At 44.0% G+C, this 288,358-nt stretch overlaps 7 protein-coding genes and 1 pseudogene across 17 annotated transcripts; 3 read left to right on the top strand and 5 right to left on the bottom strand.

The window, feature by feature from the left end:
• Positions 1 to 48,449: 48,449 nt before the first annotated feature.
• On the bottom strand, positions 48,450 to 49,485 carry LOC119533121 (homeobox protein NANOG-like). The gene has a single exon (XM_037835236.1). The coding sequence runs from the start codon at positions 49,483 to 49,485 to the stop codon at positions 48,589 to 48,591; it is 897 nt and encodes a 298-aa protein (XP_037691164.1). The 3' UTR covers positions 48,450 to 48,588.
• An 8,752-nt stretch (positions 49,486 to 58,237) lies between these two features.
• MARK3 (microtubule affinity regulating kinase 3) lies at positions 58,238 to 194,835 on the top strand. 6 transcript variants are annotated; one of them, XM_037831770.1, is made up of 19 exons: positions 58,238 to 58,951; positions 73,662 to 73,779; positions 83,180 to 83,371; positions 107,226 to 107,279; positions 140,982 to 141,030; positions 143,548 to 143,613; positions 153,558 to 153,628; positions 163,909 to 163,965; positions 165,456 to 165,692; positions 165,999 to 166,118; positions 167,108 to 167,207; positions 167,529 to 167,641; positions 168,141 to 168,294; positions 171,822 to 172,039; positions 173,599 to 173,702; positions 186,391 to 186,648; positions 190,643 to 190,669; positions 191,961 to 192,005; positions 194,291 to 194,835. In XM_037831770.1, the coding sequence occupies exons 1-19, from the start codon at positions 58,932 to 58,934 to the stop codon at positions 194,634 to 194,636; spliced, it is 2,349 nt and encodes a 782-aa protein (XP_037687698.1). In that variant the 5' UTR covers positions 58,238 to 58,931; the 3' UTR covers positions 194,637 to 194,835. The 6 variants fall into 6 exon arrangements, with proteins under 6 accessions (XP_037687698.1, XP_037687701.1, XP_037687696.1 ...); XM_037831773.1 differs by lacking the exon at positions 73,662 to 73,779 and having other exon boundaries at positions 58,258 to 58,951; XM_037831768.1 differs by lacking the exons at positions 58,238 to 58,951; positions 73,662 to 73,779 and adding an exon at positions 74,976 to 75,666.
• On the bottom strand, positions 116,625 to 117,115 carry LOC119533105 (annotated as a pseudogene).
• LOC119531039 (60S ribosomal protein L27a-like) lies at positions 180,057 to 180,531 on the bottom strand. Its single transcript, XM_037831775.1, has one exon. The coding sequence runs from the start codon at positions 180,529 to 180,531 to the stop codon at positions 180,085 to 180,087; it is 447 nt and encodes a 148-aa protein (XP_037687703.1). The 3' UTR covers positions 180,057 to 180,084.
• A 12,507-nt stretch (positions 194,836 to 207,342) lies between the features above and the next one.
• CKB (creatine kinase B) lies at positions 207,343 to 210,451 on the bottom strand. 2 transcript variants are annotated; one of them, XM_037831767.1, is made up of 8 exons: positions 210,325 to 210,450; positions 209,868 to 210,072; positions 209,578 to 209,732; positions 209,370 to 209,502; positions 208,863 to 209,034; positions 208,137 to 208,260; positions 207,799 to 207,988; positions 207,343 to 207,695 (listed from the first exon to the last, which is right to left on the bottom strand). In XM_037831767.1, the coding sequence occupies exons 2-8, from the start codon at positions 210,058 to 210,060 to the stop codon at positions 207,517 to 207,519; spliced, it is 1,146 nt and encodes a 381-aa protein (XP_037687695.1). In that variant the 5' UTR covers positions 210,061 to 210,072; positions 210,325 to 210,450; the 3' UTR covers positions 207,343 to 207,516. The 2 variants fall into 2 exon arrangements, with proteins under 2 accessions (XP_037687695.1, XP_037687694.1); XM_037831766.1 differs by having other exon boundaries at positions 209,370 to 209,732; positions 210,325 to 210,451.
• A 3,499-nt stretch (positions 210,452 to 213,950) lies between these two features.
• On the top strand, positions 213,951 to 221,470 carry TRMT61A (tRNA methyltransferase 61A). Of its 3 annotated transcripts, none has more exons than XM_037831762.1 (4): positions 213,951 to 214,762; positions 214,883 to 215,088; positions 215,633 to 215,992; positions 216,546 to 217,592. In XM_037831762.1, exons 3-4 carry the CDS (start codon positions 215,662 to 215,664, stop codon positions 217,097 to 217,099), a joined length of 885 nt encoding a protein of 294 aa, XP_037687690.1. In that variant the 5' UTR covers positions 213,951 to 214,762; positions 214,883 to 215,088; positions 215,633 to 215,661; the 3' UTR covers positions 217,100 to 217,592. The 3 variants fall into 3 exon arrangements, with proteins under 3 accessions (XP_037687690.1, XP_037687693.1, XP_037687691.1); XM_037831765.1 differs by lacking the exons at positions 213,951 to 214,762; positions 216,546 to 217,592 and adding exons at positions 218,506 to 218,772; positions 220,108 to 221,470 and having other exon boundaries at positions 214,989 to 215,088; XM_037831763.1 differs by lacking the exons at positions 213,951 to 214,762; positions 214,883 to 215,088 and adding an exon at positions 215,105 to 215,385 and having other exon boundaries at positions 216,546 to 217,595.
• Positions 221,471 to 239,613: 18,143 nt separating this feature from the next.
• BAG5 (BAG cochaperone 5) lies at positions 239,614 to 244,954 on the bottom strand. Of its 3 annotated transcripts, none has more exons than XM_037831752.1 (2): positions 244,809 to 244,954; positions 239,614 to 243,475 (listed from the first exon to the last, which is right to left on the bottom strand). In XM_037831752.1, the coding sequence occupies exon 2, from the start codon at positions 243,445 to 243,447 to the stop codon at positions 242,098 to 242,100; it is 1,350 nt and encodes a 449-aa protein (XP_037687680.1). In that variant the 5' UTR covers positions 243,448 to 243,475; positions 244,809 to 244,954; the 3' UTR covers positions 239,614 to 242,097. The 3 variants fall into 3 exon arrangements, with proteins under 3 accessions (XP_037687680.1, XP_037687678.1, XP_037687677.1); XM_037831750.1 differs by lacking the exon at positions 244,809 to 244,954 and adding an exon at positions 244,697 to 244,723; XM_037831749.1 differs by lacking the exon at positions 244,809 to 244,954 and adding an exon at positions 244,407 to 244,650.
• Positions 244,955 to 245,018: 64 nt separating this feature from the next.
• LOC119531035 (cytochrome c oxidase assembly factor 8) lies at positions 245,019 to 287,963 on the top strand. The gene is given in 6 exon segments (XM_037831761.1): positions 245,019 to 245,179; positions 268,458 to 268,655; positions 269,345 to 269,412; positions 282,110 to 282,159; positions 282,162 to 282,198; positions 284,704 to 287,963. Coding segments are annotated over 6 exon segments (600 nt in total). The 5' UTR covers positions 245,019 to 245,056; the 3' UTR covers positions 284,828 to 287,963.
• Positions 287,964 to 288,358: the final 395 nt, after the last annotated feature.

Genomic DNA, 288,358 nt, shown 5'->3' with positions numbered 1-288,358 from the left:
TTCCATATCCTAAACTGCTGAAGATAATCCCTTATATCCTATTCTACAAGCTGTGTATTTTGCCTTTTATATTTAGATCTACAATTATTTTTTGTGTATAGTGTGAGGTAGGGTTAAAGGATCATTTTTTTCTCTGTGAATATCCAATTGTTCCGAACCAGTGATTAAACTGACTGTTTTTCACCACTGCTCTGCACTGACGACTTTGTTGTATATCAAGTATCCGAATGTGTGTTACAGTCTGCTTCTGAGTTGTCTTTGCTGTTCCTTGAGTCTGTTTTTAAATTTCTGCACTAACACTCACCTGCTTTAATCACTGCACTTTATAGTAAGACGAGATATCCAGAGAGGCGATTCCACTACGGCATTGCTCTTCTTTAAGGAAGTCTCGGGCATTCCTGATCCTTGGCGTTCCCATATAATTGATAATCACCTTATCATGTTTCACGCACACATGCAAACATGCAATCTTTCTGGCATGATTTTTGAGAATGTATTGAATTTATATTAGGGACAATTAATATTTTTATATTGTATCTTATAATTGTGAGGTTTTTGAAGCATAAACATAGTAATAAACACTAGATATTCTTTGTCTTAATTCTCTATAATTTTCTATGTAGATGTCTTGTATATCCTTTATTAGATTTATTCCTTGTTGTTTTGCATTTTTCATCGATGTTATAAGTAGTATCTTTTTCAATTTTTAATTTTTTTAGCTGTTTGTGGCTAGTTAACAGAAATACAATTTATTTGTACATTGATCTTATATTTGGCAACCTTACTAAGCTCATTTGTTAATTCTAATAATTTATCTGTTTTTTTTTTTTTTTAGCTTTTCTATGTACACATCATATCTGCAAATAATAGCAGTTTCATGAATGGCTGTCTAATCCTTTTATCTTTTATTTCTTTTTTTTCCTTCCGGCACTTATTAGGGGCTCCAATGAAACATTGGATAAAAGCAACAAAAATGGGGATCCATGAGTTTTCTTGATCTTAATGGGAAAGCTTCTGATTTTTTTCAATTTCATTGAGCTATCTTTACACACCACACAAACCATCCAAAGTATACACTCCCTGGCTCACAGTGTCAACACATCGTTGTGCATACATCCCCATGATCAATTTTAGAATACTCTCATTACTCCAGAACAGAAATAAGAATAAAAATTAAAACCCAAACCTACCATACTGTTCTAGTTTGCTAATGCTGCCAGAATGCAAAACACCAGAGATGGATTGGGTTTTACAAAACAGGGTTTATTTGGTTATACAGTTACAGTCTTAAGGCCATAAAGTGTCCAAGGTAACACATCAGCAATCGGGTACTTTCACTGGAGGATGGCCAATGGTGTCTGGAAAACCACTGTTAGCTGGGAAGGCATGTGGCTGGTGTCTGCTCCAGAGTACTGGTTTCAAAATGGCTTTCGCCCAGAACAATTCTCTCTAGGCTTCAGCTCCTCAAAAATGTCACTCTCAGTTGCTCTTGGGGCGTTTGTCCTCTCTCACCTTCTCCAGAGCAAAAGTCTGCTTTCAAAGGCCATCTCCAAAACATCTCTGTAAGCTGAAGCTCCTCTCTCAGTTCCAGTGTGTTCTTCAAAGTGTCCCTCTTGGCTGTAGCTCCTCTTCAAAATGTCACTCTCAGCTGCACTGAGTTCCTTCTGTTTGTCAGCTCATTTATATGGCTCCAGTGATTTAATTCAGACCCACCCTGAATGGGCGGGCCAACGCCTCCATGGAAATTATCCAATCAGAGTCATCACCCACAGTTGGGTGGGGCACGTCTCCATGGAAACACTCAGAGAATTACAATCTAATCAACACTGATAGGTCTGCCCACACAAGATTACATCAAAGATAATGGCGTTTGGGGGGACATAATACATTCAGACTGGCACACATACCTCTTATCCTCCTTATTTTTGACCCATAGTATTGGTGTAGTAAATTTGTTACTGTTGATGAAAGAATATTAAAATATTACTGTTAACCTAAATCCATAGTTTGCAATAGCTACTTATTTCCCATATCCCCTCTATTATTTGTTTTACACTTGTAGTAGTTCATGCAAGAACTTATTTACATACATGACTTTAAACAACCACTTTCAATCAAATTCACCTAAAACATGGCACTATTACTTATAAACCTAACAGCGAGCTACCATCACCTCTATCCATTCCCAAACATTTAAGTGCAACCTAGTTAACAACTGTGTACATATTAAGTAACTGCTCCCCCTTCTCTAGCTTCTGTCTATTTTTAGGTTCCCTATATTCTACATTTTAAGATTCTGACTTCACATGTTCTAGTTAGTTCATATTAGTGAAATCATATAATATCTATCCTTTTGTGTCTGGCTTACCTCAGTTAGCATTATGTCATCAAGTTCATACATGTTTTCACATGCTTCAGGACATCATTCTTTCTTAATGCTGCATGATATTCCATTATATGTATATACCACATTTTTCTTTATCCACTTATCTGTTGATAGACATTTGAATTGTTTCCATCTTTTGGCAATTGAGAAGAATGCCTCTATGAACATTGGTGTGAAAATGTCTGTTCATGTCCTTGCTATCACATCTTCTGTGTATTTACTGAATAGCAGAATTGCTGGGTCTTAGGGGAACTCAATATTTCATTTTCTGAGGAACTGCCAAACTGTCTTCCACAGTGGCTGTACCATTCATTAGACATCCCCACCAGCAGTGAATGTGATCCTATTTCTCCACATCCTCCCCAACATTTGTAGTTTTCTATTTGTTTAATAGCAGCTATTTTTATAGGCATGAGATGATATTTCATTCTGTGTTTTTTTTCTAGTTTGCATTGATTGTATTTTTTCCCCAATACCACCCCATTTTAACACTTTGCAAAGCTGACGTTCATTTGTTCTCCCTCATATAGAAACATATTTGTACATTTTATCACAATTGTTGAGTGCTCTAGGTTTCACTGAGTCATACAGTCCCAGTCTTTATCTTTCCTCTTTCCTTCTGGTGTCCCACATGCTCCTAACCTTCCTCTCTCAACCATACTCACAGTCGTCTTTGTTCAGTGTACTTACATTGCTGTGCTACCATCACCCAAACTTGTGTTCCAAACCTCTCACTCCTGTCTTTTCCTATCTGTCTGTAGTGCTCTCTTTAGTATTTCCCGTAAAGCAGGTATCTCGTTCACAAACCCTCTCATTGTCTGTTTGTCAGAGAATATTTTAAACTCTTCCTCATATTTGAAGGACAGTCTTGCTGGATATAGGATTCTTGGCAGTTTTTCTCTTTCAGTATCTTAAATATATCACACCACTTCCTTCTTGCCTCCATGGTTTCTATTGAGAAAGCCTCACATAATCTTATCAAGCTTCCCTTGTAAGTGATGGATCTCTTTTCTTTTGCTGCTTTCAGGATTCTTTCTTTGTCTTTGATGTTTGATAATCTGCTTATTAAGTGTCTTGGCATAGGACAATTCAGATCTATTCTTTTTGGGGTATGCTGCTGTTCCAGTTTTGCTAATGCTGCTGGAATGCAAAACACCAGAGATGGATTGGCTTTTATAAAAAAGGGGGTGGGGAGGCGGGGCAAGATGGCAGACTGTTGAGCTGTATGTTTTAGTTACTCCTCCAGGAAAGTAGGTAAAAAGCCAGGAACTGCGTGGACTGGACACCACAGAGCAATCTGTCTTTGGGCATACTTCATACAACACTCATGAAAACGTGGAACTGCTGAGATCAGCGAAATCTGTAAGTTTTTGCGGCCAGGGGACCCGCGCCCCTCCCTGCCAGGCTCAGTCCCGGGGGAGGAGGGGCTGTCAGCTCCAGGAAGGAGAAGGGAGAATTGCAGTGGCTGCTCTTATCGGAAACTCATTCTACTGATTCAAACTCCAACCATAGATAGACTGAGACCAGACACCAGAGACTCTGAGAGCAGCCAGCCCAGCAGAGAGGAGACAAGCATAGAAAAAAAACAACACGAAAAACTCCGAAATAAAAGCAGAGGATTTTTGGAGTTCTGGTGAACACACAAAGGGGAAGGGCGGAGATCAGGCCTTGAGGCGCATATGCAAATCCCGAAGCAAGGCTGATCTCTCTGCCCTGTGAACCTTTCCTTAATGGCCCTGGTTGCTTTGTCTATTAGCATTTCAATAACCCATTAGATCTCTGAGGAGGGCCGTTTTTTTTTTTTTTTTTTTTTTTTTTTTTTTTTTTTTAAATCCTTTTTGCTTTTTCTAAAACAATTACTCTAAGAAGCTCAATACAGAAAGCTTCAAAGAATTGAAATTTGGGCACATCAAGTCAAGAGCAGAACTAAGAGAGCTCTGAGACAAAAGGCAATAATCCAGTGGCTGAGAAAATTCACTAAACAACACAACTTCCCAAGAAAAGGGGGGTGTCCGCTCACAGCCACCATCCTGGTGGACAGGAAACACTCCTGCCCATCGCCAGCCCCATAGCCCAGAGCTGCCACAGACAACCCAGTGTGACGGAAGTGCTTCAAATAACAGGCACACACCACAAAACTGGGCGTGGACATTAGCCTTCCCTGCAACCTCAGCTGAATGTCCCAGAGCTGGGAAGGGGGAGCAGTGTGAATTAACAGAGCCCCATTCAGCCATCATTTGAGCAGACTGGGAGCCTCCCAACACAGCCCAGCAGCCCAGAACTGCCCTGGGGGGACGGCACTCACCTGTGACATAGCACAGTCATCCCTCAACAGAGGACCCGGGGTGCACAGCCTGGAAGAGGGGCCCACTTGCAAGTCTCAGGAGCCATACGCCAATACCAAAGACTTGTGGGTCAGTGGCAGAGACAAACTGTGGCAAGACTGAACTGAAGGATTAGACTATTGCAGTAGCTTTAAAACTCTAGGATCATCAGGGAGATTTGATTGTTAGGGCCACCCCCCCCTCCCCGACTGCCCAGAAACACGCCCCACATACAGGGCAGGCAACACCAACTACACACGCAAGCTTGGTACACCAATTGGGCCCCACAAGACTCACTCCCCCACTCACCAAAAAGGCTAAGCAGGGGAGATCTGGCTTGTGGAGAACAGGTGGCTCGTGGACGCCACCTGCTGGTTAGTTAGAGAAAGTGTACTCCACGAAGCTGTAGATCTGATAAATTAGAGATAAGGACTTCAACTGGTCTACAAACCCTAAAAGAACCCTATCAAGTTCAGCAAATGCCACGAGGCCAAAAACAACAGGAAATTATAAAGCATATGAAAAAACCAGACGATATGGATAACCCAAGCCCAAGCACCCAAATCAAAAGACCAGAAGAGACACACCTAGAGCAGCTACTCAAAGAACTAAAGATGAACAATGAGACCATAGTACGGGATATGAAGGAAATCAAGAAGACCCTAGAAGAGCATAAAGAAGACATTGCAAGACTAAATAAAAAAATGGATGATCTTATGGGAATTAAAGAAACTGTTCACCAAATTAAAAATATTCTGGACACTCATAGTACAAGACTAGAGGAAGTTGAACAACGAATCAGTGACCTGGAAGATGACAGAATGGAAAATGAAAGCATAAAAGAAAGAATGGGGAAAAAAATTGAAAAACTCGAAATGGACCTCAGGGATATGATGGATAATATGAAACGTCCGAATATAAGACTCATTGGTGTCCCAGAAGGGGAAGAAAAGGGTAAAGGTCTAGGAAGAGTATTCAAAGAAATTGTTGGGGAAAACTTCCCAAATCTTCTAAACAACATAAATACACAAATCATAAATGCTCAGCGAACTCCAAATAGAATAAATCCAAAAAAACCCACTCCGAGACATATACTGATCACACTGTCAAACATAGAAGAGAAGGAGCAAGTTCTGAAAGCAGCAAGAGAAAAGCAATTCACCACATACAAAGGAAACAGCATAAGACTAAGTAGTGACTACTCAGCAGCCACCATGGAGGCGAGAAGGCAGTGGCACGATATATTTAAAATTCTGAGTGAGAGGAATTTCCAGCCAAGAATACTTTATCCAGCAAAGCTCTCCTTCAAATTTGAGGGAGAGCTTAAATTTTTCACAGACAAAGAAATGCTGAGAGAATTTGCTAACAAGAGACCTGCCCTACTGGAGATACTAAAGGGAGCCCTACAGACAGAGAAACAAAGACAGGACAGAGAGACTTGGAGAAAGGTTCAGTACTAAAGAGATTCGGTATGGGTACAATAAAGGATATTAATAGAGAGAGGGAAAAATATGGCAAACATAATCCAAAGGATAAGATGGCCGATTCAAGAAATGCCTTCACGGTTTTAACGTTGAATGTAAATGGATTAAACTCCCCAATTAAAAGATATAGATTCGCAGAATGGATCAAAAAAAATGAACCATCAATATGTTGCATACAAGAGACTCATCTTAGACACAGGGACACAAAGAAACTGAAAGTGAAAGGATGGAAAAAAATATTTCATGCAAGCTACAGCCAAAAGAAAGCAGGTGTAGCAATATTAATCTCAGATAAAATAGACTTCAAATGCAGGGATGTTTTGAGAGACAAAGAAGGCCACTACATACTAATAAAAGGGGCAATTCAGCAAGAAGAAATAACAATCGTAAATGTCTATGCACCCAATCAAGGTGCCACAAAATACATGAGAGAAACATTGGCAAAACTAAAGGAAGCAATTGATGTTTCCACAATAATTGTGGGAGACTTCAACACATCACTCTCTCCTATAGATAGATCAACCAGACAGAAGACCAATAAGGAAATTGAAAACCTAAACAATCTGATAAATGAATTAGATTTAACAGACATCTACAGGACATTACATCCCAAATCACCAGGATACACATACTTTTCTAGTGCTCACGGAACTTTCTCCAGAATAGATCATATGCTGGGACATAAAACAAGCCTCAATAAATTTAAAAAGATTGAAATTATTCAAAGCACATTCTCTGACCACAATGGAATACAATTAGAAGTCAATAACCATCAGAGACTTAGAAAATTCACAAATACCTGGAGGTTAAACAACACACTCCTAAACAATCAGTGGGTTAAAGAAGAAATAGCAAGAGAAATTGCTAAATATATAGAGACGAATGAAAATGAGAACACAACATACCAAAACCTATGGGATGCAGCAAAAGCAGTGCTAAGGGGGAAATTTATAGCACTAAACGCATATATTAAAAAGGAAGAAAGAGCCAAAATCAAAGAACTAATGGATCAACTGAAGAAGCTAGAAAATGAACAGCAAACCAATCCTAAACCAAGTACAAGAAAAGAAATAACAAGGATTAAAGCAGAAATAAATGACATAGAGAACAAAAAAACAATAGAAAGGATAAATATCACCAAAAGTTGATTCTTTGAGAAGATCAACAAGATTGACAAGCCCCTAGCTAGACTGACAAAATCAAAAAGAGAGAAGACCCATATAAACAAAATAATGAATGAAAAAGGTGACATAACTGCAGATCCTGAAGAAATTAAAAAAATTATAAGAGGATATTATGAACAACTGTATGGCAACAAACTGGATAATGTAGAAGAAATGGACAATTTCCTGGAAACATATGAACAACCTAGACTGACCAGAGAAGAAATAGAAGACCTCAACCAACCCATCACAAGCAAAGAGATCCAATCAGTCATCAAAAATCTTCCCACAAATAAATGCCCAGGGCCAGATGGCTTCACAGGGGAATTCTACCAAACTTTCCAGAAAGAACTGACACCAATCTTACTCAAACTCTTTCAAAACATTGAAAAAAATGGAACACTACCTAACTCATTTTATGAAGCTAACATCAATCTAATACCAAAACCAGACAAAGATGCTACAAAAAAGGAAAACTACCGGCCAATCTCCCTAATGAATATAGATGCAAAAATCCTCAACAAAATACTTGCAAATCGAATCCAAAGACACATTAAAAAAATCATACACCATGACCAAGTGGGGTTCATTCCAGGCATGCAAGGATGGTTCAACATAAGAAAAACAATCAATGTATTACAACACATTAAAAACTCGAAAGGGAAAAATCAATTGATCATCTCAATAGATGCTGAAAAAGCATTTGACAAAATCCAACATCCCTTTTTGATAAAAACACTTCAAAAGGTAGGAATTGAAGGAAACTTCCTCAACATGATAAAGAGCATATATGAAAAACCCACAGCCAGCATAGTACTCAATGGTGAGAGACTGAAAGCCTTCCCTCTAAGATCAGGAACAAGACAAGGATGCCCGCTGTCACCACTGTTATTCAACATTGTGCTGGAAGTGCTAGCCAGGGCAATCCGGCAAGACAAAGAAATAAAAGGCATCCAAATTGGAAAAGAAGAAGTAAAACTGTCATTGTTTGCAGATGATATGATCTTATATCTAGAAAACCCTGAGAAATCAACGATACACCTACTAGAGCTAATAAACAAATTTAGCAAAGTAGCGGGATACAAGATTAATGCACATAAGTCAGTAATGTTTCTATATGCTAGAAATGAACAAACTGAAGAGACACTCAAGAAAAAGATACCATTTTCAATAGCAACTAAAAAAATCAAGTACCTAGGAATAAACTTAACCAAAGATGTAAAAGACCTATACAAAGAAAACTACATAACTCTACTAAAAGAAATAGAAGGGGACCTTAAAAGATGGAAAAATATTCCATGTTCATGGATAGGAAGGCTAAATGTCATTAAGATGTCAATTTTACCCAAACTCATCTACAGATTCAATGCAATCCCAATCAAAATTCCAACAACCTACTTTGCAGACTTGGAAAAGCTAGTTATCAAATTTATTTGGAAAGGGAAGATGCCTCGAATTGCTAAAGACACTCTAAAAAAGAAAAACGAAGTGGGAGGACTTACACTCCCTGACTTTGAAGCTTATTATAAAGCCACAGTTGCCAAAACAGCATGGTACTGGCACAAAGATAGACATATAGATCAATGGAATCGAATTGAGAATTCAGAGATAGACCCTCAGATCTATGGCCGACTGATCTTTGATAAGGCCCCCAAAGTCACCGAACTGAGCCATAATGGTCTTTTCAACAAATGGGGCTGGGAGAGTTGGATATCCATATCCAAAAGAATGAAAGAGGACCCCTACCTCACGCCCTACACAAAAATTAACTCAAAATGGACCAAAGATCTCAATATAAAAGAAAGTACCATAAAACTCCTAGAAGATAATGTAGGAAAACATCTTCAAGACCTTGTATTAGGAGGCCACTTCCTAGACTTTACACCCAAAGCACAAGCAACAAAAGAGAAAATAGATAAATGGGAACTCCTCAAGCTTAGAAGTTTCTGCACCTCAAAGGAATTTCTCAAAAAGGTAAAGAGGCAGCCAACTCAATGGGAAAAAATTTTTGGAAACCATGTATCTGACAAAAGACTGATATCTTGCATATATAAAGAAATTCTACAACTCAATGACAATAGTACAGACAGCCCAATTATAAAATGGGCAAAAGATATGAAAAGACAGTTCTCTGAAGAGGAAATACAAATGGCCAAGAAACACATGAAAAAATGTTCAGCTTCACTAGCTATTAGAGAGATGCAAATTAAGACCACAATGAGATACCATCTAACACCGGTTAGAATGGCTGCCATTAAACAAACAGGAAACTACAAATGCTGGAGGGGATGTGGAGAAATTGGAACTCTTATTCATTGTTGGTGGGACTGTATAATGGTTCAGCCACTCTGGAAGTCAGTCTGGCAGTTCCTTAGAAAACTAGATATAGAGCTACCATTCGATCCAGCGATTGCACTTCTCGGTATATACCCGGAAGATCGGAAAGCAGTGACACGAACAGATATCTGCACGCCAATGTTCATAGCAGCATTATTCACAATTGCCAAGAGATGGAAACAACCCAAATGTCCTTCAACAGATGAGTGGATAAATAAAATGTGGTATATACACACGATGGAATACTATGCGGCAGTAAGAAGAAACGATCTGGTGAAACATATGACAACATGGATGAACCTTGAAGACATAATGCTGAGCGAAATAAGCCAGGCACAAAAAGAGAAATATTATATGCTACCACTAATGTGAACTTTGAAAAATGTAAAACAAATGGTTTATAATGTAGAATGTAGGGGAACTAGCAGTAGAGAGCAATTAAGGAAGGGGGAACAATAATCCAAGAATAACAGATAAGCTATTTAACGTTCTGGGGATGCCCAGAAATGACTATGGTCTGTTAATTTCTGATGGATGTAGTAGGAACAAGTTCACTGAAATGTTGCTATATTATGTAACTTTCTTGGGGTAAAGTAGGAACATGTTGGAAGTTAAGCAGTTATCTTAGGTTAGTTGTCTTTTTCTTACTCCCTTGCTATGGTCTCTTTGAAATGTTCTTTTATTGTATGTTTGTTTTCTTTTTAACTTTTTTTTTCATACAGTTAATTTGAAAAAAGAAGGGAAAGTTAAAAAAAAAAGAAAAAAGACAAACAAGGAAAAAAAAATAAAAAGATGTAGTGCCCCCTTGAGGAGCCTGTGGAGAATGCAGGGGTATTCGCCTACCCCACCTCCATGGTTGCTAACATGACCACAGACATAGGGGACTGGTGGTTTGATGGGTTGAGCCCTCTACCATAAGTTTTACCCTTGGGAAGACGGTTGCTGCAAAGGAGAGGCTAGGCCTCCCTGTATTTGTGCCTAAGAGTCTCCTCCTGAATGCCTCTTTGTTGCTCAGATGTGGCCCTCTCTCTCTGGCTAAGCCAACTTGAAAGGTGAAATCACTACCCTCCCCCCTACGTGGGATCAGACACCCAGGGAAGTGAATCTCCCTGGCAACGTGGAATATGACTCCCGGGGAGGAATGTAGACCCGGCATCGTGGGATGGAGAACATCTTCTTGACCAAAAGGGGGATGTGAAAGGAAATGAAATAAGCTTCAGTGGCAGAGAGATTCCAAAACGAGCCGAGAGATCACTCTGGTGGGCACTCTTACGCACACTTTAGACAACCTTTTTTAGGTTCTAAAGAATTGGGGTAGCTGGTGGTGGATACCTGAAACTATTAAACTACAACCCAGAACCCATGAATCTTAAAGACAGTTGTATAAAAATGTAGCTTATGAGGGGTGACAGTGGGATTGGGAATGCCATAAGGACCAAACTCCACTTTGTCTAGTTTATGGATGGATGTGTAGAAAAGTAGGGGAAGCAAACAAACAGACAAAGGTACCTAGTGTTCTTTTTTACTTCAATTGCTCTTTTTCACTCTAATTATTATTCTTGTTATTTTTGTGTGTGTGCTAATGAAGGTGTCAGGGATTGATTTAGGTGATGAATGTACAACTATGTAATGGTACTGTAAACAATCGAAAGTACAATTTGTTTTGTATGACTGCGTGGTATGTGAATAAATCTCAATAAAAAAAAAAAAAATGTTTGCTAATACACCAAAGTTGGTGTTTATATATAGAAACAGACACTTAAAAACTGCTGCTGTTCCATCTCTATGGAGAGCAATGTGGTAATATTTGTCAAAACATAAAATGTATGTACACTTTGATTCAGCAATTTTATTTCCAGCAAATTTTTCTATGCTATATTTCCACATATGCAAAATGACTTAGGTTATTATTATAGAACTATTTGAAATAGTGAAGATTGGAAATGAATTAAACATCTTCAAAAGGAGTTTAGATAAATGTACAGCCATATAATAGTTGGAGGCAGTTTTTTTTTGGGTACCGATATAGAATCCTGACCAAACTATTTTGATTAGTGAAAAAGGAAAGGGGAAGAATATAGTGTGTAGCCATTTGTGAAAAGAGGAGGAAAAGAATATATTGCATATATTTGCTTGACTATGCTTCAATTGTCTCTGGAAAAATATCAGAAAAAGGTACACTGGTTGCTGCCTCGCAGGGGATTAAGAGGTTGGGGGACAGGTGCAGAAGACAGCCTGCGCTGTTTACTCTTTGATCCTTATTGAATTTTGAACCACGTGGATAAATCACCTATCCAAAAAGAGGAAATAAAAGTAGAACTTAAAAAGGAAAAAAAAAAAAAAAAAAAAAAGGGGGTTATTTGGTTACACAGTTACAGTCTTAAGGCCATAAAGTGTCCAAGGTAACACATCAACACTCGGGCACCTTCACTGAAGGATGGCCAGTGGTGTCTGGAAAACCTCTGTTATCTGGGAAGTCATGTAGCTGGCGTCTGCTCCAAAGTTCTGGTTTCAAAATGGCTTTCTCCCAGGACGTTCCTTTCTAGGCTGCAATTCTTCAAAAATGTCACTCTTAGTTGCTCTTGGGGTGTTTGTCGTTTCTTAGCTTCTCTGGAGCAAGAGTCTGCTTTCAACGGCTGTCTTCAAACTGTCTCTCATCTGCAGCTACTCTCTCAGCTTCCGTGCATTCTTCAAAGTGTCCCTCTTGGCTGTAGCTCCTCTTCAAAATGTCACTCTCAGCTGCACTGAGTTCCTTCTGTTTGTCAGCTAATTTATATGGCTCCAGTGATTTAATTTAGGCCCACCCTGAACGGGTAGGGTAACACCTCCATGGAAATTATCCAGTTAGGGTCATCACCCACAGTTAGGTGGGGCACATTTCTATGCAAACAACCTAATCCAAACATTCCAACTTAATCCCCACTAACAAATCTGCCCCACAAGATTGCATCAAAGAATATGGCTTTTTCTGGGGGACATAATATATTCAAAGTGGCACAATATCCTTCATCTCTTTTACCATATCCTCCCTAAACATGTTGAATTGTTTTTTTGTTTGTTTTAGTTTTGTTTTTTTTTAATTGAGATTGTTCACATACCATAAAATTATCCAAAGATCCGAAGTGTACAATCAATTGCCCCCGGTACCATCATACAGCTGTGCATCCATCCCCAGAATTAATTTTTTAATTCTGATGTCCTTAGAAGAGAACAGACAGAGACACAGGGAGGAGAAGGTGGGTGAAGAGAGAGGCAGAGGCTGAGTGGGGCTGCCTACGGCAAGGAAGGCCTGGAACCCCAGAAGCTAGAAGAGGCAAAGGGTCCTTCCCTGGCACCTGCGGAGGAAGAAGAGCCCTGATTCCAGACTCCAACCTCCAGAACGGTGGGCAAGTAAGTTTCTGTTGTTTTAAGCCAGCTCGTCTGTGTCACTCTGTTATAGCAGCCCCAAGAATGTAACACACCCTCTTACTGCCATTTTAAGGTCTGAAGAATCTCTAGTAAATTCCCCACGCCTTCTCTCTTTCTCCCCAGTAAGTCTCACTAGGGCTGAGACTTTTAGCTTTATCAATTCTTTCTACTATATGTTTGTTTTCTATTTCATTATGTATTCCCCTTATAATTTCCTCTCTTCTATTTTCTTTGGGTTTAATTTTTTGTTCCTTTTTCAAATTTCTTGAGATGCTTGCTTAGTTCATGGACTTTCATTCTGTCTTCTTGTCTAATATAATTTAAAGCTATGCATTCCTAAGGTGGCTGCATTCCATAACATTTAATATGTGGTATTTTCAATATCATTCACTCAAAAACATTTTCTTTTTTGATCCATGTAGATTCCAGTCATCTTCTTGTTGATTTCTAGCTTCGTTGCATTGTGGTCACGTTCCGTGTGCTTTTGTAGTGGACGCTGTGGAGTGAGCTGCTCTGTGGTGCATCGTGGGAAAAGAGGCTCGAGCACAAACAGAACTCTCAGCAAATTACCGCTTTACTACTTTCAAAACACAAAGGGTCCAAAAGAGCAGGGGAAGGGATCCCATCGTGGCCTGTCCCCCAGAGAGGCCAATGGCTCAGGCCAGGGTCAGCGGACGCAGCCCCACATGCCCTGCCTCACACCGCAGAGGACAGACAAGTCCATGTTGTTAGAGTGTTGAGTGTCTACCCACTCCAGGGGGTAGGGGCCCTGCCCCTGAGAATTCAGCCAATAAGCATCTGAGGCTGTTTGTTCCTGATTTCTGGGTTCAAGGTATGATTGGGCCTTTTCATTAGACCTAACAGCTCCTTCAGGCTGTGGAAGGAAACAGACTGAAACATCTGTGCACAACAGAAAATGAGGTGGGGGGTAGGTGAGGGCTGGGAGAGGGCTGCTGAGTATGTCTGACTTCCCCAGCAGATGTTGTGGGGCACAGCTCAGATCTCCATCTGGGTGGTGTGGTGGCAGGAACTGTCCTTGGCAAAAGGGGGCTGCCACACCAGGATTACCCCCGTGCCTGTCTGAAACTGTTATGTACTCCAGGAAAGACTATGTTCTTTAATGCAATCTTGTGGGGGCAGACTTATGGGTGGGACCTTTTGATTAGATTATTTCCATGGAGGTGTGAACCTTCCCATTCAAGTTGGGTCTTCATTAGTTTACTGGAGTCCTTTAAAAAGAGCTGACACAGGTCCAGACACTTGCTGATGCTTGGAGATGCAGACGAAAGGACATTTGGAGATGCTAAGCTAAGAGGTGAAGCCCAGAGTTTGCCCTGGAGAAGCTAAGTGATGCATAAGGAGAAAGCCACTGGAATCAGAAGCTGAAAGCAGTGCAACCTGGGAGCAAAGGACCAGCAGACGCCAGCCATGTGCCTTCCCAGCCGACAGAGATTCTCCGGACGCCATCAGCCTCTCTTCAGTGAAGGTATCCTCTTGATGATGCCTTAGTTTGGACACTTTTATGGCCTTAGAACTGTAAATTTATAAATTTGTAACCAAATAAACCCCCTTTACAAAAGCCAATCCATTTCCGGTATTTTGCGTAAAGGCAGCTTTAGCAACCGGAACACCCCTTTCATGGGACAGCTAGTTTATGAAGATGGATTGATGGGAAGACACAAAGGCCTAGAAGTCCTGCCTCAAGCCGGGACAACTCTGAAGGGCCAAAGCTAACTCCATGGCTTCCTATGTTGCATCTGTATCACGGTTCAGCTGCTCCCTCTGCCCAGTCCTGCCGCCTCTCCCATACAGATCATTCTCAGAACCACTCCCCAGTAAACCATCTTAAGTGAAGCTCCATCTCAGGGTCTGTTTCCCAGAAAAACCAACCTAAGAGAGATATCCATTTTCAGGGACCCAGATGATTGGAAGCTGGCTCCAGGCTAGGAATATTTTTTCCTCTCCCATTCTCCCAGGATGTAGTTCTTTAGTGACCCAAGCTAAATGATGGAGAGTTCCCAGAGGCCCACAAATCTCGGTTGTCCCTAGGCCTTGCCCTTTATGCCCCTCCACCCTGGAGGGTGTCAAAAGTGGTGCTCAGCTTTTTAAGCACCTCTTCAAGAAAAATCCCCAATGCTTCAGTATCTGATTAGCTCTCCAATATCTTCAAGCAGCTGCATGTGGATTTTGTCAAGCTTTTCTCGTTGTCATCAACCAAAAGTTTGGTTAGAATTAAATGTTCTTCCATTACTAAAAAAAGAAGCCATTTGGTTCCACTTTTCACTCCTTAATGGTGTTTTTGATAAATGAAGCTTGATTTTAATATAGTCAAATGTATGTCTTCTCCTTCACTGCTTTTTACATTAAAAAAAAAGCCCTTCCTAGAGCATTGTTGCTTTGTCTTTCACATTTAGGTCAGTAGAAATTAATTTTTGTCTATGGTGTGAGGTAGGGCCAAGTTTCATTTTGTTCTTGCTTGGATGTCCAGTTTTCCCAGCATATCTATTGAAAACAGCATCCTCCTCCCACTGCTCTTCAGTGCCACTTGTGCATAAATCTTGTGTCCAAACATGCAGAGGTCTGTTCCTACACTCTCTATTCTTATCCATCACTGTCGCTCTGCCAGTGCCACACAGCCTAATTACCATAGCTTTGAGAGATTTTTAGCTCTCCTCAGGCTTTCGTTGTTCCATACACATTGTTCGATCAGCTTTAAATTTCACAAAAAGCATTGTTGGGGTTGCATTTATATTTATATTGTGGTTGCATTGCATTCATAGATCAGTGTAGGGATCTAGGAATGAGGGAAAATTGGCATCTTTGCTATACAGAATCTTCCTGCCCAGGAACTTGAGATCACTGTCCATTTGTTCCAGTCTTTTCTTTAATGTATTTCAGTAAAGTTCTACAATTTCCTTCATACAGATCTTGTATAATTTGTATTATATTTATCTCTGGATATCGTTCCTATAAATGGTATTATTTCTAATGTTGTGTTTCTAATAATATGTTGCTACTAAGTAGAAATGCAGAACATTTTCTATGTTGCGCTCATTGTCTTGCAATCCCCCAGTTTTACTTTTCAAGATCATTCTGTCTTTTACACCAGCCACTGTCCCTGTAGCTTCTTTTGCTTTTTATTTGTGCACAATCTATCATTCGTCCATAATGACAGTTTTTTCTTCTTTTCTAATCCTTATGCCTTTGATTTCTTCCATGTATCTTACTGCTTTAAGACATACAGGGAATGCTTCTAACATTTGCCTTAATATTTGCCCACTCAGAATGATGTCTACTCCATGTTTTTAGTAGAAACCTTTTATCAGATTGAGGAAGTTTTTTGTATTCCTAAATTGCTGAGATTTTTCTTGTTTTAAACTCATAAATTGCACCAAATGTATTTTCGGCATCTATTAAGATGGTCATATGATTTTTCTTCCTTAAGCTATAAATGGTGTAATAATGTTTATAGATAATGTAAAATTATTTTTGCTTTCCAGGATAAACCTAACTTAGCCATCGTGCACCATCTTTTAACATAATGATGAATTTATTTTTCTACTGTTTGACCAGGGTTTTTTGCATTTATATTCCTCAGTTAAGAGTTCCTTTCTGTTATGGTCCTTGTCTGATTTTTCTAGCCTCATAGACTAGCTGGAGATTATTCCTTCATTATTCTCTGAAAGGATTTGTACAAAATTGCAACACTCAGTTCTTTGCAAATTTGGTCAGACTCACCTACAAAACTATTTGGGCTTGCTTCAATTTCTTTAATGGTTATAGAACTATTCATTTTCTGTGTCTTCTTGGGTAGTTATGATGCTAAAGTTTTCTAGGGATTAATAGGGTTTGTACAAATATTCAGTCTTTTTTTCCTTTTTAACATTTTTTCTTTTATTTTTTCATACAAACACTCTCCCTTCCTGCCTTGTGCTGGTTTGGATCTATTATGTTCCCCACAAAAGCCGTGTTCTTTAATGCAGTCTTATGGGGGCAGACTTATTAGTCTTTTGATTAGGGTGGAACCTTTTGATTCAGAGTTTCCATGGAGACTTGACTCACCCAACTGGGTGGGACATTTGATTAAATTATTTCCATGGAGGTGTGGACCCTGCGTGTTCAGGGAGGGTCTTGATAAGTTCACTGGAGGACTTAAGCGAGCTCAGGAGCTGACACAGATGCTGATGCTTGGAGACCCTGGGAGATGCACACAGAACGACTTTTGGAGATGCTAAGGTAAGAGATGAAGCCCCAGTTTCTTAAAGAGAAACATGCTTAGAGAGAAACATCCCAGGAGAACCAAGCAGAGAGCTGGGAGAAGCTAAGAGAGACAGAAGCCTGGAGACATTTTGGAGAAAGTCATTTTGAAACCACAACCCGGGAGCAAAGGACCAGCCACATGCCTTCCCAGCCGACAGAGATTCTCCAGACGCCATCAGCCTCTCTTCAGTGAAGGTATCCTCTTGTTGATGCCTTAGTTTGGACATTTTTATGGCCTTAGAACTATAAGTTTATAAATTTGTAGCTTAATAAACTCCCTTCTAAAAGCCAGTCCATTCCTGGTATTTTGTATTCTGGCAGCGTTAGCAAACTAGAACACTAGTCAGGAGAGTGTTTCCAGGGGAAGTGAATGGACAGTATCTGAAACGCTGTTGAGAGATTAAGTAACATGAGACTAGGAAAATGTCTAAACGGTTTGAAATATTGTGGTCATGGTCATGGTCATTAGTTTTTTGCCACAGGATGAATATTGCTCATCCTTCCTTGATGTCAGTTTTATTCAAAGGTAAAGAACTGAAAACATGTTTATTTTAACAGGATACACTGTTGTGTGCACGTTGAAAGAGGATGCTATGATTTTTGAGACTCGAGAAGTTTGACTTAAATGTTCTCAGCAGATTTTACCTCCTGTGTTAGTTACCTATTGCTGTGTAACAAATAGTCTACAATGTAACCACTTAAAACAACAGTTAGCAGCCAGCATGGAAATGGGGCTGTCAGTCCTGCAACCAATGGAATTGGATTCTGCTAACGACTTGAATCAGCCTGGAAGTGGATTCTCTTCCAGAGCCTCCAAATAGGAGGCCAGGCTGGCCAGCATCTGGATTTCATTATTGGAGACTTTAAAGTCTCTCTGGGCAGACGAGCCAGCCAAGACCCCTGGACTTCTAACCTATGGTTACTGTAAGATAATAAATGTATGTTATTTTAAACTGCTAAGTTTGTGGTAATTTGTTATGGTAGCAATCAAAAACTAATGCAAAAAAAAAACAAAAAAAAAAAACAAAACTAATGCACTAGTTGTTTTACTGTATTTTATCATTATTTATGCTCTTGGGTTTATTGACATCTATTGTATCTGTATGATGGAAATACCATATAATGGTGTAGCACTATATACATCTTCCCAAATCCATGCTCAGAGATGTCACATTGGTTGCTTGAAATGAGTCATCTTGGGAATATTTACACCATGGAAATCATCAAACACTACAAATGATGTCTTAATCTATTTTTTAAGTTTTCAGACTTAAGAAAATGTTAATAAGGCAGATCAAATTTAAAAAGTGTGTCATGTCTAGCAAAGTTGAAAAAGGGTTCAGTGTAATGGATATAATTTGTTTGAGGTTTAGAAATAATTTTATAGTAGATCACACATCATATTTAATAATGATAATTTTATTGGGAGAAGGGTTGGGAGATTGAGACAAAATTCCATTTGTCAAATCATGGTTGAAAGTTAACATAGGTCATTTATAGATTCAAAAGTTCATCAAAAATCAATGAACACATTTTGTGAGAAACAATTGGCTAATAGGGAGCTTGCAGTACAAAAATATTCATTATTTTATCATTTGGAAATTGCATGCTTCACAAACTTTTTATCAGTAAAATTTATGATAAATGTATATTCATATATATATAACCAAACAGACAGACATTTATTATTTCACACAGTATCTGAGGGTCAGGGATCCAGGACTGGATTATGTGGGTGATTCTGACTCAGAGTTCCCCATGAGGTTGAAGACAGTTGCTGGGCAGGCCTATGTCACTAGATCCAGCCTTCGCCGAAGGAGTAGGAAATATTCTCTGCCTCTTAAAGGGAGGGATATCAAATAACTTGTGGCATAATTTACAGTCACCACATCTAAAAGATGGAGGCTTGAAATCACTTTTGAGTATAACTGGACCTGTGCTCTGGTAAATACACATGAGGAAGCTGTTAATTACTTCTTCATTCATTCATTATGTTCAATGCTGTGAAAAAAAATACAGCCATGTAGAACAGTTGCCAACCTTTACTTGGTACTCAAAAAATATTGTTGAATTACAAGAAAGATCTCCAGCTCCCTGGGACAAGCCCTACTTGATCATGATGAGTTAATTTCTTAATGCCCATAGATTCAGTTAGCTAATATTTTATTTTCAAGTACACTTAGTTGTTGGGCAGCTTTCCATCTTTTTATACTTTTCTGTAGCAGCTTACATTGTTCCTGGAAAGTTGGTAGTATTTTTCTTTAATAACCTGACTCTGAAGCTATGCTCTTGCAGCAGTCTTTAATTATCATTTCCATTTATTTAATGGTTCCTTTTAAAAAAACATCTTATTGGGATGTAATTCATATACCGTACAATTCATCCATTTAAATTGTACAATTCAATGAATTTTAGAATATTCACAGAGTTGTGCAGCCATCACCACAGTCAATTTTAGAACATTTTCATTACCCCTAAAAAAAGAAAAAAACTCCACACCTCTTAGTCATCACCTCCTGTTTTAATTTTCCTGGCTGCTGAAGCAAATACCATGCAATGGGGTGCCTTAAACAATGGGCATTTATTGACTCATGGTTTTGAGGTTGGGAAAACGCATCATCAAGTCGATGCTTTCTCAGACTGGTCCTGGGCTCCTCTGTCACACACAATGCACATGGCGGCCCCACGTTCTCTTGTTGGGTCCATTGACTGATCTCACTTCCCATGGTGCATGCTCAATCTCTCTCTCTCTCTCCCTCTCTCCCTCTGACCTAATTTCATTCTGTTTATAAAGGGCTCCGGCAATAGGATTAAGACCCCTCCTGATTGAATGCAGCCACACCTTAACTGAAGCAAGCTCATCAAAAAGTCTTACTTACAATAGGTTCACATCCTAGGAATGGATTAAGTTTAAGAATGTGATTTTCTGGGGTACATAACTCCAAACCACCATACCTACAAATCCCCCCATCTACTTTCTGTCTTGATAGATTTGCCTATTCTGAACATTTCGTACAAATGGAATCATACAAAGTATGGACCTTTGAAAACGGCCTCTTTCACTTAGCATGATATTTTCAAGGTTTATCCATGAAACTTGTATTAGTACTTCATTCTTTTTTATTGCCAAATAATATTCCATTGTATGGCTATACCACATTTTATTTATCCATTCATCAGTTGATGGATATTTGAGTTTGTTTCTACTTCAGAGCTATGGTAAATAATGCTGCTATGGACATTTGTATACAAGTTTTGGCGTGGACATATATTTTCATTTCGTGTGTGTGTGTGTGTGTGTGTGTGTATTTAGGAGTGGAATATCTGGGTCATATGGTAACTCTACATTGAACCGTTTGAGGAACTGTCAGATTGTTTCCTTAGTACCTGAACCATTTTACATTCCTACCAGCAGTGTGTGAGGGTTCCAGTTTCTCCACCTCCTTGCCAACACTTGTTATTATCTGACTTTTTTATTGCATTCACCTTTGTAGATGTGAGTGGTTTGTCATTGTGGTTTTGATTTGCATTTTTCTGATTACTAAAGATATTGAGGATGTTTTCACATGTTTATTTGCCTTTGTGTATCTTTTGTGGGGAAATCTCTATTCAGATCATTTGTCTATTTTATAAGTGAGCTGTCCTATTATTATTGAGTTGTAAGAGCTCTTTATACATAGTAAAAACAAGTCCCTTGTCTGTTATATGATTTGCAACAATGTTCTAGAATTCTGTGCATTGTCTGCACTTTTTGTATGGTATTTTTTTTTTAAGTGGAAAGGAAATTTACTGAAAATATTAAGTAGCTCACAGAATCTTCAAGAGGGCTACAGAGTCGGGCTAAAAGGTCTCCACATGCCAGAAGCATCCCTCAGGACTGGTCAGCCAAAACCCCACTGCCTCTGCCGCTAGGTGCTGACACACACTCCCGCTGATGACACCTGGCATGTCAGAACATCCACCTGTGCCTCCCTTTTCCGAAAGAGAGATTCCTCATGGCACCAGCTTCACCACCAGCCTCTCTTCTGAATAAAATGTCACTGCAGGTGTTTCTCATTAGAGGATCCTGGGGCATCTGCCCAACTGATCTGCAAGGGAGGCTGAGAAGGTAACTTCTGACTTCTGCTCTGGGAAAGCAGAGCTCCCGAGTGTGGGACATTCTCCAACCAAAGGAAGACTGTGAAGGAGAGGCTCTAAAGTCACCAACAGTGGCAGATGTCCATCCCTTGCTTCCATTCTCATCTTGTTTTTTTAGAACATCTTTGTTCTCTCAACAACTTCATGGTATCTTTTGAAGGACAAACATTTTTGAATTTTGACGTTGTCCCATTTATCTCTCTTTTATATTTTGTTGCTTGTGCTTTTTGATGTTTTGAATTGCCTAATTCAAAGCCATGAGGACTAATGCGTTTTTTTTTTTTTAAGAGTGTTAGCGTTTTAGCTCTTACATTTAGGTCTTTGATCCATTTTGAGTTAATTTTTGTATATAGTGTGAGAAAGGGGGTCCAACCTCATTCTTTTGCATGTGTATATGCAGCTACATAGCACCATTTGTTGAAAAGACTATTCTTTTCCCCATTGAAATTGTCTTGGCACCCTTGTTGAAAATCTATTGACTGTAAATGTGAGGATATGAATTTTAGAATTGGCATGTCAATCTTTACAAAGTCAGCTGGAATTTTGATAGGGATTGCATTGAATCTATATGTCAATTTGAAGGGTATTGCCATCACAAAAATATTAACTCTTTCAATCCTTGATCTGAGGTGTTTTTCCATTTATTTAGGTCATCTTTAATTTTTCAACAATATTTTGTAGTTTTCAGAATATAAATTTTACACTTATTTTGTTAAGTGTATTCCTTTTTGATGCTATTATAAATGTAATCGTTTTCTTAATTCACTTTTGGTCTGCTCATTGTTACTTATAGAGACACAATTGACATTATACATGTTGATCTTGTAACCCATAACTTTGCTGAACTTGTTTATTAATTCTATTAGGTTTGTAGTGGATTCTTTAGGATTTTCTATATGCAAGATAATGTTGTCTGCGAATAGAGATAGTTCTACCTTTTCTTTTCCAATCTGGATGCCATTTCTTTTCTTTTTTCTTCTTTTCTTTTCTTTTCTTCTTCTTCTTCTTCTTCTTCTTTTTTTTTTTTTTTTCCTAATTGCCCTGGATAGAATCTCCTTATAATGTTCCTTGCCTTGTTTCTAACCTTGGAGGAAAATCATACAGTCTTTCACCATTAAGTGTGATGTTACTGTGGGTTTTATTTTTTGATAGATGCCCTTTATCAGATTGAGGACATTCCCTTCTATTCCAAATTGGTCAAGTATTTTTACCATAAAGGGGTACTGCACTATGTCAAATGTGTTACCTGCATCTATTGAGAAATTTTTATGTATTTTTCTTTTATTCTATTTATGTGATGTAAAACATTAATTGCTTTTCAGATTAAATCAACCTTGTATTCCTGGGACAAATCCCACTTGGTTCTGTGTATAATCCTTTTTTTATATTGCTGGATTTGATTTTCTAGCATTTTTTGAGGTTTTTGAAATCTATATTAATAAGAGGTTTTGGGACTTCTGGGAAGATGGCAGAATAGGTGAGATGGAGCAAACTTTTCCTCCATGAAAGAAACTAGAGAAGGGCCGGAGGACACCCAGGACAGTATTTTCAGGTTGTGAGCTGCCATAGAGGAACTTCTATAATATGCAGTAGGTACTTGGATGAAAAATCAGAGAAACTGCATCTCAAAGGACGGGATGAGTTCATCCAAATGGCATCACTGCTGGAGGCTGGCAGCGGCAAGTTGGCCATGGAGCATGGGTCTGCTCCCATGCACTCATCTCAGCAATCAGCTGGGGAGGTGATCCTCCACAGCACATGGCCAGGAACTCCCGTGAGAGAACCTGGGAGGCAGTGGGCCAGTACTGACCACATTTACTCTCCCCCCACAGAAGTGCATGGTGTGCTTGGGCAAGAGGCAGGGATAGGGGAGGGCACCACACGAAAGCACCAGGAGCTCCTCCCACACCCTAGAGGCTCACGGGCACATAGCAGGCAGGGAGTGGGGCACCTTTGAGCTGGAGGGTGCTCTTGATCAGATTCCCTCCAAACTGCACAAGGCCCACATCACACCCCCAGGGCAGGCAGTCCCCAGTGCACACAGAAAACTGGTGCACTGAAAGGATCTGCACCTGGCTTGGACTCTGCCCAGTGCACGGGAGAATTTGGGGAAGACCTGGCTTGAGGGTGAGATGTGGCTGAAGTGTGCCATCTGCTGGTAGGACAGTGAAAGTGCACTCCACCAAGCTGTAGCCCTGCCCCGCCATATATGTATATATTCAAATAATCCTGCATTTACCAAAATAACCTTATCATTCCATTTCAAGATATGGAAATGTCCTGAAGCATACAAAAAATCATAAAGCACATGAAGGAACAAGAAGATATGCACAAGCCAAAGGAACAAATTAAAAAGCCAGTGGAAAAACAGAATTTGGAGCAATTAATCAAAGAAATACACACAAATCTCCAAAACAACTTCAAAAGGTTGGCTAAAGACATAAAGGACATCAAGAAGAATCTAGAAGAGCATAAAGAAGAATTTGAAAGAGCAAATTAAAAAATAGGAGATCAAGTGGAAATAAAAGATACTGGTGATGAAATTAAAAATATACTAGAGACACACAACAGCTGATTTGAAGAGGCAGAAGAAAGAATAAAAGAAATAGAGGACAGAAAATTGAATGCGAATGCAAAAAAAGAACACATGGTGGGGGGGAAATTGAAAAATTTGAAATGGATCTCAGGTAAATCATGGACAACATGAAATGCTCAAATATAAGAATCGTTGGTGTCCCATAAGAAGAGAAGAATAAAGAGCTAGGAAGGTTATTTGAAGACATAGTTAAGGAAACCTTCCCTGCCCTTCTAAGTGACATAAATATGCAAATCAAAGATCCCCAAAAAACTCCAAAAATAATAAATTCAAATAAACCCACTCCAAAACATACACTAAACGGTTTGTCAAATGATGAAAAGGAGAAAGTTCTGACAGCGGCAAGAGAAAAACGATTCACCACATAGAAGGGAAACAACATAAGACTAAGACTGACTACTCAGTGGGCACCAGGGAGGTGAGAATGCAGTGGTATGAAATATTTAAGATTCTAAAAGTGAAAAATTAACAGCCAGGTATTCTTTAGCTTGCAAAGCTCTCCCTTAAAAGCGAGGGAGAGTTTAAAATTTTCACAAACAAATGCTGAGAGAACTTGTTAGCAAGAGACCTGCCCTGCCAGAAATATTAAAGGGAGCTCTACCAGCTGAGAAAAAAAGAAAGGAGAGAGAGGCCTGGAGAAGGGCACAGAACTGAAGAGTATTAGTATGGGTAACTTAAAGGAAAAAATAAAAGAGAGAGGGATAAAACTACATCTGACAACTAAAAACCAATGGATAAGATGGTTGGTTCAAGAACTGCCTTCACAGTAATAACACTGAATGTGAATGGATTAAACTCCTCAATTAATAGATACAGATTGAGAGAATGGATTAAAAAGTATGATCCATCGATATACTTTTATCTTTTAAAAGAGACTCATCTTACAAGAGGCTGTCCTGGAGGTAAGTTCTATGTAAGCTTCAGCTAGATATGCCAAATGACCACAATATGATAAGCCCAAGTCAACAGTAGTCCCCAAAACCCTAAAGAATACCCAGGTCCCTTTCTGAGACTCTATAAAGGTTTCACTCACTAAGTTTATTCTCCAGAAACTTAAATCATTCAGAGAACTCTTATGACAGCGAATTCCCAAAACCCAGAGGCAATAGCCTCTCCAAGAACATCAACCAGATGTGTCCCCTTTTCCCATAATGTTGACACCCCTTTTCAACATGAACAGGTCAGGGTGGTCACTGCCTAGACATCCCTGAAGATTGGGAAAGTGATTAAACTAGAGGAAGGGGGAGCAACAGACGAGATGACATTTAACAAAGGATGATGAATACTGAATCTCTACATAATTTTCTTTCTCTTAGTTGCTAGGGTACTAGAATAGCTAGAAGGAAAGAACTAAAATGGTGGAACTATAACGCATAGCATCCTTTGAAATTTGTTCTATAGCTACTTGTTAAATTGTAATTGAAAACTATCACCTTTTCGTATACATGTTATATTTTACAGTAAGGAAGTAACTGAAACTATGGTACTGTGACTCATAACAACTTTGGAGATTTCCCGTATAGCTACTTGTTAAATCATACTTTGAAAGATATTATTTTTTTGTATATATGTTAAATTTCACAATAAGGAAATAACTGAAACTGTGGGACTGTAACGCATAATATTTGTGCTGGTTTGTATACATCATGTCCCCCAGAAAAAAGCCATATTCTTTAATGCAATCTTGTGTGGGCAGATATATTAAAGTTGATTAGGTTGGAACCTTTCGATTATTTCCGTGGAGATGTGACCCACCCAACTGTGAGTGACAACTTTGGTTAGGGTGTGACCTCTGATTGAAAGTTTCCATGGAAACGTGGCCCCGCCCACTCAGGGTGGGCCTTGATCAGTTCACTGGAGCCCTATAAAAGCTCACACAGAAGGAGCTCACTGCTAGCTGCAGCTGAGAGACACATTTTGAAGGCAGCAGTTGGAAGCTGACATTGACATTTTGGAGCACTCCATTTTGAAATGAACCTGGGAGCAAGTGGACGCCAGCCACGTGCCTTCCCAGCTGACAGAGGTTTTCTGGACACCATTGTCCATCCTCCAGTGAAGGTACCCTATTTTTGATGCCTTACCTTGGACACTTTATGGCTTTAAGACTATAACTTTGTAACCAAATAAACCCCCTTTATAAAAGCCTATCCATTTCTGGTGTTTTGCAAAACAGCAGCATTAGAAAACCAGAACAATATTCTTTGAAATTTGTTTCTAACTACTTGTTAAATGGTACTCGGAAAGTTATCAGTTCTATGTATATATGTTATATTCTACAATAAATTTTTTAAAAAAAAGAGACTCATTTTAGATCCAGCAACCCAAGAAAGCAGGTGTAGCAATACTGGTTCAGCCAAAAGAAAGCTGGTATACAATTCTAATATCAGACAAAATAGACTTTAAGGGCAAAGATGACATAAGAGACAAGGAAGGACCCTACATATTAATAAAAGGGAAAATTCACCAAGAAGAAACAACAAACATAAACGTTTGTGCACCCAATCAAGGTGTTCCAAAGTACATGAGACAAACATTGGCAAAACTGAAGGGAGCAATAGAAGTTTCTACAATAATAGTGGGAGACGTCAATACACCACTCTCTTCTATAGATAGAACAACCAGACAGAAGACCAATAAGGAAACTGAGAACCTAAACAATGTTATAAATTAATTAGACTTAACAGACATATATAGATTGTTACATCCCAAATTACAAGGATATACATTCTTCTCTAGTGCCATGGAATGTTACCCAGGATAGATCATATGCTGGGGCATAAAACAAGCCTCAATAAATTTTAAAAGATTGAAATTATTCAAAGCACATTCTATGACCATAATGGAATGCAATTAGAAATCAATAACTCCCAAAGAACCAGAACATTCACAGATATGTGGAGGTTAAACAACACACTCCTAAACAATCAGTGGGTCAAAGAAGAAATTGCAAGAGAAATTGGTAAATATCTAGAGACAAATAAAAATGAGAACACAATGTATCAAAACCTATGGGAGATTCTGTTGCATTTTCATCTCTTAAAACAGGATTAGGAGGCGGGGCAAGATGGCAGAGTGGTGAGGAGCAGAATTTCGTCTCTCCCCTAGAGCAGCTGGCAGTTACCCAAGAACTATATGAAACAGCGTTTTCGGGGTCTCCAGTAACCAGTCACACATTGGACTCAAGTTTGGAATTGGAGGAAAAGCTGAGATCGCAGCGAACATTGTAAGTTCCCCGGACCAGGGGTCTGGCGCCCCTCCCCACCCAGACCTCACAGACTGTCTTGCTGCCGGCTCCCTGAAAGGGGGGAAAAAGAACCAAAAAACAGCAATCTGCTGAGGGCAAGAAGGGAGGCTCAACCCAGCCTCAACTGCAGAATTAATTAACAAATTAATTAATTTTGGGAGCTGGGGTGCTAAAGAAGGGCTGGGCTCCAAGAAGTGGGGGCACGTAAAAGCGGGCACCCATTCCCAGACTCCAAAAAAGCCATTTTTTTTTCCCTTACATTTTGTCCCTTCTGGCTTCTCACTGATCCCTTATCTCTTTGCATTTCAATAGCCCCTGGCAGGGGTGGAACTGAAGCGGTTGGAGAGTAATTATCAGACAATAGCCCAAAGCGTATCTTTAAATGCTCTATTCTGACACTGACAAAACTTCCAGGCTGGGGAAAGACGTTTAAAAGAGACTCTTTTTTTTTTTTCCCTTTTTTCTTTTTCTTGATTTCTTTTCTACTTTTTTTTTTTATCTAAAAGTAATATATGTGGTTATTTTCTATCGGAAAGCCCAGGTTGGGGGACTGGGCTGGGCTTGGGGGAGACAGAGTACCCACAGTGTCTTTGAATTCCGTATTCACTACTGAAGGCCTCCACCCCCGTCTTTAATTGGTAACTCAGGCTGACCAAGGAATCTACCTTGAGAGTCCCCAAAGAGGAGAGAGGAGAAGGGAATAGTGCCTCTGAGAGACAACTGGAGGTCTGAGGATTGGGAGAGTGGAGGGAGGTCCAGCTCAACTGGCAGTCCTCCTTCTGGGAATTCAGACCCCAGGGGCTGGAATTCAGATTCCGGCTTCAGTCAGCCACGTCCCTGACAGGATCAGAGTCACCAGGAGAACTAAAGGCTCCAGACCTCCTTACACTGGTGGGGGAGCTGCGGGCTGGCCAGCGCCACCTGCTGGACAGGAGAGGAAAAGCACCAATTCTAAAGACCTCGTAGGAGGTTCTCATTCTCAGGAAAACTCCATACCCTCCCAATGAGACCTGGGCCTCACTAGACTGGGAAAATCTGACTAGGGTCGATCATATCTGAGGAGACCCACTCACAAAAAGGTTACATAGAGGCAGAGCAAGAAACAGAAAAAACAAGAGGGGAAAAATTCTGATCAACTAAATAGAACCTAAGTTAGAGGTCTAGAATAAGTTGAACTGAATAACAGAGGCCAGAGAACAAAGCCAACCAACAAGAAAACCACTAGGTAAAAGACAGAAAACAAGCTCCAAAATAAACTAATCAAGAGAATCAGATGCCTAGACAACTTAAGATAACAAGCCATACCAGGAAACACGAAAACATGGACCAGCCAAAGGAACAAACTAATAGCTCAGCTGAGACACAGGAGTGGAGGCAACTAATGCTAAATAAATTTGATGAAATGAAGGAAGATATAGCAAAAGAGCTGAAGGATATAAAGAAGACACTGGCTGACCATAAAGAAGAATTCATAAACTTAAAAAAACAAATAGCAGAACTCATGGGAATGAAGGCCACAATGGAGGAGATGAAAAACACAATGGAGGGACACAACAGTAGATTTGAACAGGCAGAAGAAAGGATCAGTGAACTGGAAGACAGGTCATTCGAATTCATACACACAAAAGAACAGCTGGTGAAAAAAATGGAAAAATATGAGCAGGGTCTTAGGGAGCTGAGTGACAACATGAAATGCACAAATATACGTGTTATGGGTATCCCAGAAGGAGAAGAGAAGGGAAAAGGGGCGGAAAGAGTAATAGAAGATATATTCACTGAAAATTTCCCAACTCTTATAAAAGACAGAAAATTAGAGATTCAAGAAGTACAACGTACCCCAAATAGAATAGATCCCAATAGACCTACTCCAAGACACTTACTGGTCAGATTGTCCAATGTCAAAGACAAAGAGAGGATTCTGAAAGCAGCAAGAGAAAAGCAATCCATCACATACAAGGGAAAGTCAATAAGACTATGTACAGATTTCTCTGCAGAAACCATGGAGGCAAGAAGACAGTGGCATGATATATTTAAGATACTGAAAGAGAAAAACTGCCAACCAAGAATTCTATATCCAGCAAAACTTTCCTTCAAAAATGAGGGAGAGATTAAAACATTTTCAGACAAACAGACACTGAGAGAGTTTGTGAACAAGAGACCAGCACTACAAGAAATACTAAAGGGAGTGCTACAGGCTGATAGGAAAAGACAGGAGAGAGAGAGTTGGAGAAGAGTGCAGAAATGAAGATTATCAGGAAAGGTAAAAGGAGAGGAAAAAATAAGATATGACATATAAATTCCAAAAAACAAAATGGTAGTAGAAAGTACTGCCCTTACAGTAATAACACTAAATGTAAATGGATTAAACTCCCCAATAAAAAGACACAGACTGGCAGAATGGATTAAAAAACAGGACCCATCTATATGCTGTCTACAAGAAACTCACTTTAGACACAAGGACAAACATAGACTGAAAGTGAAAGGTTGGAAAAAGATATTTCATGCAAACAACAACCAGAAAAAAGCGGGAGTAGCTATATTAATATCAGACAAGTTAGACTTCAAAAGTGAAACAATTAAAAGAGACAAAGAAGGACACTATATATTAATAAAAGGGTCAATTCATCAAGAAAACATAACAGTCATAAATATTTATGCACCAAACCAGAATGCCCCAAAATTCATGAGGCAAACACTGCGATCACTGAAAGGAGAAATAGATACCTCTACAATAATAGTTGGAGACTTCAATACACCACTCTCTTCAATGGATAGAACATCTAGACAGAGGATCACTAAAGAAACAGAGATGTTGAATTGTATGATAAATGAACTAGACTTGACAGACATTTATAGAACACTACATCCAACAACAGCAGGATACACTTTTTTCTCAAGTGCTCATGGAACATTCTCTAGGATAGACCACATGTTGGGTCACAAAGCAAGTCTCAACAAATTTAAAAATATTGATATTATACAAAACACTTTCTCAGACCACAATGGAATGAAGTTGGAAATAAATAAAAGGCAGAAGGTCATAAAATTCACAAACATATGGAGGCTAAACAACACCCTCTTAGAAAACCAGTGGGTAAAGGAAGAAATTACAAGAGAAATTAGTAAATACCTCGAGGCAAATGACAATGAAAACACAACTTATCAAAACTTATGGGATGCAGCAAAGGCAGTGCTGAGAGGGAAATTTATTGCCCTAAATGCCTATATTAAAAGAGAAGAGAGAGCAAAAATTGAAGAGTTAACTGCTCACCTGGAGGAATTAGAGAAAGAACAGCAAACTAAACCCAAAGCAAGTAGAAGGGAAGAAATAACAAAGATTAGAGCAGAAATAAATGCAATTGAGAACAGGAAAACAATAGAGAGAATCAACAAAACCAGAAGTTGGTTCTTTGAGAAAATCAATAAAATCGATGGACCACTGGCTAGGCTAACAAAAAAAAAGAGAGAGCAGATGCAAATAAATGCAATCAGAAATGGGAAAGGAAATATAACTACTGACCCTGCAGAAATTAAGGAGATAATGAGAAGACACTATGAGCAACCATATGCTAATAAACTAGACAACTTAGATGAAATGGACAACTTCCTAGAAAAGCATAAACAACCAACATTAACTCAAGAAGAAATAGATGACCTCAACAAACCAATCAGAAGTAAAGAGATTGAGTCAGTCATCAAAAAGCTCCCAAAAAGGAAAAGCCCAGGACCAGCTGGTTTCACATGTGAATTCTACCAAGCATTCAAGAACGAATTAGTACCAATCCTGCTCAATCTCTTCAAAAAAATTGAAGAAGAGGGAAAGCTACCTAACTCTATGAAGCCAACATCACCCTAATACCAAAACCAGGCAAAGATACTACAAAAAAAGAAAATTATAGACCAATTTCTTTAATGAATATAGATGCAAAAATCCTCAACAAAATACTCGCAAATCGAATCCAGCAGCACATTAAAAGAATTATACACCACGACCAGGTGGGATTTATTCCAAGTATGCAAGGCTGGTTCAACACAAGAAAATCAATTAATGTAATAAACCACATCAATAAATCAAAGCAGAAGAACCACATGATCATCTCGATTGATGCAGAAAAGGCATTTGACAAAATTCAACATCCTTTCCTGATGAAAACACTTCAAAGGATAGGAATAGAAGGGAACTTTTTCAACATGATAAAGGCAATATATGAAAAACCCACAGCTAACATCACACTCAATGGGGAGAGACTGAAAGCTTTTCCTCTAAGAACAGGAACAAGACAGGGATGCCCACTATCACCATTGCTATTCAACATTGTGCTGGAAGTTCTAGCTAGAGCAATTAGGCAAGAAAAAGAAATAAAAGGCATCCAAATTGGAGAGGAAGAAGTAAAACTTTCACTATTTGCAGATGACATGATTCTATATGTAGGAAATCCGGAAAAATCTACAGCAAAGCTACTACAACTAGTCAATGAATACAGCAAGTAGCAGGCTACAAGATCAACACACAAAAATCTGTAGTGTTCCTATACACAAGTAATGTGCAACAAGAGGAGGAAATCAAGAAAAAAATCCCATTTACAATAGCAACCAAAAGAATCAAGTATTTAGGAATAAACTTAACCAAGGACACAAAAGACCTTTACATAGAAAACTATAAGAAACTGCTAAAAGAAATTGAACAAGACCTGAAAAAATGGAAGAACATACCATGTTCATGGATTGGAAGACTAAATATAGTTAAGATGGCAATTTTACCTAAACTGATTTACAGATTCAATGCAATACCAATTCAAATCCCAACAACTTACTTTACAGAAATAGAAAAACCAATAACTAAATTTATTTGGAAGGGTAAGGTGCCCCGAATAGCCAAAAATGTCTTGAGAAAGAGGAATGAAGTGGGAGGTCTCACACTACCTGACTTTGAAGCATATTACAAAGCTACAGTGCTCAAAACAGCATGGTACTGGCATAAGGACAGATATACTGATCAATGGAATCGAATTGACTGTTCAGAAGTAGACCCTCACATCTATGGACAACTGATCTTTGATAAGGCAGTGAAGCCAAAGCAACTGGGAAAGAGCAGCCTGTTCAATAAACGGTGTTTGGAGAACTGGATATCCATTTCCAAAAGAATGAAAGAGGATGTCCATCTCACACCTTATTCCAAAATTAACTCAAAGTGGATCAAAGACCTAAACATTAGCACCAAGACCATAAAACTCTTAGAAGAAAATGTAGGGCAGTATCTTAGAGATCTTGTGAAAGGAGGTGGTTTCTTAGACCTCACACCCAAGGCACAAGCAACCAAAGAACAAATAGACAAATGGGATCTCCTCAAAATTAAACACTTTTGTACATCAAAGGACTTTGTCAGAAAAGTCAAAAGGCAACCTACACAATGGGAGATGATATTTGGAAACCACATATCAGATAAGGGTTTAATATCCCGAATATATAAAGCAATCCTGCATCTCAATAACAGAAAGGCAAACAATCCAATTAAAAAATGGGCAAAAGACATGAACAGACATTTTTTCTGAAGAGGAAATACAAATGGCTCAAAAGCATATGAAAAAATGCTCAACTTCACTGGCTATTAAGGAAATGCAAATCAAAACCACAATGAGATATCATCTCACACCTACCAGAATGGCCATTATCCAAAAAACAGAAAATGACAAGTGCTGGAGAGGATGTGGAGAAAGAGGCACACTTATTCATTGTTGGTGGGAATGTAGAATGGTGCAACCACTCTGGAAGACAGTATGGAGGTTCCTCAGGAAGCTAAATATAGATTTGCCATATGACCCAGCTATTCCATTGCTGGGTATATACTCAGAGGAATTGAAACTTAAGACACAGACAGACATTTGTAAACCAATGTTTATTGCAGCATTATTCACAATTGCCAAGAGATGGAAACAGCCCAAATGTCCATCAAAGGACGAGTGGATAAACAAACTGTGGTATATACACATGATGGAATATTATGCAGCTGTAAGACAGAACAAAGACATGGATCATGTAATAATGTGGCTGAACCTTGAGGACATTATGTTGAGTGAAGTTAGCCAGAAACAAAAGGACAGATTCTGTATGGTCTCACTAATATGAACAGATATTAATGAACAAACTTTGGGAGTTAAAAGCTGACAAACAGGCGACCAGGAGATAGAAAGAGGGCAGAGATCAGCCATTTGATGCTGAAGGACTACAGAATGTTTAGGATTGATCGCATAGATCCAGAAATAGATAGCATAATGCTGTGTGATGGTAGCACGGTATTGTAAGTACACTGAACAAAGATGTCTGTGAGTAAAGCTGAAAGAGGTGGGATAGGAGAATGTATGACACCAGAGGTAACGATAGATGATAAAGACTGGGACTGTATAACGTGGCAAAAACTGGAGTGGCCAATGACTGTTACTAAATATACAAATATAAAAATGTTTTTGCATGTGGGAAAGCAAATGAATGTCAACCATGTAGAAATTTGAAAAAGGGATGGTATTCAGGAAAAAACATAATCAAAGCAAACTGGAGTCTATGGTCAACAGTAACATTGTAATATACCTCCATTAAATGTAACAAAGGCAATATGCCATTGCTAAATGTATATGAGAAAGGGATATAGGGGAGTAATATGGGATTCTTGGTAGTGGTGTTATTTGCCGTCCTTAGTAGTATATTGTATTGTATGACATGTTATTTTTCTTTTTAACATTTTTTCTTATTGCTAAAAAAAAAAAACAAAACAAAACAATTTTTCTTGTAGTAATCAGTATGTTCAAATGCTGATTGTAGTGATAAATGTACAACTTTATGATGATACCATGAACAACTGATTGTACACTGTGGATAAATGTATGGTATGTGAATATAAGTCTATAAAATTGTAGGAAAATATATATATAGGAGTAAAAGTGTTGGAGAAAACATGGTGAGAGCAATGATGCCTCACCAATATGGACTAACTACAATGTGTAAACTCAGAATTGAATCTTAGAACATAGCCTAACGTGGACACAATAATTGTAATAGTACCTAGATTGTAAGCTCTTACAGCAGTTAACTCTATCCCTGAATTGTAAGGCCTATCTCTAAACTTTGAGATGCTGATCCCCTAGCGTATGTTGTCACAAACATTGGGACTGGTGGTTTGATGTGCTGAGCCCTTGAGCATGGGACCTTGCCCTTATGAAGCTCATTACCACAAAGGAGAGTCTAAAGTTGTATGTAATGGTGCCTAAGAGTCTCCCCCTGAGTACCTCTTTGTTGCTCAGATGTGGCCCTCTCTCTAACTGAGCCATCTCGACAGGTGAACTCGCTGCCCTCCCCCCTACGTGGGACCCAACTCCCAGGGGTGTAAATCTCCCTGGCAACGCAGAGTATGACTCCCGGGGATGAATGTAGACCCGGCATCGTGGGACTGAGAGTATCTTCTTGACCAAAAGGGGGATGCAAAATGAGACGAAATGGTTTCAGTGGCTGAGAGATTCCAAATGGAGTCGAGAGGTCACTCTGGTGGACATTCTTATGCACTATATAGATAACACCTCTTAGGCTTTAATGTATTGGAATAGCTAGAAGTAAATACCTGACACTACCAAACTCCAACCCAGCAGCCTGGACTCCTGAAGACAATTATATAATAATGTAGATTACAAGGGGTGACAGTGTGATTTTGAAGACCTTGTGGATCACACCCCCTTTATCTAGTGTATGGATGAGTGGAGGAATGGGGATAAAAACTAAAGGACAAATGGGGTGGGATGGGGGGATGATTTGGGTGTTTTTTTTTTTCACTTTTATTTTTTATTCTTGTTCTGGTTCTTTCTGATGTAAGGAAAATGTTCAGAGATAGATTGTGGTGATGAACGCATAACTATGTTATCATACTGTGGACAGTGGATTGCATATCATGGATGATTGTATGATGTGTGAATGTATTTCAATAAAACTGAATTAAAAAAAAAAAAACCTATGGGATACAGCAAAGGTGGTACTGAGGGGCAAATTTATAGCTCTAAAAGCATACATTAAAAAAGGAAGAAAGAGCTAAAATCAAAGATAGAACTGAACAAAAGATTAAATAATACCAAAAGATGGTTCTTTGAAAAGATCAACAAGATTGGCAAACCCTTAGCTAGACTGACAAAGTCAAAAAGAGAGAAGACAAAATAAACAAAATCAGAAATGAAAGGAGGGTTATTACTGTGGATCCCAAAAAATTAAAAAAAAATCATAAGAGGATACTATGAATAACTGTATGCCAGCAAACTAGACAATTTAGAGGAAAATGATAACTTCCTGGAAACACACGAACAACCTTGACAGACCTGAGAAGAAATAGATCTCTACAAACCAATCTCAAGTAAAGAGATCCAATCAGTCATCAAAAAGCTTCCTACAAATAAAAGCCCAGGGCCTGATGGCTTCACAGAGGAATTATACCAAACTTTCCAAAAAGAACTTCCACCATTCCTGCTCAAACTTTCTCAGAAAATTGAAGAAAATGGAACACTACCTAATTCATTTTGTGACACTAACATCGCTCTAATACCAATGCTGATAAAAATACTATAAGAAAGGAAAACTCAATCTCTGTAAGGAATATAGATGCAAAAATTCTCAACAAAATACTTGCAAATTGAATCCAAAGACATTAAAAGAATCATACACAATGACCAAGTGGGGCTCATTCCAGGCATGCAAGGGTGGTTCAATATAAGAAAATCTATCAATTTAATACAACACATTAACAAATCAAAAGGGAAAAAATCAAATGATCATCTCAATAGATGCTGAAAAAGCATTCGACAAAATTCAGCATCCTTTTTTGGTAAAAAGCACTTCACAATGTAGGAAATGAAAGAAATTTCCTCAATATGCTAAGGAGCATATATGAAAAACCCACAGCCAGCATAGTACAATGGTGAGAGGCTGAAAGCCTTCCCTCTAAGATCAGGAATGAGACAAGGATGCCCGCTGTCACCACTATTATTCAACATTGTGCTAGAAGTGCTAGCCAGAGCAATCTGGCAAGACAAAGAAATAAAAGGCATCCAAATTAGAAATGAAGAAGTGAAACTGTTGTTATTTGCAGATGGTATGATTGTACATTTGGAAAATCCTGAGAAATCGATGACAAAGCTACTTGAGCTAATAAACAAATTCAGCAAAGTGGCGGGATACAAGATCAAAGCACAAAAGTCAGTAATGTTCCTATACACTAGAAATGACCTAACTTAAGATGCAATAAAAAAAAAATTCCATTCACAATAGCAACTAAAAAAAATCAAGTATCTAGGAATAAACTTAACTAAGGATGTAAAAGACCTCTACACAGAAAATTACATAACTTTACTAAAAGAAATAAAAGGGGACCTAAATAGGTGGAAAGATATTCTGTGTTCATGGATAGGAAGGCTAAATATCAAGATGTCAGTTCTACCCAAACTGATCTACAGATTCAATGCAATTCCAATCAAAATCCCAACAACCTTTTTGCAGACTTGGAAAAGCTAGTTATCAAATTTATTTGGAAGGGAAAGGGGCCTCAAATTGCCAAAACATTCTAAAAGAGAAGAACGAAGGGGGAAAGCTTAGACTTCCTGACTTTGAAGCCTACTGTAAAGCCATAGTGGTCAAAACAACATTGTACTGGCACAAATATAAATGTATTGATCAATGGAATCCAAATTAGAATTTGGAAATAGACCACAGATCTATGTTTGACTGATTTTTGATAAGGTGCCCAAATCCGCTGCACTGAGACAGAACAGTCTCTTCAAAGAATGGGGCAGGGAGAACTGGATATCCATATCCAAAAGAATGAAAGAGGACCACTACCTTACACCCTATAAAAAAATTAACTCACAGTGGATCAAAGACCTCAATATAAGAGACAATACCATAAAACTCTTCAAAGAAAATATAGGGAAACATCTTCAAGACCTAGTATTAGGAGGTAGTTTTTTAGACTTTATCCCCAAAGCACAAGCAACAAAAGGAAAAACAAATGGGAACTCCTCAAAATCAAAAGCTTCTGTGCCTCAAAGGAATTTGTCAAAAAGGTGAAGAGGCAGCCAACTCAATGGAAAAAACTGTTTGGAAACCTCGTGTCTGATAAAAGACTGATATCTTGTATATATAAAGAAATCTTACAACTCAACAACAATAGTACAAACAGCCCATTTTATAAATGGGATATGAAAAAGATATTTTCCCAAGAGGAAATCCAAATGGCTAAAAAACACATGAAAAAATGTTTGTCTTCATAGCTATTAGGGAAATGCAAATCAAAACCACAAGATGTCTTACACTAATAATAATAGCTGCCATTAAACAAACAGGAAACTACAAATGCTGGAGAGGATGTGGAGAAATTGGAACTCTTATTCATTGCTGGCGGGAATGTATAATGGTACAGCCACTGTAGAAGGCAGTTTGGCCGTTCCTCAGTAAACTAGATATCGAGTTACCCTATGATCCAGCAATTCCACTTCTCAGTATATACCCAGAAGATCTGAAAGCTGTGACAGACATTTGCACTCCGATGTTCATAGCAGCATTTTTCACAATTGTCAAGAGATGGAAACAATCCAAGTGTCATTCAACAGATGAGTGGATAAACAAAATGTGGTGTATACATACGATGAAATACAATGCAGCAGTAAGAAGGAATGAGGTCCTGAAACATATGGCAACATGGATGAACCTTGAAGATACAATGCTGAGTGAAATAAGTCAGACAGGAAAGGAGAGATATTGTATGTTACCACTAATGTGAACTCCCTGAACAATATAAAACAAGTGTCTTATAATGTAGAATATAGAGGATCTAGAGATAGAAGCTAGTGAAGGGGGAAAGATAACCTAATATGTACAGACATGATAATGAGGGTGAACTTAAAGGTATGGGAATGGACAGAGGTGATGATGATTCATTAATGGGATTATAAGTATTGGTGCCTTATTGAAGGTGAACATGATTGAAAGGGTTTGTTTAAAGGTATGTATCCCACAAGTGCTTCTCTGATCTACTTCTAAGGTATGACCCTGGTAAAAGCATTAACAACAGAATAATATGTGGGAAAAATTGTATATTGCATATTGTAGGCTATATTTAATAGGAATACCTTATCAGTACCACACTAACACCAGGGATAAACAACTTGTGGCTGATAAGAGTTTTGGGGTATTTTCATTTATAAGAGTTGTTTAAAATTTGAGAGTGATGATGATTGTACAACTAAGTGAAGATAATGTGAGACATTGATTGTTTATCTTGGACAGAATATATGCTATGTGAAATTAGGCACTGCCTGCTTGATAGGTCAATCCCTTGATCTTGAGGCTTGCTCTAGGGAAACTTATGGTTGTAAAGGGGAAGCTAAGCTTACCTATAATTAGCCTAGGAGTCACCTCCAGAGAACCTCTTTTGTTACTCAGATGTGACCTTTCTCTCTGTTCTGGTTTGCTAATGCTGCGGAATGCAAAACACCAGAAATGGATTGGCTTCTATAAAGGGGGTTTATTTGGTTACAAAGTTACAGTCTTAAGGCCATAAAGTGTCCAAGGTAAGTCATCAACAATGGGGTACCTTCATTGGAGGATGGCCGATGGCATCAAGAAAACCTCTGTTAGCCGGGAAGGCACATGGCTGGCAACTGCTCCAGAGTTCTGGTTTCAAAATGGCTTTCTCCCAGGACGTTCCTCTCTAGGCTTCAGCTTTTCTCTCAAATGTCACTCTCAGTTGCTCTTGGGGTGTTTGTCCTCTCTTAGTTTCTCCGGAGCAAAAGTCTGCTTTCAACAGCCATCTTCAAACTGTCTCTCATCTGCAGCTCCTTTCTTCTCAGCTCCTGTGTGTTCTTCAAAGTGTCCCTCTTGGCTGTAGCAAGCTTGCTCCTTCTGTATGAGTTTATATAGTGCCCCAGTAAACTAATCAAGGCCCATGATAATGGACAGGGCCACACCTCCACGGAAAGTATCCAGTGAAAGATCTCGCCCACAGTTGAGTGATCACATCTCCATGGAAACATTCAATCAAAAGTCTCCAACCCAATCAACACCAATACGTTTCCTGCCCACACAGGACTGCATCAAAGATAATGACATTTTGGGGAGCATAATACATCCAAACCAGCACACTTTCTAAGCCCAATTCTGCAAATAAATACATTACTGTGATGGTTAGGTTCATGTGTCGACTTGGCCAGGTGATGGTGTCCAGGTGTCTCGTCAAGCAAGCACTAGCCTAAGTGTTACTTCAGGGACATTTATGGCTGGTTAATAAACCAGAAGGCTGGTTTATTAAATCATCAGTCAATTGACTGCATCTGTGGCTGATTACATCAACGAAGAGTGTGCCTTCCGCAAGGAGAGAATCAGCTGGATTTAATCCAACCAATTGAAGACCAATAGAGAGAACTTTCACTTTTAGTCAGCCAACCAGCCTCTCCTGGGGAATTCATCTAAAACCTTCATTGGAGTTGCCAGCTTGCTACCTGCCCTACAGAATTTGGAGTCGTGCATCCACATAGTTGTGAGACATTTTTATAAAATCTCATATTTACAGATATCTTCTGTTGGTTCTGTTTCCCTAGAGAACTGTGACTAATACAATTACCCTCCCCCTAAGTGGGATATGACTCCTGGGGGAGTTAATCTCCCTGGTGACATGGGAAATGATTCCCAAGAATGAGCCTGGCCCTGGCATCAAGGGATTGGAATACTTTTTGACCAAAAGGAGGAAAAAAAGGTAACAAAATAAGGTTTCAGTGGCTAAGAGATTTCAAATAGAGTTGAGAGGCTGCCCTGGAGTTCACTTCTATGCAAGCTCCAGCTGGAGATCCCAAATGGCCACAGTATGCCAAGACCTAGATGACAGTAGTCTCGAAAATGCTAAAGAATACCTAGGTCCCTATCTGAGATTCTATAAAAGATTCACTCACTAAGTTTATTTCTCAGAAACTTGAATCTTCCAGCGTGTTCCTAGGCCAGATAAGTCCCAAAACCCAGAAGCAAGAACCCCTTCAAGAACATCAACCAGATGCATCCCCCTTCCCCATAATGTCGACACCCCTTTTTGATATGAACAAGTTAGGGTGCTCACTGCCCAGATAACCCTGAATATTGAGACAGTGATCAAATGAGAGAAAGGGGTAACAACTGACAAGATAGGATTCAATGAAGGATTATGAATACTGAATCTTTATATAAAAAAATTTTTTTTTTAGTTTCTAGGATACTAGAATAGCTAGAAGGATATAACTGACATGGTGGAACTGTAACATATAACATGATTCATAATTTGCTGTATAGCTACTTGTTAAATTAAACTTTGAAAGTTGTCACATTTCTGTATATATGTTATATTTCACAATAAGGAAATAACTGAATTTGTGGAACAGAAACCCATAACACCATAACATTCTTTGAAATTTGCTCCATAACTACTTGTTAAATCATACTTTCAAAGTTATCACTTTTATGTATATATGTTATATTTCACAATAAAAATGTAAAGAGAAATAAGAGGTATTGGTCTCTAGGTTTCTTTTCTTAGGATATCTTTGTCTGGTTTTGGTATCAGGATAATACTGGCCTCACAGAATGAGTTGAGAAGTATTTCCTCAACTCCCATTTGGAAGAGTTTGTGAAGAATTGGGATTAATGCTCCTTTAAGTGTTTTTAGAATTCATCAGTGGAGCCATATAAACCTAGGCATTTTTTGTGGTAAGTTCTTTGACTACTAATTCAATCTTTTCTTACTATAAGCCTATTCATATTTCAGGTTTTCTATTTTTTCTTGAGTCAGTATCAGTAGCTTCTGTCTTTCTGGAAATGTATCCATGTCATCTAGGTTATCTAATTTTTGGTTTTGGTGTCATTGATTTTTTCTATTTTTAACTCTCTAATACATTAATATCCACTTTAGTCTTATTGGCTTCCTTATGCTTGGTTTGTGCTTAATTTGCTCTTTGTCTTGTTGATTTGAGATCTTCTTTTTAAAATGAAGGCTGTTACAGCTAAAAATTTCCTTCAAAGGCTTGCTTTAGCTACATCCCATCAGTTTTGGTATGTTTCATTTTCATTTTCATTCATCTCATAGTGTTTTTCTTATTTCCCCTGTGCTTTCTTCTTTAACTCACTTGTCTTGTTTAATATCCACATTTTTGTGATATTCCACAATTTCTTCTTGTTATGAGTTTCCAATTTAACCCCATTGTGATCAGAGACCATACTTTGTACAATTTCAAATTTTTAAATTTATTGAGGCTTTTTTTGTGGCATATGTTCTATCCTGGCAAATATTCCATATATTCTTGAGAAGAATATGTATTCTGCTGGTTTGAGGTGGAGGGTTCTGTATATATCTGTTAGGTCTAATTTGTTTATAGTGTTATTCAAATCTTCTATTTCTTTATTGATCTTTTGTCTAGTTGTTCCATGCATTATGAAAGGGGGATATTGAAGTCTCCAACTATTGCTATTGAACTATCTATTATCCCTTCATTTCTGTCAAATTTTCTTCATATATTTTGGGGCTCTGTTGCTAGGTTTGTATATGTTTATAATGACTATATCGTCTTAATGGATTGACCCTTTTATCAATATATAATGTCCTTTTTTGTTTTGTGCAATATTTTTTTAAATTCAATTTTTGGGGGATTGTTCATATACCATACAATCATTCAAAGTGCATAATCAATTGCCCATGGTACCATCATACAGCTGTGCATCCATTATTCCAGACAAGAAATAAAAAAAAGAAAACTCAAATCCTCCCATACCCCTAACCACCCTCCCCCTCCATTATTGACTCATAGTATTGGTATAGTACATTTGTTACTGTTGATGAAAGAATGTTGAAATATTACTAACTGTAGTACATAGTTTGCAAGAGTTATATATTTACCCTATATGCCCCTCTATTATTAACTTTTACTAATAGTGTCATACACTTGTTCTAGTTCATGAAAGAGATTTCCAATATCTGTACAGTTAATCACGGACATTGCCCACCACAAGATTCACTGTTTTATACACTCCCATCTTTTAACCTCCAACTTTCCTTCTGGTGACATATGTGACTGTAAGCGTCCCCTTTCCACCACATTCACACACCATTCAGTACTGTTAGTTATTCTCACAATAACATGCTACCATCACCTGTGTCCATGTCCAAACACTTAGGTTCAACCTAGTTGAACATTCTGCTCATAATAAGTAATCACTTACCATCTTTAACCTTGTTCTATATCCTGTTAACTTTTATTTCACGTCTATGAGTTTAAATATTATAATTAGTTCATATCAGTGGGATCATACAATATTTGTCCTTTTGTGTCTGACTTATTTCACTCAATATAGTGTCCTCAAGGTTTCTTCATCAACCCATTTTTGTTGGTTTGTTTTTTGTTTTTTTGAAGATGGTTTTGTTCACCCACCATACATTCTGTACCAAATAAACAATCGATGGCTCCCTGCATAATCACATATTTAGGCATTCACCACCATCACCACTATTGATATAAGGACATTGCCATTTCTTCTGCAAAGAAGGAGGAAGAGTCAAAGAAGGTAGAGAGACAAAGGAAAAAGAAAAAGAAAGAAAAAATGATAGCTAAAAAGCAACTAAAGGCAAGATGGAATTAAACTAAAGTACAATATAAGAGTCAGACAACATCACCAATGCCAAGAGTCCCGTACCCCTCCCTTATAAACCCCTCTTATAGGCATTTAGCCTTGGTATATTGCCTTTGTAACATTAAAGGAAGCATTATACAATGTTTCTGTTAACTACAGTAACTACTTTGCATTGATTGTATTTTTTCCCAATACCACCCCATTTTTAACACCTTGCAAGGTTGACATTCATTTGCTCTCCCTCATGTAAAAACACATTTGTACATTTTATCACAATTGTTGAGCACTCTAGGTTTCACTGAGTTATACAGTCCCAGTCTTAATCTTACTTCTTTTCTTCTGATGTCCCATATGCTCCTAACCTTCCTCTTTCAACCATACTCACTGTCATCTTTGTTCAGTGTACTTACATTGCTGTGCTACCATCACCCAAAATTGTGCTCCAAACCTCTCACTCCTGTATCTGTAGTGCTCCCTTTAATAGTTCCTGTAGAGCAGGTATTTTGTTCACAAATCTCTCATTGTCTGTCGGAGATTATTTTAAACTATCCCTCATATTTGAAGGACAGTTTTGCTGAATATAGGATTCTTGGTTGGTGGTTTTTCTCTTTCAGTATTTTAAATACATCACCTCACTTCCTTCTTGCCCCTGTGGTTTCTACTGAGAAATCTGCACATAGGCTTATCAAGCTTCCTTTGTATGTGATGGATCACTTTTCTCTTGCTGCTTTCGGGATTCTCTTTTTGTCTTTGACATTTGATAATCTGATTTTTAACTGTCTTTGCATAGGTCTATTCAGATCTCTGTTTGGGGTATGCTGCACTTCTTGGATCTGTAATTTTGTGTCTTTCATACAAGATGGGAAATTTTCATTGATTATTTCCTTTATTATTGCTTCTGTCCCTTTTCCCTTCTCTTCTCCTTTTGGGACACCCATGACATGTACATTCATTCATGCACTTCATGTTTTCATTCAATTCCCTGAGACGTTGCTCATATTTTTCCATTCTTTTTCCTATCTGTTCTTTTGCGTGTAGGATTTCAGGTGTCTTGTTCTCCAGTTCCTGAGTGTTTTCTTCTGCCTTTTGAACTCTGCAGTTGTATGTCTCCATTGTGTTTTTCATCTCTTGTGTTGTGCCTTTCGTTTCCATAGATTTTGCCAGTAGTTTTTTCAAACTTTCTATTTCTACCTTATGTTCGCCCAGTGTTTTCTTTATATCCTTCATGGCTTTTGCCATATCTTCCATGAACTCATTGACTTGATTTTTGAAATGATTTAGCATAATTCTTTGAAAATCTTTGATTGTTTCATTAAAGTGAAACGATATGTCAACTGTATCTTAATTGAGGTGTAAGTTTGTTCCTTTGACTGGGCCATATCTTCATTTTTCCTAATGTAATTTGTAGTTTTCTGTTGTCTAGGCATCTGGTTTCCTTGGTTACCACAGTCAGATTTTCCCAGACCAGACCAGGTTCAGGTGTCAGAGTGGAGCTATATTCAGAGTCAAGTTTCCCTGAGGGTGAGTCTTAGAAGATTGACAGACTTTCCTATGAGGCCTCTAGCCGCTGTGCTTTTCCCAGCAGGTGGTGCCTGTCAGTCTGTCACTCCCGACTGGTGTAAAGAGGTGTGGCCCCTTTAATTCTTAGCTCAGTTTGTTTCTCTTTTGACTATTTTCCCCCAGGCCCTGGGGTCTGAGTTCTGAAGGCGGGCTGGCCCTAGAACTGGGCCCTATCTTCTTCCTCTTAGGAAAGATACACCCCCTAGGGAGTTATTTTCTGTATTTGAATAGCAACTTTGTCTCTCTAGTCCTGTAATTCCACCCGTGTGTGGGTCAGAGTGCTGCAAACTGAAAATGGCCACTCAGGTTGAGAGAGAGAAAAGAGGAATGAAAACCCCTTTTCAGAACCAGTCCATGGCCCCCTTGGTTTCACCTTTCAGTCAGATAGAGCACCTGGTCCTCTGGGCTCCCTCTCCTGGGGCACTGGTGTCCTCTGGCTCTCCAAGGTCAGTCTCTGAAAGTCTCTATATTTTTTGTTTTTTATTAATTTTTTTTTTCTGTCAGCCCCACCTCCTTTCTGCTGGGAGCAACCTCAGGGTACTTTGCTGCTTGTTAGGATTTTGTGTTTACAGCTTGTATTCAGAAGTCCACTTTTGTTAATTAAAACCCTAGTTGGAGCTGGGCTGAGCTATATTTGCTTGCTCCAGGAATGCTGCTTTCTCCCACAGTGAGTTCTTGCAGCTCAGCCTGCTGTGGGGGGAGGGGGCTTCTGCTGCAGGTCTGCAGTTTTTACTTACAGATTTTATGCTGCAATCTCAGCTATTCCACCCAATCGAGGTTGGTGTACAATGTGTGGACAGTCACGGTTGTCCCCCAGCAATTGTTCCAGATTATTTACTAGTTGTTCATGGTTGTTTGTTAGTTTCTCCAGGGGACTAACTACATTCCACATCTCTCTATTCCACCATCTTGCCCCTCCGCTATGCAATATTTTTTGACTTAAAGTCTATTTTGTCAGATATTAGTAAATCTAGTCACTTTCTTATGGTTGCTATTTGCACAAAATACCTTTTCCTATCATTTTATTTTCAACCTAGTTGTATCTTTGAATTTAAAATGTGTCTCCTCTAAGATACCTGTATTTGGATCTTTTTTTTTTTTAATTCATCATGACATTCTCTGCCTTTTTATTGAATTATTTATTCCCTTCATATTTAGTGCTATTGTTGATATAGTTGGCTTTATATCTGCCATTTTACTTTTTGCTTCCTGATGTCTGTCTTTTTTTGATCCTTTGCTGATTTTTTTGCATTAAGTGAATTTTGTTTTAGTGTTAAATTTTAATTCATCTAATGATATTTTTTCACCATAATTTTTAGTTATTTTCTGTGTGGTTGCTCTTGGACTTGCAATGTTTTTTTCTTGTACCAATTTTGGGATTTTATATTTTTTCAGAAATTTTATCCATTTCTTCTAAGATGTCAAAAACATTAATATATAACTATTTCCATTATTCTTAAAAATATATTTTTTTGGATTACAGATACCCCCTCCCCTTTTCCATAGTGCATTTTATTTTTGCACTGTCTTTGTCCTTCTTGATCACTTGACCATGTCTGAGGTTTAACTATTTGTCAACTTTTTCAAAAAATCAAGTTTGGGTTTTTCTCACTTTCTTGTTTTACTTTTTGTCTTTATATCTTCAATTTCTTCAGTCATCATAATTCCTTCCTTCTTTTTTTTTTTTAATTCAATTTTATTGAGATATATTCCCATACCATGTAGTCATACAAAGAGTAAAATAAATTGTTCACAGTACCCTTACATAGCTGTGCATTCATCACCAAAATTAATTTTTGAACATTTTCAATACCACACACACAAAAATAATAAGAATAAAAATTAAAGTGAAAAAGAACAATTAAAGTAAAAAGGAACCCTGGGTGCCTTTTTTTTTTTTTTTTGCTCCCATTTTTCTACTCATCCATCCATACACTGGACAAAGGGGAGTGTGATTCACGTGTCTTTCCCTATCACATTGTTACCCCTCATAAGCTACATTGGTATATGATCATCTTCAAGATTCAAGGATTCTGGGTTGTAGTTTGATAGTTTCAGGTATTTACTGCTAGCTATTCCAATTCATAAAAACTCAGAAAGGGTTGTCTATATTGTACATAAGAATGTCCACCAGAGTGACCTTTCAGCTCCTTTTGGAATCTCTCAGCCACTGAAACTTTATTTCATTTAATTTCACATCCCCCTTTTGGTCAAGAAGATGTTCTCCATCCCACGATGCCAGGTCTAGGTTCCTCCAGATTTCTTTAGGTTTGCTTTACTGTTCTTCTTCTAATTTGTTAAGTTGAACCCCTGGCTAATTTGTTTTCATTCTTTCTAATAGAACATAAGAAAATCCAGTATATCTAAATCTCCTTTATCTGTGTTCAACAATTTTGTTTGTTCCACAAATTTTTATGTACAACTCTCATCGTTATTCATGTTTGATTAATTCATGGTACCTCTTATGATTTCCTCTTTAACCTTTTTTTCCCTTTTAGACATAGGATTTTTTTTTCCATTTTAGAGATGATTTTCTGGTCTAGATAAGGCATGTACCAATCTGATATAGTATTGAATCTGGAAACCTGGCAGCATCCCTATCTCCCCGAAGGCTTTTTTCACTATCTGAGTGTACCCCTTAGTGTTGCTTCATCCTCCTCTTTTGCCACTTGAGCCAAATATTGCAAGTCATTTTCTTAATGTAGAATCATAACACAACAATAAAGTACCAAGGATCAGTGTCTCACTTTGCCCAGGCTGCTATGGCAAGTGCCACACAATGGGTTGGCTGAAAACAATGGGAATGTATTGTTTTAGGGTTTGGAGGCTAGAAACTGTGCTTTCTTACAGCGTCTGTAGCATTCTGGTGCTGGCTTGTTGCAGTCCTTGTGGTTCCTTGACTTGCATTTCTGCTTCTGTCGCGTGACAGAATCAGTGTAAGGGTGTTGCGGTGGGAGTCACACGTCATCAGTCCTTGGAGGATGTGGAGCAAGAACTAGGGAGATAAACCCTGTGCCAAGTCTGTGTCCCTCTTTTGCTGTCAATTCTTTTTTAAAGCTTCTGCAATTGTTTATTATTATTAATTGCAGTTAATTTCTAAAAGACTCAGAAGCACTTTAAGTACCCACGTAATTTGTGTCAAGTAACATTTTTATTAAATTCAGTTTTATTGAGATAAATTCACATATTGTACAGTCATCCATGGTGTAGTATCAACTGTTCACAGCACCATCATATAGTTGTGCATTCATCACCCCAATCTATTTTTGAAAATTTTCCTTTCACCAGAAAGAATCAGAATAAGAATAAAAGGTAAGAATAAAAAAAGAACACCAAATCATCCCCCCTTCCCACCCTATTTTTCATTTAGTTTTTGTCCCCGTTTTTCTACTCATCCATCCATACACCGGATAAAGGGAGTGAGATCCACAAGCAGACATAGGATTTTTACAGTTACACTTTTTTTTTTTTTTAAATGGGTATATTTTATTTATCTGTACTTAAAAATTTATAAATCAACCAAACTACTAAAATATTACTATAATGCAGCAAAAACAAAACACCTATCTACAAAGAGTAAAGTAATTAACAAATGAGAAGTAGCAAACAAAGAAGGGATGAAGGAAATCAATGAAGCAGGGTCATGATAGCTTAACAAGTCAGTGAAGCCTCCCAATGCCTTAGAATGAGTACTCCATCACACATTTTTATACTTTTACTTCCTATTCTTGAGGCTAGATCCTAAAGATATCCAAACTAATATTATATCTACTTCTCTATAGTCACAAACATCTATCTCATCCTGTATGTTGTCCAAAACAGCCAAGGTCATCTGGCCCATCACTACTGAATTTTTTAAATCTTTGAAATCTCTGATTAGACTCATAACATACCTATACCCACCCCAGTTACCCAATGAATAAAGTCAGACACACAGCTTTCAAAATAATTCTGCAAGGAAAGAAGTAATGCAGCCTCTGCCCAGATTGAGCTTGTAGTCTATACCCATCTTCACCCTTATCTTCATACATCTTCAGGCTGGGTATTCATGAAGTAATTTGGGAATAAATCCATGGTGTGTAGGGTACTAAAATATTTAGCAGCTTGCTCTATTACATTATGGTTTTCCCCAGCACTTCCCAAGGTGGCCTCCAAATCACTGGCAGGAGAATTTTGCTGGAATTGGACCTGGAGCTGCAGGGATTCCTCTCCACTGTTCTGGAACTGATTGTTCCAGACTGGGTTATTATTCCAGGCTTGGGTGTACCAGTGCTGGCTGCTCCAGGAATGGCTGCTCCAAATTGGACTGTTCCAGGTCTGATTGCTCCACATGGGGAAGTTACCGGAAGTGTTCGCCAAGCAACCTTGGGGATAGGAAGAGTAGAGTCCTGGGAATTCTGTAGGTGCTGAGCCCTTCTGGATCACACTGTTGCCATTCTTTGACCAGTTGGTGTTTTTCTGCCACTTCTTACATTTCATTCTCTGGTTCTGGAACCAGGTCTTAACCTGTTTGTAGCTGAGGTTCAGAATGTTGGAAAGTTCTTGCATCTGCTGGAGACTGAGGTATTTCTGTTTTTGAAATCTATCATTGAGTATACACAGCTGGGTCTGAGAGAACACGGTTCTGATCTTCTGTTTCTTCACCTGGCCCTCATCTTCCTTCCTCCCTGCGCTCTTCCCTCCAGACATGGGTAGTTTTACTTTGGGACTGGTGGAAGAGTCGGGGCTATCCTGAATAAGCAGATCCACAGAGGAAGGAGGAGGAGAGACTGTCTCTGGCTGGTGCACCTCAGCAGACGACATTTGCAAGGATGCATAGTTTATTTCAGCCTCATAAATCTCCGGCATTGGTGAAGACTCACGAGAATTGTCTGTTTCAGGGCAAGGCAGGCTTTGGGGAGAAGTTAGATCCACGCTCATGTTGTTGAGCAGAAGGAGGGGGGAGAAAAAATCAAAGGCCTAGTCTGTGAGAATGGCCAAGGTGGGCTTAAAAGACAATTTGGGTGGAAGAACTTAGAGAAATATGAAGATCTACAGATACAAAAGTATTAAAAGGGCAGGATGAAGGGAATCCCCTCTGCAGTAGCAATACCCAAACAGCCCAATGCAGGAAAAGCTACAGTTACACTTTTGCTCTTGTTTTTAGGTGTATGGCATCACGACCATTTGAGGTGAGCTACTGAGCTCCACAAACCTGTGGAGTAAGATGGACAGTGATCAAGCACAAAGAGGGGAGCCGTGCTGAGAAAGTTTATGCAGAGCAGCGTTTCTGGGGCTGAGCGTGCACCAGGATGCCTGGGGGGCTTTGCTAAATCACAGGCGCGAGCCCCTCCCCCAGAGCTTCCGATCCCGCAGGGCTGGTGGTGCCCAAGAGCTTGTGTTCCCAGAAAGCTCCCAGGGGCTGCTGACGCTGCTGGCCTGCGGATCACAGTTTGAGAACCACTGGTCGTCGGAAGACTTGGAAGAGGCTTCCTGAACCTCGGGAATCCGGGAGCGTCTGTGAGGGAGTAGAGCTCATTCAAGCGCTGCAGGTTAGGAGAAGCCCAGCTGCGAGGGCTGCTGTTTGGGAAGAGTGTGATTGCAAGGGGAGGGGCAGGAAAGGGGCCAAGGTCAGCGTGTGCCCTTCGGGTGCAGCCTGAGGACCCGATGTCGGGGAAAACAATGGCCCCGTCACACACACACACACACACACACACACACACACAGTCCTTTTTCCGTTTCAGTCCTGAAATGTGTGCAAACTTTTTAAATAACGTGCAAAAATAGGAGCTCTCCCAAGTCAGTTTCTGTTTTGAGGGGGGTTTTGGAGGGTTTGGGGGTTCTGTTATTGTTGGCTGCTTGCCGGGGTCTAGATCTGAGCGTTTGCTTCAGCTGAATCTCTTTTGGGACAAACGGCTGCAAAAGCCAGTTCCTGCCTACTGACATGCAAGCCCTTCAGTGACTCCCCCGCCCCCGCCCTGGGCACGTTGCTCGTCCACTGTCCCGCCCCCTCCGTGAAAAGAGGCTTTGAGTCCGGGGACCCCACGGGCAGGGCGTGTAGGTGGGACTCGGGGCTGACTCAGAAGGCGGGCCCCGGATGGCTCATGTCTGAGGTCAGGAGCGGGAGAGCAGGCGCCGGAGCCGGGAGCAGAACCTTGTTCTAAGGGCCCGCGGGCTCCGCGCTGCCCCTCGGTGCCCAGTCCCTCAGCTGTCCGTGGGGGGTCGGGGATTGATCAGGATGAACAGCCAGACCTTTGAGGACTCTTTTAACTGCCCCCGCCCTTGACCTTGATCAGACTGGCAGCAAATATTTTTCGAATGCCCTCCCGACAGCTGCTTTCCCGGCTGGCATGGGCTGGGAACATGACGGACGCTCCGAATCACTGTGGTCAGGGGGTGAGAACCTGGAAACCAGGGAGGCTCTTGTCAAGGCCACGCAGCCAGTCTGAGCAAAGCTGGGATGGAACCTGCACACGGTTCACCTGCTTCCTACCTGGAATCCTTACGGGACAGAAAGGTGGCCGGTCTGCTGAGAACTGTGCCCTGGTGCTCTGACGTCAGGATAAAATTGAATTACCAGCAAGGGAAGAATTATTCTCCTTCCTTTAAAAACCATAAAACAGCCAATATAAACTGTCTGCATGCGTTGGCCGCACTTTCTGGGTTGTCTTGCCACTTTCAGGTTGGTGAACTTGGCACGTTCGTTAGCTCCACTAAGCCTGAATGTGGGGGGCTGGATATCAGCCCCCCTGAGTCGTGGGTGCTGCTTTACATGGCAAAGGCTTTGTAGGTGCAATTTTAAAGCTCTTGGGATGGGGAGATTATCCTGGATTATCCGGTGAGCCCTAAATGCCATTGCAAGTGTTCTCATAAGAGACAGACAGAGGGCCATCCCACAGACACATGGACAGAAGAGGGGCGGGTGCTGTGAGCACGGGGACAGAGGACAGAGCCAGGTGGTCACAGGCCAACGAATGCTAACGGCTTCCAGAAGCCTGAAGACACCCAGGCCAGGCTTCCCGAGAGCCTCCGACGCGGGTGTGATCCTCTCGACACCCTCATTTCAGCCTAGTGACACTGATTTTGGACTCTCGCTTCTCTAGAATGTGGGAGAATACGCTTTGGCCGCCCAGTCTGTGGCCATTTGTGCCCGGAGGTCCTGCCCCTGTGGACCAGGGAGGGTGCCCCGTGCGGCACACCAGGCCTGCGCATCGCACCCGGGGCAGCCTGCGGGCTCTGCTCTCTCGGGGTCTCTCTCCCACCAGACGCCCCTCCCGCTGACGCTCCCCTGCAGCCAGAGCGAGTCTTCCACGTGCCCGGGCCTGCAGGCCTCCACAGGTCCTTCAAACGCCTGCACCACGGGGGGTGGGAGAGATGCCGCCGCCTCTCCAGCACCTTGGCCCCTTGCAAGTCAGTTCAGAGCTCCTTCCAGCTCTGACAGCCTGCAACAGGCCAATCATTCATTCATTCACTTTCCCTTTCTCGCTACCCAACGTCGGCAGGTACCATATCCTCTGGTCTGCAGGCGACAGACGCGCCTGGCCGGTGGCTCGGCCCTGCCCAGGCCTCCCTGCGCTGACTCCTGCCCACCCTCCCACCAAGCGGCCCAGGCCTGGGGTCCGCAGCTACCAGCCGGGCCAGAGGGCCAGTCCCTTAGCCTTTATGAGCGTCACTTTTCCTCCTCTGTGAAACGGGAACCCGTTTGTTCCAGGAGAGGCCAGGAAGATGAGAAGACCGTCAAACAGGCCCCTGGGCCTCTCCGGATACCACAGACATGACACTGAGGGAGGACGTGGCCTGGAATGCCCACTGCAGGGGCAAGCGGAAGTCTCTGGGGCTTGGGGGTGAGTAGAGGCACTGAGGACAGACACATTTCACCCAGGCAGGGAATGGAAGGCAAAAATGGGGAGTGGCTCGGAATACAGAGACGTGCAGTGGTTTTTGGCTGAGAGGAAGGGTCCCCAGGGAGGGAGAGGAGGTAGAGGGAGAGAGGGGCTGAGGCCAAGGGAGGAGCCAGGGAAGATGTGGGGAGGGTCCCGGGAGGACTCTACCTCCTTTGGGATACCCGGGTGAGGAGGAGGGTGCAGGTGGTTGGCAGGGGTGGAGGGAGGCACGGGGTCTCCTGGGCCACAGGTGGGCCATGCAGACTCTTGGTGGCTCTGACTCTTGGTGTCTTCTGGGGGAAGCGGTGGCCCACCCAGGCTCTGCCCCTGCAGCGCCCCAAGGAGCTCCAGCCCCAAAGAGGCAGGAGTGGGAGGAGACATGTCAGACCAGACCAGAGGGCACCTCCTTCCCCCACTGGGGGCCCACCTGGGGGGCGGAGGGGGGGTGAGGGGAGGGGAGGATCCGAGCATGTGACTTTGGGATGGACCAGAACATGCAAAAGTGACTTGAAGTGGGTTCCACGGGACACGGCTGAGAACAGGGAGCGGGATAAAGCCTTCCACTGGGTTTGCCTTCCCCGGCAACAGGTAACAGTCGTCTCCCCCCACCTCACCCCCTTTCTCTCACATGGGAATCATGACTCAAAAGAGGCCCCAAGTTACTCCATTCGTGTCTAGGGGACAGCTCAAACGTAACAGCCAAAACTAAGCTAAGCTTCTGATTTTTGGCACCATCCTGCCTTTCCCATCCCAGTAAGCGGCTCCATGATTAGCTTGAGCAGGACTCAAATTGAGGAGGCGGCCTTGGGTCTTCTCTCTCCCCAGGTACCCAGTCCAGGAGCAAGTCCTACAGCCCCTCCCTGGAGTGCTCCCAAGTCCGACCCCTGCCCATCACCACCGCTAACGCCAACGCCCTGGTGCCCGCTCCCCATGGCACCTGAAGAGGGCCACAGCTCCCTCACTCGGCTCCCACTTCCCTTTTGTCCCCCCTGCACCCGGGCAGAGGGGCCTTTTATTTTGTTTTCGGTCAATGTTTATTTTTTATTAAAAATTGAGTAGGTACAAAATAACATCTAAAATATCCGCCAGGAGTTGTGAAGTGCAAACCCTCATGCACTCATCGCTGGCCTTAGGATAAAGGGCACTGTCTTACCTCTGAGGACCTCTTGTCCTCCTCCTCACCCCATTCCCTTCTCTCCCCTCAGAGGTAACCCCAGGCCTGGTTTTTGGGTTTATCATTCCCTTCCTTTTCCAAAAAAAAAAAAAAATTAGTTTTATCCCATATGTTTGCATTCTTAAACATGTTGTTTGGTTTTGCATGTTTTTGTTTCTGAACTTTACATAAATGGAATCATGGTATAGTTACTCTGAAAATCGTTTTTCTTTCCATTCGATACTACATTACCGAGATACGTTCCCATTGTTGTGTCTGGTTGTAATCAAGTTGTCCTCTCTGCCATATACAATTTCTTTGTGTGCACGTGCTGTATTATTTATTGCTACAGGTCATGGGCATTAAGGTCTTCAGTTTTTTCTGCACCACACTGAAATGCGATGAGTAGTCTGCTCCATGTCCCGTGCCACAGCGGGAGCTCTGTGCACGCGCTATTGCTGGCTGCCCTGTGGGTGCTATCTCGTAGAGCCCCCACAGCAACTATGAGTGGGAGGTGTTATTATTCCCATTTTACTGATTAAGAAACTGAGGCTCAAAGACAAGAAGTGATTTTATCAAGGTCACCCAGCACTCAGGGCCATAGCCAGGGTTTAAATCTGGGGTTCAAACTCTAAAACCCTTGCTTCTCTACCATAGACCTTTGGACACGGTTCTAAACAAGGGGTTTTCCCAGCCCAGAGCCGAGTGAGTGGTTAGTGGAAGCGGGGATGTTGCAGAGAGTCATGCTGTCAGAATCCAGTGATGACACCCAACGGACAAACAGAAGGTAATATACATATACACATCACACCCATATACATACCTATACACACACTCATGCACACACATACACACATATACACATATACACACACATACACACATATAATCCCCAGCAGACTGGAGAACCAGAACATTTCAACAGCCTGGGGCCAGGGTGCAGGAACACACTGCCCTGCCTATCTCCATATCCCCTAAGGGCACCCCAACATTGCAGGGCTCATGGGCATTGATAAAAGGATGGCGCTGATATAAGTCCTTGATGAAAGCTGAAATTATTTCTCAGAATAGTATGTTTAAGAATGCAAGGAAGTCTCCGATCCATCTGAGAAGCATTCCATCCACAAATTTCTTGGAAGGATGCAGTCCTGCGGAAGAGAGAAGGGCAGAAAATCGCTTCAACAGAGCTCTACTGGTTGCTATCAAGCCTTGCAGGATGGAGTGTAGGCTTTGGAACTCAATCCTGGCCTCCCCTTGCTTGCTAGGGACACTGGGCCTGTCCAGAGTGCCCCTCTGAGCCTCAGTCTCCCATCTCTAACACACCACTGACATCTCCCACCCAGGGCAGGTGGGGAGTTAGTGGTCTCAGCATAGCTGCCTGGGTGCAGTGTCAGGTACACAGCTGGATCTCAGTAAATGACCAGGTAGACAGCTGGGGCTCAATACTTTGACCCGTGAATGACCCCAGGCAGCCAAAGCTCTCTAAGCTGGGGGCTAGCCTGGGAAGGCTTCCTGGAAGAAGCGAGAGAACACCACTGGATAATGCTAGGGAGGATGCAAAGATGCAGGGAGGCAGGGAGGGCTTTCCAGGCAGGGGGAATGGCATGAGAAAGGCTGGGAAGTGGGAGTTCCTCAGTTGCCTCCTGGGCCAGGAAGCAGAGGTCAGAGCTCACTGGGGTGAAAAAGGGGCCAGAGCAGCGAACTGAAAGAATAGAGTGGAATGGGGAATGGACATCACATCTCCCAAAGCCTCCAAGCATCCATGGTCTACTTCGGGTGTCCCAGGGGCCGCACCCTGCCCAGTCTCTCCTCTCTCCCCTGCTCCACAGCGTGACGACCTCTGGCATCGCACAATTACCCCTCGCCTTCTTTTCTCACCTGCTTGTGCTCAGCTCTCTGTCCATGCCCCAACAGCTAACAGCACAGGAGCAAAAACACACGCCACAGGAGCGGTTCCCGGGCTCCAGCAGTTCCCAGAGGGGGTGTGTGGATGTGTTTGGGAGCACTGAGGATTGGTGGCCGGGCTGAAGCAGGCCTTCTCTCCTCCTCTTCAAACTAGATACAGGGCACAGAGCACAGCCCTGGGGGGCAGGACATCTGACCATTCACCTTGACAGTAAGGGCTGGGAATGCACTTGGCTGCAAGTAACAGACAATCTGCCTGGAGTGGCTTTAACATGTGGCTGTTATTTTTCTTGCATCAGGAGAAGCCTGGAGGAGATCGGTCCCAGGGCTCATGCAGGTATTCAAAGATGTCCTCAGGGACCCAGGTTCTTTCTCTTTCTGGTGCTGGGGTGGGGTGGGGCACTGGCTTGGGGCAGGGGGGCTTGGGAGAGTTGCCTCGCCATTTCCTCCTCCCCACCCCTGTTCTGGCTCTGCTGCTACCTAGCTGTGCAACTTTAGACCAGTCACTTCACCTGTCTGAGACTCAGCGCCTCATCTGACCTGGAGGGGCAAGGGCAGGGCTAGATTGTCTTTGTCTTCTGATGTCTCCTGATGGCCTTCCTTCTTGACACAAGCGCAAGCACTGCCAGGCACATACACAGCTCGGTGTGTTTAGTTACACTTTTTTAGTTTAGGAAGCTTGAGGTAGAACTTATTTTAATATGAAGACAGGACTCAAGGAGTATGAAAAGAGGCAGGAGAAGATATTCCAAGGATGACTTCTAGACCTTGCCATTCCATTCCTTCCAGACCACAGATGCTCATAATTCAGGCTCACAGAGGGCCCTCCTAATGCAGACAGAACAATGCTGTTCTTTTTCTTTTGCATAAGCTACACACCTTGGCTACCATTTCCAGGTCTTTGCAGTGCTGTGATGTCATTTTACATAAGTGCAATGAAAAGTTCAAAGTGTTTCTTTAATTCTAGCCTTCATGAAAACCAGAAGCAGCTCGAGTTAAGGAGTGTCAGCTTCATTTCCTAACTGTTGGCATTCACTGATTCACTATTTAATGTGTAGCTTTGGCGAGAAAAGCACCTGGGCCAAAACCTCATCCTCCAACTACCTCTCTGGCCAATCTGGAATGTTCTGAATTGTCTCTATGCTTTTTCTCAGCTCCCGTAGGGGCTGAAAGTCTTTCGTGGGTCCTCTGGGTGTTTTCCCAGCTGGCCTGGTTGACATTCCTGTCATCAGGATTCGGTGCAGAACCCATGTGGTGCTGTGTCCACACCTGGCCGGCTGCACCTGCCCCTCCAGTCTTATCTCCAGCCTCTCTCTTGACACCTGCCCAAACCCATCACATCGTCCTTCACCTCTGTGCCTCTGCACAGGTGCCCTTTGGCTTGGAACAGCACAACACCCTCCCCCTCCAGCCAGCCTTCTCAGACCAGCACCTCAAGTTGGGCTAAATGCCCCTGCTTGGGGTTCCCACCACACCTGTGCTCACCTCCATTTTCAGTTGCACTGCATGAAGCACACATTTAACTAATGGGAATTCAACTATCTCTGCTTGGCCAAATAGGGAGAAAGAGAGAAGTAATTTAATTGAATAGCAATGTAAACGGGGTGGGCAGAGCACTTGCCAGGGAGTGTGAGTTGGGAGACCCCACTCCATCTCAGCCATCCCATGTTTTATTTTGTGAGCATCTGGCCTCTCTGGGGGTGGGTCTGCTGTTTAAAGACACCTATGTCTCACAGAGCAGGGAATGCCCCAGACACAGGAAGGCACTCCAGATGCTGGAGACTAAAAGAAGGAAAAGAAAAAGCCAGACGCACCCACTATAAGGGCTTACCTATCACCAAAGCTTTAGGAAAGGGTCCAAATCCCAGCTCTGCCATTTACCAACCAGGGTACTTTGGTCAAGTCCCTGGAACCTCTCTGGGCTTCGATTGCTTTGTCTGTCTGCTCATCTCCGGGTTACCCTGAGGCTTAAATGAGGTAACAAATGTAAGTACCACAAGGTAGCGTCTCAACAGCAGCCCACACCATTCGGTTCCCCCTCTGGCACCAGTGCATTATCTCCGCTGGTCAGGCCCGGGCAGAGGCACCGGACACCTGCAGGGGTGACCGGGCCAAGGAAGGCTTCCAGGGGAGGCAGCCTTTCCAGTGTTCCAGGCTGCAGGGTCCGCTGCAAATCCCCTAGGGCAGGAACTGGACTCCTGGGTGACCACGACAGCTTCGCCGCGGCCCCCGTCCCTCCCCCGCCGCCTCTGGGCCGCCCTTGTGATTGCACTCTCCCCTCTCGGATGGCGTCTGGCTGGGGCGGGTTCCGTCTCCTTCCTGACCGCGGGCTCCTCGGGGGCAGGGCGCACCTGCCGCCCTCGGGATCCCTGCCCCCCCCCCCCACGCCGGGGCCACCGTTCCTGATGCGGGAGCTCGCGTCCTCCCCGCGGCACCGGCCCGACAACTGCCGCCGCGGCTCGATTCCGTGCAGCGCGGACCCCGGGATGCGACCTCAGCGTTTGCACACAGTAGGCGCTCGGGCAACACCGTAAACGCCAACCCAGCAGTCGGGCTCAAGCCGCCGTCCAGGGCCGTTTCCCAGCTCTTCTGCGGGCGCCCGAGCGCACCCGGTGAGGAACCCCGCAGTCGCCGGTCGGGGCCCGGCAATCCCTTCCCCACCCTCGGCGCCGCCCCTCCCGCCCGGACAGAGCCGAGTCGCCCCTAGCAACAGCAGCCGGGCCGGCTTCCCCGAGCCGCGCTGATTGGTCCAACTCCGGCAGGCGGAGAGTCGTCACTTCCGGCGTCCGGAGGCAGCAGAGGAAGCCGAGGTGCGGCCATCTTGGGTCTGTGAGGCTCGGAGGTGCCGGGGGTGGCGGCATCGGCGGCCACCTGGGCGAAGGCTGAGGCGGAGAGCGGGCCGGAGAGAGAAAAGCAGCTGGGCGCGGGCCCGTCCTCCGCAGGCCCCCTCCATGGTTGGCGCCCGCGGCCCGCGGCGGCCTGTCTTGCGCTCCACTTCCTCCACATCCTCCTCCTCCTGAGGGGCCGCCGGCGGCGCTTGTGTGGGGAGGCCCCGGCGCTGAAATCCGCGGCGCGACGGGCGGGAGCCGAGGAGGAGGGGAGGGGACCCGGGCTCGCGGGGCGCCCTGAGGCAGGGGACGCCGGCGGGCCGACCCGCAGGCCCGGTCCCGCCGCCGCCTCCGCGGGGCTCCTCGCCGCGGCCGGGGGCACTGGGGGGAGAATGCGCCCCGGGACCCGGCGGGGGACGGCCCGGGCCCGGCCCGGGGTCTAGACGACCGTGGGGGGGAGGGGAGCCGCCCTCCCCCGCGGCGCTGCTCCGGAACCACTGGTGACTCGAGGACGCCCGTCGCCGACTTCGTCGGGCTGCGCTGTTGTGTTTTCAGCCTGGCATTGTGCAGAATTTAAGTGAAGTAAAATGTCCACTAGGACCCCGTTGCCAACGGTGAATGAACGGGACACTGAGAACGTAAGTAGCCCGGACGTCCCCGTCGGCGGAGCTTCGGGGCGGCTTGGGTTTGAGCGGAGCGCCGCGCCCTCGCCCGCCCGGAGCGAGACGGCAGTGTCCGCGGTCGGTGTTCCCGCCGGCCCGGGGCGCTCCGGGGGTTGGGTGCTGAAGCCTGGAAGTTGCAGTCTTAGGATCCGGGTCTCGGGAGCTGGGTTCCGCGCAGTGCCTTAGCCGAGTGCGGGTCAGGTCATGGCGGCTGTTAAAGCTTGTTTTAGTCAAACTCTCCTAAGTTGGGCCGGCAGCTCTTGAGAGGCTGTCGGGTTGAAGATCTGAGTTCCTGATGTTGCTGAAAAGGGATTGATTGTCGGGCGGCCTGTGCCTTACACCTCGTTCTTTAAACTTACCCGGCACCCAGTTCAGGGCCACTCGCTGAAACGAAGTGACGGCTGAGGATCTTTGGGGCCTCTTCTGGAAGGAGCTGCAGGACACTGCTCAGGAGATGAGTTCTTCATTACGGAATAGGTTCACGGCCACACGGGTGTGTGTGGAGGGAGTTGGGTGAGCCTTTCGGGGAGGAGGAGATGTTGAGTGTGAAAGCCCGGGTCTGGGTCCGCCCGGCCACCTCCCAGGCGGGGGACCCCGCTCCGGGCTCGGGTATCCTCCTTCCAGCGCCCACATTTGACCATTCCATAATGGAACTGTTGATTTTGTTTTTGGTTTTGACTTTGTTCATGCAAACCTTTTAAAAATGCCAGGAACAGCATTTTGGGGGAGTGACAACTTGTAGTAGAAATTCTAGGGAGGAAATGTTGACTCTGTGCAAGTGTTTTCTGAACTCGTGTCTGGCACTGGATTCAAAACGTCCCAGTTAGTTGTTTTTCTTCCATAAAACATGTAGCACATAACTTGCAAAGAAACTTCTCTGGCCTTTCATTGTAAGTGTTATGAGGTAATTGCTGGCAAGTCTCTTAGGAAAAGCTTTCTTGCTCTGTGTTTTCATGCTTTCCATAATGTCCTGAGACCTTGTGGTCTGGTGGTATCAAATGTGGCTTCATTTTAATCTTCAAAATGCCACTTGTTTGCTGGACAGGTAACAGGCAATTAATTTGTTTATGTAAACTTTGATCTAAAACATTCCTGCAGTATATTAATGTATGGTATTTGATGCTCTTTGAGCCAATGAGAAAGTGGTACAGTAGTGTACGTTCCATCACCTGAGATGGATTAGAAAACTACAATAAGAGTAATAGAAAATCCTAGATCATATGGGTCAGTGAACTCATTTTCTTACAGTCCTTCTTTTGAAGAACCTGTTTCTCATTTGATCTCTTTCATGTTCTTCACCCTGAAGAATGAGTGGAACAAGCGAAAAAGTGAGTTGGTTAGCTTTGATCATTGACCTTCACTCAGAGAAGCAAAACATTGAACCAGAGCAGGAGCCAGAAACAGTCGTAGCAGATTTGTGATAATAAAAGATTTATAGCAAATGGGTTTTCTTTTGAATATATACATATGTATTTCAATGTAGTACATGAAGAGAAGTGTTTATTTTCCCTCTTGTAATGCATGGTTTAGGTGGTGAATATCTGTGATTATCATTGACTTATTTTGTCCATTCACTTTGTTCTCTGGTGAATTTGTTGAATCATTTTGTAGTTTTTTTGTGCCTCATTAGAAATTGCTGACTTTATTCTTTTAAAACAAACTAGGCTTTGAATTGTGCTTTTTCTTTATTCTCAGGTAATCTATTTAAGATTGCATTTTTGGCAGTATTAAAATCAGAGATTTGTAGCATATCATCACATTAATTCGCCTTATCCTGTTCCATTTTAAACTCTTGTATTGGCGTGTTCTGGAAGAAGCTGTGCATCTTTCACAGTGTAGTGTGCTTGTGTCAGTGCTACATCTCAAGTTCCCTGTTGGCACCTACCACATTATTAGCCTACCATTGGTGAACTGAGGATTAAATGTGCCAGCCTAGTGGAGAAGATACAAGGATGAAGGGGAGCCTCAGTCTGTTAAGCAGATTTTTGTTTAGGTTCATTGAAATACAACATTCGTCCTTTTTAAGGGGACAGTTTGATGAATTTTGACAAGTGTGCAGTCATGTAACCATCGTCACAATCAAGATATAGAACATTTTTATCGCTCCACAAAATTCCCTGTGCCCCTTTACAGGCATTCTTCACTTCCATCCCCCAGCCCCTTGCAGCCACTGGTCTGTTTTCTGTCCCTGTAGTTTGCCTTTTCCAGAATATCATGGAAATGGAATCAGAGTATATAATCTCTTATGTCTGGTGTCTTTCACTGAGCATAATGCTTTTGAGATTTATTCATGTTTTTGAATAAAAGCTACTTATTGCCAAGTAGTATGTCCTCATTTGGATGTACCACAATTTTTCATCCATTTACCATTAATAAACATTTTTGGCTGTTACAACTAGAACAGCTTTGTTTTCTATTTTGTAAAAAAAACTTACTAGGAATCATCTCTAAATTTTAAATAATTATATATCGTGAAAAGAATGTTGCTTGTGAGAATAATAAAAGGCAGATAATTTGCAAGGAGAATATTATCTTCATCTTAGTACACTACTGTTTTCATTTGAATATCCACCCTTAACTGATGGATATATAAAAGTTCATTATTATCAAGTCATTTTATAACTCAAAGGGACTGGTCAAACAGTCTGATCCGATGAGGAAGCTGAGACTCAGAAGCTGCAGGAGCTGCATGTGGTCACTTGAGTGTTCAGTAGTAGAGCTGCTACTAGGCCCCAGCTCTCCAGCTCAGTCCCCTCTGCTTTCTTCTGTACTGGGCTGTTTCTTTAATTTACTTATTCATTAATATTATTAATATTTATTAATATTATTTACTAATTATTCAAATAGGGAGATGGAGCTGTACTGATACACAGAGTATAACTAAAATAAGATTTTTTTAAAAGCACAACCTTTTATTATGGAAAATTTCAAACAAGTAAGTAGAGAGAATAGTATTTATCAGTGGCTTTCGACCTGGAGCAGTTTTGTCCCTCAGCAGACATTTGGCAAGATCTGGAAACATATTTGGTTGAAACAACTGGGGCGGCGGTGGGGTGGGGTGGGGTTGTCAGGTTGGCTAGGGATGCTGCTAATATCATATTCTGCAATACACAGGACGTCCCCCCCACAACAAGAATTATCTGGCCTAAAATATCAGTTGTGCCAGGGTTGAGAAACTCTGGTACATAGTGAGCCACCATCGGCAGTTCAGTGGCTTATCTTACTTCATTTATCCCCTCTCCCAAGATTGTTTTGAAGCAAATTCAATACATCATAGCATTTCATCTGTAAAGCTTTTAGAAGAGACAAAACCTCTCTTCAAAAAAATGAAACCACAGTATTTTTATCCTGCCTAAAAAAAAAACAAAACCCCTAATTTCTCAATAGCAAATATTCAATCAGTGTTCAGATTTCCTCAACTGTCTGATATAACACTTTGTTCAAATCAGAGTCCAAATTTCGTCCATACATTGCAGTTGGTTAATGTGTAAAATAAGATGCTTTTACCGAAAGGGGGATGTGAAAGGAAATGAAATAAGCTTCAGTGGCAGAGAGATTCCAGAAGAAGCCGAGAGGTCACTCTGGTGGGCACTCATACGCACACTTTAGACAACCCTTTTTAAGTTCTAAAGAATTGGGGTAACTGGTGGTGGATACCTGAAACTATCAAACTACAACCCAGAACCCATGAATCTCGAAGACAGTTGTATAAAAATGTAGCTTATGAGGGGTGTCAGTAGGATTGGGAAAGCCATAAGGACCACACTCCACTTTGTCTAGTTTATGGATGAACGAGTAGAAAAATAGGGGAAGGAAACAAACAGACAAGTTACCCAGTGTTCTTTTATACTTCAATTGTTCTTTTTCACTTTAATTGTTATTCTTGTTATTTTTGTGTGTGTGCTAATGAAGGTGTCAGGGATTGATTTAGGTGATGAATGTACAACTATGTAATGGTACTGTGAACAATTGAATGTACGATTTGTTTTGTATGACTGCGTGGTATGTGAATATATCTCAATAAAATGAAGATAAAAAAATAATAAGATGCTTTTAAAAGGCAATAAGAGTGTTTGCATTTTATTTCATGTTCTGCAACTGCCTTATATAGAACCATGGATGAATCCCATGTTTCTATACTGGCAAAATTAGAAACATTTTTCATTTAAATTTCAAAGCATATGACACTTTGTAAGCTTGGGCTATTTGCCAAAGAGCTAGAGGCCCCAGGGCTTTACCAGTTATTTAACAGCTCCTGATATGGTTGGAAAAGCAGCATGATCTCAGTTAATGTAAATAATCATCAAAATTTATCTCTGAAGTAGAGAAACTGACGTCTAGCCAGCTAATGGTTATGTGAGATTGAATTAACCTGTCCAGCAAATTTTTCTGAGAGCCTACTATGTATATGACGCTGAGGATATACCTGGGAACCTTATCATTCCTGCTCTTGAGTACTTCCCATTCCCTGCAGAACAAGGCACCTTGAGCTCTGTGAAACTGGTCTGTAAACTCTCAAACTTGAGCAAACATAAGAATCACCCTGAATGCCCCATCCCTGCACTTTGGTTCTACAGTTGGGACCCTAGAGTTTGCATTTCTGACAAGTTTCGTGGTGGTGTTGGTGCTACCTTAGAGAGTAGCCCAATGAATGCTTGCTAATAGACTGTATTCTCTTTTAGATTGTACTGTGACAATGGAAGAGAGATTTCGAATAGGTTTACTGAAGTTTTCAGTTTCCACAGGTAGCTTTGTTTTGTTTTGTTTTTAGAGAAGTTGTAGACTTACAGGAAAATCATGCAGAAATACAGCGTTCTCATATACCACCCCTCATACGGTTTTTCCTATTATGAATTCTTTGCATTAGTGTGGTACCTTGTTAGAATTGATGAAACAATACATTATTATAATTATGCTATTAACTTTAGTCTGTAGTTTATACTTAGGTTCACTGTGTTGTACAGTTCTATGGTTTAAATTTTTTTTATTCTAGTGCTGTGTATACAGCCTAAAATTTCCCCTTTAAATCACATTCAAATACATAATTCAGTAGTGTTGATTACATTCACAGTGTTGTGCTACCATCACCACCATCCATCACTGAAACTTTTCTATCATCCCAAACAGCAATGGTGTACCAATTAAGCATTAACTCTTCATTCCCTAGCCCCATTCTGGCCCCTGGTAACCTGTATGAATCTGCTTATTCTAATTATTACATGTCAGTGAAATCATATGGTATTTGTCCTTTTGTCACCACTGGTGACACCCCAAAAAGCCAGACCTTTTGTATCTGGCTTATTTCACTCAACATGATGTCATCAGGATTCATCCACGTTGTCACATGTATTAGAGCTTCATTTTCATGACTGAACAATATTCCATTATATGTATATGCCACATTTTGTTTATCCATTCATCTGTTGTTGTACACTTGGGTGCTTCCATATTCTGGCAACTGTGAATGATGCTGCTATGAACATGGGGGTGCAAATATTTGAGACCCTGCTTCATTTATTTTGGGTGTATACCTAGAAATGGGATTTCTGGGTCATGAAAATTCTATACTTAACTTTCTGAGGAACTGCCAACTGTTTTTCACAGTGGCTGCACCATTTTACATTCCCATCAACAATGAAAGAATGTTTTTATTTCTCCACATCCTCTTTAACACTTGTCATTTTCCATTAAAAAAAAAAAAGCCATTTTAGTGCGTGTACGATGGTTTTTCATTGTGGCTTTGATTTGCATTTCCCTGATGGCTAACAACAGTGAGCATCTTTTCCTGTGCTTATTGGCCATTTGTGTTTCTTCTTTAGGGAAATGTCTCTTCAAGTCTTTTGCCCATTTTTAGATTAGGTTGTTTGTCTTTGTTTTTGAGTTGCAAGATTTCTTTATATATTCAGGATATTAAACCCTTATGGAATATGTGATTTGCAAATATCTTCTCCCATTCTGTAGGTTCTCTTTTTACTTTGATGGTAAAGTACTCTGATGCACAAAAAGTTTTTAATTTTTGTTCAAGTCCATTTTATCTTTTTTTTTTTTTTCTTTTGTTTCTTGTGCTTTTGGTGTGTAGTCTAAGAAACCATTGCTTAACAAGATTCTGAAGATGTGTTCCTGTGTTTTCTAGGGATTTTATAGCTTTGGTTCTTATCTTTAGGTCTTTAATCCATTTTTGAGTTAATTTTTGTATATGGTGTGAGGTAGAGGTCCACCTTCATGCTTTTGCGTATGGCTGTCCAGTTTTCCCAGCACCATTTGTTGAAAAGACTGTTCTTTCCCCATTGAATGGACTTGGCACCCTTATCAAAAATCACTTGGCTATAGATGTGAGGGTTGATTTGTGAACTCTCAGTTCAATTCCATTGGTTTCCATGTCTGTCCTTGTGCCAGTACTATGTTGCTTTGATTATGTAGCCGTGTAATAAGTTCATTCATTGGGAATGAAGTCCTCCAACTTAATTCATCTTTTTCAAGATGATTTTGGCTATTCAAGCGCCCTTACCCTTCCATATAAATTTTTTTTTTTTTTTTTGTCTTAAACCTCTGCGGATAAGTTGTATATCGTTGATTAATTTTTTTTTTTTTTTTTTTACTTCTCTTTGGGATTCATTTATTTTTTTTTTTCATACAAAACAAATTGTACTTTCGATTGTTTACAGTACCATTACATAGTTGTACATTCATCACCTAAATCAATCCCTGACACCTTCATTAGCATACACACAAAAATAACAAGAATAATAATTAGAGTGAAAAAGAGCAATTGAAGTAAAAAAGAACACTGGGTACCTTTATCTGTTTGTTTGCTTCCCCTACTTTTCTACACATCCATCCATAAACTAGACAAAGTGGAGTTTGGTCCTTATGGCATTCCCAATCCCACTGTCACCCCTCATAAGCTACATTTTTATACAACTGTCTTCGAGATTCATGGGTTCTGGGTTGTAGTTTAAAAGTTTCAGGTATCCACCACCAGCTACCCCAATTCTTTAGAATCTAAAAAAGGTTGTCTAAAGTGTGCGTAAGAGTGCCCACCAGAGTGATCTCTCGGCTCGTTTTGGAATCTCTCTGCCACTGAAGCTTATTTCATTTCCTTTCACATCCCCCTTTTGGTCAAGAAGATGTTCTCCATCCCACGATGCCGGGTCTACATTCCTCCCCGGGAGTCATATTCCACGTTGCCAGGGAGATTCACTTCCCTGGGTGTCTGATCCCACGTAGGGGGGAGGGCAGTGATTTCACCTTTCAAGTTGGCTTAGCCAGAGAGAGAGGGCCACATCTGAGCAACAAAGAGGCATTCAGGAGGAGACTCTTAGGCACAAATACAGGGAGGCCTAGCCTCTCCTTTGCAGCAACCGTCTTCCCAAGGGTAAAACTTATGGTAGAGGGCTCAACCCATCAAACCACCAGTCCCCTATGTCTGTGGTCATGTTAGCAACCATGGAGGTGGGGTAGGCGAATACCCCTGCATTCTCCACAGGCTCCTCAAGGGGGCACTACATCTTTTTTTTTTTTCTTCCTTGTTTGTCTTTTTTCTTTTTTTTTTTTTTAACTTTCCCTTCTTTTTTAAATCAACTGTATGAAAAAAAAAGTTAAAAAGAAAACAAACATACAATAAAAGAACATTTCAAAGAGACCATAACAAGGGAGTAAGAAAAAGACAACTAACCTAAGATAACTGCTTAACTTCCAACATGTTCCTACTTTACCCCAAGAAAGTTACATAATATAGCAACATTTCAGTGAACTTGTTCCTACTACATCCATCAGAAATTAACAGACCATAGTCATTTCTGGGCATCCCCAGAACGTTAAATAGCTTATCTGTTCTTCTTGGATTATTGTTCCCCCTTCCTTAATTGCTCTCTACTGCTAGTTCCCCTACATTCTACATTACAAACCATTTGTTTTACATTTTTCAAAGTTCACATTAGTGGTAGCATATAATATTTCTCTTTTTGTGCCTGGCTTATTTTGCTCAGCATTATGTCTTCAAGGTTCATCCATGTTGTCATATGTTTCACCAGATCGTTCCTTCTTACTGCCGCGTAGTATTCCATCGTGTGTATATACCACATTTTATTTATCCACTCATCTGTTGAAGGACATTTGGGTTGTTTCCATCTCTTGGCAATTGTGAATAATGCTGCTATAAACATTGGCGTGCAGATATCTGTTCGTGTCACTGCTTTCCGATCTTCCGGGTATATACTGAGAAGTGCAATCGCTGGATCGAATGGTAGCTCTATATCTAGTTTTCTAAGGAACTGCCAGACTGACTTCCAGAGTGGCTGAACCATTATACAGTCCCACCAACAATGAATAAGAGTTCCAATTTCTCCATATCCCCTCCAGCATTTGTAGTTTCCTGTTTGTTTAATGGCAGCCATTCTAATCGGTGTTAGATGGTATCTCATTGTGGTCTTAATTTGCATCTCTCTAATAGCTAGTGAAGCTGAACATTTTTTCATGTGTTTCTTGGCCATTTGTATTTCCTCTTCAGAGAACTGTCTTTTCATATCTTTTGCCCATTTTATAATTGGGCTGTCTGTACTATTGTCATTGAGTTGTAGGATTTCTTTGTATATGCAAGATATCAGTCTTTTGTCAGATACATGGTTTCCAAAAATTTTTTCCCATTGAGTTGGCTGCCTCTTTACCTTTTTGAGAAATTCCTTTGAGGTGCAGAAACTTCTAAGCTTGAGGAGTTCCCATTTATCTATTTTCTCTTTTGTTGCTTGTGCTTTGGGTGTAAAGTCTAGGAAGTGGCCTCCTAATACAAGGTCTTGAAGATGTTTTCCTACATTATCTTCTAGGAGTTTTATGGTACTTTCTTTTATATTGAGATCTTTGGTCCATTTTGAGTTAATTTTTGTGTAGGGGGTGAGGTAGGGGTCCTCTTTCATTCTTTTGGATATGGATATCCAACTCTCCCAGCCCCATTTGTTGAAAAGACCATTATGGCTCAGTTCGGTGACTTTGGGGGCCTTATCAAAGATCAGTCGGCCATAGATCTGAGGGTCTATCTCTGAATTCTCAATTCGATTCCATTGATCTATATGTCTATCTTTGTGCCAGTACCATGCTGTTTTGGCAACTGTTGCTTTATAATAAGCTTCAAAGTCAGGGAGTGTAAGTCCTCCCACTTCGTTTTTCTTTTTTAGAGTGTCTTTAGCAATTCGAGGCATCTTCCCTTTCCAAATAAATTTGATAACTAGCTTTTCCAAGTCTGCAAAGTAGGTTGTTGGAATTTTGATTGGGATTGCATTGAATCTGTAGATGAGTTTGGGTAGAATTGACATCTTAATGACATTTAGCCTTCCTATCCATGAACATGGAATATTTTTCCATCTTTTAAGGTCCCCTTCTATTTCTTTTAGTAGAGTTATGTAGTTTTCTTTGTATAGGTCTTTTACATCTTTGGTTAAGTTTATTCCTAGGTACTTGATTTTTTTAGTTGCTATTGAAAATGGTATCTTTTTCTTGAGTGTCTCTTCAGTTTGTTCATTTCTAGCATATAGAAACATTACTGACTTATGTGCATTAATCTTGTATCCCGCTACTTTGCTAAATTTGTTTATTAGCTCTAGTAGGTGTATCGTTGATTTCTCAGGGTTTTCTAGATATAAGATCATATCATCTGCAAACAATGACAGTTTTACTTCTTTTCCAATTTGGATGCCTTTTATTTCTTTGTCTTGCCGGATTGCCCTGGCTAGCACTTCCAGCACAATGTTGAATAACAGTGGTGACAGCGGGCATCCTTGTCTTGTTCCTGATCTTAGAGGGAAGGCTTTCAGTCTCTCACCATTGAGTACTATGCTGGCTGTGGGTTTTTCATATATGCTCTTTATCATGTTGAGGAAGTTTCCTTCAATTCCTACCTTTTGCAGTGTTTTTATCAAAAAGGGATGTTGGATTTTGTCAAATGCTTTTTCAGCATCTATTGAGATGATCAATTGATTTTTCCCTTTCGAGTTTTTAATGTGTTGTAATACATTGATTGATTTTCTTATGTTGAACCATCCTTGCATGCCTGGAATAAACCCCACTTGGTCATGGTGTATGATTTTTTTAATGTGTCTTTGGATTCGATTTGCAAGTGTTTTGTTGAGGATTTTTGCATCTATATTCATTAGGGAGATTGGCCGGTAGTTTTCCTTTTTTGTAGCATCTTTGCCTGGTTTTGGTATTAGATTGATGTTAGCTTCATAAAATGAGTTAGGTAGTGTTCCATTTTTTTCAATGTTTTGAAAGAGTTTGAGTAAGATTGGTGTCAGTTCTTTCTGGAAAGTTTGGTAGAATTCCCCTGTGAAGCCATCTGGCCCTGGGCATTTATTTGTGGGAAGATTTTTGATGACTGATTGGATCTCTTTGCTTGTGATGGGTTGGTTGAGGTCTTCTATTTCTTCTCTGGTCAGTCTAGGTTGTTCATATGTTTCCAGGAAATTGTCCATTTCTTCTACATTATCCAGTTTGTTGCCATACAGTTGTTCATAATATCCTCTTATAATTTTTTTAATTTCTTCAGGATCTGCAGTTATGTCACCTTTTTCATTCATTATTTTGTTTATATGGGTCTTCTCTCTTTTTGATTTTGTCAGTCTAGCTAGGGGCTTGTCAATCTTGTTGATCTTCTCAAAGAACCAACTTTTGGTGATATTTATCCTTTCTATTGTTTTTTTGTTCTCTATGTCATTTATTTCCTTGTTATTTCTTTTCTTGTACTTGGTTTAGGATTGGTTTGCTGTTCATTTTCTAGCTTCTTCAGTTCATCCATTAGTTCTTTGATTTTGGCTCTTTCTTCCTTTTTAATATATGCGTTTAGTGCTATAAATTTCCCCCTTAGCACTACTTTTGCTGCATCTCCCTTCTCCTTCCCGGAGCTGACAGCCCCTCCTCCCCCGGGACTGAGCCTGGCAGGGAGGGGCGCGGGTCCCCTGGCCGCAAAAACTTACAGATTTCGCTGATCTCAGCAGTTCCACGTTTTCATGAGTGTTGTATGAAGTATGCCCAAAGTCAGATTGCTCTGTGGTGTCCAGTCCACGCAGTTCCTGGTTTTTTACCTACTTTCCTGGAGGAGTAGCTAAAACTTACAGCTCACCAGTCTGCCATCTTGCCCCGCCTCCTCCTTCCATATAAATTTGATGATTGGCTTTTACATTTCTGCAAAGAAGGATATTGGAATTTTGATTGGATTATGTTGACTCTCCAGGAGTTTTTAAAAACTGATTCTTTGTAAGAAAGTGTGGTTATGGAGAATAAAAATAGTTTCCATTTGTCAAATCACTTATTCTATACAATGTAACTAAACACTTTGTATAATATCTCATGTAAAGTATGTAATGTGGTTTCATTTAATCTGCTTTTTAACCTCCAAACCCAGCTTTCATTGAACCAAACTGTTTGGGTCTTTTAAAAATAAGTTGCTCTCTGAAGAATTCAGAGATTTCATGTTGGGTCAGAGAGGTTAGGGAAGGGTCTTATAGGCTTCATTTGAGAGGGTCATTAGAATATTGGTCATTTTGATTATTTATGTTAGGCATGATTTACATTATAATCAATTAAAAGAGAATTATACACAGTTTAATATAATTTAATAATACCTGTTATCTTTGATTTCAAAGGTGATTGTTCAGATTTTATTATTCTAAGAGATAGCCAATTTTTATCCCAGGACACTTGTTCTCAGGCTGAAAGAGTCAGAGTCAGGGAATGTAGCCCATTCTGATCAGCACTGGAGGGGTTTGTCAGGAATTCACCTGTCTCACATCCATTTAAAATTTTTAAATTAAACTTGAAGAGAAAAAAATCTCTTATCTGGGAGTCTCCCAGCTTTGAAGTCTTCTCTTACACAAGAAGTTAAAGAATGTGCTTGGAGTTTATCTGTAAGTAAGAGGCTGGTGTTGGTCCATATGCACCTGCCCACATAGTGTAATGGTGTGGGAGGAAGTTGGTACTGTAAGAAAAAGACTTTCTTTTTGGAGTCCAACTTTTTCTTCAAGCCTAGAGTTCTTTAGAACTGCACTCTAGCCACTTGAGCTGCTCAGCCAGGGCTGGCCTTATATAATCTTACCTAGACCGGATTAGGCATTATTTCTGTGGGTTATGTGGGATCTCTGTGTTCTCAGTTGAAGCTTGAACAAAGCAGGTGGTGTTTTGTCTGCATTTCTTGCTAATAGACAGTTGCTTTTGGGTGGAATATTAGATATTGTGAGGTTTGTACTATGGACGTTTTACTTGAACAAAATCTGTATTGGTAGAATTTAATATGAAATTTGAATAAGTTGAACCCAAAGGTTTTGATTCCAGAATTTTATATAACCCTTTTTCTTTATTTAGTTGATACCTTTATGACTGCATTCATTACAGTAGCAGATTCTAGAATGAGAATCCTGGAGGTCTTAGAACCACTTCCAAATCAGCTTTCTGCCATTAGGTGTATAATTCTTTATCCAGAGGGATAATTTTAGTTGCTGGTGGCATTTGAGGCTGTTTTTGAAGACATTGCTTTCAGACACTATATCCTTTTCTTTCCTTGTCTTCTTTCCCTTGACAAGTCCTTGCTTATCTTAGGTCTTCCACTGGTCTTATAGTAGCTTTACTAGTGGAATGGATTGAGGAGCTTATGTTTTCTTCTCCTAAATCATCAAAAGAAGGTTGTCATCTAAACTCACAGTCCTCTTCTTAAAGATCTTCAATGATAAAGAACCCACCACATACCGTGGTAATATATTCCAGTTTCTTTCTCCATTTCTGTCAACTTAGGTCAGGTTCATAATCTTTATTTCCTGCTTATTGCATAGTTGTAGTTATCATTGTTATGGAACAAGCCACCTCACAACTTAGTAATGTAAAACAGCAGTCGTTTTGTTATGTTCATAGATCGTGTGTCAGGAATTGAGTGAGGAATGGTTTGTCTCTTCTCCACTATGTCTGGGACCTCAGTTGTAGAGGATGGAAAGACTAGGGGGATTTGAACTGCTGGGCTAGTGGATCCATTTCCTAGACTGTTTCTTTGCCCACATATTGGACACCGTGGCAGGTATGGTTAGAAGGCTGGGCTCATCTAGGACTGTTGGCCAGAGTGCATTCTTGGGCTCTCCAGCATGGAAGTTTTGATATAGTGGACTTCTTCCGTGGTGGCTCGGTGTTTCAGCAATCAAGGCAGACAGACACTGCATGCCTTTTGTGACCTAGCCTCAGAAGTCACATATTGTTACTTCTGCCATTCTCTCTTGGTTAAAGCAGTCACAAGCCTAGCCAGATTCAAAGAGAAGAGATATGGACCCTATATCTTAATGGAAGGTGTGTTGGTGTCTTTGGGGTCATGTTTTTAAACCACCTACAATAGTAACTCTTTGGGTTTATAATCTGGCATAGCATTTTATTGTGTGATCTTGGGCAAGTTTTTTTACCTTCTTTGTGCCTCAGATACCTCAACTATAAAATGGGGATGGGTAATAGTAATAACCTCATAGAGTTTATTATGGGTAAGGCTTTCCATGATCTGGCTTCCCTTTACCTTTTTGTCCTCAGTCACAACACTACGCCCATGTGTCTCCTTGCTGCTCTTTGAAAACACCAGGCAGACTCCAATCTCAGAATTTTGGCACTAGTTGTTTTCTTCACCTGGAACTCTTTTCTTCCAGAAATCTACATGGCTAACTATTACGTCCTTATGTCTTGCTCAAATGTCACTTTTTATTTTTTCCATTGTATTTATTACCTTCTAACATGTATAATCTACGTGTTATATATGTTTATTCTGTTTTGTCAATTTCCCCTGGTATACTTGAAAGCTCCTGGAGAGCAGGAATTTTAGTTCTGTTCAACTGTAGTTCATTCCAGTGAGATTACTTTCTTATCCCATTTTTAAAACCCCAGATTATTTTCTTAAAGGGAGGCATGGTGGAAAGAGTCTGGGCTTTGAAGTGAGAGAGAAAATGGGAAGCTAACAAAGACTGTGGTGGAGGGAGACACCCTGAAGACAGTTTTGAAATAGACTGGACAAGATGAGGAGCAAAAAAGAAGGAACAAAAACAAAAAAAACCCATAAAAGGCGAAATTGGGATTTGGAGTTACAGATTGGATTTGAAACCCGTCTTCAGATCTAAATAACTTAACCATGGGCGAATTAATTTTCGTGTCTATGCCTCTTCTTTTTCATTTGTCAAAGGGGAAATAACACCTTCTACCCCCTGCCCTTGCTCCAAGGTTGTTGTGACTAAAGAAAATATTACCTGCAAAGTGCTTGGCCCAACCCACTCGGCACGATGGGGTTTGGTAGTGCTAGCTTCCTTCTTCAGGCAGCTTTTGTGGTGTTATTCTTAAAATAAAAACTAGATTATCTTAAGTCTTTCGTTTAGTATTTGAAGTTCCTGGCTCACCTTTCTAGCTTTATTATCTCTAACTCCTCTCCTATATAAACTTAATACTCTAGCCAGGCACATCTGCTTGGCCATTTGTTCATCAATGTCAAACTAGGACCTGTGTACTGAGAATACAAAGATGAGTCCGTTCTTGTATATAAGGAGTTCATAGTCAGGTACTTTTAAGTGAAGGATCAGGGATGGGAGGGGGAGCAAGGCAGAAGGGACAGCCTGATAAGAAGCATAATGATAAGAAATTGCCACCAGTCATGATGTTAAGGAACTAAAGCTGTTTTTTTCCCCCCCAGTGTTAGTGGCCCACGAAATGAGAGTGTTGTGAGAGATGACACTGGCCAGGGTAAGGAAGACCTTGTTGATGGCTTCAGTGTGAAAGGTGGGCTAGAAAGGCCCTGGCAGAGGCGGAGGGTAAGTTGGGGGAATTGCCAGAGAAGATGAGCTCAGTAGGTAGAAATGGAGAGAAGGTGACCGATTTGATATGGAAGTGTGGGGAGAGGGATGACTCCTTAAGTTTCTCATTTGGGTAACAAGGTAGATAGTGGTGTCACCAACAGAAAAAAGAACATAGGAGGCTCAGTCATTTCCCAAAAGTAGGGTGTGTTAACCTTGGCACTATTGGCATTTTTTTTTTTTTTTTTAATTTTCATGTCATTCATTTGATGCTTGAGCTGAGAATTTGAATCTGTGAACTCATCCTTTTCTTTAACAACTTTGTTCAGTGTATTTATAAACAACCAGCCAACCTCATTATACTTTTTAACTTCACAAAAATAGAAGGTATCAAATACACTGTCACCTCTCGCCTCGCCTCTTAAGAAGCATGTACGTAGGAGTATTCAGTGTTGATATTTTGTGTATCTCCATTGCTTGTTCACAACTTGACTTTTAGTGCTCTCTTTATCATTGGAAATGGAGTCATTAGTGCCTTTAAATCCAATCAGATTGGAGAGCCACTTGTAAAAGCTCCAGAACCAACCAATTCAGGAATCTCATCCTTATGATTCTGTTTCTCAAGAATCATTCTCAGTACCCAAATCTGTATTAATCAGGAATTAGGAATCTCCAGAGAAACAGAACCCACAGGATTTCTGAAGTCCTCAATTTTGGCTTTTAAGGCTTTATATTAATTGGATGACCTCCCAGCTTTGTTGAGGGGAATCTCCCTTGCTGATTGCAAATGCAGTCAGCCCTAGATGCAACCAACTGGTTATAGGTGCATATCCATCTATGAAATAGTCCTCACACTAATAATCAGGCCAGTGTGTGCTTGACCAAACAACTAGGCACCATAACCTAGCCAGATTATATATGAACTCAACCATCATATATGATAATTCCATGTTCAGCATTCTGAGGAAACAAACTGTTTTACACAGTGGCTTCCCATTTTACATTCCTATAAGCAGTCAAATTTCTCCACATCCTTGCCAACTTTTATTTTCTATTTTGTTTTCTTTTGAATAGTAGCCATCCTAGTGCCTGTGAAATGTTAATCTTATTGTGGTTTTGATTTTGCATTTCCTTAATGGTTAATGATGCTGAGCACCTTTTAATGTGCCATTTGTATTTCTTTTTTGGAGAAATGGCTATTCAAGTCCTTTGACCACTTTTCAATAGGTTTGTTCATTTTTTTGTGGTTAAATTGTAGATGTGCATTATGTATTCTTGATTTGAAATCCTTATCACATTATTTGTTTCCAACTACTTTCTATCATATGTGGATTGTCTTTTCACTTTCTTGACAAGGTCCATTGATGTACATAAGTTTTTTATTTTGATGAAGTACATTTGATCTATTTTTTCTTTTTGTGCTCATGCTCTTGGTGTCATATCTGATATCAGCCCACAAAGCCCTTGAGTCATCCATCGTGGAGGCTGGTCCTCTGACACTGCAGGCTCTGTGTTTGGTACCACTCAGTACAACTCTGAATAGTTCTTCCCTTGAGGATACAACAGACTTCTCAGTCTGGCCATGTTCTTTGATGGAGGCATTCTTACTACTTTGGAATGGAGCAGGTTCTTTGTTAGGAGGTGCTGGGTAGAGATGAACCTCTACTTTGACACTTTTTCCAATGCCAGGCACCTGTTCTTCACTGAACAATTTGGAAAAGAGGAATGGCCGTGCAGCATTCCTGCATGAAGAGACCATCGTACCCATCTTGCACCAGGACCTCAAGTCCAGCAACAATTTGCTGCTTGAGAAGATGGCATGACGACATCTGCGTCTGGTTTCCAATGTGCCTCTTGATAGCTGGGGGTCCCCCTCCACTGCTTAGGAGGAAGTCGAAAGCTTCTGTAAGCATCGACCAGTAACAATTTCTCCTTGCCATTGAAGATGGGCACCCCACGCTGCTAGATCACCAAGGTCTCAGTGATCTCCAGGAGGTCACTGGTCCACATGAAGCAGTCCATGGCCACCACGAGGCTTGATCCCCTCTGTGTATCCATTCCCCTGTACCCATTCCCCTTTGAGGCTCCTGGGCCCAAAGCCTCAAGCCCCCACTATTGGCATTTTGAACCATTTAATTCTTTGTTATGGAGGACTGTCCTGTGAACTATAGGATGCTTACAGCATCCCTGGCCTCTACTCACTAGATACCAGTAGCGTCCTTCTGGTTGTCAGTACCAAAAATGTATCCAGACACTGCCAAATGTCCACTGTGGAACAAAATCACCCCTGGGTGAGAACCAACCACTGCCCTAAAGCGTCTCCAGGTCAATTTGCTGAAAGCCTGTTTGCTGAAAAATCAGTTCATTCAAAGCCAGTACACTGAATGATCAATTTAAATGGTCAATTCAACAAATTCTACTGATTTACTAATCACTTGCTTTATTTAATTATTCTTAAAGTTTACAACAGTTGGTATTGGATGAGACTGTTTTAACAGCTTTTAAAAGTTTATGTCTTTCTAGTTGATCGTTTTCATTTAAAGAAATGTTAGACTTATTGAAAGGCAAGGATCGTGAAAAACTATAGGGCTTATGTGTTTAATATTCAGAAAAATACTTTCATCACCAGTAGCTAGTTTTTGCATTTCATTTGGCAGTCTTTTAGTTCACTTGATTACTTCCTAGTAATTTTAATATTTTAAATTTTCTCTCTCTTTTTAAAAAGCATCTTTAGGACTCATTACTTCCCAGTTCATTTCTAACTTTACCCATCTTTTAAGGTTTTAGATTTTTAATCCAATTATCATTTTCTTCACAGATCTTTATTTATAGCTAATATATATAAAATTCAGTATACTAACTATAGGGAACATTACAGTAATCCCTTTTGGGCATTGATACATCCTTCGTCTGATACCAGCTTTATGGATGATGTGCAGAAGTTTAAAAAGAAGCTGTCTTTTCAGAGAGGATAGTGACAATTTCCCATTTCTTTTAGTAAATTGGTTCATTTTTTAAATTGTGGAATAAAACATGTTTACATAGAAGTGATAACTTTCCAAGTGCAATTTAACAAGTAGAGAGCAAACCCAAATTTATGGGTTACAGTAACACAGTTTCAGTTATTTCCTTATTGTGAAATATAACATATACAGAAAGGTGATAACTTTCAAATTACAATTTAACAAGTAGTTATATAGCAAATTTCAAAGAATGTTATGGGTTACAGTTCCACCATTTCAGTTCTTCCCTTCTAGCTGTTCTAGTACCCTAGCAGCCAAGTAAAAGAAAATTATATAGAGATTCTGTATTCATAATCCTTTGTTAAATTTTATTTTGTCAGTTGCTACCCCTTCCTCTAGTTTAATCACTTTCCCAATCTTCAGGGATGTCTAGGCAGTGACTACCCTAACTTTCTCATGTTGAAAAGGGGTGTCAACATTATGGGAAAAGGGGACGCAACTGGTTGATGTTCTTGAAGAGGCTGTTGCCTCTGGGTTTGGGGATTTAGTTGTCATTGGAGCTCTCTGGAAGTTTTAAGTTTCTGAAAAATAAACTTAATGAGGGAAACTTTATTTATAGTCTCAGTTAGCGATCCGGGTATTCTTTAGGGTTTTTGGGACTACTGTTGTCTTGGGCTTATCATACTGTGGTCGTTTGAGATATCTAGGTGAAGCTTGCATAGTGGTAACCTCCAGTACAGCCTCTCGACTCGATTTGAAATTTCTTAGCCACTGATGATTCATTTTAAGTTTGTGTTTTATCAAGGTTTTATTTACAAACACACATGCATACACATAATACACAGATATACTTAGAAGTCAGGTTATAACAAGCCAGAGGTAACACTTTTCATTCTTTTTAACTGCTTATTTTGACACTTATGTCCATATTTCTAAATTACATACTTACACTACTACTTTTTTATTTTTTTTCCCAGTTTTAGGCATTTTCTATTGACTTCCATGAAAGAAGATGAGGATTTTGTTCTCTAATCCATTGCCCCCTCTCCAGTTTTCCATATGTGCATCTTTTATCCCCCATCATCCCAAGACAGTCATAATTTTCGTTAGATCATTGTTCAGTTTTCACATTATTATGACCATGTGGAAGCTGTTCGCAACTGAGTTCTGTAGTGTGCCATGATTACTTTTCCTTCTTTGCACAACTTTGCGTTCTTTTTGGAATTAATAAATGTCTTGATTTTTTGTTTGCTTAAATTTTTATGACTTGCCACTAATTTTTCCTCATATTCTTCGGGCATTTTCTCAATTTCCTCCTTGTTCAGATTACATCAGGCATTTTGTTCTGTTACTTTTTATCTTTTTGGAGCCATTGCTCCCAGCTTGGGCTCGCGTGCCAGGCCTGCCACATCAGAGACGCCCTGGGACCTCCCTGCACCGTCTTCCTGGGGATTCCCTTTGCCTGTCTCTTGTGTTGGATTCTGTTTCTACCCTCTCACATCTTCCACTTTCTTGGTTCTTCTTAATTCCTTGCATGTCTAAAAACATCTTTATTCTATCCTCCCACTTGATTGGTATTTATTCTAGACTGAAAAACTTTTTCCTTCAGAATTTTGTTTCGTGGTCTTATATAGCATCTGGTAGTGAGGTTTTGAGAAACTCAGTGCCATTTTGAGTCTTGCTTATTTGTCTAACCACATTTAAGGATGAGACATTAAAAGGCTGATTGGATCTATGTTTGGATGGGTCTTGAAAACTGAGCCTCACTGTCAGGTTTCTTTGGGGAACTTCTGATGTGCATAAATTTTGTCCTCTAAGCTTAGATGCCCATTTTCTGGGAGCTGAGTCAAGAGGGGAGGAGGAAAGGTCTGTGGCTTTCTGCTTATTCTGCCTGTTTTCAGTGTCTTTGCTCTCAGTTGTGCCTCATATCCCCAAGCCCAGAAACCTTCCATCTCACCATTTCTAGGGAACCTCCAGGTTTTGTTTGTTTTTTTGCCAGAGTAGGGGAGGAGATCTAGGAGATCTATACGCGTTGTCTTTTCCTTTTTTCTACTTTCCAAAAGTATGTTTCTGTCATCTCTTCTGTTCTCATTGTCTTGTGGGGCTTTATCTTATGCCTTAAGGAAAATTCTTGTACTGTCGTTTTAGTGGAGTTGTGGGAGGGAGAGGAGGTAAATGCAGCCATCATCTTTAACTGGAATGGATTAGGTATTTACGTATTCCAGTATATCTTTTTGAAATTTTGCTACTAATTGTTATAAATAGCAAATTAAGCTCAGTTAACTTCTTGAGAAATTCATGGTAAATTTGGCTAATGGGGAAGAGGTGGTGCCAGGGAGGTTTGTCCCCACCCCCAGCGTTCAGTTTTTCTTGTGCTAGTGCCCGGTCTAAAATGACCTTTATCTCCCGTTAGAAATCTGCTACTTGTCCTTCAAAGACTACATCCTTTCACCTCTGGGAAACCCTTTTCTTCAGCACAATCAAGTGTGATTGTGTCCTCTGAACTCTTAGAGCTGCATTATCCAGTAGAGTAAACACTAGCCACCTGTGGCTGCTGAGCACCTGAAATGTGGTTAGTCCAAATTAAGTTGTGCCGTAAGTGCAAAACATACACTGGATTTCACAAACAGTATTAAAAAAAAAAGAGTGTAAAATCTTAATCATATATTATATATTGAAATATTGGGGCATATATTGGCTTAAATGAAGTGTTATTAAAATTAATTTAACCTGATTCTTTTTATTAGAAAATTTTAAATTACATACATAGCTTGCATTATATTTCTGTTGACTGGCACTTAAGAGTATTTATGTTGAGTTTCTCATGAGGCAGGATTGCACCTTGCTTTCTGTCTTAACTCTTCTCCATGTTAGCTCCCCAGCTAGATTGTGCACCTTGAAGTTTGGGCACCGTACTTTTCTATTTCATACACACTCGTATGCCTAGCGTATTGTTAACTGGCCCAAAGTTACTGAATGAAAGTTTTCTTTAGCCACTCTTTATTTGTGTATTTGTATTTATTGTGCCTTGTAGTTCTTTATTCTGAGGATTAGAAAGCTATATTATTTTTTGGTACATTTTACTACTATATACCTGCTGTATCATGAACAGATATTTTATTGAAAGTGAAACAAATTTATGTATATGAACAGTATAAGTTCCCCTTTACTTTTATTCATATTCTTAGATTTTTTATTTTTTTTTATTTTTTAGTAAATTCAGGTACAAAGTTCACATTATCTGCATTATCATGTTAAGTCCATGTGAGGCCGTTCTTGTTTTACTTATTCCTGTTAATTCTCCATGTTGTCCCCCTTGCGCCTAGGATGTCATTGTTCTGCAGAGTTTTATACATTATTAAGTATGTTCTTACAAAGTGTATCTTGGTGTGTTTGGTACTTGATGTAAGTATTGCATATGTTTCATTCTGTTTTATTCATTACTGCGTTTTTAAGAATCATCCCTGTTGTGCATCTACCACATCTGCGTGTTGTGCATCTACCACATTTTAGCTGTACATTCACCGGGGGTGGACTTCCAGATTGCTTCCAGCTCCCTGCTGCCATTAAAAAAATGCTGCAGTGAACATCTTCATGCATGTCCCCTTATGGAACTCCTTAAGAGTTTATTTGGGATGTGTACCTAGGAGTGGAATTGCTGGATCACAGGAAATACCAGATAGTGCCAGATTGTTCTTCTGGATGGTTGCATCAGCCTATGCTTGTATCCCCCATCCCTGCTAACATTTAGCATTACCCAGATTTCTAATTTTTTTCCAGTGTAATACGTGTAGTGTCATATCTCGTTTTAACTTGTATTTCTCTGATTTTTAACATCTCTTTATATATTCCTTGCTTTTAGGGTATTCTCTTCTATAAATTACTTGTTTTTCTTTAGTCCATTTTTCTGCTGGGTTCCTGTCTTTTTCTTGTTGATTTTTAGGTATTCCTTGCTTTTCCAGATATTCTTCTGTTGTAGGTTTTAGACATTGCAAATATCTTCTGTTCTGTCATCTTTCCATCATTAAATTCTTAATTTTGATATAAGCAAAATAAATTTTTGCCTTATGTTTGTGCTTTTGAAGTTTTGCTTAAATAGGTCTTCTTGACCTGGTTCACAGGGTATTCTTTTACAGTTCTATACGTTAACCTTTTATAATTTTACCTTTCACAGGTAAATTTTTTAATTCTTCTAGACTGCACCCACCTTTTCATATGGTCATAGGTTAGGGATTCAGTTTTTTTTTTTTCCTTCCCTCCACAGGCTGATACAGTGAACCAGTTTTCCCAGTGCTAGCTACTCAACTGTCCATCCTTTCCCTACTGGTTTATATGGTCTCATCATTCTATCTTATGTTTCCATATATTCATATCTTTTAGTTTTTCATTTTGTTAATTTGATCTGCTTTTTCTGTTCTTGTGCCAATACCACAGTTTTCTTTTTAATTACTATGATTTTGTGGTATATCTTAATATTTGGTAAGATAAGCCCCACACCTTTTAATTCTTTCTTTCTTTTTTTAACATTTAATTTTGAAATAATTTTAGACTTACAGAAAAATTGTAAAACCAGTACAGAAGTCACACTTACCTACACTCAGTTTCCCCCAGTGCTAGCAACTTAAATAACTATGGCACAACTATAAAAACCAGGAAATTAACATTAATATGATCCTGTTAATAACAGCTACAGACCTTATTTGAATTTCACCAGTTTTTCTCCAGCATTCTTTTTCTGTTCTAGTATCCACTTGAGAATCCGGAATTGCATTTATTGTGTTTCTTTTAGTCTTCTCCAGTTTGTGATAGTTCCTCAGTCTTTCCCTATCTTTCATGACCTTGACTGTTTTGATGAGTAGTGGTCAGTTATTTTGTAGAATGTCTCATTTTAAAGTTTGTCTGATGTTGGATTTTTGGCCCGAATACCACAGAAAAGATACTGTGTCCTTCTCAGTGCATATCAGAGGTCACATGATATGTCTCAGATAAGATACGTCTTTTTACTGGTGGTGCTGACCTTGATCACTTGGTTTCTGCACCTTTTTAAAAATTCTTTTTTAAGGCTGGTCTGGCAAATTCATGGACTTTTATTCTTTCATGCAAACTTAAGAGTGAGTTTAAAAATTATTCAGAAAACTACTTACTGGAATTTTAGTTGAGATTGCATTGAATTTGTTGACTGGTTTGAGTAGAATTTACGTCTTTTCTCAAGTTTCTTCATTAAGTGTAATATTGGCTGAAGGTTTTTGCTTTGTAATTTTTCTCATATGGAAGTTCCATTCTATTTTCTAGTTTTCTAAGAGTATTTTAAATCATAAATTGTTCAATCTTAAATCTTTTCTTCAATGAATAAAATAATTGCCTAGATGCTTTCAAAAGTGAAATTTGATTTTGCAAACAGCTCTAAAGTAGGAAATACTCAAGGCACAGACAACTCTTTATTGTCACAATTTGGCTTTGTAGATTTTTTTTTTAAACATTTGAAAAAGCTGCCCATGTGTTGAGGGGGTTGCGTATTATTTTAAGATTTAGAAAGGATGTGTGAGTTCATGTGTTTGCTTTACACGGGACCAGGCTCTTTTCAGGAAGTATTGAAATATAATATGAAGTTGTTTAAACCTGATGTCTACTCATGTAGGTCCTGTTTAAGTAGGCCTCTCAAATTTCATGTTGGTGCTCTGCCAAATAGATAAAAGGGCAAAGCTGGAACCATATTCATTTTACAAAATCAAGTTGTGTGGAGGGAGGAAGCAGTACTCAACTGGATGGTTGTACATAGAGAATTAGTTGTACACATTAGATGTTTGTAACTCTAGTGCTTAGGTATTTTTAATAGGGTTAGAGGAGTATATGATTTGTTTCACCTTTGTAGAGTATATTGAGTTCTTCATTCATTCAGATACTTACCAAGGGCCAGACAAACTGGTTTTTCTTTAAACACATCCTTTTGGGTTATTGTTAGCAGCATAGTGTAGAAGGAAATTGTAGATTCAGATTCTCCTTGGATTTTCTCACTAAATAGTGATGTGGCTTTGAAAAAAGTCACAAAAGTATCCTCATCTGATAAATGATGCTTGCTTTGCAAGATGTAGTGAGGATCATATGTGATGATGCATTTAATACGTTATGGAAAAGTTAACTTCTTTATGATTATCAGGTGTACTGTTACTCCTATTTTATGTGACAGCTACATGTACAAAATGTATATGATAAATATCAAGTTTGAAATTCAACCGACACCCAGTTGAATTTCAAACTTGATATTTTTCTTCTCAACATTGTCTAGTTTTCCTCATAAATTTATATTATGTGGGAAATTTTCTTTAAAGTGCTAGATGCATTAGGATTAAAAATAAAGCAGTAACTTTTTGTTTCTTCAACTAGAGCTCTTCAAACTTGTCCAGTTCTCTGTGTTTTCTAATAATTTCCGTATCTTTGTGTATGTTATATTTTAGCACACGTCACATGGAGATGGGCGTCAAGAAGTGACCTCTCGAACTGGACGCTCTGGAGCTCGGTGTAGAAACTCTCTGGCATCCTGTGCAGATGAACAACCTCACATCGGAAACTACCGACTGTTGAAAACAATTGGCAAAGGGAATTTTGCAAAAGTAAAATTGGCAAGACATATCCTTACAGGCAGAGAGGTAAATACAAATCATGCTTATTTATATGTTATGACACTTGATCTGCTTAATTCTGTGCGTGTGGATGTGTGTGTATGGGGGATATATACACAGTTAAGCTTATTTTTTTCTTCTCGTTGTTGAATTTCTTTTTACTTAACCCTAAAGGAGTTTTAAAGCATTAAATGCAGCATCAATTTCTGTTAAGTCCTTTACTATCCATTAAAATATGAGCTATAGTTAAAATTAAGCAGTTAATTCTGTGGAGCATAGGAGCTTGAGGTAATCTTTTGTGGTGAATACCCTTTTTTAAAAAATTGTTATTCTATTACCATGTATACAATCTAACATTTCCCCTTTTAATAATATTCAGATACATATTTCAGTGCTGTTAATTGCGTCTACAATGTTATGCCACCAACACCACCATCCATTACCAAACATTTCCATCTTTCCACATAGGAACCCTGTACATTTTAAGCCTTCATTTCCCATTCCCTATCCCCACTCCATCCCTTGGTAACCTATATTCTAGATTCTGTTTCTGTGAGTTTCCGTATTCTAATTATTTCAAATCAGTGAGATCATACAATATTTGACCTTTTGTGTCTGGCTTATTTCACTCAACATAATGTCTTCAAGGTTCATTCATGTTGTACCATGTACTAGGACTTCGTTCCTTTTTACAGCTGAATAATATTCTATCGTATGTATATACCACATTTTGTTAATCCTTCCGTTGGTTGATGGACAGGACATTTGGATTGCTTCCATCTTTTGGCAATTGTGAATAATGCCACTATGAACATCATGCAAATATCTGTTTGAGTCCCTGTTTTCAGTCCTTTTGGGTATATACCCAGTAGTGGCATTGCTAGGTCTTGTGGTAGTTCCATACTTAGCTTCTTGGGGAACCGCCAAGCTGTCTTCTGCAGCGGCTATACCATTTTACATTGCCACCAGCAGTGAATGAGTGTTCCTGTTTCTCTGCGTCCTCTCCAACACTTATTTTTCATTTTTTTAATAGCAGCCATTCTAATGGATGTGAAATGGTATATCCTTGTGATTTGATTTGCATTTCCCTGATGGCTAATGATGTTGAGCATCTTTTCATGTGTTTTCTGGCCATTTTGAATGTCTTATTTGGAGAGATGTCTGTTCAAGTCTTTTGCCCGTTTTTAAATTGGATTGTTTATCTTTTTGTTATTAAGTTAAATGATTTCATTATATATTTTGGATATTAATACTTTATCAAATATGTGGTTTCCAAGTATTTTCTCCCATTGCATAGGTCGTTGTTTTACTGTCATGATAAAGTTCTTTGAGGAGCAAAAGTGTTTAATTTCTTTTCTTTTCTTTTTTTTTTTTTTTTTTGGCTTTTATAAAAGGGGGTTTATTTGGTTACACAGTTACAGTCTTAAGGCCATAAAGTGTTCAAGGTAACACGTCAGCAATTGGGTACCTTCACTGGAGGATGGCCAGTGGTGTCCAGAAAACCTCTGTTGGCTGGGAAGGCACGTGGCTGGTGTCTGCTCCAAAGTTCTGGTTTCAAAATGGCTTTCTCCCAGGATGTTCTTCTCTAGACTGCAGTTCCTCAAAAATGTCACTCTTAGTTGCACTTGGGATATTTGTCCTCTCTCAGCTTCTCTGGAGCAAGAGTCTGCTTTCAAAGGCTGTCTTCAAACTGTCTCTCATCTGCAGCTCCTGTGCTTTCTTCAAAGTGTCCCTCATGGCTGTAGCTCCTCTTCAGAATGTCACTCATAGCTGCAAAAAGTGTTTAATTTTGATGAAGTCCATTTTATCTATTTTTTCTTTAGTTGCTTGTGCTTTGGGTATAAAGACTAAGAAATCATAGCCTATGTTTTCTTCTAGGAGTTTGATAATTCTAGCTCTTATGTTCAGGTCTTTGATCCATTTTGACTTGATTTTTATGTATGGTGTGAGGGTGGGGGGGGGGTCCTCTCTCTCTCTCTCTCTTTTTTTTTTTTTTTTGCACATGGAGATCCAGTTTTCCCAGCACCCTTTGTTGAAGAACTACTATTCTTTCCCAGTTGAGTGGTCTTTGCCACCTTGTCAAAAATCAATTGGCCGTAAATATGAGGGTTGATTTCTGAGCTCTGATTTCTGTTCCATTGATCTGTATGTCTGTCCTTGTGTTAGTACTGTGTGGTTTTGGTGATTGTGATTTTGTAAGGAGTCCTCCAACTCCTTCTTTTTCAAGGTGATTTTAGCTATTTGGGACCCCCTTGCCCTTCCATATAAATTTGATGGTTGCCTTTTCCATATCTGCAAAGAAGGTTGTTGGAATTTCAATTGGGACTGCACTGAATCTGTAAATTGCTTTGGGGACATCTTAACAATATTTAAGTCTTCCAATCCAGGAACACTGAATGTCCTTCATTTATTTAGGTCTTCTGTGATTTTGTTTTATCACGATTTGTAGTTTTGTGTACAAATCCTTTACTTCCTTGATTAGAGTTATTCTAGATCTATGATTCTTTTAGTTGCTGTTATGAATGGAAATTTTTTCTTGATTTCTTCTTCTGATTGTTCATTGCTTATGTATAGAAACACTACTGATTTTGGATGTTGATCTTATACCCCACCACCTTGCTGAATTCATGTATTAGCTCTGGACTTCTCAGGATTTTCTGTATATAGGATCATATCATCTGCAAATAGGGAAAGTTTTACTTCTTTCTGGTTTGGATTCCTTTTATTTCTTTTTCTGGTCTAATTGCTCTGGCAGGAATATCCAGTACAGTGTTGAATAACGGTGGTGACAGTGGGGAATGCTTGTCTTGTTCCTGATGTTAGAGGGAAAGCTTTCAATCTTTCATCATTAAGTAGAATGTTAGCCATAGGGTTATCATATATGCCTTTTACCATGTTGAGGAAGTTTCCTTCCATTTGTAGTGTTCTAAGCATTAAAGAAAGGGTGCTGTATTTTTGTCAAATGACTTTTCTGTGTTGATTGAGATGATCATTTTTTTTTTCTTCATTCTGTTAATGTGTATTTCATCAGTTGATTTTCTTATGTTGAGCCAACCTTGCGTATCAGGGATAAAACCCACTTGATCATTGCATACAGTTGATCGTGGTGTGTAATTCTTTTAATATGCTGTTGGATTCGGTTTGCTAGCATTTTGTTCAGGATTTTTGTATCTATATTTGTAAGAGATACTGGTCTGCCGTTTTCTTGTGGTATCTTTATCTGGCTTTGGTATGAGGGGGATGTCGGCCTTACAGAATGAGTTTTAAGGAGTGTTCCCTGCTCTTCAATTTTTTGGAAGAGTTTGAAAAGAATTGGAGCTATGTCTTCTTGGAATATTTGGTAGAATTACCCTGTGCAGCCATCTGGACCTGGGCTTTTCTTTGTTGGGAAGTGTTTGATTACTACTGATTCGGTCTCCTTACTCGTAATTGATTTGTTGAGATCTTCTGTTTCTTCTTGAGTCAATGTAGGTAGTTTGTGTGTTTCCAAGAATTTGTCTGTTTCATCTAGGTTATCTAGTTTATTGGCATACAGTTGTTCATACTCTACTCTTATCGTCTTTTTTATTTCAGTGGGGTCAGTAGTAATGTCTCCCTTTTCATTTCTGATTTTTGTTATTTTGTATCCTTCCTGTTTTTTTCTTTGTCTGTATAGCTAAAGGTTTGTCAATTTTATTGATCTTTTCAGAGAACTATTTTTTGGTTTTGTTGATTCTCTTTATTGTTTGTTTTCTATTTTGTTTATTTTTGCTCTGATCTGTATTATTTCCTACTTCCTGCTGACTTTGGGTTTAGTTTGCTCTTCTGTTTCTAGTTCTTCCAGTTTTGAAGTTAGGGCTCTGATTTGAAGTCTTTCTTCATTTTTAATGTAAGCATTTAGAGCTGTACGTTTCCCTCTCAGCACTGCTTTCTCTGCATCCTGGGGAGGAATGTAGACCCGGCATCGTGGGACGGAGAACATCTTCTTGACCAAAAGGGGGATGTGAAAGGAAATGAAATAAGCTTCAGTGGCAGAGAGATTCCAAAACGAGCCGAGAGGTCACTCTGGTGGGCACTCTTATGCACACTTTAGACAACCCTTTTTAGGTTCTAAAGAATTGGGGTAGCTGGTGGTGGATACCTGAAACTATCAAACTACAACCCAGAACCCATGAATCTCGAAGACAGTTGTATAAAAATGTAGCTTATGAGGGGTGACAATGGGATTGGGAAAGCCATAAGGACCACACTCCACTTTGTCTAGTTTATGGATGGATGAGTAGAAAAATAGGGGAAGGAAACAAACAGACAAAGGTACCCAGTGTTCTTTTTTACTTCAATTGCTCTTTTTCACTCTAATTATTATTCTTGTTATTTTTGTGTGTGTGCTAATGAAGGTGTCAGGGATTGATTTGGGTGATGAATGTACCACTATGTAATGGTACTGTAAACAATCGAAAGTACGATTTATTTTGTATGACTGCGTGGTATGTGAATATATCTCAATAAAATGAAGATTAAAAAAAAAAGAAAAAAAGAATAGCATTTCTTGGTAGGTGAACGTAACATGAAATTCAGATTTCAGTGCCTATAAATAAAGTTCTATTGGAATACAAAAAAAAAAAAAAAACACACACACAAAAATTCCATGCAAACAGTAACCAAAAGAGAACTGTAGTGGCTATACTATTAGTAGTAGTGGCTATATTAGGCAAAATAGACTTTAAGTGAAAAACTGTTACAAGAGACAAAGATGAACATTATACAGTGATAAAAAGGTCAATTCATCAAGAAGATATAATGACTGGTAAACATATATGCACCAAACAACAGGCCCCCAAAATAGATGACGCAAACACCGGAAAGAATTAAAGGGAGAAAACAAGACATTTCTACAACAATAATGTGAGACTTCAATCTACCACTTTCAAGAATGAATAGAACATCTAGACAGAAGATCAATAAGGAAATAGAAGACTTGAGCAACACTATCAAACAACCAGATGCAACAGCATGTATAGAACACTCCACCCAACAACAGCAGAATACACATTCTTCTCAAGTGCACATGGATCATTCTCTAGGATATATTATATTTTATTAACAAAACAAATCAAAATAAATTTAAAGGCTGAAATCATACAAAGTATCTACTCTGAATGCAAAGGAATGGAGCTAGGAATCAATAACAGAAGGAAGAACTGGAAAATTCACAAATATGTGGAAAACAATAAACTCTTAAGTGATGGATAGAAGAAGAAATTACAAGGGGAATTAGAAAATACTTAGAGATGAATGAAAACAAAAACACAACACACCAAAACTTATGAAATCCAGCAAAAGCTGTGCCCAGAGGGAAATTTATAGCTGCCAAATGCCTACATTAAAAAAGAAGAAAGATTTCAAATCAATAACCTAACTTCACATCTTGAGGAACTAGGAAAAGAAGAGTAAAGTAAACCCAAAGTGAGCAGAAGGAAGAAAGTAATTATGATTAGAGCAGATATAAATCAAATAGAGAATAGAAAACCCATTGGGAGAATCAATGAAATCAAAAGTTGGTTCTTTGAAAAGATCTATAAAATTGACAAACCTTTTGCTAGATTCACAAAGAAAAAAAGTGAGAAGATGCAAATAAGTAAAATCAGAAATGAAAGTGGGGACATTACTATTGACCTTACAGAAACAAAAAGGATTACACCAACAAATTAGATAATCTAGATGAAATGGAAAAATTCCTAGAAACAAGTTACCTAAACTGATTCAAGAAGAAACAGAAGACCTCAACAGACCAGTAATAAGAGATTGAATCAGTCATCAAAAACTTCCCAACAAAGAAAAGCCCAGGATCAGATGGCTTCACTGTGAATTCTACCAGGCATTCAAAGGAGAATTAAGACCAATCCTGCTGAAACTCTTCCAAAAAGCAGAAGAGGAGGGAACACTTCCTAACTCACTCTATAAGGCCAGCATTACCTTGATATCAAAAGCAGACAAAGACAGCACAAAACAGAAAATTACAGATCAATTTATCTTATCAATATAGATGCAAAAATCCACAGCAAAATACTAGCACACTGAATCTAACAGCATATTAAAAGGATTACACAATGACCAATAGGATTTATCCCAGGAATCCAAGGGTAGTTCAGTGTAAGAAATCCAATCAATATAACACACCACATTAATAGAACAAAGAGAAAAAATGCATAATTATCTCAATTGGCCCAGAAAAGGCATTTGACAAAATCCAACATCATTTCATAATAACAACAGTCTGAAAACTAGGAAAAAAAGGAAACTTCCTCAGCATGATAAAGGGCATATATGAAAAACCTACAGCTAACATCATAATCAATGGTGCAAGACTGAAAGTTCTTCCTCTAAGGTCAGAACAAGACAAGGATGCTCACAGTCACCCACTGTTATTCAACATTTTACCGGAAGTTCTAGCCAGAGCGGTTAGGCAAGAAAAAGAAATAAAAGGCATACAAATTGGAAAGGGAGAAGTAAATTTATCTCTATTCACGGAAGACATGATCCTATATATAGAAAATTCCAAAGAATTCACAAGAAAGTTACTAGACACAGGCGTGCCTGACTTGCCGCGACCCAGGCCCTGGGTGCCTCCCCAGCCTCGGCACATGCCACCATTTGCATCGAGCCCCACCCATCTGGACATGGAGCAGTGGGGGAGCCTTAGAGCCCCTCTGTGCCTCTGCCCAAGGTGCCCCTCTGTTCAGCATGCCTTCTCACCTGGCCAGCTTTTGGGCTGAGCTCAGAGTCCCACTTGGCCCACCCTCCCCAGCTCCCTGCCCCCATGGCCCCGGTTTGGGGTTCCTCTGAGTACTTCCTTTATGCCCATGCACACTGCCGTTGACGGCCTTTATCGCACGGTCTCACTGGAACTTGATCTCCTCAAGGGTAAGGCAGGTGTCACTTGTCTGTACACCCTGGCATCACGGTCAATCTCCATGCTAAGTCAGACCATTCAAGGCGTGAGTACACAGACCATGTCCCTGCCATGAAGTTCACAGGTGGCAAGGGCAGTAGACAGACGAGAGGAGGAGGAGTGAGGAGGCAGTGGGTTGGCAGACCGACTTATGTACCCCCCCCCCACAAAAAACATATTCCTAATCTTAATCTCATTCTTTTGGGTGTTGAGCCCATTGTCAAAAGGACCTTTCAAAGATGCTATTTTTAGTGAAGGTGTGGCCAACTGAATCAGGTGGGTCTTAATTCTATTACTGGAGGCCTTATGGAGAGAAAGCCTTATGGAGGGGAGGAGATGGAAGCTGGAAGGCACCAGAACTCAGAAGAGAAAGGAGACGACATCACCCTGTGATGGGAAACCCAAGGTTTGCCAGCCAGCCAGAGCACTGTTGATCTCAGGAGGACACAAGCCTTCTAACCTGAAGCCATGAGCCAATAAATTCCTGTTTTAAGCCAACCATCACGTGGTATTTGTCATAGCAGCCAGGAAACTAAGACATCACCCAACTGTGAGCCTGGAGGGGCTGTTGCAGGGAGGCCAGGTGGAAACAAGTTCTTAGCTATTTCACTTTAAAGATAATTTGCCATCTTATAGGCCAATATCTTTGGCAAGACTTTGGATTTCACTTTAAAAATCTCCCACAAAGCCTGAGTAGATGGGACAGGCCGTATGGCTACTGGGCTTTTCTGGAAGATGGGGAGGGGTGGGGGGATGTAGTCAGGAAGTATGTGGGGCACCCATTAGAACAAACTTGGGACAAAATTACCTTGTAAGGCCAGGAGCCACCTGCTTCAACTAATCAACTCAAAAGTTGCTTTAAGAATACATTCTAGTAGACCTGGCATCGTGGGATGGAGAACATCTTCTTGACCAAAAGGGGGATGTGAAAGGAAATGAAATAAGCTTCAGTGGCAGAGAGAATCCAAAAGGAGCCGAGAGGTCACTCTGGTGGGCACTCTTACGCACACTTTAGACAACCCTTTTTAGGTTCTAAAGAATTGGGGTAGCTGGTGGTGGATACCTGAAACTATCAAACTACAACCCAGAACCCATGAATCTTGAAGACAGTTGTATAAAAATATAGCTTATGAGGGGTGACAAGGGGATTGGGAAAGCCATAAGGACCACACTCCACTTTGTCTAGTTTATGGATGGATGAGTAGAAAAATAGGGGAAGGAAACAAACAGACAAAGGTACCCAGTGTTCTTTTTTACTTCAATTGCTCTTTTTCACTCTAATTATTATTCTTGTTATTCTTGTGTGTGTGCTAATGAAGGTGTCAGGGATTGATTTGGGTGATGAATGTACAACTATGTAATGGTACTGTGAACAATCGAAAGTACGATTTGTTTTGTATGACTGCGTGGTATATGAATATATCTCAATAAAATGAAGATTTAAAAAAAAAAAAAAAAGAATACATTCTAAGAACCGCTGTTCCTTCAATGGAATTGCATTCTTTTAAGACAAAAGACTGCCCTTCGACCTAGCTGTTGTCCACCACCACATAAATGTGAAAAATTCCAGCAAGCTCCTCACACTAGAGCTGGTTAAAATAAATGGATGTTATTTTAACACACTAAAAAAAAAAAAAAAAAAAAAAAGTCTATGAATACTGAAACTATACAAGTACATATTTTTTTTTTGGTTGCTGGGATGTTGGAATAGCTGGAAGGAGGTAAATGACATGGTGGAACTGTAACCCATAACATTCTTTGAAATTTGCTGTACAGCTATTTGTTGAACTGTGCTTAGAAAGTCTTCACCTTTCTGTATATACTCTATATTTCATAATAAGAAAGAAATGAAACTGTGGAACTGTAACCCATAACAATTTTTGAAATTACCTATATAACTGCTTGTTGAGTTGTACATCAACAAGTTATACCTTTCTGTATGTATGTTATATTTTACAACAATGGAAATAGCTGAAGTTGTGGAAGTGTGACCCATGATACTTTTTGAGATTTGCTCTCTAACTACTTGTTAAATCACACTTTGAAAATTATCACTGTTATGCATATGTATTGAAGTTCACAATAAAAAATGCATTAAAAAATCTTATAAAAAAAAAAGAACTAGTCCATCTCCAAACGCCAACCCACAGTTTCCCCACACAGCAGCGTGGCTGCCGGACTTGCAGCCGGCTCACTCACTCTTTTCAGAACACAGACTCCTGGTTTCACCAAATGCACGGTCTCTGTGGATTTAGTATACCCTGTCCGGCTGGTGCATTGTTGGAACTGGTGTTCTGGTTCACTTTCTGGCTTTTAGCTAGTATTTTTCAAGGAGGTGTTTTTTTTTTTGCCCTGTCTCACCTAGCCGCCATCTTAGGTTCTCTCTACTTGTATTTAAGGTGCTGCCTTAAGAAGCTCACCAGAAGCTGCGCTTTCTTGCCCAGGGCATGTTTGACCATAGAGCTTTACTATTGGGAGTTGCCTGGTGCTTTTAGTCTCTGGGACCATTAGTTTCTCTAAACAACAATCTACTGTTCTCCTGCCTGGAAGGAGCTGGTGGTCCCACCCATCGGTGGCAGACTGTCAGCTAAATCCCCTTTTTTCATGTCCATGCCTCACCTGGATCCTCTGCTGTGCCCATGTACCTTGAGCCCAGAGCCACTCCAGTTTCTCCACAGAGTAAATTTCCAGACTCCTAAGAACCAGTGGTTATTGGTGGGGTTGGGAATGCGGCACACATTTCCACCTTGTGCTTAGCCCAGCAACTCCCTTGCCTTCTTTGGTACCTGGGGCCTCCAAGTCCGGAGCCCTTCCTGAGTTATACTGAGTTGTTTCTGTTCTGGTTTCCTTTCCTCTGCTAAATTAGTTACCTTTCCTCCATCAGCACTCTCTTTAAAAAATTATTGAGTTATCTTTCCTACTGCTGTCTTTCAGCTTGCTGTTATGCTTTTACACCTGTTTTCCTTTACTGTCTGTCCTTCCTATTTAAGTGGAAGTGTACTGCTGTCTTTATACATCTGCATCCTGTCTCTGACAGCATAGGAGACTCTGGGTGGGGGGTGAGGGCAAGGATTAGGTCCTGAACCTTATTTTACCCTCAGCCTCTAACTTAAGTACTCAGTAAATATTTCTGGTTGATTGTGAGAATAATAAAACCATAGTTGTAAAACAAAACAAAACAAAACCCATCGTTCTTTATACTGGATGTGCTAAACTTCTTAAGACTTTAGATAAATGATTCTGTATTTTAGCCACAATTTTTTATTATGAAGACTATGTTCAGAAATTTACAGAAAGTTTGGAGAACCAAGAGGAAAAAAAATCCCACAATCATATTATTCTGAATACTGTTTTCATTTTTGTAATTCTTTATCTTCTTGTGCATGTTTTTTTCTATATACTTGTGGTCATAATCTTATATCCTGTTTTTTTCCCTCAGGATTTTATCCTAAGCAATTTTCCATGTTGCCATATAATTGTCATAATTATCCATTTGTGGTTGTATGCTATTCCATTAATTAGAACAAGAATTCTCAAACATTTTTGTCTTAGTTCCTTTAAACTTTTTAAAATTGAGGACCCCCCCAAAATTTAAAGTTTAAGTAATTTGCAATGATGACAAACCTGCTATATGTTGATATAAGTAATATATTTTTATGGAGAAATAGCTTTTCCGCAAAAACTGTGGAAAACTGACGTGGGTTTTAATTTCTTAAAAATCTCTTTAATGTCTGGCTCAGTAGAAATTAGCTGGGTTCTCACATCTTGCTTCTGCATCCAGATTGATTTGGTGTGTTGTTTTGGTTGAAAAACATTAAGAAAATCTGGCCCCACACAGGTATACAGCTAGAAAAGGGAGGAGTGTTTTAATACCCTTTTCAGATGATTGGAGATATTCTTTGATACTGTACCAAAACATGATAAGTAGTAGTTTCTTTTTTGAGGGCAGAGGGTTGATTAATTGAATTTTGCTTTAAAGCCAACTATAGTGGCTAACAAAAAGCAAGTCAATTGTTGAAACAGTTTGTTGCAGTTGGAAATAATATAACTAAAAAGCATAAAAATGATCAGCATAATTTTATTATAATCTGGAGGTGGAGTATTTACAGTTAATGTGAAGAAATAAAAAAACAACAACACATAACCCCAATTGCTATGAATTAAAATTCACATAATTATAGTTATTAACACTTTGTCATTGTTGTTGTTTGTTTGCTTTTATTGTGATAACATATCCAAACATAAAATTTGCCACTTTAACCATTTTTTTTGAGATACATTCACAAACCATCCGAAGTATACAATCACAGGCTCACAGTATTACCATATAGCTGTGCATACAATCCCCCATGATCAATTTTAGAATATTTTCATTACTTCAGAAAAGAAAAAAAAGAAAACCCAAATCCTTCCATACCCGGTATACCCCCCATTACTAACCCATAGTATTGATATAGTACCTTTGTTACTATTGATGAAAGTGTATTAAAATATTACTGTTAACTATAGTCCATAGTTTGTAATAGGTACATTTTCCCCCCAAACCCTTCTTTTATTAACTCCTAATAGTGTAATACATTTGTTGTAGTTCATGAGAGAACTTCTTTATATTTTACGGTTAATCACGGGCATTGTCCACAAGATTCACTGTGTTTTATACATTTCCATGTTTTAGCCTCCCCAACTTTCCTTCTGGTGACATACATAACGCTTAACTTCCCCTTTCCGCATTCACACACCATTCAGCACTGTTAATTATTCTCAGAATAACGTGCTACTGTCACCTCTGTCCATTTCCAAACATTTAAGTTCAACCTAGTTAAACATTCTCCATGTATTAAGCAACTGCTCCCCATTCTTTAGCCTCATTCTATATCCTGGTAATTTATAGTCTATATTTTATGTTTGTGAGCTTACATGCTATAATTAGTTCATATCAGTGAGATCATACAATATTTGTCCTTTTGTGTCTGACTTACCTCACTTAACATAGTGTCTTCATGGTTCATCTGTGTCACATGCTTCAGGACTTCATTCCCTCTTACTGCTCAATAATATTCCATAGTATGTATATACCGTATTTTGTTTATCCATTCATCTATTGATGAACACTTGGGTTGTTTCTCTTTTGAGAATTGTGAATAATGCCTCTGAACATCAGTGTGCAAATGCCCATTCGCGTCCTTGCTTTCAGATCTTCCAGGTATATCCAAAGTAGTGAGATTGCCAGGTTTTAAGGCACCTCTGTACTTAGTTTCCTGAGGAACTACCAAACCATCCTCTGCAGTGGCTTTACCATTTTACATTGCCGTCAGCAGTGAATAAGTGTTTCAGTTTCTCTGCATCATCTCTAGCACTTGTAGTTTCCTGTTTGTTTAGTAGTGGCCATTCTAATAGGTATGAGATGAGCATGTCTCATAACTTCATTCTGTCTTGTGGCTGTTTAATACTCCATTGTGTGTATGTACCCCGTTGTGTTTATCCATTCATCTGTTGGTGGACAGTTGGGTTGTTTCTACCTTTTGGCTATTGTGTATAATGGTGTGATGAACATTGGTGTACAAGTATCTGTTTGAGTCCCTGCTTTTAATTCTTTGGGGTATATATTTAGGAATGGAGTTGCCAGGTCACATGGTAAATTTATATTTACCTTTCTGAGGAACGTCCAAATTGTTTTCTACTGCAGCTACACTATTTTACATTTTCACCAACAGTACAAAAGGGTTTAAATTTCTTTACCTCCTCATCAGCACTTATTTTCTTTCTTTTTTTCTCTTTCTTTCTTTTTCTTTTTTCTTTTCTTTTCTTTCTCTCTCCTCTCATTCTCTCCTTCTCTCCCCTCTCATTCTCTCCTTCTCTCCCTCTGTCTCTCCCTCTCTCCCTCTCCCTCCCTCTCCCTCACTTCTCTTTCTTTCTCTCTCCCCCTTCCTCCCTCCCTCCCTCCCTGCCTCCCTTCCTTCCTTCCTTCCTTGTTTTTCCTTTCTTAGAGCAGTTGTGGGTTTACAAAACAATCATGCATAAAATATAGGATTGATTCCAATATATCACTCTATTATTAACAGCTTGTATTAGTGTGGAACATTTGTTACTATTGATGATTGCACACTTTTATAATTGTACTATTAACTATAGTCCATGATTTAACTTTGGGTTCACTGTGTAGTTCCATGGATTTTTTAAAAAAATTTTTATTCTGTTACCATATATACAGTCTAGCATTTTCTCTTTTAATCACATTCAGATATACATTTCAGTGCTGTTAATTATGTTCACAGTATTGCACTACCGTTACCACCATCCGTAACCAAAACATTGCCATCATTCCAAATAGGAACCCTGTATATTTTAAGCCTTAACTTTTCCCATTCCCTGTCCCCACCCCTTCCCCTGTTAAACTGTATTCTAGATTCTGATTTTATGAGTTTGCTTATTCTTACTATTTCAAATCAGTGAGATCATACAATATTTGACCTTTTGTGTCTGGCTTATTTCACTCGACATGATGTCTTTAAGGTTCATTGTAGCATGTACCAGGACTTTTTTCCTTTTTATGGCTGAATAATATTCCATTGTATGTATATACCATATTTTGTTTATCCATTCTTTAGTTGATGGACTCTTGGGTTGCTTCCATCTTTTGGCAGTTGTGAATAATGTTGCAATGAACATCATTGTACAAGTATCTGTTTGAGCCCCTAGTTTCAATCCTTTTGTGTATATACCTGATAGTGGTATATACCCATTCTAATGGATATAAAATGGTATTGCCTTGTGATTTGATTTGCATTTCGCAGATGGCTAATTGCGGGTGACTGAGCTTGTACCTCAACTTGCCAGGCCTGGGCCAGGGGACCTGATATCACCCCCTGGGGAGGGTAGTGGGTACGGGCGTTAGTGCCCTCTGCAGCCCCCCCGAGCCTGGGGAGCGAGGTCAAGGCAGCTCCCTTTTCCTCACCCAAAATGTCACGGGCAGGGGAGGCTTGCCGGAGGGAACCGCCTTTCTCCTAACCGCCCTTTCCCCACTTCCTTATCTTGCCCGCACACTCCCCTGTGCCAAGGCAACTCCTGCCACCGCCAGCGCGCATGCACCGTGGCCAGAACAACTCCCGCCCGCTGCAACGGCTCCTGCGTCCTCTCAGAACCAATCCTAGCCCCTCTCCCTTCAGTATTGCCATTTAAGGCTACTTCACCTCCTTTCCAGCCCTACCCTTCTTACCAGCCTATATAACCTGTAATCACCCCTAAATAAACTCTCTTTGGCGCATACTCCCACTGGATGAAGAGTGTTTTTGTCCTTATCGCCGCCCTCCACACCTTGTACGCCTCCCGCCGAGGACCTGGCCAAGTCCTCCGCCTCGCCCTCGCCTCCGGGAAAGAGCCCCCGCCGCCGGTACCCTTTAAGCAGCCCCGAGAGCTGAGGGCTCAGCTACCGGCCGCCACTCCCCCCGGAAGCAGTAACCGCGACCGCAGCTAATGATGTTGAGAATCTTTTCATGTGCTTTCTAGCCATTTGAATATCTTCTTTGGAGAATGTCTGTTGAAATCTTTGGCCCATTTTTTAATTAGGTTGTTTGTCTTTTTGCTGTAGAGTTGTAATTCTTTTTGTAGTCTGGATCTTAAACCCTTATCAGATACATTGCTTCCAGATATTTTCTTCCATTCTGTTGGTTGTCTTTTCACTTTCTTGATAATATCCTTTGAACAAAAGTTTTTAAGTTTGATGAAGCCCATTCTATCTATATTTTCTTTTTTTGCTTGTGCTTTTGGTGTAAAGTTTAAGAGTCCATTGCCTACGTAGAATATGACTCCTGGGGAGGAATGTAGACCCGGCATCGTGGGACGGAGAACATCTTCTTGAACAAAAGGGGGATGTGAAAGGAAATGAAATAAGCTTCAGTGGCAGAGAGATTCCAAAACGAGCCGAGAGATCACTCTGGTGGGCACTCTTACGCACACTTTAGACAACCCTTTTTAGGTTCTAAAGAATTGGGGTAGCTGGTGGTGGATACCTGAAACTATCAAACTACAACCCAGAACCCATGAATCTCGAAGACAGTTGTATAAAAATGTAGCTTATGAGGGGTGACAATGGGATTGGGAAAGCCAAAAGGACCAAACTCCACTTTGTCTAGTTTATGGATGGATGTGTAGAAAAGTAGGGGAAGGAAACAAACAGACAAAGGTACCCAGTGTTCTTTTTTACTTCAATTGCTCTTTTTCACTCTAATTATTATTCTTGTTATTTTTGTGTGTGTGCTAATGAAGGTGTCAGGGATTGATTTAGGTGATGAATGTACAACTATGTAATGGTACTGTAAACAATCGAAAGTACAATTTGTTTTGTATGACTGCGTGGTATGTGAATATATCTCAATAAAATGATGATTAAAAAAAAAAAAAAAAGAGTCCATTGCCTAATACAAGGTCCTGAAAATATCTCCCTATGTTTTTTTTTAGAAGTTTTACAGTTTTAGCTCTTATATTAGGTCTTTGATCCATTATGAGTTAATTTTTGAATATGGTATGAGGTAGGGGTTCACTTTTGTTGTTTTGCATATGGCTCTCCAGTTGTCCCAGTACCATTCATTGAAGACACTATTCTTTCCTCATTGATTGGCTTGGCACCCTTGTCACAGTCAGTTGGCCATAGATGGGAAGGGTTATTTCTGAACTGTCAATTGTCTTTCATTGTTCTCTACGTCTGTTCCTTGTGCCAGTACCATGCTGCCCCCCCGACCTTAAAAACAACTGTTAAATAAATCATACATATTGAGAAATACACATATCATAAGAATATTACTTGATGGATTGTCACAAACTGAACTCACCTGTTTGACCAGCATTCAGAGCCCCCTTCAAAATCCCTCCCAGTTACTGCCCACCCTCCCATCCCCCAGGATAATCACTATCCTCACTTCCTAACACCATAGACTAGTTTTGCCTGTTTTTGAATTTTATACAAGTAAGTAGGTTTCCCTTTATGTTTTTTTTTTGCACTCAGCATTGAGAGATTTATCCATATTTGTAGTGTAGGGTTGTAGTGTTCATGCTCATTGTTGGATAGTATTTCATTGGGTAAATGCCCAATTTTTCTCTTCCATTGATGGGATATAGTTTCCTGGTTGTGGTTATTATTACTAACGTTGATTTGGACATTCCGGTACATGTCTTTGGTGAGCACTTGGAAGCATTTCCGTTGGGTACTTACCTAGGAATGGAATTGTTGGGTCATAAGGTAGGTGTATGTTCAGCTTTAGTAGATGCTGCCGTTCGTTTTTGAAAGGGCTTTATCACTTTATGCTCTACCCAGCAATATATGCGAGTTGCAGTTGCTCCGTGTCCTCATCAACACTTGGGATTGTCAGTCTTCTCATTTCAGCGGAGTCGCATTTGTTTCTAAAATACCTGTCATGAGAGCTTTATCACATAACGTTAAAAAAAGAGGTGGTCTCAGCTCTGGTGGGTGGGAGCCTAGGTTTCCAGTCCTAGCTCTGCCCTGTAGTAACAGTGTAGCCTCAAGCAAGTTCCTTAGCCCTTTTGTGCCTTGGTGTCCCACCTGCTCTGAAACAATGAGTAGATTTTCGTTATTTTAGGATGAGTGAGCCTGGTGGAATCTGAAAGTCAGTGCATGGGTGAGGTCTGAGGTGATGTGTAAGTGACTGGCTCATAGGATGCATGGGTAATTGTATCATGACTTGTCACTCAGAGGTTTGTCCTGGCCTTACAGTGAATACCCTGGAGCGAACCTCTGCCTGTGTTTCTGAAGCTGCTGGGGCCTTGCCCAGGGCCCAGTATTTCCCTTTTATTGCTTGCTGGTGTGAGGTCTGCATGTGCCATAAAGCCGAGAGGATTGAGGGCCTATAGGCTTTGATGCTTGCAAGCCACTTCTCTCCAGGAGCTTCCATTTTCTCCATGTTTGGATTACTCTAGCTTTGTAGTAAGTCTTAAAGTCAGTAAGTACGTGTCCTCCAACTTTGTTCTTTTTTTTAAAGATGGTTTTGGCTATTCAGGGATCCTTACCCTTCCATAAAAATTTGATGATTGGCCTTTCCATTTCTGCAAAGAAAACTGTTGGGATTTTGTGTGAGTGGTAGTTCAAGCAAGAGATTCCAGATCATTGGGTGTTGGCTTTGGGTGATCATTTAGGGACTGAGTATCCTTCCTCTTGGTTCTCTGTCATGTCCTGGAGCGTTTTCCCTCATCTCAGTGGTGGAAGCTGCATAGCAGACACACCCTATACCCCTTATGCAGATGGGAAAAGAAAGTGTGAGATGAAGCATTGCCCTCATTTTAAGGGCCTAGCCTGCAGGTGCCACACATTACTTTTGCTCACATTAAATTAGCAAGATTTTAGTCCTGTGGCTACACATAAACGCAAGAAAGCCTGGGAGATGGTTTTTGTAGGGTCAGCTTAGCTTAAAGTTCTGTTGTTTTGGAAGAAGGGGAGGATGGGTTTTAGTTGACAGTCAGAACTCTCTGCAAGGGAGTGATTGTAATAACTGACCCAGGGATTCATGCTACGTATGGAAGAATGAGAGGACCTGAGGAGGATGAGGCATAGCGAAAAGGTGGTGGAGTCAAGGGATTGTAGAGCTCAGTGAAGTGAAAGGTCTATTGGAGTCGGGGTACAAAAGGGAGGAGTTGGGGTACTAGAAGGATGCTGGACACTGAGACCACGGATGAGCTGTTAACTATAATGTCTAGGGTGTGATCTTGGAGTGAGGGCTGATCTAGACTGAAGAACAAGATCACAGGAAGTGAAGCAGTCAAGGAACCAAAGCCAGGCTGTAAGAAGGTTGATCCAGGTGGATATTGGAATTACTAAAGATTATGACTGGAGTACTCTTGGAGAGAACATGTGCTAGCTCCAAAAATCTGGCAAGTGAGGTCAAGAGACAGTGATGGAGAGTAGGCAGTATGGTCTGATGACAGGAAAAAGCTGGAGGGCTTTAGGAAGGAGGAGTGGTTTGAAAGTGGCACTGAGGAGCAAGGAGGACCCTCACCCTACCAATAGGCCCAGTGCCATAGGGTGTGATTGCAGTAACATCCACCACTGCAGAGGCTGCAGGGGAGACGTGGGTCTCAGCTCAAGCAAGATAATGAAGGGGACTTGCACGAAGGAACTTGAGGAGTATAGGAATTTTGTTGCTGACAGACTAGGTGTTCTAGAGATCAGAGTTGAAGTATCTTGAGAGTGGGGGAGGGGTGGGCAAAGGGAAGAAAATAAAGATTACAGAGCTCTATGGGGTTTCAGTAAGGGTAATGGAGGGTGTCCTAGGAGTAAAAAAGGATAAAGAGATAATGTGATTAACAGATAAATGTTGGCAAGGCTGTGACTATTGTGGGGTAGGAAGGAGTGTGTTCTTTCTGGGAATTCTGAGGTACCCCCTTTGCTCCTGTCACTGTGGAGAGTGGGGGAACGGGCAGTCTGAATCCAGCACATAGTAAGAACAAATAGCTGTAATTTGTAAAGATCTCCCCCCTTGAAAGAAGGGCAGGGCTGTCCTCAGGTTTCTGGGTTAAAGCTTCCAGTGTTTTCTGTGCCTTCTTCCCAGTCTCACTCTGAGAGGAGCAACATGGAAGCCTTTGTGGAATTTCAGCATGTGGGCTAGTTTCCTACCAAGACCAGAAACCTTGGATGATTGTGTGATTCAAATACGTGGAAGAGCAACTTCCAAAACTCTTTCTTCCACTACCCATCTTCCATAAATGAGCCCCCTTGCACTTGCATAAAGCAAGGGCCCAAGTTCAGGACCTTTGTCTCCAAAGAACAAAGAGATTGGTCCAGCAGCTCTCATGCTGTTTGGAAGAATCAAGTCTCTGGGGAACCTCATGCTTCTGGTGGAGCTGTGCCACACCCCCTCCTCCAGCCCACCCCCGGTCACATGGCAGGCTGTTGGAATTTAGACTGGGATTGCATCGAATCTGTAAATTGCTTTGGGTAGAATTGACATCTTAACTATTTTATCTTCACTCAGTCCATGAATATGGAATGTCTTTCCATTTATTAAGGTCTTCTTTAATTTTTTTTCCAGCAATGTTTTGTAGTTGAATCATATGATTTTTAAGTCTGTGGGAGATTGAGGAAAGATTTTTAGAGAACTTTTTTTTGTAAGCATTATTATAACTACCACTGTTCAAACAGCTCTCTCTCTTTGAAAGAGATGGTATTATTCCTTTACAGGTATATGAAGAAGGGTATTAGAAAAAATGTAGGCTCTCCTCATATGTCTGATGGTTTTTAATTCTCTCTATATATATTCAAGAGTGGGGCACTAAAAAGCAAGTTGAGAACTGTCTATACATGGGGGCGGATGGAGAGTGGATGGCCATGCCCTGCTTATTAGCTCATAGTGCTTGGGAGGAGGCACCTGTTCTGCTGGGACCTTCACCGTTACTTTCTCTGGTCCTGAGTTGTGTCCTGCTACATGTGCCACTATGCCTCACAAGACTTTTATCTCCCAGAAATTGCTTGAAGTCATTTGTCTGCTAATGGTACTCTCTTTGCCAATTCTTTTTCATTCTCTCTTTATTCTTTAAATGGGCTGTCAGGTGGGAAAGGAAATAAATGCATGTAATCAGTCTGCTGTCTTTTACCAAGTGCCCTCATTGCAGTTATGGAAAAAACTGTTTAGTTATTTTTATTCAAGTTATATATTACACAGTTTAAAGAGTCAAGGCTTGTTACAAAAAGTAGCAGTCCCCTGGGCCCACCCATTTTCTAACTTCCCAGGGCAACCACTTTTCAGTTTTTTAAACCAATTCTTTCAGTTGTTTACTTTTCATATCTTTAATAACATTGCTTTTATTCTTGCTTATTTACTTTTCAATTTTAGGTGTTATATATCAACTTTTATTAATTTTTTTAAGTCACTACCTTTTTTTTTTTAAGTTCTTTTTATTGAAACATAACATGCATGCAGAAAAAGTGCTCAAATTGTAAGTGTAGAGCTTGAGCTTGATGAATTAACCACAACCCAGGGTACAAAATACACTATGATCAGCACCCCAGAAGTACCCCCTTAGGTCTCTTCACCATCCCCCCTCCCCAGGGTAGCCACTCTCCTGACTTCCAGCCCTGCACATTGCTTTTGCATGTTTTATTTTTTATTTTTTTATTAAATTCAATTTTATTGAAATACATTCACACATCATACAATCATCCATGGTATACAATCCACTGTCCACAGTATGATAACATAGTTATGCGTTCATCACCACAATCTATCTCTGAACATTTTCCTTACATCAGAAAGACCCAGAACAAGAATAAAAAATAAAAGTGAAAAAAGAACACCCAAATCATCCCCCCATCCCACCCCATTTGTCCTTTAGTTTTTATCCCCATTTTTCTACTCATCCATACACTAGATAAAGGGGGTGTGAGCCACAAGGTCTTCACAATCACACTGTCACCCCTTGTAATCTACATTATTATATAATTGTCTTCAGGAGTCCAGACTGCTGGGTTGGAGTTTGGTAGTTTCAGGAATCTACTTCTAGCTATTCCAATACATTAAAACCTAAGAGGGCATGTTTTATTTTTAAACACCATATTAATGGAATCATATAGTGTATATTATTTTGTGTCAGGCTTCTTTTAGTCTATTTCATACTTGTGACATTGTTTCATATCATATGTTGTTACATTTTATTTGAAGTTTTATTTTGTAACCAACTCTTTTAGTTGTTTGGCTTGTCTCCCTTCTCAAGACTACTGGGTCCCCTTAAAAAACTTGGGCTCTTTTTTTCTTCTCTTTTAATGGTTGTGCATGCTTTAACATCTGTGAGGTGCAAGATGTTAGAAACTTCAGGCCAGTAGTAAATTGACAGGAAGTGGAAGATAAGAATTTTTCTCCAAGTGTGTATTATGAATTTGTTGGGACCTTACTGTTGAGGCACGTTTGGAGAAGCCCTTCTCAGGTATGAGCTGTCTTTATCCCTATTCTGTAATTTTCCACTTTGCTGCTGGCATGGGGGTGAATAAATGGGATTTCCCAGAACCATACATAGCAAAGCAAATGGCAAGGGCACTCCTCTTTTCGTCTCCTAGTGAACCCTTAGGCTTTTGCTGTGTGGTGTCTGTGTGTTGTCCCCCCACCCCCCGCCATCTCCACAACCATAGAAATGAGTGAGTGGTCTTTTCTTCAGTCTCCACCTTTCCAAGGCACCTCAAATAGTTAATGCTTTACAAGTGCCACCTCTTGTGCTAACCTCAAGGTCTGAGCTATATCTGAAGGCTCCTCCAGGCTTGGACTCTGAGCCAAGGTTATTTTAGCAGTTGAGTCATCCCAGCAGGGAGCTGGGAGGAAGAGAAGATTAGGAGCTTCCCCCCTCAGGCTTCATTGTTGCACATACACATGTCACTTTAAATTATAATGTTTCACTCTGGGGACACTGTGGCTTTTGATGGAATGACTGTTTTCTACAGTTAAACTGAATGGAGTAAACTTTGAGCTCCTGGTTATGCTTCAGATATTATTTCAATAGCAGTACTTGAAGGTGAAATGTTAAAGAACAGAATCAAAATAGATTATTTAGTACAGGAGAATTAGAATGGAAGGAAGATATTGAAGGAAACCAGAAGAACCTAGTGATCAGGAATTCAGTCACGAGAATAAAACCAGGTCTCAGAAAATCAGAGGGAAGAGAAACTGGAAAGGCAGCGTATTTGAGGGATTTGGCCATGAAAAGAAGGAAGAAAACAGAATGATGACCATGAAAGAACAGTGCAGCTAGGAGATTTCTGTGGAAATTAGGAGAACCAAGTATACTATATAAAGCTCCTTATGAAAGTAAAGTTTGAAGAAAATTAATTCATTTGACTTTGAAATAAATTTTTTTAAAGCACAGCGTTTATCTTAAAACAACAGAAACCCTATCTCTTCAGAGGCCTAGCCCCATCTCCAATACCGTGTGTTTGGTTACTGATTATTAGTGTTTCATTTTGGCAGCCCTAGCACTCTCCATGGCCCACAGGGAATCCTCAACTAATGTTTGTTGCATTCCAAGCTTCAGTTCAGTGCAAAAAAACAGTAATTGAGGATTCGTTGTGTATCATGTAGAGTGCTAGGGCTGTAAAAATGAATAAGATGCCTTCTCCCCACCCGAGAGTAGCCAGTATTTTCTCAAGTTTTATTTACTGTAGTTCCTTTTGAGACATGTATTTTCCAAATAGAGAATTAGAATCCTGGCTTTGCTTTTTCAAGCACCGACACTCATTCACCCTCCTCTCCGACTCCAATTCTGATTTGCTTCCTTCCCCTCCAGGATCACTTATTACTGGACGCCTTGCCACAGCATTGCCCTTGCTGCAGCGCCTCTGGAGGTTAATAGGTTCATAGGAAATAGTCAGTTAACTTTATTGGAGAGATGTAGGTTTTAGACCAAGTTAAGCAGGTTTTATTTTTCTTTTTGTTTTTTTTGTTTTTTTTTGAAAGTGTTAATATCCTTAGTATAGCAGTTTTCAAGGTATCCTACTGGGACCCCTGGACAGATCCCTTTCAGGGAGTGTGCAAAGTCAAAACTATTTTTATGATTCTGTTAAGACATTATTTGCTTTTTTTCACTCTCTCTCACAAGTGTAGAGTGGAATTTTCCAGTGACTCAGTGTCTGCATAGCATGTGATATCACAGTAGATTGAATGCAGAAGCACATATGAAAATTTCATAAAAATATGTAACTTACAGTGGGCTTAGTATTATTTTGAGATGAATTTTTAAATACATATTTTTACAGTTTCTCAGTTTTTCTTTCTAATATGGTAACCATCAATATATATAACCTCATAACCAAAAGTTTTCTTTGGGATCTTCAGTAATTTTTAAGAATGTAAACAGGACCAGATAAATTGAAAGTACTTGGCATAAAGAATCTTGGAGAGTTTTCCCCAGACTTTGGCTGCAGACCATTTCTTCAGTGGCACATCTTGCTGGATTTTTGTTCTGCAGGATGAAGTGTAGGAAACACTGCCCCACCAGTGTTAGTGGGTGGGTTCATTGTGGTTTTGGACCTCAGGTGCAAAGTAGAGTTAATCTGTATTCCTCATTTCCTCACAAGACTTGCCCTTAATTTTTTTTTTTGCATTTCATCCATCATGGTCACTGCCATCCCTTCCCGCATTCTTTACGCCAGTAGTTCCTAGAAATACCTTGTATACCTTAGGTGACAAGTGAGGAGCCAGTCAGGTGAGGATGCCAGTACGAGGCTAACTGCTTTCTTTCTTGTTTTTAAAGATAAGAAATGCATATAAATAGAAGCTGTCGCTTTGTCTTCCTGTGTCCTGGTGCCTTGTCTTGTTTACTGCCTGTTCACAGTCATGCCTTTTTGGACCAAGGCTGTACTAGGTGCCCATTTGTGCACACTTGGTTAGTTCACAGATTGGTCTGGAACTAGTCCCTTTTCCTTCTTTAACCTCCTAGAGGGCTTCACTAGTTTTTTTAAAAATAGAATGTTTTTAAAGTTTTCGGATTCAATACCAAATTATTTGCTCAGTTATCAAGCTCCCATTCTGTGATAGACACTCCCGGTGGCATTCTGGGCTGGATCAATGTATAGCAGGCATCGTTCTGTCTGCAAACACTAAAGTCAGCTAAAATTAAAGCATCAGTAAATAGTGAAGGAGAAATTTGCTGCAGTGCCATGTTTTTAGAAGTGTTTTCATTGTATCATCCATCTCTTATTTATTTATTGTTTGGGGGGAGATTTTTTTTCCCCTTGTCTGTAAGTAACCTAAATATAAGATTTTACAACAACCTCCTTATTTGTATAAAGCCCCTACTTTTAGTTATAAAATATAGTTTATTGTAACTAACTGAGTTTTAGGTTTTTTTGGTTTTCTTGCTCTTTAATAATGCCACATGTCTGGGCATTTACAAAATTTTACCAGTTAGTCTGTAATTACCAAGTTCTTAAAATCCATAAATATTTATTAATTACTTTTTTCCTAGGTCGCAATAAAAATAATTGACAAAACTCAGTTGAATCCCACAAGTCTGCAAAAGGTAAGATTGGTCCAGTATACACAGTATTTTAAAAATGATTTTCAGTGCTAATTGCCATCTAATTTATCTTTTAAATACCTTAGCTGTTATTTTTACTTATATTTAGAGTTGTAAAGCTTCATATTCCTCAAAGGAATGCAACTTAAATAATATGGTAGTGTATAAAAAGTGGTTGGGTTTTTTCCCTTCAGTTGAAGATAATGACTTTTAAGTGTTCTCTATAGCTGAAGGCTGAACTTTTAAATTTAATATTCTAAGTTTTGACTGGAATAGTTTTCTTAATATAGAAGAAAAAATATATTTATGTAATTGGGGTTATGCAAATTTATACAACTTTCTGATAGATAACACCGAGATCTTTAAAGTCAGCACTTTGGCTTCATTAAACAAGAGTTTAAATGTGACTGTGTCCAGTTAAGGAGTGATGATTAATTAATATAAAAGGAAAATATAAATGTAAAACTGAATGAGTTAAACACATTTGCAATTTGTTCCGAGTAACATACATCAGCTGTGGTCGACCCTGGTGTGTGTTAGGCTCACTGGGCAGATTTGAAAATCCCTGATGCCTGGACCACAGTAGATTTAACTGCTTGAGGTAGGGCCTAGGCTGGGTGCTTCAGCAGTGCAGCAGCAAATGATTAACAATCTTTATAATAAGATCCTTCTAGTACTTCATAGTTTGACACAGCCTTTTTACCCCCTTCATTTAGTTTCTAAATTTGGCCTATAGTAGTTGGAGAGGGTACAGACACTTTAAATTAGGAGCAGGAGGTCCTGAATTTAAGTCCTGGCTGTGCCACTTAGCCGAATGTCTAACTTGACCTTGAGCAAGTCACTTAACTTTTGGACCTTGGGTTTCTCATCTGTAAAACGGAGCCAATTTCATCCACCGAGGATGGATGTGCGTATTAAGGAATAATGCATATAAAACAACTTTGTAAACTGCAAAGCACTGCACAGTTCTAAGATATTATAAGTATAATGCCCTGTATACATTCCTAAATACGGTTGGTTATTTTCTGTTTATTCATGATAATGTTGGGGCCCTGTCCCATCATGGGTTGTGAGGGTAGGGAGGGAGATTGACCTTATTTTGCACTAAAAATGGTATTTAAACAAGTGGATCGTTGTGAGCCTCAGCGTATAGTTTCACTAGGGCCCCAAGGGTTCTCAAGATGGCTATAGAATGGGTCCAAAAATTCTAGTCCTTTGTTTTGAAAAATAAGTTGTACCCATTTCCTTATACTTTTATTTCTTCGTATGTCTAAGTAAGGACTTGGTACAAATAAGTAAGTTAGGGGCTATTAAAATTTTGTGTTCATAAACTAAAGTTAACTTATAAACAAGTTTGTTGAGGACTCTAATTCAGTATTCTATGATTTTACAAATCTTCCATTATTCATGTGTATCTGCACATAATTGGAATTCGAGCCGTTTTCCAGAAGAATTTTATCATAATGTTGTCTTGAGTTAGTTGTCATTTTTCTCTCCCATTCCCTTCCTTATTATTTTTGTCATAATTTAAAAATTGCTGCTATTCTTTTTTATTATTATGAAAAATTTGTCACATTATTGTTTTAGTTTATGGTGGGTTATCTGATTAATATAGTAGTGTGATTGTGCATATCTGTATCCATTAAGTTGATTTTAAGATTTGTTTGTTGTATAGTTCAAGTCTTACCAATCCACAAAGGACTAATACTAAAACCAGATCTGTCCAAATTAAATAACTTGGTAAGTAAAATAATATTTTCAGCTTATAGGGCACTGTTTAAAATTGTACATACGAGTTCATATTCTTTTCTTAAAGTAGATGAGAAACATTCTGTGTACATCTTTCTCAAATCCTTTTTCACTGAGTCCCTTTTCCAAGGACAGGGCAGAGCTGCGTGGAGTTTTGCTGCACCCCTTTGGAATGGTAGTTCTCAAAACCTTTTTCTTCCTCATTGTTAGTCACAGTTGTATTACACTTTGCATCAGGAACAGCTCTCATTGATAGAGTGATTTAAATCCTGGAGCCGCAAGTTCTGTCTGCAGGGGCAGTGAAACAGTGATTCACTGGGGGGAAAAATGCAGCAATAAGCAGTTGTTAAAAAGATGGATAGAATAAATAAAAACTACCAAAAAAAAAAAGAAAAAGAAAAAAGGAATCATATAACCCATTCTGAAACCCCAAGAAGTCCTGAAATACTGATACACCCTTTTCCTATCATAGGAAGCACTGTAGGCTGTTGGCTTAATATTATCCTAGGATTACATTCTAAATTATTAATAACTGGCTACATCTTAGTTGTAGTGCACAATTAAAATCACTAAGTGATTAAAATCGTTAAGTGAACAAATCGTTTAACCTCCCTATGTCTTTTATAGTTTTCTCTACCTGTAAAATGGGAATAACAACACCTCATAGGGTTGTAGTGAGAATTAAGTAAGTTGAATCATTTGAAGGCATTTAGAATAGCCTAGAATAGTGCCTGACACACAGCAGGCACTCAAGAGTGTTTACCATGATCATGTGCCCTACTCAATAGTTGTTTTTTTGTTGGCTCGTGTATTAGGGGTGGGAGGTGCTTTTTTGTTTAACCTTTCCCCCCATAGGAAATAAATAAAGCTTAAGAATTGAATGGTAGACTCTGGGCAGGTCTCTTCCATAGGACTTAATTGCTGTAGACTATTTCTGATAATAACCGCTTATATTTGAGCATTTAGTATATGCTGGGCATAGTTGTGACGTGTTTTTACCTGTATTTATTTAATCTTTACGACTTCATGAGATAGGTTCTGTTAATCAGGGAGATTAAGTAACCGTCCCAAGGTCCCCTGACTAATAAGTGATGGGTACGTGAATAGTCATCCTATGATAGGTGTAGTTAGCATTGAGTCGATCATTAATGAACTCGAAATGAAAACACAGTTGTCCCAGTTCTGATGACAGAATTTGTGCTAACATGCTAGGATCACTGTTTTATATTAGTTACATAGGAATTCACTGTCATTCGATATTAGAATGTGTGTCTTCCTTGCTTTTGCAGACTTACAGGTGTTAACAGACTTTCCCACATTAGCTAGTCTAACAAGTAGCTTATCATCTTCATGTTTCAGTGAGGAAACAGATTCTGAGAAGTTGATGTAGCTAAGCTCTCCACCTAGTAAATGACGGAGCAAGGATGTGAATCTTGGTCTGAGTCCAAAATATGGGCTCTTTTCCACTCCATTAGCAAAATTTCCCTAATTTAGGATTTATAAAACTTGAATGGGAGCTAATCTGAGGTTTTCCTTGATAGTGGCTATAAGGAAGTTGAATAGTTTCAAGTTTGGGGGAATGTTTCAAGTCCTTAAGAGAAGCCAGTGCTGTGCCCAGCCTGCCGCTGTGTGCGCTGACCGCACAAGCCTTGTTTTTTGTCATCCTGTGAACCAGGCTCTCTGATGTGCTTTAATGAGTCAGATAAGCAAATCAGTATGGTAGCAGTCAAGTTTTACCTAGGCCTCCGAGGATGGAAATAGCTTTCCCCATGTGAAAAAGAGTAGAAAGACCCTTGCAGGACCCATCGCAGTGCTTGCAGTGTGGTACTCAGTGAATGGTTGTGGTAGGATTGCACACCCAGCCTGAAGGAGCAGCACCAGCAGGCTGTGGGGGCAGTTCAGGGCCCTGGCTGCAGGAAGCTGAGCTGGGGGTGCATTGGGCTGCCTTGGAGGGATCTTGAATACCAGGGCCATCTGTGCAGAGTAAACTTTTCAGTGTTGCCCTAACTTTCCCCTGGGTTCTTTTGACTAAGATTTTGTTATCTTTGAAATATTCAGTCTTATTAGTGGCAGAAACTTAATTATTACCGTGTATCAATTTAAGTAGTAATATTTTTTTAAGCTGTAACTGCTTAATTAAAAACAGAAATTTGTAATATGCAATGAAATAATTGAGGGTTTTTTATTTTGTTTTGTTTTGTTTTTAATGTGTTTAAGGTAGCTGGTTAGCCAGCCTTAAACACATCTGGGAGTGGAGGCACACTCCTTCCCACAGCATCTTGTCCCCTTGTTGGACAGCTTTAGTTATTAGATTGTTTTTTCTTACTATGCATTGACATCTGTCTTCTAGAAACTTACACCACTGTTCGCTTTTCTACCATATGGAACTACAAAGGCTAAATCTACCCCGCTGAATGTAGCCAGCCCTTGGAGCTTGCTACTTTAGGTCTTTTTGATCTTCCCTTCTCTCAGTAAATACTCTTTGGTTGCCAGCAGGAATTGCCCTCAGGAAAGGCCTAGTTCATTTCATAGTTAAATTGTTTTTTTTTTCTCATCTGAATTTGTTTGATTCCAGTTAAACGTCATTTAATTGGTTTTCTGCCATAAATCTGGTCTTTTGAGGTATTTTTAAATAATGATTTTTTTGTATTTGTTACCCCTTCTAGTTTGGTTCTGTCTAAATTGGGTCAGAATATCTTCATCCAGCTAAAATTAAAATATTCACCAAGACAGGGACAAGGCCTAGCAATAGAGAAATCAATCCTTCCTCGTTGATACAGCTGGCCCAGTAGTAAGCATTTCTTGAGTAAGATTCAACCACCATTCTTTTTGTTTGTTTGTTTTTAATCTTTTTTAAATTCAGTTTTATTGAGATATATTCACATACTATACAGTTATCCACAATGTGCACAATTAATTTTTCACAGTACAATCATGTAGTTGTGCATTCATCACAATTAATTTTTGAACATTTTCCTTACTCCAAAAAAAAAAGAAAAATACAGGTAAAAAAGAACACCCAAAAAATCCCATCCCCCCATTATTTATTTTTTGTCCTCATTTTTCTACTCATCTCTCCAAACATTGGATAAAGAGAGTATGGGCCATAAGGTTTTCACAGTTACAGTCACACCATGTAAGCTATATGGTTGTCAACCACCATTCTTGAATCCAAACTTTTTGTAAGAGAAGAATGGAAAGCTCTGTGTTTGTAAAATTAATCATATTTACTGAATAAATAAAAAAGAATGAACATTCAAGTATTTGCAAAATACACAGTAGGTTCCCAGATTATTGAAGTACTGACTATACATTTATTTTATCAGGGTCTTCTGTGGGGAAATTCTACTTATAGCCACCTCAGTCTGTTTTCTTTTTTAAAGTCAGTGTTTGTTTTGGAACCACTGTTAATGCTTAAAGCAGTAGTGGCCTTTTTAGGCATCCCGGGGAATTTTGGTTCTGGGATGAATCAAGGAACTGTATAATTTGAAGGCAGAGAAAACCAGTTCATGCTTTCATGTGGATTACAATGTAATTACTTTTACTGCTATCACCACCCAGTTATTTAGGGCCCTGTTGCTTCAGCTTTTCTAACCAATAGTTTTCACCTCTGGCTGTGTATCACAATCATCTGTGAGTTATTTTTTTAAAAAATGCACATGCTTCCTTCAAAATAGTTTCTTCCTAGAGATTCTGGTTTATTGGATCTCTGGTGAGACACATAGTGATTCTGAGTGCATAGCCCCAGTGAGAATGGCTCCTGGACCACTTTCGGTTCCCCTTCAAGTCCTTAATTTCTTTCCTTTTCCAAAAGGTAACCTATTTTTAAATAAGGTCCCCTTCCCCAATTGCTGTAAGTCTTACAGACTGTGTCCACGGCCACTGCTGACTGTTCCTTCCTTTCTGTGTCTCACTCTCTGAAACTCTTCCTGGAAATGCTTCCATACCCAGTTCATGGTCTCTTTTCTTTCCCCTTCCAGTGAAGCAGTCATTTGAGGAATGTTTTTCATCTAGCAACTCTTTCATCTTTTTCTCTCTTTTCTTTTCTTATTACCCTCCCCTTTCTTCTTCCTGTCTTATATTGACTTTTAGCAGGCTAACAAGTCAGACCATTAACAAAAATAGTTAACAGTCCAGTGCCTGCATTTTAAAGATCCAGTAAAGTAATAACAAACGGGATAGCAAATGAAATCTCAGATAGTCCCTTCTTGATTATATGTATTTAGAGTATTGAGAATAAAAATGTGTGTATATTTCTTTATTTTTGGATTTCAAAAGAGGTAGAAAGAGAAGAAAATATAGGTTCAGTGTCACTGCTTATTTATAGGAAACTTTTTGATGTATCGTCAGACTTAATTGCATTTTGGCAGGAAATAATCTAGAGAACATTGTGAATTGAGAATATTGGAGTTATTTTTAATACTAGCGATTCATTATGCTATTTTAAAAGGTCACCAAAGAGCCAAATATTTTAAATGAGCTCAACTTCAAGCACAGCCTGGACCCACTTGCAGAAAACCGAGAATCCAGCACACAGTCATCCTTTGGGAGAGAATCATGATAATGACAGTGGCAGCCAGCATCACAGTGAGCGCTGGTTGTGGGCCAGGGGCTGCCCCAGGCATTGTACTCATCAGGTCTTACTTCACTGTCACAGCACCTCTGTGAGGTGCTGGGAATGTTGTCTCACTGAGGTGTCAGAGGGGCAAGGGACATCGAGTCACTTGCCTAGAATCATTCAGTTAGTGAGCGATAGAGCCGGCTAGAGCCAGGTGGTGTGGCTTCAGAGACCAAATTCTGAATAACTATGCATACTTCTTCACCTACATCGTTGCCAGTAATTTTCACAACAGCCCTGTAAAATAGCTATTTTTATCCATATCTTACAGATGAGTAGAAAGCTCTCTGAGACTTTGTAGCTTGTTCAGTCATCCAGTGGCTGTGGGATTGAATCTGTATTAGAACCTAAATCCATGAAGTCAGATAGCTTTCTTCACACGTGTCCTCTTGGAAGGAATCAGTCACAGCATTTTCCATATGGGAAAGATAGCAGAGTAGCATATCAAAATTCACTTGCATGTGCTGGATACCCTGTAAAAAGCTGTTGAATTTATTTTGTAAGTACCAAACATATTGTAACACTAAATTTATTTATCCTGATATTGCCCTAATCTCAGGTATCTTGACCACCAAAAAATTAGGTTTTTGGGGGTGGGAAAATATCTTAGTTATTTTTGAAATATTGGATCATAAAAATCCATATTGCTGCTATTATTTTAAAATTTTAAAAACTGCTTACTTTTATTAATCAGTTAAATCTAATCAGTTTTTAAAAATTCTGCTTTAGCTTTTATTAATTAGATACTGTGTTGGTTTGGCTATATTATGTCCCCCAGAAAACGCCATATTCTTTGATGCAATCTTGTGGGGGCAGATGTATTAGTATTGATTAGATTGGAATTCTTTGGGTGTTTCCATGGAGATGTCACTCAGTCAACTGTGAGTGAAACATTTGATTAGATAATTTCCATTGAGATGTTACCCCACCCATTCAAGGTGGGTGTTAATTGGATCGCTGGAGTTGAATAAAGGAGTTCACAGACAGAAGGAGCTCGTAGCGACTGAGAGGACATTTTGGAGGAGGTGCAGCTTACAGAGACATTTTGGAGAAGGCAACCCAGGAGCAAGCAGATGCCTAGAGAGGAACGTTGTGGGAGAAAGTCATTTTGAAACCAGAACTCCGGAGCAGACACCAGCCACATGCCTTCCCAGCTAACAGAGACTTTCCGGACGCCAATGGCCATCCTCCAGTGATGGTACACAGTTGTTGATGCCTTACCTTGGACCCTTCGTGGCCTTCAGACTGTAACTTTGTAACCAAATAAACCCCCTTTATGAAAGTCAATTCGTCTCTGGTATTTTGCATAACAGCAGCATTAGCAAGCCAGAACAGATACTGACTACATGCAAAAGAATATTGTGTTTATAGTATAACTTTGTATATTAATGGGCACCCAGGTATCATTCAGTTCAAGAAATAGATCATCAACAATACCTTTAAATCAATCACTCACTGTTTCCTCTTCATTCCCCACACACCAGATAACCACTAACAAGGATTTTGTGTTATTTTCTTTCTACATATGGATCCCTCATCAATATGGTATAAAGTTTTAAAATATGTAAATGGAATCATGCTGTATGTATTTTGCTATTTGCTTTCTTTTCCCCACATTGGGTTCCATGTTGATATTTTTAGCTGTAAATAATTTACTCTACTATGTAACATGATTTTATCATACTCCATTGTATGAATATGCCACAGTTTATTTTTCCTTTCTCCAGTTCAGGGACATTTGGATTGCTTATAGCTATTTGTATTACTATTGTTGCTGTAAGTGTCCTGGTGCACATGTGCAAGAGTTTAAGTATACATACCCAGTGATGTAGTGATTGGTTCACAGGATATGCATATCCTTGAATTAGAGGTGGCCAGATTGTTGCCAAAGCAGGTGTACCAATTTATATTCCCACATCATGTTACAGGTTCATCAAAACTTGATTTTGTCTGATTTTTAAAGTCTTGCCAATCTGGTGGATATGAACATGATATCTCATTGTAGTTTTAATTTTACATTTCCCTGAATACTGACGAGGTGGCATATCTTTTCATAGTTTATTGACTTCTTCTTCTTCTGTGAAGTGCCTGTTCCAGTCTTGTGTTTGGTTTATAGAAGATTTTTTTTCTTAGTCATTTTAAGAGGTCATTATGTAGTCTGGATACTAATATGTATTGCAGATATCTTCTTCCTGTTGATGGCGTATCTTTTCACTCTCTTAATGTTGTCTTTTTATGAATAGCAGAGGTTCTTCATTTTAAATTTATCAGTCTTTTCTTAAACGTTATGTACTTCTGTGCCTTCTTTAAGAAATTCTTCCATATCTGGGGTCATAAAGATATTCTTCTCTGTTGTCTTAAAAAAGTTTTCTAATTTTTATGATCTTTAATCTACCTTGCAGTTGTGCCTGTTGTGTGGTAGGGTTTTGGGTTTTTCCCTGTGTGCAGTCACCTGTTGGCTGGTCTCTCTTTTCCAGTGTGGAGTCACCATAGCTACCTCACACTCACACTCACATTTGTTCTTCAAAAGTGTCTTGGTTCTTCTGGCTCACTCTACAGTTACTACCTTAAAGGTATTTATTTTTATTTTACTTTGTGGCGGAACACCAACCAGTAACGCAAAATACATTAACATGTAAAATCTGAGCTGTAGGAGTAATACATGAGACATTGAAACTTAACCTTTCTTGGACCGCATATGACACGTAAAGTAGGGGAAAAAAGATACAAATCTTAATCTGCAGGCCCTCCACTAGCCCATGTTGCATCTTTTTGTTGTTGTTTAAGTTTTTAGTTCATAATCATAAACTTAATTTTTCAACCCAGCTAGACTTGGAAGGGGAATATAATGTAGAACCCAAAGAACTGTAGCAACAATACCAAGACAATAGGATACTGATAGCAGACCGGGGTGGTGGGGCGCTCTCCTGAGCTACGGAAGGAATGGTCTGGTGGTTAAGACAAAACACAGATCAAATTTATTAGACTTGCCCACAGTCGGCAATGTTGATCTACTTTCTAGTCTTGCTGTTCCTGGGCCCAAAGTGCTCCATGGCCTGCACAATGTTCATGCCCTCTTTCACCTTGCCGAAGACCATGTGCTTGCCATCCAGCCATTCAGTCTTAGCAGTACAGATGAAAAACTGAGAACCATTTGTGTTCAGTCCAGCATTGGCCATGGATAAGATGCCAGGACCTTCTCATCATCAAACTTCTCCCTGTAGATGAACTTGCCACCAATGCCATTATGGTGTGTGAAGTTACCACCCTGGCACATAAACCCAGGAATAATTCTGTGAAAGCAGGAACCCTTATAAACAAATCATTTCTCCCCAATGCTCAGAGCAGGAAAATTTTCTGCTGTCTTTGGAACTTTGTCTGCAAACAGCTTGAAGGAGACACGGCCCAAAGGCTCACCATTGATGGTGATGTTGAAGAACATGGTGGGGGGGACTGTGGCAGCAGGCATCATCGTCTGCAAAGCCCCATGTTGCATCCTAGGGAAATTTTTTTAAGCTCTCTTTCTCAGGGCATGTTATAGTTATGTGCCAAAAAATTATTATAGTAATTATTAAAATCTCCAATGACTACAAGGTAAATGGTTTTGTCAGAGTAGAATAGTACATAACGTGAAATTACACACTTATAAAGCGATGGCCCTCTTAAGATGATTAGTAAACCTGACTGACAGAACTTCCTAGAGTACATTTTCTGAATATAGAGCAGTAAAACCAGAAACCAATAAAAATGGAAACAAAAAAAAAGTACAGACACGTGGAACTTAAAATATATGGAATTCCTGGGTCAAAGGGAAATTGAATACCAAAACTGCAATCTGTCTAAAAATTAACACTAATAAACTATGTATCAGGATCAGTAGAATACTTCTTTTTGGTGCTCAGGGAAATTTGTGGACTTAAACACATCATTAAACTCATAAGTAAGAAAAAGAAGCAAAATCTTAGGAATTAATATTATGAGAAATTAATAAAGTTAAAGGCAGATTAGTCATTTGTAATTTACAAGGTTTTCCTGCTTGGTTTTATATACACTGCCGTGGCTTTTCATTACCTAGAAGAATTTAGTGTCATCTCTAAACTTGAATCTATTTCTGTACATTCCCTTGTAGCAACTGTATAACTTAGGGAAACTTGCAGTGGTCAATGTGTGTGATTAAATGTACAAAGATAAGAATGTTTTTGCATGAGGGAGCAGCAAGAAGGAAGGAAGTTATGAGGTGTGCAACGAAGTGAATGGACCGTGAGGACAGTAGGTTGAGTGAAATAAATCAGAAATGAAAAGACAAACATTACGATGCCTCACTAATATAGACTATTAACAATGTGTAAACTCTGAGAATTGAATCTGGGAGCATGGGCTATAAGCAGAAGGCTTATATAAAAGTTCCTGGATTGTGAGCTCTTACAGCAGTCACGTTTATTCATGAGTTGTAACAGTTATTTCTAAATTTTGAGATTCTGAGCTGTTTGTGTGTGATGTGGTCAGTCCCTGGGACTTTGGGTGTCTGTGTGGCACCTGGGACTCAGAGCTAGAGTTTGGCAGTTGTGAGTGTTGGCATTGCCCCATGAATCAACTGCTAAAGAGACTGAAAAGGAGATCAGACTTGGATTGGAGTTATAAATGAAATGGTTGCGGTTGGGGTAGATCCGACTGAAGGGTACAGGATGATTCTAACTGTGTTTTAAAACTTTGACTTCTGTGTGAAACCAAAGGAAGAGATGGTTATGTGGTGCAAAATCTATGTTTTCTGTAGCACACTATATAATTTGACTTGTTTGGTCAGTTTACTCAAATGCCAAAATTACATGTAACCTTGAGTAAGGAGTGAGACCTTGTTGTTTGTGCAGGATAGCACGAAGCCCTGATACAACCCAGAGTAATTTGGGCAGAGAATAAAAGGTATTTGCAAAGCGCCCTTCAGGGACTGTGGGAAAATGTGGAAATGTTAAACTTCCCCAGCTGGGGAATTCCTGATATTCTCTCAAGCATTGGGGACCACCAGCTTAGTAAGCCAAAACCTTGATCTTGGGGTTTGCTCTTACAAAGCTTGATTCTGCAAAGGAGAGGCTAATCCTATTCGTAATTGTGCCTGGGAGTCACCGCCAGAGAGCCTGTTTTGTTGCTCAGATGTGGCCTGCCTCTCTTAAGCCGACTTGGCAGGTGAACTCACTGCCCTCCCCCCTATGTGGGACATGACTCCCAGGAATATAAATCTCCCCGGCAGTGTGGAATGTGACTCCTGAGAATGAGCCTGGACCCCACATCATGTGATTGAGAAAATCTTTTGGACCAAAAGGGGGAGGAGAATTGAAGTAAAGTTTCAATGACTGAGAGATTTCAAATGGAGTTGAGAGGTCATTCTGGAGGTAACTCTTATGCATTATATAGATATCCCTTTTAGTTTTTAGTTTATTAGAATAGTTAGATGGAAATGTCTGAAACTGTTGAGTTGCAATCCAGTATCCTTGATTCTTGGAGGCAGTCGTATAACTATATAGCTTATATGGTGTGACCGTGTGATTGTGAAGACCGTGTGATTGTGAAAACCTTATGGCTCATACTCCCTTTACCCAGTGTGTGGACAGATGAGTAGAAAAAATGGGGATAAAAAGTATATGAATAATATGGAGGAGGGGGATCTGGGGCATTTTGAGTGTTCTTTTTGCTTTTATTTTTATTTTTTGAAGTAATGAAAATGCTGAAAAAATTGACCGGTGATGAATGCACAACTATATGATGATACTGTGAACAATTGTTTTACACTTGGATGATTGTATGGTATATGAATATATATCAATTAAAAAAAAGTAAATGAGGAGGGGAAGAGGGGTGTGGGATGCTTTGAGTGTTCTCTTTTATTTTTTTTTTATCATCATTTTATTGAGATATATTCACATACCACGCAGTCATACAAAACAAATCGTACTTTCGATTGTTTACAGTACCATTACGTAGTTGTACATTCATCACCTAAATCAATCCCTGACACCTTCATTAGCACACACACAAAAATAACAAGAATAATAATTAGAGTGAAAAAGAGCAACCGAAGCAAAAAAGAACACTGGGCACCTTTGTCTGTTTGTTTCCTTCCCCTATTTTTCTACTCATCCATCCATAAACTAGACAAAGTGGAGTGTGGTCCTTATGGCTTTCCCAATCCCATTGTCACCCCTCATAAGCTACATTTTTATACAACTGTCTTCGAGATTCATGGGTTCTGGGTTGTAGTTTGATAGTTTCAGGTATCCACCACCAGCTACCCCAATTCTTTAGAACCTAAAAAGGGTTGTCTAAAGTGTGCGTAAGAGTGCCCACCAGAGTGACCTCTCGGCTCGTTTTGGAATCTCTCTGCCACTGAAGCTTATTTCATTTCCTTTCACATCCCCCTTTTGGTCAAGAAGATGTTCTCCGTCCCACGATGCCGGGTCTACATTCCTCCCCAGGAGTCATATTCCACGTTGCCAGGGAGATTCACTCCCCTGGGTGTCTGATCCCACGTAGGGGGGAGGGCAGTGATTTCACCTTTCAAGTTGGCTTAGCCAGAGAGAGAGAGGGCCACATCTGAGCAACAAAGAGGCATTCAGGAGGAGACTCTTAGGCACAAATATAGGGAGGCCTAGCCTCTCCTTTGCAGCAACCGTCTTCCCAAGGGTAAAACTTATGGTAGAGGGCTCAACCCATCAAACCACCAGTCCCCTATGTCTGTGGTCATGTTAGCAACCATGGAGGTTGGGTAGGCAAATACCCCTGCATTCTCCACAGGCTCCTCAAGGGGGCACTACATCTTTTTTTTTTTTTAACTTTCCCTTCTTTTTTAAATCAACTGTATGAAAAAAAAAGTTAAAAAGAAAACAAACATACAATAAAAGAACATTTCAAAGAGACCATAACAAGGGAGTAAGAAAAAGACAACTAACGTAAGATAACTGCTTAACTTCCAACATGTTCCTACTTTACCCCAAGAAAGTTACATAATATAGCAACATTTCTGTGAACTTGTTCCTACTATATCCATCAGAAATTAACAGGCCATAGTCATTCCTGGGCATCCGCAGAACGTTAAATAGCTTATCTGTTCTTCTTGGATTATTGTTCCCCCTTCCTTAATTGCTCTCTACTGCTAGTTCCCCTACATTCTACATTATAAACCGTTTGTTTTACATTTTTCAAAGTTCACATTAGTGGTAGCATATGATATTTCTCTTTTTGTGCCTGGCTTATTTCGCTCAGCATTATGTCTTCAAGGTTCATCCATGTTGTCATATGTTTCACGAGATCGTTCCTTCTTCCTGCCGCGTAGTATTCCATCGTGTGTATAGACCACATTTTATTTATCCACTCATCTGTTGAAGGACATTTGGGTTGTTTCCATCTCTTGGCAATTGTGAATAATGTTGCTATGAACATTGGCGTGCAGATATCTGTTCGTGTCACTGCTTTCCGATCTTCCGGGTATATACCGAGAAGTGCAATCGCTGGATCGAATGGTAGCTCTATATCTAGTTTTCTAAGGGACTGCCAGACTGACTTCCAGAGTGGCTGAACCATTATACAGTCCCACCAACAATGAATAAGAGTTCCAATTTCTCCACATCCCCTCCAGCATTTGTAGTTTCCTGTTTGTTTAATGGCAGCCATTCTAACTGATGTTAGATGGTATCTCATTGTGGTCTTAATTTGCATCTAATAGCTAGTGAAGCTGAACATTTTTTCATGTGTTTCTTGGCCATTTGTATTTCCTCTTCAGAGAACTGTCTTTTCATATCTTTTGCCCATTTTATAATTGGGCTGTCTGTACTATTGTCATTGAGTTGTAGGATTTCTTTGTATATGCAAGATATCAGTCTTTTGTCAGATACATGGTTTCCAAAAATTTTTTCCCATTGAGTTGGCTGCCTCTTTACTTTTTTGAGAAATTCCTTTGAGGTGCAGAAACTTCTAAGCTTGAGGAGTTCCCATTTCTCTATTTTCTCTTTTGTTGCTTGTGCTTTGGGTGTAAAGTCTAGGAAGTGGCCGCCTAATACAAGGTCTTGAAGATGTTTTCCTACATTATCTTCTAGGAGTTTTATGGTACTTTCTTTTATATTGAGATCTCTGGTCCATTTTGAGTTAATTTTTGTGTAGGGGGTGAGGTAGGGGTCCTCTTTCATTCTTTTGGATATGGATATCCAACTCTCCCATCCCCATTTGTTGAAAAGACCATTATGGCTCAGTTCAGTGACTTTGGGGGCCTTATCAAAGATCAGTTGGCCATAGATCTGAGGGTCTATCTCTGAATTCTCAATTCGATTCCATTGATCTATATGTCTGTCTTTGTGCCAGTACCATGCTGTTTTGGCAACTGTGGCTTTATAATAAGCTTCAAAGTCAGGGAGTGTAAGTCCTCCCACTTCGTTTTTCTTTTTTAGAGTGTCTTTAGCAATTCGAGGCATCTTCCCTTTCCAAATAAATTTGATAACTAGCTTTTCCAAGTCTGCAAAGTAGGTTGTTGGAATTTTGATTGGGATTGCATTGAATCTGTAGATGAGTTTGGGTAGAATTGACATCTTAATGACATTTAGCCTTCCTATCCATGAACATGGAATATTTTTCCATCTTTTAAGGTCCCCTTCTATTTCTTTTAGTAGAGTTATGTAGTTTTCTTTGTATAGGTCTTTTACATCTTTGGTTAAGTTTATTCCTAGGTACTTGATTTTTTTAGTTGCTATTGAAAATGGTATCTTTTTCTTGAGTGTCTCTTCAGTTTGTTCATTTCTAGCATATAGAAACATTACTGACTTATGTGCATTAATCTTGTATCCCGCTACTTTGCTAAATTTGTTTATTAGCTCTAGTAGCTGTATCGTCGATTTCTCAGGGTTTTCTAGATATAAGATCATATCATCTGCAAACTATGACAGTTTTACTTTTTCTTTTCCAATTTGGATGCCTTTTATTTCTTTGTCTTGCCGGATTGCCCTGGCTAGCACTTCCAGCACAATGTTGAATAACAGTGGTGACAGCGGGCATCCTTGTCTTGTTCCTGATCTTAGAGGGAAGGCTTTCAGTCTCTCACCATTGAGTACTATGCTGGCTGTGGGTTTTTCATATATGCTCTTTATCATGTTGAGGAAGTTTCCTTCAATTCCTACCTTTTGAAGTGTTTTTATCAAAAACGGATGTTGGATTTTGTCAAATGCTTTTTCAGCATCTATTGAGATGATCAGTTGATTTTTCCCTTTCGAGTTTTTAATGTGTTGTAATACATTGATTGTTTTTCTTATGTTGAACCATCCTTGCATGCCTGGAATGAACCCCACTTGGTCATGGTGTATGATTTTTTTAATGTGTCTTTGGATTCGATTTGCAAGTATTTTGTTGAGGATTTTTGCATCTATATTCATTAGGGAGATTGGCCGGTAGTTTTCCTTTTTTGTAGCATCTTTGCCTGGTTTTGGTATTAGATTGATGTTAGCTTCATAAAATGAGTTAGGTAGTGTTCCGTTTTCTTCAATGTTTTGAAAGAGTTTGAGTAAGTTTGGTGTCAGTTCTTTCTGGAAAGTTTGGTAGAATTCCCCTGTGAAGCCATCTGGCCCTGGGCATTTATTTGTGGGAAGATTTTTGATGACTGATTGGATCTCTTTGCTTGTGATGGGTTGGTTGAGGTCTTCTATTTCTTCTCTGGTCAGTCTAGGTTGTTCATATGTTTCCAGGAAATTGTCCATTTCTTCTACATTATTCAGTTTGTTGCCATACAGTTGTTCATAATATCCTCTTATAATTTTTTTAATTTCTTCAGGATCTGCAGTTATGTCACCTTTTTCATTCATTATTTTGTTTATATGGGTCTTCTCTCTTTTTGATTTTGTCAGTCTAGCTAGGGGCTTGTCAATCTTGTTGATCTTCTCAAAGAACCAACTTTTGGTGATATTTATCCTCTCTATTGTTTTTTTGTTCTCTGTGTCATTTATTTCTGCTTTAATCCTTGTTATTTCTTTTCTTCTACTTGGTTTGGGATTGGTTTGCTGTTCATTTTCTAGCTTCTTCAGTTGATCCATTAGTTCTTTGATTTTGGCTCTTTCTTCCTTTTTAATATATACGTTTAGTGCTATAAATTTCCCCCTTAGCACTGCTTTTGCTGCATCCCATAGGTTTTGGTATGTTGTGTTCTCATTTTCATTTGTCTCTATATATTTAGCAATTTCTCTTGCTATTTCTTCTTTAACCCACTGATTGTTTAGGAGTGTGCTGTTTAACCTCCAGGTATTTGTGAATTTTCTAAGTCTCTGATGGTTATTGACTTCTAATTGTATTCCATTGTGGTCAGAGAATGTGCTTTGAATAATTTCAATCTTTTTAAATTTATTGAGGCTTGTTTTATGTCCCAGCATATGATCTATTCTGGAGAAAGTTCCGTGAGCACTAGAAAAGTATGTGTATCCTGGTGATTTGGGATGTAATGTCCTGTATATGTGTGTTAAATCTAATTCATTTATCAGATTGTTTAGGTTTTCAGTTTCCTTATTGGTCTTCTGTCTGGTTGATCTATCTATAGGAGAGAGTGATGTGTTGAAGTCTCCCACAATTATTGTGGAAACATCAATTGCTTCCTTTAGTTTTGCCAGTGTTTCTCTCATGTATTTTGTGGCACCTTGATTGGGTGTATAGACATTTACGATTGTTATTTCTTCTTGCTGAATTGCCCCTTTTATTAGTATGTAGTGGCCTTCTTTGTCTCTCAAAACATCCCTGCATTTGAAGTCTATTTTATCTGAGATTAATATTGCTACACCTGCTTTCTTTTGGCTGTAGCTTGCATGAAATATTTTTTTCCATCCTTTCACTTTCAGTTTCTTTGTGTCCCTGTGTCTAAGATGAGTCTCTTGTATGCAACATATTGATGGTTCATTTTTTTTTGATCCATTCTGCGAATCTATATCTTTTAATTGGGGAGTTTAATCCATTTACATTCAACGTTATAACCGTGAAGGCATTTCTTGACTCGGCCATCTTATCCTTTGGTTTATGTTTGCCATATTTTTCCCTCTGTCTATTAATATCCTTTATTGTACCCATACCGAATCTCTTTAGTACTGAACCTTTCTCCAAGTCTCTCTGTCCTGTCTTTGTTTCTCTGTCTGTAGGGCTCCCTTTAGTATCTCCAGCAGGGCAGGTCTCTTGTTAGCAAATTCTCTCAGCATTTGTTTGTCTGTGAAAAATTTAAGCTCTCCCTCAAATTTGAAGGAGAGCTTTGCTGGATAAAGTATTCTTGGCTGGAAATTTTTCTCACTCAGAATTTTAAATATATCGTGCCACTGCCTTCTCGCCTTCATGGTGGCTGCTGAGTAGTCACTACTTAGTCTTATGCTGTTTCCTTTGTATGTGGTGAATTGCTTGTCTCTTGCTGCTTTCAGAACTTGCTCCTTGTCGGAAATAAAGCTGTTCCTGTAAGGGAATAAACGCTCACTCGGTTTTGTAGGAGAAAAGAATTTATTTACAATCTTGCAAGATAGGGCGTCCAGCCAAACACATGGAAGACTGGCGCGCCAGAGGAAGAGAATGGCGATCTTTAAATCTCCTACTCCTAATTCGCAAGTCCCTCCCCTGTTTCCCCATTGACTGGGTACTACAGAGGTTACAGCCTATCCTAGAACACTAACTAATTCATCTTTTGAGATTTTAATTTGTGCAGCCAATCCTAGAGAGCCAACTAGCTCATTATTGAGATTTTGAACTGATCAGCCTATCCCCCTCAAATTTTTATTTTTTTTGCTGTGAGTTCCCGCCTCTGATATTACCTCATATCTCTTTACATTCCAGTAACTATGGGTACTTTTCCATATAAAGAGCAGGCAGATTCTCTCTTCTCTTTGTCTGGGGCTTGTTTAAACTGGTTTTGCCTCCATTTCCCTTATTCCATGCTGTCTCTATGTGAAAACTAAACTTATCCCTTTCTTACACTCCTTCTCTTCTGTGTTTGACAGTGTGATCAGTATATGTCTCGGAGTGGGTTTATTTGGATTTATTCTATTTGGAGTTCGCTGAGCATTTATGATTTGTGTATTTATGTTGTTTAGAAGATTTGGGAAGTTTTCCCCAACAATTTCTTTGAATACTCTTCATAGACCTTTACCTTTTTCTTCCCCTTCTGGGACACCAATGAGTCTTATATTTGGACGTTTCATATTATCTATCATATCCCTGAGGTCCATTTCGATTTTTTCAATTTTTTTCCCCATTCTTTCTTTTATGCTTTCATTTTCCATTCTGTCATCTTCCAGGTCACTGATTCGTTGTTCAACTTCCTCTAGTCTTGTACTATGAGTGTCCAGAATCTTTTTAATTTGGTCAGCAGTTTCTTTAATTTCCATAAGATCATCCATTTTTTTATTTAGTCTTCCAATATCTTCTTTATGCTCTTCTAGAGTCTTCTTGATTTCCTTTGTCTCCCGTACTGTGGTCTCATTGTTCATCTTTAGTTCTTTGAGTAGCTGCTCTAGGTGCTGTGTCTCTTCCGGTCTTTTGATTTGGGTGCTTGGGCTTGGGTTATCCATATCGTCTGGTTTTTTCATATGCTTTATAATTTTCTGTTGTTTTTGGCCTCTTTGCATTTGCTGAACTTGATAGGGTTCTTTTTGGGTTTGTAGACCTATTGAAGTCCTTATCTCTAAATTATCAGATCTACAGCTTCATGGAGTACACTTTCTCTAACTAACCAGCAGGTGGCGTCCACGAGCCACCTGTTCTCCACAAGCCAGTTCTCCCCTGCTTAGCCTTTTTGGTGAGTGGGGGAGTGAGTCTTGTGGGGCCCAATTGGTGTACCAAGCTTGCGTGTGTAGTTGGTTTTGCCTGCCCTGTATGTGGGGCGTGTTTCTGGGCAGTCGGGGAGGGGGGGTGGCCCTAACAATCAAATCTCCCTGGTGATCCTAGAGTTTTAAAGCTGCTGCAATAGTCTAATCCTTCAGTTCAGTCCTGCCACAGTTTGTCTCTGCCACTGACCCACTAGTCCTTGGTATTGGCGTATGGCTCCTGAGACTTGCAAGTGGGCCCCTCTTCCAGGCCGTGCACCCCGGGTCCTCTGTTGAGGGATGACTGTGCTATGTCACAGGTGAGTGCCGTCCCCCCAGGGCAGTTCTGGGCTGCTGGGCTGTGTAGGGAGGCTCCCAGTCTGCTGAAATGATGGCTGAATGGGGCTTTGTTAATTCACACTGCTCCACCTTCCCAACTCTGGGACAATCAGCTGAGGTTGCAGGGAAGGCTAATGTCCACGCCCAGTTTTGTGGTGTGTGCCTGTTATTTGAAGCACTTCCGTCACACTGGGTTGTCTGGGGCAGCTCTGGGCTATGGGGCTGGCGATGGGCAGGAGTGTTTCCTGTCCACCAGGATGGTGGCTGTGAGTGGACACCCCCCTTTTCTTGGGAAGTTGTGGTGTTTAGTGAATTTTCTCAGCCACTGGATTATTGCCTTTTGTCTCAGAGCTCTCTTAGTTCTGCTCTTGACTTGACGTGCCCAAATTGCAATTCTTTGAAGCTTTCTGTATTGGGCTTCTTAGAGTAATTGTTTTAGAAAAAGAAAAAAGGATTAAAAAAAAAAAGGGCCCTCCTCAGCGATCTAATGGGTTATTGAAATGCTAAGAGACAAAGCAGCCAGGGCCATTAAGGAAAGGTCCACAGGGCAGAGAGATCAGCTTTTCTTCGGGATTTGCATATGCGCCTCAAGGCCTGAGCTCCGCCCTTCCCCTCTCTATGTTCACCAGAACTCCAAAAATCCTCTGCTTTTATTTTGGAGTTTTTCGTGTTGTTTTTTTTTTCTATGCCTGTCTCCTCTCTGCTGGGCTGGCTGCTCTCAGATTCTCTGGTGTCTGGTCTCAGTCTATCTATGGTTGGAGTTTGGATCAGTAGAATGAGTTTCCGGTACGGGCTGCCACTGCAGTTCTCCCTTCTCCTTCCCGGAGCTGACAGCCCCTCCTCCCACGGGACTGAGCCTGGCAGGGAGGGGCGCGGGTCCCCTGGCCACAAAAACTTACAGATTTCGCTGATCTCAGCAGTTCGACATTTTCATGAGTGTTGTATGAAGTATGCCCAAAGACAGATTGCTCTGTGGTGTCCAGTCCACGCAGTTCCTGGCTTTCTATCTACTTTCCTGAAGGAGTAACTAAAACATACAGCTCACCAGTCTGCCATCTTGCCCCACCTCCCTCTTTTATTTTTATTCTTATTTTCATTTTTATTTTTTGGAGTGATGAAAATGTTCAAAAATTGATTGTAGTGTTGAATGCACAGCTATGTGATGAAACTGTAAACAGTTGTACACTTTGTATTATTGTATGGTATGTGAGTATATTTCAATCAAATTACATTTAAGAAAATGTATGTACCCCAGAAAACCATGTTCTTCAAGCTTAATCCTTTGGGTGAGGACCCATTGTAAGTAAGATCTTTTGATGAGATTGCTTCAGTTAGGGAGTTACCCTCCTCATTCAGGGTGAGTCTTAATCCTCTTACTGAAGTTCTTTATAAACAGTATGAATACAGAGAGAGAGAAAGCCACCAAAGCAAGAAGTGGAAATCAACGACCTGGAAGAGAAGGGGGAGCCCGCAGATGCCGCCATGTGTCTGCCATGTGACAGAGGAACCACGTTTCGCCGGCAGCTGGTCTTTGGGGAGAAAGCATTCCTGATGATGCCTTGATTTGGACATTTTCCTAGACTCTAACCATAAGTGAATAAATTCCCATTGTTCAAGCCAAAAAAAGTTAAAGGCAGAAATTAATGAATTCCAAAAACAGTAGAAATAATAAATCTGAAACCTTTTTGTGGGGGGGGGGGGAGGCAATAAAATAGGTAAACCACTACCTACTTTAATGAGGGGAAAAAAGAGAAAAAACGAAGGCAGACAAATAATGAAGTGGGGGGAAATACCAGATAAGAAAGGAATTAAAATTATTATACGGAAACCTTTTGTACAACTCTGCCAGTAAATTAGAATACCTTCAGAAACGGGTAATATTCTAGGAAAATATAAGGTATTAAAATTAACTTTGGAATATCTAAATGCACAATAATCACAGAAGAAATTGAGAAAGTAGTTAAAAAGGGAACTACTTACCTCAAATTGCCAGACCCAGAATTTAATTATTGAATTCTTTCTAACCTTCTATGAATAGATAATTCTACTTCTGTCCAGCTGTTCCAAACTTAAAGAAGGGAATCTTCCGAATTCTTTTCATAAATGCAGAAATAGTGCTATCAAAACAGGAAAGAAAACTATAGGTCAATCTCACTAATAATAGCTATTCAAAAATTGGGAACTAAAAATATTAGCAAATAAAACTTCCATTTAAATACTGGTATATTTATCTTTCTTCCCCCCAAGATGGAAAAGGAATTAAAAAAGGAATATCTCAGAGAATAGGATTCTCTAGCAGAGAATTCAGCCCGTCTTTGCCGGATGGAAACCAGTGAGGGCTGAAACCAGGTCCCTCAGGGGAGGAGTTAGGGATGAGGGTGGGTGGGCAGGCAGCAACAAGAACCGTGCTGAGTCAGCCGCGGGATGCAGAAAGCTTAGGGATGAGAGCCACCTGCTCCTTTGGCGGGGGCGGTACAAAAAGAACTGAAAACAAGATTGGTCAAAAATCTGTGGAAGGACCAATTAGATTCCCAAATCACCAGTACCAAAATTTCAACAAGGTGAAAATGTAAAAGATAAATAAAAATTGGAGGATCTAGCTAGGAGATACAGTTTGAGATTAAAAGAGTGACGGAAACTATTAGACGAACAGAAGGTAATTTCCAGAGCTGTGAAGACTAGGTGAGTGCTACTGTACAAAGTAACAAAAGATGCTGATGTGCCCAGAAACTTTGTGTGTAGTACATTAAAATTTAAATACATCAGGAAAGGAAAAATAGGTAAAAAATAAAGGATTATAGCATGATGGCATCATACTTTTCAACAACACTGTAAGCTAGAAGAAAATGGTCCAAGGCCTTTAAAATTTTGAGAGAAAATTATTTCTAACCTAGGTTTCTTTATTCTGTCAAACTACCAATTAAATGTGAAGAGATAGAATAAAAACATTTTGGGGCATGCATGGTCTTAAAATTAATCATTCATCTGCCCTTCCAAAGGAGCTACTGTTGGTATGTTTCATCCTATCAAGGGAGAAGACCGAAAAAGAGAAATGCCTAGGGCCCAGAACAAGGAGCTCCAACCCAGCAGGCCTGGAGAGCTTCCAGCCTGAATTGGAGCAGGAGAATGAAGGCCTCCAGAACACGAATATCTACAAGAAGAAAAAAAAATTGCTTGTGTATTTGAAAGTATTTGAGAGGAGAGAGATTTATACTTGTGTGGCAAAGGTTAAGGGTGAATTAGTAAAATGATAGATAGCATAGAAAACTAAGCGAACAAAGTAACTGAGGAAGCTATTAAGTGCAAAGAAACCAAAAATGTATTTTTTTAAAAAGTGGAAATGCAATCCTAGTGTAGCTGTAAATATTTATATAATGCAAACACTGAATAATTTAGCCAAACATGATAACCCATGAGGAGTGGGGAGTAGGGAGTGAGGTGGGGAGCAGGATGTAAGAGAGTTCAATTTTTACTGCCCATATTAAGACATCAATAGATCATATCAGGGAAAATAAACTAAAATATATATATATCAATGAGTAGCAGCATAAGCGTGCTATTTAGAAATAAGATAGAAAATACCAAAAGAAATAATTATAAAAGAGCTTAAAGTGTTTGCCATTGTGAATAGGGATTGAGAGTGGGAAGGGGTTATTTTACATTACATTACTTGACTTTACTTTTAATTACTTGGAACATTGTAGTAATTACATGGAACTTTGAATAGGTCAGATCTGGTAGGTTTATACAGGTTAGTGTGAAGTCCCAATACATCCCAAAGTAATTTGGGCAGAGAATAAAAACATATTTGCAGGGCTCCCCCAAGGAACTGGGGGGAAAATGCAGAAATGTTGGATTTCCCCACCTGGTTTAGTACTGATATAGTAGGATAAGCCCTCAATCTTGGGGCTTCGCCTTATGAAGCTCATTACTGCAGAGGAGAGCTAAATTTACTTATACTTGTGCCTAAGAATCTCTCCCAGAGAACATCTTTGTTGCTCAGATGTGACCTCTCTCTCTAAGCCCATGTAGCAGGTGCACTCACTGCCTTCCTCCTATGTGGGACATGACTCCCAGAGGTATAAGTCTTCCTGGCAACATGGGACATGACTCCCAGGGATTAGCCTGGAGCAGGCATCATGGGATTGAGAAAATCTTGACCAAAAGGAGGAAACAAAATGAAACAAAGTAAAATTTCAGTGGCTAAGAGATTTCAAATGGAGTTGAGAGGTCACTGGAGGTTATTCTTATGCATTATGTAGATATCCCTTTTTAGTTTTTAATGTATTAGAATAGCTAGAAGGAAATACCCAAAACTGTCAAACTGCAGTCTAGTAGACTGGATTCTTGAAAATGGTTGCATAACTATGTAGCTTACATAGTGTGACTGTGTGACTGTGAAAACCTGTGAGTCAGACTCCTTTTATCTGGGTAAGGTGTAGAAAAATGTGGACAAAAACTAAATGAAAAATAGGGTGGGAGGGATGTTTTAAGTGTTCTCTTTTATTTTTATTTTTTTTTGGAGTAAGGAAAATGTTCAAAAATAGATTCTGGTGATGAATGCACAACTATATGATGGTACTGTGAGTAACTGATTGTAACTGGGTGATTGCAGGGTATGTGAATATATCTCAATAAAAATGTATTTTAAAAAGATATGTAGATGTACAACCTTTATAAACAAAAATTAAAAACAAGATTGATAGAACCTTATGAAGAGCATAATAGAGGAGAAGCATGAGTGTTTGGAAGGGTTGAGGAAAGGTAAATCCGAAGTAGGAAGCCACAGACAGTGTCCAAAATGAAAAATTAAGAAAGCAGTATATTTTGGCAAAGTAGAAATATATAGGCAAATGTTAGGTGAAATAGCTAGAGAAGTTGAAAGAGTTGCTTCTGGAAAATTCGGCAAAGAGGAAGGAAGTAGAGGTAGATTTGAATAAGTGACCAACATTGTCTGCTATGGTACAGGTCTTATTTCTTTAATATATAAAAAGTCTTGAAAATTGGTAAGAAGTGGGGTTGCATAACATAATAGAAAAATAATCTCAGGTATACTTAGGCAATGAATAGAAGGACAAGTGGTCAGTATTCAAATAAAATGTTCAACATCCTGAAAGACCATTTTTTACCAATCAGATCTGCAGTGATGAAAAAATTGGTAATACATAGTGTTGGCAAGAGTGTGGAGAAACAGGAAATCTTATATTGTTCACAGTAATGTTAACTAATATATTTTTAGAAAACAAAATGGCACTAACACAATTTTAGATGCATATATGCCCTTGACACACTCACCCCATCCAAAGGCTAGGGATCTACCCTGCCCATACGTTTGCATAAGTGTGCAAAGATGTATGTACAAGGATGTTAACTGTGATGTTTATAATAGAGAACTCTAGCAATAACTACATGACAGCAGCAAAGTTCTGGTTAATGAAGTTGTAGTGCATTCCCACGTATCATATTCACCTACGTAGTGGACTACTCTTCTTGAGTAGGAGAGGTCACTGCTTTTGGCTAGTGTTAAACCAATGTTCTGTAATATGCAATTAGTTATCTTATTTTCCTGTCATTTGTTATCTTTCCTATTCCACTTTTTATTTTGATGTCAGAGTGGTCCTGAGAGAGTAGTTAGAATCTCTTGTCTACCTTCTTAAATTTTGCCTTATTGTACTGGCTCTCGTATTTGCTCAACTTTAAATAAGACTTGTTTGCCTTTCACCCACTGACAGCTTCCACATGTGTGATGAGAACAGTGAGCTCTTGTTAGGAGGTGATCAAAATACACCAAATTTCAGCAGCCCTCCCCCCCCCAGGATTTCCCCTTTTAGCCAAAAAAAACAATTTCTTTGTTCATCCTCAGCCTTTTTCTTAAAATTCAGATTAATTGAGGGAGGAGAGAAAGGTAATAATACAGTTGTGATTCAAAGTTCAAAAGGTAGAAAAAATAATAGAAGGGAAAACCTTCATCCAGCCCTTATCTCCAGCTACCCAGTTCCCTGCCCTGTGGTGACCTAGGTCTTCAGTTTCTGTGCATCCTTCCAGAGGTGTGCTGTGTATAGAGAAGCAAATACATATTTCCCCCCCTTTTTACTCAGTCTTATCTTTCTTGAAAATTCTTCACTATGAACTATGCGGGCTTGTGTTGGTCTCTGTCTGGGTTTTATCTGAGAGGTCTACTGATTTTTCCTTCTGTTCTGCTGAGGTGGTGCAGTCGGTGTGGTAAGTGAGAAAAAGAAACCTTCACTGACCTTCCAAAGCAGTGTTGAGGAAAAGAAGGTATGGTTCCAACCCATCTTCCTTCATGGAGCATTCCGGAGCTGTGACTCCTCACCGTTGTTCGAGGACCCGAGCAGCTGTTTGTAAATAGAAATTTGTGAAAGAAGGGAGCCGACTCTGTCTCTGTGTTCATGCAAAAGAAAGTTCTTTCTCATTCTACTCATTCCTACAGGTTTTTATAGCATATGAGGTAGTCTCCTACGTGACTGTTTTCAGGTATTTCAGGGAGGGTGCATTTTTTCTAAAGCCATAAGGTGTGATTGCATGTCTTTGATCTCAAGGGACATTCTCTTAGGGGCTAGATGGGAGACAGCAGGAGCAGGAGACGGGAGCACGGAAGGAGCCTGGCTTGGTCCTTATCTAAATTGGTGCCTGCCTCCAGGCACACAAAGCTCTGACCTTCTCCCAGCCTGGTGCCCGCTGTCAGGCACACAGTGCTTAGGAGGCGGCCCCCCTGTATAACCTGTCAAGCCAGGGAACCTTCCATGTCTCCACATTTCCCCTCTTTTTTATTATGATTACAATTTGGTATAATGACATAAAGCTCATTTATAGGGATATTATGGGGGTTCTGGAAACGGGCACCATGTCGTCTTAGGCTGGTTCATCTGCACCGGAGTTAGCTTTGGGAGGGATCTTCTTTGTACAGTTGTTATAGCGCCGCATCATTGGTCCTCTGGGAAACAGGATGGTGGGCTCCAGGGTTCCATTGGGAACCTTTGTTTTGTGACGGATAACCTTTTAAAAATAACTGAAATTATAATTAGCAGTTTTACATTGTTGTTTGATGTTATGCACATTAGTAACCAAAAGAAGGTTAGAAGTTTTTAATTTTTATAACATTGTCTAAACATTTTTTTTTGCAATTTGTAACATATTTCATGAATTTAATTATTTTTAGTAGTTTGTTTATTTTCCAAGGTGAAAGAACAATTCTTTGTAACTGTTGGGGATAAAAAGATATTCTTCAGGATTTGACCTTGAGAAAGTAAAATGTTAAAAGTTATTAGGTTTGAAACAGTATATATATATTTTTTATTTAGTTGAAGTTAAGGAGAAGACTTAGCTTTTTTAAAAAGTGAGAAGACAATATTTTTAAACAACCAAGGACATGATAAAGTTAACATATGTTGAGTGCAAGAAGTTATTTTGATAAAAGAGACTTTTTGCATCCTATACTGATTACTTAGAAAAACACTTCTGTAACCTTTTATCAAGAAATAGGACCCTAATAATTTAAGGAAACTTTTTTCTTAATAAAAACAGGAGACCTTAATGTGAGGAGCTTGCAATATGGTGAGGAATGTTTATATTTTGTGAATTATTAGGCACATACCCACAACATTGAATATTAATTACTGTTTTGGGTGGTGGTTAAAATATTTAATGCTATTTTGTTTTATGAAACCACTCTTTTCTTTAAGTTTTGAGGTTTTATTGTTAAGCAGTATTATTACTAGTTTTTACCATTTTTTAACTTTGACCACAGAAATAATTGTTTTCACAAACTTTTTGCAGCTTTCTGTACCTATCTTTCAACCTTGACTACAGAAATAAATTTTCTACTTTACAAACCTTCTACAACTTTCTGTATTCATTTAGGCTTCATCCCACATTCCTATCCCTCCAGGCTTATTTTACATTCCTAAACAGTCAGTCATTTGGGACAAAGCTACTTTCCTTTTCCCCTTAATTAGAAAAATATTCTTTATACCTTCTATACAACATGCTATTACCACCAAAATCAAACTTGTTAGAATGATGCTAAATATTTAAAACAAAACATTTTTTATAGAGAGAGGGAGTTAAAGTTCTTATTAACAGATTCCTCAGTAAAGATATTATTTTATGACACTTGTTTTTCACACAAATGCAAACTGTGCAGACTGCACAAAATTTAAAAGGAGGACTACAAATCTGGGGTTATGGTTAGTGGGGCTCAAACCCACTGAGTTTGCATGCATGACCCTTGGATTAACTTAATTAGCTTTATTACACAATAGACTAATTAAAACAAAAGAAAGCAATGTGAACACAATAAACAAAAAATTACACACCTACCCAGCACAGGGAAGGTCTGAATTGCAAAGCTACCTTAACTCAGATGTGTTTGGTGTTTGTCTGTGGTGGGTGCTTTCACTTGGACTTCCCAGTCCTGGTACTCTAGGAAAAATTTCTGGGCAACTGGTTAAGCATAATGGGGCAAACAAGATCACTAGCTAATGCCTCTTCGTTCAGACAGCTTTGTAAAACAGGCACGGCACCTCTGGAAGGGGGAGGTGGCAGCGGCAGCGGCGGTATAGGAGAAAGGGGAGGGAGCGAGGCTATAGTTTCCCCATCGCCTTTATCGGCTGGCGGTATAGGGGCTGACGGCTTGGTGGGGCAGAAGGCCTTCATCGGAGAGAGCGGCGGTTTCTTTTTTAGGGACCTCAGTTTCAGAACTCTCAGTCTCGTCAGTATGAAGAGGGGCTAGGGCAGTGCGAACAAGAGCCCATGTAGTAAATGTTTTAGAGAAAACTTTCTGTCCTCTCTCAAAGTGGCACTTTAAATTTCATCCAATGCACTCCTACACGTCTAAGTCTAATGTGCCTTCCTTAGGAAACCAAGGGTTGTGTTGAACAACATTATGCAGTAAAGAATACAAATTGTCTTCTGAAACAGAAGCTCCACTAGCCTGCAGCAGCCTTTGCAAAATTAAAACATACCGGTGCTGGGGAACACTGAGAGACTGACCCATATCGTTGAGTGGCTGAAACTACTGAACCACCGTGAGACAACTCACTTGTACTTACTGTGCAGTTTCCAAACGTCATGGTCAGGACTGGAACTCCTCACACGGGGCACCAATTGTGAAAGAAGGGGCCGACTCCGTCTCTGTGTTCATGCAAAAGAAAGTTTTATTCTACTCATTCCTACAGGTTTATATAGCATACAAGGTGGTCTCCTACGTGACTGTTTTCAGGTATTTCAGGGAGGGTACATTTTTCATAAAGCCATAAGGTGTGATTGCATGTCTTTGATCTCAAGGGACATTCTCTTAGGGGCTAGACGGGAGACAGCAGGAGCAGGAGACGGGAGCACAGAAGGAGCCCGGCTATGTCCTTATCTAAATTGGTGCCTGCCTTCAGGCACACAAAGCTTTGGCCTTCTCCCAGCCTGGTGCCCGCTGTCAGGCACACAGTGCTTAGGAGGCGGCCCCCCTGTATAACCTATCAAGCCAGGTAATCTTCTGTGTCTCCACAGAAATTTCCGGCCACTTTGCTGGTCTGTGGTGGCCTGAGACTGTAGGATTGTGAGAATGGGCTGAGTCTGCTTGCATCTGCCTGCCTTCTCCCAGGCACCTTAGGAACCCCCCACAGGAGGAGAGGAAGAAGGGGCTATTGGGGCAGGGGGCTCGGGTTGGGGCAGGCTTCAGGCAACGACTGGACTTTGATTTCAGGTCACTAAAAATCTCAGTCTCTGGATTTTGTTCTCTGCCTGTCTACCTTTTCTGGGTCTCCTTTCTGGACCCAAACTCTTTTCTTTCTGAAATACTTGTTCCTTGGTGGTTGTGTCATTTCATTCTACACCCAAGGTTTGGTGTCATTTAATTCCAAGGATGCCATCTAGAGGCTGAAAATTCTCAAGAGGATTTCTTTAGCCCAGATTTCTTTCCAGAGCTTCGGACCCAAATATCCAGCTGGTCTTTATCGCCTCTCAAATTCAGCATGTCCAAAACCAAACTCAGCACACCCTGCCATTCCTCTCGGCGACCCCGCACTTTCCTCCTCCATCTTTGTCTCAACGAATGGTGCCAGTACCCATGCAGTTGCTTAAGCCAGGAACACAGGTGTCACCTCCACCTCTGCCTCCCTCTCCCTTACCCCTGGAGTATTTCTAGACTGGGTCTCCTCTTCACCCGGGTGCCACTGTGTTAGTGCAGACCATTGTTTTCTCTCTGGAATTACTGCAGCAACTCCCAGTTGGCTTTTCCAGAGCGAAACCCACCTTCTCCCCTCCCGACCCCCAACCCCACTTTCTCCATGATGCAGCCAGAGTAATCTTTTCAATCTAAAAAGTGATCGAATAATTTTTTTCCTTAAAACTTTACAGTGGCTCCTCATTCTCTGGCTAAAAATCCAGACCCCTTTTTATGACTCCTTATCCTCGTCTCTTACCACTGCCCCCCACCCATCTAGCTCTGACTGGAGTTCTTTCCCTCCTTCCAGTGGGTCAGACCTTCTCGCCCACTGGGCCTTCACACATTCTCTTCCCTCTTTCAACTGGCTCACTCCCTCGTTATTTCTCAGATCTTAGCTTGGATGTCATTGTCTCCAGAAAGTTTCCCTAAACCCTCTGTTCTGGGTTAGGGTTCTCTTCTGTGTTCCCATGGCTCCGAGGACTTCCCTTATCACACTGTGTCCTGAAAGCCTCCTGGCTGTCTGCGCCCCCCCACTGGACCCTGAGCATGCATGCCTACTGCCCTGAATTTAGCACCTGCCTGCATGTTGTGAGTGCTCAACACACATTTGCTGGATGAATTAAAAATGAATAAACTACTCAGAAAAGGAAGATCAGTTATATTTAAGAACACTTGGGCTTTGAGGGGAAAAAGAAATCAAGCAAATCTGAAAATTCCCTCTGTATAACCTTGCTTTTGATGGGACAGATAATCCTATTGGTTAGAGAAAAGTACTAAAAAAAGTCAAATGACTTTACAAAATATAAAAATTCCGCATGTATGCCCTGTCAAGTAATTACTTGTCTAAAAATATTTACACTTTAGATTATGTAGACCTAAGTGCATTAAAAAGGCGTAACTCCTTCTCGCCCTCTGTTAGATCAGCATTCAATCACATTTCCCTTACTAAATGAAAATGGTAGTATTATTAGACACAGATTAAAAAATAGTAAACTACCCAGGGGAGTAAGTCTCCCTGGCAACATGGAATATGACTCCCGGGGAGGAATGTAGACCCGGCATCGTGGGACGGAGAACAACTTCTTGACCAAAAGGGGGATGTGAAAGGAGATGAAATAAGCTTCAGTGGCAGAGAGATTCCAAAAGGAGCCGAGAAGTCACTCTGGTGGGCACTCTTACACACAATATACACAACCCTTTTTAGGTTCTAATGAATTGGAATAGCTAGTAGTAAATACCTAAAACTATCAAACTACGACCCAGAACCCATGAATCTTGAAGATAATTATATAAAAATGTAACTTATGAGGGGTGACAATGTGATTGGGAAAGCCAGTGTATGGATGGATGAGTAGAAAAATGGGGGCAAAAAAAAAAAAAGCACCCAGTATTCTTTTTTACTTTAATTGTTCTTTTTCACTTTAATTTTTATTCTTATTATTTTTGTGTATGTGGTAATGAAAATGTTCAAAAATTAATTTTGGTGATGAACACACAACTGTATAATGGTACTGTGAACAATTCAGTGTATGCTTTGTGTGACTGCATGGTATGTGAATACATCTCAGTAAAAATGAATTTTTTAAAAAGGGTAAGCTGTATTCATCTGGTACACAAATGACCTAAAACTGAACAGCGACACTAGACACAGGATTCTTATTTGAGTCTCGGGAAATTTATATCAATATAAAGTTCTAAGGCTATGGAAAGACTGAAGATTTAAATGTCTACATGTTATACCGATAATATTCTTGCTTTCCACTTACACCTTAATTTAAGGTGGAAAGATCCATATTTTAGGCTAATGTAACAACAACTTATGAGTATCCACATATGCTAAAACCACATCAGTTTAACTTTCAAATTTCATTCATTGAAAAACTATTTCTTGAGTACTCCTATGTGCCAGTAATTTGACCAGGGTTTCCTTTTGATATGTTTTACCTTTATGGTGTATTTTAAAACAAGTTTCGTAGCATATTAATAATATAACCTCCTGGTTTTTAAATTGTGCCTTTTAAAATTCCGAAGAGGGCTATGGCCTGGCATGTAGAGAGAGATAAACAGGTGAGAATTGTGGGAGATAAGGAGCTCTGGAGCAGTGCTTCCGGAACCTCAATGTGGCTGTAGATCACCAGGAGTTGTTACAGTGCAGATTCTGATCCAGCAGGACTGGGGAGGGCCTGGGGTCTGCATTTCTAACAAGCTGCTTGGTGGCGGCAATGCTGTGGATTCTCAGACCGTACCTGGAGTGTCAAGGCCAACACCCCATTTAAAAGAAGCAGCTTCTCCTAACCTCCGGTTGGTAGTCTCCATGCATACATGCAGACCCAAGATTGCCAGCTGGTAAAAATCTGATATTTTAGGTGTACTCTTGTTACTTACTAGAGACAGACTTATTCCCTCTGGATGACAAGGTGACTAGTAAACAGGCACATAAATACAAGTGTACCATCACAACTTGAAAGATCATAGGAAAGAAGGGAACAGATAACTATGATGTAAAACAAAGGAGACCTACTTAGATAAGGTTTTCAGAGAATCTGCCTGACACTTGAAGGATGGTAAGGAAGGAAAGAGCTTCGTGTGCTGGGTGGCTGAAGGAGAGTGGCTGGACTCTACGTGAGGCAGGGCCGCCATGGCCAGGGTTTCCATTCTAAGTGAGGAGTCCCAGTTAGATTGGTGTTGCAGCCAACTTGGAGCTTTTCAAATTGAGCAATGGTGGAAATAATTGGGAGTGTCAACTGATAACTAAGGATTCAACTGTAACAGTTCATTCATCAGATACATTTTCTTAAGTTCTGAGCTCAGCTTGTTTTCACATCTTGCCTGGGTCCATGTCTCCATACTTTGAATTGTTAGCTTTCTCACCAGATTCTCCCCTTCCAGGGCTCTCCCTAGTCCATGTCTCCTGTGGTGTCCTGGATGTTGGGAGGCCGAGTTGTGCCTAGACTCACCACAGAGAGGTAGCATCACCTTGGGAGATCTTTTCCTCTCTCTGAACCCTGGTTTCCCCTTGTTCACAAATGAGTTGAAGAAGATGGCCTCAAAATTCTGTGATTTTTCTGAAGTCTTCTCATTAACGATCTGACCCTCCTCTGAATGCATGGCACCTGTTTATACCATGGAGTTTATTGTTTTTCCTTTATTCTCTGGGGGTGCTGGACAGTTCTGCTCCTCTTGATTGGGCAGTTCTTCTTAAGGTCTTACCCAAGTGTTCACTCATGTGGCTGCATTCAGCTTGCTGGTTGTGGGGTCTGGAATCTGGGACCACAGAACCTCTCTACATGTGGCCTTCCATCCTTAAAGAGGCAAGACTGAATTCTTCATAGAGTGGCAACATCATTCCAAGAGAGCAAGCACCAATGCCCAACTATTTTATCTAGCCTTCGCTTGCTTCACATTTGCTAATGTCCCATTGACCAGAGCAAGTCACGTGGCCAAGGCTAATGTCATCGCAAAGGGGCCACATCACAAAAGCAGGAACATGGGAGGTGTGATCCATTTGGGGCATTAACATAACCACTCACCCCAGCCTTGGTGCTAAATTACCTGCATCCTCTCATAAGGGTCTCCTGAGGGTGGTTTTGTTCAAAATCTTCTCTTAGAATTTTTTGCATTATCTATCTAATTGTTCATGATGTAGTTCATTGGGATCATGTAAGTTTTGATTAATTGATTTAGAATCCCTAGGTAGAAGCTTTAGTGAATCAGACAAAGTTGAATCACAAACTGTTTTGCCTAAATCTGATCTTATGTTTTCAAGATAGCAAAATAAAATTCTGATTGTGGTATCACCCCCCTTATGGGGCTTCTGCTGTTATTCATAATATAAAATTGAAGCGTTTGGTAATGGGTTATAACGGTATTTCAGAATTACCCAAGACTTTCATATTAGTCTTAGTTATGGAATACTAAACATTTGCAATGAGTCGGTTATCCAAAAGAAAATTTAATTTTATATTGCAACAGTGGCATATAATGTTTTAATAACTGTCTTGGGGGGATTGTGTGTGTTTTTCTTTTAGCTCTTCAGAGAAGTAAGAATAATGAAGATTTTAAACCATCCAAACATAGGTACTTTCTGCTTTATTATATTCTTTTGGGTCTAAATGCATTCTTGAAAGTATGTCATAAGGCTAAGCATATTCCAGGAGTGATAGAAGGAGATTCCTTCCCTCCCCCCAGCCCAGGTACATGTTTAATATTTTGAATAAATATATACAAGTTGTTGATCATTTGCATTAGTTTTTTTGAAATTACTGAAGATAGGGTATAAAACTACGAAATTAAGTACTTGAATTGATAACTTTAATGCAGTAAAACATCTGTAACCAGATTAACTGTAATTTTGTAACTTTTTAATGTATTAGAAACTACCATAGTTAAGATGCCTTAGTCCGTAGAGAGAAGGGAATTCTAGTAAATCAGTTAACACATTTTGCTGTGGTTGTGTGCCTAAGAAAATACTTACACTTTGAATCATATTTTAAGACATCTGGGATACTTGCCATCTAATGGAATTTTGGTATGAATTGTTTCAAAAAGCAAAGAGTTGTTTTGCATGTCCTCTGTGCACACATCTCTGTGCTAAGTGTTATGTGAGGTAGGTAGGTTTAAAAGAGGAGGAAGGGTGTGATCCTGCAAGATGAAAATAAGCAAATTACTTCATATTGACCCCCACTGTTTATATGTTCCAATGTGAACTTTGGATCCACGTAGATCATAATAGAGCTCTTTTAAAATATAACTGCTTTTTTAAAGACAGTGATATTCCTCCGATCTAGAAGCATTATTTCAAGAGTGAAACAGCTAAGACAGCCAGGTATGGAGGGTTACTATCAGAGTCAGTTGTGGAAGTGGTGGGGTGATATTGAATGGTAAGGACATCATGGCAAGAATCCCCGAGGCACCAGAACAGTAGCTGGTGTTGACTCTGGAGCCCATAGCAGGGAAAAAGTTTTTATATAGACCTTCCTAGTTTGATTGTATATTCATACATGAGGCTTATTTCCTCAAATCTAAGTTACCCTATCATTGTAAAAAGCATTATTTTATGTACCACTAAGCAAGGAAAAAGTGCTACCAATTAGTTACAAGAAGCCATCATTCTGATATCAGGGATGTTAGCTAAAATATGAAAAAATATACTTCTTTGAATCAATGCAATATGTTATGTTTAAAGAAAAGAAAAACCACAAGAATTATACCTTTCTTTGAGGGAAAGAAAACCTTCTTTCTTAGTGGGAAGAAATCCTCATTTCTTTGCTTTTCATTTTAACCCTTTGGAGTTAGCCAGCTAACTTTGGATTTCAGATTCCAACTTTTTTTTACCAAAAAAACATTTTATCACATGCCTAGAACTGTCTTAGAAATATTTATTTTGTCTTTTAATTACTTAAGTTGTGCCCTGATTCTTTTCACAGTTCTCTACCTATTTAATGACCTATCTTTGATAATAGATTTAAATTTTAAAAAATTACTATTGCATTAATATAGACTTTCCAGAAGATGTAATATATGCATCAAATTTTAGAAGGGTTTTATTTATTTGTTGATTGATGACCAGCACATATGCCTTAACTTTCTTTAAATACTTTTTCTTGACAATCTGAATGTATGAGAACCTAAGGAAATGTATGATTGTATTATTTATTAATTCAACATTTATTAACTACTATGTGTTAGGTGCTTTGTTTGGTCTAATTCTGTATGAAGGAATCAGAAAATAGTCTGCAACATAAAAGATTAGCATTTGCTCCAATTTTTAACTTTGGTATATTTAACTTTAAATAATGTATTAATCTCAAAATAAAGTAGATTTGCAAAACGATGATTTGGTAGCTTCAAAGATTTACTTCAGTTTCATTTTTAAATGTATGTATTTCTAATTGTTGTGTTATGGTTTTATTAATCAGAAGTAATAGAAATATTATTTCTGTATATAACAAAGGACAGCTATAGCAAAATCACACCTAAAACAATTGAAAATTAATTGTTTAATAAAAGCTCTTTTCAATTCATTTGCATATAGTCCCTTCTATTTCTTTCCACCTTGGCCTCAGAATAATCACAGAGGAACCTGGTTATCTGAGAGATGGTATAAGTTTCCTAAGCAACAAAATACCTCAAGTGGACCTATATTCTTAAAGCAATAATGAGAAGTTTGCATTGCAGGAATAGGGTGTATCTGAGCCATTCTTTCAGGTTGAATGAAGACAGTTTTTCCTGAGGTGCTTGTCATCTTGCAAAGGATGAGCTGCTGGGAGGGAAGCTAGCCAGTATAGACACAATGAAGAATGATGGTAGAGGAAAATGAGAATAGGTATATTTTGCTAGACTGCTGAGTGCCTAGTGAAGTTTTGCTGTTTAAGCATCAGAATTAATCTTTTTTCTTGTGGAATTCTATGCTTTTATGAAATCTTTTGTTATAATATAGGATAAAATTCCTAAAAAACAGTTCAGTAGAGGGCCAGCTATTAAACTCTTTAAGAGGGGTAAAAAATGCTTTTCATAGATAGAGTTTATATATGCATAGTATATGTATACAGCCATTTATTTCTGTTTCTCCTTATATCCTCTCCTCTCCCCCAGTGAAGTTATTTGAAGTCATCGAAACTGAAAAAACGCTCTACCTAATCATGGAATATGCAAGTGGAGGTAAGAACAATTTTATATATTGGTTTTTTGTTTTTTGTTTTTTTTTCCTTTTCCTTTTTAAGGGAGTACACAGCCACACTGTCCATATGGATAATTGTTAAGGTTTCCTTTAACATCCAAAGTCATAATATGCTAGCATGAGAGTCAGAAAAAACCCTTAGTGGTTCTGTAGGTTGGCATGGAGTATGTCATTATTAGCATTATTAAATGATGGTATCCAAGGTCTTGGATTTTTTAATATATTAATGCATTAGCGTATGTTGGATGCTTTTCTTTATCAGATTTTAATATGTCATTGGTGTCTGTCTTTCCCAAGGGCAAAATTGATGGTTACAGTGCCTGTGATTAGCTTTTCCTTAAAATAAAGATTAAGGACTAGTCGTTACTTGCCTACAAGATTATGTAAATTAGACATTTTTCTGAAATGCATGTATATAGCCTGTCTCTTTTATAAAGACTTGATAAAGTTGGGCTAGGCTTGTAGTTTTTAAACCACCTGAGAGTTTCATTGTCTTCCCCTCTTCTGGTCTCAGAGCTTCTTGAGGGCAGAAACTTTCACATTCATCTTTGTGTGCTCCCTGCCTCTAGCATGCAGCCTGGCACGTAGCAGATACTTAACAAACGAGGATTAAACTGAGTTTGTAAAATGACAAATGAGACTGAATACGCTTTTTATTGAACTCCACAGTGTAGCCAATAGTTTGGGTTGCAGTACAATTTTATTTATCCTGAACACTTTGCTCCAGGTTTTAAAACCTGGAGTTAGAAAGTTGAATCAGCCTCGAGGTAGTGGGTTAACCCATAAATCAAGAGATTCTAAGCCCATTGTGGGAAAGAATAAGTTGTAGTAGTCATACCTCTGACCGCTTTTTTATACTTCTAACTCATTAGTTGTGTGTTTTAGATTTTTAATTTGTGGTTTGGAAATTTAATTGGCATTTTCAGACTTGAGGAGTAGTAGGAAGAAATGAAGGTTAATTGCAGAACCAAAGATCTATATGGAGTTCTAATCCTTTCTACTCATCTTATGGGCAAATAACACAAAGTAATGTTCATAACCTTTTCATTCATGTTGCCTCCACATGTATAGGGTGCTCTTTCTTACCTTATCTCCCTCCACCTCACAGTCACACTGTGAGGTGGCCAGGCAGTGAGTGATAGGATTTACCCTTGAGGAAATGGAGGCTGGGAAGTCTTAATGTCATGCTGCCGGGCCTGGAACTCCAGCCTTCTGTTACCATGTTGCCACTTCCGGTTGCTCAGTCAGTCACAGTTTCTGTTCCCATCTATTTTAGGTACCCAGGTCATATAGGCAGGGGTGAGACAAAACGTCTGAGAAGTATGCGATTTTAGTAGACAGAAGATCAACTTTGGAAAACCCAAACATGAGCGTCAGTCCAGGCAGTACCCTTATTGGTCGTTTCACCTGACAAGTTACGCACATTTCTCCGAGCTTCCTAGTGGGGTGCTGACACAGTCCTCCTTCGAGGATCCTTACTGCACATGCTTTCTACCTTGTGCAGCACCATGACAACATGTGAAATTGATGGGAACTGGTATATATTGTCTCGGTCTATTTGTTTTAATCAGCTCAACAAAGCACTGTCAGTCTCCTGGACATCTGTTTTATTGATGCCTTTGCCATGTGAACAGTAAAAGGTTCACTAAATTGACTGTTCACTTCTGTCTCCAGCCTGGTACTTTTGGTTTGGTATAATCATACAATTTCAGAATCATCCAGGGCAACTGTCTAATTTTTACAAATGAAACTAATGCTCAGAAAGGTGGTTCTATGCCAATGGATCCATGGGGCTTTTAGAGCTGTCTGGTCCAGGGTCCTTTCCATTAAACCAGTGTCTCCCTGAGCCAGCTCCAGAATGTGACCTGGGTGGGAAGAGTCACTTTTTTGACACTATTTTTTTTGTAAGAGCCTTTAGAAAGGTTTTCAATTCATCTGGTTAATCTGAATGGTAATGGGTTCTCAAGAAAGCAAAAAAGGGGGAGGGGAGGTAGGTTGAATTCCTGATTTATAACTTAGGGATTGAGAGTGTGATTTTAAGGTTCCAGAAACTTCTCCTCCAAAGCTTATTCTCTTAAGAGGTTTATTCTACATTTGAATGTATGAAAAAAAAATTTTTTAATTTAAAAATAATATTGATAGAAATGGGCTCTCTCTTTGTTACTTTATAATAGCTAGTGGGTTTGATCCATTGATTTTTTTTTAAGTCCGAAACTTTTTGATATAAGCACACATCCTTCCTTGTTTTCACTTATTAACTGTTTGTTTGACATTGTGTATTCTGCAAACAGAAAGGTCATTCACTTAGAAAATGCTGACATTTTATTGAGCTGACATTTACCTTCATCATTCATCATAGTTAAATGAACCGTGTAGTATAAATTAACAATACGTAATCCCTTTTAAAAGATTATTACTCATTCAAGTGATAACATGAAAATATTTATGCCCATCCATTATTTAAAATTAGTTTGTTCAGAGTTAGGGTTAAGCGTTTAAAAGTCAAAGATTTTAGTGTACAATTCAGAATGACTTTTTCTTCCAAAATATCCATTTGAGTTGTATTATGTATTTTAAGGTATCAAAATATTTTATTTGAATTTTGTCTATGCTGATGGAGGTATGCCTTATTTGAATAAAGTAAATCTGTTCTTTTCCCAAAATACATTTTGTATCAAAATTTTCTGAACTGTTCCGGTTTGCTAAAGCTGCCATTAATGCAGAATACCAGAAATGGATTGGCTTTTTTTTTTTTTTTTTTTTTTTAATTTTTATTGAGATTGTTCAGATACCATACAATTATCCAAAGATCCAAAGTGTACAATCACTTGCCCCTGGGTACGCTCATACAGCTGTGCATCCATCACACTTAATTTTTGTTCAATTTTTAGAAACTTTTCATTATCCCAGACAAGAAATAAAGTGAAAGATGAAAAAAAAAAAAGAAAAGAAAAGGAAACTCTAATCCTCCCCATCCCTAATCAACCCCCCTCAATTGTTGACTCCTAGTATTGCTATAGTACATTTGTTACTGTTTATGAAAAAATGTTGAAATACTACTAACTGTAGTATATAGTTTGTAATAGGTATATAGTTCTTCCCTATATGCCCCTCTATTATTAACTTCTAATTGTATTGTCATACATTTGTTCTGGTTCATGGAAGTGATTTCTAGTATTTGTACAGTTGATCATGGACATTGCCCACCATAGGATTCAGTTTTATAAATTCCCATCTTTTGACCTCCAACTTTCCTTCTGGTGACATATATGACTCTGAGCTTCCCCTTTCCACCTCATTCATTTGCCATTCAGCACTGTTAGTTATTCTCACATCTTGCTACCAACACCCCTGTTCATTTCCAAACATTTAAGTTCATCCTGATTGAACATTCTGCTCATACTAAGCAACCACTCCCCATTCTTAAGCCTCATCCTATATCTTGGTACCTTATATTTCATGTCTATGAGTTTACATATTATAATTAGTTCCTATCAGTGAGACCCTGCAATAATTGTCCTAATGTGTCTGGCTTATTTCACTCAGTATATTGCCCTCGAGGTTTTGTCATCAACCCATTTTTTTTAATATGGTTTTGTTCACTCACCGTACATTCCATCCCAAGTAAATAATCGATGGTTTTCTGCATGGTCATACATTTCTGTGTTCACCACTTTCACCACTATCTATATAAGAGCATCTACATTTCTTCCACAAGGCAGGAGGGAGAGTCAAAGAAGGTAGAGAGGCAAAAGAAAGAGGAAAAAAAAAAGACAGCTAGGAAGCAGCAAAAGGAAAAATAACCTTAAATCAAAGTAGAATAAAGAATCAGACAATACCACCAATGTCAAGTGTCTAACAGGCCTCCCCTATCCCCCCCTCTTATCTGCATTTACCTTAGTATGTCACCTTTGTTACATTAAAGGAAGCATAATACAATGATTCTATTAGTTACAGTCTCTAGTTTATGCTGATTGCATCCCTCCCCCAATGCCTCCCCATTTTTAACACCTTGCAAGGTCGACATTTGCTTGTTCTCCCTCGTAAAAGAACATATTTGTACATTTTATCACAATTGTTGAATACTCTAGATTTCACCAAGTTACACAGTCCCAGTCTTTATCTTTCCTCCTTTCTTGTGGTGTCTCACATGCTCCCCACTTTCCTCTCTCAACCGTATTCATAGTTACCTGTGTTCAGTGTACTTACATTGTTGTGCTACCATCTCCCCAAATTGTGTTCCAAACCACGCACTCCTGTCTTCTATCACCGTGTAGTGCTCCCTTTAGTATTTCCTGTAGGACAGGTGTCTTGTTCACAAAGTCTCTCATTGTCTGTTTGTCAGAAAGTATTTTGAGCTCTCCCTCATATTTGAAGGACAGCTTTGCTGGATATAGGATTCTTGGTTGGCGGTTTTTCTCTTTCAGTATCTTAAATATATCACACCACTTCCTTCTTGCCTCCATGGTTTCTGCCGAGAGATCCGCACATAGTCTTATTAAGCTTCCTTTGTATGTAATGGATCGCTTTTCTCTTGATGCTTTCAGGATTCTCTCTTTGTCTTTGACATTTGATAATCTGATTATTAAGTGTCTTGGCGTAGGTCTATTCATATCTCTTCTGTTTGGAGTATGCTGTGCTTCTTGGATCTGTAATTTTATGTCTTTTATAAGAGATGGGAAATTTTCATTAATTATTTCCTCTATTATTGCTTCTGCCCCCTTTCCCTTCTCTTCTCTTTCTGGGACACCAATGATACGTACATTATTGTACTTTATTTCATCCTTGAGTTTCCGGAGACGTCGCTCATATTTTTTCATTCTTTTCTCCATCTGCTCCTTTGCGTGTAGGCTTTCAGGTGTTTTGTTCTCCAGTTCCTGAGTGTTTTCTTCTGCCTCTTGAGAGCTGCTGTTGTATGTTTCCATTGTGTCTTTCATCTCTTGTGTTGTGCCTTTCATTTCCATAGATTCTACTAGTAGGTTTTTTGAACTTTTGATTTCTGCCATATATATGCCCAGTGCTTCCTTTACAGCCTCTATCTCTTTTGCAATATCTTCTCTAAACTTTTTGATTTGATTTAGCATTAGTTGTTTAAATTCCTGTATCTCGGTTGAAGGGTACGTTTGTTCCTTTGACTGGGCCATAACTTTGTTTTTCTTAGTGTAGGTTGTAATTTTCTGTTGTCCAGGCAACAGAAAATTCTGTTCTGTTTTCCCAGACCAGAACAGGCTCAGGTCCCAGAGGGAAGAAATATTCAGTATCTGGTTTCCCTGCAGGTGTGTCTTAGAAAATTCCTCCACCCTTTGATGCCTCAGGTCACTGTGCTTTTCTGCCCAGCAGGTGACGCCTGTTAGCCTATAATTCTTGACTGGTGTGAGGAGGTATGGCCGTGTTCCCCCAGGCTCTGGGGTCTGGTTCTGAATGGAAAGGGCCCCACCCCTTTCCTCCTAGAGAAGACAGACCGGCCAGGTGGAGGTCATTAGCATTTCAGTGGTCTCTCTCTCTGCTTGTGCTGTCTCCACCCTTCCCAGAGTCACAGCCCTGGAAACTGAAAATGACTGGGGCTTTCTCCACTGAGCCAAAAAAGAAACAGATAGTCCCCTTCAGACCCAGTCCAAGGCGACCCTCCGGCTCTCCCAGGTCAGTCGTCACCCAAAGCCTCTGTCTGTTTTTTGGGGCTGCGTACCTGTAGTGAGCAGTTCACACTCACTACTTAAAACCCCAGTTGGAGCTCAGCTGAGCTAAATTCACTTGCTGGGAGAGAGCTTCTCTCTGGCACCAGGAGGCTTTGCAGCTCAGGCTATGGGGGAGGGGGTCTCACGACTTGAATCCGCAGGTTTTACTTACAGATTTTATGCTGTGTTCTCGGGCGTTCCTCCCAATTCAGGTTGGTATATGATGAGTAGATGGTCTCGTTTGTCCCCCTGCAGTTATTCTGGATTATTTACTAGTTGTTTCTGGTTTACTGTAGTTGTTCCAGGGGGACTACTTAGCTTCCACTCTTCTCTATGCCGCCATCTTGTCCCTCCTAATCCACAATCTGGATTGGCTTTTATAAAGGGAATTTATTAGGTTACAAATTTACAGTTCTAAGGCCATAGAAGTGTCCAAACTAAACTATCAACAACAGGATACCTTAACTGAAGAAAGGCTGATGGCATCTGGAACACCTCTGTCATCTGGGAAGGCACATGGCTGGCGTCTCCTGGTCCTTTGCTCCTGGGTTCTGGTTTCAAAATGGCTTTCTCCAAAATGTTTCTAGGCTTCTGTCTCTCTTAGCTTCTTGCTGTCAGCTCCTGTGCATCCTTGGTTGTTCTCCCAGGGCGTTTCTCTCTAAGCATCTGGGGGTCCTCCTTTAGCTTCTCCAGGGCAAACTCGGCTTCATCTCTTGACTTAGCATCTCCAAACCTCCTTCTTTCTGCATCTTCCAGCATCCCCAAGCATCTGGGTCTGTGTCGGCTCTTAGCTTCTGCCGGGGGCAGACTCTGAATTACATGTCTTAACTTCTCTCCAAAATGTCTCTCTCAGCTTCTCTAGGCACCTCTTTCCATGAGCACTCTTAAAAGACTCCGCTAAACTAATCAAGGCACACCAGGAATGGGCGGAATAACACCTCCATGGAAATGATCTAATCAAAAGGTCTCACCTATGGTTGGGTGGGCCACATCTCCATGGAAACATTCAATTAAAAGAATTAAGAGATCATGGCTCTTCTGGGGTCCATAACAATTTCATACCAGCACATTCCACCCCCTGGACCCCAGAAAGACAGGTTCTTTCCAAATGCAAAAATATACTCATTCCATCACAATATAGATAAGTACAAAATCTTAGCAAAATCAGTTACAGGTGTGGTTTGTCCTAAGGCAAAATTCTCCTCTGGCTATGTACCCATGAAACCCAGAACAAGTTATCTTCTAATATACAAAGGAGGGACAGTCATAGGATAAACATTCCCATTGCCGTAGGGAGAAACTGAAAGGAAAACGGGTCACCGGACCTAACTAGTTCCTAAAACCTGCAGAGCAAGCTCTGAGAGTCATCTATAGAACAATGTTTTATCCTCGGGGCTTGAGAGAGCGGTAGTTCCTTCCTTTCCAAAGGCTTATGTAGCAGCCTTGCCCTCTCCAAACTCTGGGGTGATTGCTCCAACATATCCACTCATTGGGGAGACCACCTTGTTCTCGGCCCCACCCTCCTCAAGCATCAGGGTGTCTCCCGGACTATATGCCATCTCTAGGGCCTAGGCTCTCCCCTCTCCAAACAGTGGGGTGGTGGCCAGCCTCTCCCCAATCCCCAGGGAATGTGCGCCACCCTATCTGAGGCCTGGGGCAGCAGCACTCTTCCTAAGCATCAAGATGGAAGGCCCGTCCTCTGCCTCTGGGGCAAACTCACCCTTTCCATGTTCATGGGTAGGTCTGCTCTCCTGGCCTAAGATCCCTTGGCTCCAGACCTTAGCTTCTGTGGTTCTGCCTTTGAAGTCATCTTTCCTTCAATTTGTCCCTTTTCTGTCCCTTTTAGTCCAGACTGGCAGTGGCTCCATTTATACAGATCTCGCAGAAAATTTGTTGGATTGGAGTGTGGCATACAGGGGCCAAAACTGTCGGACAATAGAACTTTCCACAAATCTTCCTGGATAACCCCATCTCAAATCCTGACTTACACTGAAATGTCTGGCTGGTTCCAGGTTTCTTTAAATCCTCACGTGGCACACTATCCCCTGGGGTCTCACTTTCTGGAAGCCCAGAATTTTCCAGACCATCAATTTCTGGTTTCTTTGTACTCAAGATTTCAGTTTTCAGCTTATTTCTTTCCTCTCACAATTTTACTGTAAGTTGCAAGAAGTCGAGTTGCATTTTCCACATTTAGTTTGGAGATCTCTTCAGCTAAGTATCCCAGCTCGTCACTTTGAGATTCTGCCTTCGATCTGACACCAGGACTCAATTTTGCCACATTTTCCACCACTTTAATACAAGGATTGCCTTTCTATCAGTTGGCAAGGACACATTCAACATTTCTGTGTAAGGCCTCATCAGAAGTATTTCCACCAACAATCTCTTCAAGGAAATCTAGGCCTTTTCTATCAAGCTCCTCACAGTTCTTCCTGAATCTTCCCCTTATCCATTTTAAAAGCTGCTCCAGCACGTTTGGTATTTGTAAACTCAGTAGCAGCACACCACTACTCCTGTACCAAAATCTGTTCTGGTTTGCTGAAGCTGCAAAATACCAGAAGTAGATTGGCTTTTATATAGGGAATTTATTAGATCATAAATTTACAGATCTAAGGCCTTAAAAGTGTCCAAACTAAGGCATCAACAAGAGGATACCTTCACTGAAGAAAGGCCAGTGGTGTCTGGAACACCCCTGTCATCTGGGAAGGCACGTGGCTAGCGTCTGCTGGTCCTTTGCTCCTGGGTTCTGGTTTCAAAATGTCTTTCCCCAAGATGTCTGGGCTTCTGTCTCTCTTAGCTTCTTGCTGTCAGCTCCTGTGCATCCTTGGTTGTTCTCCCAGGGCGTTTCTCTCTAAGCGTCTGGGGGTCCTCCCTTAGTTTCTCCAGGGCAAACTCTGGGCTTCATCTCTTAACTTAGCATCTCCAAACATCCTTCTGTCTGCATCTTCCAGCATCTCCAAGCATCTGGGTCTGTGTCAGCTCTTAGCTTCTCCTGGGGCAAACTCTGAATGGCATATCCTAACTTCTCTCCAAAATATCTCAGCTTCTCTGAGCTCCTCTCTGTGAGCTGTCTTAAAGGACTCTAGTAAGCTAATTAAGAGCCACCTGGAATGGGTGGGGTAACACCTCCATGGAAATGATCTAATCAAGTGCCACCTCTTTGCCCCAAGGAATTACTATTGTGTAAACTGCTTCTTTGATGCCCATCAGTGAAATCTGTTGGCTTTCCTTTCAAGCTGTATCCTGACTAAGCACTTCTCGGCACCACTGCTACTTCCCACTCTAGTCCATGCCACGGTCACTCTTGTCTTAATTATTGCAGTAGTTTTCCATTTGATCTCCCTGTCCCTTCCCCTAATCCCAACCTCCCGGCTCCCTGTAGTGGCCAGAGTGATCCTTTTAAGACATAAATCATTTCATATTCTCCTCTGCTGCTTCTCTCAGAGTAAAAACCAGAGTCCTTTCTGAAGCCTACGGGAGACTCTTTAAGATCTCACCCCTCCCACCTTCTCTTTCCTCGTTGACAGTGCTCCCTGCCTTGCTACCTTTTCTGGCCACATGGCTTTCGTGCTGTTTCTTTGCCTAGAATCTTGTCCATTCTTTCATGGATGTCATCAAAATGCTTTTGCGTGAGTGTCACACACATACATGCACACACACGCTCCCTGTTTCTTTTCCTGCTTTTTCTCCATAGCACTTTTCATCATCTAACATCCCATGTTTTCATTTGTTTGTTTGTTGTCTCTTAATAGGATGTAAGCTCCATGAGGAAAAGGGGCTTTGTTTCATTCGCTGCTGTATTTCCCCAGAGCCGAGAGCAGTGCTTGGCAGTTAATAGGCACTCAATAAATATTTGTTAAATGAATGAATTTATTCAGGAAGTGCTTCTTTGTAGTAAGCCTAAAGTGAAGTCTTCCTCTTTTAACATTACTAACATACATCCATTTTTACTTCTAATTTTCATTGCTCAGTTTTTATTAAAGCATATCGAAACCCTTTAATTAAAAGTTGTAAATTTTATAACATATGAGAATTTAATTGTATGACTTTTATCCAGCCTAATGATTATATCAGTGAACATAAATGTTTATAATTAAACTTAGGTCTAGCTCAATTCAAATTCCGCATATTTTTTACTGTCTTCATATCTGTATTTAAAAATAAAAATTAAAGGGTTGCTAGAAGTTGAAACGTTGTTTATGGGAAAATTCTCAGGAGTAAGACTTCTGCTTACTTTTTTCTCTCAATTATAGGTGAAGTGTTTGACTATTTGGTTGCACATGGAAGAATGAAGGAAAAAGAAGCAAGAGCTAAATTTAGACAGGTATGCGTAGCACTGCTTTAGTTTATTAATTTAGTAAAGTTATCTTGCTTGAACACCAAAGCAAACAAGTGTTTGCCTCTGTAGATGCCTGTGAGACCTATTGGATGAGCAGGGGTTGGCCATTCAGTGCAATAAAAGTTTAAGTACCTTTCTTGCCTGGAGGCAGCCATGGGCTCTATTCTTAGATTTGTAATTGGAATTTTTGTCTTTCTCTTAATAGTTTAACCTCAGTTTTTTTTGACAGTTGAGCCTTAACAAAACTAGAGCCTTTTAAAAACACCTGTGATTACATTAATTAAAACCATTTCAGAATTTTTAACAAGTGTTACAATCCAAAAATTCTTAGCTTTATTTTACATAAGCCAAGACCAGATATAACTATAATATAACTAGTGGCTTTCCTTCTTGCTTTGTTTTCCATTCTGCTCTTAAAAGAGATACTCTTTAATAAAATCATTAAGGTGACTTAACTGTCCTCTCTTTATTAATAATTACTATTTATTGATTGCCCATTACCTGCCAGACACTGGAATAAGTGCTTTACCTACATTAGTGTAAATCTTGCAGCAGCCTCGTGCTTGTGAGTTAAGGAATATTATACCCATTTTATAGATCAGGAAACTGAGGCATAGGAAGATTAAATAACTTGCTCAGAATTTCAAACCTGTCAAGTAGGAGGCGGGGCAAGATGGCGGACTGGTGAGCTGTATGTTTTAGTTACTCCTTCAGGAAAGTAGGTAGAAAGCCAGGAACTGCGTGGACTGGACACCACAGAGCAATCTGACTTTGGGCATACTTCATACAACACTCATGAAAATGTGGAACTGCTGAGATCAGCGAAATCTGTAAGTTTTTGCGGCCAGGGGACCCACACCCCTCCCTGCCAGGCTCAGTCCCGTGGGAGGAGGGGCTGTCAGCTCCAGGAAGGAGAAGGGAGAACTGCAGTGGCAGCCCTTATCGGAAACTCATTCTACTGATCCAAACTCCAACCATAGATAGACTGAGACCAGACACCAGAGAATCTGAGAGCAGCCAGCCCAGCAGAGAGGAGACAGGCATAGAAAAAAACAACACGAAAAACTCCAAAATAAAAGCGGAGGATTTTTGGAGTTCTGGTGAACATAGAAAGGGGAAGGGCAGAGCTCAGGCCCTGAGGCTCATATGCAAATCCTGAAGAAAAGCTGATCTCTCTGCCCTGTGGACCTTTCCTTAATGGCCCTAATTGCTTTGTCTCTTAGCATTTCAATAACCCATTAGATCTCTGAGGAGGGCCCTTTTTTTTTTTTTTTTTTTAATCCTTTTTTCTTTTTCTAAAACAATTACTCTAAGAAGCCCAATACAGAAAGCTTCAAAGACTTGCAATTTGGGCAGGTCAAGTCAAGAGCAGAACTAAGAGAGCTCTGAGACAAAAGGCAATAATCCAGTGGCTGAGAAAATTCACTAAACACCAGAACTTCCCACGAAAAGGGGGGTGTCCGCTCACAGCCATCATCCTGGTGGACAGGAAACACTCCTGCCCATCGCCAGCCCCATAGCCCAGAGCTGCCCCAGACAACCCAGTGTGATGGAAGCGCTTCAAATAACAGGCACACACCACAAAACTGGGCGTGGACATTAGCCTTCCCTGCAACCTCAGCTGATTGTCCCAGAGTTGGGAAGGTGGAGCAGTGTGAATTAACAAAGCCCCATTCAGCCATCATTTCAGCAGACTGGGAGCCTCCCTACACAGCCCAGAAGCCCAGAACCGCCCTGGAGGGACGACACTCACCTGTTACATAGCAGTCATCCCTCAACAGAGGACCCAGGTTGCACAGCCTGAAAGAGGGGCCCACTTGCAAGTCTCAGGAGCCATACGCCAATACCAAGGACTAGTGGGTCAGTGGCAGAGACAAACTGTGGCAGGACTGAACTGAAGGATTAGACTATTGCAGCAGCTTTAAAACTCTAGGATCACCAGGGAGATTTGATTGTTAGAGCCACCCCCCCTCCCTGACTGCCCAGAAACACGCCCCATATACAGGGCGGACAACACCAACTACACACGCAAGCTTGGTACACCAATTGGACCCCACAAGACTCACTCCCCCACTCACCAAAAAGGCTAAGCAGGGGAGAACTGGCTTGTGGAGAACAGGTGGCTCGTGGACGCCACCTGCTGGTTAGTTAGAAAAAGTGTACGCCACGAAGCTGTAGATCTGATAAATTAGAGATAAGGACTTCAATTGGTCTACAAATCCTAAAAGAACCCTATCAAGTTCAGCAAATGCCAAGAGGCCAAAAACAACAGAAAATTATAAAGCATATGAAAAAACCAGATGATATGGATAACCCAAGCCCAAGCACCCAAATCAAAAGATCAGAAGAGACACAGCACCTAGAGCAGGTACTCAAAGAACTAAAGATGAACAATGAGACCATAGTACGGGATACAAAGGAGATCAAGAAGACCCTAGAAGAGCATAAAGAAGACATTGCAAGACTAAGTAAAAAAATGGATGATCTTATGGAAATTAAAGAAACTGTTGACCAAATTAAAAAGATTCTGGACACTCATAGTACAAGACTAGAGGAAGTTGAACAACGAATCAGTGACCTGGAAGATGACAGAATGGAAAATGAAAGCATAAAAGAAAGAATGGGGAAAAAAATTGAAAAAATCGAAATGGACCTCAGGGATATGATAGATAATATGAAACGTCCCAATATAAGACTCATTGGTGTCCCAGAAGGGGAAGAAAAAGGTAAAGGTCTACGAAGAGTATTCAAAGAAATTGTTGGGGAAAACTTCCCAAATCTTCTAAACAACATAAATACACAAATCATAAATGCTCAGCGAACTCCAAATAGAATAAATCCAAATAAACCCACTCCGAGACATATACTGATCACACTGTCAAACACAGAAGAGAAGGAGCAAGTTCTGAAAGCAGCAAGAGAAAAGCAATTCACCACATACAAAGGAAACAGCATAAGACTAAGTAGTGACTACTCAGCAGCCACCATGTAGGCGAGAAGGCAGTGGCACAATATATTTAAAATTCTGAGTGAGAAAAATTTCCAGCCAAGAATACTTTATCCAGCAAAGCTCTCCTTCAAATTTGAGGGAGAGCCTAAATTTTTCACAGACAAACAAATGCTGAGAGAATTTGCTAACAAGAGACCTGCCCTGCTGGAGATACTAAAGGGAGCCCTACAGACAGAGAAACAAAGACAGGACAGAGAGACTTGGAGAAAGGTTGAGTACTAAAGAGATTCGGTATGGGTACAATAAAGGATATTAATAGAGAGAGGGGAAAAATATGACAAACATAAACCAAAGGATAAGATGGCTGATTCAAGAAATGCCTTCACAGTTATAACGTTGAATGTAAATGGATTAAACTCCCCAATTAAAAGATATAGATTCGCAGAATGGATCAAAAAAAATGAACCATCAATATGTTGCATACAAGAGACTCATCTTAGACACAGGGACACAAAGAAACTGAAAGTGAAAGGATGGAAAAAAATATTTCATGCAAGCTACAGCCAAAAGAAAGCAGGTGTAGCAATATTAATCTCAGATAAAATAGACTTTAAATGCAGGGATGTTTTGAGAGACAAAGAAGGCCACTACATACTAATAAAAGGGGCAATTCAACAAGAAGAAATAACAATCGTAAATGTCTATGCACCCAATCAAGGTGCCACAAAATACATGAGAAAAACACTGGCAAAACTAAAGGAAGCAATTGATGTTTCCACAATAATTGTGGGAGACTTCCACACATCACTCTCTCCTATAGATAGATCAACCAGACAGAAGACCAATAAGGAAATTGAAAACCTAAACAATCTGATAAATGAATTAGATTTAACAGACATATACAGAACATTACATCCCAAATCACCAGGATACACATACTTTTCTAGTGCTCACGGAACTTTCTCCAGAATAGATCATATGCTGGGACATAAAACAAGCCTCAATAAATTTAAAAAGATTGAAATTATTCAAAGCACATTCTCTGACCACAATGGAATACAATTAGAAGTCAATAACCATCAGAGACTTAGAAAATTCAGAAATACCTGGAGGTTAAACAGCACACTCCTAAACAATCAGTGGGTTAAAGAAGAAATAGCAAGAGAAATTGCTAAATATATAGAGATGAATGAAAATGAGAACACAACATACCAAAACCTATGGGATGCAGCAAAGCAGTGCTAAGGGGGAAATTTATAGCACTAAACGCATATATTAAAAAGGAAGAAAGAGCCAAAATCAAAGAACTAATGGATCAACTGAAGAAGCTAGAAAATGAACAGCAAACCAATCCCAAACCAAGTAGAAGAAAAGAAATAACAAGGATTAAAGCAGAAATAAATGACAAAGAGAACAAAAAAACAATAGAGAGGATAAATATCACCAAAAGTTGGTTCTTTGAGAAGATCAACAAGATTGACAAGCCCCTAGCTAGACTGTCAAAATCAAAAAGAGAGAAGACCCATATAAACAAAATAATGAATGAAAAAGGTGACATAACTGCAGATCCTGAAGAAATTAAAAAAATTATAAGAGGATACTATGAACAACTGTTGGGCAACAAACTGGATAATGTAGAAGAAATGGACAATTTCCTGGAAACATATGAACAACCTAGACTGACCAGAGAAGAAATAGAAGACCTCAACCAACCCATCACAAGCAAAGAGATCCAATCAGTCATCAAAAATCTTCCCACAAATAAATGCCCAGGGCCAGATGGCTTCACAGGGGAATTCTACCAAACTTTCCAGAAAGAACTGACACCAGTCTTACTCAAACTCTTTCAAAACATTGAAGAAAATGGAACACTACCTAACTCATTTTATGAAGCTAACGTCAATCTAATACCAAAACCAGGCAAAGATGCTACAAAAAAGGAAAACTACCGGCCAATCTCCCTAATGAATATAGATGCAAAAATCCTCAACAAAATACTTGCAAATCGAATCTAAAGACACATTAAAAAAATCATACACCATGACCAAGTGGGGTTCATTCCAGGCATGCAAGGATGGTTCAACATAAGAAAATCAATGTATTACAACACATTAACAAGTCAAAAGGGAAAAATCAATTGATCATCTCAATAGATGCTGAAAAGCATTTGACAAAATCCAACATCCGTTTTTGATAAAAACACTTCAAAAGGTAGGAATTGAAGGAAACTTCCTCAACATGATAAAGAGCATATATGAAAAACCCACAGCCAGCATAGTACTCAATGGTGAGAGACTGAAAGCCTTCCCTCTAAGATCAGGAACAAGACAAGGATGCCCGCTGTCACCACTGTTATTCAACATTGCGCTGGAAGTGCTAGCCAGGGCAATCCGGCAAGACAAAGAAATAAAAGGCAGCCAAATTGGAAAAGAAGAAGTAAAACTGTCATTGTTTGCAGATGATATGATCTTATATCTAGAAAACCCTGAGAAATCGACGATACAGCTACTAGAGCTAATAAACAAATTTAGCAAAGTAGCGGGATACAAGATTAATGCACATAAGTCAGTAATGTTTCTATATGCTAGAAATGAACAAACTGAAGAGACACTCAAGAAAAAGATACCGTTTTCAATAGCAACTAAAAAAATCAAGTACCTAGGAATAAACTTAACCAAAGATGTAAAAGACCTATACAAAGAAAACTACATAACTCTACTAAAAGAAATAGAAGGGGACCTTAAAAGATGGAAAAATATTCCATGTTCATGGATAGGAAGACTAAATGTCATTAAGATGTCAATTCTACCCAAACTCATCTACAGATTCAATGCAATCCCAATCAAAATTCCAACAACCTGCTTTGCAGACTTGGGAAAGCTAGTTATCAAATTTATTTGGAAAGGGAAGATGCCTCGAATTGCTAAAGACACTCTAAAAAAGAAAAATGAAGTGGGAGGACTTACACTCCCTGACTTTGAAGCTTATTATAAAGCCACAGTTGCCAAAACAGCATGGTACTGGCACAAAGATAGACATATAGATCAATGGAATCGAATTGAGAATTCGGAGATAGACCCTCAGATCTATGGCCAACTGATCTTTGATAAGGCCCCCAAAGTCACTGAACTGAGTCATAATGGTCTTTTCAACAAATGGGGCTGGGAGAGTTGGATATCCATATCCAAAAGAATGAAAGAGGACCCCTACCTCACCCCCTAAACAAAAATTAACTCAAAATGGACGAAAGATCTCAATATAAAAGAAAGTACCATAAAACTCCTAGAAGATAATGTAGGAAAACATCTTCAAGGCCTTGTATTAGGCAGCCACTTCCTAGACTTTACACCCAAAGCACAAGCAACAAAAGAAAAAATAGATAAATGGGAACTCCTCAAGCTTAGAAGTTTCTGCACTTCACAGGAATTTCTCAAAAAGGTAAAGAGGCAGCCAACTCAATGGGAAAAAATTTTTGGAAACCATGTATCTGACAAAAGACTGATATCTTGCATATATAAAGAAATCCTACAATTCAATGATAATAGTACACACAGCCCAATTATAAAATGGGCAAAAGATATGAAAAGACAGTTCTCTGAAGAGGAAATACAAATGGCCAAGAAACACATGAAAAAATGTTCAGCTTCACTAGCTGTTAGAGAGATGCAAATTAAGACCACAATGAGATACCATCTAACACCGATTAGAATGGCTGCCATTAAACAAACAGGAAACTACAAATGCTGGAGGGGATGTGGAGAAATTGGAACTCTTATTCATTGTTGGTGGGACTGTATAATGGTTCAGCCACTCTGGAAGTCAGTCTGGCAGTTCCTTAGAAAACTAGATATAGAGTTACCATTCGATCCAGCGATTGCACTTCTCGGTATATACCCGGAAGATCGGAAAGCAGTGACACGAACAGATATCTGCACGCCAATGTTCATAGCAGCATTATTCACAATTGCCAAGAGATGGAAACAACCCAAATGTCCTTCAACAGATAAGTGGATAAATAAAATGTGATATATATAAACCTGTCAAGTAGCAGAGCTGCCATAGATTCTGAGCTAGGTCCTCTGGGTCCGAAACTCAATTTCTTAGTTGCTATGTTGTGCTATTTCTTTAGACTAGGAATTGGCACTTTTTCTGTAAAGGGCCAGATTGTAAGTATTTTGTGCTCTGTGGGCCAACATGGTCTCTGTTTTAACTTCTCAACTCTGCTTCTGCAGCATGAAAGTGCTCATAGACAAAATGTAAACAAATGAGCCTGACTGTGTGCTGATAAAACTTTATTTGCAAAAACAGGTGGCATGCCATGTTTGTCCTGCAGGCCATACTTTGCCTACCCCTAATCTAGATGAAGGGAAGGAACAAGTACTTTATCACTTAAATTAACCCAATTTCCACAGTTATAAATACTGCCTTTAAATGGCATTATAGCTCCATTTTTCTCAGAACTTTTAAATTTTTGTTTTATTCACATACAAGGGTGTCAGGGGAGAGGCACTGACAGGAGACTTGAAAAGTTGCACATATTTGGAAAGGCAGTTTTTAGCTCATCTTCAGATTTTCTCTTAACCCTGCCTCCTTTGATTTGTTCCTTAGTTTGTTACATAGTTATGGACTAATAAGTTTCTTAAAATTTTGCTGTTGCTTAAGTTTAATTTAAAAGCTTAAAGACTAATGGTACTTTGAATTAAAACCTGTCTTCAAAGTTAAAAGTAACTAGTCATTTAACTTCTCTGATCCTCAGTTTTTCTAGATATAAAAAGAGGAAGTTATACTTCGTGAATTCTGAAGTTCTTTCCAGTTCAAAGATGATTTGATTTTGTGGTTTATGTAAGGAGGGAAAATGGTTTATTGGCCAGGAAGAAAAGGGTCTAGTGCCAGCCAGCAACAGCAGAACTGGGCCTGGACCCTCTCCAATGAAGCAGTTGAGCATTTAAACCCACAACTCCTTTCCTCTTCCAACTCCACCAATCCCTCTGGTGGGATCGGACTTGTCAAAGGGACTTGGACGTTTACTAACACTGGATCTTGTGGAAATTGCTCAGATTTTTATTTAAAATTCTCTGCAGAAATTCAGAAACCTGTATTTGAAAACCTATATAGGTTGGACCAGTAGAAATGTTTGTGCTTTTACAGTAAATGACTTGATTTACAGTGAAGCATTGCTTACCATTAATGTTGTCCTTTTTCCTTGCCCTGGTATTTCCCTAAAACAACTCATTTAGACCAGGAAGGCTCAAGCATGATGTTGGTGTTTCCACTTTTCTCTGTTTCTAGTTGCCATGTTTTCCAGAAGCTTATCAGTCATCATTACTTTAACTAAAAAAAGATTTTCCTACTTGTGTCAAAGAGAAAGGTATGCCTCACACGAAGTGCTCTATGCATGATCCATCTTCTGCCAAAAATATGTCTGTCCTTCCATATTCTTCAGCAAGTGGTTTTTACTCCTACTACCTCTTTTACCATTCCCATGCTAGTTACTGCTTTTGCAGTTTTAATATTTTGATTTTGCTTTTGTTCTTGTCACAGGAAAGGAATCGAGTCTATCTTCTTTATTTACCTCTTTCTTGATGGGTTGGTAATGTTGTGCCTCAGCTTTTTTGGGAATGAATGAAAGTAAATTAGGTTAGCGTTCAGATTATAATCTGGAAAATGTTCATGTTCTCAGCCTTCTTTAGAAATAACAGCTTCTAGCTTAAAAGCAGAGTGCAGTAAAGAAATAGTTTAAAGTTGATCATTTTCAGGTTGTTGTATCAGATTCGCTTGGAGCTATTTGGAGCTAAAGGAAGAAAAATTCTTTGATCTTTTTGAGAAAGGGCAGGAAATTGTAAAATATGATTCAAAGGCAGAAATCTCAATAGAGGTAAAAAAAAAAAAAAAAAAAAAAAAATCCACAGGGGAAAAACTAAAAGAACTACTGAATAGGAAAAGGGAAAAAGTTGCATCAGGCAGTAGTAAGATAAAATTTACCCATATCCTAGGTAACGAACTTAATAACTTTGTTTTGGGGGAAACAAAGTGATTTCACTTCCCCTGTTTGCATGCATACGGAATGGAACTGCAGTCAAGAATAATCCAAAGTAACAGTTGCTCTCAAAACCATATTGTGGTGTTGGAACATTTGTAGCTTTAGTTAATTATAGTGGATCTAATATTCTGAATATTCATTTTAAATAAAGTAATACAGCTATGTATGATTTTGGCATCATTTCATCCTAACTTCAGCCCAGTTTCCCCTTGCTGCTTAGACTGAGCCAAAATATCAATTTACAGAGCAGCCTTCTCTCAGATTTTGTTTGCAGTAAAGTGGGTGAATTTGTGAGTTGGTGAAGATTTGGATGAAACAAACAGTATTCTCTTTGTAATCCCATTTTTGTGTATTTGTAGTCATATATATTTAAATACATATCCCCAGTACCAAGGAAAAGAGTAGACACAAACTAACAAGATGTTATCTCTAGTTGGTGGGAGTACAGGTATATACTTATATATATTTTTCTGTATTTCCTAAAATGTCTATAATGAGCATGTAAAACTTTTATAATTAGAAAAAGCAGAGTTTTTCAAAAGAGTTACTCGTAAATGTGAAATTATACAACTTTTGCTGTATGACTATAATGTTTTGTTAATCACAGGAATAGTTAAAAGTTGACTAATTTTAAAACATACTATTTGCTGGGAGTGAAAAGAATCCATATTGATATAGCAATTAATAGTAGTTCACATATATTTCACTATTGATCCTTCCATTTTAAGGAAGTAGAAACTGATTCCTCAGGGAAGTTAAGTAGCTTTTGCTCTCCTTGAACCCACATCAGCTAAAAGGAAGAACATGTTGTAGGCAGCAGATTGACTGGGAGAAGTAATCAGCAGAGGAAAACCCACCTGAATTAAAACCTGACCAGAGCGTCTCAGCTGCCTGTTGGGTTTGAGTTGATGTAAATGTGGGGGGCCTTCATGAGGACCACTTGGTGCTGGGCCTGGGGATGGCCAGGGTCTGAAGTTCCTGGTGATTTTTTTGGACCCTGCACCATGTTCAAGAATAACTGGAATGTCAAGGGGTAGGGTCCAAGAAGAGGCTTCCCTCTTAAACTGGAGAGAATAAAAGGAGCTTCTCCACCTTTCTCTTCTTGCCCTCACCTTGGAATTTATTCAGGTTGAAAGTTCAAAGCATAAGAAAATTGTTTTTAGAGCTCTGCACAGATGAATCATTCACATGCTTACTGAGTATGAAATATTTTCATGTTAATTATGAATCTGCACCCAACAGTAACTTTATTGATCTTGCCTCTTTCCTCTCCAGATAGTGTCTGCAGTGCAGTACTGCCACCAGAAGCGTATTGTTCACAGAGATCTCAAGGTGAGTAAAAAACACTCTTACTAGGTATCTAATAGATTTGTATGTATTTCATTCTCTGAATGGTCATTATGCAAACAAGGCATAGGCCTGGTATCACCCCCACACTCTCCGTCCGTAACTGTCATCGCTGTGCTTGGTTTTCTTCGCACACCCTCAGTACATCCCACTCCGCTCTGGTAGGTTCAGTGACCCCTAGATGCTCATGACCCCAGATGCATTCCTGTAGCCTGAGCTCCCTTCTAGGACCCAGTAGCCAACCGACAGAAGGGCAGCTTGCTTGGGTACCTTGGATTCAGCACGTTCTTTCTCCCCAAAACTGAGCATTTCTTATCCCGGTATCTGATGTCTCCCCAGTATGCCACATCCTGTCCGTCACCTCATCCTTTTACTACTGCTTCTTGAATAGTTTTTGAACTAGTTTATTATTTTCCATCCCCATTTCTACTATCCCAGTCTGTACCACCATCTTCTCCTACTTGATCACTACAGTCACTTATCTGTTCTTACCTGCTTCCAGTTTTTGCCTCTTCCTCCCATGTCTACTTTACATGCTGCAACCAGAATGGTTTTCTAAAAACACAAATAAGATTGTCATTTCCCTGCTTTTAAACAACTCTTCAAGGGCTTCCCATTGCCCTTGGAATGAAAATCCAAACCTCCTGACTGTAGCTCACTCGGCCGGCCCTTTGTGATTCAGTTTTGGCCATCTTCCCAGCCTTCTTTGTGTCTCTCTCCTACACAGTGTTTTTCAGTTTCTTGAGTGAAACCTGCTCTTTCTGATTCTTTGTTTTCAGGCTGTTTATTCTGCCTGAAATGGTCCTTATCGAACACACCCACTGCTGTCACCTAACTTGTCCTTCAGGAGACAGACAGCTTAGATTTCATTTCCTCTGGGAAGCCTCCCTGAACCTTGCAATGCTGGGCCCACAACTTCCCACACCTCCTCTAGCACAGCACTCATATTAGAACATAGCTGCTTATTTTTCTACTTCTCCCCTTCTAAACTGTGAGCTCCTTGAGGGCAGGGCCCTATCTGTCTTGTTCATCATTATCTATCCTGACTCTAACCTGGTGTGTAATTGCCACGTAATAAATGTTTGTTGAAATAAATTTAAATTACTGTAATTTGTTAAAGTTTGTGATTGATTCCCTCCCTCCTAATAATAGCTGTTTTATAGGAATTGAGCAGTTTTTACGAAACATGGCTATCCACTTAAATGAAGTTCCCATTTTTTTAATGCCCCTTTTATTCTTAAAAGGCTTTCATAGTTTTTCTTGATTGTGGGGCGTTTGATGTTTAAATTAGTCTCTTATTGTTAATGTTACAATATTAGGAACTCTAATTTATCTTCAACATTTTTTCCCCCTAAAAATGTTGCCTCATTTTATGCATTAGGATATATTTACTTTTTTATGAAATGCCTAATTCTATCTATAGTTCCAATTATATTTTGCTTAAATTTCATTTTGTCTTGATGTTTTCCCTCTAGGCTGAAAATCTATTGTTAGATGCTGATATGAACATTAAAATAGCAGACTTTGGTTTTAGCAATGAATTTACTGTTGGCAGTAAACTGGATACGTTTTGTGGCAGTCCTCCATATGCAGCCCCCGAGCTCTTCCAGGGCAAGAAATACGACGGGCCAGAGGTCGACGTGTGGAGTCTTGGTGTCATTCTTTACACTCTAGTCAGCGGGTCGCTTCCCTTTGATGGGCAGAACCTAAAGGTATAAGAAGCACTTGCACCTATGGTCTTCAAAACGCTAAACGGATTTTATAAAATGATATGGGTTACTCTTAAACATTTTTTATTGTGAAATATATATGCAGAAAACTGATAAGCTTCAAGGTACAGTTTAACAGGTAGTTACAGAACAAACACCTATCAAGGATACAACATTGCCGGCACACTATGGGTTAATATTTTTAATGTTGTATCAGTCAGTATGGGAGTTACGGTGGTTTTTTGTTGTGTTTTGTTTTTAACCTGAAAGTTGATTCACTAGTTTTGTTTCCTCTCTACCTCCCCAAAGGAACTAAGAGAGAGAGTGTTACGAGGGAAATACAGAATCCCTTTCTACATGTCCACAGACTGTGAAAACCTTCTCAAACGTTTCTTGGTGCTAAATCCAATTAAACGAGGGACTCTAGAGGTAATCACGTAAATGGAAATAATTAACATCTCTGAAGAGTATTTCAAATAGATTTAGAACTTTGCTTGTTTTTTGTGACTTATTGAGTACTTTCCTGAGGCTTTATTTGTTTTATTTATTTATTTTTAATTGTGGTAAAATAGACATAAAATTCATTTTAATTATGTTAATTGGACAATTATTTGACATTAAGTACTTTGACAATACTATATAACTTTCACCACTATTTACAGACTGTTTTCATCATCCTAAACCAAAACTCATTCTCATTTAGCAGTTACTCCCCATACCCCTTTCCTCCCATGCCTGGTAACCACTATTCTGCTTTCTGTTTCTATGAATTTGCTTATTCTAAGTAATTCATATAAGAAATCATACAATATTTGTTCTTTTTGTGTCTGGCTTATTTCACTCAGTATGTTGTTTCAAGGTTTTTCCATGCTGTAACATGTACCATGGCTTTGCTTTGTATGATTGAATAATATTCCATTGTATGGATAGATCACATTTTGTTTGTACATAGTTCTTGGGTTGCTTCCACCTTTGGCTGTTGTGACTTACTTTGCGGTGAACATTGTTGTCCAAATGTCTGTCCAAAGTCCCTGCTTTCAGTTATTTTGGGTGTATACCTAGGAGTGGAATTGCTGGGTCATGTGGTAATTGTATGTTTGATTTTCTGAGGAACTGCCAAACCGGTTTTCAGAGTGGCTGCACCATATTACATTCCCACGAACAATGTATGAGGGTTCCTTTTTCTCTGCATCCTTGTTGACACTTGTTATTTCCAGTTGTTTTTTTTTAAGTAAGAGCCATCCTAATGGGTACCTGGGTTTTTTTAATTATAGTTCCTTAAACAGAAATTGAGACATGGAGAAAAATTTTTCCCCTTTGAGCTATAATCAATGAAATGTTGAAATTAAGTTTTCCTACATATTATGATTATCTGTGTATTGTATTTTATATCATTAATGAACCGTTTGCTTTTTCAGCAAATCATGAAGGATAGGTGGATCAATGCAGGGCATGAGGAGGATGAACTTAAACCGTTCATTGAACCAGAACTAGACATCTCAGACCAGAAAATAATAGGTAAACTCTGTGCCCTCATGCATGTGTGTGTGTATTTGTATAAATAACTATTTCTGTTTTGATCCATAGTGTATGCCTTAAAATGTAAATAGTGTAAAGTTAAGCCCAAGTTATATGAATCAACCTATCTGATCGCTCATTAAATTTAGGAACTTGCCTGCAGTTTCCTCTAATACCTCCCAGTAACTCAAACAAGTCAGCTGCTGATTTGTTAGAAAATGTGTAATCTTTTAGGTCACATAAGAGAAATTATTTTACCCTGAAACAATATGATTTCTTACCCCAAGAAAACACACAAACTGTATTATACCCTTCTTTTAGATATTATGGTGGGAATGGGATATTCACAAGAAGAAATTCAAGAATCTCTTAGTAAAATGAAATATGACGAAATCACAGCTACCTATTTGTTGTTGGGGAGAAAATCTTCAGAGGTAAGAGTAATCAGAGGAAGAACTAAAATAAGCTTTATGTAAGTTATCAGTTTATAAAAACTATTTTCTTAGTTTTGATTTTTTAATCTTTATAATTTATTTGGTTTATCATTTTTTTAACTTCCCTGTAAATAGCAAATCTAACACCTGTGACCATTAAGAACTATTCTAACTTCAAGACAATAAGCCATAATTGTAGGCAGTTTAGCTCTCATAAGTTAATCTATAGTCATTAATAGTTTAGAAATGATATCTAAAGTATCAGATTAAATAGAGCATTTAAATTATTTGAAAAAGCCTAGAAAGATTATAAGTACATATCCTTTTGTGAATGTTTCCAGCAGTAAGAAAAATACTTTTGCCTGAGCTTAGGGCTGTCATTTTTGTGCATTTTGATTCTCCTCTAGAAATGAACTGTATTTTGAGTGGTTTCAGTTTCCTAACCATCCATTTGGGTTCATGTTGTGATTCACTCTTTGTTTTTCTCGTTTTCTCTTAGCTGGATGCGAGTGATTCCAGTTCTAGCAGCAATCTTTCACTGGCCAAGGTCCGGCCGAGCAGTGATCTCAATAACAGTACTGGCCAGTCTCCTCACCACAAGGTGCAGAGAAGCGTTTCTTCAAGCCAGAAGCAGAGACGGTACAGTGACCACGGTGAGCTTGAGCCCATTCTGTCGTGCTTCCTTGGAGTCTCCCCTTACGCAAGAGGCCTCCTGGCATTGATCTTCCTATTTCTTAGGCCCTGTGGGCTGGGGGTTGGCTGGGTTTCTCTAGGCATTTCTTTTGTAGCATTCTTATAGGCACTGGCAAAATTGTCTCAAGACTGAGCTCCTTGGTAAATTCAGTGAGCTTTTTTTGCTAGGTAAGGCTTGGCTAGGTAGAACCCTTACCATTCGCCCCTCCTAGACCCTAGCTTCAGTCTACAGTTCTCTGTTCATTCTTTTCCCTGTCTCTGCATTGAATTTTCTTTCTAGAGCCGCACTGTCCAGTAGGACTTTCTGCAGTGATGAGAATGTTCTGTATCTCTGCTGTCCAGTTGAGTAGCCACTGGCCACTTGTGACTATTGACAACGCAAGCTGAGGAAATGACTTTTAATTTTAATTAAGTTACATTTAAATAGCCACATGTGGCTACCATATTGGGCAGTGCAGTTCTAGAGAATATGTAGTACCTCAGCCTTACTTTAATTTGTTTATATTTTTGGTTCCTGTCATTCTCATCACCCCTCTTGCTATTGTTGTGGTGAAGCCATCCTCACTCAAACTTTTCACCATATAAGCAAATGCTTTATAAGGCTTTTGACCCCAAAGGGTATGTTTACCAAACTCCACAGTTACTCTACCATCAGGACAGCCCTATGAGTTGGAATCCTGAGCCTCTAGCCTGTGTGTTTATTCATCCTTAATTTTGAATGTTAACATTGGGGGTATTTCCTTTAATTCTGGTATTCTAAGATTCAGGAACCAAGTCTATGCTCGTCTGGTCCTAATTTTTAAAAATAATATCCTTCATGGAATCCCTATTTATTCTTTGTTCATTTCATTTTCCCTTCTGGATTTCTTCCACCTCCATTCTTTCATCTTACTATTTGGCAGTTAGACCTGCTCAGAGCATTCCAGGTGCCAGTGGCTCTGGTTTTATACCAGAACATAATGGCACGTTGCTTCATTTCCATTTCTCCTCCTGCGGATGCTGAGCTCTCTAAGTGGTTTGGTCTGATGCTGCACATTGTACCAATATTGTCAGTAAACTGCCTACAGTGTCTCCTATTCTAGGGTAAAAAGAACTCAGAACCATTCTGATGGCATGCTGTATGCACATAGCATTTGTAAATGAAGCTTTGATTTGGCTCTCTTTGTCTTCTTTTTAGTTCATGTTAGTTGCCAACAAGAAGGGATTTTCAGCGCCTGTGGATTGCAGCACAACTAACAAATGCTTACATATTGCCCCAAACTATCCATTTTAAAGGGAATTGTTCTAAATCCTGGAAGAAAGATACTAATAGACTTTTCTCATTTCTTTAGAATGTCTTTAATTAGCCACATAGCTAAATCAGCTCTTCACTTGTCCTCCCACCTCTTCTTGTTACTCTCCCACGTCCCCTGCCTCTAAGTAACCCGGTTTATACGTGTCTGCTGCTTTAACTCTCAACTTAATTTTTAGCGGTGGTTCTTAATCTGGAACCCATATGTGAACCCCTGTACGTGTACACACATTTTTCTGGGAAGGGTGATCTTCATCAGATTTTCAAGGGGGATTTTGTCGTATTATTAAAAAAAAAAAAAAAAAGTAAAGAATCACTAGTTTATTAGTCAATAAATGGTATTGCAACAATTTGGTAGTTATCAGGAAAAAGTTGGGTCCATTTCTCACATCTTATTCAAGGATGGATTGCAATTGGAGTGAAGATGTAAATTTAAATAATTATCCCAGGAGTGTTAAAAGGGAACAAAGGATAATTAATTTTCTTTATAACTTTGAGTAGGTAGGGAAGGTCTTTCCAACTATGACCCCAAACACTGTGACCTCAAAAGTCTAATATACATTACTACATACAAGTCATATTTCTCTGTGGTATACCCATTGAACATTATTCAGCAATTAAAAGGAACAAACTTGATACACTCAGCAACTTGGGTGGTTCTCAAGGGAATTATGCTGAGTGAGGAAAAAGTCTGAGAAGGTTGCATACTATATGATTCCATTCATAGGACATTCTTGAAATGACAAAACTGTAGAGGTGGCAGATGGGTTATTCTTTGCCAGTGGTAAGGGAAGAGGGCATTGAGGTGAGAGGACGGTGGCTGTAACTGTAAAGGGCAGCCAAGGACATCCCTGAGATGGAACTGTGCTGTGTCGTGACTGCGGCAGTTGCCATGGTGCAAAAATTGCGTGGAGCTAAATGCACCCAGGTGAGTGCAGGTGAAACCAGTGGAGTCTGAATAAGGTCGGTGGGTGGCACCAGTATGTTTCCATTCAGAGTCTCAGATCTTAAAATTAGAAGATTTTATATTTTCTAAATACAAATCCAAAAAAGTTTCAAAACAAAGAGTAGTAACCTAAAAGTTTAGAATGTACTTAGACCTCTTATGACATGGGGAAGAAAGATAAGCATTAAGTGCAATTTCACCTTGAACTTGGTTAATTACTTGTTTTATATGTTACATTTGCCACACTGAGAGCTTAATCTCTTCCCATAAATAGAATTAAACCTTGTTCACTTTTAATCCAGTTCCAAATAGATTTACCATTTTAATTTTTGTTTAGGAAATAATTTCCTCCCCTCTCTTTTTTAATAGATCTAAAATATAAAGTTTCTTCCACCTTACAGTAAAGGATGAGCCTTTGCTGCCATTCTTTTTAGATTACCACTGGACAGCATGTATAATGAATATACTAGTTATCGTGTTGGTTTCCAAAATTGTTTGAACTCCAGATCTCCTGTGCCACGACAGGAGTCTTCAGCTATGGACATCAGTTAATCTCCACCTCCTGAAGTGCGGGGACGTGAGCAGAACCACTGCCCTCTTCCTCCCTGTCTGCACGAAGTGACAACGCTTTCCTCTGCCTCTCCCGCCGTCTCCAGGCTTCTCAAATTCCCGTTCATCTGGAAGATGTTCTGGATAGAATTCCTCCCCAGCCCACCCCCCTAAAGCAGTCAAAATGAGGATAGACTCATAAACTTCTTTTAAGTGCTTTAAAACAACCCAAGATAAAACTTCAAAAAAAATGGCCCATAAAATCTGTACTTTTTTTGTTCCAAAAGGTGGAGGCATCTCTTGTACAAAAAAAAAAGATGTAATTCACTTAGATGGACAAGGTGAACCAGTTTATTCTGCATGATTTGTGTACATCTAGTTAATTTGATTAGTTATCTATACAGTAACAGACCCTTAAAATATTTCCAAAGGACAGCTATAGAAGTTTATTAATAGATAAGATTCTTTAAGAAATGTAGAAAGTTAGAGGCTGATAAGTGAATTTTCAAAATTGAATTCATATTATTTAGTGAGTGTTTTGTATTCATTAAATATACATGGGAAACAGGATTTTCACCGTTTTGTATTTTTTTAGATGAATAGCAGTCTTTGGTCACCTTATAAAATGTGTTTATTTTCACTGAATAAAATGTGACAAAGTATATTCTCTGATTTTTAAAAAAGTGAACTCTTTATTTTAGCTGGACCAGCTATTCCCTCAGTGGTGGCATATCCGAAAAGGAGTCAGACCAGCACTGCAGATAGTGACCTCAAAGAAGATGGAATTCCCTCCCGGAAATCCGGCAGCAGTGCTGTTGGAGGAAAGGGAATTGCTCCAGCCAGTCCCATGCTTGGGAATGCAAGCAATCCCAATAAGGCAGATATTCCTGAACGCAAGAAAAGCTCCACCGTCCCTAGTGTAAGTATTTTTGGACTGTAGAATTTTCCTAGGTTTATAGGGTTGAAACAGTTGAGACACAGTTGTTCCAAGCTTGTCCTTTTGGCCCCCGTTTTCTCCTTTGCCTGCCTGGAATGCCTTCCCTTCTAGGCCCCTGGACCTAATCACAACCTGTCTCTGCCTCCTACTCTTTCCCTGTGAACTCCAGTGACCTTTCATTAAGGCAGTTGTCACCGTTTCTTGTTGAACTGCCCCTCTCCCACTAGGGAAGTGATTAGGTCCTTTGTGTCAAAGACTGGTTCCAGTTATTCCAGGTGCTGGAAAGAGTTCACAGTCTAGCAGACTGCAGACAGAAAAACCTAATGGCGTTTTGTACATAGCACCGAACAGTCTTCACAGGACTCTAATGATTAGTAGCAGTTGATTGAGGACTGTGTTAAGTGCTTTCCCATGTACTAGCTAATTTAGTACTCACTCTGCTGTGTACCCACTCACATGTCTTCTATATTCAGGTGAAGAAAATGCTTAAGATTATGTTGCTGACCTGGATCCAGCTTTTAATCTCTACCCTTAACCAAAACTCCCCAGTATACAGGTAGTCAGTAAATATTTGTTAAATTAAATTGAATTTATTCTGCTTCAGAAACTTTTCCTGTGAATTGAAGTATGTTCTTTCTAACCTAACATAGTAAGATTATTCTTAGCACTCCTAGAAGTAATTTTAGAAAGAATTTTCAGAGCGGTGAACAATGTTAAGGGTGTTCTAACCACATTTTCTCCTAGAAGCATGATGAAAACATAGCCCTGCCTTCACACCCCTCTCAGCTCATCCCCACTCCAAAACAAAGCCTCGTATGAGGAACCTGTGGGAAAGCTCTGCCTCTCTCTCTGGGAGTATTTCATTTGTACTGGGGATTCTGGAGGATTGGGGTGCATAAAGTTGCCCAAAGAGTTTTACATGCTCCATAACATTTCATCCCTGTCCTCTTGAAAGTATATCCCTAGCATTATCAGTCACCCATATTTGCTCATTTATTTACTTAGTAGCATTATAATTTTCACCCATTAGTCTTCAGAGTTTCTCTGTACATGTGCTGCCCAAGCTTTATGTTTGTATAACTGTTGTTCTCAGGTGATAAAACCCCTTAGTTGTTACTTTTGTTCCTTGCTTTTTAATTTTTTATTTTGAAAATGAAACTAGTGGATCACTCCCTCTTCCTGCTTTAAGTCATTTGTAAATTGTTTATGTGATCATTACAGTTCAGCTTTCAAAGGCTCTTAACCATGACATATTTCATTTTTTTCTGCGAGAATAAAGGGTAGAGGTTGCTGCTCCCCACTCCCTTTTCTGATCTCTTTGACCACTGCTGTTGCTATTTTAATGTAGTTTTATTTAAAGATTGTTTGTGTCCAGATGACTTACTTATCATAGTACTATACTTAACTAGTTTCAGGCTCTCAAAGTTTTACAAAAACTAAAAATATTAACTTAAGGGATTATTTTTACACAGATTTTACAAACCAGTAGGGTTTAGAAGGTGTACAATTATTTTTAAGACAAAAATTCTTTTTTTTAATAGAGTAATGCTGCATCTGGCGGAATGACGCGGCGAAATACTTACGTTTGTAGTGAAAGAACCACAGCTGATAGACACTCAGTCATTCAGAATGGCAAAGAAAACAGGTATGAAATTTTATCTGTTTTCAAGAAAATTTGTTTTTCCAAACGAAGTGGAAACGCGTTATTTACGTCTCAGTTTTTATGCTCAAAATTCAAATAATAACAGTAAGTATTCCCTAAAGGTAAGTTAAATTTGAATGCTAATATTTAGCAAGATAACAGGATTCCAGATTTCTCTTTCACCAGAGCTTCATCCTCATGGCCGAGTATGATTGAAAAGGTTGAATTGAACCAGAAAGATTTCCTAGAGGAGATAGGTGTTGTTAAGCTGTGACTTAATTGTAGACCACTGAATAGGGAAATGGTGATTCTTCTGTGTACCTTCATAAGTTTTTCCCAAAGGCTGAGAGGTGGGGAGGCTAGGACCTGAGGCACAGAGCCCCACCTCTGGAAGGTGTGGCACACATGGTGGGGTGGGGTAAGCATTAGGTCAAAGCCAGAGGTTGACCAGAAGACCCAGTGGAAGCGAAATCTCTACCTTAGAAACACACTGGAGACAGACCCCAGAAAAAGGACATTCCAATGTTCTGAAGGTTTTTAACCTGATTGAGAGGCAAGCATACATAGGATAAACATGATTTAAAAGACTTACAAAGGAACACATCAATAAGGAGCATGGTTTTGTGCAAACAGCTTTCTTGGAGTTGTAAGAAAAGAAGTAGAGTCAGTAAAGTGGGGTTAGTTAATTCCAGCGACCATGAGGAAGAACCAGGGGAAGAGAAAAACACAGAAGAAATGGGGTTGTGAGGGAGTCATTAAATATAGTCAGTACAGAAGAAATTTCCCAGAGTGGCAGGTATTTTGCTTCTTTCTTTTTTGAATAGTAGTGTCTAAAATCAAATCCAGAGTAATGAGATAAAAGTCAAAGTGGAGCAGATAAGGTCCTGAGGAGAAATCCATAAAATAAGATCACGTCATCTTTTGTTGTGTCCTGGCCTCTCTCTAACTTGAACATTGTGTGGCCATGTCATATCCCTATGTCTCAGAACAAAATTGTTCATTTTCTTCTTGTGACATTTGCTTTCTGAAATTGCATCACAAGGTTTCTGTTTCCTCTAGGGAGAGGTTTAATCACTAACTTCTCTGACAGCCTAAGTAAAAAGTCTTCTTTCTTCCTTCATCCTTAAAAACCAAACTTTTTCTATTCCACAGACCCCTTAAGTTTGAATTAATATGAAGGTAAAGGTTTGTTATGTAAGGTTATGTTGATTACTCACTTTTTTTAAAAGAAATACTTGCATCTGGTGTTCTCTTTGCTGAGTCTTAAGGGTATGTTTGTTTTAACTTCTTTTTACTTATTAGATTAAAAACTTAGACTTAATTGGGTTTTGTAGCAGCTGGACTGGATACTTTACTTATAGATAATGATTGGTATATTTGTTCAACAGTAGTTTACTCTCTGTGGATTTTCTTTTATGACAGTTCTATTCTCAAATCTATCCAGTTTCTTCTGGTTCAGAAGTGATTTCAAAGAAGGAATGAGAAGTTTCTACTGTGTTATGGGTCTCAGTCCGTAGGCCTAGAAAAATGCTGTTTCTTGACCCTTCTTACTTTTAGAAATTCTTCTAGATCATTGAGGAAGTATTTTATTAAGCTCTCTTTGAACTTTAGAATATGTGATTCCCAGAGGTACAACTTTTTAAGGGTATTTTTGTCTAAGAAACCATTGCCTAACACAAGATCCTAAAGATGCTTACCTACATTTTCTTCTAGAAGTTTTATAGTTCTCATTCTTATATTTATGTCTTTGATCGGTTTTGAGTTAACTTTTGTATACAGTGTGAGTTAGGGGTCCTCGTTCATTCTTTTGCATATGGATATCCAATTCTCCCAGCACTATTTGTTGAAGAAACTATTCTTTTCCAATTGAGCGGACTTGGCAGCGTTGTGAAAAATCAATTGGCCATATATATGAGTGTCTATTTCTGAACTCTCAGTCTGATTCCATTAGCCAGTATTATCTATCCTCATGCCAGTACCATGCTGTTTTGACCACTATAGCTTTGTAATATGCTTTCAAAGTCAGGAAATGTGAGTCCTCCAACTTCATTCTTCTTTTTCAAGATGTTTCTGGCTATTCAGGGCCCCTTACCCTTTCAAATAAATTTGATAATTGGTTTTATCATTTCTGCAAAGTAAGCTATTGGAATTTCGATTGGGATTGCATTGAATCTGTAAATCAATTTGGGTAGAACTGACATCTTAATAATATTTAGTCTCCCAGTCCATGAACATGGAATGTCCTTCCGTTTATTGTTTACTTCTAGGTCTTCTTTGATTCCCTTTAACAATATTTTGTAGTTTTCTGTGTACAAGTCCTTTATAGCCTTGGTTAAATTTATTCCTAGATATTTGCTTCTGTTCAGTTGCCATTATAAATAGAATTTTTTTCTTGATTTCTTCCTCAGGTTGCTCATTACTAATGTATAGAAGCACTGCTGATTTTTGCATGTTGATCTTGTATCCCACCACTTTGCTGAACTTGTTTATTAGCTCTAGTAGCTTTGCTGTAGATTTTTTGAGACTTCCTATTTATAGGATCATGTCATCTGCAAATAGTGAAAGTTTTGCTTCTTCCTTTCCAGTTTGGATGGCTTTTATTTCTTTTTCTTGACTAATTGTTGAATAACGGTGGTGACAGTGGGCATCCTTGTCTTGTTCCAGATCTTAGAGGGAAAGCTTTCAATCTTTTACCATTGAGTACAATGTTATCTGTGGGCTTTTCATATATGCCCTTTATCATGTTGAGGAAATTTCCTTCTATTTCTATTTTTTGAAGTGTTGTTATCAAGAAAGAATACTAGATTTTGTTAAATGCCTTTTCTGCATCAATCAAGATGATTATGTGGTTTTCCGCCTTTGTTTAGTTAATATAGTATATTACATTAATTGATTTTCTTGTGTTGAACCATATCTCATATCTGAGATGAAACCCACTTGATCATAGTGTGTAATTCTTTTAATGCTGTTTGGATTTGATTTGCAAGTATTTTGTTGAAGGCTTTTATATCTATAGTCATAATTTTCTTTTCTTGTAATATCTTTATCTGGCTTTCTCATACCTTCCAATAATACCTCTTTGAGCCTTTTCTCCTTCCTTGCTAGACCCCATCCAGGATCACGTATTACATTTAATTGTCATTCTCTCTTTAGTTACTCTTTTTTTTTTTTTAATTGATTGTGAGAACATGTATAGAACATAAAATTTCCCATCACAAACACTCCCAAGGATACCATTCAGTGTGATTAATTACAGTAGCAGAATTTTGATCTCCTCACCACCTTCATTACTAAAACTTTCTTCTCTCCCCAAACGGAACCCTGTACCCTCTGGCCATTAATTCTCTATTTCCCCTGTTTCCAGCAACCCGTATTCTAATTTCTGTCTCTATGACCTTGCAAATTCTTTGATTTTTTTTTTTGTAGTTACCATGGGACTTAAATTTAACACCTTGAATGACATTATTCTTTGCTTAGATACCAACTTAATTTCAGACTTATAACGGAGTATGCTCCTGTACCCCTTCATCCCACCACCTTAGTGTAGTCGTCACAAATTACGTTTATACATTATGAGTCCAAAACCACTGACTTATCATTACCTTTTATGCCTTTATATCTTATAGGAAGTAAAAGAGAGAGTTACAAACCAGGACTGCAATAATAGTGGCATTTATATTCCCCCATGATGTTCCCTCATTGGAGATCTTTGTTTCTTCATGTGCCTTCAGTCTGTTGTCTATTGCCCTTTCCTTTCCCCTTCAGAACTCTCTTTAGCATCTCCTATAGAGCCAGTCTAGTAGTGACAATGTCTCTCAGCTTTTGTTTATCTAGAAAAGTGTTAATTTCTCCTTCATTTTTGAAAGAGTTTTGCTGAATGGAGAATGCTTGGTTGGCAGTTTCTTGCTTTCAGCACATTAAACCACTGCCTTCTTGCCTCCATAGTTTCCCATGAGAAATTTGGGTTTTATGTTTGTTCTAGTTGGCTAATGCTGCCAGAATGCAAAACACCAGAAATGGGCTGGCTTTTATAAAGGGGGTTTATTTGGTTACACAGTTACAGTCTTAAGGCCGTAAAGTGTCTGAGGTAACAAATCAGCAATTGAGTACCTTCACTGGAGGATGGCCAATGGTGTCCGGAAAACCTCTGTTAGCTGGGAAGGCATGTGGCTGGCTTCTGCTCCACAGTTCTGGTTTCAAATGGCTTTCTCCCAGGATGTTCCTCCCTAGGCCGCAGCTCCTCAAAAATGTCATTCTTAGTTGCTTTTGGGGCGTTTTTCCTGTCTTAGCTTCTCTGCAGCCAAAGTCTGCTTTCAGTGGCCACCTTCAAACTGTCTCTCATCTGCAGCTCCTCTCTCAGCTCCTGTGCATTCTTCAAAGTGTCCCTCTTGACTGTAGCTCCTCTTCAAAACATCACTCACAGCTGCAGCTGCCACTGAGTTCCTTCTGTTTGTCAGCCCATTTATATGGCTCCACTGATCAAGGCCCACCCTGAATGGGCAGGGCCATGCTTCCATGGAAATATCTCATCAGAGCTATCAGCCACAGCTGGGTGAGGCACACCCCCATGCAGACAACCCAATCCAAACGTTCCAACCCAATCCCCACCAATACGTCTGCCCCACAAGATTGCATCAAAGAACGTGGCTTTTTCTGGGGGACATAATACATTCAAACCAGCACAGTGTTCTTGAGGTTGCCTTGTATGTGACACACTGCTTCTCTCTTTAGGCTTTCAGAATTTTCTTTTTATCATTGACATTTGCCAGTTTGATTATAATGTGCCATGGGTGAGTCTGTTTGGGTTTATCCTGTTCGGAGTTCATTAAGCATCTTGTTTGTGTACATTCATGATTCTTATTAAACATGGGAAGTTTTCAGCCATTATTTCCTTGCATATTCTTTCTGGCCCTTTCTTTTTTTCTCCTTCTGGGACCTCCACAGTGACTGTGTTGGCATGTCTGATATTGTCCCACAGGTTCCTCTGGCTCTGTTCACTTTGCATTTGCCTGTAAAGTTATCTTTACCAGTGATCTTTATTTCTTCTTGTGGCTTTGAGTTACTGTCTGGTCTCCTTTTAGCCTAAAGGACTCCCTTTAGCATTTCTTGTAGGGCAGATCTTTTAGTAATGACCTCTTCTAGCTTTTGTTTATCTATAGATGTCTTAATTTCACCTTCATTTTTGAAAGACAATTTCTAACTCTTGGTTGACAGTTTATCTTTAAGGACTTTAAATATGCCATCCCACTGTCTTCTGGCCCTTGTGGTTTCTGAGGAGAAATCCACGGTTGATCTTATTGGAGATCCCTTGCGCGTGGCGAGTTGATTCCTCTTGCTGCTTTCAAAATCCTTTCTTTGTCTTTGGATTTTGACAATTTTGCTTTAATATGTGTTGGTATAGATCTCTTATAGTCTATCCTGCTTGGATTTCATTGAAATTCCTGGATGTGTATATTCATCTCTTTCATCAGATTCGGGAAGTTTTTGGCTATTATTTCTTTAAATCTTTTTTTTTTCCTGTCCCTTTCTCTCTCTCGTCTTTCTCGGACTCCAGTGATGCATATATTGATTTACTTGATGGTGTCCCACAGGTCCCTCAGGCTCTGTTCTTTTTTTTTTTTTTTTTTTTTTTTTAATAATATACATATATATTCTCAAGGCCTTATTGTATTGTACTTATTAATTTTGTAAATAAGGGGCCAATGGAGAATAAACATTTAAATAACTGAAGCTGAGAAATTGCTATTTGGGATATAATAAGCAAATTATTTCATTCTGTGGTAAAAACTAGAATTTGTCTTCAGGAAAGGCCATTCTCTATAGGTTTTATTGCACAGGAGCTTTGGTCATTATCATAGTTTGGCTTCAACAGGAAGATATAAACCCTATCAAACCTGACTCAGTTTCTGACCTTCAGGATTTCCAGATTTTTATCCTTACCGTCTTGACTGTAAGAAATACTACTGATTCTAGATTCTAGTTATAACTAGAACGGTTCAGTCCAAGGTAAGGAACCCAGGAGGCAACCCTTAGGATCAGGAATTTAGCTCTATAGAACTGCCTCAGACCCATCAAAACTGTTTCAGTCCCCAAGGAATAGATGAAAGTACATTCTCCCACCCACTGTAAATAATGCAAAGAGGTGTCCAACTAAAATTTTATCAAGAGGTATCATTCTCATTTTGTAAATGAAAGTAAGGTTCAAGTTTGCTAATTAGCTAAGGCCTCCACATTTCTCCTTAGAACCTGGTTAAGGTGGGTTCCTGATGCTGACTGTGCTCAGTCTACACTCAGATCAAAGAGTCTACACTCAGTTCAGAATCTACACTCAGACCACAAAGGAAAAGCATTTGTTAGCATTTAATGAACCTTCCTTCTCATGGCTTCAAGCCACAAGGACACAGGCTCCCCCCACACCCTTGATCTTCTCCTCAGCTCTTCTGCTGAAGGATTTGGCCTTCACGATGACAGGCTGCTTTGGGAGCTTTCCCTTCCCCAGAACTTTGTAGTAGCCGCATTGCACCACATCAATGATGGGAGCAACTCCAGTCTTGTTTTTAGCAGCATTTACCTGTGTCTGCTCACTGACTAAGGTCCACAATTTATCCAGGTTGACAGTTGGACAGAAGCTGTGGTTCCTCTTCAAGTGATAATTTCTCATACCAACCTTCCCAAAGTAACCTGGGTGATATTTGTCGAAGTTGATGCTGTGGTGATGCATGCCGCCAGCATTACCCTGGCCTCCCGGATGCTTCCAGTGTTTGCCGATACAGCCGTGGCCATTGCTCACGTGGCCCCAGAGTTTCCAGGTCTTTATCAATCTGGAAGGCATGTCGGCGGCCGAGACAAAAGAGAGCTCTGTTCATTTTTCTTCATTTTTCATTATTTCTCTTCCACTGAATAACTTCAGTAGTCTTGTCTTTAAGTTTGCTGATTCTTTCTTTTTCCTGTTCAAGTGTGCTGTTGAATCCATCTAGTGAGTTTTTTCATTTCAGTTGCTCTACTTTGCAGCTCCAAAATTTGTTTGGTTGCTTTTTATAATTTCCATCTCTATCATGTTCATACATTTTCCTAATTTCCTTTAATTCTTTGTAGATGGGTTCTTTAGCTCATTGAACATATTTAAGACAGTTGATTTAAAGTATTTGACTAATAGTTGTAATGTATGAACCTCTTCAGGGATGGTTTTGGGCAATTTTATTTTCTTGTGAATTAGGCCATACTTTCCTGTTTCTTTGTGTTTGTTTGTTTGAGAACTGTACATTTTAAGTCTTATGCTGTTATAACTGTGGAAATCTACTTCTCCCACTCCTCTGGGATTGCTTATTTTTTGTTGTTGTCATTGAGGGCTAGAGCCCTCAATTTGTGACTTCTTAAAATTAATTTTGTTCCAAAAGGGCAGGCTGGAAAGAGAAAAGAGTTTAAAGAAAAAGAAAAAGGAAAAAAAAAAAAAAAGTTATTGCCTGTTTAAGACTCCTCTGCTGCTCTTTCCTGAGAAGGGGGTCGGAACAGTGGCTACCCTCAGAATGGGTCTCCCAGGCATTTGAAGCATCTGTTCAAAAGCAGTGATCAGCAGTCAGACCATACACCCATGGATTTTGGAGGCCCAGGTCCCTAGAGCCTATCCTGGTACCAGCAAGCTGCCCAGGAGCCCAGGCTGCCGTCCCCACTGCTGCCTGCCATGTGACAGGGTGGAGGGGATCATAGTCGCTGCCTGGAGGGGGAAATTCACCAGTATTTACAGTAGCTCACCAGCCTCTTCCCTTAGCTCTTCTCTGGGTGCTGCACTGTGTTGCACTAGTCTCCAGAGTTTAAAAATAGTTGATTTATCCAGTTTCTGCCAGGTCAATAGTTTTATAGTTGTTTTGGTGGAAGGACTGATTCCTGGAGCTTCTTCCTCTGCCACTTCCCACATTTCTCTCCAAGAAGGTCATTTTGATAGCAGACATGCTGAAGGACAACCTACCTTCACTGTAATTCTCCTGATATAATTTTTCTGCCTTCTTCTGATGTCACTTTCTGAAAATTGCCCAGTTTCAGCATTGGATAATAGTCCATATCAGCCAGGCATGCAAAGGTTTGATTATGTCTTCAATTATATGGCTATCAAAGTCGTGTGAATTTATAGTGAGTCTTCAACTACTTAGTATATATCCTCTTACGCAGTAGATGCCTAGTCAGTATTAGCTTTCCTCATTAATAATAATTAATAATAATAATAAACTCAGGCGTGAAGGTGACAGATTTCCTTAGTTTACGCTGACCGTATCTGATCCCCTGAGTTAATAATGTTAACTCACATAACATGTACATGTACACCCTGTCCCTGCTTTTTCATAGGCTTTTAGGAATCTTTATGGGAGCATTTCAAATGTATTTATTTGATTGCCCCAAAAATGTGGCATGATTTCATTATAGTGAAAAACAACAGAACCTTTTCAGCCAAGTTTTAGGTATTCAGTGTAGTAGGTGAAATTTCAAAACCATGAAGTGGCTTCATTACTTTGTTCACTTATCCACCTGTCCTGCATGAGGCCACAGGTATTCAGGGGAGGAGGTTTGATCATAGTTAACACATTTGTCTTTTGGGTTATATTTTTAATTCTGCCTTTGCCCAATCCCTGACTATGCTTTTAATCAGCAGTAAGAACCTTTCGTATCAGAATGTCCTGATATGGCATAGAGGCCATATCAGACAAACTGAAAGTACCTGTTCTTTAGGAAACTTGACTGGATTAGCTTTAAAAATAAAAGAAAGGTAATCAGACATAAAAATAAAACAGTTGGGAAAATTAATAGGCACTTAGTTAACTTCGTGCAACTTCTTAAGAAAAACTTCACTGTTTCTATAAATTTAGGTTTAAAAGCATGTTTCTTTCTTTGACTCAGAACTACTAAAAGTGTAATAGAGCTACTGCTTTGCCTATGTAGATTGTTGTGGGCTTAGACTATGAAATAAAGCCATCAGTTTTAACACTTTCTTGGGGTGAAGGGAATATTGAGCAATTTTTCACAAAATCCAATTTGATGAACTTTTAGAATGCAGCTCATGATGATGGTGGGGCTATCTGTTGTAAATAGAATTTTTGTGAATACAAACTTGAAATTTACTGGGTAATTTACTGTCTCCTAAATCAAGGTGCTAGGCGTGCTGTGGAAGTTAAGAAAATAAATATATTTTGTTATTACTTGTTTTTTAGAATTCTTTTGATTTGATAAGAATTAAATTTCTAAAGCAGTAATCCTTAATTGTAATTGCTTTTAGAATTAGTATGTAAAAGGTTTTATAATGAAAATATCAATGTACATTTTCCTTATAGAAAGGTCTAACTTCAAATGAGGCTCAGTTTCTCACGGAAAGTATCTGTCTAGACAATCTTGCCATGCTTAGTGGCCTCACAGGCCTGTCCTGCACTGTCGGGTCAGCAGTGTGCCTCGTGAGGATTGCATTTGGCACCAGCTTGCTCAGGACCCTGACTAAAGCCTTTCCTTTTGCAAAGTGCTTCCTTCTCCAAGGTCTTTGGGACCATTTTTATTCTCCAGAGAAAAAACCAAACAACCCCTGCTGCCCTTTCTCTTCCTGATTAGGGCAAGAACGTGTCAGTGACTGGGCAGGGGGTGAAGTGTGTTGACCCTTGACCTGGCCTGAAGGATAATAGAGTATAAAAGCTGACTATATCTTTCTGAAACTTAGAAAACAAAAGTATACGTGTGTCTCTTTGTGTTTGTCTATGTCTGTGTCTGTGCGTAGTACTCTCTGTGTTATAGGTGACAGGAAACCCAGTCCAAACTGGCCTAAATAATAAAGAGCATCTGTTAGTTCTCAAAGCTAAAGTCCAGGGTCCCTCTCGTATTCTGCTTCCTGTGCTGTGGTTCCAGTATTGGGCTCTGGGCAGCCTCAGGCTTAGTATCATCCTACATTCAGCTCTGCTCAAACCAAAGGTCTAGAGTTGTGTCATTGGCCTTTTGTGGTCTGGCTCTTGGCACATGCCCATCTCTGAACCTCTCACTAGCCAAGGTAGCTGGACAGAGTTTAGGGCAAAGACAGCATCATCTGAAGCCCAGAGATTTAGAATTGGGAATGGTTCCCTCCAAGCACAATTCAAATGCTATTGCCATGGGGAAAGAATGACTGCTGAGTGACAAAAACAATGAGACTGAGTATAGTTTTATGTGTATAAGGCATTTGTCTCCAGTTGTTCCTTGACTGTATTAGAGCCACTCTCCCGAGGCAGAGGGCAAAGACCTGCCTCCCTCATTTAGAGCCCTCAGAATTCTAGTGGCTAATTTCATTAACTTTTTCAGATAAGAAATCATTTGTTGAGTACCTGCTCTTACTGAGGCTTGTGCTAATGCAGGGGTTCAGCCTTTGGGGAGCTCAATTTGGGAAGGGTCCCTAAAGTGCAGTGTGATGTGCAGTGGTAGGTATGTGAACCAACCATGAACAGAAGTGATTTGGCTTTCCATAGGAGGGCGCGCCAAGGAAGGCTTCACGAAGGGTTTGACTTGAGTCACATTCTAAAGAGTGGGTAGAACGATGCCAGGTCTGCCGGCAGGGAGGATAGCACCTTGAACCTTGTACGCGATCAAGGGCTTGCAAGTCATTAGAGGGGCAGAAAGTTGGGTTCCAGGAGGAGGACTGAAGGTAAAGGCTGGAGAGAGGGGGGCCTGGACTGGATGCCTGAGGGTGGGTGCTGTGAATGCTGAGGTAAGAAGTTGGACTCAGTCCCGAAGACTCCGTGAGCTTCTGCAGAGGGATAAGCAGATGCGTAACAGGGTCGGATTTGTGGTTGAGGATGTCCTCAGCTGTCTGCTGGATGGGGTGGAATGTGTGAGAGTGAAGGCAGGGAGACCAGCACAGAAGGATGCTCATGAGCAGGCCTGCGAGCATGACGAGGCTCTGCACTGTGCCGGTCGGGTGGAAGTGGAGAGGGTGGGCAGACCGGGGTACTTCAGGAAGTTGACTCCAGCAGCATGTCACAGCCACGTGGAGATGGGGAAGGAGGGAAAGAAAGAACCTGACGGTTTCTAGTTTTGAGAGGATTTCTGCAGAATGACTAAAAGACTGTGATCAGAATCCTAAATCCCTGAGTCTCCTTAGTTTAATCCTTAAGGAATAGAAACTGCCCCTTTGTAATTTCAAGTATGTGATAATAAAGCTGGAATTTGGGAATAGTGAGCTGTGATGAAAGGCACATAGTTTTGCCTGTAGCTGTGTCGGGTGAAAGTGCACATTTCTAGCCACTTCTGTCACTCACTTTGTTTCTCTATTAACAGTTAATTTGCCCTCTGTTAGTTTTCCCATCCTGAAAAAAAGAGGCTCTCTTACCCGCTCTAGAAATTTTGACTAAATTATATTGCTAATAACAATTTAGGATGCCTTGATACATAACAACTGCAGTTAATAATACCCATAATTTTATCAATTCACTTAAAATATGTTACCATATTTGGGGAGCAGATTGAGAGCACAGTGTGCTCCTGTTATATATTCACTTTACACTTGGGTGGGGGCGGAGACATCTCTTTTTAGGGTAGGCTTTGCTTTATGCATAGCTTGAAAGACATCAGTCTTCTCACATAAGCAAATATTCAAACATGTAAGGTGTTATTTTCTTTTCTTTAAGGTCATAAACTTTTTAAATTACTATTGAACAGCTATGAGTTAGCAATGGCTCCAGAATCCCCAAAACAACTTTAAGAGACTTTTTTTCTTTGACAAAAAATGAGGTGGTTTGGGGAGGAAGGTCTGTGCTTTACATTGCAGGTTGCTCTTGTGATCACTGGTCCATCACACTGTCGTTTCTGCCTCTGCCTGAACCCACACCCCCTCCCAGCCTGACAGAAATGCTCGCTTATGCAGCTAGCCCTGCCTCGGTGTGTGCCACATCTTCCACCTGTATTCGGCTGAGACATCAGAAGTCGATGTCCATGTCAGCCTCTGGGCACCCCAAGATGATGTTACCTCCAATAGACAATGAAGGAGATAACTTCAAGGCTATGTAAGAAGAACTCACATTCCTTGTGAGACTCATGTGTTCCCACTGCTTCTCAATTTGTGCTGTGGATTTTATAGTCCAAGATTTTGTTAGTAGTCTACAAGGTTCATGTGATTTTATTTATTTAAGTACATTCCGTTTCATGGTGTCCATCTGTGTGTGTTCACATGCTTTCGCATACTACAAAGAGAATAAGAAATCCCCTCTCCCCTCCAGGTTGCTTTCAGCATGTGGAAGTTTACAGTGCTTCAATCTCTCGTGTGCTTCTAAAACTTTTTAGTTGCCGGTTCTTCAGTTACATCAGCATATGCTTCATTTCTTTTATATTGGCAAGGTTCTCTGCATGTAAGCAATTTGAGAGGGAAGCAAAAGGAAGAAGCTTGAGTTAGCCATTCTTTGTCCTAGAATTTTCCCTACATTAGTCTTGTCCTTGAAAATATCTGTGGACTTTTCCTTTAACTCTGAGACTTTGCTTCATTAGATACTATTTCTTTGGTACCCTTTCCCATTTAACTTACCTTTCATTCCTAAGTTCTGTAAACTACCTTTTGGATCTATATTTATTATAACTGATTTTCTCCCCTGTATATAAAAGGTGTATTGGGATTGTAAATTTTTGTGTGCCATGTTTGCCACAAAGCTGGGATTTTGAGAACAAAAATGTCAGTGCATGTTATTTTCTGATCTCGTAGCACTGTTCCTGATCAGAGAACTCCAGTTGCTTCAACACACAGTATTAGCAGTGCAGCCACCCCTGATCGAATCCGCTTCCCACGAGGAACTGCCAGTCGCAGCACTTTCCATGGCCAGCCCCGGGAGCGGCGGACTGCAACATACAACGGTCCGCCTGCCTCACCCAGCTTGTCCCATGAAGCTACACCACTGTCCCAGACTCGAAGCCGTGGCTCCACTAATCTTTTTAGTAAATTAACTTCGAAACTAACAAGGAGGTAAGTGCCAAGTGGCGCAGGTTATTTGGGAGTTAGCACACATAGCAGAAGGAGAAACGTCTTCTGTTTTATAAAGCCACTGCCCAAATATTTTTCATTTGCTCTCTAACTCATGTTTTTATAGTTGTATGTCTTAAATAGTTGTTTCTGTAATTTAACTTTAACCTTAAAACCTTTTAGAAAAGAAATTACAGATCTCAGAGTCTTTTCACAATACTTGGGAGTTTTATATTGTTTTTAAATTACCATTCCTTTTGATCACATGTCAGTCCACGTAGTATGTTCACTGAGGTTTAGCAAAACCCCCAGTGTGGTGTCGGTGTAGGCAGCAAGGCTTGCTCAAGAAGTAATCACTGAGTAGTCATCCCTTGAAATGTAGAAGAAGGATAGATTTCCTCCTCTCTGACTCTGTTGTCATTAAACCTTGAAATTGTTCTATCCATCTCAGTAATATTGAGAGCAAAATTTTGGAGATAAAAATCTTGGTTTATTCTCAGAAAGAAATGAAGTATCTTGTGGATGAAATGCTTCAGGTGTTCAGTAAGCTGTCATTTAAACTGTATGCTAAATACCACTTTTCAATCCCCTTAATTCCTCAAGTAATTTCATTTTATATTAGATCACTCATCTAAAATTTAGGCAAGTCACATTAAACTCTCTTCCCCTAGATGATCTAATTGTTAAGAATTTTGGACACTGGATTAGGGCAGATTTCTGACACCCAGAAGCACTGAGTATGCTCAGAGGCATCAGAAGGTTTCTAGCCATCCTCCTCTTCTCTTCTACCTCTTTAGTAAGACACCCCATTCCAGAGTGGGCAGAATTACAGGATGATCTGAAGGGCCTTGGCAGTTTGGGAGCACCCAGTTGTGACCAGCTAGAGACAGTGAGTTCAGGCCAACAGGAGTCTGGGACCCCTCCGAGTAGTCCTTCCTTCCTTTCGAGGCCCATCCTGGGGGCTGTCCCAGCCTCTCTGTCCCCACCCTCCTTCCTCAGGGACTGAACCAAAATAGAATCTGCCTCTGAAACGGTTGATAGAAGATGGAGCCAGTGTTGAATGCCTGGCTGTTCACCCCTGGTTTTGCCCCTCATCAGCAGGGGTTTCTCTGTGACTCCCCAGCCCAGAGGGCATATGCAGTGGTCAGGTTCAGCAGAGTTAGCCTCCTGCCTGTGCACTTTAGTCTGCAGTGGGCTCTTTAAATAAAACCTTGCACATAATGAAAATCCTGGAATTTATTGTCTCCTTTGTGTTCTTTTTTAGTCAATTATCATCGACAAAAATATCAGCTGTCATTTGCTGAATGCTTACTTTGTGCGCATATACACAGACACACACACACACACACACACACACACACACACACACACACACGTTCACATACACAGCCGATCCTCATTATTCACAAATGCTGTATTTGCAAATTCACCTATTGCTAAAATTTATTTGTAACCCAAGAACCAATGCTCGTGGCGCTTTGGCACTTTGGCAGTGGTCCGTAGACACATGCAGAGGAGCGGAAAATCTGAGTTGCCAGATACGCACAACCCCATCTGAGGTTGGACAAGGCAACATCTGCCTCCTTGTTTCAGCTGTCATACTGGAAATAAGTGTCCTTTTCGTGGTATATTCGGTGCCGTGTTTTCACATTTTTGTGCTTTTTTTGGTGATTGTGCTGGTTAACATAGCCCCCAGTGTGGAGGTGCGGTCTGCTGTGGCATGCCTTATGCAGAAAAAAGGTGTGTTAGAGAAGCTCGGTTCAGGTGTGTGGTATAGCACAGCTGGCTGTACGTTCAGTGGTAATGAATCAACAGTGCATGTTGAATAAGGTGTCTTTAAACAGAAACACACATAAAACAAGTTTGACCAAAAATGTGGTGGCCAGAGGCTCCCAGGAGCCGGACCCTGCATTTTGCCCAGGGGCAGTGGTTCAGTGTTCGCTGAGTCAGCATCTGTGGAGCTTTCTAGAACATAACTCCTGTGAATAATGAGAAGTAGCTCTGCGTGTGGGTATGTGCACTCACCCAGTGTTCACAGTCTGCCTTGTGGAGTGGATGTTACCCCATTTTATAGATGAAGAGACTAAAGGTTTGGTCCCTTCAAGGTCCGGCAGCTGTTGAGGCGCTCGATCCAGATCTCTGCCTCCAGAAAGGGCCCTTGAAGCTGCAGCGCTGCACTCCCGTTAGGAACTCAGCAGAGTGCTGCTGGAGACACAAGTCCTTTTCCCTCATTTTCCAACAGAATATTTCATGTATTTGAATTTAAATTGGAGACTAAGATTTCCAATTAAAAAAAAAAAATCTAGGGTTTCTTATTTTACAGTTTCCAAGCAAGACAGCCCCAGTTTATTGCAGAAAGGTAGTCCTTAGTCCCCTTAGTATTTGTTAAAGCTTGCAGACAGAGGTCTGGAGTCTTCCTTGGTACTACGTTTCACTTATAGGCAGTTCTGTTAAAAACAATCAAAATCCTTGCTGCTGCAACGTCAGCATCCTGTCCTTCCTTTAGCAGTCATTGCAGGTGTCAAGGTGCAGTGCCTGAAAGGCTGCACTGGTCACGCTGAGATGCCGCCAGGGAGAGGGCCAGGAAGTGGGTGTCTGCCCAGAGCAAGGCTTTCGCTGCCTGCAGCCGGGCCCAGACACAGGTTCAGGGGCACCTGGGCTCTCAGGGTTTGTCCACATGCCCTCCTCTTTCTATCTCCAGGACTTCCTGGGGGGAGGTGTTAAGATAAGAGAAGCAGTCCTATGTTACTCGACCAATAACACTTTTCACAGGTCAGAAAATCAGGAAATGAAAATATGTTTTAAACACCTTTTTAATCATTTTTCAACTAAGGTAATCTTTTAAATAATACCACTCTATATTTACATAGTATGTAATTATTTACAACATGTTTTCACATGCATGATCTTGATCAACATGCCTGTTACCTTACTGTGTACCACTTTTAATCTAATTTTCAAGTGGTTAGCAGTTATTTACAGTAGTTGACACATTTTTTAAATTGGTCAGTTAATATCTGAGGCAGTGTCAACTAAATTTTTTAAAAATCCATGGAATTCATTAATTCAGTGAGCCATTCAGCAAATGTATATATTGAACGCCTGCTGTGTCCAGTTAAAGAACTGGGCTTGAGAAATATAGAAATAATAGAGGTTAAAAAAACATGGCTTGCACTTGCCCAGGAAAGCTGACAGAGCGTGGTCGTAAAAACCTGATTCATGTTTTGAAATTTCTTTTGTCAGTTTCTGTTCCACACTACCTAATCATACCCTTAATTTTTTTTTAAAGAGCAGAGTCACTCTTTTAAATACAGTTCTTTCAGTTTATTACATAAAACATAAAAATAATAGCTACACTACCTTGTCATTTAACTTTCATTTGAGATGAGAAACTTTGAAAAGTCTACTTCAGGTTAAATCCCGGTAACTTATTTTTTTCCTTATAAAGTGATTTATGTAATACTACTGTAACAAACATGCTTTTAATGTTTAAATCATCTCCCTGAAATAAATAATGAGCCTCTTAATGGTTAAACATTTTATAATGAAATTTTTAATATTTATTTATAAGGTGAGATTTTTGTCCATGAGATTCTGAATTAAAGAAATGTTATTTCTTACTATAATAATACAAATGATCTAAGTCATTTAACACAAGATGTTGAATTTTATTTTCTTAGAGTATATCCATCTCTAGTTCCAAAAGACCTTAAACAAATTTAATTATTCTACATCTGATGTCAATATTTGCAGCTAAATTTTTCCTTACAAGTACAGATTTTTTTTACATTTCTAATAAAAAGATCATATATTCATTTAATTACCTTTAATAAATTTACTTTTTCAACAAATGTTGCCATTCAGTTCTTCACTGGCCAAAAGAGGGGCCCTGTTTTATTTGTTGTTTTTCTTTCTTTATATAACTGCCTAGATTTTCTATTTAATTTGCGCAAGTCATTTTTGTTAATTTTTTTTTTTTTGGCTTAATTTCTTTTAGAAACATGTCATTCAGGTTTATCAAAAGGTATGATTTATATATACACATTTTTTGCAATCCTCACCCCCCAAATGGCTCCTGCAATTAACATCAGGTTTGGCTTTCTAGCCCTGTTATTTTCTTAAAAACTAAACTTCCTGCTGAGAACTAAATACCTTATTTCTTTTAAAGGAAGCTGAAAAGAAATACATTAACTCTGTCAGGCATTTTAGAGGGACTGTGGCACCCTGTAACGAGGCCTGTGCATGCTGTCTGCAGTTTCTTTCTTTGGTAGAATTATTTAGCATCCAAATAATCCTGTCCTGGTACTAATGACACCTAGCATGCTCCTGTGGGAAGAATGAGATGTTCAGTAACACTAATGTCCAATTACTGAATAGCCACAAGCATGGGAAAGGTAAGTGGTACTTGGATTCATCGTCATTTTTATTTCACTGAGGATTGAATTAGCAAAGGCCTTAAAAGTGACAGGAAAATTAGATATTCTGATACTGGAAACAAGCATGCAGTTCAAATCTACAGCGTCATCTGGTTTGACTTCTTTAAAAATTACGACATAGGCAGCTGCATAGCAAAAATGTTTTAACATTCCGGAGTTGAAGAGTAAATAAGAAAAATATTCTATCTAAAAGCCACTTTTCCATCAAACACTGAAGAAAGGTCTCATTATTTTTACTTAAACCACTGTAAAGTAACTGTTGTTTGTAATTGATATAGATGGTTTTTTGTTACGACAGTCAAGGAATCAAAAATGTTGCTCACTGTCTCAGCATTCAGCCTTCTGAGGCAGGACAGCTCCGCTCAGGTCCCCTCACACCCTGGTCCCTCAGCTCTCCCCAGAGGGCCGGGCTGCTGTACTTCACGTCTGTGACACCAGAGGGTCACTGCAAACTTTCCTGGCTGAGCTGCTTCTCAGAAACTGTGGGGCAGGGCTTTCTTCCTGTTGGAATTCTACTGCAGGATTTTTTTTTTTTTTTTTTAATTGACCTTCCCAGTTGCCAAATTTCTCTTTGGACAGAAACCTTTGTAATCGAATGTAGAATTTAACTGATAGCCTTGTTGCCTTTTTAAACTGTGGAGGGTGGGTACAGAGCCTGAGGGACCCCCGTCTCAGGCTGGCGTGGGCTCACTCGGGAGGGATGCCCATCGCAGGCGGAGGCCTGGTGCAGCCGGCTCCGGCCAGACTGCGGGGAAGGGCTGACGAGCCCCACAGTGTTCACCTTATGATGTTTGTGTGTTCATGTGTGGGTGGTCATGTATCGGTGTGTAAGATTTCTTTTCTCTTTCCCACTCTCTTTGCTTCTACCTCTTCATTGAGGCTTCCAACTGAATATGAGAGGAACGGGAGATATGAGGGCTCCAGGTGAGGGAAATGACTTTTATTTTAAATGTTTTTTAAGTATTTACTTTGTTTCTGTGGCAGAGGCAACACTCTTTTCTGAATGTTCTGCGTCATTGCTGCTCAGTGTAGGTGTCTTGGTGAAGCCTGCCTTGACGGAGGTAACACAGCACTCAGCTGGGAGAGAGAAGTGCCTTGGCTGGGCCTGGGCCTGGGCCTGTGGGCCTGGCTCTCGAGGCCACGCCACTCCCTGCTCGGCCACGGGAGGGCGCCCGCGCGCTGTGGCTGAGTTCCCTTTACGAACTCTGGGTCCTGGGTGGCTTCCACCTTCCTGCCCGGGGTTACAGCCCGAAGCAAGCTTTGTGAGGCGTAGGAGCACGGGTAGCAAGAAGCCCTTGACCCATCGCTGCCAAGGAGTAAAAGCAGAACATTTAATGGAATTTTCATATTTCAAATTAGCTTTGTTTTTTAAGAATGATTATTCTAATAGGATGTTTTGAATTTTGAATAACTGTTATTGCAGGTGTTTGGGGGGGGGGTCACCAGAGGGGCTTTAGGACTCTGTGTTCTGGATCTCCTCCACTGATGCCGTTTGTCACACCAGTTGCCACCATGCTGGTTCAGCTCCTTTTTATCCCATTTGCTCTCTTGCTAGTCTTTCTAAAGCACAGCTCTGATCATATTATTTCTGAATGAAAGTAATTCTCATTCAGCACCCATTGCCTGACAAATCACATCCATTCGAGGGCCTGCATGCCATGGTGCGAGTGGCCTTAGCAACCCCAGCTTCCACTGCCCCGGTTAGGCTGAGTGTGTGGTAAGCGCATCCCAGTCCCACTGCCTCCAAGCCTGAGCAGGCTCTCCAACTGTCCCAAGTGTTTTCCTGTCCATAGTAGGACCTACCTCCTGGTCCTGTGAGGATCAGGCCAGACAGTACAAATAAAGCCCTGGCGCTGGGCCTCCAGGCATGTGCTCAGTGAGTGCCAGCAGCTGTCACAGTGACGATGCTGTCCTCCGGTTCTAGTCAGTTTGTGCACTTCATCGTGCCCCTAAACTTATCCTGTGCTCACCTGCGTCCTTGCCTTTGGTTACTGTATTCCCTCACTCAAAACAAAACTAAAACTCTCCTCCCCTCCCCTTACCTCCATCGTATTTTGTTGAAAGCCCATGGGCTCTTCCTAGTGCTCTTTCCAGATGCCCCCTCCTCCAGGAAGCCACTTCCTCGTCATCCTGCTCTCCTGTGACCCTCTAGTGTACTGCTCATAACTTTTCCTGTGCTACTGCTGTTTCCTTTCAACCCCACCTTAGTTCTGAGAGCTTCTGCTCATTTTTATAACCCACTCAAGTGTCTCACAGCATTTTATACATGGGAAGCTTCTAACCGCTTTTGATGGATGTGAACAGGTTGGTGATGGGGAGCACTGTATGCCTAGGGGAACCCATGGACCACCCAGTGCTGGATGGATTTGCCATAGGATTAGATGTGTATATATATTGGGTGTTTGTAACGCACAAGAGTGTTAGGTGCGCGTGCGCACAGTCTTCATGGAGACATCCAGATACACACACGTGGAAGTGCAAATAACAGTTTGTAGCAATAATGATTAAATGCCAAGAAATGGGAAGAGAATAGGTGCTCTGTTTTTGGAGCTCACACTTTGTGATGACCCCACGCACATAGCCGTCAAGTGGGGCCACTGCAATCCTCAGGAGACAGCTGCACTTTAACATTTCATGTTTCTGTATATTGCAGTGATAAGATAATGTCATCTAAGAATTGCCTTTGAACTAAAATTGGAAGTTCAGATTAGAAAAATGGAGAGAAGGAAAAGAATTAGGATGAGTGAAGGTAGGTGACAGAGAGTGACCTGTCCCCACACTAGGCTGTATAGTCAGCATCTGGCGCTCTCCGATGTGTATCTCCACCCAAGCCATTTGCAGGGGAAGTGGGCACTGAATCACCTAATCCTGAGTAGCAGTGAACAGTACAGGTTATAGTGAGTGAATTAAAAAGGGAAATTGTGGTAGCAGAAAAAAGAAACTGTGGGCAACCAGAGGCGGCGGCTGGTCTGTTAACACCTCTCCTTCCCGAGCTGTTGTGTGTGGTTTATGATTTGGGGGGGTTGGGAGATGGGGTGGGGTAGGTGTATATTCTTCTGAAGGAACAGGTTACTAAACGTGCATTTGCAGGGAAAATAGGTCAGTTACTAGATGTGCTCTATTGAAGATGTTGGTTGTTGCACTAGCTAGAGTAGAAAAGGTTGATTTTCCTGCCCAATTAAAAATAAACCTGCTACTGTGCATTTCAGTCGCAATGTATCTGCCGAGCAAAAGGATGAAAACAAAGAAGCAAAACCTCGTTCCCTGCGCTTTACCTGGAGCATGAAAACCACTAGTTCCATGGATCCCAATGACATGATGCGGGAAATTCGCAAAGTCCTGGATGCCAATAACTGTGACTACGAACAGAGAGAGCGTTTCTTACTCTTCTGTGTCCATGGCGACGGGCATGCAGAAAACCTGGTGCAGTGGGAGATGGAGGTGTGCAAACTGCCAAGACTGTCTCTGAATGGGGTCCGGTTTAAACGGATATCAGGGACGTCCATAGCTTTCAAAAATATTGCTTCCAAAATTGCCAACGAGCTAAAGCTGTAACCCAGTAATTATGGTGTAAATTAAGTAGCAATTTCAAGTGTTTTCCTGAACACCAGTGGAAATGTATAGAATAATATTTAGGCAATAACGTCTGCATCTTCTAAATCATGATATTAAAGTATGAGAATGAGCGCACACCTGGGAGCGAAAGCTGGCCTTTTTTATATAAATGCACTACATTAAAGCTGTGTGACACGTGTGCCCTCTGTCTTCTTTCCCCTGCCCTGAAAGTCAGCGTGTGGCCCCGTCTCAGTGAGCTGCCTCCTGTCTGTGTGAGGTGGGCAGTGTGCGTGTGACGCGGTGTTTGTGGGGGCCACACCCTTACACTGGCAGCCAGAGTTACTAGTACCTCTGTGGGAGATCATTTGGTGCTAAAACATTGAAATTGCCAAGGGGGGAAATACTGAATTACTACTAAGAATTACTTAGGTGATAATACAGGTTTACAGTTCATGCCTGTGGTTTTGTGTTTGTTTTTGTTGTTTTGTGTTTTGTTTTTTTTTTTTTAGTGCAAAAGGTTTAAATTTATAGTTGTGAACATTGCCTCTGTGTGTTTTTCTAAGTAGATGCACAAAATAATTAAAAATTCACTTTTTCTCAGTAAAATCTTGCATTGTCTCCTAATACTGTGTTTAAGACTCAGATGAAGGCAATCACTAAAACTGTGTTTCTCTTCTATCACCAAGTTGAACAAAAGCAAATGGGAAGTGTATGAAGGGCTGGGGCCACTTTGTCCTTAGCACAGATCTCAACATTTTGTAATTGCTAGCATCTTTTTTCCCCAAAGGCAATAAAATGAGAAGACGACCCTCCTATTGACTTGAGAAGGCAGGGAATCAGGAATGGCTGGCAGCTGAAGCGTGCCCTCTGTGGAGAAACACCAGGTCTTGACGGTTCTGGGTTTGTTCTCCATCAAGTATGTAATTTTCCTCTCTCGTGTTTTTTGTGATCCAGTACATGAATCATATCTACAGCTTTTCCCCAAAAGGTTATGACTTCATCAAATGGTTTGATGCTCTAATCAAATGGGGAAATTGTCACATTGATTGGTATGCTGTTTTGGGTAATGGGGTTTTTTTGTTGTTCAAAGTGTGGCAGTCTGGACAGACCGTCGTCATTCATTCAGCAGGGATCCCTGCTGGCTTTAACGGGATGGCAGTCGGTAAACAGTGATAAGTAAGTAACTTATCTAGTATGGAAGAAGACGGTCAGTGCCACGAAAAACATCACCAGGTGGGGTAAGCAGTGCCCAGCACTCAGGCACTGGCAGGTTGCCATGTTACATAGGGCGACTGATGGGGTTGTGGTTCTGGAGCCAAGAGCTGACTGTGAGGGAGGCAGCTGTGCAGACTTCGGGAGAGCGGCATCTGCAGAGGCCCAGGGCCTGCCTGTGGGTCTGGGGCAGCAGGAGGTGAGGAGATGCCGTCACAGGGCCTTGTTGGCCATTGCAAAGGCTTGCCATTTACTCTGGGAGACAAGGCGGTGAGGGTGAGGTTAGGGGGCAGGGTTTGAACAAAAGCATGGCATGCTCTCAGTTAGGTTTTCAGATGATTGCTCTGGCAGCCATGTTAAGAATTGATTATAGGGAGCCAGGAGAAGTCGAGAAAGCTGTTTGGAGGTTGTTGGCAGTAGCATAGACAAGAGAGGATGCTGGCTTGGGACAAGGGTGGGGAAGGCGCAGTCTGTGGTTGGATTCTGGACATGGTTTGAAAACAGGGTAGATTGCATTTGCACTTGAATTGGATGTGGGGTGAGCAGAAAAGAGGAGAGCCAGATGGAGCTTTACAGAGTTTGGCCACAGCAGCAGAACGGATGGAATTGTTGTCAGTTGAAATGGGGAAGGTTGCTGGTGGAGAAGTCTGGGGGTGGAGGGGAAGTAGATTAGGAGATTGGGTTTGGGCCTGCTGAGTTCAAGGTGCCTTTAGATACCAAACGGACAGTCAGATGGATAAGCCAGGAGGTGGGAGAGGCTGAGACTGGAGGGAGATGGGCAGGGTGGGGAGAACACAGGCTGCGTTGGGGCTCCTGGGGCCATGGCAGAAACGGAGCATGGCAGGACCAGCTGTCAAATGTGGACAGGCCATTTGCCCTTTGACCTGAGAGTGAAGAGTATCATTTTCGCCTCACTGTATGGTTCAAACCTACTGTATTAAAACAGTAACTCCCCTGCCCGCCCCACCCCCCCTTTCACTGGAGACATTGACTTCCCTCTCCAGACCCACTTCCTTTCACTCAGAGTTCTGAAATGAGCTCAGCATGCGATCTGCTAGCAGAGATGGCACTCGCCCTGGCCTTTATGTGTGGTGCGAGCTGTTTTTACACCCTGTTAAAACATCACAAAGCCAACCAGACCAGGAGAAGCCAAGTATCTTTCCACCTGTGTGCACATGGGCCTCTTTCTCTTCTTTTGGCATCGCTGCCACTGCCCTTCTGCTAGGCAGGGTCCTACAGGGAGCTGGAGGGGAGACTGACTTTCTGTGGTAAACTGCTTACTCCACAGCAGATGCTTGGGAGCTGTGTGGGGAAATCCATGAACATGAGGCTTGGCTTGTTAAAATTCCTACCCCAGAAATTCACTCATGTCAGGTTCCTGTGCATAATTACCCTGCAGAATTTTGCAGAGATGAATCAGAGCCTGGCCAAAGATTTGGCAGCATGTTATTTCCTTCTTTTTTATCTTTATGTCTGGGACACATTTTGAATTGTTTTATATATTTATGCTCTAAAGGACAAGTTGAATACTAGCAGTTAAGCTCCTTTAAGAGAAATTCATTTACCACATACACTGATGAAACCACCACACTTTTTAATAAGTTATGGTGAAATGAGAAAGAGGCGTGTCTGCAAGACAGAGGTGTTCTGAGTTGTTTATATTTAAAAGGCTATGCTACTAATTGCTGTTGGTTTGACTTGAGTGGTGACACAGATCTTGCTACCTTTATCGAGGTAGAGACATGAAAGCTTCTCTGTCACTGAGGGCCCCTGCCCTGCCTTTAAACCAACATTCTCAGAATATGTTTTTATTCTGCCTACCGTAACGTTGGGAAAGGGAATATTCAGGAGTAATTGAAAATCATTTCGGGCACAAAGGCAGTGCCAAGCTTCCCCTCGCTCGTCCCCCTGGAGTCCGTCTTCGGGTGTGGTGGGGCACCTGGCAGTGTCGGGCGGCTGCCTGTCCCATTTACTCAACAACAGGAACCTGTTCCAATCCTGAAAATAAGGTTGCCATGCTAGTTGGTGCTGACTTCCTTCCCGGCCAGGCAGATCCGTGACACCAAACAACATTCCTGCAAATGTTCTCAGGGCACCCTTTCCTTTCTAAAAGTGAAGACCCGTGCAAAAGCTGTTACAGAAACATGATGACTTGTAGAAGCACAAGTGTGATCATTTTCACAGCATAGGTTTCTCCAAAAGCTTACCAATGATGATGATTAAAAGAAAAATCCCAGAACCTAGGCCTTATGAACAAGTTGCTGTTGCTATGGAAACAGTAACTTGGAATATCCTGTCCTGCGCAGTTCCTTTTCTGTGGGTGATCTTGCGTCATGGTCTTTGGAATCTGCAGTACAGTTTGCCGCTTCCATGAGGGCAGCATCCCCATCTCCTGGGATGTCTCAGACAAGTGTGGCTTTGAAAATGTGGAGAAGGAGGACGCCTGGGATTGGGGTGCTCAGAACTTGTTTTTGTTTTTGTTCTTTAATTGCTTGTTTCCCTTGGGAGCCCTTAGCTCAGGGACCCACCTTTAAATGGGGTGGGGTGGGGAGTGGAATGAATGAAGTGATGCATCTGCCAGTGCACAGGTGAGGCCAGGTGTGACTCCTTCCCCTTGAGCAGTGCTCAGATGCCCTCAGAGGAGGAAGAGGAGATGAAGACCAAGTCACAGCTATTTTTAAATGGTTCTTTGGTTTTTCAACTTTGAAAGACCAAAACCCAGGCACAGTTGACCTTTCCTCAGGGGCAGTCCTTGCCAGGTGTTGTGAGAGCCTCCCAGCATGGCAGGCAGCCCCCACAGTGAGCTTTGCTCAGTGGAGGTCACGGAGCTGAAGCTTTCAGGCCAGGCCTGTGGGGCTATGTAGTGTCCCTGGGGAGGAAGGGAAACCAGTATGATGAGAAAGCTGTCCCCAGAGAAGCAATCAAAAGTGATGGGTTGAGTTTGGGGAAGTAGAGAAATGGAGGAGATGGTACACAAGTGCCTGAGATCTTTCTTCATGTCAGGGTCACACTCTGAGAGCGGAAAGGGTGGCCTAGAAAGCAGAACTTATATCCGAGTGGACATTGCAAGGAGCCCTGGGTGAACTCAGTAAGAAAGCACTTTGCTGGGAGGTGAAGCCCTGGCTACACACAAGGTGCTGAGCTCCCCACTAGAGTTACTGCAGCAGGCTCAGGGTGGCTGTGGGGCCAGTGGGGGGTGGGTTTCACTTCAAAACAGGGCCTCTTAGGATTTGTTTCATCCAGATGACAGTGAGGTGGTGTTTCCAGTGAACTGCACAGCTAGCCTGGGGACTGAGAATGTCAGCTCTGCACCAGGCAACCCAGTGTCCACACTCTGGCTTTGTGACCTTGGGAAACTCCTTAACCCTTCTAAGCTTTCCTTGCCTCCTCTATAAAATCAGGATAATAAAAATACTACCTCACTCAGGATTGTTCACTGCAAGGGTACGTGCAAAGCAGAGCATGTGGAAGGAGAGATTGGCTAATACGGAAACTAAGTGATGAGAAAAGCTAACCCTCTTTTCTTCCCCTCCCAACTTAACCCAGGGTACTGTGGTCCTTGAGCTGTGTATTCCTTGGCTTTCTGGAGAAGATACTGTTCACCAAGCTGAGGCTTGATAAGGAAGGTTTTTCTATTTGTAAGGTAGAGTTCCAGGACCAACCTCAGCACGTCTCAGAACCTGCTCTCAGGAAAGCTTACGTGCTTGTGCTGCCTCTCCTTCCTGGCCCAGGGCGTTGCAGATGCTCCCCGGTGACAAGGAGGCATGAGCCTGGTGTGAGAACTGCCTGGGGCTGGGCGGAGGGACAGGCCCCTTCCCTCTGTCAGGCTTCTTGCTCGTGTCTCCTCCTCAGAGAGGCAGCCCTGGTAGTTCCATTTAAACTGCAACCGGCACCCCCAGGCCCCTTGCCCAGTGTCTGCCTTTTCACCACCTGTAGCCCCTGTCATGCTAATAGTCAGACGGATTACACATCTGACTACTGTGTCTTCCCTTCCCTCTCCCTAACTAGAATGTAAGCCCCATAGGGTGGGAATCTTAGTCCGTTGTTTCCTTGTGTTGCAGATTGCTAGAATAGTGCCTGGCGCAACATACAAAATAAGTATTTGTTTAAAAAAAAAAAAAATTGAAGCAGGCATGAGTTATCTAGAAAGGGCAAGGCAGCTTTAGTGGTTTGTGGTCAACACTGTTCCTGAGGATCCCACAGTTGCCCCCCAGCCCAGAAGGCCCAGGGAGAGGACAGGCAGTGGCTGTGGGGGGGGGGGGGGCACATTTTGGTTTGTGGCACATCCTCTTTGGTCTCCAGCAGCCCTTAGGGCCCTTACTGTTGACAGAGACAATGAGGCTCCAAGGCTGGGACGTGGTGGGGTGTGCTGCCCTGTGCCGTCTCTGCGGCTGATGCCTCTCTGGTCACTGGGCTCGTGTTGGGGTACAGACCAGGCGAGGCCTCACAGTGAGAGCTCTGGATTTACACAGGTGGGCCCTGCCTCAGGCCAGCACCAGCTGCCATTGGATTTGAAACTTCGGGGCCTAGCACCCTGGTCTGTGCCCCACCCCTGCAAAGAGACTCACAGGCCATGGAGTGTCCAAGTTTCAGCCCATTAAGAGAACAGCGGCCTGAGACTTGGCAGCAGTGTGAGAAGAGCTCTTGGAGAGGACATCCCAGTGGCCTGAACTGCAGTCCTCAGTCCCGAGCTCTTTGTCAAGCGGCGCCAGACGAGCTGAGCCTTGCGGAGGCAGTCCAGTGGTCAACAGCCTCGTGCTTCCAGGGAGGGTGAGAAGACTGGTCCTTGGGGGTCACAGGCAGTCCAGACTCAACCTCCGCTTGCTGAGACGAAGGCTGGAGAGGAGGGGATTTTTTTGTTGCTGTTTGCTTTTTGGGGCAGGTTGGTTACAGATTGGAAGCGTCTCTCTTCTTTTCCAGCTCCTTAGATATTCATTCCAGTGGTTTCTGGCTTTGGTAAAGTAAGTGTTCTTTTATCAAGTGGTTGGTAAACAGGGGCTTGGAGGAATGTCCCTGGGAAGAGATGACTAACCCCACTGAGGCTCTCCCAGCCCACCCCACCAGTGCCTTTTGCAGTTCCCTGCACTCTCTCTACATCCCACCCACTTGCTCCATCTCTAAGAGTTACTTTAAACCATCGTTCTAGAATCTCTCTCTCCAGCAGGAGGGAAGTATACAGTTGCTCTTCAAGAGCTTCGCCAACTTCTGGAGTCCCTCTTTGCCAGGATGCCCGCCGGTAGGGTCTGGGCAGGGTTCTGGTGGCCTTCATTTCCCTGATGCCCACTGGCTTCTTGCACCATCCCAGCAAATGGTCTCTGTTCTTGGGAGCTTTGACAAGTCAAGGCTCAAATATGTGAAGATTAAAATTGTGTTCTCTCCCTGAATTTTTGCTTCTCCATGTCAAATTGCCACAGTTCTTTTCAGATGTTTCAGGGCAACACAACAAGTCCTATTGTTGTTTCTTTCTTCCTATGTTTATCGACAGGCATATTTTTGCAGGTGGGATGGGGCAGCCACTCTGCCTGACCCTGTGCTGGGTCTTGGGATACACAAACAAGGTGAAGCCCCCGTCCTTGAGCAGCTCACAGGCTCACGGAGAGGAGAGGGACCTGCACGCAGTCACACAGCCGAGTGCGGCCAGTGTGGCGTGAAGGGACACCAGCACTTGAGGCTGAAGGGAGACGTCCAGTCCAGGTGGGGGGTGGGGGCAGCTTTGCAGAGGACAGGTCACACCCGAGACTGCGCGGTGGAAGGAAGGGCAGCATGAGCAAACACAGTCACAGACTGGGCATGGGGGACATGGCTGGGCTGGCGCATCCCTGGACACCCAAGTAAGGTCTTGTCGCTGTTGTTGCCCTCCCACCCGGTGGGTCTCAGGTGGCAGCCTCTGTTAGGGGCCGCAGGTCCAGAGTGTCACAGGGTGGAGTTCTCTGGCTGCCAGTCAGACACAATATGTTCTGGGCCCCGGCTGCAAGGGGATTGACAGGCCCCGAGATAGGGGGGAAGTGGCGTGCGTGGGGGCACCACCTGTGCGAGGTGCTCTTCTGGAGCCAGGCCTGCCCTGAATTGCCTCACCCATCTCCTAGTGACATTCACAGAGCAGCCATGTTCCCCACCGTGGCACTAGGAGGCCCTGGAGAGCCAGGCCACCAGCCCCCCACCCGTCCCCATCCCTGTCCCCTAGTGTGCTGCTGTGCGCTGGGACTTCTCCTGCCGATCCTCCCGCTGCAGCCACTGGCCACATCTGCTGCTCTGCCCGGCTCAGCTGCCCCTGCACCCCTGCCTCCCGCCCGTCCGTGGGCGCTTGTCTCACGGCCTCTCAGACGTCAGCCGGGAGTGGCCATGCCACATTCCTTTTGTCCTGCTACCGTGGAGTGTGTAGGGCACATTTGCTGTGTATTTCCTGTTAGCATGTCGTTAATAAATTGAACCAAAACACCACGACTTGGGCCGAAAAAGAGCAAATGCATGTTCTCTGAGTCCACAAGGCCAGGAGGGTAGAGGGAAGCCGCCAGCACCGCACTCCTGCCTCGTCTGGAGGAAGCGCGCGCTTCGGGCGTGACAGGTGCAGCAAGCATGCCTCCCCAGGAGGCTCCACCAAGCCCAGGGCGACCGTCTCACGATGGCCGACACGTCACCTTCACTGTGTCCTACAGACGTGTGGTGCATTCCAGGTGCTACTAGGGCAGTCAGTGGATTAAAATCATTGAGAAAATGAGTTTTCCCTTGAGTTTTAATGGGAGTTTTTGTTTTTTGCTGAGTATTTTTGGAATAGTAATCTCAGCACGTGTTAACATAGACCACCTGCACCAACGATGGGTCCAGCCCTGAAGAGGGTGATGGGTGAGGACCAGGGTCCTTCCTGAAAGGAGGGCTGGGGCAGGCAGAAAGGCTTCCCTGCGAGGGATGAGATCAGGGCATAGGGCCCCAGGCTTAGGGCAGGCAGGTCATACTGTGGGAAGCAGGGACTAGGCCGTGGAGGGGACAGGGGACAAATAAAAGTTCTGGAGGCGTTGTTGTCACGGCCATCGGTCTGATCTCTCCCTGGACCCCCTTCCTGCTTGTGCCATTCTGAGTGATGCCAAAAGCCGGGCTGACTTTCTGCAGCTGTTTCTCCAGCCACCTCAATTCCTGGAGAGATTCAGTACGGAGCCTGTGGGGTTCAGGAGCAGATCAGCCAGCACTGGGCCAGGCCCCTGCTGGGACGTAATGGGGGTTAAATGGCAGAGGAGGGTCCCGGCCCCACTCCCCACCACCAAGCCAGGAGTGGTTCTGGGCATCACACCTGTTTGTACCACATTAAGTGAAAGTGACAGATGTGCATTCCACTCGGCCACGCTTAGCATTGGCCTTGTCCTCATATTCCAAGATGGCTGCTGGAGTGCCAGCCATACATCCCAAATGGATGGAGAAAAGGGAGAAAGGCACACTCCTTCCCTCTTTGGAAGTATTGGGAAATACTTTGGTTTATGTATTGTTGACCCGGGTTTCATCTCATGGCTACACCTACCTGCGAGGGAGTCTTGGAAGTGCTCTTCTAGTTGGGCAACCACATGCCAAGCTGGAAACCAGGGTGGTGTTACAAAAGCAGAAGGAAAAATAGCTGCTGGGAGACAAGCAGAAGTCTGCCACAGAGACTCAACATGAGCAGCTGGTGGTAGTACTTTTATCTTTTTTGGATCGAACGTTAGTTATTTAAGTCAGGCCTTAAAGTTATAAGTCCCCAACCCTGAGCAGGGTGGGGAAGGTCAGGGCTTCTGAAATCAAGCAGTTTTTTTACTTTATGTCTTCAGCCAAGTAATACACAAAGATGGGTTTGGGGAGAAAGGTGGGATGAGCCCAGACGTTGTGAGTGGACCCCTGGAAAGTCTCCAGGCAGACTTAGAAACCGGTATTTTTGCTGGCAGTGCACGTGGAAAAAACCTCCCCTCAGCAGTACTAAGTAAACAGACACTCGATGCCTCGCTTCTCCAAACCGAAGTGCTGTCCGCTGCTCAGGTGAAACCAGAAAAGAAGCCAGAAAGATGACTGCTTGCCAATCAAAAGATTTCCTTTTTTAACCTGAAGGAAAGGAAATTGACACAGGATCCATGTGAGAAAAACGTATAGCCGCCTGTCCCTCCCCAAGGGTGCTTTGGGAAGTTTTGTTAAGTACCAGGTTGGTTCAAAAATAGAAATGCAAGTGAGGCACCCACCAGGCAATTACAGCCTTTCAAGCGACTGCTTAGAGAAGCAAGTTTTGCACTTGGGCAGTCTAGAATGTTCTTAAAAGTCAAAAGCAGTGAAAAGAGCCCAGGACTTGGAGTTGGGGGTTCTCACTGGTGGCCTTGGGCCGGTCCTTCCCCTGAGCCTCAGTTTCCAGCCCCTGTGGGAGAGGCCTCCTGCCCGACTGCCTCAGCGTGGTGGCAGTGAGCCCTGTGGCCCTGCAAAGGCCTCCCATGAATTGCAACACATTAGAGCTTTTTATTTAAAAAAAAAACACTAAAAAAGAAGTCATTTCTGCTTATATAAGTAATCCAGGTTCACTGTAGAAAATCTGGAAAATAAAGTATAAAGAAGGAGCTCACCTGCTCCCCCCACCCACAGCTGACTGCTGATCTTTGGGTCCCGTCTCCATACATAGTCTGTGTGGGATCTCAGTACAAGCTGTTTTATAACCTGCTTCTCCACGTCAACTTTTCAGGCATGTCAGCATCTCACCAGATGTCCACACCGTTGTTGATGTCCACAGGGGACCCCCCCAGGGGGAGGTGTGGTTTTTTTTTAGCCAAGCTGGTATTGTTGGCAGTCATTACCAGATCTTCACTATTATAAGTAATTGTACCTTAATTATTTCTGTAGGGAGTGGTTCTCAAAGGGGAGGGGCATTTGTCAGTGTCAACATGTTGGTTGACATCTAGTGGGTAGAGGCCAGGGGTGCCACTAAACATCCTCCCATGCACAGGACAGACCCCACAACCAGGATCGCCAGCAGTGCTGCAGTTTTCCTGGGCGCAGAATTACTGACAGCTATGGAGGCTGTAAACGTCTGTGACTGGTGTTGCCAGGAGGCCTCACAAAAAGATTTGTGCTCGAACCACCACAGTAAATGCATAAAAGTATGTTCTTGCATCTTTACCATCCCTAGACAATATGGTTTGTTGGAGCATTTCTTAGACTTCCATGTTTGACCATGACTTCCAGGGAAATTAGATGTGTGGAATCCATGCTGCTGAAAGTTTGGAAAGAGGGAGGCTACATAGAACCCTTCTGAGGAGCTGGCTGGAAAGGCGGTTCACCTACTGAGGGGGTTGTGGACAGTGCCCTGCCTTGTCCCCAAAGAAAGCAGCAGCTTACACAAGCGAGGCGATGGGGAAGTGAAGGATAGCAGACAGGTGGCCCAGGAGTGGAGCAGTGTTTTAAGTGACCAGCTCAGCCTGTGGGGCCCCAGCTCTCCTCCCCGCGGGTCCTGGCACAGGAGGGCTGTGGGCACTGCGGGCCGAGGCTCCCGGGTGGCTGTTCGGCCACTGGCCCTGCCTGGACTGGCTCCACCCGGGGGGCTTAGGGCCAGCAGCTGGAGGCGAGGAAGGATCTCAGCTCCCCTGGCCACTGTGGGGAGCACCCACTTCGAGGTCTCAGGGCCAGGGAGGCTCTGTTTCTGGTGGAGCCTTCTGACAGCTGGTCAGGTGCCCTGTCTGAGGGGAGGAGGGCACGTCTGGTGCCCTCGGGGTCCGGGTGAGCCAAGGGAGGTAGGTGGTTTTGAACCCATCTTGGGCAGTTGTGGAGTGGTCTAGAGCAAGGCCTGCTGATGGGGGGGGGGGGGGGTCCCACACTCAGTGATATGAGGTTTCATGTAATTGAATATGGGAGTGCCCCATCCTGACAGTCCAGAAAGAGGAGTGTCTGCAACCTCCTCAAGAAGTGACCCTCAGCTCCAGGACCACCTCAGGACAGGATGGGCAGGTTCCACACAGCCGCCCCGCACCATCCAGACTGGTGCCGAGGGCAGGCCGAGCAAACGGTGGTCTTCAGCTGGAGCCTAATTATGAGTGGGAGAAAGGGCATCCTGGGTGGGGGGACAGTGTGAGCAAGGGAGCCAGGGGTGGGCACAGGCAGACGAGCTGAGACCCCCCCCATGCTCCACTGGTCCCCTCGGCGCTCGCTTCAGGGCCTCCTGTTTCTGGTTGGTGTCCGCTGAGCTAACATTGTCAGGTGGTGGTGTGTCCAGGCCGGGTGGTGACTCCAGGGTGGCTGGGGAGGCTTCCCCTGGGGGTCAGGGTGGCCACTGCAGGGAGGACGGTGCTCCCTGCCTGTGCTCAAGTGGACTCAACAGTCTCCTAACACCCCCTTCTCCCCGGTCACTGTCTGTAGATCACTGTCTGACCCAGCCCAGCCCCCACGTAACCAGACCACCGGACGCTCCCTGAGGGGACTCAGACCCCCCGCTCCTGGCAAAGGCTCCTCAGAGCCCTCCCTGGCCTGGTCATCCTTCATGGGCCCCCCAGTCCAAGTCTGGCCACTGAAGCAGGTGTGGGGACACCTGCATCTCTGCCTTCCACCTGGGCCTGCTCTGCTGTCTGGGGACCCAGAGGTTGATGTGGCCCACTCATCCCAGGGAAAGGAGATCAGGTTAGTGCAGGATCTTTAGTAGTGACATCCCAGACGTGCTGGGGGCAGGCGTTGAAACCCCACCCAGGTGGCCCCCAGACTCTGATCCTGGGGGTCGGGAGAGGTGGCCCGGCCAGCAGGTGGCGGCACAGACTGCCTGAGGGGCTAAGGGGTGGGTGGTGGGGGAAACAGTCGCTCTAGCCCCCGGCAGCTCACCCCACTGGCTGCTCCCCAGGCACTGGCCGTGGGCCTCGGTGTGCCCACCCACGGTGCGACCCCCAAGCAAGAAACTGGGGGGGGGGTGCTACAGCTGGGAGGGGGAGCAGGGACCAGGAAGACAGCCCCTGAGCAGCTCCGCACCCCTGCTGCTGGGCCAGGGTCCCTCCCCTCCATGGGGGACACGGGCACCCGGAAGGCCCTGGAGGAGAGGGACTGATAGGGTTTTAAAAGGAACCGGGGATTTCAGGAGCCTGGAAAGGGCAGGAAGGCAGGGCCTGCGGCCAGCAAGGGGCTGTTCTGCCTGGGGATGGCAGCAGGGAAGGCGGGGGAAGGAGAGTAGGAACAGGGCTGTGGGGTGTGGGGGGACAGAAAGGCCGCAAGTTTCTGGTTCCTGCCCCCAGCCCCCACTCAAAGCCCTTCCTGTCTTCCCTCCCCTGCAGGACAGAGCCGAGCAAGGCGCCCTCAGCTGCTCCTGTGGCTGTTCTGTCTCCCCAGAGGCCCCAGTCCATGGGAAGCAGGGACGAGGGCCAGGGAGCCCGCACTGACCCCTCCTGGCTACTGTCCCAACTCAGAGAAAGCGGAGGCAGAACTGGTAGAAAATTGGCAGACTTGGGACGCGGACCGGCAGTCTGGCTGCTGGGCCCCTGGGGGCAGAAGGAGGCCCCACGTGGAGATGCAGAGACACAGAGCAGGCCAAATACCTAGTTTATTTCAGCATCAGCGACATCTTAGCCATCAAAAAAATAAACTCTACCAAGGGCGACAGAAGTCTCTACAGCGAGGCTAAGGCTGGGCCGCCGGGCGGGCACTGCCCAGCAATAAGTTAGGAAGCGGCGGGGCTGGTGGCGGGCACGGCCGGGCTTCACTTCTGGGCGGGCATCAGGTCGTCGATGGCCTGGCCCTGCTCCAGCCGCTGCTCCATCTCGATGAGCAGCTTCACCCCGTCCACCACCAACTGCACCAGCTCCACCTCCGAGAAGCCCAGGCGGTCTGCGTTGGAGACATCGAAGACCCCACCCACGGCAGCCGTGTCCACGCCACCTGGAGAGCAGTAAGGTCACCGGGAGGAAGTGGGCGGGTGCGGAGGTGGCCAGGCACGGACACTGGTGGGTCTGCAGTCCCCCCTTCCCTGCCCCCCCCTCACCTGTGCCTCGCTTCTGAAGCCGCAGCCGCTTGAGCACCTCCGAGAACTTCTCGTGCTTGCCCAGGTGGGGCAGCTTGATGTGCACACCTGCCCGCAGCCCTGTGCCCAGGTTGGATGGGCAAGTGAGGATGTAGCCCAGGTGAGGGTTCCACATGAACTCATAGTTTTTAGACTTGAAAAGCGTCTCAATCTGGAGATGGAGAAGAGAGCATGAGAGGGGAGACTAGGCTGTGCCCATCCTCAGGAGTGGCTAGGGTGGGTGGGACTAGGGGCCTGGGGCCTGGGTTCCCCCCTGGCATGGAGCCCCCGGCGGTGCGGGCGTGGGCTCGGGGCAGCACCTGGGTGAGGCCGTTGCAGAAGCGGGTGAACACCTCCCGCATGTTGCCCCCCTTCTGCATGGAGATGACCCGCAGGTGGTCCTCCTCATTGATCCACACTAGGAAGGTCTTATTGTCATTGTGCCTGGGGGGAGGGGACACGGTCAGGCCCAGCTCCTCCAGAAAAAACCTTATGGCACCCCCAGGCCCCCACCCCAAACCAGGGGATACCCAGGAGTGTGGGCTCCTCCCAAGACCCAGCCCCATCAGCTCTCCGGGGTCAGCTCAGAGAGGGCCCCCCCCCCTAAAAAAAAAAAGCAGCTCAGCTCCAGCCTACACAAGCTGCTGTGTGCCTTGGACACTGTGCCCTCCTCTCTGGGCCAGGGTCCCTACCTGGGGGGTAAGGGGCAGAAGCAGCTGAAGCTGACCCTGCGCGGAGGGCGGGGTGGCAGGCTGGGAGCCTCTCCCCGCCCCCCCGCCCTGCCCTGACTCAAAGAAGCTTGTGCGTCACCGGCACCTGGCAGCGTCCCGGTGGGGGAGGGAGGGACCGAGAAAAGAGGCAAAACAAGAGGCTGCGGCTCCCTAGAGGGGGATGGGGGCTGAGGCCTGCGCCAGCCAAGGTCACCTGCTGGGAGACCTGGGCGCTACCAAAGCAGGGGATCGCAGGGTGGCCCCCTCCTCCGTCTAGGTGGGCCCCACCCCCGAGGGAGGAAGGCGGAAGGAGAAGGAGGGGACGGGGTAGCGCACCAGATGCCACGGGCGTCGGGCCAATCACGGGCCATGCCCGAGGCCAGCAGCAGGGGCGACACGGGCTTGTCGAAAAGGAAGTGGTCGTCGATGAGCTGCTGCTGCTCCTCCTCCGTCATGCTCTTGAGCGCGTAGTACCTGCCGGCCAGGTCGCCGTCGAGGCTCGACAGGGCTGCGGGGAGCGCGGTCAGGAGGGCACCGCGGCCGTGCTGCTGTCCCCGCCCGCGCCGGCTCCCCTCTCCCCAGCAGCGCGGACCCACCCCCACCTCCGCAGGCCGCCCTCGGGGACGTGTCCGACGCTCCCGCCCGCCCCCAGCTTTGGGCAAGGCCAAGCGGCAGCGGCGGCGGCGGTGGCGGCGGGGGACCTGGGCCCGGGCCGCCCGCCCTCGGGGAAACCGGAGCCGGGCACGCGCAGATACGAGCGCGGCGGCGGCTCGGGTGACCGGTAAACAAGCCGGGGCGAGCCCAGGAGGGGCCCAGGGTTGGGCCGCCGACCCCCGTCCCTACCTTCCACCGCCAGCTTCTCGATGGCGCGGCGCTCCCCGCGGCTGCAGTGCGGGGGGAGGCAGAAGCCGCGGATGCTGCGGCCCGTGCGCACCCGCGAGCTCAGCACGTAGTTGGGATCCAGGTCGTCGCCGCCCTGGGGACGCAGCGGGGTGAGCGCCGGAGCCCCCCGCCCCCGGCCCGCCCGCCCCGCGCCCCCGCGGCTCTGCACCTGCAGGTGGTCGGGGTTCAAGTCGGTCTTGTGCTCGTCGCCGGGCTTGTAGCCCCCGTGCCTGTCCTCGATGATGGGGTCGAAGAGATCCTTGAACACGTCGTACGACTCCTCGTCGCCCGCCACGCAGCCCACGGTCATGATGTACGGGTGGCCTAGGGGAGGGGGCGCGCCACGGGGACAGTGACGTCACTGCAGGCCAGCCCGGGCCGCGCAGCAGGACCCTGCGGCTGCGCGGGAAGGAGGGCGCGTCCCTCGCGCGGACCCTGCCCCGGGACGGGTGCGCGTACCCGGGTTGTCCACGCCGGTCTGGATGACGTCGTCCACCGAGAAGCCGCTCGGCGTGCACTTGGCGCGCAGCTCGGCGTACAGCTCGGGGGTCAGCACCTTGGCCATGTGGTTGTTGTGGCCGCTCAGGTCGGGGTACTCGTCCTCGGCGGGGAAGCGCAGCTTCAGCGCGTTGTGGCTGTTGGAGAAGGGCATGGCGGCGGCGGGCTGCGGGGAGACGCGGGGTCAGCGGGGCGCCGGGGCCCGCGGTCCCGGCCCCACCCTCCCCCGGGACACGGCAAGATCCGCGGGGTCCGCGGCGCCGGAGGGCCCGGGGCGCAGCCCGGCCCCAGCCCCCCGCCCCCGCCCCCGCCCCCGCCCCGGCGCGCGCGAGCTCCCAGCGCGGGCCCCGCGCCCCCCGCGCGCAGCGCCCCCCGCCTCGGCTCAGGCGCGCGCCGACCCCGGCCCTGGGCCCCTCACCGGGCGGCCGGGGCGGGGGGCGGTCCTGCTCCGAGGGTCTGCGGCTCCGGCGCGGCGCGGGCGGACAGCAGCGGCTCCGCGCTCCCGCGGCTCTTAAAGGGCGCCACGCCGGCCGCCCATTGGCCGCTATTTATAGCCCATTCATTCCATTGGCCCGCGGTGCGGGGTGGTGCCTCCGTTTTGTCCGCCGCCCGCAGCCCCGGACACCCCCCCCACCCCCGGCCGCACCCCGCGCCGCCCGGGACCCCTCAGCGGAGCCCCTCGGACATCTGGACACGCCGCCCCTCGCCTCCCGGCGGGAAACCGAGGCCCGAGAGCCACCCGGCCCCTGAGGGCACTCGGCTCCCCCGCACCCCGGCCCCTGCCCTCCCCTGTCCCGACGGTTCCCGAGGTGACCGCGGCGAGGGTCCGGCGACAGCGTCCAGGCCCCGCAGCAGGCACTGCAGCTGCCGCCCCCGTCGGAGCTGGCGGGGAGCTGGCGGGGAGCCGCCGACCTTCCTCAAGGTGCCCGCGGGCATCTCCCGGGCGATCGCCGCGCGGAGGGAAGGCGCAGGCTGGCTGCGTGCCCTGACCTTGGGCAAGGCCCGGGGCTCCCGGCCCCGAGCCCGAGACCCTCCTCCTCGGACAGCTGCGGGGAGATGGTGGCTCCAAGAGGCCGCTGAGGGGCGCCAAGCCCCGCACGGTCTCGGACCCCCACCCAACCCCGCTCCGGGGGCCCGGGCTCAGCTCCCTCCTCCACCTCCCAACTCCACCTCCCAACCCCCGCGCCCAAGGACGGTCTCGACAAAGATGGGGGGGAAAGAAAAAGCTAATAAACAACAAGCAGGTGCGAGATTTTTAATTCTCATTAAGAATCTTAATTTTCATTAAGAATTAAGGCCCATGGGGATGAAAACAGCGACGTGTGCTGTGCCCCCTCCCCGCAGGCGGCAGACTGGCAGAAATGGGAAAGATCGACACTGGCCTGGGTTTTGCCTGGAGGATGACAATCACGCTGCCTGCAACTGTGACTCGCTTACACTCTCTTTGGAAAGCAATTTGGCAGTATCCATTAAAATTAAAGATGTTTGCACTCCATGACCCAATGATCCCCCTTCTAGGAATCCACCTATGGAAAACGTCTCAGTTCTCTCCTCAAGTAGAGGAAGAGGCCTGGTGGTGGTGGGGTGCTGCCCAGGGTGACCCGGAAATAACCAGGCTGCCCCTCCTGTGGGGAGTGGAAGCACCCCCTCCTGGGGAATGGCATGCAGCTACTAAAAAGAGCAAGTTCAAGCTTGTGGGAGAAATGCCCAGGATATGCGGCTAGGTGTAAAAGAGAGAAAGGTAGGAAAACCCTCCTGTGTGTGCATGTGGCAAATTCCCTTCCATGACTGCACAGTGAACACCTGCCAGCACTGGGCGCCGGGGGCAGCGGGCCGCGCCGCACTGTCCCCGCCCTACTGCAGAGGGGCTCTCCCATGCCCTCCGCCGCCGGCACCTTGGCTTGCCACGACCTGTTCCAAGAAAGCCTTTTGTAGACCAGTAAGATGGACCATGTGGCTCTGCTGGCCAGAGCGCAGATGCCCCTTAGGCCTGAAATCCCAGGGCTCTGTGCCTTCCACCCACACTCCAACTGCTGCCCCTTCCCCCTATTTTAGACATCTCTGCAGCTGCCCTTCCCACCCCACCACCAAGGCCCGATGGGCTCAAGTTTCTGTTTCTAGAAACCAGAGCTGAGGTCCCTGGAGGCCACTAGGCATAGGAGGTTGGGGGAGCCCCGGAGGCCTCCCCTTTGTCTCCAGAAGGCCAGCCCTCCCCACCCCCGACAGCTGAGGGCCTGCCTGGCCTCTCCTGCCCCCCAGGGAGAAACGACCTCCCTTCCCACCTCCTTGCGTGGGCCAGGTCAAGACGGGAGTGTGGGGGTCGGCGGGCCCTGCCCCAGCACCAAGGGCCTCTCCTGGCTAGGACTTCTGGCCATCCTCAGCCTCCTGGGGTGACATTCCTGTCCCTGTTTTGCAGAGAAGCTGGGTGACTGGTGCTGACAACCCTGAGGGCCTGGCCCTGTCCTAAGGAGGCAAAGGCCAGCCCTGGGGGGCCCCCAGCCAGGACGAGCCTGAGCCGGACAGACAGACGACTCGGAGTGGGCAGGTGGCACGGATAGGGAAGCAGTGGCTGGAAGTGGGGAGCAGGGCCAGGGACGGAATGGGGGTCTTTGAGGCCCTTGGACCTTAATGTCAGGGTGATGGCCCCCCCGCCGACACCAGGCAGGGGCTGCCTGGGAGCCTTGGTGGTACCCAGAGCAGAGGAGCAAGGGCAGGGGCGCAGCCTCTACCATAGCCAGAACAGAGACTCCAAGGGGACCTCGAATTGGTCTGTGGAACCTCCCCGCCCCTGTCCTCCCCGCCCACTTTCCACAGGGCGCACAGGAGCCAGTCTGGCGGCATCCAGTTGGAGCCATGACATCACCGGCTGGTTTATGGTCCACGGTCCTCAGAACTCACACTTGGTTACACATTAACCCTGGGGTGGGGCGGACGAGGGTGGGGAGGGGGCGGTGCCGGGTGCCTCAAAGGATGCCCAGGCCTTCTCATTCCCGGACCCGGGCCAGCTCCATGGGGCAGGGCGGGGCAGGGTCCGGGTGGGGCAGGGGGGGAGGGGGGAGGTGGGGAGAGCAGGGGCCGGCGCCGGGCAGGACAGGGGAGGCTGTCCTGGGCATGCAGCTGGGGGCCAGGGGGTGGGGGTGGCCACTGCTTCCCTTGGCTCTGCAAAGCCCAAAGAGGAATTGGTTGGGATCAGGAGAGGGACAGGGGCTGCCTTGGGGTCTGGAGCAGGGTGGGTAGAGGGCTGCACTGGACAGTCAGAAGGCTCTCCCTGGGACCACGGCTCTCCCAGGCCCTTCTAGGGGCGCAGCCAGACCAGCCTCTTCCATGGGCACACCTTCAGCCTCCTTCCTTCCTCCAGGGTGACCTGCCCTCCTCTCCAGGGCCTCCTTCCTTTTCCCACCTTTCTTTAAATCTGCTCTTGGGTCTCTGAAGTCAGATTTGCTGGCTTCAAATCCCAATCCCACTTAGGCCAGATGGGCTGTGTGACTTTAGGCAAGTTACTTAACCTCTCTGAGTTAGGGTTACCCAATCTGTAAAATTGTCCTTCCCTCAGTGGACTGTGGTGAGGATTGGATGAGAGAACACTTAGCTGGGCATATGCAGCACTAGTCCTTGTTAAGGGACCCAATATACCAACCCTCCCGGAGCTGCCCTGGGAAAGGAGCCAGCCTAACCTGGGCCTCAGTCAACAGGCAGCTCTGGGAAGGCTGCCTGGAGGAGGGGGCACCGGAGGCACTGGACAGTCAGCCATGGACAGAGAAGCAAGTGGGGAGTCAAGACAACATCCTAACTCAGCCTCCACATGGCTGCTGAGAAGCTAGAAGAGGAAACTCCCAGAAGTGGAAAGTTGAGGTCACCCAGGGGAGCAGTTAGGGATGATTCAGGCAGTGAAGCTGTCAAGTCAGAGCAAAGGTTGGGGAGCTGTGGAATGGGGCTGGCTTGTCTCAATGTCCAAGGCCAGGAGGCAGGAGGCTGCAATGACTCCATAGGGTTACGACCCCACAAAAAGGTGGAGGCCACCAAAGTCCCTCACTTGCCAGGACAGGGGCATGGAGGGGGCAGAGGACAGACCCTTTGGGGCCCAGGGCCAGGACCTGGTCCCAGAGGAGGGAGAGTTCAGGCTGCCTCACTGGTGGGCTGGCTCCTGGAGGGGCCTGGACACCTCGATTTGACCAGGGGCTGCAGGAGGCAAGACTGGCAGAGCCCCAGGCCCAAGGAGTGCAGCCTGGGGTCCTTCCCGGGTCAGTGCTAGCTGGGGAGCAGCCCTGGGTTCAGGCCCAGGCTCAGTCCCAGGGTAGGGTGGGTGGCCTCTATCCCTCTCTGATCCCTGGGGCTCACAGGACATGCCTTGGTCACAGGAAACTGTGGGCTGGAGGAAGACACTCCATGCTCCCTGCCCCCAGAGAGGAACCTGCTCTGAATCAGCCTGGTGGAGACGGCACACTGCTTCCACTTCCCTCTTCTGCCCCTGGCCTCCAGCTGTCCCCTCCCCCGAGTCCCCTGCTCAGGCCCCAAAGGGTACTCAGGTCATCAGGCTCTTGGGGTACCCCGGTTCTAGCAGAGCCTTCCCCTTCCCCTCCCTGAAGCTGCTTCTGCACCAGAGAGAACGTGCCCTTTCAAGGAGCCTGAGCAGGGGGAGGCCGGGCAGGAGGCGGCCAGGCCCGGGCCTAAGGCCACTGCAGCAGATCCTTCCAGAACGCCACCTCCTGCTCCTGCTGAGCCCAGCCAAGCCTGGGGGCCGGTGGCGCTGCGCACAGGAGCGGTCTGCGTGAACGTCCACAGGGGAGACCAGGCCGCTCGGCCCGGGGCGGCGGGGGGCGCCTGGGAGGACACCCGCCCTGGCAGCGCCCTTTTTGGTGAGCGCGCGCGGTGCCCACGGGTGACCGAACAGATGTGCAGTCACGCGCTCCCGACCCTCCCGGCTGGCGGGGCAGTCGGTTTCATTTTGTCCTCTGGCTCCTCCTCTCCATTGCAAGGCACACATCTCTCCCGGAACTCCCGTCGGGAAACCAGTCGCCCGGGAGACGCGGCCCCGGGAGCCTGCGCGCGGGGGCGGGGCGCGGGTGACGTCATCGACGGGCGCCGCTCGCGGGGTTGGAACCGGAAGTGATGTCGCCGGGGCGACGGGGCGCGGAGCCACGTGTGGAGTTTCCGTGAGCGGGACCCCCAGGAGCTCCGGCGGGTGAGACTCTGCGGGGGCCGAGGGTGGGGGCGCCCCAGGCGGGCGCGACGCTCAGGGCCCTCCCCGGCGGGCCCGCGCCATCCCTGCCCGCGTCCCGTGGGCCTCCCCGGGCCCCGCCGCCCTGCCCCTGCGCCGGCTGGGCCCGTGTTTACGTTGACGGTGGCTCCGGAATCCCCCTGCCGCTCGCCCACCGAGAACCCGCAGTGGGGAGATGGGGGGGTGCCCGTGCTCCCCCGCTGGCGGACACCTCCCAAAGGCCGCCCTTTGGGGGATCGGCGCCAAGCTCCTGGAGGAACGGTGAGGAGAGGGGCCTTACTTGGTGGGGGTCCTTGGGCCCATCCTCTGCCGTTGCCAGGCTGCAGGAGCTGACGGCCCCTGTTTCGTGGCCCAGACCATGAAGGGCTTCAGATGTCAGTGCGGCCCTGGAGACTGGAAATGGCAGCTTGCTGGGCAGGGCCAGGGGCCGAGCCAGCCACCGCATCCCCTCCGCTCCCTGAGTTCACAGCCCCCTCCCCTGCTCATTCCCACATACGCCCCTCCCCAGGTCCCTGGTGCCCCCCAGACCGCGGCACCATGAGCTTCGTGGCCTACGAGGAGCTGATCAAAGAGGGCGACACGGCCATCCTCTCACTGGGCCATGGTGCGATGGTGGCCGTGCGCGTGCAGCGTGGGGCGCAGACCCAGACGCGGCACGGCGTCGTGCGGCACTCTGTCGACCTCATCGGCCGCCCCTTCGGCTCCAAGGTGACCTGCGGCCGGGGCGGCTGGGTGTACGTGCTGCACCCCACCCCGGAGCTCTGGACTCTGAACCTGCCACACCGCACCCAGATCCTGTACTCCACCGACATCGCCCTGCTCACCATGATGCTGGAGCTGCGGCCTGGCTCTGTGGTTTGTGAATCTGGTGAGTTCTTTCGGGCTGCCCTTCCTGCGGGCAGGCCCAGCTACTCAACTCTGGTCCTTTGTCTCTGGTCTCAGGTGCCGCAGATTTGCGTTTTACCTTGCTCTTGGGCAAACAGGTCTGGATGAGGCGTGACTTCGCCAGGGCCACCGGGGCAAACCCACTGCACATTGAACACATACTTGCTGAGTCCTGAGGACAGAGTGGTGACCAAAGCCGAAAGAACTGTCCTCACGGAATTGGCAGTCTAGTTGCAGGAGACAGATAGTGAACATGACAATTAACAGACAGTGTGTCCTCAGAGTGGAGGTATATGGAGAAAAGTGAAGCAGGGTACCGGGGTTGGGTGGCATAATTTTAAATAGGCTGGCCTGGGTCACCCCTGTCTGGAAAGTGATGTTTGATTAAAGACTGGAAGTGGCAAGGGAGTGAGCCCTGCAGATACCTGGGGAGAGCTTTCCAGGAGAGGTAGTGGCAGGTACCCGAGGTGAGCGTGTTCTTGGAGCTACAAGACGTGCCACAGAGCCTGATGTGACTGTGCTTACTCTCAGTACAGGTGAGGAGGGGACATGGTCCAGTTTCTGTTTAACAGGATCTTTCTGGGGGTTGACCGCAGGCCGGATGGACAGGTACCGAAAACCTTTAGGAGGCTGGTGCTGTCACCCAAACCTGAGGGGGTGGGGAGGGGCCTGGGGGCGGAGCCCTGCCAGGGTCCTGCCTGCTTTGGTGGGTGGGGCCAGGTGGGCGCTGACCGAGGTGCTGACTGCCCACCACTGGCCCTCGGCTGATGGCAATGAACAGGTGCAGCCCGGTGCTGTGAGAGCTGCCCCTCGCTGGAGCTCACTGTGGACCGGGAGCCTGCCCCCACCACGACCACTGCTGGGGCCTCACCTACAGTCCAAGTGTACACTGCCTGTTGCTGAGCCCCGGGCCTGGGTACAGGTGGAAGTGCCTGAAGGCCAGCCATTGCCCGCCCCTGTGCTCATACAGAGGTGCTGGGGCCGTCTGGGGTCCCAGAGGCTGGTGGTTTGGCCAGGACAGGCCCCAGCTGGGGCTAAATTCCCAGCGTGGCCCTCACGGGCTGGGCAGCTGGGATCCAGGGCCACATAGAGTTGCTGGCTGCTGCTGACTTTCTAGAAGGCCTCTGACCGTCTGTCCCTCCACGTGGATGCAGGATGGTTCCTTTGGCCCAGCCAAGCTCTTTGAAATGTGAAGAGTCGGATGCAGAACACGGGCTGTGGGTTTGAGAGTGGGTGGGGACGGGGCGGAGGCAGGACTCAGAGCCAGCTCCGTCACCTGTGTGAAAGAGCCAGGGGTCAGTCAGGAGCCGGGAGTGCGCCATGAACAAGGCACAGCAGGTGCCCACCCTCCCAGAGGGAAGGAACCAGCTGGGGTGTTTGGGTGCTGCTGGTGGCTGCAAAGCTGGTGATGCAGGGCCATGTCTCTGTGTAAGCCTGGAGAGGGGACCCTCCAACTCAGACAGAGGAGACCTGAGAGAAGGAGTTGCCTCCATGAGCTGAAGGGACACAGTGCAGAGGCCCTGGGGTGGGAGTGGGCCCGTGGGGTCAGGGACGTGGCAGGAGTGGCGGGAATGAGGGCAGAGGAGCTGGTGCTGTCCCCAGGGGCCTCAGGAGACTGGCTTTCCCCCGGCTGAATGGGGAGCACATGGGCTGGGTGGGGAGGCAAGGCAGAGCTGGAGGCGGGAGGAAGGTCTGTGGCTGGGAGGGGCCAGACTGAAGGGAGAGGGGCAGGCTGGGCCCGCCCTGTAGGTGGGGAGTGGCAGCCACCTGGGGGGGTGGTGAGCCAGCAGGGGTTCCCGATAGATCAGATGTGGGGCACAGTGGGGGTTGGGCTGGGCACCCGGGCATCCTTTTCTGGGCTGGGAGAGCCTTGGCAGGAAGTGGATCTGGGGTTGGGTCCTGTCCAGGGCTGGCCTGGCTAGCGCCGAGCTGTGGTCTGGGGAGAGCTGGAGACGTGAGGGTGCAGCCCGACGCTCCCATGGGGGCGGGGGTGGGTGCTTGGGGAGTTGTCGGTGGGTAGATGGCATCTAAAGCCATGGGGCCGGCTGAGGTCATGGGGGTGGGGGGTGCAGCAGGCCCTGGCCGGGAATGGGGGATGCAGGCCTCGGGATCCAGGCAGAGGCGTTCCCAGTGCAGTCGGGAAAGCCAGAGATGGTGAAGGGGGGAGAAGGGGGTCCTGCCGCCAGCTGCTTCTGTGTCCCATTGCTGTGGGTTGGAGCAGGCAGTGGATAGGATGGATTCAGGGTGGGGAGGGGGCTGGCCCAAGTGGGCCAAGATGGGCGTCAGGGTGCGAGCGAGGCGTCCGCAGTGTCTGGAAGCCAAGGGACGGTCATTGGGGCTGGGAGATGCCGAGGCCTCGTCGTTCGCTCCCCCGACCCCGCGTGGCCTCCGGCCGGCCGGGAACACTGTTTGTCCACCCGCACACCTTCCCTGTCCTGCTCGCTGTGTCGGGAGCCTCGTGCGGAGACCCTCCCGGTGACCGTGCCCGCCCCTCAGGCACCGGCAGCGGCTCCGTGTCCCACGCCATCATCCGCACCATCGCGCCCACGGGCCACCTGCACACGGTGGAGTTCCACCAGCAGCGGGCGGAGAAGGCGCGGGAGGAGTTCCGGGAGCACCGGGTGGACCGCTGGGTGACCGTGCGCAGCCAGGACGTGGGCCGCAGCGGCTTCGGCGTGAGCCGTGTGGCCGACGCCGTCTTCCTGGACATCCCGTCGCCGTGGGAGGCCGTGGGCCATGCCTGGGACGCCCTCAAGGTGGAAGGTGTGTGCAGCTCCCGGGGGACTGCGGTGGGCCTGGCCCTGGGCATCGTCTGAGACCACCCGGGTCCCACGCGGCCTGAGGTCGGGGCTGGGGGGGTGGGTGCGGCCCTGCCCCTTCCACACCGGGGTGGGAAATGCCTGAGGCCCCCGGGGAATGTGGCAGCCCCGCCCCCACTGGGAGGCCGCGGGGCCCCCTGCCCCTCCCCCGGGGCGCCGGCCCGGCCCTGCGCTGCCGCCCCTTTTAGGGAAGATGCTGCGGAGGTGGCGGCGGACTCGGCCCCGGGCCAGGGAGGTGGTTGGGCCTGGCCCGCGTTTTTCCCTTTTCTGGAGAAGGAGCCGCTGAGCCGGGCCGCGGCCGCCCGGATGCCCCTCCCGCCCCCAGCCCGGAGCCGGGGGAGGGACAGATCCAGGCCTGCCCCTCCCCCGCCCCCTCAGCATTGTGGGGGGTGAGAAGGGCCCCCTCCGCCCCTCCCCCATCCAGCTTTGCCCCACGGGAACTGAGTCCCCAGGGAACCACTCTCGGGCCTCCCTCGGGCTGCAGTGAAGTCCTGCCTTGTGGGTGGCCCGGGGGGACCTGTGCCTGCCTGCTGCCGCGTCCCCTGTGCCCCCTTGAAGCTCCTCGGGTCTTTTCCCTGCCTCTACCTGCTCACGTGTCCATGGCTCTGGCACTTTCCACCCTCTTGCCCCAGTGATGGTGCAGCTGGCGGCGTCCCTGGAAGGGGCCCTGCTGCTGCCTGTGGGGAGGGACGCGGGGCGTCTGGCCCACGGATGCCGCCTCGGGGTGGCTGCAGGTGCAGGCCATCACCCAGCACCCTCTCTCGGCCCGGCCCCTCGACTCCCCTCGACCCCCAGCAGCCCTGCCCGGGTCCCTGCAGCCGAGGGGGGAGGACGGACGCCAGCTCCGCCCCCGCCCCGTCACCCTCCGGGGTCGGCCCGCGCAGAGCGGGCACCTCCTGTTCCCAGAAGCGCGACAGCCTCTAATTTCCTGTGACAGCAGCCGCCCCCACCTCCTGTGAGCCCCAGGCCCACGCGCTCCCCACCACAGCCTGTCACCGTATTTTTAGAGCTGCGCCCGGGGCCCAGCGCTCCATCCGCCCTCCCCACTGTCCCCGGGTGGCCGCGGTGGTGTGCGCGGGGCCTCGGTCTGGGGTCCCCAGAGCCCCCGCGGTGCCCCGGCCGCCCCAGCCCTCTGCTCTGCAGTGGGGTTTCCCCGCTGGCCTCCTCGCCCCGAGGCACTGGCGGGGTCCTCTGCGGCTCCCCCAGCCACGGGCTTCCGGGCCGCGCGCGGGGTCCGGCCGGCGCCCGCTGCCCTCTGACCCCGCCCTGCCCCCCACAGGCGGACGCTTCTGCTCCTTCTCGCCGTGCATCGAGCAGGTGCAGCGCACGTGCCAGGCGCTGGCGGCCCGCGGCTTCTCGGAGCTGAGCACCCTGGAGGTGCTCCCGCAGGTGTACAGCGTCCGCACCGTCAGCCTGCCCCCGGCCGACATGGGCGCCCGCCCCGGGCCCGCGCCCGGCCCCTTCCGCAGCGGCACGCCCATGAAGGAGGCCGTGGGACACACCGGCTACCTGACCTTTGCCAGCAAGAGCCCGGGCTAGCGGGGAGCGCGGGGGCGGGGAGCGCTGCGCGGCCAGAGGCGCCTTATATGGCCCGCGGGTGCCTGCGGGCCTGTGTTTAGAAACATGCGCGGGGCGGGGCCTGGGCCTCCCGTGGGGCCGAGGGGGGGGGGCCCGAAGGAGGGGCGCAGGCCCGCCGCGGCGGTTCATGTCTTCTGGTTGGGGTCCCCCTGCCTTCCCCCTAGACCAATGCCCCCGCCTCCCCCACACCCAGCCAGGCCCAGGGCCCTCTACCCTGCTCAGGGTCCCTGTTGCACCCCCACCCCCTTGGCCATTTTGCTGCAAAGTGCTACACAGGCCTTCCCGGGTGGGGGCTGGGGTGGGGCTACTCAGGGTCTGACCCCTTTCCAGCAGGCCCCAAGCCTGGCCTGCCCTGAGCCCTGCGCCCTCAGGGACCCGTTGACTGCCTTCCCAGCCTGGGCTGCAGCTGCTGGAGGCCCTGGGGCTCTGCTGCCTGGGTCCAGGAGCAACCAACCCTAAGGGCACGGCACGTGTCCGCCTGGGATGTCCCTGCTCCCTGGCCTGATGCACTCCAGTTGAGGCGGCCAGATGCGTGTTCGTGGGTGAGACCATGCAGAGGAGCTCACCTTACAAGGAGCTAGAAGAGCCTGGGGCCCCAGTGGACCAGAAGCTGCTGCCGGCTACCCAATGAGACTGTCAGTGCTGGGATCTGAACCTCTGTCCTGTAGGACTCCAGAACTATGTGGATCCCTCCGCCCTCAAGGAAACCTTGGGGTCTTGGGGAGGAACCCCCGCCCAGGGACAAAAGTGCATAGGGGGAGGGGCACAGCCGCGATACCCCCCGGGAGCCATGCCTTTGTCACTGCATCTTGAAGTTTGAGCAGATGGCTGCCCGGGAGGGTGGGGGCCCAGAGGGGTTCTGCCAGGCTCAGTGCACACGTGGATTGTGGGCAGGAAGGGGTGCTGACCCCCTACCCTGCTCGGCCTGGACCTCCTCTGACTGAGGGCTGCTGTCTGGGCCTCTGTCACCCAGCCCAGCTGGCCAAGGGGAGCCCAGACCCCCTGTGTGGGACCAGGGCTTCTGAGTGCCGACGGGGCAATAAATGACTGCTGCTGCCACGTCACGCCGCCTGATGCCTGACTCCGGCCTGTCCCCTGCGCCTGGGCGGGTCAACCTGCTCACTGCCCACTTGGCGGGACAGGCGCTTGGGCAGCTCCAGACTTTGGGATAGAGGCCTGGACCTTGGCAGACAAAGGATTGAGTGTGTGGGACCCTGAGCCTGCAGCAGAAAGGGCTGATTGTCCCCAGGGAGGGAGAAGTTGTGTGTGTGTGTGTGTGTGTGTGTGTGTGAGAGAGAGGGGGGGGGGCACGCTGGGCCCCCTCCATGGCTGGAAGTCGCTCTCCGTTCCCAGCTGGGGGCCTGGTCTGGCCAGGGCAGCCCCCATGCCCCTGAAGGACCCCTGGCCTGCCATCCCAGCACCCAAGGTTGCCTGTTCAGGTAGGAAAGGGTGCAGGCCCCAGGGGCAGCAAGAAGCTAGCAGAGGCCGTCACCCAGGACGCTGGGCACAGGGACAGGTCTAGGCAGCTGCACTGTCTGCGTGGCCAGGCCCCCTCCTCCATGCAGCACTCCCTGGTCTCCACAGAGGGGCTTTCCCCCTTCTAGAACCTGTCCAGGACTCTGACCTTATGTCTGGCCTGGGGACAGAGTTAGGAGAACCAGACCTTACCCAAGGGGCCTCTGGGACGGGAACAGCATGAATGCAGGTGACCCCAGAGCCAGGTGTGCAGGAAGGGGTGGGCAGCACAGGCCTGGGGCTCAGGGCTCTAGGGCAGCCCACCCCACTCCCCAGGGAAGGACCCTTGTAACTGCAGCCTCCACCCCCACCGCCAGGCTCCCCTGGTTTTGGGGGAAAGGCCTGCTGGGGCATCTGGGAAGTGTTCCTTTCAGGGTTGGCCCTTGGCGGTTTACAGCGCACACGGGCCTTGGGAACTGACCATGGCCATGGATGAGGTCAGAGGTCATGGACCAGTGCAGGGTGAGCCGGGAGGGCCAGTGGGAAAGCCCCCTTCCCCACCACCTGCACCTCCCTTCTTGTGGGGGTCAGGAGACCTGGACCCAGAATTGCCCTCTTCTGAGTTGGGGTCTGTGCTGCCGGGACCCCCTGTGTCCAGCCCCCAAATGCCCCTCCAGGCCCAGCTTTGCCCCCAGCCCCACCGCACCCCCAAATATGCAGTCCTCTGCTCCCTCACCAGGCTCTGAGCCAGCAGCAAACTCCTGCTTGTCCTTCAAGGCCCCACTCAAATGTCCCCTTCTCAGCATGGCTCTCCCCTGCTGGACTGTGGTTGTCACCCGTGCTGGTCAGCAGCCTGAGAAGCCCCCGGCAGGGGAGCGCCACCCAGCTCTGTAGATGGGGCCTGGTGTCCACGGTGAGCACATGCTGGGCCACAGGACAGTGGGGGTCACCTCCGGTCAGCAGCCCGGGGCTCATCATGGGGCGAGGATTCACCAGGAAGCCCCTCCTGGCCCGACACTCACTCAGCTCAGGCCCTTTCTTGGAAAGTCCCCACCCCATCCCCCAGCCCAGGGGACCCAGATGACACATGACTCCCAACTCCTGCTTGGCAGACTCGCCCAGATCTGAGGCCCGGGCAGCCCACACTGGCCAGCTCATACCCTGCCTCACTTCAACAAGGGCCCCGGGCCAGGAGCCCACCCTGGGGCCAGGGGCAGAGGGTCTTGGGGCCTGGCTCCAGCCGCCACCTCCAGGCAGCCTCCCAGGCCTCCCCCTCTTCAGACGCCGCAACCGGGTTAGTGCTGCCCCGACCTTTGGGGGTGGGGCTGGGCTGGTTCCTAACCTGCGTGTGGATGCGGAGGGATAAGGGAAGCCAAGCCCTGTGGCCAGTGATGGCGGGGTCTTCCCAGGGACCCCTCAACAATGCCCTCAGGTTACCCTGGCCCGCCTGCCCCCTCCGCCCTCCCGTCGTCTGGGTCTCCTGCTCTCCTCTGGGCACCCGCCAACCCCTCTCACACCCATCTGGCTGTTTCAGATCCCAAGGCCAGAGTTTTGGGACCACTTCTGGGTTAATCTGAGAAAACTTTGCACCTTGAGGCAGTTGAGTAGTTTTTAGCACCCTCAGGGTCACTTGCAGTTTTTCGGGATAACGGGAAAGAAGGTTCAAATCGAGACTTTTCTGGGAAATTCTGGCCACCAGCCATGGTGCTTATAGTTGGTCATGTCAGAAAACTGAGAACATCACCTGGACTAGGCCTGGGAGGCCGGCTCCTCATTTGACCACAGCTTTTGAACAAGGAGGTGTATTGGTTAGCCGTCAGCACAGACATGCTGCATAACAACTACCACACCACCACCCAAAAAGGGAAAAAAAAACACAAAACCCACAAGGTTGGAACAACCGTCAGCTCCACCCGATCTGGGGCTTGGCTGCTCTCCGCCGGCCTCGGCTCCGTGTCTCACCTGGGGCTGGTGCTGCCCCGGTGGGTTCCCGCACCCACGGCCCAGGAACAGGAGGGGCAAGCCCAGCCAGGAGGGCCCCCTTCAAGCCCTTGGCTGCTTCGTGCCCGCACGTACCCCCTTGGCAAAGCATGTCACGGTGCCAAACCTCAGGTCCAGGGTGGGGAAAGGGACTCCGTGACTCTGATGGGAGACAGAGGGCTTGGGGGGCAGGGAGGGGTCAAGGAGCCGGGCCCTTCTATCCCAGTGGGCACTGTGCTTGGGCTCGTGTCACAGACACTGGGAGCCTCTCCCGAGGGTGCCTGGCTGGCAAGCAGCAGAGGCAGGCTGAGAACGGGCTCGGCGGCCTCCACGCCAGTGCCCTGTGTCCAGCTCCGCTCCGGGGGTGGCCTGGTGCGCCCCGTGTCCCCACGCCCGGGGAGGCTGCGCGGCCTGGCAGCGGGATGAGGGCGTTTCAAAGTCAGGTCGTGCGGTGGCTGCGGTGGTGGCGGGAGGGAATAGCTCGGCTCCCACCAGGCTGAGAATAGCTCGGAATTGGGTCACACTCGCTGAGCGCTCGGTCGCAGCCTCCAGCCTTGGACAATAATCAGCTTTCTCCCCAACATCTGCCCTGGACTTCCAGCAGGGGGGCAGGCCGGGTGCAAGCACATTTTTAGAAGAAGCAGGGTAGAGCGGATGGGGCTGCGGAGGGGAGGCTATTTTTAATGCCGGGCCTTCCTCCCGTCTGCCGGCCCCCTCGCAACGTTGGCTCGCCCCTCTCTGCTGCTGCCCACCGGGCTGGCTGCCCCCTGCCCACCCTCGTGCTGCCCTCCCCTCCCCCGGACCCAGCAGCCCCCGCAGTGGTGGGCCAGGCACTGGGAGCCCCGGGTGCCCCCTCTGCAAGGGAGGTGCCAGTGCCCAGTCAAGGGCAGGGGCCCAGTCGGGACCCCTGGGAAGGTGTGGGAGCCCCTGGGCAGGTCCGACTCCTGCCAGCCCCCTCCTGGGCTCAGCTCCCCTTCTGTGTGGACTGAGGGGATGGCAGGAGGCTGCCCTGCCTCTCTGAGGATTCCTGGGGGCTCATGTTCCTCCAGCCCCTGAGCGCCACACCCAGCTCCAAGCTGCCCCTCGACACCCAGTTCAGGCCCCATGTGGATAACCCCGAGCCCCCAACCACACTCCCACAAGGCCCCCTGAGCATTCGGCACCCGCAGCCCCTCTTAGTTCCGGCCCTGGGGGTCTTCCTGGGCCCTGGGCTCTTCTGGGGGCCTGTGCCTCACCCTCCTCACCAGCCTCCCCGGGTCCTGCAGTGTGGGCCTCCGTCCTCTTTGCTGGCCGCCCGCTGTAGCCACGAGCGCCCGGCCACGACGCAGGCTGAGCGAGGCGCAGTTCCTGGGGCTCAGCAGTGGGGCCCCGGAGCTCCCTGTGGATCAAGCCACTTCATCTGGGCATCCCGAGCAGCTGGGCCCAGTGTGGGCCTGCACGGAGCTCTCCCTCAATGGTTTTTAACACAGGGACACTGTGAGTTGTGCTCAGAGAACTGAGGTCTGTGGACGGCAGCACAAGAGACACAGCATCTCAGACCCCACCCCACACCTCCTAACCAGAATCTGCATTCCAGCCAGATCCCCAGGTGATTTGACCATCCACGTTTGAGAAGCACTCCTTTGGCTAATCTTTTTCCCCTTTTTGCCACGGCCACTGGGAAGCTCAGAGCCAGATACACTGCTCTTCTGGCGAAAGCATACAGAACTTCATTCCAGTTTCATGTTATTTCTTACCCATTTTTCACTGATGTCTTGGTTTTCTTACTTTTTGCAAAATATTATCTTGTTGCATGGAATATATTTTTGTAAGCAAGGTGAATTATAAGTAGATAAGCTCATTGAAGCTGTTTGATTCCATCATGTTACTACTGGGTACCCACAGGAGGACTGAGATGGATGATGTCACAGGCCCCCAGAGCCCACATCCATGTGGTGACCCGGGTACGCTGCCACCAGGAGGTGCACCAGGGAGTCAAACCCATCGGTTCCGGTTTGCTTATGCTGCCATTGTGCGAAGTACCAGAGATGGATTGGTTTTTAAAAAGGGGGGTTATCTGGCTACAAACTTACAGTCTGAAGGCCATGAAAATGTCCAAACAAAGGCATCAACAGTAGGGCACTTCACTGAAGAATACCGATGGCATCTGGAAAAACTCTGTCAGCTGGGAAGGCACGTGGCTGGCATCTGCTCCAGGGTTCTGGTTTCAAAATGGCTTTCTCCCAGGACGTTTCTCTCCAAGCATCTGGGGGTGTTCTCTTAGTTTCTCCCAGGCAAACTCTGGACTAGCAAAAGTCTACTTTCAATGGCCGTCTTCCAAATGTCTCTCTTAGCTGCTCTGAGGTCCTTCTGTTTGTGAGCTCTTTTTATAGGACTCCAGTGATTAAATCAAGACCCACCCTGAATGGGCAGGGTCCATATCTTCCACAGAAATAATTTGATCCAAGGATTCTGACCCAATCAACATTAATATGTCCCCTCCACAAGACTGCATTAAAGAACATGGCATTTCGGGGGATATAATACATCCAAACTAGCACAGCATCCCAACAGCAAGCCATTAGGTGCCTCTTACACATAAGTGCCTCCTACTGTGCCAGGCACTGTTTTTGGTTCTTTAATCTTTGCAAACCCACAAGCAGTTATTCTCACTTCCCAGACAGCAAAACCGTTCCTAAAGGTCTACCTCAGGCACGTCTATGCAAGGGCCGTGGTCAGTGCTGCTCCAGGGGTGACCCCTGGATCGGCAGCATCAGCAGCACCTGCGAGCTGGGTGGGAATGCAGATTCTCTCGACAGAATCAGAACTTGGGTTGGGGCCCAGGTGGGCGTGTTCTAAGGATCCCTCCGGGGGTGCTGACACCCCTCTTGTGAGAGCCCCTGCCAGGGGAACCGGGACTCACAGACCTCTCTTCTTTCCTTTCTCTTATTTTTTAAACAAACACACCCCTTTACTTAGAGCCCTTGGGCAGCACGGCCACAACCCTGGGGAAGCTTCTGGCACACGGCCCGTGGCGCTTTCCGAGGCTGCAGAGTCGTCCAACAGAGCCAACTTGCTCCTTTTGATTGGAATGCTTGCTTCCCTCCCCAGTGTCCGCCCCTGGGGTTTGGGGGCCTCCCAGCCAGCGGAGCAGAGCAGAGGGCACCGGGGGGCCTGATCGCAGCAAGCCAAATGCTTTATTTGAACAATTGAGACGACTGGGGAACGGGCAGCCTGAGCAGTGTGACGCCCCGTGGGTGTGACGCTGGTGTCACGAGAGGGTAGAGGGGCCGCTATGTGGGGGGGTCTGCGCCAGGCTAGCCCTGAGTTGGTCCCTGTTGGGGCTGGGAGCTGGCTACCCTGATTCTTTGTAACATTCTATTTTTGCATTTGTTTGGTGTTTTTCCTTAATGAAAAGTTGAAAGAAAAGAAAAAAAGGAGGAAGACTGCCCCAGGCCGAGCTCAGCCATCGTTTTGGTCAAGGCCCCTGCCCAAAGGTGGCTTCTGGGCCCCCAGGCACACGGACATGGCCAGCCAGAATCCCTGCCTCCCTGGGGCTCTGGGCATCAATCGAGCCCCCTCACCTTAAGTTGGGGTTCCCCAGCACAGGGGTGGCAGCGACCAGCAGGGACATGGGCTGTGGGGGAACCAGGGGTAGCCCCGTCCCCAGCAGGGGCAGCTGCCTGTGCTCCAGTATCCTAACACCTCCTCCGGGTTGGGACTGATGGCCACGGACGTAGGAGAGAACTTGATGGAGGGGAGAGGAGCAGGGAGCTGGGGCCACTCAGCCACCCTCTCTTGCCACCCCAGAGACCCCACCCAGAGGCCACCTTCTCCTTCCAGACCCTCCCTGGGCCCCACTGCCGCCAGCCAGCCTGGCCTCGCCCCTGGCCCGAGCAGATGCCTCAGAAGTTCACGTCGCTGCAGGCTGCTTGCGCTCCTTGTGCTTTCACGAGTCTTCACCCGGAAACCATGGCGAGAAATGAGAAACGTCTAGCTAATTCAAGAATGGCTTCATCATCCCAAAAGGAAAGCCTGTCCCGGTTAAGCAGTCACTCCCCGCCTCCCCCCCCCCAGCCCCAGGCAACCCCCATCTGCCTTCTGTCTTGATGGATTCACTGATGATGGGTATTTCATACAAACGAGGTCAGATACAGTGTGGCCTTTGGATCTGGCTGCTTTCACTTGGCAGGAAAATCGCTTTATAAACAGGGCCTGGGACAGGGAACGTGGGGCGGTTTGGGAACAGCGCGTGTGTGGCTCACAGGAAGCACCGACAGGCCAGAGGCCTGCAGGCAGGGTCACCCCGGGACCGGCGGCGCTGGGCGCACACGGGGCGCGGGAGGCCGGGCTGGCCTCGGCCCAGAAGCCGGGGCTGCGGGGGCTGCGGGGGCTGCGGCGGAGTGCGGGGCCGCGGGGGGCCCGGCGGCCGCAGGGGCTCGTTGCTAAGCTACCCGCACAATGGGCGCGCCGGGCGGGAGCCGCTTCCCAGGCGGCGGACGGGCCCGGACCCCCTGCCCCCAGGTCACCCCGCCCGGGACGCGCAGCCCCTCCTCGGCCTCGCCTGGGGCCAGGGCGGGGGTTCGTCGGCGCCGCTTCCGCCCTCCGTGGGGAGACTGCCGAGGGGCCGGGCCGCGGGGGGCGGTGGGGAGCAGGGGGCCCCGGTGCCTGCGGCTGCCCCGCACGCCCCCGCCGTCGGACCCACTTCCGCGCCGTCCCCGGGAAGCCCTCGAGCCGGCTTGGGCCCCCGCCAGGGCCCCCTGTCCCCCTGCAGCCCCCGCCCCGCGCGCTGCCCCGTCCCTCCTCCCACCGCCGGTGGTCGCGCCCGGCTCCCCCTGCTCCCGGCCCGACGTTCGCCCTGAAGGCTGGGCGGTGCGCACCTCGCACCTCTTGGAGCAGCTTCTGTCGCTTCGGCCGAGACACCCCCTCTTTTCCTGACCCCCCAGGTCGGCCCCTCGCTGATCTGCGCGCGGCGGGGGAGGGGGGCACACGCAGGTGCTCAGTGCACGCCTGGGGTGAGGCTCATGGAGTCACTCTCACAGTGCACAGCTCCGGAACGGGGACGTCCAGGAGGGCGGCTTCCTCTCCGGGGCTGTGCGCCTCTGGCCGAGGACTCCGCCTCTCTGAGCCTCAGTTTCCCCTGCTGGATTGGGGTGACCACAGGAGCTTGAGTCCCATGGGGAAGTGCCCAGGGCCCTCAGGCCACCCAGCCCTCACTCCCGCCACACACATGTACTCACACTCGAGCGTGCATACACACACACCCACGTACACACACCCACTCGCTCCTCTGGGACCAGGGGCCACTGGTTTTCCAGCTGCCGGGAAGGAGGGGCTGCCGGGCCGTGCACTTGCGGGTCACCCCAGCCCCCAGAGCCCCTCACCCCTGCGGGCCTGCCCCGGCCACCCCCAGGCTGCCTCCGGACACCGCAGACGGCAGGACACAGAGCCCCACAGGCCGCCCCTGGGTGCAGCGTCCAGGGCAGGGTTGTCACTTGACCGGCAGCCAGGCCAGGGCGGAGGTCGCCCCCTCCCGGGCCCCCCGCCTTGCCGAGGCCGAGCTGGGCCCCTCTGGGTCTCGCCTGGGCTGGAGCTGGGGACAAAGAGGCAGCTGCCAGCGGGCGGGCGGGGGGCCGCGGCTTTGTGCGCGCCAGGCCCCTCCTGGCGACCTCACCGCCGGCCAGAGAAGGGCCCTTTCTTCCCAAAGGCGGCCGCTGGGAACCCGCCTGGGGACAAAGCCGCTGCCAGGCGGGGGACCAGCGAGTGGCCAGCCCCCCTCTCGGCATAAATTAAGGGGGCCGAGGTGGGGGCGGGGAGGGCAGCTGCAGCTGCTCCAGGAGGCGGGCGTGGGGGGCACGAGCACATGCACGCAGAGAAAGACAACCCGAGCCCCCAACCCTCACTCACAGCGCGCCGGCGGCCCCACTGCAGCCGCATTCATTCATTCATTCATTCATTCATTGCCACGCCTGTGTTTGCGCTATGGCTGGCTGCTGGGGTGGCCCAGGTGCACTCAGGGAACGGAAGGAAGGGTGATGGGCCGGGACCCCCGGCTGATGCGGACCGTGGGACAGATGGTCGGGGCAGCTGGGGCCGTGGGGCAGGTGCCGTCATCATCGCACCCACTCAGACCTCAGCTGTGGCAGTGTCCGCGGCAGCCTCTCCGTCCCTGTAGGGGCCAGGGCTGGGCTGGAAATTCCCAACATCTGGGGAAACTGAGACCCAGCAAGTGCCCGGAAGTCCTCAGGGCAGCCCCAGGAGGTCAGGAGAATATTTGGTGTTCAGTGTCAGTGTCTGGTGACTCCCAACTTCCTGCCCCGGGGCCTGGGTGCTCCACAAAGTGTCCTCACAGTCCCCACTGGCCCTGGGCCTCTGCGGTGGCACCTCCCCCTGCACTGGTGATGACCCGGCCTGAGGCCCTGCTGGGTCAGGGGAGCCCAGGGTGGCCAACAGCAGGTTGCAGGGTCCCGTGGACATCACAGATGAGGACAGGTGGCCCCCAGGGGGCCCAGCGGACGCAGGACCCCCAGCAAGTCCTCGGGCTGCCCACAAAGGCCCCAGCTGTCCTCTGACTGGCGTCCAACATGAGGCCCACGCCGGCCCCGGCTCCCAGGCCCCCTTGCTCAGCCTCCCAGCAGCCGTCTCCCTCCTCCGGCCACCAGACACACTCGGCCCCATCACACAGCGCCGGTGCACCAGGGCCCCAGGCCAGGAAGGCTTCCTGCGGGAGGCGGCAGCAGCCCTGGAAGGTCAGACCGGGCCTGGAGGGCAGCCCCGGGAGCAGGCCCAGGTGTGCCTGGCTAGTCAACAGAACCTAAGGTCAGGCCACAAGTCTCCTTCGAAGAACGGCAGCCCCTCCTTCCCGTGTGCTCTCAGCAGACTGTGGCCCAGCGCCCTGGCCCTGCTGATGGCAGATGGCGGAGGGGGCGGGCGAGAAGGGAACCTGTCTGCCAAGAGCAGGCCTGCGGGAGGCACCTGGCTCCAGCCTCAGGCTGCCCACCACCCCTTGTCCAGCCTGGACGCTTATCCTGATGTGGGGACTGGGCACAGATGGGCTCGCCCTGAGACCTGTGGTCCGGGACAGGAAGCCCCCAGCAGCACAGAGCACCCAGGACCCTGAGCCCGAGGTTCCCAGGCTGGTAGGCAGGAAAAGTGCTGACACAGACGCACGCACGCACCTTGCACACATGCACGCACATAGTGCACAACACGCAAATGTGCACACTCAGGAAGATGCACCCACACGTACGTGCCTGCACACACATACATGCACAAGCACAGTGCATACACACAAGCACACACACCTTGCAGATATGTACACACAGCACACACACTCCCTGCCACGTCCCATTTTATGGACGAGGAAACCAGCCCTGCAGGCCTGGGCCCAGCATCAGTGGAGGGGCCCGGTAGGAGGGCTGAGGGTTCTGAGCCCCCAAGCCCCCAAAGGCTGGGTCTTGGAGGCCCTGCCACCCCTCCCCAGGGAGCAGGGAGCCGGCGGGACAGGGGAGGGCGGTGTGAGCAGCCAGCTCTCCATGCAGCGTTGCCATGGCACCGCAGCTGCTGCACGCAGGCTTCCTTCTGGGCCACGTTCCCAGGACACCTCGAGCCAGGCGTCCTCGTCACTGGCCCAGGCCCCACGCAGTCAGGGGCTGCTGGGACCCTCCTCATGCCCCCAGCCCTCTGATCTGCAGGCTGCGTGGGGGGGAGGCAGTTGTAGTTGTCCCATCTCATCACACGGGCACATGTGCACACACAGCACACACACATACGTACACCCAAAGGCATGTGCACACATGCATGTTACACAATGCATATGTGCATGCACCCATATGCACAAGCATGCACACGTGTGCACACACATGCCTGTGCACTCATGCAGCACACACCCACTCATGCATGCACACACGTGCGCACACATCCACATGCATCCACACATGCACACACGCGCAGCACACACCCACACATGCACGCACACACGTGCACACATGCACACAGCTCCATCCATCCCCTGTGAAACTGAAGGCCTGGGTGCCCTGGGTGCCCTGTGCGGTGGAGGCAGGAGGCCGCGGTGCAGGGCTGCGCCCACTCCTGGAGGATCCCCTGGGCCCTGCAGGCAGCTGAGGCGACTGCGAGCAGGGCCCCAAGGCCTGGCAAGGGGCCAGCCTCGCCCATCCGCTGGCCGGAGCTTAAAGGTCATCGCTGACCACAGGGAGGAGGGACTGCTGCTCGCCTGGCCCCAGACTGAGGGGACGAGCTGGCCTAAACGGGACTGAACGGCAGGCGCTCCCACGGCCGGAAGCATTCAGACGGAGCCACGGGGACCCCCGGAGAGACGCGCAGGCACCCATGTTGGGAGGCCCAGGGCCCCAGGTGCTAGTTCTCACCCAGGGCGTCTGTGTGCTGAGGGCCATACAGCGAAGGTGGAACCATCACCCCGTTTTACAGGCGGGGAAATAGGGGCCGGGCTTGGTGCCATGTGGCGGGTCCCCAGGCCCTGGCGGAGCAGGGAGGAGGCTCGGGCGGGGAGAGGCCCTGGCCCTGGGCCGGCCCGGCCCGGCCCGTTGTCAACTGACGCCAACAGTGGGAAGTCTGGCGACGTGGGAGGAAGTGGCCCTCGGGTCCCTGCTCCCCAAGCTCCCGGCTGATGAGGGTCCCTGTGGGGTGGGTGAGGGGAGGGGCAGGGGCACTTCCTGCGGGTGGCACCCCAGGACAGACAAGGCGAGAGGAGGGGCCTCCCTATCTGCCAATGCAGGGGTGCCAGGGACCCCGAAGCCCTGCCCAAGGGCAGGGCCTGGTGCACGTCCCACCCTTGCCTGCCGCCAACTCCTGGCCCCTGGGATCCGTGCTGTTGTCTGGTAAAGCCAAGGCCCCTGGGAAAGGTCCCGAGCGCTGAGCAACCATCAGCCTTTGATGTAAAGGATATAAAGACCTGAGACAGGCGGGGAAGTGGGGAGACTGACTGGGGGGGCTCCCACCGGGCGAGGGCCGCCTCTGGAGCCCCTTGGGCGCCCCAGCCTGCCTGTGCCGACACAGCCTTTGCAACCCAAGTAGCCGCGGGAGCTGCGCCCAGGGGGTGCCCTTGCAGGGTGGGGTCCGTGAGGCAGGGGGTGCTGAGAGATGGGGGCACAACCGATGGTATGATGGGGTCCGTGGGATGAGGGTGTGGGGTGCTGTTAGTAGTCAGGCGGGCAGGTGCCCCAGTAAAGCCCTCTGGGGCAGAGCTGGGGGCCTGGGGGGCTGCAGGCCAAAGCCGAGTGCCAGCCCCCACTCTGGATACCTTGGCAAGGATGGTCCCGGGCGCCTGGGCCCCATTTCCTGCGAGTCAAACGGGCGGAAGCGGCCCCGGGGCCGTGGTGAAGCCACGTGAGGTCGCCCAGGCCCGGGGGTGCCCTGGCACCAGCCCACCTTCACCGCCCCGCGCGGAGGTCCTGCGGCCACCGCCCCCTCGGCGGGGACAGGGGCACCCGGCGGGTCCTGGGTGCGCGATCCCGGGCTGCGGGCACCGCCTGGCGGCCAGGGGAGGGGACGGCGCTGGCGGGGGCCTGGGGCCGCGGCCCGCACCCCGGGGGCATCCTGGGGACAGTGTGTCCGGAGCCCCCCGGGCCCGGGCCTGGCCGCCGGCCCCTCTTCCCACAGACCTCGGCGCACCCGCGTTCTCCTCGGCCGAGGACCGGCCCACCCCGCAGGGACAGGCCCCCCTGCCCGGCCCCCCACCCGTTGGGGCCCCAGGACGCTCCCCGAGCAGAGGCCGCGCCCGCCTGGAGCTCTGGGCGCTGGGCCTGGGGACCCCGAGAGCGGCCCGGGCCGGGGGTCTGCTCCCTGTGGGGAGGGGGCAGGCAGCGGTCTCAAGCCCCCGGCCCGGGATGTGAACACGGCCATTCCCCGGCCCAGCCCCGCCCACGAACAGGCGCCCACGGCCCGAGCCCTGGAGACCTGGAGACGGTGACACACACACACACACACACACACACACACACACAGTCTCTCACACACACACAGTCTCACACACACACACACACACAGTCACACACAGTCTCACACACACCCTGTCTCACACACACACACACAGTCACACACATGCACAATCACACACACACAGTCTCACACACACACCCCGTCTCACACACACACACACAGTCACACACACGCAGTCACACACACACAGTCTCTCAGTCTCACACCATCACAATCACACACACACACCCCATCACACACACACACGTCACACACACACACACACACCGTCCTCCTGTGAGATGGTGACACACACACACACCCCATCTCTCTCTCACACACACACACACCGTCCTCCTGTGAGATAGTGACACACACACACACACACACACACACCCCGTCTCTGTCTCTCTCTCACACTCACACACACATACACACACACACACACACACACACACACGCCGTCCTCCTGTGCGGCCACCAGAGAGCCCAGGGCTCCTCCTCTGCCTCTGACCGTCCCTCAGGTCCCCACGAGGTCCCCACGTCCCCACTGCCCTTCGTCGGATGCCCCCCGTGCCCTGCCCCCCACGTTCTCCCCACCCCAGCGGAGCCCGGAGCGACCCCTTCTCGTGGCTTCTGCTCTGGAGTCTGCAGCCTCGGGCCGTGTGCCCTCCGCTCCTCCGCGGCGGCCCGGGGAGGGGGCTTCTCGGCCAGGGCCGCCCGGAGCGGGGGCTGCCTACCTGAGGGCGGGGGTGGGCTCGCGCACGCCCGCAGCTGAAAAGCGCCCCCTTCTTCGCCCTTAGCAGATTAAATCCCGGGGTCCCCACCCCCGAGAGCCGGGGGAGCGGCCACCGGGGCAGGCGGGGCGCGGACACTGGGGGGACCTCCGGGGTCTCCTGGTGGGCTACTGCCCATGCGTCAGCGTCGGGGTGCCCCAGAGGTGGGGCCCCCCACTCCCCACCCCTCCCCTCCCCCACTCCCTGCCTGTCTGGCCTCAGGGACCTCTCGGGGCCCCCAGGCTGGGCCCGGGAACGCTGTGCCCCGCAGCGATCCCGCCCGCCCGAGGGGCCCCACTCCCACCGCGACCCGCCGTCCAGAGCCCCTCGCGGCTCCAGGGAGGCAGCCTCCGCTGGGCCACTGCCCCCCAGGCCCCCAAAACCCGCCTTTCCCTCGCCCCTCGTCTCTTTAACGGCCCAGAGGCCCAGCACCCGCAGTGGCCGCAGTCGGTGGGCGCGCAGGGTGGAGATGGGGCTGGAGGGGGGTTCGGGTGACGGAGGCCGGGAGGAGCCCCCAGCGGACACCCCTCGTGTCCCCCGTCCCCGTGGTGGTCTGCCCCTGCATCCCGCCTCCAGGAAGTTTCTGGACGAGCTGGCCCCTCCGCAGTGGGGCTCTGCCCATGTCCCAGCCGCGGCCCCGGGTGGCTGGGGGCTGAGCCTCCTGAGGACGAGCCCTGCCCGGTGCCGCCTCCTCCAGGCACTGTCGGGGGGCCGCCCCCCCACCCGGAATGAGAACCGCCCCTGGGGGCCCTTCCACCAGACCCGCAGGGCACCCTGTCAGGACGCAGTGTGGCCCGGACGGCACTGTGACCGCGGTGGCTCCCAAGCAGCACCCACGGAGATGGAGCGGCCCCGGCTTTAGGGACACAGGGCGCGCGGCAGTGGCCGAGGCCGAGCACAGAGGACAGGTGGCTCCAGCCGCCGCAGGAAGGAGGAGGTGGCCTGGGCCAGCCGAGCGGACCCCACCCTGGCCCCGGGCATGGAGTCAAGGCGAACACCCCGGCCGCCTTCAAATCCCCCCTCAAACCCCTGGGTCAGGAAGCCCTTCTTGACGTCTCAGCCACCCAACCTCCTGGGGAGCCTCAGAAACCCGGGGGCCCAGGCTCGAATGCTCTGTGCCTCCCCTGCGCCCCTGGCATGTAACGGGCATGGGTTCGTCTCCCCCAAGGCTTAACTGTCTCCCCACAATCCTCTCCACTCCTACCCCTTCTCCCAGTTAGTGGGGTTTTCTTTTGAATTTTGAATTCTGAGTGAATTTTTAGTCGCTTAAAAACTGTGGAACGACACCACAGTGAACCCTGAGTTAAATCACGGGCTATAATTAATAGCACAATTACAAAAATGCACTTTCATCAACTGTAACAAACCACCAGACCAATGCCAGGTGCTAATAATAGGGTGGCATGTGGGAACCCTGCATTTTATGCATGATTGTTCTCTAAACCCACAACTTCTCTAATAAAAATAAATAGAAGAATCAGAACAAAAGAGTCTGTGAAGTTTCACGTCCACTGAAGAACAGTGACCGACTGTTGGGGGGACTGAGTCACGGCCCCCCTGAAAGGCACGCTGGGTCCTGCTGGGCGTCCCCGTGGACGCGGCCCCACCTGGAAAGTGAAGGTGTGGGCTCACGCTTGGGGACGATCTTCAAAGATCCTTCTCAGAGGCCAAACTGAACCCGGGCGGCCTTCGCCGTGTGGCTGGAGGCCTTAGAGGGACTCGGACACAGCCACAGCCGCCAGAGCGACGGGGTGTGACGGCAGAGGTCAGCCCAGGGCCCAGGGTCACAGCGCGCCAGCCCCGGGAACGAGCAGGGCCCGCCGAGGCGTGCAGCCTCTGAAGATGCGGGACGACACAGTCCTGTAGCATAAGCCAAGGAGACTTGTCTTCAGTGGCCATTTTCCAACAAGCGGTGGGCGGCTGGGCCCGGGACCCACCCCAGAACCCAGTGCTGTCAGCTGGGCGGCGCTGCGAGGCCCAGGGAGGGCTTCAGTCAGCAGACCCCCGGGCAGGCTCACGGCCCTCCCCAGCCGCCCAGAGGGCGTGGCCGGGCCCAGTCGGGGGGAGGCAGGTGGCAGCAGGTGGTGGCAGCCTGCCAGCTGGCCTTCTAATCCTACCGCACACCCCAAGGGGCTGGGTTGGGGTCAGGGACGGTCCCTGATGGCCCTGGTGACGCCTGGCCTGAGCTCGGGCCGAGTAAAGGTGCTCTGCATCCCAAGCAAGAACGCAACTGGTCTTAAAACACGCCAAAGCAATCTAAAGATTGGAGACTCCGTTCATTCAGCCTGCAGGCATGTCTTAACTGCAATGTGCCAGGAGCTGAGGACAGGATTTCTAGAGGGCTCAACCGAGGCATCCAAGTGTCCATCATCGCCAGGACCCGAGGCCGCCAAGGTGAAGGAGTGGCCCTGGCCTGGAGAGGGACAAAGAGGCCCTTGTGGAGCAGTGCTGCCCACAGACCTGGCAGAGCCAGGGACAAGCACCCTCTGGCCCGCAGGACCTGCTTCTGGGCGAAAGTGGCAGGATCCAAACACGCTGAGCACAGCACAGCCCCATCAAAACCCATGGCGACTTCCCCTTTGCCTCAGCACCTGCCTCGCCCGAGAGCCCCAAGGACTGTAGTGAGACAGATGTGAGAACCAGGACACCCCTTTGGAAAACAGGTGGCTACAGGGAAACGGCTCAAGAATTTAAAGGATTATTATACAAACTGAAAACCAGCTGTTTACTGTAACCACTGAGCAAAGAGATGGGGAGGGAGCACAAGGTTTCCAGTGTTTCTGGTAATTCTGGAAAAGATCTATAAACTCTAACAGAGAGAAATTTCTTAATTTCATTTTGATGTTACAATTCACAATTGAAAGACATTTTGTCAGAATACGACTTTAAACAGTATCTCTTAAACTGGACTCTGGATCCTTGGATCCAAGATATGGTTTTTCCACTAAAAAGGATGCTCATTATGCTGGTGCCGAGCCTCTGGCAATGCTTTACATATTAACGGAATCTCCCAAAGTTATGAGCTGAGGGTTCCTACTTTTTGGAAGAAACTGCAGGCAAGGGAGGGGAGCGGCCCCCAGCTCCAGGACTGTGGCCCAGGAGGGGAGCGGCCCCCCAGCTCCAGGACTGGCAGAGCAGAGATCAGAACCCCAGCAGCCTGGCGCTGGTGTCTGTCCTTACTCTGCCAGTGGCTCCCTAACAGGGGAGCTTTTACTATCCCCGATGTTGGGCTGCACCCCATTCCAATTAAATCCATCTCTGGGCAGGCCCAAAGCACCAGTCCACCCCTCGCCTCTCCCAGTGAGGGGCGGGCAGTCCCGTGCTGCCCTCCTTTTCCGTCAGCCGAGGAGCTCGGGGCCGTTCATTGGGAAGCGATCACCTGAGTCTCAGAATCATCCATAAAAGAGAGATCATCATGTCATCTGCCTCAGCACGGTTTAGAGGATGAAAAATACAAATAAAGCACTTCGCACAGGTCTTCGTGAAACGTCTGAATTCCAGCACAGGAAACATAAGATGGCCTAGACACATCCTGACCAACAAGGGTGACCCAGGACCTGCGGCCGTGGTGCCCCCTTTCGGGCCTGGTCTTTCACTCCAGCTAATACTTTGCACCCCAGATGGGCCATCCCGCCAGGACACTGCCCCTCAGCCTCTGCACTGCCCCCCGCACCCCAGGTCCCTCCTGTCTTACCCCCAAGCAGCCTTCACAGGCCACGGACACCTCTCCCGCCAAGCTTCCCTGGCCCGAGCCCCCGGCCTCGTGCCAACCTACTCAGAGCTAATCAAGGCCCCGCACTGGGCCTGCGACGGTCCCGCAGGAGCCGATTCACCTGTCCTCACCTCCCCGACGGCACCGCAGCTCCTCCAAGCTCCACCACACCCACCACTCTGTCCAAGAAGCCTGACGAGCACAGCGCATCTGTGTTTATTACAATGTTCAAATCTCCCTGACAGCACTTCTTTTTAGCCTGTACAACTTGTTTCTTTTTGCTTCTGGGCCTATCATACACTTGCTGGCTGAACAGGTTGCTTCTCTACATGGACCACCTGGAAGACAGAAGAAGGCAGAGGAGACAAAAGAAGAGCACTTGTAGGAAAAGGCTGGAAATGGGAAAAAAGCATCAACAATAACTTAAAATTTTTCTTCAGGGAGGGAATCTTTCCAAAACTCCTCGGCCGAGGTTTCCCTCCCTTCTTCCTTGTGGGACTGTGGGCATTTGAGGAGCAAGGCGGGAAGGTGGGACTCCCCAGGGCCTGGGGACACGGCCCCTGCCACCCAGCGTCCCCCCCCCCCAGCCGCCTGGGAACAGTTCCTCCTTCACTTTGACCGGCCCCAGTCCGGATCCAAGACAGCTGCTGCCACCATCGACTTAAACCGAGGAACCCCTTCCCCGGGCCCTGGCTCACCCTGCAATACAGTATTCTTTACCCGACTCAGTGTTACTCAGAAGGAAATGATATACCCGGATGTGAGGCCAACTCAGAACAGAACGCTCACCCCAGACTCACTTCCTTTCTCCACTGCAAAGACAAGGTAAGAGTTTTTTTAAATTCCTTTCATAATTAAAGGATATACTAATATGTATATCTCAAAATAATATGGAATCCTTTAAGTACCATTACAACAGTCATACGGTTAATAGAGAGGAACAGGAATGAATGCACTGGAAAAACATTCTTGTATTATACATCAACAGCAAATGTTTCTCAAATTATTTTTAAGAAAAAATATCTAAGAAGTTAGAAGCTGAAAACTTTGCTTAAAAAAACTGCAAGTACAGATTAAACTTAGAGCCTTAAAAAAAAAAAAGATAAAAATCAGCAAAGTAAAATGAGAAAAACGGGTTTTAAACTCTCAAACATACTAAATTGTCATTATATCAAATATACCTAGGCATTTTAGCAAAATAAAAGCATTAAATTGTACTTAGTAGACATATTCATTACATTTATTTTGGTAACTACTTCATTATAGTCGACTTTTGTCTATTTGGATAAAGAATAATCTGGAAGTAATGCTGACAATATAAGGTGAAGAAAGCAAACGTTCCCAGCCATTTTCGTATGAACATGGATTGTACTGTTTAATGTGGACCCAAGGCCATAATTTTTAGGGTAGGTTTTACTTCCATTACAGAGTCTCTTCATGTAAGTTCATAAAACACAATACAATGTGAAGAGCCCAATTTAAAAATCACATGCAGCAGCCTGTGTCAACACAATGCTCCCAACGAGGAACGAGAATAGCCCAATCTGGTGTTACGGGGCTCATTATGTGAGACTGATTGGGTACGAGCAACACGAACACACTGAAAATAGGCAGAAATCATGCCTTGACAGTCACTCCAGGCCAGTGTGATAGTTTAGGTTACTAAAATAACCATGCAAAAATTTCAAAATGACTGCAGAAGAGTTCAGCATCCTAGTCACCACAATGCTTGAAGCTTAGGAACAGTGACTTCTCTATAAAAGCTATAAAAAAATTTGTTTGAAAAGAACTACAGGTAAAAAGAGCTGTTTCCAAAGAACAATGGATACTTTTAAAGGACATGTTGACATTTAACTTTCAAGAACAAAATTAAAAATTAAATGGTATAACCTGGCAAAGGATGCATCCAAAATGAATTATCACCTTGATTTCCCAGCGGTATAATTAAGACAGTGCTCTAACTTAAAAACTCCTCGAGATAGTAAGAGCACTTTAAAGTTATGATCCAGAAAAGCAATCCTAAAACTACCGTGGCCAAAATGAGAACACTTCTGACCTGTAGGGGGAGGAGCTCATTGCCCCAAGACCCCAACATTCCCCTTTGGCCCAACTCTCTAATGATTCTAGAACATTCCAGTAGGAAGACTTACCAAGGATTTTTAATTAAGGGGCAATACTGAGAGACAAAGTGAGGCTTTGTATAGGGCTATGCTTTTACTGTCATTTAGGTTTTTAGGGCTATTCCTTTATCTATCAAGTTTTAGGTGTTTAAAATGACAACTTCCCTACACAGAGTTCCCAAGTTAATATGAATCTCTGAGAGGAAATGGGAGATTACTATAGAATTCAAAAGATGTACTATAATACAATTGGCTATTCTGTGAAAGGTGACTGCAGAAAAGAGCAGTCTGTCAATCAGTTATAATACCGGGACTAAAACGTTACAAAGGCACTTCGGATTCTTTCATTGCATTCATAGGCAAGCCTAAAGCTGGATCCTCAGAAAGTATTTACAGAAATAAATATACTCCTGTGGCAGAAGAAAAACATTTCACGCACCAATATATTTAAATTGATGGCTCTTTTAGACAATAAAGAAACTCCTGCACTCCAAAATGTGACCTAAGTAGTTCAGCAGGCACCTGGAACAAGCCAGCAACTCTGCTACTTAGTCCCAGAGAGTGGGAGGTTTAAGATGCTGGCTGTTGATAGCTGACTTCTTCTGACAAGCTATGAAGATCTGGTTCTGCAGGGCAACTGACAGTTTCTGCTATAACACATTGTAAAATAGCACTGGGCACGTTTAACAAGCATGTCCAGTACACAGCCTTGAGTGACAGGAGACCATTACATACTACACTCAAATGGTTCTGCTAGTTTTTATGTAACTTGGCTTTGGGAACCAGTTTTCAGTTTTCATTCTCTAACTATAGACTTCCTCTTTTTTTTTTCTTTTTTTTTTAAGATTTCTTAACTTCATTTAAATGTTTCAATCTGTACTAATTACAAAGGAAAAATTGGTTTACAAACAAAAACAACTTGAAGGTATTTAATAGACGATGTTTTATCCTTTCAATGCAGTCTCATTGTTTTTTTTCACTATTAGCTTTCATAATTTTCCTATATCACACGCACAAAAATAGGAGATCCCTTCTCTAAATGCAGAATATTGGGAGGGGGAGGGTTTGCAGACATTTTTTCAAACAAAAAACTTTTATGAAAGAATAGATCTTCAATCAAAACCATCCAATGAACAACAACCACAAAAAGAACCCACCCTACTAATTGACTGAGACCAAATCAAGATTCCCAAATGAAACAGATCCTTCTGCTTTCCTCAGCATATCACTATGTCTCATTGTACTGCTTTTGTGCTTGGACCTTACTCCTACCTAATGTAAAATTTCTTCTTTCCTCATAATTTTCTAGTATTGTGTAAGGTATTATATCTATTTTTTGAGATTCTGAATATCTGCATTTTAATGTTTGTATAACCCATTTAAAAAATTAATTAGAAAAGCTGTCTGTAGTTTATATTTTGATAAGAGGAGAAAAAACACCCCCAAACTAAAATCAAACAAACAAAACCATATCACAGCATACAGATAAGGACCCAAATGGAAAAGTTAACGCACTGTAATGATATTTGTTTTTGCAAAATCAAAAGCAGTAGAGATACTGAATATAATTTGCTTAAATTATAAATACTGAGGTTGAAATATGCACGTATAAATCATATTTAGGCTCAATGAACTGCAAGCTCTCTATAAATACATAGAAGTATATATAAAGTGCAGAACAAGCAATATCAGACGTGAGCTCTCTTGGCATTTTAGTACTCCCATTCATCGGATTTCAGGTCGAGATAGCTGAGAATGTTCTGGGCGAGCTTTACCGCCTGCTTCCTGGCAGCCTTGCACTTCTCCTCTCCCTGCGGATCCACGGCATCCAGGGCCAGCAGCTGCTTGGTGAGCAGCTCTTCCAGCCGAATGTAATTCTTATCAGTCCGATTTCCGCCAAACGAAAGAACTTCCTCCTGGATCTCTGACAAGTTTCCAAGGACGTCCCAGACTGCTTTATGGGACGGGTGCTCTTCAGAAACAAAAGACTTTCTTTTCTCAAGGGCTTCCTTCAAGTCGATGTACGTTATAAGTGTCTGCACTTCAATCACGGCTCTTCTCCTGGCTTCTCGAATGCAGGGGTTTTTCTCAAGACTCACCTCATCCAACTGTCCAATCAAACCCTGCAATTCTGTTTTGCAGCTCAGGTACAGTTCAGAAGGATTCTGTGCTTGAAGAAGTTCGTTTTTTATTTCTCTCATTCTCTTGAGGACCTTTTCGATTTTTAAAATGGAATGATTCTGTCCCAGGTCAAAAGCATATGTAGTGTCTGCTTCCTCCTCCAAATCCAAATATTTCAATAATTTGTTGATATCTTCTACTACCTCCCTTCGATAATTCCTGATTTCTGTACGCCCGCACACATCTAAAGCATCCAGATCAGCAATCAGTCCCGAGAGCACACAAGATAAGTGCCTGCAAGTCTCGTTGTTGCTGTTGTTCACGCCCATCAGAAGTGCAATCAGAGTGCCTCTAGCCTTGTTCACATCACACATCACGGAGTTAATTTTGGCAACTGAAGGATGTACGTCTGCGGAAAGCGGCAGGGAAGGCTGCTTCTTCATGCAGTCTTCAATGATCTCTTGCACTGCACAGATCTTGGTTAAAGTGTGATACCTTGCTTTCCGCAGTGAGATTTTTCCTCCAGTTTTAACATGTGTCAGCCTAAGAATGATATCCTGGATGCCTTCTTCCAATTCATCAGTTACACAGTTGCCTCCGCTGTAGAATGGCACAATCTTCTCTTTCACAAGGGACTGAGCTTCCTTAAAAATGTTCTGTATTTCCACTCGGTGCGGGTGGTTTGCATTCTGCTCCAATTCTTTGAGAAGACGCTCTGTCTCTTGTGCCGCCCTCTTTCTAGCTTGCTGAATATCACCTTTTCCTTCGGTATCTACGGAGTCTATTTCAAAAAGCTGTTTTGTTAGAATTCTCTCCAGTCTCTTGTAATTCTTGTCGTCTGACACACCACTGAAGCCAATTACTTGCTGTTCTATACTTTTTACTTCCTTTTGGATTTCATGAAGCCTACTAATAGAAGGGTGTTGGTTTCCCATATCCATACTTTTGTTGTGTTCAGCTTCACAAGCACTAAAAGATGACAAGAATAACTTATTACAGCACAAAGTCTCTGCAGAATGGCAATCATATACTTACTCTAAAATTTTCAGTTAAAAAGGATATACTTAGAAAAAAAGGACTTGCCATTACTGCAATCCCAAAGACAGTCATACTAAATACAGAAAGAAGGGTGACATATCAACTCTCTCTCCTGAAAATAACCTAAACACGGCAGGGATTATAAACAGTGTCACTGTGGTAAGAGTATCAGCTGGAACTCTGTCAGCTTCAAGTTTTTTCAACTGTAAGAGAACAGCGTATGCTCTCATTAGAAGTATGGCATGAAGGTAAACTATTAGCTGGGAAACAGCACAAATACTTTGTGTCTTAAGTTGGGAAGCTATTTTTCTGGGCACCAGCAAGGCACCTTTGTGGAATGTAAATAGGGAAGTAAAACAGTAGCTTTTCTAGCCAATATGCAGAAAAAGTAATTCTAAACAAAACGAACTGAGCCACTGAAACACCCTAATAGTTCCTGTTTCCATACTTCTTTCCATCCCTTTATGCACTTGTCCAAGGCTACCTTGTTTTTCAACACCCCCACCTGGCCCCTATCTTCCCAGCAAATACAGAATTCCACAGGGAAAGCAAAGCCAATGGGATTGCGCTGAAGCAAGGTTCCACCTTGGGCTTTGGAGGGCCAGTACTTCCGCAGGCTCCACCCGCAAAAAACACCCCACACAAACGTGACTCGGCTCCGATTAATTCCCTCGTCTCCCATCTGGGTCCAGGACGCCTTAACACCTTTTGTGTGTGTGTTTTTGGGTTCCTATCAAATGGCTCGCTGGAGGCGGATAATCGCCTGAAACCAATGCCCTGTGGGTGTCCGCGCCAAGAGAGGCGGCTGGAGGCCCACGAAGGGCGGACTGGCCGCGTTCTTCCCTCCCTCTCCGCACTTTACCCAGGAGAGATCTGGGCTGGCTGCGGTCTTGGCTTCCCGTGGCTGGGTGGCGAGGTGGAAGATCAGCCCTTTACGGGGTGAGGCACCGGAGCTGGGTCCCAAGCTGCATCCCTCTCACCCCTCCCGGCTAGGTCTGAACGGGGAAGCCGGTGAAGGGGCCGGCGGTGGCGGCGGCAGCGACTGGCCGCAGCGGCCTCTGCGGACGCCTCGGCCCAGGCCCCACGACGCGCCGGCCGCCGCTGACCTCACAATGGGCGCGCGTGGGGAGGGGAGCCCCGCGCCCCGCTCACCTGGCCGACCCCCGCCATCGCGCCCTCCGCGCCGCCGCCGCCGCTCCCGCAGCCCCGCCCCGGGCCGAGCGCCCCTAGCCCGGGGAGACGCCCTCCGGCCCCGGCGCCTCACCTCGCCGCGCCCCGAACGCCCCGCCGCCGGCCGCCAGGCGCAGCAGCCCGGAACCGCCGCGACCACCGAGCAGCCCCGGGGCCCAGCCGCGCCGCCCCTCCGCCCCTCGGTCTCCTCACGCCTCGGCGGGAAAGAGCACGGTCGGCCACGGCCCGCCCCCGCCTCCGGCTTTGCGACGTTGTCGTAAGGCAGACCTCTCGCTGTCGCGCCTGTGCCGTGCGCCGCGGGAGCCGGGAGGACGCGCGGCCATGGCGGCTCTGTGGCCCGGGAGGAAGACCTTTCTCCCTCTCCTGTGCCGCGCTTTCGCGGGCCCCGGCCGCCATTCGGTCCCGGAGCGCGGCGCCGGGCTCAGGGATGCGGAGCCGGGCGGGGTAAGCGGGGAGAAGTTAGCCCCGGGGGGGTGACCGCAAGAGGAGAGGGACCGGCCCGCACCCCTGAGGCCCGCGGGAACCACCGAGGCTGGGACTGAGCTCCTCGGGGCAGGGTGCAGAGCCGCGCAGGCGCCCGAGTGGGACGGGGGCAAGGGGAGTGGGGAGGCCCTGGGCGAGGGGCGCCGGGACCCCCGTCCGGAACGGTTCTGCAGCCGCTAAAACTCCTGCGTCTCCTCCTTGGTCTGAGGATCTGAAGGTGCCGGCCAACCCCACCGGGATAGCCTAAAGCGCTTTTGTTAGGTCTAACGTAGTCAGCAAGTTTGGACGCACCCGTTTTACTGTCTTGGGTGGTTACTTTTTATGTTTAACGAGTTCTTGATGTGGACAGCGTGAATCTTTTCGTTCTTGTGCTTTGACTCCGTTAAGATTATTAGTGCTTTTCTTCCAGAGATGACGAACTCTATCTTCGAATTTTTGTAGGACTTCACGTTGAATAGTTATTCTTGCATGCACGCCTGACCTGCCAAAGACCCACAAATTATGTTTGTAGCAAGAAAGGACTACAAGCAGTTTTTGTAAAGTGCACTTTTGTTGTGAAGGATATTTTGTCTAAGGGAGGCCGAGGCCTTGATTCCAGCTGTCAGATGAAAATGTTGACTAATGGTATGGAATGGGCCGCAGATAAAACATTTAAACAAGTCATGCAAATGCTAACACTTTATTTAGGAAGGGGCTAATGAGGGGAGCTGGAGAGCTTGATAGAAACAGTAGTTTGAGAATTAAAAAGAACCAATTAAGAATTCCAGAATGTGCCTGCCTTTTAAATGTTCATTTCTGTTGGTCTGTGGCTTGTGGCACACTTATAAATGCTGGCTTTGGACTTCAGCCTTGGTTTACTGTTTAGACAAGGACTTGCAGGGCAGTTGGTCAGCCAGACCCCAGCCCCCTGTCTCAGTTCCCTTTTACAGAGCCCACAGCCTTTACTCTATTCCTACAACACAGAGACCCACCCTGTGCTCCATTCCTTGGGCAGAAAGATACAAACAGGTGTCTGAAAATGCTCCGGGAAGGTAACCTAGAAATCAACCAAGAACTTTCGCCAGGGTGAGAACTTACCTAGCCCGTGAACTAGTAGTCTAGGAAAAAAGAACTTCATGCACACCAAGATCTCTCTGTTGTCATGCAGGCCTTTCATTAAAGTGAAATAGTTCTTACCATGGGTCTGATCTTCAGGGTGAATCCTCTTTTTGTCTGTTGTAGTCCAAGTGACGTACAAGCACACCTTGTGCTGGCACCTGCTGGCCTCCCTATACCTGTTGAAAGTGACGATTGTGATGAGGCTGCAGATCAGATAAAAAGTGGAGCAGGTGGCCCATGAGTCAGGTCTTGCCCAATTCTAGCATCGTGACTTGTGTTGTTGTTTTTCTTAGAATTTGAGTTCTCCATTATGCTAGATATAGGATGTGACATAAAACAACAGTTTGCTTAGGGCAATTTGTATTTCCTATGTGTTTATTATTATCTTTGTATGGCTCCTGAGAGCACAGCAGCTTCTCCAGGAAATTACGTTGCTGCCGCTCAGAGCGATTTCTGTCTTCCAGACTTGGAATTTAAATATCATGTTTTAAAAAAGTTAACAGGTGAATCTTGTTTTCTTTGTACAAGTAGTTATTACATTTCAATCCTGCATATCTAGCACACCATCTGTTTCATTAATTTGTGGCTTTGTTCTCCACCTGAGTTAAGGAGACTTGCTTTCAGGACCTCCATCCCCATCTCTGACTTCTCGGTTCCAGTTTTTAATAGAAAAATATCATAGAAGTATTTATTATAGAATTTAGAGTTAGGCACCATCCTTCCAAACCCAAATTGAAACTCATCTCTTAAGTGGTCAGAAGCCCCATCTTGCTTATACGACGTATACTTGTGCAGCTTATGTCACTGGTTCCTAAACTTGTCTGTGCTTTGGAATCACTGGGGAGACTTGTTGCTTTTTTTAAAGAAGTTGTAGGCTTACAGAAAAACCATGCAGAAAGCACAGAGTTCCTAAATATCCTGGGAGACTTTAAAAAATACTGGGGCCCATCCCAGTGATCCTGATTTGATTGGTCTGGGCTGTGGCCTGGGCATCAGGAGTTTTAAGGGTGTGTCAAATAAGCTGCCAAGTTTGAGTCATTAACATTTGCTTGTAGTCCTGAGTTTTATTAAAATATATAGGCAGAGTTAACATTTATTAAGCACTTCCATGCACTCTAAGAGTTTTATGTGTTTTAACTTATTTACTCCTTTTAATTCTGTGAAGTAGGTACTTTTATTATTCCTATCTCACATATGAGGAAACTTAGGTACAATAAGATTAAAACAAAATTCCTCAAGGTTGTACAACTTGTAAGGCATGTATATAAAGAATGTATGTATAGTTCTTTTGCACAGAAGACAGTGAATTAAAAAATTTTTTTTCTAGTAATTTTTAGATCAAAAAGAACAAAGAAACAGGCCCTTGGCATGGAGAGGTAATAGTTACAGGGAACAATAATGGAACTACTGGTCTCATTTTGCTACATTTTCATCAAGGAGAATGATCTTCAAACCCCATTCATGAAGTGTAGATTCAGAATAAACATGCTAAGTAGGAAGTCAAAGCTCAGTTAAATGAGAAACTGGTGCGAGGATTCAGACATAGAATTTTAAAGTCTAACATGGATATTTTTAGTATTTAAAAGGCTTTCAATAAATAGTTGGTCAAAAGAAAAACTGGGTCAGGAGGACTTTAAAAAAGCATGTAGTTTAACTCCCTTATTTTACAGGTGAGGCAGTTGGGGCCTAGAGAGGTAAAGTGATTTGCCTGGTGTCACACAGCAGACTCAGGACTGAAACCTAGGTTTTCTGACTCTCAATTCAGTGTTCTAATTTTATCAAATGCTTTTTTTCTCATCTACTGAAATGATTATATGATTTTTCCATTTATTTTGGTAATGTGGAGAATTATATTGATTTTCTTTTTCTTTTTTTGTTACTTTTTGACTGTGGAAAATTTCAAGCATATATCAAGTTTGACAAAAGAATGTCATGAATAACTAAGTACACAGTTCCCTGCTTCAGCAGTTATCCCTGCCTGGCAATTTATTTCATCTTTACCTCCATCCATCCCTCCCCGTCCCTATTATTTTTTGGCAAACATCAGACATCATATTTCCTCTATAGGTATTTGAATGTGTATCTTTAAAAGATTCAGACTTTTTAAAAACATAAACACCATACCTTTATCACATTTAAAAAACATAGTAATTTCTTTAATTTCATCAGATGTCTAGTCAGTGTTCAGATTTCCTCCACTGCTTTAGAAATGTCCCAAGTGTTCCCTCCACAGTTTCTGTCGGGATCCAAACAAGGGCTGCACGTTGTGCTTGATACTCTTTTAGGTCTCTGTAAGCTGTAGGTTCTGACTTTAGTTCTCTTGCCCTTTATAAGCAAGTTGTTTTTTTTTTTTAAAAAAAAGTTCGTGTGTCCTCTAGACTTGGCCAGTCTGGACTTGGCTGTTAGTCACCCCGTGGCGGAGTTTCCCACGTCCCTCTGGCCTGAGCGTTTCTTGTGAACTGACAGCTGCATTCGAGCCTTCGAGAACCTTGGCCTCGTTTAAGGTTAAATCCTGCAGAGAAGAAAAGGTGGAGTTACAAACCAAAAATACAACAATACTGGTGTTTGTCTTCACCCCTGTTGCTATCTTTATCAGGGTTCTTTACTTCTTCAGGTGGCTTCAGTCAACTGCCTAGTGCCATTTCCTTTCAACCTGCAGAAGCCCCCTGGCATTTCTTGTAGGGCCGGCCTAGCAGGACAGAGTCTGGCATCTGACCCTAGTGTTTTGGGGCTTGTCCCTGGCCCCAGGGCCAGAGGGGTGCTCTCTCCGCTGCAAAGGCGGACTTAGCCTGTTCTTCTGATGTGGATTCGCTCATTTAACAAGTATTTGATGGCCAAGCCCTAGGGCTGGCTGTGGGGTGAGGCAGCTTCCTGGGAAAGGCACTTTTACTCAGCCTTCAGAGATGGTAAAAAGAGTGAAATGTGAGTGCCTGCCACCGGGTAGGTGGGCTGAGGCCAGGCCCCTGTTGCGGTCACACTCTTGTCAGGGTAAGGGTGTCCTCTGGGCCGGGCGGCTCTCCCACGCGGTTGGCATTACTAAAATCAAGAAACGCCTCTAATGGGGGGGGCTGGGACCCCAACCCTCAGAGTGAGCCGGGAACCCCCCCACTACAGTGGGCCAACGTTTGCTCTTTTTGTTGCCCCTTGTTGGTTTCCCCATGATGGCCGGTGGTGAAGCTGTGACTGTGAGAGGAGCTTCGTGTTGTGTGGCACTTCCTGGAAGAAGGGTGCCAGGGAAACCTCTCCCCTCTCCAAATCCTGGCTGCTGGAAGGAGAGACCCCAGGGGGTGAGGGGTGGGCACCTGGAGAACCCAGGGCCCTGCTGTAACGCAGAAAGGACGGGTGCCCAGCCAGGCCTGTGGAGCTGGGCACGCGGGGCCCGGGCAGGCTGCCCGCCTGGCAGTTCAGGTACCAGGACAGACCCAAAAACGACAGCTGGCCTGATGAGGGAGAAAAGGCGTGTTTCCCCCGCTGTTAGGGAGCAGGTTCTGGCCTGCCCTTCCCCAGGCTGCGCGGGGCCAGATGTAGAATGTTCCCTCCCTAAACTTGGAGTCCCTGCCATGCCGTGTTTAGAGAACGTGACTATGTTGAAAGAGCCGTAAATGATAGTGATTATTCACACTACAAGGGGATTCTTTCTTTTACAAAAGGATTCTTTCCTCCCACAAACCTCTTCCTGCCTCCCTTTTTAAGTAGCTGGTGTTTGGTGAACAAATACAGAAGTATCAGTTTATAGGGAAGAGTGAAGGGCCTGTCTCTGTCACAGTTGAAGATTAATTTCTCAAATTATAGCGGAAACACTCCTTGCAGCTCTTTGAGCTTGCTTTGTTATGTGTCCACAGCTAGAACAAGTGATTGCTGGGTGGCTCCTTTAAGAGGTGTTGAATTTGGGAAGGTTCAGCGGGAACCTGGGGGAAAGGGGCAGGGTAGCGTTCTCCGTTCTCGATGGTAAACCACAGAAAGCACATTCGGGTTGAAACCTGCTCTGTCATCCCTCTGCTCCCTGGGGGCAGCCGCCTGCGTCTGTGATGGAAGCCCCGAGGCCCCACCTGGCTCTGTGTTGGTCTCACTAGGTCACCTTGTGTGATCCACCTTCCCAGAGACAAAGGCCTGGGGGGGAGATCCAGAAACATTTGCAGAAAGTAAGGTTTTTAAAGGGCTTTAATGGGGGTAGAAAATTTCCTGGTTACAAATTGCTTTTAGAAAGTTGGATAAAAGGTTAAAGAGCTCCGTGTTACAGGCCTGCCTTTACTTTCTGAAGAGGACATTCATGTAGAAGAGATTTCCCGTCAGTCTAGAATCACATCCAGGCTGTTTCAGGTCTCCCGTAGAAGGTCAAGGCGCCGTTCTGCCAGCAGGGCCCTTCCACACAACAGGATGGATCCCATGCCTTCTGCACAGCCTTGCTGGCCCTTAATTGGGATCTGTCCTGTTTGGCTGTGCCTCTTCTTCCCAGAGACACTGAGATAGTCGCTCTTCAGAAGTACTAGGCAGAAGTCAGAAGGACCAAGTAAGAGGGGACGTGAATCTGCAAGAGGCAGAATAAAAAGTTGTGCAGGATTAGTTGGGGCACAGGGGTCCAGTGTGGGGGCGTGCACCGTGTCGGCTCATGAAGCTGCAGGGATTTCCCCAGGTGCTGCTGGGGCTGGGGTCTTCCACCTGCTCTGCTGAGGTTCCCCCAGCAGCCACAGTTGCCTCGGGAGGGCTGGGCCAGCCCTCAGATCTGCAAGCTTCTCCGACCCACACTTCTTGACCCCCTGCTTATGATTCTCTCACTGTCTGGCCTTTCAGAATTTACGGGAAAACCCAAAAAACCTCTTCAGGAACTAGCAGTTCCTGAAGGATCTTCAGTCCCCAAATTGCCAAGCACCCTCTTCTTGATGGCGACTGCTCTGGGCAGACCCTCAGAACTTGTGGGCATTGTGAGGCTGGTTGGGCAATAGCTGCCGTAACTTTAAACTCTGTTAGGTGTGTCACCCCTATAAATGAAGCTTCTTGAGGGTGAACTGTATTTCTGTGAGTAAGCCTAGAGAAAGTAACCGTGAGAGGCTTTGAAGAAATGGAAATAGTTCATTCTTCCAGCAAGTGCTGTTCCATGTGGCTCCATGCTAGGCCTGGAGAACAGCCTGGAGAACAGGCTGGCGGGCTTGCAGGCCAGTGGGAGAAGCAGATGCCGACCAGCGTGCAAGTCCTGCGAGGGGGTCTCACCCCATGTGGCACAGCAGGGTCCTGGAGGATATGGCATTGAGCTGAGCTGCGTGAGTGTGATGGATGGAGCAGTGTGAGGAGCTTGTGCACAGCCTCTGAGGAGGAAAGAGCAGACGGTGTGTTAGTAAAGGAAGTTCTGGAGGGTGCGGGGGGAAGGAGAGCTTGAGGCCAGAGCACATGGGCCTGTTGGACCCATCGGGATTTTAGATTTTATCCTGAGAGTAATGAGAAATTGTTCATGTTTTCTTTAAGGAAGAAAGTAGTACGATTAGATCGAGTATTTTGGAGAGATTGCTTGGCTGCAGTCTGGAGAGTGACGGTGGGGGGCAGCGTAGACAAGGTGGGGAGCAGTTGAATGGTGGTTGGAGCTGACCAGTGGCTTGGCCGAGAGTGTCCCAGGACTGTAGTGGTGGCGAGAGTGAAGCCGGTCAGCTCCCACGCTGACAGTCAAGCAGGGGTCCCACCACGGCGGAGGCTCATCTAGGCTTGGCTGGAGGGTGCCCAGTGGACTGGGCTGGGGCGGGGCCCAAACCTGGCTGGATTTCTGCTGCTCTTCTTCAGCCAGGAGAGGAAGGTTTTTTGCAAGAGGTCTAAGTGGAAATATTCACCGCAATCATGAAATAAACTAATATGAAACACTAAAAAGTTTGAATTCCAGCAGCTTCCTCTTCCAGAGGTCTGGAGATGATAAAAAATAAAATCAAGTCTTGGAAGCAGCAGAGCCTGCTGATGTTCTTTGCACAGCAAATGAGGTCGATTGAACAGAGTTCTTTATGGCAAAACCTGCTTTCAGTGAGCTTCCGATCAGTTTTCTTTAAAAAAAGTTTTTGCTTGCTAGTTTTCTAATCCACATACTTATTTTTGCTTGCCTCTAAGTACAGAAAGCATAATTGAACAAAATTCTGTTAATTGTTGTAGATGTTCTATTAGGTTTCATGTTTCATTTTGAGGAAAATTAAAACATTTTTAGGCACTTAAGCTTAGGGTGTAAGTTGTAGCTCTCTCAAGTAAAAAAAAAAAGTACTGTATATTAAGATTTAGGCTGGTTTATTTTGAGTAATCTATTTCCAGAGACCATCTCTAGTAACCTGGGTAAGCTGGCATGTAAAGTACTGGAGCCACCAGAGGGTTGTTACAAACCTTTTTGAAAAAAAGCAGTAGGGAATTGAGGTAACTGGTAGTGATGCCATTTGTGATCAGATCCAAAAAGGGCAGAATTTATTAGGAAACCCAGAATACTCTGCCCCACACCCTGCAGGGTATTTTGGAGCTGCCCGTACTGGCTCCTGAGAACTAGTCATTAATCAGGAATTTTGCTGATTGTTAAACACAGCCATTATAAAAATTAAACTATATACTTAAATTAAATATTAAAAACAAAGGTGATAAATCCCCAAAGCCATCACGTCCTGTTTATTTTACTGCCTTTTGTGGTGACGTGTCTCTCTGAGGCTATGGCCTCTGCCACGTCTGAAGGTGGAAGAGCCGGTGCTGCTCTGCGGCTCTGCCCGGCTCCCTCTGACAACGGGTGGCAGCTTGAGATGGGTTGTGGTTGGAGTGTTTGCACCATGGAAACTGGCAAACACTCCAAACCCAAACTAGGGCTCAAGTTTTTATTGTGCTGACTGTCTAGCTTTTAAAAAGTGAAGGAGAGAATGTTAATGCAGATTAAATGGTAGTTTGCCTGTAGTTGTTAAATTGAGAATAGCAGATTGAGGAAATATTCTTCCAGGATTCAAGAACTGGTACCCAATTCAGCAAAAAAGGCACATGTCTGACAAATAAGTGAAGTTCCAGCATAGGTCATCTTGTTTCACTTTTATATTACTCCTTAATGTCAAGTAATGTTCACCAGTTTGACCTATACTGGTTAGTCAGTTGCAACCACAGGTTGGATAGGAGTACCAGAATTTGTCAAAAACCAATGAAAGGAAGATGGTGGGAAGATGGTGGAGTAGGAGGCTCCAGGAATCTGTCCCTCCACCAAAATAGCTGTTGACCCAGTAGGAAGTGTCTGAATCAACCATTTTCAACTCGAGTGTCTAGTGGAACACAGTGCCGCACCCCGGGGAGAGCTGGAGGAAGAGGCTGGAGAATTGTGGTATACGTCGGTGAACTTCATCCTCGGTGCAGTGGCCGTCGACCCTCACCCCCCCAACTGTGTGGCATGGGTAAATATAAAATCCTACATGACTGTACTTTGGGGTTGTAACTGTCTCCCCTCAACCCCATATGACTTAACAGGCAAATGTGTAAAACAACATTATAAATCTATGTTAGTGGGCATAGAGTGTATAAAGATGCAATCTGAGACAAGAACAATATAAAGGGAGAGGGATGGAGATTTAAAGGAGTAGAGAGTGTGGATACTACTAAAACCAGGTTAATACTGGGTGAACTAGATTGAGATGTTCATCATATTTACGAAGGCAGGTGCTAAGAAAAGAACTAAAAAAAAAATAGCAGAAAGGAAAGAAGGGAATCAAAATGGCACGCAGCAAAAAAGCACTTAATAAAAAGAAAAACAGTAATGCAGTAATTGAAAAACAAAACACACAAGACAGTGCAGAAGACAAATGGCTGAATGGCAGAAGTAATTCCTTCTCAGTTATTACTTTAAATGTCAAAGGATTAAATTTCCCTATTAAAAGGCAGAGATTAGCAGACTGTATGAAAAAGCATGATCCATCTCTATGCTGTCTACAGGAGACTCACTTTAGGTACAAAGACACAAAGAGGTTGAAAGTAAAAGGGCAGAAAAAGATATTCCATGCAAACAATAATCAAAACTGAGCCAGTAAAATAAAAATAAACTAGAGAGAGGGAAAAAAAAAGTGAGCCAGGGTGTCTATGTTATTGTCAGAAAAAATATGGGCCAAAAAAGGATACTATATATTGATAAAAGATTCAATCCGGCAAGAAGCTATAATGATTATAAATACATATGCACCTCACAACAGTACCCCAAAATATATGAAGCAAAAAGTGACTGAGTTGTAAAGAGAAATAGAGCACTTGACAATAATAGTTGGGATTTTATTTCAATAATTGATAGAACTTCTAAACTGAAGGTCAACAGTGAAATAGAGGATTTGAACAATGCTATTAACAAATTAGATATAACGGACATATATAGAACACTCTACCCAACAACGGCAGGATAAACATTCTCATCATTTTCTAGGATAGACCTTATGTTAGGCTATAAATGCAATATCTTAATACATTTAAAAATATTAAAATCCTGCAGAGAATCTTTTCGGCCCACAAAGGAATAAAGCCAGAAATCAATAACGGAAGGAAAACTGGAAAATTTACAAATTTGTGGAAATTGAACACCACACTATTAAACAGCCGGTGGGTTGAGGAAGAAATCAACAAGGGTAATTAGGAAATATCATGAGATGAATGAAAACAAAAATACAACATACCAGAACTTATGAGTTGCAGCGAAGGCAGTGCTCTACATGCCTACGTTAAAAAGGAAGATAGATCACAAATCAGTATCTTCACACCTAAAGAAACTAGAAGAACAAATTAAGTGCAAAGTTAGTAGAAGGAAGGAAATTGTAAGGAAAGAGAGCAAAGATCGGTGAAATAGAGAATAGAAAAACAGTAGAGAGAACCAACAAAAGCAAAAGATGTTTTTTTGGAAGATCAATAAAATCAACAAACCTTAGCCAGATTGACAAAGAAAAAGAGCAAGGACACAAATATCTAAAATCAGGAAAGAAAGTGGGGGCATTTCTACAAATGTTACAGAAATAAAAAGGATTATAAGAGGGTACTATGAAGAGTTATATGCCAGCATATTGGAAAACCTGAATGATATGGACATAGTCCTTGATACGTATAAATTACCTGATCTGATGCAAGAAGAAATAGAAAATCTCAAGAGACCTATCTATAACTGGTAGAGACTGGATCAGTAATTTAAAACCTCCCAACAGAGAAAGTCTAGGACTGGGTGGCTTCACTGCTGAATTCTACCAAACACTTAAAAAAGATTTAGCAGCAAGTCTTCTCAACTTTTTCCCCAAAAAAAGAAGAGGAGGGATTACTTCCTAACTCATTCCATGAGGCCAGCATTTCTGTGGTGGTTTGGAACCGTGTGTCCCCCAGAAGATCATGTTCTTAAGACTAATCCGTTCCTGTGGGTGTGACCCGTTTTAAGTGGGCCCTTTTGTTGGGGCCCCTAAAGTTAAGGTGACGCCCACCTCATTCAAAATGGGCCTTATTCCGCCCACTGGAGCCCTTTAGAAACTGAATGAATGCGGGGTGGGGTGGAGAGGGAGAGAGAGGGCACACAGAAGGAAGAGCGAGCCACAGAAGCAAGAGTCGAAGCCAGTGAAACACGGAAGAGAAGGAGAGAGCAGCACATGCTGCCTGTGCCTGGCCACGTGGCAGAGGAGCCGTCCGAGGCTCGCCGGCAGCCAGTCCTGACGATTCCTTGATTTGAACGTTTTCCCAGACTCCAATCATAAGTGAATAAATTCCCATTTTCAAGCTGAACCATTTCATGGTATTTGCTTTAAGCAGCCTAGGAAACTAAAACAGTTACTCTGATACCGAAGCCACATAAAGACAGCATGGGAAAACAGACTTACAGACCAACATCCCTTATGAATATAGATGCAAAAATCCTCAAGAAAATGCTGGCAAATAAAATCCAGCTGTATCGTGAAAGGATTATACACTATGACCAAGGGGGATTTATTCCAGGAATGCAAGGGTGGCTCAGCATAAGAAAATCAGCATAATTCACCACAGTGATAGAATGAAGGAAAAAAAAAAATACGATCATCTCAATTGTTGCAGAAAAAGCATTGGACAAAATCCAACATCCTTTCATGAAAAAACACTCAGAAAAATAGGAATAAATGGGAACTTTCGTCACATGATAAAGGGCATTTATGAAAAATCCAGAGAAAATACACTGAATGGTGAAAGACTGAAAGCTTTTCCCGAGATGAGGAAGAAGAGAATGCTCACTGTCACTACTGTTAGCACCACACTGGGAGGTCTAGTTAGAGCAGTCAGGCAAGAGAATATAAAAGGCATCCTAATCGGAAAGGGAAGAAGTTGAATTATTCCTATTTGATCCTATTTATAGAAAACCCCAAAGAATCTACAAGAAGGCTACTAGAACAGATAAACAAATTCAGCAAAATTGCAGGGTGCAAGATAAACATGCAGAAGTCAGTTGGACACAATGTATTACTCTATGGTAGTTAAGATTAATGAATTAGAGTTGCATGTATCAACATGGATAACCTCATAAACGTAATGTTGAGCAAGAAATAAAAGCTGCAAAAGCTATGGAAACTAATAGAGATGTGTTTGAAATATGGAATCATTATTTACACCTTGCCTATGTTCCAGGTTTATGCGTGACAGTTGAGGAGCAGTTTATTGTATTCAAAATATGTTTCCCATCTTGGGTATGACTGAATCCAGGAAAATAAGGAATAAATATTTGGGTGTGCTACATTTAAATTTTTATTAAAATAAAAAAAAAAAAAAGTCAGTTGGGTTTCTATACACCGGTAATGAACAATCTGAAAAGGAAATCAAGAAAACAGTTCCATTTACAATAGCGTGTCAAAGAATAAACTATCTACAGATAAATTTAACCAAGGAGGTGAAAGACTTATAAACTGAAAACCTTGAAATATTACTGAAAGAAATTAAAGATGACCTAAATAAATGGAAATACATCTTGGGTTCACTAATTGGAAGACCTAATATTATGAAGATGTCACTACTGCCTAAAGTGATCCACAAATTCAAAGCAATCCCTACCAAATTCCTAGCAGCCTTTTTTGTAGACGTGAAAAAGCTCATCCTCAAATTCATATGGAATTGCAAGGGGCTCCAGAGAGCCAAAGCAATCTTGAAGAACAAAATTGGAGGACTCACAGTTCCTGATTTAAAAACTTGACTACAAAGCTATAGTTAAGTGTGGTAATGGCATAAGTATAGACACATAGATTAGTAGACTAGAACTGAAATTCTAGAGTTAAATCCACAGGTCTTTGGCCAGTTGGCTTTTTTTTTTTCCAAATCAATATATAAAATATATGTATATATATTTAATTAGAGAAGTTGTGAGTTTACAAAACAATCATGCATGAAACACAGGATTCCTGTATACCACCCCACCACCAACACCTTGCATTGGTGTTGAACATTTATTACAATTGATGATAGCATTTTTTAATAATTGTGCTATTTGTTAACAGTATTTACATTTGTTACAATTGAAAAATTATTAAAATAGTACTGTTAACTATCATCCATAATTTACATTAGGTGCAATTTTTTTCCTGTTTACCACCCTATTGTTACCATCTTGTATTACTATCGTACATTTGCTATAATTCTTGAAAAAACTTTCTTAATACTTGTACTAACATCACCTGTAGTCTATCCTCTACAATAGGTTTGCCTATGTTGTATAGGCCTATGTTTTATCTTTTAATTTTTAAGCTAGTAATATATTCAACCTAAATTCTCTCCTTTTAACCTCATTCACCTATATAGTTCGATGCTGTTGATTTCACTCACAATAATGTGCTACCATCACCACCATCCATTTCTAAACCTTTACCATCAGCCTAAGTAGAAATTCTGTTCAAGTTAAGCATCAGCTCCCCATTCTCTTACCCCAGTCTATCTCCTGCTAACATATATTCTAGATTCTAACACTTTCCTTCTTACAATTAGTTCATAACAGTGGGATCAGGCAATATTTGTCCTTTTGTGTCTGGCTTATTTCACTCAACATAATGTCCTCAAGGTTCATCTATGTTGTTGCATGCATTGGGACTTCATTCCTTTTTATGGCTGAATAATATTCTCCGTATGTATATAACACATTTTGTTTACACATTCATTGGTTTATGGACACTTGAGTTGCTTCCATCTTTTGGCAATTCTGAATAATGCCACTATGAACATTGCTGTGCAAATGTCTGTTCGTATTCCTGCTTTCAGTTCTTCTGGGTATAAACCTGGTAGCGGGATTTCCAGATCATATGGTCATTCTATATTTAGCTTCCTGAGGAACTGCCAAACTGTCTTCCACAGCGGCTGTACCGTTTTTTTAAAAATTCAGTTTTATTGAGATATATTCACATACCATGCGGTCACACAAAGTGTACATTCAGTTGTTCACGGTACCATTATGTAGTTGTGCATTCATCACCAAAATTAATTTTTGAGCATTTTCATTACCACACACACAAAAATAATAAGAATAAAAATTAAAGTGAAAAAGAACGATTAAATAAGTAAAAAAGAACACGGGGTGCCTTCCCCCCTGCCCCCCATTTTTCTACTCATCCATCCATACACTGGACAAAGGGAGTGTTGTCCACATGGCTTTCCCAATCACATTGTCACCCCTCATAAGCTACATTTTTATACAATCGTCTTTAAGATTCAAGGGTTCTGGATTGTAGTTTGATAGTTTCAGGTATTTACTGCTAGCTATTCCAATCCATTAGAACCTAAAAAGGGTTGTCTATATTGTGCCTAAGAGTGCCCACCAGAGTGACCTCTTGGCTCCTCTTGGAATCTCGCTGCCATTGAAGCTTATTTCATTTCCTTTCATATTCCCCTTTTGGTCAAGAAGATGTTCTCCATCCCACGATGCTGGGTCCAGATTCCTCCCTGGGAGTCATATTCCATGTTGCCAGGGAGATTTACTCCCCTGGATGTCGGATCCCATGTAGAGGGGAGGGCAGTGATTTCACCTGCCAAGTTGGCTTAGCTAGAGAGAGAGTGGCCAGTTGGCTTTTTGCAAGGGTGCCAAGTGCATTCAATGGGGAAAGAGTAGTCTCCTCACCAAATCACCTGGGACACCTGGAAATCCACATTAAAAGAATCCACCTCTCACCATATGCAAAAATTAATTAAAAATGGATCATTCAGAACCAGACCCCAGAGCCTGGGGGAACATGGCCACAAGTCCTCACACCAGTCAAGAATTATAGGCTAACAGGCATCACTGGGCAGAAAAGCACAGTGACCCGAGGCATCAAAGGGTGGAGCAATTTTCTAAGACACACCCACAGGGAAACCAGATACTGAATATTTCTTCCCTCTGCGACCTGAGCCTGTTCTGGTCTGGGAAAATCTGATTTGGATAAACAAGGAAACCGTGCCTAGACAACAGAAAATTACAACCTACACTAAGAAAAACAAAGTTATGGCCCAGTCAAAGGAACAAATGTACACTTCAACTGAGATACAGGAATTTAAACAACTAATGCTAAATCAATTCAAAAAGTTTAGAGAAGATATTGCAAAAGAGATAGAGGCTGTAAAGGGAGCACTGGGCATGTATATGGCAGAAATCAATAGTTCAAAAAAACAACTAGTAGAATCTATGGAAATGAAAGGCACAATGGAAACATACAACAGCAGATCTCAAGAGGCAGAAGAAAACACTCAGGAACTGGAGAACAAAACACCTGAAAACCTACACTCAAAGGAGCAGATGGAGAAAAGAAAGAAAAAATATGAGCAACATCTCCAGGAACTCAAGGATGAAACAAAGTACAATAATGTATGTATCATTGGTGTCCCGGAAGGAGAAGAGAAGGGAAAGGGGGCAGAAGCAATAATAGAGGAAATAATTAATGAAAATTTCCCATCTTTTATGAAGGACATAAAATTACAGATCCAAGAAGTGCAGCATACTCCAAACAGAAGAGATATGAATAGGCCTATGCCAAGACACTTAATAATCAGATTATCAAATGTCAAAGACAAAGGATCCTGAAAGCAGCAAGAGAAAAGTGATGCATTACATACAAAGGAAGCTTCATAAGACTATGTGTGGATCTCTCAGCAGAAACCATGGAGGCAGGAAGGAAGTGGTGTGATATATTTAAGATACTGAAAGGGAAAAACCGCCAACCAAGAATCCTGTATCCAGCAAAGCTGTCCTTCAAATATGAGGGAGAGCTCAAAATATTTTCTGACAAACAGACAATGAGAGACTTTGTGAACAAGACACCTGTCCTACAGGAAATACTAAAGGGAGCACTACAGGGTGATAGAAGACAGGAGTGTGTGGTTTGGAACACAATTTTGGGAGATGGTAGCACAACAATGTAAGTACACTGAACAAAGGTAACTATGAATATGGTTGAGAGAGGAATGTGGGTAGCATGTGAGACACCACAAGAAAGGAGGAAAGATAATGACTGGGACTGTGTAACTTGGTGAAATCTAGAGTATTCAACAATTGTGATAAAATGTACAAATATGTTCTTTTACGAGGGAGAACAAGCAAATGTCAACCTTGCAAGGTGTTAAAAATGGGGAGGCATTGGGGGAGGGATGCAATCAGCATAAACTAGAGACTGTAACTAATAGAATCATTGTATTGTGCTTCCTTTAATGTAACAAAGGTGATACACCAAGGTGAATGCAGATAAGAGGGGGGAATAGGGGAGCCATGTTAGACACTTGACATTGGTGGTATTGTCTGATTCTTTATTCTATTTTGATTTAAGGTTATTTTTCCTTTTGCTGCTTCCTAGCTATCATTTTTTTTTCCTCTTTCTTTTGCCTCTCTACCTTCTTTCACTTTCCCTCCTGCCTTGTGGAAGAAATGTAGATGCTCTTATATAGATAGTGGTGAATGTGGTGAACACACAAATGTATGACCATGCAGAAAACCATCGATTATTTACTTGGGATGGAATGTATGGTGAGTGAACAAAACCATATTTAAAAAAAATGGGTTGATGACAAAACCTTGAGGGCAATATACTGAGTGAAATAAGCCAGACACATTAGGACAATTATTGCAGGGTCTCACTGATAGGAACTAATTATAATATGTAAACTCATAGACATGAAATATAAGGTACCAAGATGTAGAACGAGGCTTAAGAATGGGGAGTGGTTGCTTAGTTTGAGCAGAATGTTCAATTAGAATGAACTAAAATGTTTGGAAATGAACAGGGGTGTTGGTAGCATGATGTGAGAATAACTAACAGCGCTGGATGGTGTGTGAATGAGGTGGAAAGGGGAAGCTCAGAGTCATATATGTCACCAGAAGGAAAGTTGGAGGTCAAAAGATGGGAATGTATAAAACTGAATCCTATGGTGGGCAATGTCCATGATCAACTGTACAAATACTAGAAATCACTTCCATGAACCAGAACAAATGTATGACAATACAATTAGAAGTTAATAATAGAGGGGCATATAGGGAATAATTATATACCCATTACAAACTATATACTACAGTTAGTATTTCAACAATTTTTCATAAACAGTAACAAATGTACTATATCAATACTACGATTCAACAATTGAGGGGGGTTAGTTAGGGATGGGGAGGATTAGAGTTTCCTTTTCTGTTTTTCTTTTTCCATCTTTCACTTTATTTCTTGTCTGGAGTAATGAAAAGTTTCTAAAAATTGAACAAAAATTAAGTGTGATGGATGCACAGCTGTATGAGGGTACCCAGGGGCAAGTGATTGTACACTTTGGATCTTTGGATAGTTGTATGGTGTCTGAACAATCTCAATAAAAATGAAAAAAAAAAAAATGTATGGGAGACTGCCCCAAACCTCCCAGATAGATGGTTAAAAAAAAAAAAAAAAAAAAAAAAAATGGATCAGCAACCTAAATGTAAGAGCTAACACTATGCAAGTCCTAGAAGAAAACACAGGGAAATATCTTCAGGACTTTCTAGTAGGCAGTAGATTTTTTAGATTTTCCACCTAAAGCATGAACAACAAAAGAAAACAAATAAATTGGGCTTCATCAAAATTAAAAACTTTTGTCAAAGACATTACCAAGAAAGTGAAAAGACAGCCTACGGAATGGGAGAAGAGATTTGGAAACCAGGCGTATCTACAGGAGCCTCTTGGCCTCCACGAATGCTCACATCTCCCCAGGGGTCCAGCGGCCCTTCCAGGGTCTTGGCCTTTACCACTGCCTGGTAAAGGTTGTTTGGGTTTTATGGAATGTTATGCTTTGTGGAATGTTGACGATGATAATGGTCACCACATCTTTAAGTCATTACTATATAGTTTATTCCTTTCAGTGACTAAGCCTTTTTCAGCAGTAAATTTTTTTTTCACCAAAGTGCCGTAACTTCTTTTACCTAATTTGTCAAGATTGTTTTACAATTCGAACATGTTTTTGTTAAGCTACTTTTCTAGGAACCTTTTTGAAAATCTGAGAAAATCAGGTATATTCTTTTCTACTTTTTTGGGGGGCACTTATTCTAGACTCAAAGTAGTTTTCTTGATAGGCATTATAGCGCTAATGAGCTGAACATAACACGTATTTTTAAAATAAAATATTACGAGTGTCTTCCTGAAGGAACAGCTGTGATCTAGCTCAGACATGGTCCATGGTCAGGTGTGAAGAAAAGGCTTTTTGTGTGGATTAGATGTTTGTGCATATTTTACAATATAATGTGACCGCCTGAAATTGTTGTGTGGTTTCTGAAATAGATATTCACGCTTAGTAGTTGCACCAAGCTTGTAACATAGTCATGTTTTAAATTCTACCTAGTTTTTAGGGTGCTTGGGATTTGGAAGATTTGGGAAGGTTGAAGCATCCAAGATTGGGTAGAATGCTCTGGAAAGGAGGAAGTGGGGTGCGGGTGGGGGGCTCTGCATTCAGCAGTCTCCTGTCCTTCGGCTGCCCGGAGATGGTTAGTGGCCACCATTGAGGCAGAAATGGACAGTTGAGTTTCCTGAATGTGAGCTGACCTATAGCCACGTGGTTTGCCTTCTGGGTCTGTACTTGGTTCTTTAGTATAATTGTCAAGGGTTGGGTCCAAGCACCTAAATGATGGTCTCGCCCAGACTGGGGGCAGGAGGCTTAGGAGTGTGGGTAAAGCCAACCCAATTCACAGGCTTCCGTTGAGCTTTTCCCCCTCCTCACAGTGACCCACTTGCACCCATGTGGCCTCAGCTGCTGATTCTTGAAGAGCTAAGGGTCACCTAGTTAGCTTTATCAGACTTGTTAAATTATTTGCTACCATTACTACTTTTTCATATTAAATATCAGGAAGCAACCAAGTAAACTTAAAAGCTGTTTTATCTTAAATTTTGCTCACCATGCATCTCTATAGTTCCTTGGAAATTACAATTTATAATGATGATAGTAGAGTACTGAAATATCAGTGCAGTGCCTTCTAAACTCCAAAGAAAGTTTTCTTTTCTTTTCTTTCTTTTTTTTATTTTAAACAACGGAAATTGTTAGCCTCACAGTTCTGGAGGACAGATGTCCAAAGTCAATGTGTCTGCAGGGCCGCATGCCCTCTTCCCTGCCTCTCTCCTGGCTTCTTGGTGCTCTTGGCCCCTGTGCTGGTTTGAATGTATTATGTCCCCCAAACGCCATTATCTTTGATGTAATCTTGTGTGGGCAGAGGTATCAGTGTTGATTAGACTGTAATTCTTTGAGTGTTTCTATGGAGATGCGCCCCACCCAACTGTGGGTGATGACTCTGGATAATTTCCATGGAGGTGTTGACCCGCCCATTCAGGGTGGGTCTGAATTAAATTACTAGAGCCATATAAATGAGCTGACAAACAGGAACTGAGTGCAGCTGAGAGTGACATTTTGAAGAGGAGCTACAGCCAAGAGGGACACTTTGAAGAATGCACAGAGCTAAGAGAGTAGCTGCGGGTGAGAGACAACTTGAAGACAGCCGTTGAAAGCAGACTCTTGCTCTGGAGAAGCTAAGAGAGGACAAACACCCCAAGAGCAACTGAGAGTGACGTTTTTGAGGAACTGCAACCTAGAGAGGAATGTCCTGGGAGAAAGCCATTTTGAAACCAGAACTTGGGAGCAGATGCCAGCCACGTGCCTTCCCAGCTAACAGAGCTTTTCCGGACACCATTGGCCATCCTCCAGTGCAGGTACCTGATTGCTGATGTGTTATCTTGGACACTTTATGGCCTTAAGACTGTAACTTTGTAACCAAATAAACCCCCTTTTATAAAAGCCAATCCGTCTCTGGTGTTTTGCATTCCGGCAGCATTAGCAAACTAGAACAGTCCCAGTTGTCCCAGGGTGTTCTCCCCTCTGTCTGTCTGTGTCTGGTTCGCCCCTCCACTTAAGGACACTGGTCGTATTGGCTTAAGGGCCTGACCTACTCCAGGCTCCAGATGACCTCATTTAAAAAATTTTTGTGAACACTGAGGACTGATGGCTTGACATGTTGAGCCCTCTGTCTTGGGGCTTGCCCCTATGATGTGTGTTACTGCAAAGGAGAGGCTAAACCTGCTTATAATTGTGTCTAAGAGTCTCCCCTTGAGTGCCTCTTTGTTGCTCAGATGTGGCCTCTCTCTCTCTCTCTCTCTCTAAGCCACCTCGGAGGTGAACTCACTGCCCTCCCCACTATGTGGGACCCGACTCCCAGGGGTATAAATCTCCCTGGCAACGCAGGATATGACTCCCGGGGATGAATCTGGACCCGGCATCATGGGATTGGGAACATCTTCTTGACCAAAAGGGGGATGAGAAATGAAACGAATTAAAGCTTCAGTGGCTGAGAGATTTCAAACGAAGTCACAATAATTTTTTAAATGAAATCATCTGGAGCCTGGGGTAGGTCGGGTTCTTAAGCCAATATGACTGGACAGGTGTTCTTATGTGGAGGTCACTCTGGTGGACATTCTTACACACTATATAGATAACACTTTTTAGGTTTTAATGTATTGGAATAGCTGGAAGTAAATACCTGAAACTACCAAACTCCATCCCAGTAGCCTTGACTCTTGAAAACGATTGTATAACAATGTAGCTTACAAGGGATGAGAGTGTGATTCTGAAAACTTTGTGGATCGCACTCCCTTTATCCAGTGTATGGATAGATGAGTAGATAAATGGGGACAAAAACTAAATGAAAAATAGAATGGGGTGGGGGGGATTATTTGGGTGTTCTTTTTTGTTTTTGTTTTTTATTCTGATTCTTTCTGGTATAAGGAAAATGTTCAAAAATAGATTGGGGTGATCAATATACAACTATACGATGGTACTGTGAACAGTTGCTTGTACACCATGGATGATTGTATGGTGTGTGAATATATTTCAATAAAACTGAATTTAAAAAAATTATTGTAGTAAAATATCCTGACTTTTAACCATTTTTAAGTGTATCATTCTATGATATTAAGTCCATTTACAGTGTTGTGCCATGTCCACTATTATTTCCAGAACATTTTCATCATCCCAAATAGAAACTTGTACCCATTAGGCAGTAGCCCCCTTCCCCTCCCCCCACCCCTGGTGACCACTGTTCTGCTTTCTGTCTCCAGGAATTTGCTTATTCTAAGTATTTCATTTAAGACCAAAGACATTTTTTATTGTGTTCAGTTGAGTATTTTTTTGGTCTTCTATGAATTGCCGTTCTTTTAATTGACTTTGTTGAGGTATAATTTACAGCAGTGAAATGAATACACCCATCTTAAATATACAGTTTGATGAGTTTTGAAAAATGTATAAATCTCTACAGTTAGCACCCCAGCAAGATAGACCATCACTCCCCAGATCCCTTCATGCTTTTTCCTAGTAAATACCGCCCCCCCATTTCCCACCCCAGGCAACCACTGATCAGGTTCCTTTCTCAAGAATTCCCTACGAGTAGAATCCTTCAGTGTGGCCTTCCCTCTGCTTGCTTATTTTGAGACTCATCCGTGTCGTGGTGTCCTTCCTGTTGCTGGGTGGAGTTCCAGTTGTTTCTGGAGACAGGCCGGCGGGAGGGGCCCGTTACTCAGCCACTGTTGGAGACAGAATTCGTGCTGGAGAGGCCTTGCCTTCTTGTAAATTAGGTACACGAGATTTCCAAGCTGAATGGTATTTTTTCTCATGATTTTAGTTACATTGATGTTTTAACTAATGGAAAGCTCTTTTGATTATTCAGCTGATCTTTTTGCTTTTTTAATGTTGGGTTTATTGAAGCATAGTTTGCATACAGTAAAATACATTCTTCACAACATCCACCACCACCAAAATCAGGGCGTAGGACATTTCCATCACCCCCAGAATTCCTTTGTGGTCAGCACACCCTACCCCCCGGCCCCCAGCACCGGTCTTTTCCAGAATGTCTGTAACTAGAAGCACGCAGAGCGCTCCCTTTAGAGCCTGGCTTCCTCTCTGAGCATAATGCATCTGCCCTTCACCCGTGTGGCCTGTGGTTCTCTTGCGGGTCCTAGGCCATGCTCTGCGTGTGCCATACTGGTTTATCCACCCCTCATCGAAGGACAGTGAGCTGGTTTCCAGGGTTTGGTGGTTATGAATAAAACTACTTTAAACATTCCTGTAAAGGCGTCTGTGCAGACATATGCTTTCACTCATCTTGGATAAATACCCAGGAATGGGCTTGCTAGGTTGTATGCTGAGTATATGATTAACTGTACAATGGACTGCTGGCTCTTTTTCCAAGGGTGCTGTACCACTTGGAATTCCCAGTTGCAGTCTGTAAGAGTTCAGTTATTTTACATCTTTGGCAGCACTTGGTATTGGCAGGTTGGTTTTTGTGTTTGTGTTTTTGTGTTTTTTAAGTCATTCTAATAGATGTGTAGTACCTCATTGTATGGTTTTTTTTTTCAACGATATAGTAAACTTTCCTTATTTTCCAAATGTTTTCAGCAAGAATTATCAGAAGCATCCTCCATTATAAAACACAGCTGGATAGTCCACTTACCCCAACTGAGCTGACAGTTACTGCTGAGAAGCAGCAGTGGAAGGTTGTGGCGACAGCGGCCTCGTGCTCCAAGCATCCCCTTCACGTCACAGATATAACAGTCACCTTTCCTCACATCACTGACCACTGGCCTTTTCAGAGAATTTTTAATAGCCTGATTTCAGTTTTACACACCTGAAAATAGGGTGTTTATTCTGAGAGGTACTGGTGTGTTCCGGATGGCACCCATCAGCCCCGTCCGATGCGGGCCCAAGGGATCATGTTTGTCCTGAATCGGGCTTTGGGGAGCTTTTCTGGGAGTCTGGGCAGGTTTATTCCTGTTCCCCTGTGGTCTTTATTGCACTTGTTGCTGTGGGAACCTTCAATTCTGCTGCAGACTTGAAGACTGCTGTGGAAGGGGAGCTTTTGGGAACACCAAGTGCTTTGTAGGGCAGCTGTGGGTCTGACATCAGTGTGATCATTAAATAAACCTTGACAGGGTGGAGCTGTAGGGTGAGCAGAGCCACCAGCCAGCACCGCCCTCATTACAGTTTTCCTCGTCGTTTCCCTAGAGACTGACGATGTCAAGCCTGTTTGGATGTGTTTATTTGCCCTCTGTGTGTTGTCTTTGGTGAAATTTTTATTCAGATATTTTGTCTGTTTTTTTGATTTGTCTATTTTCTTATTGAGTTTTGAGAGTTCTTTATATATCCTGGAAAAAAGTCCTGTATCAGATTTGCATATGCTTTTCTTCCAGTCTGGCTTGTCTTCATTTTCTCGACAGTGTCTATTAAAGACCAGCAGTTTTTAAATTTAACTTTGGTAAAGTCCAATTTATCTATTTTTTTTTGTTTTTACAGATCTTACTTTTGGTGTCGTATGTAAGAAACCTTAGTCTAATCTAAGATTGCAAAGGTTTTCTGTTTTCTTTTAGAAGTTTTATAGTTTCAGGTTTTACGTTTAGGTCTTTAATCCATTTTGAGTTGATTGTTATAATATGGTATGAGATATGGGTTGGGTTTTTTGTTTTTGTTTTTTGCATTAGGATGTGGAATTGTTCCAGGACCATTTGTTGAACTTGTTTATGTTAATATTAACAATATTAATAATACTTATTTTACTTTTAACAATTTGGACATTCCCTGGGCATATAGTCTTAAAAAGAGGACACTAATGAGGGATTTTAATAAATGCAGATTGTTAATTGTATACTAGTGATCCATTTAGCTGTGTGTGTTAATCCTGTGCCTTTTGTTAAAGGTCTCAAGATTCTGCCCTCCCCAGAAATCTTGCCACGATTGGATAGGACCCCCAGATAAATATTCAAACCTTCGACCTGTTCAGTTTTACATCCCCGAAAATGAATCACCATTGGAACAAAAGCTGAGAGAATTAAGACGAGAAACACAAGAATGGAATCAACAATTCTGGGCGAATCAGAATTTGACTTTTAGTAAGGTGAGTTTAGATTTTAGGCCAGAGTGTGAAATAATGCAGTTGGCCACTTGGGGGCGCTGAATCTTTAGCGTTTGCTTTGTGTGTGCTTGTGAGTGTGCACGCGTGCGGGCACTGTGCTTGTACACGTAAGTTTTTCAACTAAAATGTAGCTGTATATAGGAAATACTGGTCATTTGTAGAATCACAGACCTGAGACTTTCAAAGAAGTGAAGTGACATCCACAATTGTGAAGTTAAAAGCAGGGCAGTTCTATTTTGTCCAGTTAGTTTTATGTGTATGTATTTGTATTTATAAAAATATGGGTTTATAGGATATGTTGTCACTCTTTCTAAAAATTTGAAATTAGTTACTCGTAATTAAAATAAACTATGTGATGGAGTATAAATATTCCATTTCAACCAGATGAAAACACTTAAAATATTAATGTTTGTCCATGTGGACAAAGGGCTAAGCCATATGGTGTCTATTTTATCCTGTGGTTTATAAACAAATGCAGCCTCCCCAAGTTTATTGAACACCTCATTTTCAAATCCTGTTTCCTTTTAACCAAATCCGCATGGTTTAAAGCAGGCTTTGAGATGGGCCGTTTCCTAGGAAGTTGGCATCCAGACTTCACCAGGACGCTGTGGGCGGGGTCTGGCTGCAGAGACATGGGGAGAAGGAGAGTGATGACCCTCGTCTTCTTCTAGGAAAAGGAAGAGTTTATTCACTCGAGACTGCAAGCTAAAGCCCTGGGCTTGCAGGCTGCATCAGGTTAGTATGTGATCTTGTTCTCTGGACACTGTTTTTCCTGTGCAGACGCACGAGCTTAGGAAAAGAAGGAGGTTGAACGAAGCAGAGAAAGTTAGGGAGGCAGGGGCCTCCTCCTGCTGGGCCTGGCGGCTGCCCTTGGCACTCACAATGCCGTCTTTGTTCCCATGGCTTCCTCGTTCGCCTTCACCCCCACATCGGTTCCCAGGCATTCGGCATGGGTTCTGTCTTCTCTCTGGCCGGGCATGCCCTCACCAGTTTATTACCCCTTCTGTCCGTTCACCCTCCCTGACCCTCAGACCTCTATCCCGAGGTCCTGCAGTCTCTGCCTCCTCGCCCCGCCTGAGACTGGCTCCTTTTCCTGGACCCCTGGTCCTGTGAGTCCCACGAGGCAGGCACTGGGAAGTCTGCCCCAAAGCCTCTCTTCCTCACACCTCCATCTGATGCCAGGCTCACCTCCAGAGTGTTTCTTAACACTTTTGCTACTGCTGCTTTCGTTCCAGCCCTTGTTTATTCTCAGCTGCCTTTTGAGATCAGCAAACACTTTCTGGGAAGGGCCAGGCAGGAAGTAGCTTAGCCTCAGAGGGCCACATGGTCTCTGTGGGAATGGTTCACCTCAGCCATTGTGGGGCGAAAGACCCAGGGAAAACTCAGAAACAGATGGGCATGGCTGTGTTCCAGTAAAGCTTTACTTACAGAATCAGGCGCCAGGCTAGGTTTGGCCTGCAGGCTAAGTTTGGGAACCCATACTTTAAATCCAAAGGCATTGTAGCCAGACTGTTCTACTGAAAATGCAGCTCTCCAGGTGCTGCACAGCTTAGTTCCTCGTGGGTGCAGAATGAAAGCTGTGCTCCTCAGTCAGGCAGATGAGGCCTGAGCGACCCTGTCCCTGCCTGGCTCCCCACACCACCACCGCCACGCCTGTCTCCAGGCCTTGCCCTTGAAGTGCCAGGGGCGCCAGACTGCACATGGGTCCCTCTGTCTGCTACACTGTCTTTTGTTTTTGGATGGAAAATCTAGTGCTCAAAATAGCCCGTAGTGGTTGTGTTATTTGAATGTATTATGTCCCCCAAAACTCCATTACCTTTGACGTTATCTTGTGTGGGCAGAGGTATCAGTGTTGATTAGATTGTAATTCTTTGAGTGTTTCCATGGAGACGTGCCCCACCCAACTGTGGGTAATGACTCTGATTGGATAATTTCCATGGAGGTGTTGGCCCACCCATTTAGGGTGAGTCTAAATTAAATCACTGGAGCCATATAAATGAGCTGACAAAACAGAAGGAACTCAGTGCAGCTGAGAGTGACATTTTGAAGAGGAGCTACAGCCAAGAGGGACACTTTGAAGAATGCACGGAAGCTGCGAAGAGAGATGCTGCAGATGAGAGACAGTTTGAAGATGGCTGTTGAAAGCAGACCCTTGCTCCAGAGAAGCTAAGACAGGAAAAACGTCCCAAGAGCAACTGAGAGTGACATTTTTGAGAAACTGCAACCTAGAGAGGAATGTCCTGGGAGAAAGCCATTTTGAAACCAGAACTTGGAGCAGACTCCAGCCACGTGCCTTCCCAGCTAACAGAGGTTTTCCGGACACCATTGGCCATCCTCCAGTGAAGGTACCCGATTGCTGATGTGTTACCTTGGACACTTTACAGCCTTAAGACTGTAACTGTGTAACCAAATAAACCCCCTTTATAAAAGCCAATCCGTCTCTGGTGTTTTGCATTCTGGCAGCATTAGCAAACTAGAACAGTGGTCTTCTCTTGGTGTTGATGTTAGGCCTTCCGTGCTGTCAAACATCATCCTGAAGGAAAATCAAACCACTGACTCCACAGGCCAAGGCTGCCAAGGACTGAAGCACCAGAGGTCACCTGTTCAGCCAGGGCCTTGCCTGTATTCCCTTAGAAGAGAAGGTTGGGGAGGGTGGGGTGGTCCCCCAGTAGAGAGCACGTGTCCCACGCACAGCCTTCAGATTGCTGGCAGCCACGTGGACCCTCTGGAAGGTGGGGTCTGGGAGGGCAGCCAGCCGGAGAGTGGCAGCCCACATGGGAGTGGCAGGTCACACGGGAGTGGCAGGTCACACGGGAGTGGCAGGTCACACGGGAGTGGCAGGTCACAGTTTGGGGGCTTGACTGTATGCTGGGACCATGCATGCATCATCTCTATTTCCCACAGTGACTCCATGTTAATGTCTAATAAAATTTTACCATATGAACTAAGTCCTTTTCTAGTCTGGTTACGTTAAAATAAATAAGAAAGGGAGGGAGAGAGAACAAAAGAAGCCTCAAGGGAGGTGTTGTTTCTGTCAGCCATTTAAACTCTGGGGGACTGCAGTGACTAAAATGGGGAGCACAGATGTGCGATGTCCGAGCTGGGGTTGAAATGTCATACCCGTCCCAGGTGCTCTCGGTCTGAGCACTAGTGTTCTCACAGACCTGAGGAAAGGCTTTGGATCACCCCCAAATAAACTGAGATTCATTCCCTCCACAATATGAATGCATTCCAAATGGATCAACCATTTAAAGATTAAACATCAGTTAGTTATGAATTGAAAAGTGAAATCATAGCTCCTGGTTGTAGAACGGCTAACAGAACGCTGTTGGCTGTCCTTTTTCTGGACGGATGATAATTTCCTAAGCCTGATGGTGAAGGTAGATTCAAGAACATGAGACAGAAAGCATCTTGTCAGCCAGGACTCCTTTGTATCTGGCGTTCCCCAGAACGGATTCCTGAGCGGATCTGGAGGTGGCTCGGCACCAGGGCCTGGTGGAGCCAGGTCACGTGTGTACCCAGCCCTGCACCCGAAGCAATCCCAGGACGTCTTTCTCCTCTTGCTCCAGCCTCTGTCTGTGCAGCTCCCTCGGTTTCCTCTTGCTGCAGACAGGCTTTCTCTGCCTCCCAGCTTCAGAGACGTTGCCAGCCTGAGCTCGCTCTTCTCCCACCCCAGGTTCCCTGGCGGGGGCAGTGCCATTACAGGCGCCCTGGAGCCGCAGGGGCGGAGGAGGCCGCGCTGAGTGAGCAGGGTGCTGCCATGGCAACACGGGATGGAGGAGGCGGCAGGCTGGGCGGACAAAGGGATCAGTGTCCCGGAAACAAGGAGAGTGAAGGATGGACAGCAGGTGGGGGAGTGATGGCGGCAAACGTGACAGCTGCGGTCAGGACCTCAGGAAAAGCCTGACAGAACTGTCAACGTAACAGACAGATACGACAAACACGAGGCCACAGGAAGGAAGATGGTTCAGATTCGCTCCGAATGTCACAGTGAATCTTAAAATAACCATAGTCACCAAAAGATGGAAGCAGTCCAAGTGTCCCTCAGCAGACGAGCGGATAAACAAAATGTGGTCTGTCCACACAGTGGAATGTTATCCAGCGTAAGAAGGAGTGAAGTCCTGACATACCCAACAGCATGGACGAACCTTGAAGACATCACGTTGAGTGAAATAAGCCAGACACAAAAGGACACATATCGTATGAGGTCACTGATTTGAAGTAGAGTAAGCCCATTCACAGGTCAGAAGCTAGAGTACAGATTAACAGGGGCCTGGTGGGGATAGGGAGTGGGGAGTCAGTGTTTAATTGGTACGGAGTGTCTGTAGGGGGTGATGAAGTTTTGGAATAGATGGTGGAGACAGAGGCACGACTCTGTTAGTATAATCAGCATTACTGACTGTGTATTTGAAAGTGGGTAAAATGGGAGATTTTAGGTTGTGTTTAAGTTACCAGGAAAGAAAAACAAACCATAGGACTGCACAACACAAAAGAGTGAACCCTAAATGTAAACTATGATCTTTGATTAATAGTACAGTTCTAGTAATGTTGTATCGATTGTAACAAAGTAACACACTAAAAATGTTAATAGTGGGAAAACTGTATGCAAGAGGAGGGTATATGGGAACTCTACACTCTGCATGATTTTTCTGTAAACCTACAGCTGCTCTAATAATAATAAAAAAAGAAATGTAAAAAATGAAACAAAACAGAAATAAAGCATCATTTTATGCTTAAATTTGAGGGGGAATGTCCCCCGACTAGACTCAGTGCTGATGGGGTCACACTGACACTAGTGTGCCCATAGATGGTGGGTGGCGGTATAAACTAAAGGCCCATCACACGTATGCTAGGAGCAGGACAATTGTGACTATGAAATCTGTCTCTGAGAATTCATGCTTGAGGAAAAAATAGCATGCTAGAGTAAAGCTGTTTGTTCCTTGCAGTGTTATCTTCAATTGCAAAAAATGGAAGAGTACCTAAATACACAGTAATAGGAGATTAGATAGAGATTTGGTGTCCCACTCGTTCTGTGTTCACTAGAATATTCTGCAGCAGTGTAGAAGAATTAGCGATTTAATTTCATTTGAAAGAAGAAAAATATCAAATGTACATATGCCATGATTTCATCTTTCCATGTCCCCAGATTAAATCTCTTGGTAGGGCAGTTAGCACTGGAGGAGAAGTCTCTCTTCTCATTTCCTTTATTGGTGAATTGTTAATCCAGTGGGGAAAGTGTGCATCCAGGCCAGATGACTTTACTGCAGACTTGGTTTGCAGTAAAGGTGTAAGGAATTAGATTGTCCGCCTGTCTTTCTTTCCTTGTTTTCGTGTCTGCAATCAGTTGACAGCTGTGGAACAGGACTTACCTAGCAGACACTGAAGGTGCATCTGCTTTTTGCTGAGCAGTGGCCTGGAGGTGTTTGGACCAGGACGTCCACCAGCAGCTGAGGGGGGCAGACAGCCTCACCTCGGAACACCTGTGTGGGGCGGATGGTGGTTGTCCCTCCACTGCCACCTGGTCTTCATTTACCTGTTCCAGCGACAGCTGCGACAGGCGCGTGCTTCTGTGCCAGGCCCCGACCAGCCGCTGTGTTACCATGACTCACAACATCCTCACAGCAGCCTCACCTCTGGAGAGGAGAGAAAGGAGGTGGAGATGTCACAGTTCTGCAGCCACACAGCCGGTGAGGGCCCGAGCCTGCCTGCGCCCTCACGGCGCAGCTTGTCCAGCCTCTTCCGTGCCTCCATCGTGCAGAAAGGCCAGGGTCGGGGAATGGGACGGGAAGCCAATTCGGGGCTCCTCACACACTGTGCCTCTCCAGCCAGGCCTGGCCAGGCGTCCCACCCATTTCCCAAGGGAGCTGAGACTCAGGGACGCACTGAGCTGCCCCTGCCTGCATGGCGGTCTGAACTCCCAGCTCATCAGGGTCTGGCCCTGCCACCCACCCCTCCCCGCTCACTCCGTGAGGCCACACCACAGCCCTCCAGGCCCTTCATTGCCCCTTTGGCCTGTGCTGGGCCACATGTAGTGATTTTCTCCTCTTTTTCTACCCTGTGGGATCCTAGTCATCCTTCAGAACCCACTTGTTCGCCTCCCTTCCCTGCTCAGGGGGCTGCTCCGCTCCTTCCTCTTCTGAGCACACGCTCATTCGTTTAAGGTACTTGCACCTGCCACCATGCCCCGGGTGTGGTGCTGTCGCTGGGAGTAAGAGGTGGACGAGACAGAGCCGTGGCCTCTGCTTTTGTGGTGCTGACACGCTGTATAGGGTGGGGGCTTGAGCAGAAACAAGTCAGGCTGCGGGATGTGCTGGGAGACGAGCAGGGGAGTGGGCAGGAGAGGGAGCGCGGGGCGGCTCCACAGCACAGTCCGGGGAGGAGGCAGCTGGGGAGGGTCTTCTAGGCCCAGGGGACCAGTGTGTAGACGTGCCAAGACAGGACGAGCTGGTTTTCCAGGAGCAGCAGGAAGGCCAGCAGGGCCAGAGGAACAGAGACACTTGAACAGATCATCTCTCCGAGCCGTGCCGGGCCCTGAGTGGAGGAGGTGCAGGGCCCGTCCGTGGTCGGCTGTGCGGGGACAGCCACCTGCAGCGCGTCTGCTTGTCCGTGTCTGCTAAGCATTTGTTTTATGTTCGTGTGAGTAAAGGGTCGCCAAACCCTTTCTCTCCTTCGTGGAAACATGCTGGGGGTAGCTTCCAAGCCGGCTCCCTAAGACCCTGATAGAATTGGAGCAGCAGCCGGCTGACAGTGCCCCTCTGCATGGGGGCGGAGGGGGGTGAGCCGGAGCCGCTCTGTCATCGCGGCAGCCCTGGCAGTTCCTGCAGGGGCGTGGGGCTCCTCAGCCAGGGTGCTCTCCCGTGCGGGCTCCTCTCCGCGTGGCGGGGGCTGCGGCCTGGCCCGGTCCTGCGTCCTCCTGCAGAGTGCAGTAAGGAGGCACCAGGCGTGGCCTTCCAGAGCCCGGGAGTGGGCGCTGTGGTCGGCTCCCCACCAGACATGCGCCCCGGGCAGGAGGCCGGGTCCTCGTCCCTGTGGGCCCACCCCCCAGTGCCTGGGCCTGGTGCGGGGTGTGCATCTCCACTGGAGGGGGAATAGGTTTAGGCCCAGGGACGCACGGACCTTCAAACCGGGATGTACTCGGGCCGTTTCCCTAATACTCTAGCCCCCAGGTTTTTGGGTTTTGTTTTTATTATTATTATGGTAACATGTATGTAACATTTTGTGTTTATATGCCATTGTAGCCATTCTTAAGAGTATAATTTAGTGGCATTAATCACATTCACAATGTTGGGCCACCATCACCTCCATCCATTAGCAAGACTCTGCCATGACCCCAACAGAAACTCAGTGTCCACAAGCAGTGACTCCCCACTGCCCCTCTCCCAGCCCCTGGTGACCTTGGATCTGCTTTCTGTCTCTCTAAATTTTAGTTATTCTAGATATTGCATGTAAGTGGAATCATACAGTTCTTGTCCTTTGGCATCTGGCTTATTTCACTGAGCATAGTATTTTCAAGGTTCATCCATGTTGTAGCATGTTCCAGCACTTCACTTTTTTTTTTTTTTTTTAAATAAATTCAAACTTACAGGAACAGTTGCAAAAACAATACAAACCCCATACACAGAACTCCAGCATACCCCGACCCTCCTCCCCCGATACCCTGATCCACCAACTTTAACATCCTGTCATACCACCATTTCTTTCTCTCTCTCCCTCCCTATCACCCATCATCTATTGCTCTATCTTCTGAACATGAGAGCAAGCTGCACACTTCCTTGAACAAACAACATGATTCACATATACATTTCTCATGAACAAGAACATTCTTTTATGCATTCTCTTTAAGCGCAGCTAAGAAGTTCAAGAAATTCAACATTGATACAAAGCTTACATTCTATATTTTCTTTTTTTTTTCCTTATGTCCCAACTGTGTGCCTTTGAGCATCCTCTCCCCCATCCTCAGATCCCATCCAGGATCATCCTTGGCATTTAATTGTCATTATCTATTTAGACTTTTTTTTTTTTTTCACTTGTGGAAATATATATACAGCCTAAATCTTCCTATTCCAACCCCTCCCTAGCATTCCATTAGTGGAATTAATCACATTTATAATGTTGCAATGCTATCACCTTCTCACCATCCATTACTAAAATTTTCCTTCACCCCAAACAGAAACCCTACTCTCATTTCTTAACTCCCCATTGCCCCTTCCCCCACTTCTTGTAACCCATACTCCACTTTTCATCTCTATGGTCTCATTCTCTGATACTTTGTGTTTACCATGGGGCTTAAATGTAACCTCATAAGTCTGTGACAATCTTGTTTTCCTTTGATACCAACGTAACTTCAATAGGACACACAAACTATGTTCCTTTACTCCTCCATTCCCCCACCTTTATGTAATTCTTGTCAAAAATTATGTATTTTACACTGAGTCCAAAACCACTGATTTATCATTACAGTTTATGTATTTTAGATCCTGTAGGAAGTTAACAGTGGAATTTACAAATCAAAAATACCGTAGTATTGGTATTTATATTTACCATGTGATCTTTACTGGAAATCTTTATTTCTTCATGTGGTTTCAGTCAGTTGTTTAGTGTCCCTTCCTTTCAGCCTGCTCAGTTCCCTTTAGCATTTCTTATAGGACTGATTACTGGTGATGAAGTCCCTCAGCTTTTGATTATCCAGGAATGTTTTCATCTCCCCCTCATTTTTACCCTCCAGGTGTTTGTAAATTTTCTAAGTCTCTGATGGTTATTGACTTCTATTTGTATTCCATTGTAGTCAGAGAATGTACTTTGAATAAATACAATTTTTTTTTTTTTTTTTTAAATTTACTGAGGTTTGTTTTATGTCCCAGCATATGGTCTATTCTGCAGAAAGATCCATGATCACTAGAGAAGAATGTGTGTCCTGGTGATTTGGGATGTAATGTTCTATATCAGTCTGTTAAATTTCTCTATATCTCTCTCTCCTTTCTTTGTTTCTCTGTCCGTAGGGCTCCTTTTAGTATGTGAAGTAGGGCAGCTCTTCTATTAACAAAATCTCTCAGCATTTGTTTGTGAAAAATTTAAGCTCTCCCTCAAATTTGAAGGAGAGTTTTGCTGGATAAAGTATTCTTGGTTGGAAATTTTTCTCTCTCAGAATTTTAAACATGTTGTGCCAGTTTGAATATATTGTGTCCCCCAAACGCCATTATCTTTGGTGTAATCTTGTGTGGGCAGACTTATCAGTGTTGATTACATTGTAATTCTTTGAGTGTTTCTTTGGAGATGTGCCCAACCCGGCTGTGGGTATTGACTCTGATTGGATAATTTCCATGGAGGTGTTGTTCCGCCCATTCGGGGTGGATCTAAGTTGAGGCACTGGAGCCATATAAATGAGCTGACAGACAGGGTGAACTCAGTACAGCTGTGAGGGACATTTTGAAGAGGAGCTGCAGCCAAGAGGGACACTTGAAGAAAAGCATAGGAGCTGCAGATGAGAGACAGTTTGAAGACTGCCGTTGAAAGCAGACTCTTGCTCTGGAGAAGCTGAGAGAGGACAAATATCCCGAGTGCAACTAAGAGTGACATTTTTGAGGAACTGCAGCCTAGAGAGGAACATCCTGGGAGAAAGCCGTTTGAATCCAGAACTTTGGAAGCAGATGCCTGCCACATGCCTTCCCAGCTAACAGAGTTTTCCAGACACCATCGGCCCATCCTCCAGTGAAGTTACCCGATTGCTTGATGTGATACCTTGGACATACTATGGCCTTAAGACTGTAACTGTGTAACCAAATAAACCCCCTTTTATAAAAGCCAGTCTATCTCTGGTGTTTTGCATTCTGGCAGCATTAGCAAACTAGACCATATGTCATGCCACTGCCTTCTCACCTCCATGGTGGCCGCTGAGTAGTCACTACTTAGTTTTATGTTGTTTCCTTTCTATGTGGTGAATTGCTTTTCTCTTGCTCCTTTCAGAACTTGCTCCTTCTCTTCAATATTTGATAGTCTGATCAGAATATGTCTTGGAGTGGGTTTATTTGGATTTATTCTATTAGAAGTTCGCTGGACGTTTATGCTTTGTGTATTTATATTGTGTAGAAGGTTTGGGAAGTTTTCCCCAAAAATTTCTTTGAATACTCTTTCTAGACCTTTACCCTTCTCTTCCCCTTCTGGGATACCAATGAGTCTTAAATTTGGACTTTTTATTTTATCTATTGTATCCCTGAGATCCATTTTGATTTTTTTTATTTTTTTCCCCATTCTTTCTTTTGTTCTTTCATTTTCTGTTCTGTGGTCTTTGAGGAGGTTGAGTTGTTGTTCAGCTTCTTCTAATTTTATATTATGGGTATCCAGAGTCTTTTTAATTTGGCCAGCAGTTTCTTTTATTTCCATAAGATCTTCTATTTTTTTAATTTACTCTTGCAATTTCTTCTTTATGTTCTTCTAGGGTCTTCTTTATGTCCTTTATATCCTGTGCCATGCTCTTCTTCATGTCCTTTATATCCTGTGCCATGCTCTCGTTGTTTTAGTTCTTTGATTAATTGCACCAAGTACTGTGTCTCTTCTGATCTTTTGATTTGGGTGTTTGGGTTTGGGTTCTCCATATCGTCTGGTTTTATCATATGCTTTAAGATTTTCTGTTGTTTTTGGCCTCTTGGCATTTGCTTTACTTGATAGGGTTCTTTCAGGGTCTATAAAATACCGATCTCTAATTTGAAAAATCTACATCTTGGTGGCGTACACTTTCTCTAACAGACCAGCAGGTGACGTCCACGAGCCACCTATTCCCCTCAAGTCAGTTCTCCCCAACTTTGTCTTTGTGGTGCGTGGGGGTCTGTTTCTTGTGGGGTTCAATTGGTGCACCAAGTTTGGATGTGTTGTTGGTGCTGTCCACCCTGAATGTGGGGCGTGTGTCTAAGCAGTTAGGGAGGCAGGGCAGCTTTAATAATCAAACCTCCTAGGTGTTCCCAGAGATTTAAGGCTGCTGCAAGAGTCCAAGCCTTCACCTCAGTCTTGCCACAGATTGTCTCTGCCGCTGACCCACAAGTCCGTGGCACTGACATAGGGTCCCTGGGATTTCCAAGCAGGTCCCCCTTCCCAGCCTTGCTTTTCCAGGACCTCTGCTGAGGGAAGGCTGTGCCACGTCCCAAGTGCATGCTGGCCTTCCAGGGAAGCCCTGGACTGCCAGGCTGTGCAGGGGTGTTCCCAGCCTGCTGTAAAGATGGTTGAATGGGGCGTGTTAATTTCCCCCTTTTGCACAGCTCTGCCTTCCCAGCTCCAGGACAATTAGCTGTGAGTGCCCTAAAGGCCATGTCCACGGCTGATATTGTGGTGTGTGCGTGGTGTTGTGGGAACCACCTCCCCATCACTCTGGGACCCTTGGCGCGGCTCTGGGCTATGGGTCAGCCCCAGGTGGGAGCGTCCCAAGCCTGCTGGGGAGATGGTTGCAAGGGGCCAAGTTTTGTTCTCCTTTTGGCTGCCCTCTGCTCCCCTGGCCCCAAGACATCGCAGAGGGTGTGGAAAGGGCTATCCTGCACACCAGACACTGAGGTGTTGGGACAGCCCGCTCCTGCTGTGCTTCACTATGCAGTTCTCACCGTGTATCCGCAAGTCGTCCCAGGTTTTTTTTTTTTTTTTCAAAGAACTAGTCCATCTCCAAACGCCAACCCACAGTTTCCCCACACAGCAGCTACGGCTGCCAGACTCTCAGCCGGTCACTCACTTGTTTCAGAATGCAGACTCCTGATTTCACCAATGCACAGTCCCTGTGGATTTAGGCAGACCTGTCCAGCTGGTGCATCGCTGGAACTGATGTTCTGGGTCACTTTCTGGCTTGTTATCTAGTATTTTTCATGGAGGTTTTTTTGCCCTGTCTCACCTTGCCGCCATCTTGGGGTCTCTACTTCACTTCTTTTAATGGCCTGGAATAATCCATTGCATGTGGATACCACACTTTATCAGTGACACTTGGGTTGTTTCCCCTTCAAGCTATTGTGAACAATGCTGCTGTGAACACTGGCAGGCAGTATCTGTTGGGTTGCTATTTCATTTCTTGGGGATATACCCAGGAGTGAATTGCCAGGTCTTACGGTAATTCTACACTTCACTTTTGAAGAACCACCAAACTGTTTTCCACAGCAGACAGAACCATTTTACCTTCCCACCAGCACTACCCAGAGGTTCCAGTTTCTCCATATCCTTGTCAACACTTGTTATTTTGTTCTTTTAAATAATATCATCCTAGTGGGTAAGAAATGGCATTTCATTGTGGTTTGGATTTGCATTTCCTGAATGACTAATGATGTTGAGCATCTTGTCATGTGCTTATTGGTATTAGTATGTCTTCTTTGGGAGAAATGTTCTCTTCAAGTCCTTTGCTCATATTTTATTGGGTTGTTTGTTTTTTGTTGACTTGTAGGAGTCTTTATATATTCTGGATATTATCACTTATCAGATATGTGATTTGTGCCTATTTTCTCCCATTTTATAGGTTGTTTTTCACTCTCTCTTGATAATGTCTTTTGATGCCCCCAAATTTTAAATTTTTATGAAGGTCCATTGTGTGTATTTTGTCTTCTGTTGCTTCATGCTTCTGGTATCATAGGAAAAATCCATTGCCATCTCCAAGGTCATGAAGATTTTCCCATGTTACATTCTGAGGGTTTTATGGTTTTAGCTCTTATATTTAGGTCGTCGATCCATTTTTAGTTAATTTGTTGTGTATGGTGTGAGGTGTAGAGATCCAACTTCATTCTTTGCATGTGAATTTCTGTTTTCCATTTGTGGAAGGAGAATATTATTCCTTCTCTACTAATTGGACTTCACACTCTGTTGAAAATCAACTGCCCATAAATGTACGAGTTTATTTTTGGCTCTCAGTTCTACTCCATTGATGGAAATGTCTGTCCTTATGCCAGGACCATACAGTCTTGATTATTTACCTTTGTAGTAAGTTTTGAATGTGGAGTGTGTCTCCCGACTTTGTTCTTTATGAAGATTGTTTGGCGTTTTGGGGTCCCCTGCCTTTCCATGTGGACTTTTAGGCAGTGGTCAGTCTCTGCAAAAAAAGACAGGTAGGGTTTGATAGGGATTGCTTGAAACTGTGGATGAAATTGAAGGGCGGCATTGCCACTTCAGTCCCTGAGCCTGGGTGTCTCCCCGTCTGCTTAGGCTCTGATTCCCTTAGCAGTGTCATGGTTTTCACTGTACAAGCGTTAGACTTCCTGTGTTCAATTGATTCCTACATATTTTGTTCTTTTTTATACTATTGTAAATAGAATTGTTTTCTATTGTAAATAGAATTGTTTGCTAACATATAGACATACAGTTCATTTTTGTATATTGATCTTGTATCCTTCAACCTTGCTGAAAATTACTAATTAGCTCTAATAGGTTTTTTTTGATTCCTCTCACTTAAGTCTTATGTTTAAGTTGAAATTACCTTTCAGGTCAAAAGCAACACTGAGTGCAGAGGAAATGGCTGACTTCTACAAGGAATTTTAAATAAAAATTTCCAGAAGCACATGATTTATAACAGGTAGGTATTCTACTTTTTTCTAAAACATTGAATACACATCCAGATTGGGTAGGATTGTTTTCTTAATGAATTAAGACATTTGTGTTAGTATCAGAGGTGGATGTGTGATTTTATTAACTTGTTTCTTTGCACTTTTAAGTAAAGCAGACAGTTGAAAGTTATTTGCTGTTAGCGCCCTGGTGTATGACAGTGGTTTCTGGACAGCACTTGTCACTAAAGGGACCCAGCTCCTTGGAGAAGTGACTGATTCCAGGTAGGAGAGCACAGGATGAGCCTGGCACACATAGGCCTGAGAGCAGGGAGGTGGACAGGCGGGCCGGGTGGGTGGGTGCTGGACTGTTGTTTTTGGGGTGACTAAAGAAAGGAGGCTTTTTCTTCACGGAAGAACAGCAGCTAATGCAGGAAGTGATGGCGTTAGAAAGTTACGAGATCTTGACCACCTTTGTTGTCCTAGGAAACAGTCGTCTGTGGCTGCAAAGCCATCAGGCAGAGAAGCTGAGGGGGAGCTTGAGAATGGATGGGTAGGCTGATGACAGCCGGACCCCTGATCGATGTTAGCGTCCTTAAAAGGTGAAACAGCAGGGTGGTGCCTCTCAACGTGAATTAGAGTCTCACGTCATGCACCGGTTTACAGGAGAGGGGGGTGAGGCAGAGAGGACCACAATGAATTGGTGCTTGAAGATACAACCACCCAAATCCCAAATACTGGAAATGCTACAGGGCAGATGATCCAGTTTCTTCAACAAATAAATGGAATTTTTTTTTTAAGGGGGGGATATTAGGGATTAAAAGGGGATTAATTCTTGTTTGGATCCTAATAGAGACAAACCAGTTATGAAAAGATATTTTTGATAGACAGTGGGAAGAAATTGAACAATATTTGTATGTTAGACTGTATTCATAAATTACTTTTCATTTTATTGGATGCAGTGATGGTATTGTGGTTATGTGTTTTTAAGAAAAGGTTTTAACTGTTTACAGGTATGTACTGACGTATTTACAAGTGAAATGGTGTGCCATGACGTTTGAGATTTGCTTTAAAATAGAAAACTTTAAAATAGAACAGCAACACAGTTGAGGAAGGAGATCTAGAGAAGGTTGTAATGGTTCAAGCTGGATAAACTCAGGAGGGTTCATGACCCTACATTATCCTTGGGTGGGTGTGAGTGTCGTAAAAGCTTTAGAAAATGAAGTGATTTGCTTTTTGTATCTCCTGGTGTCTGTGTGTAGAGTAGTCCTGAGACATCTGCTTGACCCCGGTGCTGTCGTTTACTGCTCTGCACGGGTTAGGTTATGCAGCCACGGGGGCAGCTGCACTGCCCAGACCCTGATTTTTGACGTGAGCCCAGAGCCTGTCTGTTCCATGTGTGGTTGCTGCCGAGGTTGGTGATCCCCAGCAGCAGCCGGGGTGACCCCGGCAGCAGAGCCTGGGCCCCCTCGCCCTGTTCCCTGTCCCCTCCCCACCGGCCTCCTCCTGTCCTCTTTTAAGCACTTAGCCTTGCCCTGCTCTCTGCTTTCTCTTCCCTGTAGAAACAGGAGAAGCTTGTGGTGTGGGCAGAGTCTGGCTTTCGCTCAAGGACATAAGAACTTTGAATGAATCCTATCTGGATGCCAGTTTTCTTTCCCTGGAAGCCTTAGGGCACTGCTGCTCACCTAAGAGGGTAGAAATGGGAAGATTCTTCTATCCATCCTTGCACAGGCTTCAGGAAACAAGCATTTTTATGTCTTGCTGTTGCTTCTTTTGTGCCCTTGCTTGCTCTCCTTCCATCTGTTCTGAGGCCAATAAAGCACTTGGGCCCAGTCTGGGCTCTGTTCATGCATTAGTGCATTTGGCTGCCAAGTACTGGTGCTTGTTGGCATCCCGGCTTCTGGGGGCTCTGCACTGAGAGTCCAGAATGTGTGCACTCAGTCGTGGATGCTTTCCAGGCTGTGCCCATTCAGTTCGAAAATGCTGACAGTGGGGTGAGCTTGGAAGTTTCAGCCTGCTCTCCAGAGCGACTTACAGGCGAGTGAGCCCTTGACTGTGTGTCTGTGTGAAAAGCTCCGAAACTATCTCTTTAGGGACAGAAACTACACAAAAACTCAGATGATCTAGAAAAGAGGACAGGGAGCCTTATGTCATTGGCATTTGTGATAAATAAGGGTCTCACGATGGAGTACTTTGCCATTTGCTTCTTACGCAAATAGAGGCCAAAGCCAACTCTGGGGCCTGCCCAGCACTTGGTCCCCTTTCTCTCCCCAAAATGCAGCAGCGCAGCTTGACTCTGGGGGGGGGCCCAAGACTTCCCCAGGGCTGGAGGTGGGGTGCAGCCCTGGTGAGCCACACGCTCAACCGGGGGCCCTCAGCTGGGGAGACGGGGCTGCCTGTGGACAGCTGGGCTCGGGTTGGGGAAAAGGGAGGGTGGGGTGGGCTGTGCCGGGCGCCCCTCTGACAGGCTGACCTGAACCTCACTGCAGGGTACTCACTGGTGCTTCTCCTTTTCCTCTTTCTCGAACAAAACCTAGAGCCTGGTACAAGCGTAACTTCACCATCACCTTCTTCATGGGGAAAGTGGCCCTGGAGAGACTGTGGAAGAGGCTTGGGCTGAGGCAGAAGCCGGCCAGCACTGGACGGGGCGTGGATTCTTAAAAACTGCAAGCTAGCCCGGGACCCCACATTTCCTTCTCGGACCTGTTGCCTGTGTTCTGGCCCCCAAGGGCCCTGAGTACCGAAGTTGATGTGGGGCAGGGCCGCCTGGAGAGTGCAGGTCCCAGCCTGCCACGGGCCTCGGAGCCCCCTCCCAACTGCTCCCCAAGCCGGCTCGTCGTGGCGACGTGGTGTTAAAGAAAGCCCAGGCACCAGATGCTGGATGGCTGCTGTTTTCCATGTTGAATTGTTACCTTGAAAGCTGGGACTCTCTGTGAAGGGACTGCTTTGGAAGCCGGCGGCCAGGTGGCCTGTGGGCACCCACAGTGTCCTGGTGGAGGGGCTCTCTGGCTGGTGAATGCAAGTCTGGTCACCCCCATGCTGCTAGGGCAGCCTCAAGTTGTTTGCGGCCTCAGGAGTACATGCTGAGTAAAATGCAGTTGTCCTGAAACGTGGAAGGTACAGACTTTAAAAGCAGCTGCAGTTCCTTGTCAGAGAAACCTGAAGTGACAGTGGAGGCTCCCTCCGGCTTTTCTCGGGTTAGTCCAGTGCACACAGAGACTGTTAGCCAAGGATTCCTCAGCAGCTCGCTGCTGGGTCGAGTCATGTTTTTAAAGTGCTTTTAAAATGAGCCTCATTTTGCATCCCTGAGAGGACTGAAGACAGAAAGGCCGCGGCGGGGTTGTTAGCAGGTGTCCTCCTGGTTCTTCCCGGCTTGCTTTCAAGCAGCTTCAGCCACAGTGTCTGGGGCTGGGATGTGTGCTTGAGTGTGTGCAGGTGCCAGGGCAGCGGTTATGTGGGTGAGTTTGGTAAATATGGGGGCAAATGAGCATCACCTGAAACAAGTGTGGTCATAAAGCCATGAGCCCTCTGCGGCCACACTGCCCGGGCCACAGGCCAAGTGGCAGCACTCGGGGTCCCGCCCCTGCGGAATCGCCCGTCATCACACATGTCCTCTGAGGAGAGGCCAGCTGTTTGGAATGAACCAGAAGCCACTTGGCAGGAGACCTTTGTTTCAGTAAAGTAGTGAGCCTGGACTTCCTCGGTGGCATGAAGATGATTCCAAAGAGGAATTCTAGAAGAGTAAGAGCGCGCATGCCATCCCCCCAGAGACTTCTAGCGCCCCGGTGGGATGTGTGACGCTGAGGGTCAGAACCTCCTCACCCTGGTGTGCCTGAAGAGAAAAGCGCCAAGCGGCAGTGGCCGGCGGGGCCAGGGCACTGGGCAGCTGCTGGGGGCAGGGGACGGGGATCCAGGGCCCAAGCTGCGTTCTGGCCTTTCATTCTCTTATCCCATGAAACTTACTGACTTTAAGGTCATTTAAACACCATCTTCTCCCTGGATAAGGTGGTGTTGGGATAGACAGCATTTTCCAGTGATTGTTTCTAATTCTTTTTACGAATCAATTCTTAGAGATCTTGAGGATAACTTTCCATAGTAAATCAGAAAATAGCCAAGTGGATCATCTGAAAGGAAATGTATTTTTCAGGAAAGTGAAGCCCAGTGTGGGTGGTAAAGCTGTGCCTCATCAAGGAATTTCAGGACTCGTGTGTGTGTGTGTGTGTGTTTACGTGTTCTTGCTGCAGCGTGACAAACTTAAAAGATGTGGAAAAGACAGGTAATGCCTCTGAAGGCCTGGGGTGACTGTGGAAAGTGGGGGTGTATTTTCTGACCTGTGGGACTACGGAAAGACCACCCGAGATGTTCTGCTGGTGAAGGGCCGTTTCCAACGCAGGTGTGCCCTGACCCCGCTCAGAGCTGCGGTCCCCCATGGCCAGCCTCCTCTCCAGACAGCTGGTTCACCTGAGCATCCAGTGGGCTTTGCCTCCAGCTGGTGGCTCAGTGATCAAAGACATGTGTTCACTTTGTACAAGAACTTCTAACAACTGTAACTTTTCTCATCACATTTCATAATTTGCCTCCTGAAGATCTTTAGGGCTTCTCTAGTCACGCTTCTTGGAGACTTCAAGGAACAGAAACTGGTCGAGGGTGGGCCGGGGTGACTGCTTGAAGCCAGGTCTCGGGCACGGACCAGCGGGGGCCCCTGCAGCAGGAAAGCCGAGGGCCAGGGACCTCAAGGCCCCCGGTGTCGGTGAGGGCAGTGGACGTCTGTCCACCAGGGTCCAGCGGCTTCCACTCCCACCACCAGGCTCGGCCTTAGGGGAACCTGCTGGTTTCTGGGCTCCCAGTGGGCAGCTCCCCAGCCTGGGCAGCGAGGCCGCGAGCACTGGCCTGCTCAGGGCAAGTGACAGCAGACGGCTGAGAACCTTGAGGCCCGTGTCCCCAGCAGAGCCCCTCCAACCCAAGGCCAGGGAGACACAACCGCCTTTCCTTTATTTAAGAGTGACTTAAAAAGGAGCAGACAGCAAGCAGTTCCGTATTCCACGTTCAGACAGTTGTGAAAATTCAGTTCTCTTTGGACATGTATTTCAAAAAGGAGCAGCAGCCCAGACTGGGCCTGGACTGCAGGAATGGCAGTGAGGTGGGGTTCGGGCTGCGTCCTGACACTCGCTGGGTTGGCGAACCACAGCTGTGCCGATCTGGGAGAAGGAAGGAAGTGCCCTGAGCCCGCCTGGCACCTGCCCGCACTGGCTGCTCAGTAAGAATCCGCCCGGACGGCACCCAGATGGCTGTGCTTCCAAATGCAGTGCATTTTGTTTTCAACCGACATAGCGATATGGCAGTTAGAGTCGGAGGACGGGCAGCATTTTTTTAGAAGTGAAAAGAGAAGTGTAATTGAAATCTAAGTAATCTCTATGGTATCCTTTTGTAATTACGATTTTATTTAATGCCAAAAAGTTTAACTTGATTCTTGGTGTTAACTGTGATTCTGGATTCCTCTGTGCTCTAAGTGAATTAATAAGAAGTCACAGAACTGTTTCCCTCTTTCTTTAATTCTAAACATTTGAGATAAAATTATTATGGTAAATATTACTTTAGGTCACAAATAGATGCAGTTAAATTGTAACTAAGGTTCTTTTGACCCTAAAAATTAAGTTATTTTTATATGATTCTGTCAGGGCCCTATTTGAACAAAATGTCTCTATGTACTGTTAGTTTTTAAATATTTACAGAATAAAGATTATCTTATTTTACACTGTTTTTCCCAGAAAACATGTTTGATAAAATTCTAAATAATAAAGCTTCTGTTTTCTGAATTAAAAAGTGAAATAACCGTGTGTCTCTTTCCCCCTCTCGGTGTTGGGTGGTGTGTGTAGGTGCTGAGTTACTCCTTCACCCAAAGCAAGAGGAGCCGGGTGTGGGCCATCAGAGGGGCCCCCAGGAGGGTCCGAGCTCCACGGCCTTCCCGTTTAGTTTTTAGTCCCAGTGACATAGGAAAAGTCTGCCTCTGGAAAGCTCAGCGAGACATTTTTATGGTGTGATTACAGTAGAGCAGAGTTCCGAAGCAGCCCTGTCCCTAGGTCTCGGCCTCCTGGGTTGTGACAGCGTCCTTCATGGAGCCCCAGCAGCTTAGAAATGGTGGGTGAGGTGTAGCACCCGGCCTCCCTGGGCTCCTCCCCAGGATCCTCCTCA

Source organism: Choloepus didactylus, chromosome 4, assembly GCF_015220235.1.
Source record: "Choloepus didactylus isolate mChoDid1 chromosome 4, mChoDid1.pri, whole genome shotgun sequence".
NCBI lineage: Eukaryota > Metazoa > Chordata > Mammalia > Pilosa > Megalonychidae > Choloepus > Choloepus didactylus.
The sequence above is the reverse complement of the archived record's forward strand: the minus strand, read 5'-3'. Positions and strand labels throughout refer to the sequence as shown.

Excerpts from the sequence above, each read along its gene's own strand:
- LOC119533121 (XM_037835236.1), bottom strand. The coding sequence starts at position 49,485 with ATGAGCGTGGATCTAACTTCTCCCCAAAGCCTGCCTTGCCCTGAAACA.
- LOC119531039 (XM_037831775.1), bottom strand. The coding sequence starts at position 180,531 with ATGCCTTCCAGATTGATAAAGACCTGGAAACTCTGGGGCCACGTGAGC.
- CKB (XM_037831766.1), bottom strand. The coding sequence starts at position 210,060 with ATGCCCTTCTCCAACAGCCACAACGCGCTGAAGCTGCGCTTCCCCGCC. Across the intron at positions 209,733-209,867 it reads GACCGGCGTGGACAACCCGG|GCCACCCGTACATCATGACC; the intron begins GTACGCGCACCC and ends CCCCTCCCCTAG. Across the intron at positions 207,696-207,798 it reads GCTTCAGAAGCGAGGCACAG|GTGGCGTGGACACGGCTGCC; the intron begins GTGAGGGGGGGG and ends ACTGCTCTCCAG.
- BAG5 (XM_037831752.1), bottom strand. The coding sequence starts at position 243,447 with ATGGATATGGGAAACCAACACCCTTCTATTAGTAGGCTTCATGAAATC.
- TRMT61A (XM_037831763.1), top strand. The coding sequence starts at position 215,662 with ATGAGCTTCGTGGCCTACGAGGAGCTGATCAAAGAGGGCGACACGGCC. Across the intron at positions 215,993-216,545 it reads CTCTGTGGTTTGTGAATCTG|GTGAGGAGGGGACATGGTCC; the intron begins GTGAGTTCTTTC and ends CTCTCAGTACAG.
- MARK3 (XM_037831768.1), top strand. The coding sequence starts at position 75,487 with ATGGCCGTGCAGCATTCCTGCATGAAGAGACCATCGTACCCATCTTGC. Across the intron at positions 166,119-167,107 it reads TTAAACGAGGGACTCTAGAG|CAAATCATGAAGGATAGGTG; the intron begins GTAATCACGTAA and ends TTGCTTTTTCAG. Across the intron at positions 167,642-168,140 it reads TGGGGAGAAAATCTTCAGAG|CTGGATGCGAGTGATTCCAG; the intron begins GTAAGAGTAATC and ends GTTTTCTCTTAG.